The 265,317-nt window shown below is 46.0% G+C and overlaps 7 protein-coding genes and 1 non-coding gene across 21 annotated transcripts; 5 read left to right on the plus strand and 3 right to left on the minus strand.

Annotated features, from left to right (window-relative positions):
* Positions 1 to 875: 875 nt before the first annotated feature.
* ELOB (elongin B) lies at positions 876 to 10,905 on the minus strand. Of its 4 annotated transcripts, none has more exons than XM_053261476.1 (4): positions 10,774 to 10,905; positions 4,451 to 4,585; positions 2,829 to 2,937; positions 876 to 1,253 (listed from the first exon to the last, which is right to left on the minus strand). In XM_053261476.1, the coding sequence occupies exons 1-4, from the start codon at positions 10,777 to 10,779 to the stop codon at positions 1,141 to 1,143; spliced, it is 363 nt and encodes a 120-aa protein (XP_053117451.1). In that variant the 5' UTR covers positions 10,780 to 10,905; the 3' UTR covers positions 876 to 1,140. The 4 variants fall into 4 exon arrangements, with proteins under 4 accessions (XP_053117451.1, XP_053117449.1, XP_053117450.1 ...); XM_053261474.1 differs by lacking the exon at positions 10,774 to 10,905 and adding an exon at positions 10,345 to 10,518; XM_053261475.1 differs by lacking the exon at positions 10,774 to 10,905 and adding an exon at positions 6,067 to 6,203.
* LOC128329781 (serine protease 33-like) lies at positions 10,523 to 49,498 on the plus strand. 10 transcript variants are annotated; one of them, XM_053261461.1, is made up of 8 exons: positions 19,052 to 19,084; positions 20,050 to 20,210; positions 22,400 to 22,612; positions 23,970 to 23,996; positions 27,240 to 27,387; positions 30,210 to 30,487; positions 42,312 to 42,493; positions 47,897 to 49,498. In XM_053261461.1, the coding sequence occupies exons 3-8, from the start codon at positions 22,561 to 22,563 to the stop codon at positions 48,149 to 48,151; spliced, it is 942 nt and encodes a 313-aa protein (XP_053117436.1). In that variant the 5' UTR covers positions 19,052 to 19,084; positions 20,050 to 20,210; positions 22,400 to 22,560; the 3' UTR covers positions 48,152 to 49,498. The 10 variants fall into 10 exon arrangements, with proteins under 10 accessions (XP_053117437.1, XP_053117434.1, XP_053117435.1 ...); XM_053261467.1 differs by having other exon boundaries at positions 22,534 to 22,612; XM_053261462.1 differs by lacking the exons at positions 19,052 to 19,084; positions 20,050 to 20,210 and adding an exon at positions 10,523 to 10,660.
* On the plus strand, positions 35,198 to 35,281 carry TRNAN-GUU (transfer RNA asparagine (anticodon GUU)). Its single transcript has one exon. It is a non-coding gene; the product is annotated as a tRNA-Asn (tRNA).
* Positions 49,499 to 60,104: 10,606 nt separating the features above from the next.
* Positions 60,105 to 71,604, plus strand: LOC128329788 (serine protease 30-like). Its single transcript, XM_053261478.1, has 5 exons — positions 60,105 to 60,195; positions 62,452 to 62,729; positions 63,297 to 63,410; positions 63,486 to 63,538; positions 69,525 to 71,604. Exons 2-5 carry the CDS (start codon positions 62,519 to 62,521, stop codon positions 69,765 to 69,767), a joined length of 621 nt encoding a protein of 206 aa, XP_053117453.1. The 5' UTR covers positions 60,105 to 60,195; positions 62,452 to 62,518; the 3' UTR covers positions 69,768 to 71,604.
* Positions 71,605 to 74,203: 2,599 nt separating this feature from the next.
* Positions 74,204 to 91,480, plus strand: LOC128329783 (serine protease 27-like). The gene is made up of 7 exons (XM_053261469.1): positions 74,204 to 74,273; positions 77,226 to 77,308; positions 79,098 to 79,124; positions 80,724 to 80,910; positions 84,284 to 84,561; positions 86,407 to 86,585; positions 89,916 to 91,480. The coding sequence occupies exons 2-7, from the start codon at positions 77,257 to 77,259 to the stop codon at positions 90,168 to 90,170; spliced, it is 978 nt and encodes a 325-aa protein (XP_053117444.1). The 5' UTR covers positions 74,204 to 74,273; positions 77,226 to 77,256; the 3' UTR covers positions 90,171 to 91,480.
* A 4,302-nt stretch (positions 91,481 to 95,782) lies between these two features.
* On the minus strand, positions 95,783 to 135,432 carry LOC128330950 (transmembrane protease serine 9-like). Its single transcript, XM_053264317.1, has 12 exons — positions 135,366 to 135,432; positions 131,136 to 131,156; positions 129,962 to 130,124; positions 125,617 to 125,888; positions 124,562 to 124,731; positions 122,421 to 122,561; positions 121,077 to 121,128; positions 108,411 to 108,431; positions 105,145 to 105,307; positions 102,136 to 102,416; positions 101,081 to 101,250; positions 95,783 to 96,428 (listed from the first exon to the last, which is right to left on the minus strand). The coding sequence occupies exons 1-12, from the start codon at positions 135,424 to 135,426 to the stop codon at positions 96,195 to 96,197; spliced, it is 1,749 nt and encodes a 582-aa protein (XP_053120292.1). The 5' UTR covers positions 135,427 to 135,432; the 3' UTR covers positions 95,783 to 96,194.
* Positions 135,433 to 149,328: 13,896 nt separating this feature from the next.
* Positions 149,329 to 192,308, plus strand: LOC128330951 (transmembrane protease serine 9-like). The gene is made up of 13 exons (XM_053264318.1): positions 149,329 to 149,374; positions 154,245 to 154,265; positions 157,165 to 157,238; positions 158,977 to 159,191; positions 166,910 to 167,181; positions 171,704 to 171,873; positions 172,958 to 173,243; positions 184,144 to 184,170; positions 185,069 to 185,095; positions 187,179 to 187,341; positions 188,811 to 189,082; positions 190,438 to 190,607; positions 191,573 to 192,308. Exons 1-13 carry the CDS (start codon positions 149,368 to 149,370, stop codon positions 191,861 to 191,863), a joined length of 1,995 nt encoding a protein of 664 aa, XP_053120293.1. The 5' UTR covers positions 149,329 to 149,367; the 3' UTR covers positions 191,864 to 192,308.
* Positions 192,309 to 194,233: 1,925 nt separating this feature from the next.
* On the minus strand, positions 194,234 to 237,340 carry LOC128329785 (serine protease 27-like). 2 transcript variants are annotated; one of them, XM_053261472.1, is made up of 6 exons: positions 237,222 to 237,340; positions 204,667 to 204,693; positions 202,356 to 202,518; positions 199,890 to 200,161; positions 195,855 to 196,024; positions 194,234 to 194,978 (listed from the first exon to the last, which is right to left on the minus strand). In XM_053261472.1, the coding sequence occupies exons 3-6, from the start codon at positions 202,496 to 202,498 to the stop codon at positions 194,712 to 194,714; spliced, it is 852 nt and encodes a 283-aa protein (XP_053117447.1). In that variant the 5' UTR covers positions 202,499 to 202,518; positions 204,667 to 204,693; positions 237,222 to 237,340; the 3' UTR covers positions 194,234 to 194,711. The 2 variants fall into 2 exon arrangements, with proteins under 2 accessions (XP_053117447.1, XP_053117448.1); XM_053261473.1 differs by lacking the exons at positions 204,667 to 204,693; positions 237,222 to 237,340 and adding an exon at positions 204,117 to 204,153.
* Positions 237,341 to 265,317: the final 27,977 nt, after the last annotated feature.

Raw genomic sequence — 265,317 nt, forward strand, 5'->3', positions numbered from 1 at the left:
TGTCTCCTTTGTGTCTGTTCTCTAGATTGTAAGCCTCTCAGGGCAGGGACCTTGTCCTTTCATTCTTTGTAAACCATTTATGTAGATGATGCAACTATACAAACAGCAGAGCAACTTTTAACAAGTTGGGCATTAATTCCACAAGGTTACCAGGGAACGGAACATTCTGCTTAAAGAGTACATGTGTTCCTTTTGAGGTTTGTGGAACTGTCCCTACAATGCACCTGAACTTTTAAAGATATGGCTTCTGCAACCAATTGTAGGAAGCAGAGGTTGAGGTCACTGAGCAATGCATTTGCTATCCCTACCCCTTGAAGAACTGCTTTGGGGATGGGGCCATAACTAAGAAGAACATCTGCTTAGCATGCAAAAAGTCATGGGATTTAATCCTTGGTATCTCCAGGTAGGGTTGAGAAAAATTCCTGCCTGGAGAACCACTGCCAGTCAGAGCAGATGATACTGAGCTACCTGGACCAATGGTCTGACTCAGTAAACAGCTACTCTCAAGTCCTTTTGAAAGTGATGGAGCCATGACACTGAATTCAATTTATGGCTGCAGTGTAGATAAGGAAAAGAAACAAATGAAAGGAAAAGAAACAAATGAAAATCTGGCTTATAAACAAGGAGTTGTGCTCCAGAAGGTGGCCAGGGTCCTCTTCAAGAACCACCAGCCTCTACCAAACAATCGCTGGGGGTTTCCTCAAACAGAGACCTACTAATGTAGAGTGGAGCAGAAGAGACTTGTAAAGCTTCCTAAGCACGGGCCGGTCACATCAAGGCTGTCTCTGGGTGTTGTTATCACGTCTCCCCATCAGGCAAGGTCCGTGTCCTGCTGCGTTTCGTAGCACAGGCCCACAACACAAGACCAAAGGGGGGAAAAAACAGCGGAACTTTTATTGTTTTCAAAACCAAAACGAAAACACAGCTCTGTCTGATGCGTGAGTGGGGAGGGGCCGGGAAGGGAGTGTGGCCTTGCTTAGAGAGAGGGGCAGAGGAGAAGGGGGACCTGGACTGGAGGGGAGGGACAGTGCCATGTCTCTCTCCACACTGGAGGAGGGAGGGAGGGAGGGAGGGGCGGGCGGGCGGGGTGGAGGGAGGGGCGCCACGGGCTGTGCAGCTCACTCCACCACCCTCCGGCTCTCACTGCACTGCCTGCTCGTTGGCGCTGCTGCTGGAGTCCTGGGGCTTCATCACGTCTGGGAGCTCCGGGGGGCTGGAGAAGGGGTCAATGCGTAGGGGCTCAAAGGCATCTTCTGTAAGATAGAGGGAGGGAGGGAGGGAGGGAGGGAGGGAGGGAGAGAGAAGGAACACACGTGGTTGGCTTGTACCAGCACTCTTCATTGCCCGGCTTTGATACCACTCAGCTGCCATTCAGGCAGCGGTTGCTTCTTACTGCGTCAGCATCAACATGTCAATGGCAGGCCCCGACAAATCTACTTGCCAGCTCGTCAGTGGCGAGTGCCCCCAGCCCCTCTGGCAAGCAGGACGGCCAGCACCGCACAGCTCTCCTCCCCAGAGGTCTCATTTCCACCACTGCTTTTGAGAAGGTAAGAAACAGCAGCAAGCCCGGCTGAGCAGTTGGAGACCAGGGCCCCCTCTGTTTCTTACCCTCTCTGTATCCCAGTGCAAATGACCCGCTTCTCTCCTAGGCCCCTCTGCTTGGGGACAGTGTTCGCTCTAATTTTTTCTTCATCTGTGTGTGGAATGAGTTTTGTTCTGGGAGGCATTCAGAGTGGGGCTTTCCTGATTCAACCTGAGTGGGATCTAAAATTAACTGAGCGGACACCCAAAAACTTGTGAATGCACACATGTGCACATGCCTTAGAGGGGACACTCCTTGTGTACCAGTAAGGATCTGGGGGAAGAGAAGGGGCTGGTGGCGACCACAAATAACGGCTGGCTAGTGAGCCAAGCCTAAGTGTGTGGGTCCCCTGGGTCAAGCCTTTTCCTTCTGTACTGTGCCCACGGATGCTTTGGTGGGGATGAAACTATTGCAGCATCTCTTGGCTTTCCCTCCTCAAAGCCAAGGAGGACTGCAGTGGCTGTCCTGCATTCTCTTCTTTGAACAAGACAGGTTCCTGAATGTCAGAAGGAGCTACATGCGATGGCTGCCAGTTAATTGTCACCAGGGCAGTAATACCGAGGAAAGGCTGAAGGGCCAGCAAAACTGGGTTTCGCTCACTGACTCATCCCCACATGAGACAAAGGTCTCCTTAAGTCTCATCTGCGTAGGCAAAGGGCTCGGATAAGCTTCTTCTCCACCATGCGAACAGCAAGAGAGATTTGGGCACACACTGCATTTCAACCCCTCGTCCCCATTAGCCTGTGTCTTGGCTGACTTATGGGTGTGAGCAGCTAAGGTACAGAATTCATATAATTCTGTGGAATAAAGAAAAAATGAAAATCCCAACCCCCAGATGTTGGGCTGCCAGCTTTGTGCGTCTATCAGACGCCTGACAGACGTTCAGCAGATGAACTTCTTCCTGGTGTGGATATGGTCAGTGAAGAACTGTGACAGAACCTCTTCTGTTGGTCCTACTGACTGTGAACCGCCCAGGGACTTGCTTATGGGGCAGTATAAAAGTGTGTTAAATAAATAAAATACTAAGAAGGGAGGGACTAAGGAGTCCTTGGCTTGTGTGGGATAACATGACTAAGGTAGAGCTTGACCATTCCCAGGAACTCGTGGCGCCTAGACTAGGATATTCAGAGGTAGAGTCATTGAGTAAAATCTCTGACTAACCTACTGTCCCCAGTTCCAAGTGCTGGCCTGAACACACTCAAATTTATCCACACCCAACCCGAAAGGGCAGGGCAGAAGGGCTCACCGCTTGCTCTGAAGGCCAAGCCCACTGTAGCAGGGGCCTGGGGTCGTGCCGTCTGACTGGTGAAGCCGCAGTCTCCGAGGGTTTTGCTGTCATCCAACAGCTGGTCGTCCTGCAGGGGGAGGGACAAATTGCACAGAGAAGCAAGCCTGGTTGGGAAAGGGCTCCTTTTGACATGCAGCTGCTCCAGAGGTGGGGTGGCAAAAAACAACATCCACCCGGAACAGCAAACAGGGCTGGTTAATGGAGAGGCATCGCAGCTGCCTCTGTGCGGGCTGCCAGGAAGTGACCCCACGACAACAGGGTCTTCGAGCAAGTCAAAGCCACAGCTCAGTGGAACAGCATCTGCCAGATGAGGGCTGGGCAAACTTGGCCCTCCAGATGTTGTTGAACTAACTACAACTCCCATCATCCCCAATCACAATTTATTGTGGCTGGGGGTGATGGGAGGTGTAGTTCAACAAGGTCTGGAGAGACAAGTTTGCCCAGCCTGGTGCTAGATGGGGCAATGTTCTGACTTGGTATCAGCTTCCTATGCCCTTGTGGGACACGACTGGGGTGGGCACATACTGAGCATCTGTGGGGTCTTACTGGTCAGAGCAGTGATAGCCAAGCTGAGTTTTGGGGCAGAACCAGAATGCTGCGAGAGGGAGAAATGGACCCCATGGCTGGTGACCCACCACCATGCTATGCCCACTAGAGTGCGGAAGCTCCTTGCAGCATTGATCTCTTCCCACCAATCAATCAATAAGGAAAGTGGCATCACTCCAAGGAGGATGCCACTGGGATCCCCTGGCGATGCCTGCAATACAGCTGACAGACCCCAGAGGAATCCCAGAAGCACCACCATTGCCCAGGAAGCACAGACCTTTCCCCAAGAACCCTGGCTGATGAGACAGAGGAGGATGCGATCCTGGAAGGCATTATTCACTGGGCTGTAATACAGGGACAAGGAAGGTACCTGCTCATCAGCCTGGGAGCTGACTGAGGAGGTTTAAGTGCAAGAAGAAATAAAGATTACAAAATATTTTGCCCACTGCAAGAGCTACGCAAACCATTGTATGCATCAAAGCCCGCTGGCTTGCACAATGGGAGAGCGCTTAGTGGTGGGGCATCTGCTTTGCATGCAGAAGGCCTCAGGTTCAATCCTGGCAGCATCTCCAAGCAGGGCTGGGAGGGACTCCTGCCTGGAACCTTGGAGAGCCGCTACCAGTAAGGGTGGACAATACGGAGCTCAACAGACCAATGGTCTGACTCAGTATAAGGCAGTTTTCTATCTCTTGGTTCTACTCTACTGGGGCCAGGAGATCAAATAGGTGTGGCAGTGAAAAAAGGGCAGGGCTATCTAGACCCACTCAGATTCATAACTTGGAATTTTTATCCCACTCTTCTTCTAAAATGGCCAGGATGGTCTACATGGTTACCTCCATTTAGCCATCTGGCAGGGGATCTGCTTTGCCTGCAGAAGGTTCACGCCCCGGCATCTCCTGGTAGGGCTGAGAAAAGCTCCTGCCTGAAGCCCTGGAGAACCGCGGACAGTCAGTGTCAACAACACTGAACTAGATGGACCAGTGATCTGACTCCGTAGGTGGCCGTTGCCTCTGAGAGATTCCCCTTCCCCATACCTTGTATAGCCTCTGTTCTTCTGGGGGTCTCTTAAGAATCCCCTCAACAATTCTTTTGAGCTCATACACCGTACTGGACTCCTTGGCATCTGTGAAGATGGTTGTCTTGTGACGTCGGATCATTAGAAAGACGTCCTGTTGAAGGAAAGGAAGAATGGTGATCGATGGTTAGTGAAACTAGTCCAGGCAGCCGTGTTTCTGTCCTGTTCCTTGTAAAGGGGATAACAAAAAGCCTATTGAGTCCCCCCGCCCCGCCTTGCAATGTCTGTCACTGAGTCTGGGAATTTTGTCAAGTGTCTACTGACTAGCTCCTAGAGCCAAAGAAAATAATTTACAACTTAAAAAACAAAACAAAACACCCCACCTCAAAACATATGCCCACACATGCCATCCATTCATGGCCTAAGAAAGAGAGAGAAAATGAACCAACTTCTTCAAAGCATCCCTATCTGAGAAAAAAGGTGGACAAGGCAGGTAGATAGGATGAGGTAAACAAAATTATGCATGCAATGTGGACTAGGGGTCATTCACTGAAGCTAAATTCCGGGAGATCAGGGCAGACAAAAGAAAGTCCTTTTTTTACACAGTGTGTAGTTAAACTATGGAATTAGCTGCCGCTGGATGTGATGATAGCCACCAATCCAGACGGTTTTAAAAGGGGATTAGACACATTTATGGAGGATAGCGTTATCAGTGGCTACTAGCCTGTTAGTTGCATATTTCCATCAGGATCAGAGGGGGGATGCCCCTGAACACCAGGAGCTAGGGAACACTAGTGGGAGAATTCAGCTGCCCTCTTTCCCCCCCGCTTGCAGGCTTCTCTGATGTACCTGATTGGCCACTGAGTTAAGCAGGATACTGGACTGGATGGGTTTTTGACATGATCCAGCAGGATTTTTCTTATGTTCTTATCTGTTCTTCTGAAGGCAGTTCTTACTTGTCACATATGACTGACTATTTACATGCCTGAGTAAAATATCTTGCCAGTGGTTTTCCCTACAGAGGCAGTCTGGTCTAGTGGCTAGAATGCCAGACTAGGACCAGGGAGAACCAGATTCAAATCCCCACTTGGCCATGAAGCAGGAGAGGCAATCTTGGGCCAGTCTTCTCCCTCTCAGGGTTGTTGTGACAGGAAGGAAACAGCAACCACCACCACTGCCCTGAGCATGTTGGAGGAAAGGTGGGATAAAAAGGAATACAAACAAACATCTGCAAAGTTTGGCTGGTCTGTTTAATGAAATGGAGAGACCTCTCCCAGAAATGAGGGAAAAGAAGACTGTATGTCTGGACTAGCCCTGGAGTTAAAAGGTAAAGTGTGCTGTTGAGCCGGTGTCAACTCCTGGCAACCACAGAGCCCTGTGGTTGTCTTTGGTAGAATACAGGAGGGGTTTACCATTGCCTCCTCCCGCCCAGTATGAGATGATGCCTTTCAGCATCTTCCTATATCACTGCTACCCAATATAGGTGTTGTCTGGGAAACATACCAGTGGGGATTCGAACCGGCAACCTCTGGCTTGGTAGTCAAGCCATTTCCCCACTGCGCCCTCAGCAAAGGCTTTTGGCACCTGTCAGCTTGTGCCTTGGGCACACATAATAACATTCCTGCAGCTTCCTACCTGAAAGTCACATGTCAAGGAGGCCTTGGGGCCATGGCCTCCATCTTGCAGAGAACACGGGACAAAGTTGCTCAGCAATACCGGAAGTAACATAAGCTTTAAGAAGTTCAGCTAGCAGCCAACCTCTGCTAACTGAGCAAAGAGACACCTTGTTGTGGAACTCCATAATTCATAGGCACATGCATAAATTAATAAAAATTATGTATTCATTTATTTATATCTATGTAAACCACTTCGGGAACTTTGGTTAAAAAGCAGTATATGAATATTGGTCGTGTCCTGACAGACCTAACATTTGGGTGAAACTGCTGGTTTAGTCTTCCGTGAGGTTCCCCTTCTACCCTAGAAGTATTTCCCCCTCTGGTAGAAACTTTTCTATTTATTTTGAGGGTCTCTAGAAGGCCATATTGACTATCCCCCCACAAAGAATATACCGTTTCCCCGAAAGTAAGACCTACCCCGAAAGTAAGACCTAGCAGTAATTTCTGATGTACCGCTAATTGCCCTAATGCATTTTTTGGGGCTAAAATTAATATAAGACACTGTCTTATTTTCGGGGAAACACGGTAGATATTGCTTCTAAGCAATTCTTAGTCAACCCATTTTACAGAAACCCTTCTGATCTAAACTGGTCCTTCACTTAGTGGTTCATTCTAGAAGAAGAAGAAAAACTTCCTCCCAAACCACTGATGTTTGTGCATGCATTGTGGATAGATGTTAGATTAGGACCAGGAATGACCAGAGCTTAAACCCCATAAAGCTCACCCATTCTCAGTCCAGCATACCTCACAAACTGGGAGGACAAAACCGGCAGGGAAGAGGACCACACACACTGCTCTGAGCTCTTTAAAAGGAATTGACCTCAACATTTCCAGACAGAACCATCTTTATCCCCCCTCTCTCAGCCTAACCTATTTCACAGAGTTGTTGTGAGGAGAAACTTAACAATGAACACTGCTCTGGGCTCCTTGGAGGAAAAGTGGAATATAAATGTTTTAAAAAACACACACCTCTCTTTCCCCCTCTTTTAGACTTAGCAGGTGGGCATTGTGATCTATCAAGTGAAGATTAATGTCTTAGGAAAGGGCTGGATAAAAACATAAGGAATAATTTTCTCTTGCCCAGTTCTTGGTAGTTTCACAGGGGCATCCTGTTTTTTTTAAAAAAAGAAAACTGCTTTATTTGGAAAGTCTTTTTACTACTCTGCTTTGATGGAGACTAAAAGCTAACAGGGCAAAGAGGTACCTTTAAAGTAAGCCTACTCAATTTCGGGTCTACCAGCTATTTTTGGACTACAGCTCCCATAACCCCCAGCCACAGTGGCCAATAGCCAGGGATTATGGGAGTTGTAGGCCAACATCTGCAGGGGGGCCAAAGTTGAGCAGCCCTGCTTTAAAGTGATGCTCTTTTATATTTAGCAGGGGGATAGCAAACTGATCCTATTCAACCCAGCAGAATAAGTCCAATGGCTGTTCCCAATGTCTCCTTTGCATTTCCTTTTAGGCTGTGAGCCCCTTTGAGACAAGAAACTATCTTTTTATTCCTCTTGATACTTAAACCACTTTGTGAATTTCTTCCCCGCAAGGTGGGGGGGAAGTAGTATATAAATGTCATAAATAATAAAATAAATTGCCAGCTGGACTCTTAACTCCTTTAGCAGAATTCCCACTGTTGTTCCCCAAATCTTCTTGCTGCTTTCATCAGCATACAGCAAGGGTTCCCAACCTGTGGGACTCCAGATGTTGCTGAACAAAAACTCACACCATACACACATACACACCAACTACAATTTATTGTAGCTAGGGATGCGGGCAGTTGTAGTTCAGCAACATCTGGAGTCCCGCAGGTTGGGAACCCCTGGCATCAAGCATTGAGGCTCAGGAAGCATCAAGCAATTAATTTTGATTGATGCTTCAAAACTAAGTAACACCCGCCCCACCCCCCATTTTGGTCTGTTATGTTATTTTTTATGTGTTTTTATCTCATGTTTTAATGTTGTGTTGTAAACCGCCCAGAGAACAATTTGTTATGGGGTGGTTAACAAATTAAGTTGTACATTATCATCATTAATTTAACCTTCCTGGCTAAGCATCTTAGATAGGAGACCATCTAACAGAAATCCCACCAGCAACCCCCAATTTAATTTTAATCATTTTATCATTACATCTGTTTCCCATTCTTCTTCCAAGAAGCTCAGGGAAGTGTACATTGCTGTCCACCCTGCCCCATGCCCACATAATCCTCTCAACAACTTCATGAGGACGGTTAGGTCAAGAGTGAGTGATGGGACCCAAGGTCACCCAGTGGACTTCATGGCTGACTGGGGATTTGATCCTGGGTCTCTCCCAGTCCTAATCTAACCCCTACACCACACTGGCTCAAGCTGCATGTTAACCAAAGCTTAACAAATCCCAGCTGCCAGGAAGCCATGGTGCCTAAAAATTTTACTGTGACACCTAGACTAGAATATTCAGAGAAGAGTTATTTAATGAAATATTTGCCCCAGACAGCCCTGTTTCTGTTCTAAGTATTTTACTCATAAAAGGGATAAAGAGATGCCCATTTTCCACCATCCTCCCCATAAGGTTCGTCACTAGGTCTGGCAATTTTATCAAGTGCCCATTGTCTGGCTCCTAGAGCCAAATAAAATTTGTCAGCACCTGTGTTAATCTTGTAAATGTGTGCATATATTAACAATACAGGTGAAGCAGGGAATGAGACAGACTAACAGAAAGAAAAGTTAAAAGGAGAAGATTTGCAACAACTAATTATTTATAGTTTTAAATAATTCTTAATACTGGGTTTTAAATGTTTTTAATCTTTTTAATGATTTTAATTGTTAATTAATTTAATGTTTTAAATGATTTTAATTGTAAACTGCCTAGAGATGCAAGTTTTGGGTGGCATAGAAATATTTTATATAAATAAATAAATTTGTTTTAAGTTAAAATATGTATACACCACTTTCCCAAAAAGCAGAAAGCAGTTTACAACAGAATGAAAACAATTAAACACATATTACTAACAACAACAAGGTCACAGAAATAGACCACAAGCCTGACGGAAGAGGTGTGTCTTTCAGCTCTTGTGAAAATTATTATTATTAATTATTATTATTATTACTATTATTATTACATTTATATCCTGCTCTTCCTCCAAGGAGCCCAGAGCGGTGTACTACATACTTGAGTTTCTCTTTCACAACAACCCTGTGGAGTAGGTTAGGCTGAGAGAGAAGTGTTGTACCACATGAACCAGAAGAGGAGTGGAGATTCATTTGGCACAGTTGGGGGGAGAGAAGAGTGATACAAGAGCCTGCACAATGTACCAGTGACTGTCATGACCACAGTCTATAGTCAAGATCACAGGTATAAAAATATGTTAAATAAATAAGAAAGAGAGAAAGACCAGGACCTGGGAAACACATGTTCAACCCCCCTGCTCAATCCAGCAGCTTACTGGGTGACTTTGAGTAATCACACCCTTTCTGTCTAGACCAGGAATTCTCAACGTTGGGTCCCCAGATGTTGCTGGACTTCAGCTCCCATAATCCCCAGCCCCAGTGGCCTTTGGTTGGGGATTTATGGGAGTTGAAGTCCAATATCATCAGGGGACCCAATGTTGAGAATCCCTGGTCTAGACTACCTTATAGGGTTGTTGTGAGGATGGCAGACAGAGGAGAGGTAGAATGACATACACCAGCTTGGAGGGAAGGACAGGATTTAAAAGATAGCAAACACAAATACATGGTTTATACAAATATATATGGATGGGCAGAGAGCATCCAATGTGGGTGGCAGAAAGAGGGAAGCAGGAATGGGAACTGAAAAGAGAAGGTCTTCTCCCCTTTGGTGGGGGCAGGGTAAGGGGAAATGAGAGCCGAGAAAGAGCTGTCACTAGAAGAGGTGAACTGGGGGCTTGGAAGAGAGAGGAAGAGAAGGAGAAGGAGAAATCACTCACCACCCCAAACATGATTATATAGGGGAGGTGAGGGAGGAGGAGTGTCTTGAGTGCTGGGAAGAGAGGAGAAGGGGGGGGTGACGTAAAAGGAAGGAGGGGCAACAGGGGAAAGCAGGAGGAGAGCTTCATGGGTGGGAATACAGGATTAATGGGTTGGGGGGGCTGTCCTTGAGGAGAGAGGGAAGGAGGAAACGGGGAAAGCCTTTTTAGTAGCGACAGGGGTAATAATGGCAATAGTTCTTAACACCATCCTCCTCCCGGTTGTGGCCTCCCCGCCCGCCTCCCCACACCCTGCTCGCCCCCCGCCCCCTTGCTCACCATCTCTGCAGCTGCAGCCTCAGCCCAGACCCCCCAGAGAGGAAAAAGCAGCAGAACCTCCGATATCCCAACATGCACCGCAACCTCGGGACAGCCCAACCCGGTTCGACCGGCAACAGAGGGACGCATGCGTCGCAGGAAGGGGTTACGCTCAGGGGAGGGGAAAGAAACCATAGATAGCACATACAACCAACAACAAAAAAAGGACGCACGGAAGGCATCATAGAGATGGGAAGACGAAAGGAAAGGAAGAACCCCCGCGGCCATGTTGAAAGGGACACACTACATGCCGGCCATGTTGAGAAGGTCCAAACACGTATGTGTTTCTTGCCCACCGTGTTTTCCCAGCCCCATTTTATAATGCAGCCGTTTTCCCTCATCGCTATGGTGAGCGAGCGGTTCCTCCATTTTGGGAAGGTTAAAGGTTACCGTCATGCTCTCTTTCCATCGAGTCTCCAGCGTCGCTTGGTCTCTCCGGGGACCCTGGACGCTACGCCAGAGCTGCCCGAATAGGGAAAACAGAAACGCGGTTAGATAGGAACCATCATAGGAAGGTCATTTCCGATTTACGTACGGATGAGCTAAAGTGTTGCCTAGATGGCGCCATGATGAGGAGGTCAAGCATAAGGTTTTCTCTAAGGAAGGATTAAAGCTGCTGCCATATTGAGAAGGGCTTTTTGGGTAAGGGGAGAAACCACCATTTTGTGGTGTGGGGTTTCTTTAGTGAAGAAATGTTTCTTTGCACAAAAATGCACCATCTCACTTACTTGTGCCTGCACAAATTTATCTTTACACAAGTGAAAAGGGCTAGTTCATACTGGCTGCAGAGGGGAGAAGGTCCCCATCCATGATCTCACATACACACTCTACCTTATCTATACAATAATAGCGTGTCAATACAAGAACTAAGCTGACCCCTTTGGCCAGACACATTAGTCTTCTGCATCTGCTATCAAGGAGCTGTAGTACTCTGGGGAATTGTTCAAATGTGCAAACCCTTTCCTATTCCTTGTAGCCTATAGCAGTACAGGCATGTTAAAGATGAACCACTGGATTCTACTGAAACTAATCTAGAATGAGTAGAATCCTGTTGTAAACCGCCCAGAGACGTATGTTTTGGGCGGTATAAAAATATGTTCAATAAATAAATAAATAGTAGAGAGAGGTCCCCAAATGCTTTCTGGTACTTGTGCCTGTTGTTTATGCACAGTATTTAGAATGGTGAAAATGAGGGAAAGCCAGGCATATAACTAACAGAAAGAGATGTCTGGGTTATATCCAAAGAACCATGTCATTACTAGGATTAAATAATAATTTAACTGGCAGATGATGATGATGATTACATTTATATCCTGCTCTTCCTCCAAGGAGCCCAGAGCGGTGTACTACATACGACTTGAGTTTCTCCTCACAACAACCCTGTGAAGTAGGTTAGGCTGAGAGAAAAGTGACTGGCCCAGAGTCACCCAGCTCATGACTCATGGCTGAATGGGGATTTGAACTTGGGTCTCCCCGGTCCTAGTCCAGCACTCTAACCACAACACCACACTGGCTGATTGTAAACCGCCCTGAGCCATTTTGGAAGGGCGGTATACAAATCAAATCAATAAATAATAAATGATCCCTACAGTGTACTAAGAGCAAGATACCTCCCTGTTAGGATCTTGTGGCTTCCCTCTCTGCTGGCTCCAAGGCAGCAGATATCTTCCTGTTCATTTCACAGGAAACCATGCACACTGTTCTTGTACAGGATCCAAGAAAGGGGTGTGAATGACTCATACCTCCGCCAGCCTTTCTCACAACCTTTTGATTCACCTTTTCTGCTGCCTTTATGGACAGATTTTATGAGAATCCTGAGGCTATCTCTCCCAGGCTTCAATACACTTGGACATGCTAACCCTCCTGCAGAAAGGTTTACACGACACATTTTGCTGTCCTATAAGTGGCTGCATCACATTATCCAAGAAGTGTACCTGAGCGTGTACTGCAATGTCATAAGTGTGTTCAAAAAAAGGACATGAGGGCAAAGAGGAGAGGAGAGCTGGTCTTGTGGTAGCAACCATGACTTGTTCCCTTAGCTAAGCAGGGTCCACCCTGGTTGCATATGAAAGGGAGACTAGACGTGTGAGTACTGTAAGATATTCCCCTGATGGGAAGAGCAGAAGGTTCCCTCCCTGGCATCTCCAAGATAGGGCTGGGAGAGATTCCTGTCTGCAACCTTGGAGAAGCCACTGCCAGTCTGTGAAGACAATGCTGAGCTAGATAGACCAATGGTCTGACTCAGTATATGGCAGCTTCCTATGTTCCAAAGTATTTCTGAGCATGGGCAAAGCACATTTCCCCTGCAATGAGAGGCAGCTTTACAAAAATCAGTGCAGTTTTTGTACAATGGACAGAGTGCTTCTGAGCAGATCCATAGTGATCCCACTCCTTAATATAGGTTTAAGCACACACTGCTGTAGTGCATATACCTTTGTATGCAAACAACATGCACACTAAAAGTGAATACACCAAACACATTTTCTCCCCTGGTTTTATTGTTTCCTGTTCTGGTAATAGGCCAGGAAACCGAACTCTATGCTAATAGAATTCTGACTCTTTTATAGCCCTCTAATCTTTCCTGTATAGCTATCCACAGAAGAAGTCAGTGCTGCTTTGTCTCCATTCATATGAAGGTAGCTGTTGCATGTGTTACTTGTGTTATGTGGGTGGGAGTACTTTTCTGTAAGGGCCTGTAACAGTGCTTGAATTATGGGGAGGGAGAGAGTAAGCATGTAATGAAATCCAGTTTCAGTCCCAGATACCACCCAGACTTAGCCAAATCATGCCCCTCTGTAGCTTTCAAACAGTAGTGGCTAAAAGGACCATCCCAAAAGGTAAGGGGGCCAGGCCTCCTCCCCCACACTGTACTTTGAGCCCCGAGAGCTGTGGGTTCCGATATAAGGGTTTTAATACTTCAGTGATTCACAATTTCCTGAAGCGCCTTTCTCCCACACCTGCCTCAAACCACACTCTGGCACCTCAGAGTCCCTAATAACTGGTGTGGTTCCAATTTTCCCCTCAAGCCAGAACACAAGACAGTTTAAGATTGTTGTTTCTCAAAATGAAGTGAGGTTAACCCCAAAGGGGGAAAGTGTTCTTAATGCCAACACACTGAAAATACATTTCCTGGTAGCTATTAAGGACTTGTGGAGAATGTTCTCTGTACCTTCTGAACTGCTTCTCTGCAACCCCTCATTTCCCTGGAGCATGATTGCCAACTCTGACTGAAGCAATTTTGAGAGAATTTATTTCCCATCATGTCATTAATTGTACGTCAATCTCCACTGCAGTGTGGAGCACGCCATATGCCAATTTTACCCTCACCATAATCTCTCCACCGCATGCCAATTTTCTCTCACCCCTACTCTGATCTCCCCTAGGGTTGCCATGTTCAAGCTTCCCAAATCCTGGTGGCCTAATTTGCATATTTTGCAAATTATGCTGCAACTAATTTTCATTCTATTTGTTTATTTGAAAAATCTGGGCAATCTGGGCAGTGCCTTTGAAATCTGTGTAAATCCAGGTGGAATTTAGAAGCCGGATGAGACAAGCTGGTGGCAACTGCAGATGAACCTCCCTGGACTATCTCAATGGGTGGTGGGGCTCATGGCAAAAAAGACATTCTCTTAAATACCTAGTGCTAAGCTAGCAGCAATACAGGAAGATGCTGAAAGGCATCATCTCATACTGTGCAGGAGATGGCAATGGTAAACCCCTCCTGTATTCTACCAAAGAAAACCACAAGGCTCTGTGGTCGCCAGGAGTCGACACCAACTCGATGGCACACTTTACCTTTAAGCTGTTTAGGACTTTATAGTTATAACCAGCACCTTGTATTTTGCCTGGAAACTTATTGGTAACTAGTGTACACTGTAGCTCTTTTAGTATAGGAATCATATGGTCTCTATGAGATGACCCAGAGACCAACCTAGCTCCTGCATTCTGTACCAACTGCAGTTTTCAGACTATGTACAATGGCAGCCCCACATTGCAGTAGTCAAGTTTGGAGGTTACCAGCATATGTACCACTGTTCTGAGGTCATTTATCTCAAGAAATGAACGCAGCTGGCATATCAGCCAAAACTGAAAGCAAGCACCTATGGCCACAGCCTCAACCTGGGACAGCAGGGAGAGCTTAGGATGCAGAAGCACCCCCAGACTACACACCTGTTCCTTCTGGGAAAGTGTGACCCCAACCAGAACCGGCAGATCAAAATTGTCTCCCGAGTTCCGACCTCATGATAAATACCTCAGTCTTATCTGGATTCAGTCTCAGTTTGTTATCTCTCATCCAGCCCATCATCGCCTCCAGAGAGGCATTTAGGAAGGTTATGCCTTCTGATGATGTTGACATGGAGAAATAAGTTTGGGTGTCATAAGCATACTGATAAAGCCCTGCACCAAATTTCCTGATGATCTCTCCCAGCGGTTTCATGTAGATGTTAAAAAGCATTGAACACAGTATGGAGCCTTGTGGGACTCCATATCAGAGCTCGTGTTTCGAAGAACAACAGTCTCCAAGTGACACCATCTGGAATCTGCTAGAAAGGTTGGAGTGGAACCACTGCAAAGCAGTGCCTCCTACCCCTAACCCCCTTAGACACTCCAGAAAGATACTATGGTCAAAAGTAATGGAAACTGCTAAGAGAACAAAGAAAGTCACACTCCTGCCAACCCCTAATTGGAGATAATCCATCAGGCCAATCAAGGCAGTCTCCACCCCATTTCCTACCCCAAAGCAATTTGAAATGGGTAGAGATAATCAGTTTTCTCCAAGGAGCTGGAAGGCTACTACCCTCTCAATTACCTTTCAAGAATTAGGCTGCACCATTCCAGGCAGCTTATGTTGCATGGAACCCCTAGTTGACTTGTGTCTGCTGTCCACCAACAACTGTTGGGGAAGGATCTTTTTACTTGACTATTTAAACACCTAGACTTTATATTCTAATACTTTGTAATATGTATGAAACTACAGTTGGTCCAGAATGCGGCAGCCAGGTTGGTCTCTGGGTCATCTCGGAGAGATCATGTTACTCCTGTATTGAAGTAGCTACACTGGCTGCCGATATGCTTCCGGGCAAAATACAAGGTGTTGGTTATAACCAATAAGGCCCTAAACAGCTTGGGTCCTGGGTATTTAAGAGAATGTCTTCTTCGTCATGAACCCCACTGCCCACTGAGATCATCAGGAGAGGTCCGTCTGCAGTTACCACTGGCTCGTCTGGTGGCTACTCAGGGATGGGCCTTCTCCGCTGCTGCCCCAAGGCTTTAGAATGTGCTCCCTACTGAAATAAGAGCCTCCCCACCTCTGACATCTTTTAAAAAGTCTTTAAAGACACATCTGTTCACTCAGGCTTTTAATTCATATTGTTTTAATAGTTTAAATGCTGTTTTAAAATTTTTAAATAGTTGTAATATTTTTAAGTTTTTGTTTTTGTTTTAACTAATGTTTTACTTCTTCTGTTTTTATTTTGTTGTAAACCGCCCATGGGCAGTATATGTAAAATAAATAAAATAAAATAAATAAATCATTATGCTAAATCAATATGCTAAATCATTGTAAACCGCTTAGAGAGCTCCGGCTATAGAGCGGTATATAAATGTAAGTGCTATTGCTAAGTGCTATTGCTATAAATAATATTTGAGTTTGGTTTTTAACCTTGTCTAACTAGCTGTGTGCAGTACTGTCATAGATCCCCTCACCCATTGCAGACAGCTACCTTGCACTCCATTTCCAGCATCTGAAGATGCTATTTATTGAAGATACCTAATCAAAGCTTATGCTGAGAAACAGTGCTGACTGTATTTTTATCATCACTGAATTCTGTGCTTGTCCCTACAAAACTGGCATCATGGTTGTAACCAGGTCCACAAATTTTGACCATTGGTACCATCTCAGGTGATGAATGCTCATATTTATTTTTGGCAACATCCTCCTCCCTAGAGATGGAAAATAGGAGATAGCATTGTTGCACTTACAACTTTCTCTGTGTTATAACCCCTTCTTTATTCTTACTCACTAACAATTCAGATAAAACTGCAGTCATTTTTTGCACAGAGGAAAGAGTTAGCATAACAATGAACAAATGGTTGTATTCTCTCCATTGAGTAATCTTTTCATTTCCATTCATCTGAGACTGATACAATTTTATAGTAGTTTTTGTGTTTTTTAAACTTTTAAAAGCTTTTAAAACACCACTTCAGATTAGGCCACTGAAGGCCTGATGGTCAGGACAATCAAAACATAACACACCAAAATGTGAAAGCATTGCAATGCTATCACCTATTTTCCATCTCTAGGGGTGCATCTTGTCAAAACTCACAATGAACATTTGTCCCATGTGTGGTATTGCCCTTCCCGGCTGTATTAGTAGGGATCAGGGCTTTCAGTATGCTTGAGCTTTGTTACCATTTACATTTTATATGCTGATTGCAAGATGATCGCAAGATGACTCATTTTGGTTTAAAATACTTTCATGTAGCCAACCCATAGCACAACTGAGAAAACTGTTAAACAAAGATATGCTCCCCTGCCACCACCAGAACTCAAGCACATGGATTATGAGCACCTAACTACACACTCAGCATTCTTTAAGCATTCCAGTGTAGCTGACGAAAGGACATGATCAAAACGCCCAGTCTCAGTTAGCAATCTGATGCCCCCCCCTTTTTTTAACCAACTGCACTTTCCAAACCATTTAAAAAGCATCCTTTTTGACCAGCATCTTAATCTACATTCTGTTTTTTGCTGTCCTAGCCATACTTGGTTGAGGATGATACACTGTTTAGTACTGCTGGCACTTGAGGGATGTAATCATAGAAGTCACCATAACTGAGGTCACCAAAGTTGTACTGCAAAAGTATTATCAATTGTAGTGTATGCACATGCAGCCTGTTTTGTACATCTGTCCCTTGAGCATTCATAAATGAAAAAATCCATTCCACATTAGCATTGGTACTAGGAATAGCAACATATAATACTGGGCTATTTTTAGGAATTCACTATATTGCTCTGGACTCCACAGGAATTAAAGAACCTCACCCATTTTTTATGTGCCATTAACTGGTTTTCATTCTCAGGGTGGGCTTCCAAGTGTCTCTTTAAAAACACGTACTGGTTAATCAAAACGGAGTCATCTATTGCTGTACCTGATATCTCAGATATAAATGCACATATTTCCTGTACAACATCTGGAGCTGTGCTCAGAATCATCCATGAAAAACATGTGATATTAGTAAAGCAGGCAATCCACATGTCCAAATAATTGCAACAATTTTCATAGAACTGATTCACTCCTGTCTTAAATTCATCGATGTGTCCCTCATATTGATTAGATTTCCTTACAGTTTATTTTATTTTAAAGCTCAGAAAGCAAGCATTTCTTCTTTCCTGAAAATGATCTTTCATTTCTTGTAGAACACTGGCTACAGCATCTTCTAGGTTAGTTTGACAACTGCCACATTTCCTAGCAATTGCAGAGTCATCAAATACATCAAATTTGGCATTCAGCTTACTTTTGCAACCTGCTGTATTAAAATATTGGTGATGTTTTGCTACATGGAACACTAACATTGCTTCAGCAGCCACAACTTTCCTTGCTTCACACTCATTTTTAAGTAAGATGAAACAGGACAAGTGGTAGAAGATGAATACAGCTGTTCTGTGTTTAGATGGATGAATGTGGTCTTCAATGTCTCTTCTGGCATCATGGCTCACCAGAAAGTAGCATCTACAAAAATTATAGAAGATAGCATATTAATATATGACTATGCTTCAGAAATCAGGAAGTTTTGCATTAATATGCAGCCAAAGTTCTTGAAGTCTAATTAAAATTGAAGACAATTATATATTGTAAGAAGTCGCAGTCTAATAACCCTCAACTCACTTGCATAGGCTGCAGTATCTATATATTTAATTCTCTAAGGCATACCCATGGCTAATCCATGTTTGGACGCACTGGAAAACTGGAGGTCCCTTCACCTCCGGTTTCCGAAGCCATGTCTGAACTCAGCAAACTGGAATTAAGGGGGGAAAGGGGCCTGCGGTTTCCTTCACCACACTCCACTCTGTACCTTTGGTCAGAGTGGAGTTTTGTCGCCTTGAACTCTGGTTTAGTGGTGCCAGCACTACATTCAAACGCTGGCATCGCAGTTTGGGCCTGCTGGGGCCAGAGTTGAGGGAGGAAGCTCCTCCCTCGCTCTGGCCTGATTGGCTGTGCGGGCTGTCCTTCTGTCAAGCAAACCTCCAAGAATACCCCTCCCCTCAAAAGAGGTTAGCGGAATGCACGCACCACTAACCCCATTTACCCGATCGTGAGATGCTGCAGCAGCTCAGGAGGAGACCCCCGCCAGGAGGCTAAAACAAGCCTCCTGGCTTCGGGGGTCTCCCCAGGATGCCCTGTGCACCCGATCCCCACCGCCCCTACCGGCTCTGTGACAGAGCCAGTAATCATGTGGATGGCCGATCTGGCTGCCCAGGGACGGCTCCCTTCTTGTTTGCAGGGCCTGATCCCCCTGCAGAGCCCGGTTAGGCTCTTCACACTGCTTGTGTGGAGAGGCTTCATGTTTGCTACCACAAGATCAGCATCTCCCAGGCCTAGCTAGGACCAGCTTTGCAGCCTGGCTTCTGCTTCACCTCTCCACTACTTGCGGGGAGTTATTTGGCCAGCCACAATTATGCTCTGCTCAGCACCTGGGGGTAGGAACATAGGAAGCACCCTTGAACTGAGTCAGACCCTTAGGAACATAGGAAGCTGCCATATACTGAGTCAGACCATAGGTCCATCTAGCTCAGTAATGTCTTCACAGATGGGCAATGGCTTTTCCAAGGTTGCAGGCAGGAATCTCTCTCAGCCCTACCTTGGAGAAGCCAGGGAGAGAACTTGGAACCTAGATGCTCTTCCCAGAGTGGCAGCTCCATCCCCTGAGGGGAATATCTTCCAGTGCTCACACTTCTAGTCTCCCATTCATAAGCAACCAGGGCAGACCCTGCTTAGCTAAGGGGACAAGTCATGCTTGCTACCACAAGACCAGCTCTCCTCTCTGGTGGACCCTTGGTCCATCTTGCTCAGTATTATCTACACAGACTGGCAGCGGCTTCTCCAAGGTTACAAGCAGAAGTCTCCCTTAGCCTTAGCTCTCTCTTGGAGATGCCAAGGAGGGAACTTGGGACCTGCTCTTCCCCTAGAGGCCCCATATCTTACAGTGCTCGCATGTAGTCTCCCATTCAAATGCAGACCCTGCTTAGCAAAGGGGACCATTCCTGCTTGCTACCACAAGACCAGCTCTTCTCTCCCATAATAATTCTTTTTGCACCAAGAACTTGAAGGATTTCCCTCTTACTATATTTTATTTATTGCATTTATATCCTCTTAGCCCCACCGACCTTCCTGCAGCAGGAAGCTGGACGAGGTGTCTTGGCCTCCCCTACAGCACAAATAGATTCCCTGTGTGCTGGGCTTGGATGGTGACAATTGCTCTCCCCTTGCTAAATATAATAGAAGGGAATCACCACTTTAAAAGGTGCCTTTTTGCTCAGTTATCAGGGGTATTGAGAAGTCATATATATAAACACTAACAATAACTGCCTGGGCCTACTGCTATTGCCCCAGCAGACTTCATTGTCCCTCATGCCCAAACTTGACTCTGGCTCTTTCATCACAGCAGCAGCAGTGACCCAGTCGCTTGTGAGCTCAGAGGAGCCTGCCAGCCTCACTTTTTGCTGGAGCTCAAGTGCCCACAGGGTGGAGGAGTCGCAGAGCCCAGGTAGCAAAGCAGCCTCTGGCCTCTCTCCCATTCAGAGTCCCATCTTGAGATCAGCTGAGGTGAGCAAGAACCAGTCTGGGTGGAAGCCAGGATCCCTATTGGCTGAGCCCCAGTACCTTGAAATGCAGGTTTACTAGAAGCCAGAGACAGTCACCTTCAGTGGTGCTGCATCAGGGAAATATTTGACTAACAAGCAGAAGGTTTCTCATATTGTGTGGGAGAAGGCAATGGTAAACCCCCTCCTGTATTCTACCAAAGAAAATCACAGGGCTCTGTGGGTGCCAGGAGTTGAAATCGACTTGATGGCACACTTTACCTTACTTTACCTTAGAAGCCAGAGAGAAAGGGTTGAACAGACCAAGGATTCCTCCCCACCCCACAGCTGTTTGTGGAGTTAATGATTGCTAAAGAAACATCCTATAGAACCATCCAGCTTGGAGTGAAGCAAATGAGGGAACATCACTTCTGCCTTTGTTCTCCTACTGAAGTAATTAGTGTTAATTGTCAGAGCATCTCTGGGTCAAAAACAGAAGATAACTTCCAAACCTAGATGGGTCAATCCAATTAATTGGTGTATTTAGCTGTCTTCCTGTACTCAGGTGTGAGATAGCCTTATAAGCCAGATTTCATTGGTAAAATGTTTTGTCTTTCATATTCTCTCTATATCTGGAGAATGAGATAAGCAAGTAGGTGCTCAAAGGGCTTGTGAAATTAAGTTCCTAGCTGAAAGTCTGGGGTAACTTATTTTTGGACTACAGTTCCCATAATCTCTGGCCACAATAGCTGAAGACTGGGTGTTGCAGTCTAAAAACAAGAAGTTACCCAGGACTGGGATAAAGTTTCTTAGGGCTCAGATTCTGAACCACCTTTTTTGCAACTTTAAGGTAATTACTTTCTGGTCTTAACAACCTGGTTTTTCAAAATATCACACACACACCCCTTTTCATTCCGAAACCTTTCTTGTTAACCTTGTTTCTTTGTGGGTAGTAAAACATGTTTGTTTTCTTTTTAAATTTCACTAAAATTATAGGAAAAAGCTTCTCTTAGTGTTTGGATGTATACTCCCTTCTCTCTTATCTGCACCCTGTTTGGGTAACATGTAAAAGGGATTTTTTTTGTTTGGGGGGTCTTCCTGAGGGGTCCAGGAAATTCCCTTTTGAGTGGCTGAATGCCCTGCATCTGTTTGGGGGTTCAGGTGTTGAAATATGTCCAGTTCTACCTAAAGGCCTAATTGTGTGAAAAACAAGGGAAACAATCTGGGGCCACAAAAGCTTTAATAAGCAGTGGTCTTTACTGCCAGAGTTCCCTTTGTGTGCCCTAAATGCCAAACTGGATGTGACTTTAATCACATTATTGGTCCCAGCATGCTTGCTTTTTCCTTTGTAGATATACAGTAAAATGTGGCTGGGGATGGGAACAAAGGGAGGGGAATTCCCTAAGGGGAATATCTTACAATGCTCACACACCTATTCTCCCATTCAAATGCAAACCAGGACAGACCCTGATTAGCAAATGGGACAATTCAAACTCACTGCCACAAGATTAGGTCTCTCTTGCCTCTCTCCCCAGCAAAAGGGTGGTGGTGGGGAATCATGTTTGCAACCACAAGACCAGCATCTCCCAGGCCTAGATATGACCAGCTTTGAAGCCTGGCGTCTCCTTCACCTGTTCCCTATTTGGGGGAAGCAACTTGGCCAGCCACAATGCTGCTCTGCTCAGCGCCTGGGGGTAGGAACATAGGAAGCTGCCTTATACGGAGTCAGACCATTAGTCCATCTAGCTCAGTATTGTCTACACAGATGGGCAGCAGCTTCTCCAAGGCTGCAGGCTGGAGTCTCTCTCAGCCCTATCTGGGGATGCCAGGGGGGGAACTTGGAACTTTCTGCACACATGCAGATGCTCTTCCTAGAGCGGCCCCATCCCATAATTAATCTATGGAATTCTCTGCCACAGGATGTGGTGATGGCTAGTAGTTTGAGTGGCTTTAAAAGGGACTTAGAGACAAATTCATGGAGGACAGGTCTATCAACTAGTCCTGATGGCCACCGGCTGCCTCTAGGCTAAGAGGCAGGATGCCGCTGAATGCCAGTTGCATGTGAGACAGCAAGAGAGGGAGCATGCCGTCATCTCTTGCCTGTGGGCTTCCCAGAGGCATCTGGTGGGCCACTGTGGGAAACAGGATGTGGGATCAGTCTTGGGCCTGATCCAGCAGGGCTCTTCTTGTGAAGTTCTCTGTTCTACCCAACAGTTAGCTCTGTAGCAGTCTTCCCAGTACTCCAAGAGGCTACTCCTTTGGCTGTGCACCGATCCTGCCCAAGCATGCTTGGCTCCAGCATCCCAGCCCAGCACGCCCTCCTTTCTCCTTCCTTCACTGACATTAAGGCATGATGAGCCAGGACTGCGTGGACCATGCAGAGTTTCTGTTATTCCCTGATGGTGTTGATGTTCCTGTTGCTGAAAGGTGAGTGAAAGGTCTCTAAGGATGTGGGGACAATCTTTCCTCTCCTGGAAGAAGGCGGGATTGTTTCCTGTCCCACAGGGGAGAATTCTGATCTCCCTTAAGAGGGAAAGATCCAGAACTCCTGGGCTCCCTAGGCGGGGAACGTGGGTCTTATGGGTAGGAGGTGAAAGGATCTGAGAGGAAGGCTTCCTTGAGAGGGCAGTGGGCCGCAGTTTCCCCCCCATTACGGATATTGTTGACTACAACTCCCATCACCCCCAGCCAAGGCCATTGTATCTGGGGATGATGAGAGTTGTAGTCACCAACATCTGGGAAGTTCTGTTGCAGGGAATGTTGGTGGGCAGGGCGGCAAGGTGAGGTGACAGTCTTAAGAAGTGACTGCGTCATGGGATGGTGAGTGAACTCCTCCCCCCCGCCCCATGGGTGTCAACTACCTGCCTCCTCACCACCCCCACTGTCCTCCCTGTATGTGTGTTTTCTCCTTGCCTGCTAGCCCCACCTCCTGATGTTGACACCAGCCTCCCTCGGTGGTCACACCCTCTTCCCTCTCCTGAGGGGAATAGCTTACAGTGCTCACATGTAGTCTCCCATTCAAATGCAAACCTGGGCAGACCCTGCTTAGCAAAAGGGACAATTTGTGCTTCCTACCACAAGACTGGCTCTCTCTTCTGGGTGTGTGTCAGCGGCTGCTTGATGCTGTAGGGGAGGCGGTGGCAGCAGAAGCAGCAAGGACAGAGCTGACATGCAGTGGTGGGAGCTGAAGGCCATTGTGGCTGGGGATGATGGGAGTTGTAGTCCAAAAACAGCTAGGCACCAAGCCTAGCAGTGCAGCCTTGTTGTTGTTTATTGCCCCTCGGAGACCAATCCATTGTAGTACTATAGCAATAGCAATAGCACTTACATGTATATACCGCTCTATAGCCGAAGCTCTCTAAGCGGTTTACAATGATTTAGCATATTGCCCCCAACATTCTGGGTACTCATTTTACCGACCTCGGAAGGATGGAAGGCTGAGTCAACCTTGAGCCCCTGGTCAGGATCGAACTTGCAACCTTCTGGTTACAGGGCGGCAGTTTTACCACTGCGCAGTTTTACCAGGCAGTTTTACCACTGCGCACCAGGGGCTCATCTACTAGACAAGAAATGTCCTTTGGGTACTCTTCTGTGGCTTTTAGTGGCCTGGCCTGGCCTGCCACACCCCAGACTCAGCTGCATTTCACTATTGACCAGGTGTGCCATTTCTATAGGCTCATTACAGCATGTGCTTGCTGAGTCAGCATCAGTGTGATGTCTGATGGCCATTTTCTAGTGCCCACACTCTTCTGCCTTTCTGACTTCACCTCTTTTCCTCTTGCAGGTGCTGAAAACCATTCGAGTCAAACAGGTGAGAAAAGACTCCTAGGAAAGGGACAACTAGGCCTAATAACGGGTTGGGAATGGACTCCAAGGAATGAGTGTCGCAAAGTGATATTGGATCTAAAGTTATATTGGACAAATTCATGGAGGACAGGTCTATCAATGGCTACTAGTTTTGATAGGCTACTTGTTTTGATGGCTACTACTTTTGATAGCCACCTCCCGGTTCAGAGGCAGGATGCCGCTGAATACCAGTTGCAGGGGAGCAACAGCAGGAGTGGGGGCCCGCCTCCCTTCATCTCCTTGTTGTGGGCTTCCCAGACACATTCGGTGGGCCACTGTGGGAAACAGGGTGCAGGATTAATTGGGCCTTGGGCCTGATCCAGCAGGGCTCTTCTCATGTTCTTTTCTCCTTAAACCCACAAGGATAGCCCTACATATCTAAGCAACACGATACTTTACACCAAGTTTGAGCTTGCTGTAGTTGAGTTTTCTTAAGACAAAAGTACCCTATATGGGGATGTCTATTTGCCTTATCGTAGGCAGGGCTTCATACCACACCTGCTGTTTACTGTGAGGGAAAACTCCCTTGAGCGACCTGAGTATTCATCCTCTTTATATGGCTTTTTCTTTCTCTCTCTTTCCTTAAGAGAAAAGTATGGTGTGGTGCCTGAGGCAAGGTGAAGAGGAGAGGAGGGCTGGTCTTGTGGTAGCAAGCATGACTTGTCCCCTTAGCTAAGCAGGGCCTGCCCTGGTTGCATATGAAAGGGATACTAGAAGCATGAGTACTGTAGGATATTCCCCTTAGGGGATGGATCCGCTCTGGGAAGAGCTTCTAGGTTCCAAGTTCCCTCCCTGGCTTCTCCAAGATAGGGCTGAGAGAGATTCCTGTTTGCAACCTTGGAGAAGTTGCTGCCAGTCTGTGAAGACAATATTGAGCTAGATAGACCAATGATTTGACTCAGTATATGGTAGCTTCCTATGTCCCTATGTTCCTAAGGTACTAATACCAATACTGCCTTGTCCCATGCCCTTGGTGGGGCGACACCAGCTCCCTTTCAAAGCCACTCTTGTAAGCTTTGAAAATGGTGTGGAGGGCAGGGAAGCGGGAAGGTTGCCAGCAGTTTCCTCTTCTCTCCTGCATGAGAAGAGAGACTCCTTTGCAAGGGTCAAATCAGTCCTCAGTTGCTGGGCGCTTTCCAGATTAGACCCTGCAACGGGGTCACGACGGATCTCTGAAGTTTGCTCCCACACTTCCTGTGTTGTGACACCGCAGTCCCTACGCTGACAGCAGGGTGCCATTCGGATTTCCAGTGCCTTGAATTTAATCACTGCGCTATAGTGCTATGACGTGACGTATATCCGGCGTAAAAAAAGTTGCTGTTTTTTCAGGTTGTTAGTTTCCCCGTGACTTCTCCCCCTGCTGTTTACGTTTCAAATGTGATTTGCCTGAATGGAAGCATTTTGCAGCTGAAGAGCGGCTATCTGGAAAACGCTGTGCTCTGATAGCAGTGGTGGAGGGCATTTTGCTGCCCGGCTGGTGCCTCCAATAGTATTCTGTCCTAGATGACTGCCTTGCCTTGCCTCATGAAATGTCCATCCCTGCTGCTGACCCCACCCAGCTCCTCCAGTCTGAAGATGGGCATATTTGCATGGACTTCATGCTGTAGAACAAAGTCAGAATCAAGGGAAGGAAGTACACGTATTGGAAGTAGAAGGCTCAAAATGTGTGGTGTTTTCTCCCCAACATGCACAGATTTCGGTTCATTTGAATGTGAACCACCTTATTTGATTATGAACTGTCTTGAGATTTTTTTTTACGGGCCAGGACCGCACAACTTTGGCCCTCCTGCGGATCTTGGACTACAGCTCCCATCATCCCTGGCCAATGGCCACTGTGGCTGAGGATGATGGACATTGTAGTCCAATGGCAGCTGGAGGGTTGAAGTTGTACAGCCCTTTTATAGGCGGTATATTAATGTAATAAATAAATGAATTTGGCGATTCTCCTGTATGGATGCCTGCATAAATGCCTGCCAGGTAGAGAGAAGAGGAATCAAAGTGTTTGAGTAGGTTTATTGTTGTAACCACAGGTCATAACAAATAACATGCATAGATTTTATCTACATGATAAGAAAGCAGATTATAAGATAAAACAGAAGTTAACAGAATCCTATCCAAAAAATAAAAATATGGAAGAAGAAAAACTCAAGTAAAAATTGGCTGCAGCCTAAAATTAGATACTGCAACACTTTTCATGGTACAACAATAAAGATAAAGCTAATCCTAAAATTATAACCTTGCCATATATCAAGGGCTTTTTAGTAGAAACTGAGGTCTTCCTAAGTTTAGATGCCTGCAGGGCACAAGTAGTTGTTGGGTAACTTAGGAAGGGTATTGCATCCACCAAGAGATAATTCCACCTCAAAACCTGTAAGTTTGTCAATAACTTGATCCACCCCCTCCACCCACCCATTGTATCATAAAGGGGGCAGTGTAAAATTTAATGTTTCAGGTGCTCCTCCTGCCTCTGACCACAGAGGCAGAGGTACTGTTCTACCGGGACGGCTACCTGAGACAGACAAAATCTGGCTCAAGATACTACTCTGGCATGGTCTGAAAAGGGTAAGGAATTAAAGTGGGCTGTGAATGATAGCTTTGCATGCACTGAGCATGCCTGAGAGCCCCAAATCGCTTGCAGAAGCACTCCATGTATCTTTGTATTGCCCCAGAGGCTTGGCCTCCCATTAGTTTCGCTCCCTGCGAAACTGCCATATTGCAGAAAGATCCCACAATCTCTCTGTTGCTGTGCGTGTGTGCACATCCCATAACAAAGGGTGTTCTACTACAGTGCTACTCTCTGAGGTCATTCACACCATCAAAAAGATGTTCTACCTGGGTTTGGGAGCTGTGTGTGCTCCCCATTTTCAGTTGAGTGGAAGCAAGCCAGGAGGAAAACCTGGGAAGAAGTGATTGTGTGGAAGCAAGGTTGGAGGAAAAGCTATCCAGGTTTTCCTCTTACCTTGCTGCCACACAGTCACTTCTACCCAGGTTTTCCTCCCACACAGCTGGAAATTGGGAGCACACACAGCTCCCAAACCCAGGCAGAACAGCTTTTGATTGCGTGAATGACTTCTCTGAAGCTTAGGTGCAATATTCTGTGGCTTGTGTTTGCTATGAGATAAGGACCCCACAGGCATGCCAACGTTCACCAACCTTACTTTTGCTCTCTCCCCTGTATTGCACCATTCCTGGTTCCTCCGGCTCAAAGAGCACAACCCTCGGATTATTGGCGGGCAACAAGTTTATGAAGGTGAATGGCCGTGGCAGGTCAGCATACGAAGGAACAAATATCATGTGTGTGGCGGAAGCCTAATTTCAGCCCAGTGGGTGGTGACGGCTGCACATTGCTTTGTTGCGTGAGTAGAAATGAGCTTAATGAGGACACTTTACCATAGGAGGCCTTGCTCTCTCCTTCCATTAGGGAGAGGCAGAGTGATAGTACCAGAGTTGGTGGCACAGTTCTATAATGTGAAAACCATTATTAGAGTGAACCCGGGAAAAATATGGGTTTCCAATTAAGGAACAGCTTATGGACTGGTTATAAAGACTTTTGTGTTATCTCAGTTACTGAGACAAAGTATGTGCCCTGCATGCTCTAAAGCAGGGATTCTCAATGTGTGGGTCCCCAGATGTAATTGGACTTCAGCTCCCATAATTCCCAACCAAAGGCCGTTGGGGCTGGGGATTATGGGAGTTGAAGTCCAATAACATCTGGGGACCCACATGTTGAGAAACCCTGCTCTAAAGGGTGATATACAGGGGTGCACCTAGGTAATTGGCGCACCCCAGACCGGCCCCTCTGTGAGGCCCCCCCACGTGAGGCCCCCCCAAACTTGATTTTGGGGGGCCTCCTGCAGCCACCCCATGCCCACCCGACCATGCTGTACCTCCATATTTTTTCCATAATTTGGCATGTAGGCGGCAGAGCGGTGGGCCAGGGGTGGGTTGGGGGGTGAGCCATGGCATGTGTGCGGCTGAGGGGTGGGCCCGGGGGGTGAGTGGCGATCTGTTTCAACTGCACAGACACGCTGGAGCGCCTCGCAGTTATCAAGAGCCACTGGGCCGAATGGACAGGTCCAGCTATTCGGCCCAGCGGCTCTTCATAATTGTGAGGCGCTCCAGCGTGCCTGCGCAGTTGAAATAGATCGTCGCTCACCCCCTGGCCCACCCCTCGGCCACGCACATAGTGGCAAACAAACAAACAAAAATTATGGAGGCAGGGCAGGCGTGGGGTGGCTGCAGAAGACCCCCCCCGGCCATTTGGAGCCCCCCCGGACCTTGGAGGCCACGGACCAGGGCCCCAAGGTCCAGGGGTAAGAGTGCCTCTGGTGATATATAAATGAGAATTGTATGCCACAATACATACATCTGCTGACATCCAGAAGTTTTCCAGATGGCGGTTTATAGCTGTAGTCACAGTTGCAATGTAGGCCCCTTCCCACTTCTCTTTATGATGAATGAAGAGAAATGGAATGGTGTTTTCACCCTGTTCAATGTGTGAAATAGCTGGATTGAAAAAGTACAATTTTTAAGCACTGCCGAAAATGCGGCATGGAATATTGTGAAAGGAGGAGCGGCTGTGTGGACAGATCAAGCGCAAGTTGTGGAGGTGTGGCTACTTGCTCGGTGGTTGACTTTGGAAGTGTTGGCTCCGACCCATAACCTCCCTCAGTTCTTAACCTGGGCACAGCCCTGCGGTCTTCGTTCCTGTGGTGGGCAGTAGGGATGTGCCCGAATCGTTTCGGCATCTCATTACAGAGGTGCCGAAACGATTTGAGCTGCCTCAGCCGAATCGTTGCAGTGGGGGGGGGCAAGCGGTAGCTTTAAAAGGAGTCATGCAGGTCTTCCCTGCTCCTTGGCCGCTGCCTCACCGTGGCGCTGTCGGTTCTAAAAAGCCACACGGCGCGCCTGCGGTGCTGCTCCCAGCAGGCCACACGTGGTGGCCGTGTGTGTGCTGAGGCCACACGCGGGCTCCTGGCGGCAGCACCGCAGCTGTGTGGTGTGGTTTTTTAGAACCGACAACACTATGGTGGGGCAGCGGCAGAGGAGCAGGTAAGACCTACATGCCTCCTTTTAAAGCTACTGCTCTCCGTGTGCCCCCCACACACTGTGGCTGCACAAAATGCTCCGTGCATATCCCTAGCGCACAGTCCACTTCTGGTCACTTGGCTGGCTTGCTGGTGTCTCCCCTCAGGCTTTTCTTTGTTTTGCACTCTTTTAAATAATAATTTTTAAAAAATGACGTCTGATATGTGCTTGTTTGTGCTCGCACAACCCTGCAGACCCACCGGCTGTAACATTTGTGGCTGTTTTCGGGGGGGTGGATTGGGGCTTGCTTTAGCTCTGGGTCTTTCTCCAGAACTAAAACATGCACTTGTGCCTTGCTGAATAAAACTACTCAGGAGTTACTCTAAAGGACTACATTATTAATAATCCCAAAAAGAGTAATTAAGTCTAGATGTCAGCCACTAACTGACTGCAAGGCCATTGTGGCGATGATGGGAATCGAACATCATCTGGAGACCCAAGTTAGGGAACCCTTTCGGTAACCTGGCTTCTCCAAGATAGGGCTGAGAGAGATTCCTGCCTGCAACCTTGGAGAAGCCGCTGCCAGTCTGTGAAGACAACACTGAGCTAAATAGACTAATAGTCTGACTCGGTATATGGCAGCTTCCTATGTTCCTAAGCTAGACCAGCTCTCGAGAAATATTATTTGAGCATGCAGGAAAAGTGCTGTAACAATACTGTATTTCCTGGACAGTTTTTCTCAGTGAGTTATCATAATTCATCTGATTTAGGCTGAATTTCTGACCTATGGAAATACATCTCATCGAAATCTATGGATGTTACTTCCAAGTCAACTTGATTGGAGCTGGTCCTGTGGTAGCAAGCATGAATTGTCCCCTTTGCTAAGCAGGGTCTCACCTGATTTGCATTTGGAGAATACATATGTGAGCACTATAAGATATACTGCTTAGGGGATGGGGCCACTCTGGGAAGAGCACCTGCCTGCTTGTATGCGGAAAGTTCCAAGTTCCCTCCCTGGCATCTCCAAGATAAGGCTGAGAGAGACCCCTGCCTGCAACCTTGGAGAAGCTGCTGCCAGTCTGTGAAGACAATACTGAGCTAGATGGACCAATGGTCTGACTCAATATAATGTTCTCCTTGGCTCCCACAGACCAGTAATTCTACTTGACTACCGGGTTAATCTGGGGGAGCACGACATCCCCAGACCTGCGCCCACCATGGTCTCGATTGCTGTCAGCCACATCATCCTGAATCCGGAATACGGTTCCTATCGGTATCATGGCGATATTGCCCTGATGAAGCTGATGAAGCCAGTGAAGTTCTCCCGAACCATCTTGCCTGTCTGCCTGCCCAAGACTTCAGACCCTGACAGTTTCCCTGTAGGAATGTCATGCTGGGTTACCGGCTGGGGCAGACCTTATGCAACTGGTAAGGATGAGCATTGAGGCCTTGTTAATTCAGGTGTGCATGCAAGGGATGGGGTGGTTGTGGGGGCAAGGTGAGTTTGCGGGCAGGTTGTGGGGACAGGAGAGTCTGGGAGGGGAAAGGTTTTGGGGGCATTATGCCTGTACAAGTGGGAACCGTTACAAAATATTGCAGCTTATCTACCTCCAGCCCCTAAGAGCCAGCTTGGAACAGGGTAGGGGCCTAGCCGGGGATGAGACCGTAGCTCAGTGGTAGGGCATCTATGCAGAAGGTCCCAGGTTCAGTCCCTGGGATCAACTCCTGGTAGTTCCCGCTGAAAACCTTGGAGAGCCACTGCCAGTCAGTGTAGCCCAGGGGTTCCCAACCTGTGCTACTCCAGATGTTGCTGAACTACAATTCCCATCATCCCTAGCTACCACAGATTGTAACTGGGGTTGATGGGAGTGTAGTTCAGCAACATTTGGACGTACCACAGGTTGGGAACCTCCTGCAACATGACTGTAGAATTTTTCAAAATGTCATTTTTAATTGAATTTTGAAATACAAATCAGAAATAACAACTTCAGCTCTCCCTTCACCCTGATTACTCACTCTTTTGAAGGCTGAACTTTTTGAGGTTCAGCTAATACACATAACAGGTTCGTTTAAAGCAGGGCTGCTCAACTTTGGCCTTTGCAGATATTGCAGATGTTGGCCTACAACTTTGCAGATGTTGGCCTACAACTCCCACAATCCCTGGCTATTAGCCACTGTGACTGGGGATTATGGGAGTTGTAGTTCAAAAACAGCTGGGGGGCCTAAGCTGAGCAGGCCTGATTTAAAGCTTTCAATATAAACCTACTAGGAGGAGAGGACTGTTGTTGACTAGCCAAAGTTTTAGTATGTAGATTACACTGATAGGTGAGAACAAGAAATTAAATATATGTAGTTTTTAGCCTACTTCCCAGTAAGCTATGAGATCACCCGGAATTCTGTGTGTGTCTCTGTCTGTGTGTGAGGCCCCCCCACCCGCCATCAACTTCTCAATGCCTTGACTAGACCAATAGAACCAAACTGGGTGCAATTTGAATCGTAGTAAGTTTGAATATGAGAAAGATATTCTATTTCTCGTGGGCATGATGTCATTTCTGAATTATTAATCTGATTTTTGAATGTAAAATATCTGAGAATAATAACAGTTAAAAGACGCTTATATTCAGAATTTCTCCTTTTTAAAATACAAAAAAACGTTATTTAAACCTTTCAATCAGCATATTCTAGTGTTGGCAAGTCAGCAGACCATTACAGGGAAGTGAAATCAGACGTTTAGTCACTGTTTTCCCTTCTGGCTGTCTTTCCAACTCTTTGACCTTGGAGAGCAGTGCCAAGCACCCACAGAGCCTCCTCTGCCTCCTCTGTAATGCCAGGCCGGTCCAGAATAAATCAGAAATCATCCATTATCAGATCATGGATGAAAGGTTATGTACTAAAGATTCTTTGTTGGGGGAAGCTGGTGGCTCAGTCTGGTCCCAGGTCCTCCCACCAGGGTGAGGGATTGACAGTGAAACTCAGTGAGGGATTGGCAGAGGGTGTGTGACTCTTTTGGTCCTTTTGGATCTCTCAGTAGCTTTCAATACTATCAGCCATAGTATCCTTCTGGAGTGTATGAGGTATGCAAACTCTACTTTGCAGTAGTTCCACTTCTACCTTTCGGGCAGATTCCAAATAGTGTCCCTTAGAGACTGTTGCTCTTCAAAATGTAAACTTTTATATGGGGTCCCTCAAAGCTCCATATTAGTTGTATAGGGACATACCACCTGTCAAACTCCAAGTGCTCTTGTTTCCAAATAGAATGACATGGCGCGGGGGAATGATGTCATAGCTCCCACATGGGCGCTGACATCATGAGGGGTCAAAATGCGCTTACATCACCAGAAATTGGCCAGAGGAGGGGCTTACGTCACAGGAAATGGTCAGAAGAGACCCCCATGTGACTGGAAAGGGTCAGAAGTAGGGGTATGCCCTCGCCCCTAGAAGTTTGGCCCCACCCTCCACTCCTACCCCAGAATATGTCCAGCCATGTCCCACAGGAGGGCATGTGGCCCCTCTATGAACACACCTAGCCACCCTGGACCAAGAGGAACAGGTTTCAGACCCCAGAAAGGTCTGTGTGCACAGGCGTGATAATGGTTGGGTGGCCATTTTGTGTAACTTTATGGGGCAAAATGCGGTCAACTGAGCCTACGAACAAGCCCCACCACCCTGGGTCTGTAGGAATAGCCCATGTCTCTCTGAACCATCTTGTTTTTGCAGACTCACTGTCTGTGCGATCATGGAATCCCCAGAGAGATCTTTGGAGACCATTGCACCACAAACAATTGCAAAACCTAGCCCAAGAAAGCGCTATATTAGCGCAAGTTCTGATGATGAGAAATTCCCGCCCGCCAAGCGTCCGGAAGAAGAAGACCAAGAAGTTTATGAAATCTGGCAGGGAATCGTGCAGGCTATAGCGGCAGAAGCTTTTGGAGCCCAGGTAAATAAGAAGGGGTGGTGTTAATGGACAAGGGAGAGTTCATCATGGCTGCAACTTTATTTTTTCAGGAGGGTGAAGAGCCTTGACACACAGCCTGTAGCTATGTGGAACTATGATGAGCCAGGGGACAAGCATATCAGGGTGTGTATGGAGAAATTTGGGTAGGAATATCACTTTAAAGAAAGAAAGACAGAGAAAGAAAGAGAGAAAGAGAAAGAAAAGTTAATAACCGGGTCCCTCCCCTCCCCACAGAACCCGCCAGCTATGAGAGCGCATCAGGCCAGCCATGTTACTATGCAGAACTTCCTAGGACTGCAAGTGAATGATTCGCATTACATCCCTGCGAGGAAAAGGAAGTCTGCTACGAAGACCCTCGTGAGGGCTACTCTATATGGGGTTTTTTAATACTGCCTGAAGAATTACATGAATGATTCATGCTAAAGTTGGTTGGTTCAACCAGCAGGGCAAGACTCACATGAATGTGTCACCTGGACTGAAAGAAAAATTTCCAGATTTATTAGAATATTGTCTTCAAAGATGTGTATGAAATCAGTGCGACACAGAATCATTCTAATTGGTTACAGTCTGAAAATGCGAATGCTGACTAGTGAAACAGTCTCTTGATGAGACTCAAAATCTCATCACAACTGTTAAGGATTCTGATGACCCGAAAGTGGTGTTAGAAGCATCCCACACCAGAAAGATTCCAGAATCCTCTCTTTTGTGAACTGTGTCCTCGAAAAAAGTGAGTCATACAATTTCTTGTTCCAGAGCCGTCTGTATAAAATTCCCTCGCAAAAGCATAAATGTAGCTTTGTACAATGCTGCCATCTTGTGGTGTGTGAGTTTTTGTCAGTACGCACTAAATATTGTTTCTTTGCAGAAGGGGACTGCTTCTGAACCACACCACAGTTTTTAAATATACAGAGGTGTGGAGGACCCCGAAACGCAACTTTAGATTGCTTCTGTTTTTAATAATAATAATAATAATAATAATAATAATAATAATAATTCGATTTCTATACCGCCCTTCCAAAAATGGCTCAGGGCGGTTTACATAGAGAAATAATAAATAAATAAGATGGATCCCTGTCCCCAAAGGGCTCACAATCTAAAAGAAACACAAGATAGACACCAGCAACAGTCACTGGAGGTACTGTGCTGGGGGTGGACAGGGCCAGTTACTCTCCCCCTGCTAAATAAAGAGAATCACCACATTAAAAAGGTGCCTCTTTGCCAAGTTAGCAGGGACTAAATTTCTATTAAATGCCATTTTATTATGTATCATGTCATAAAAATAAAAAAGTGGCTTCACTCTAAATACAAAGTGACTCTGTTTTATTGTTGAGGAAAAGCCTCTGCCTACATGAGTTAGTTGGGAGGCAGAGACTGGTGAGTCATCACCTTAATCCCATCAAGCTGTGGGAGAGATTTCCTGCAGACCCACCTCTTATCAGCATGCATGAGGATGACCAATCAGAAAACTCAAGCATAGACATGTGGACACAGAACTCAAATTGATAAAATTACTCTGAGGCAAGAGGTCCTGCTCTTTCTACATCCCGAAACTCCAGCAAGCAGGAGCCAGCTGAGAAATAAACTGTAAGTATGAATACACTCCCCCCCCAGTAAAAAACTGGAAAGTATTAATTTAAATGTTTCCCTTTTTGTAGTTTTAATGGGGAGGGCTTTTAAAACTGAGCTTGCTTTCTCTGGGGGGTGGCAATTATTCTATCTTGTTTCTCCAGGTCCTTTTAAATATTTGGCCAGTTTAAATGTGATTGAGAGAGAGAGAGAGAGAGGCCATGTGCTGTGACTGTTTTGAAAAGTTTGTTCACATGCCATTCCAGTGAAAGAGGCCTGTGTTTGAATCTATTTTATATTTGAATCTGTTTAGCAATTTCTTAGTTTTTTCTCTGGGGCTGGCGTTTATTTAACTCTCTTTTTTTTTTTTTGGCTGGGTCTCCAAGTCCTATTTAAAAGTGTGTTTTAGAAAAGCCTTGTAGTGTAACTGCTTTAAAAAGCTGCTAAGACCATGTGGCATTTAAAACTGAGGCCCCTCACCCGGGGTGGTGGTGGCAATTATTTTAACTTTTGATGTTTCTCCAGGTCCTTTTTAATATTTAGCCAGTGTGAGTGAGTGAGTGAGTGTGCCATGTGGCCAGGGAGGGCTTTTAACTGTGATCATTGCTAAGTAATCAGGTGAGGTGGCTGAGTGGTTTAAAGTGATGGAGTGTTATTCCATTGTGCTTGTGCATGCATGGGTTTGAATCCCATCCTTGCTGGTCTTTTAAAAGTATGATATATAACATTTTTAATGTATGCATTAAGATCTGTAGAATTCTAACTTCATGGACGGAAGTCTGCTCTCTGCAAAACAGCGCTCCTGCAATAAAATAACTAAATAAAGGGCTCCTGTATGCACAGCTCACAATTATGTTTAAATTAAATGTACTTACCCAGCATGCATGCTTGATCCACCCAGTCCTCACAATGTAATCTGTAATAAATGTTTTCCTGGGACACAGATCTTTGTAGTGGTTTTGTAAGCAACCCACCAAAGAGATATTGTTAAAAGTCTACTCTTATTGATTTTTCCGTCTGCAAATTCAGCGGCCATTATGGCTGTGAAAAAGTTCTCAATATCTATCATGCGGTTCAGATGTAAAGATGCCATGTGGGGCTTTAAATCAGACTCCATTTTAAGTAGCAAGGGGCCTATTCTTTCCATTTTTGGTTTCCCATAGGCCTGTTCCATACATTCCCAAGCCAGAGTGTAAATTTGATGGCGCTCCATGGCGTGCAGTTTAGGATTCTGGTGGGAAGGGGCTGGTAGGGCAGGATATGTCTGAACATGTCTTGCCTGGATCTTTTTGTGTATTCAACAGCAAACACCAAAAAACAAAGAAAAGAAAGAAAAGGTTCCACCCACCAAGATGATGAGCATTCGGGATGAAGAAATGAACTCTGATGGTATGAACTGATTCTACTTTTCTTTTTGAATGTTTAAAACGTTATGAAGATGTATACATGTCTGATTTGTATTTAGCTCTAACCCCTGCTAACAGGGCAAAGAGGCACCTTTTACCGTGGTGATTCTCTTTATTTAGCAGGGGGAGAGTAACTGGCCCTATCCACCCCCAGCACAGTACTTCCAGTGACTGTTGCCGGTGTCTATCTTGTGTTTCTTTTTAGAATGTGAGCCCTTTGGGGACAGGGAGCCATCTTATTTATTTGTTATTTCTCTTTGTAAACCGCCCTGAGCTATTTTTGGAAGGGCGGTGTAGAAATAAAAATAATAATAATAATAATTTGATGTTCTGCAGAAGGGCATGTTCAGCCTCAAGCCATGAGAACCACATTTTCATTCTCAAAGGCTGCTGACCCATGCCTCATCTCTGAGGAGGAAGAGGTTCTCACACCCCAGCCAGCTGGGGACACAGTACAGGGTAAAATACATTTTTAAAAATACAATTAAAACTAACCTTTAAATGAGCACAGTTTGAAGGATTCTGAGTAAGCCTTTCTATATATATTATTATTTTTAATTGCTGCAGGCATAGATCAGAGATGTGATGATACAGGTAAGAGTACATGTTTTTTCTCTATGTAATATCTCATTCTAAAAGTCAATAAACCTATGTTGTTCACAGTGGACCTGAGAAATACCCAGGGTGGGGTGCAGAATCTGCCAAAGAGTACTCTAGAGGGTAAAATAGATTTTTATTTTTTTCAACTCCCCCCCCCCAACTTTTTAAAATAAACTCACCTTGAGGGGAAAAAACCCACTGAGTAATTCTACCTACCTACTTTCTACAGGGCCATCTGAAGCAGCCCCTAAACAAACAAAAAGGCTGAACAGAACGGCAAAGAGAGAGGGTAGGAGAAAAGTGTGTTTTAACTCTTTTATTTATATATGTATAAATAAAAGCCAGCATGGTGTAGTGGTTAGAGTGCTGGACTAGGACCGGGGAGACTCGAGTTCAAATCCCCATTCAGCCATTAAAAAAACTAGCTGGGTGACTCTGGGCCAGTCACTTCTCTCTCAGCCTAACCTACTCACAGGGTTTTTGTGAAAGAGAAACTCAAGTATGTAGTACACCGCTCAGGGCTCCTTGGAGGAAGAGCGGGATATAAATGTAATAATAATAATAATAAATCTTATGCACTCTATGCATCATTATTAATAATGCCATGTGGTTCCCTTGTTTGCAGATGTGGAGTCACAAGGAGCTCACCGGCCCTACAAGAGGCCCAGAGAAGCCAGTCAGGAATCTGGTAAGTCATTTCTGCAGCACATGGCACAAACAAACACATACCTCAGAACATGTTTGTGAGTTCGAATCCTCCCCAAGGTGTATATGTCTTAGCCACAGGCATGTCTGGTGATCTCTGGCTCTGATGTGTGTGTTTCAGAGCACGATCTTGAGGCCCGAGACGATCAGCTGCTGGAACTCAGAATTGACGAATGGATGAGGAATATGGAGCAGGCAATGGAATACGTGCGCTCTTTACGGCGGACTAAAGCAGAAGCCCAAGAGCGCAAAGCAGAAGCTGAGGAGCGCCTTGCACAAGCCAACAGGCGCATTGCAGAAGAAAAAGAGCTGATTAGAACAATTGAGGCACGTCTAGAATCCCTGGAGTATCACGATGTAGAAAGAGGACTACCAGGGGCGTAACTACTATTAGGCAAGGGGAGGCGGCTGCCTGGGGGCCCCCACGCCTCGAGGGGCCCCTCAGAGGCAAGTCACATGTGAAGGTGTGTGTGTGTGTGTGTGTATCAGCGAGGGGCCCATTTTAAAATTTTGTCTCTGGGCCCACTCCAGCCTTGTTACGCCCCTGAGGACTACAGTAATTTTATCAGTTTGAGTTCTTCTGTGTCCATATGGCTATGCTTGAGTTTTCTGATTGGTCATCCTCATGCATGCTGATAAGAGGTGGGTCTGCAGGAAATCTCTCCCACAGCTTGATGGGATTAAGGTGATGACTCACCAGTCTGTGCCCCGCAACTAACTCATGTAGGCAGAGGCTCTTCCTCAACAATAAAACAGAGTCACTTTGTATTTAGAGTGAAGCCACTTTTTTATTTTTATGAAATGATACATAATAAAATGGCATCTAATAGGAAAAAGAAGCAATCTGAAGTTGTGTTTCTGGGATCCTCCACGCCTCTGTATATTTAAAAGCAGTATGGTTCACTTTTCTGTTAAGAGAGTTTTTCCTCTTTGCAAGGGGAAAACTTGATGGGATTAAGGTTGGGACTCATCAGCCTCCTTGACTGCTTGGCCACACACTCATTTTTAAATAAGACAGAAATAAGTTCTCCCCCACTGCTTAAAATAAACCATCACTTTTTATTTAGAGTGAAGCCACTTTTATTTTATGAAATGATACATAATCAAATGGCATCTAATAGGAAAAACAGAAGCAATCTGAAATTGTGTTTCTGGGGTCCTCCACGCCTCTGTATATTTAAAAACGGTATGGGTCAGCAGCAATCTCCTTCTGCAAAGAAACAATGTTTAGCATGTACTGACAAAAAATACACACACACTACAAGATTTTATTATTTACATTTTATATCCCACTCTTCCACCAAGGAGCCCAGAGCGGTGTACTACATACTTAGGTTTCTCCTCACAACAACCCTGTGAAGTAGGTTAGGCTGAGAGAAAAGTGACTGGCCCAGAGTCACACAACAAGTATCATGGCTGAATGGGGATTTGAACTCTGGTTTCCCTGGTCCTAGACCAGCACTCTAACCACTACACCATGCTGGCTCTGGCAGTGTGGTGTACAATACTACATTTATGCTTTTGCGAGGGAATTTTGTTCAGATGGCTCCGGAACAAGAAATTGTTTGTACTCTTCCCCCCCCCCCCCCGCCCGAAGACACAGTTAAGAAAAGAGAGCATTCTGCAATCTATCTGGTGCAGGATAGCTTCTAACACCATTTTGGATCCTCAGAATCTTAACAGTTGTGATGAGATTTAGAGTCTGATCCACTGTTTCAATAGTCAGCATTCGCATTTTAAGACTGTAACCAATTAGAATGATTCTGTGTCGCACTGATTTCATACACATCTTTGAAGACAATATTCTAATAAATCTGGAAATTTTTCTTTCAGTCCAGGTGACACATTCATGTGAGTCTTGCCCCGCTGGTTGAACCAACCAACCTTAGCATGAATAAATCATGTAAATCTTCAGGCAGTATTAAAAAACCCCATATAGAGTAGCCCTCACGAGGGTCTTCGTAGGAGACTTCCTTTTCCTCGCAGGGATGTAATGCGAATCATTCACTTGCAGTCCTAGGAAGTTCTGCATAGTAACATGGCTGGCCTGATGCGCTCTCACAGCTGGTGGGTTCTGTGGGGAGGGGAGGGACCCGGTTATTAACTTTTCTTTTTCTCTTTCTTTCTTTCTTTCTTTCTTTCTCTGTCTTTCTTTCTTTAAAGAGATATTCCTACCCAAATTTCTCCATACACACCCTGATATGCTTGTCCCCTGGCTCATCATAGTTCCATATAGCTACAGGCTGTGTGTCAAGGCTCTTCACCTTTTCTTATGTTCTCCTGGAAAAATAAAGAACACAGTTTTAAGTTGCAGCCACGATGAACTCTCCCTAGTCCATTAACACCACCCCTTCTTATTTACCTGGGCTCCAAAAGGTTCTGCCGCTATAGCCTGCAAGATTCCCTGCCAGATTTCATAAACTACTTGGTCGTCTTCTGGACGCTTGGCAGGTGGGAATTTCTCATTATCGGAACTTGTGCTGATTGAGCGCTTTCTTGGGCTAGGTTTTGCAATTGTTTGTGGTGCAATAGTCTCCAAAGATCTCTCTGGGGATTCCATGATCGCACAGACAATGAGTCTGCAAAAACAAGATGGTTCAGAGAGACATGGGCTATTCCTCCAGACCCAGGGTGGTGGGGCTTGTTCGTAGGCTCAGTTGACCGCATTTTGCCCCATAAAGTTACACAAAATGGCCACCCAACCATTATCACGCCTGTGCACACAGACCTTTCTGGGGTCTGAAACCTGTTCCTCTTGGTCCAGGGTGGCTAGGTGTGTTCATAGAGGGGCCACATGCCCTCCTGTGGGACATGGCTGGACATATTCTGGGGTAGGAGTGGAGGGTGGGGCCAAACTTCTAGGGGCGAGGGCATACCCTGACTTCTTACCCTTTCCGGTCATGTGGGGGTCTGTAAGCTTCTCCTCTGGCCAATTTCTGGTGATGTAAGCACATTTTGACAGCTCCCACGATGTCATTGCCCACATGGGCACTATGACATCATTCCCCTGCCACGTCCTTCTGTTTGGAAACAAGAGCACTTGGAGTTTGACAGGCATAACCTCCCTAAATGCCTTCCTGGAGGCTGTGATGGGTTGGATGAGAGATAACATACTGACACTGAATCCAGATAAGACGGAGGTAATTATTGTGTGGGGTTGGAACTCGGGAGACGATTTTGATCTTCCCGTTGTGGATGGGGTCACACTTCCCCAGAAGGAACAGGTCAGGGAGTACTTCTGGGTGTGTGGATGCTTTTGGATCCAAACCTCTTCCTGGTGCCCCAGATTGAGATGGTGGCCAGAGGTGCTTTCTATCAGCTTTGGCTGATATGCCAGCTGCGTCCATTTCTTGAGACAAACGACCCGAGAACTGTGGTACATATACTGGTAACCTCCAGACTTGCCACCTGCAATACTCTCTCTGTGGGGCTGTCTTTGTACGTAGTCTGGAAACTGCAGTTGGTACAAAATGCGGCAGGCAGGTTGGTTTCTGGGTCATCTCGGAGAGACCATATGATTCCTATACTAAAAGAACTACACTGTCTACCAACAAGTTTCTGGGCAAAACACAAGGTGCTGGGTATAACCTATAAAGCCCTAAATAACTTAAGACTATTTGGGAGAACATCTTCTTTGCCAGGAGACCCACCACCCATTGAGATCATCTGGAGAGGTTTGTCGGCAGCTGACACCAGCTCATCTGGTTGCTACACAGGGACAGGCCTTCTCTTTTGCCACCCCATTCCCGACTCTGGAATGTGCTCCCTGCTGAAATAAAAGCCTGACAACATTTTAAAAAATCCGCAAATACTCATTTTTTTCATCCAAGCTTTTTAACTTGACTGGTTTTAAATTGTTGTAAGGTTTTCATTTTTTGTCTTAATTTGTTTTATGTTCTACACCGCCCAGAGATGGAAGTTTGGGGCAATCTACAAATTTGATAAACAAATAATAAAGTATAATAAGTGAAGTAGTGCATTCAGCTAATTTAAGTGGCAGGATTGTTCACGCAAGCGTTGGTATCAGTAGGTAATTGGGGTAGTATGACTATTTTGCATACACAAACTCTTTAATAGAAAATAATCTCAACCATCAGGGTTTTTTTTTGGTGGTGTGCCAATCAAATGCTTGAAAGGCTCCTTGAGGGGTTTTTGAGTGTTTGATGGGGATTCTTGAAAGCCCTGTTTGCTTTCAGGATGAGCTGCAGCCTATTCCCCCATCTCTAGCAGAATAAAACTTAGGTTTCTAGCTTTACTTGAGGAAAAACATCTTGGGGAAACAATGTTTGATTCAGAATACATCCAAGCATTAACAGCAGGACAAATCTGTATTCTGAGCTAGACAAGTATGAATTTTACTGCCAATTTTGACACTGTTCAAGGTCAGATTACTATGTGTATATATTTATTATTTGCATTCTATTACTACCCTTTGTCCTAAGACCCCAGGGCAGGGAACAACAAATTAAAAACCACATTAATAGAATTTCAGTTAAATACATACTCAAAACAAAACAGCTAATGCCACAGTCAGCTAAAAGGAAATCGGAGGACTACTCATTGGCCAAAGCCCTGGACAAAAAAGTCAGTCTTCGCTCTCCACTGGAAGATGGGGAGGCATGTAAATCTCACCTGAGACCGAGTTCCAGAGCCTGGGGGCAATCACTGAGAAGACTCTGTCCAGCTTGCTCAACAAACGGGCTTCAGCAAGTGTCCACATGTGGAATAGAGCCTCCCCAATCTACCTGGTCAGGTGGGCAGATTCAGCTGGGAGCAGGCTGTCCATAAGATCCCTGGGGCCCAAGTCTATTGAGGGTTTTTAAAGCTTATCAGCATCTCAGTCCGTACCTGGAAACAGATTGGCTGCCAGTGCAGTCTGTTCAGAATAGGGGTAATATGCTCACTGAGCAGCTCCAGAAGTCCATCTGGCTTAGTAAAGTGAAATAACGAATCCTTGTTAAGTGATATTGAGTCTGTGACTGCTCTCGGTCTGTGACTGCTTTTACGTCTCCTGTTTCAGCTCCCTACCTCTCTCGGATCCTGCAGGAGCTGGAGGTGCCGATCCTAGATAGTGAGGAGTGCAACCAAATGTTCGAGAACAACAGTGTCGTCGGCAGCACTTTTGTACCAATGGGTCTAGTGCTGATCTCAGAAAGTATGATCTGTGCTGGGTACCCAGAAGGAAAGAGGGATTCTTGCCAGGTAAGAATTGTGGGTCAGGGGAGTGTATCATGGGCAAGGGATACTGGGAGCAACAGGGCCAGGAAAAGCTGCCTGAAGCTAGGAATACAAATATGAATACGACAAATATTTATATACCGCTTTTCAACAAAAGTTCCCAAAGCCGTTTACATAGATAAAAATAAATATAGTGGCTCCCTGTCCCCAGGGCTCACAAGAGAAACATAAGATAGACACCAGCAACAGCCAATGGAGGGATGCTGTGCTGGGGATGGATAGGGCCAGTTGCTCAACCCCTGCTAAAATAAAGAGATCAACCATGTTTAAAAGGTGCCTCTCTTGTTCAGTTAGCAGGATTACAGGAGAGCTGCTCATCTCTTAATGCAACCAGAGTTTGGGGCTCTTCCAGACGTTAATTGATTCCAACTTCAGTGCAAATTCTGACAGCAGACATAATGGGCTGGTTCAGACATACAGCGGAACCGGAGGTCCCTTCATCTGCGGTTCCCAAACTTGAACATATGAACCTGGGCAATTAAGGTTAAAAAAGTGGTTTCCCGCCCCTAACTCCAATTGTCACCTTCAGATTTGGTTTTGCTGCCATAAACTGTATTCCTGCAGTGCCTGGGGTATGTTCAAACCAAGAGTTGCAGTTATCCTTTGCCTCAAACCAGAGTCGAGGGAGGAAGCTCCTCCCTTGCTCTGGTTCCTATTGGCTGTACTTGCTGTCCTTCAGGAAAGAAGGTAGCCCGCACAGCCTGGTCCCCCGCCTCTTTGCAGTCTCTCTGACTGCAGTCAGTGAGTCTGCAGTAGGTCCGAACCCAGACCAGAGAACTTGGGGAGTGTGAAACCGTGGGTCCACTGGACCTTTGGTTCCGCTGTATGTCTGCCGGCCCAAAACAAGATGTCCAGATGACATTCAAGGATGTTGCATAAGTGTCATGCACAGTGTTCCCTCTAATGGATTCCCAGTTGTTGTTGACTACAGCTCCCAGAATTCCCAGCTGCAACGGCTTTTGCTTGGGGATTATGGGAGTTGTAGTCAACAACATCTGGGCATCCCTGTTAGAGGGAACATTGGTCATGCAATAGGGTGCTCAGGTGCTCACCATGGTGTCCGAAGGTGATGATGTTGCAGATTGTGAGCAGAAGTAGTCCTTGTTGGAGGCAGTCAGGTAAACTGGGACAGCTCAAGGTGAGGACTGCAACAGGTTCTCTGGAAGGTTGGAATACAGGGAACAAACAGAGGCATAGAACACTCTGCTGTTGCTGGCATGACTCTCTTGGTGCTCTGGAGCAGGGTTTCAAAATCAGGTGGTGTTGCCTGCAAGGCTTTAGGCGCAGGAAGCAGTTTATGCTTGGTGTGACGCCCTTTCCTGCCTGTCTGCTGCAAACAAATCTTGCTCCTGAGTAGCCTTTCTGTATGAGTTTTACCCCTTTATTTGAGGAGGCCCACTGGAGTAGATTTCTGGCAGAGAGGTGAGTGAGTGCTCTTCTGCCTATTCTGGAGCATTTCTCTAGGCTGCTGGTGCCTCTGAGTCTAGGGGCTTGGAGAGGACTCTGTGGGGTATCTGGGACATGAAGCCCATTCTCAGGGATCTCTGCAGCTAGTAGTTCTCTTGTATTCTGTTTAGTAAGCCTTTGTTTTGTCATTGAGAAGTTTGTCCCAGTGGGGATCCTGTAGAGAGAGTGTGCGTGTGAGGGGGTGGAATCAGAAAGAAAAGGGAGGGGAAGGAGAAGGAGAAACTGGAGTTGTTCTGAATAAAATCCTAGTTAAATCTATCTAAGATTTAAGATTTAAGTTTAATTAATTAAACAATGTTTAATTATTTTTTTAGAACATTTATTCCCTGCCCCTCCAGTGGGGTGGCAATAAAACTAATAAAACAGATACAGTGTCAAATAAGATGAAGGAAGCTAAACAAATTAAGTTAAAATACCAGGCTAAAATCATATCTAAGTTTAGAATTTTTAAAAAGGTTTCACATTAAAAGTTATATAAAAAGCTAAAACCTGAGAACAATTGAAAACGGAGAACCTTGTGTTTATGAGGAAAGCAGTTATAAAAAGTTCTTAGGGGGTCGCAGGGTGAACCATGTCCTCGAGAGGAACCTTTGGGGCTGTGGATGCAGAAGGCTTTGGTGATGCCTCCACTGAGGTAAGTATGTTGTTCTTGGGGCCTTCTGGCTGGGCGGCGAGGGGTAGTTTCTGCAATAGGTCTGGAAGGGAAGCTTCAGCAGGGGTTGTTGGAGATGTGACTCCAGGAGCACTAGGAACATTAGGAGTAGAGGCAGAGAGTACAGGATTGCCATCTTGTTCTCTCTTTGTTCTTTCATCTCTGCTTGAAGTCTCTTGCGATTGGTAGACTGATACTCTTAGGACACACCCTCCTTCTTTGTTCTCTCTGTTGGTTCTTTCTTCTACCATGAGGTAGTTAGTACAGGGTGCAGGCTTTCTATCCAAGTCTATAACTTCTTAGAATATACTTTTACTTGTTTCAGACCTTAAACAATTGTCTCTAGATTGCCCTTGTGATCTATCTATCTATCTATCTATCTATCTATCTATCTATCTATCTATCTATCTATCTATCTATCTATCTATCTAATTCTCTAAGACATACATGTCGCTAATCCCATGCGTGGCAGCTCTCACGAGAGTTCACAAACGAGCTGCTGGAAGGCAAAGAGGAAAGTGGCAGGGAACAGGTGTGCGGGTGGAGGGGAAAAAGAAAATGCTCGCAGTCATGGGGGAAAGAAAATGGTGGTGGTGGGAAAAAAGAAAATGTTGACGGTGGCAGAAGGCGGGGAGAAAATGGCTACAGCTGCAGTGGGGCGGGGGGAGAAAACGATGGCGGCAGGAGAGAAGGCTGGGGGGCGGGGCTTAGAATGCAGGGAGAGCTGAGAAGGAGGGGTTAGAACTAGAGGTGCAGATGCTTTGTGCCCAGGACAGTTAGTATTAATATATTACTAGCCGACTAGGAGTTTTCAGCCTTGAGGGATTGGAGACAATTCTCTGGGGCTCCTCAGACAGCGCCTCGTCTTCCGAGCACATATCCACCTCCTCTGATTGGGAGTCATTGTGGGCAGAGGCTGGTCTCAGGGTGGATTTTAACATTAAGCGCCATCTGCTGACAACCTGTGGAAAAAACCTATCCTTTTCTTCTCAGAATAAAAATAGTATTGAGAAGATACAGCTTTTCCATAGATTATCAGCCAATGATGCTAAGAGTTTACACAACATCCATGAATGTCCACATTGTGTAAACTGTTGCACAATGGGCGTCTTGTTATATCTCCCACTGGAGATTGTGCTGAAGTTGAAATAAATTGCGGTCTGGAAGAGCCCTTGTTTTCATTAGCAGTATTCAATTCTCAAATGTACAGATGCTGAGAAACTAGATTTCTGGTTTCTGCAAGAGGTTTCCAGTGAGTGCATTTGGCGAGATCAAAGAGTCTCCCTTATCCAAGAAAGGGAGCTTCTTCCCCAGTGGGGCTTCAGTAGTGTGCAAGTGTTGTTCTTTCATCGTTGGGAGGAAGCACAGTGATAACTGAGCTTTTGTGTGACACTTAGGCCGCATCCAGTCATAGCAGGATCTGGCTTAGAACTGCAGTTTGCTGTTAAAATTCTAAACTGGGGATCACATCGCAGACAATCCTCCATCCCCAGTTTGGGAAACTCCAAAGGCAGGTTAGAGTTTCCCCTCCCTCTTTCTGGTCCTCCGAGCTTGGTTCTGCCCACTTGTATAGCAGTGCTGTGGCCAGGCTGTGGGCATGGCTTCACAACTCCAGGAAATTGCTCACTATTGGCCAGGAGCTTGGAGAGGGTGTGATTACTGGCTATGATTACAGACTTCAAGCAGTGCTCCTCTGGTACTGCTGCTGCTGGCCCTTTAATTGTAAGAGCAGCAGGGCCTGTTGGCAGGCAGAGGAAGTAGGAAATGTGCAGGGTGGGGCCTGGCATTTGGTCAGGGAACACAGCAGTGAGTGCTGGGCAAACCCTAGAGCAGTGATTCTCAAACTTGGGTCCTCAGGTGTTATTGGACTTCAACTCCCATAATCCCCAACCAAAGGCCACTGAGGCTGGGGATTATGGGAGTTGAAGTCCAAAAACACCTGAGGACCCAAGTTTGAGAATCCCTGCCCTAGAGCGTAACTGCTGGTGGTGCTGCTCTGGGCTGGCCTCTCACTGGTTGCAGCTGCTGCTTAAACCTGTAACCACAGTTATAGCAGCAGATGCATGCAGACAACACAATGACTCCTTCTAACAGAGGTTTAGAGCAGTGAAAGTGAGGAATAATCCCAGGTCCAAATTCCAGTTTGGGAAGTAAACTGGACCCTCCGGTGGTTTGGTTGCGAAGCTGCGGTTGCACGCATTCAGACATCACACAAAACCAGAGTTACAGGTTTGCCGGCAACCTGTAACTCGGGTTTCATACGATGTCTGAATGATCTACTGCTTTCTTCTCTAACATTTATCAATTCCCATCCCACGGCAGACGCAAAAGTGAGTGGCATCTCTGGAGTGTGGACTCTGGGCCTGATTGTGCTGATTGTAGTTGTTGCCTGCTGAGGTAACAGCACTCACCATATGCTCAGAGGCACATGTTACCAAATTCTTCTTAAACATTGCTTTAACACAAATCACCAGCTTTTGCAGTTGCCACCAGCCTATGCAGGTACTGGATTGGAGCATGGAGGACCTAGCCAAATTGTGTCTTCAAGGTTATAGTTTTGTAGGTCGGTATAATATCTCATGCCCTCATGGCATAAACATCATGGGCCATTGAATTTACTCGCTTTTTTGAGCTCTGTGTAGCTCTATCATACCCATAACTGTCCCTTTAAACTAAAGCCCCCGCTCTTTAATTGAATATCAGTGTAATAGCTAAATAGGCCAGTGCAACCAGTTTCCCATTCACATGCCCTTAATGCAGGGATTCTCAAACTTGGGTCCCCAGGTGGTGTTGGCCTACAACTCCCATCACCCCCAGGCACAATAGTCTTTGACCATTGTGCCTGGGGATGATGGGAATTGCAGTCCAACTGTTGGGATATGCAACCTAGCTGGTATAGTTTGCTTGCAATCTACTCTGAAGCCAGAGGAGGCACTATACTTTCCTCTGTATTGGTTGGGCTAGCTCGGAGTTTCTGTTCTCCTTCCTGTTCCTGTTTGTTCCTTTTCCTTTGTGTATGAGTCCACAAGTTCAGTTCTGACCCCTGATTGCTTTTGTCTCCCAAGTAAAGTTATCTTGAAAACCTTTCACTGATGTTTGCTCTGTAATCCACACAGACAGGACACACTCTGCAACACCAACATCATCTGGGGGGAGTTCCCAAGTTTGAGAACTCCCACCTTAATGCATTTTAACAGCCATTTTCCTTTCAGTGATGTGCATGGTTTCCCTTTCTCCCCTCCTTCCAGGGTGACTCCGGGGGACCTCTGGTCTGTTTGCAAAATGGCACTTGGATCCTGGCTGGAGTGGTGAGCTTTGGGTTTGGCTGCGCAGAGCCCAACCGACCCGGAGTCTACACCCGGGTCACCGCCTTTGTGGATTGGATTCGACACACCATAGCAGAGGACACAACCCTTGTTGACGATGCCCATCTCTTGAGGGCCAATCCTGTGACCCTCTTGCTTCTGCTCCTTCTCCTTCAAATAGCTGATGACCTACACTAGCTCCACCCACTGCACATCAGGAAAACTGTCCCGCTTCAATAGGCAAGTGGGTACAACTTGAGCAAGAGCAGGGAGCCGGCAGAGGCTGGTCTTCACAGGCTGACCTTTAAGGAAGGGCCATTTTTAAAAGCCCTGCAACCACTGGAAAGCGTGTCACCATCTTGGCCATCCTGCGTGTTCAATAGGCAAGGAGCAACAAAGTGTAATAAAAAAGAAATGAGTGCAAATGGAAACATGAGGAGGAACCCGGATTTTTAAATCAACGAAGACCACATTCTGTGGTGGGGATGAACTGTGGCTCAGTGGTAGAGTATTTGCTTTGCATACAGAAGGTCCTAGGTTCAATCCCTGGCGTCTCTAGGCAGGGCTGGGAAAGACTCCTCTCTGAAACCATGAGAAGTCTCTGCCTCAGTATAAGGCAGCTTTCTCTGTAACAGGGGTGGGCAGGAGGAAGACCAGGAGTTATTGGTAGATACCTGGGTGATCTGCAGTCATGAGCATCTGCAGGACTTTTTCCAGCAGGGGAGGGGTAAGCCCCATTCATTTCAGTGGGACTGGCTCAATCCAGAGGGAGCAACTACCTGCCATGTACCCCACTCCCTATTTATTTATTTTCCCATAGATTTACAAACCATCCTTTGTTTCAAGATCCTAGAGTGATTTACAAAAATAGAAAAACAGCAAATTTAACTATTTATTTTTTACATTTATTTCCTGCTCTTCTTCCACGGAGCCCAGAGTAACACGCATTATTATTATGTTTGTTCTCACAACTGTGAGGTAGGTGAGGCTGAGAGAGAAGTGACTGGCCCAGAGTCACCTGGTGAGTTTCATGGCTGAATGGGGGATTTGATCTCGGGTCTCGCCCAGTCCTAATCCAACACTCTAACTGAAATACAAAAAACACATTGTAGTGATCAGCCACTCCTCCCCTGAGGAGTTGGTTGAAAGTGAACCCTGTCCTGACTGACAGGCTGGTGAACTCCAGGGCTCAGCCCATCAGCACTCTTTTGTTACAAGAAGCTGGCTTGGGGTGTGGAAAGTGTGGCTTTTGGCTTTGGGAAGTTTAGTCTAGCAGAAAGTTGTAGTCAGATAACATAACTGAACTAAGTAACATAACTGAACTAAGAAACACTAGCCTTCGCCCATCCAACCAGGGCATTGCAAAAGACTCTGTATGCTTTTAAAAGTGCTTTTGTATTTTCCTACATACCTGTTCCTTGCAACTTGATCAACCACGGTTTTTCAAGTGTGCTGCCCCAACATTATCTGGGGTGCTTTTTGAAGTATTCTTGTGACCTACTGGGTATTTTATACCTGTAACTAAATGCTGAGAAAGCCTCAGACTTGAAGCAGTCTGTGGCATTTGAATAAGAACTGTTTCCCTTTTTGTTATTTGAGTGGGTTTTTGTAACTCAGGAGAATGGCCGGGGAGGGGGGGACTGGAAGGGGGTCTCATTCTGGTGCACACGCCTCAGACATTCAGCAATCTACCTGATTTCTCCCATTGTGTAGGGTTGCACATGGAAGGTGTGGTTTTTTTGGTGATTGGTTTTTTTTGTTGTTTTTTTTGGTGTGTGGTGCTTTTCAAATAGTAAAAGGAAGAGTTTTCCCTGGGATTTCCACCCCAAGCCAAGGGAGGGTCAAGCTCTGTAATAGAGAGGGGTGGTGGCAGCAGCCATTTTTGAACCTACCAAAAGTAAAGAAGAGTTTTAGGAGTAGCCTTTGCCAGAAAGCCCTGCAGGGATGAGTCAGCATTTCTTTCCCTTGTGTGAGTTTGCTCTGAGACAAAGGCTATAATCTGCTATACACCTATATAAAACAACAGCAAACAAGAAAAACAAACGGGCAATCAAAACCAATTTGCAGCTAAAAGCCTGGGTGAATAGGATCACATCACCTATTTCCAGAATGTTTGAAGAGACAAGGAGGCACAATCACAATGTGGAACAGTGTTCCACAATCTGAGGGCAAACAATGAGAAAGCTCTATCCTGTGTGAATGCCAGATTCACCTCCCTAGACATCAGCACATGAAGCAGAACCATTCTTGTGGATCTTGTCAGACAGGTCCTGCAGTTGATGTGTTTAGAGCTTTAAAGTAATAACCAGCAGCAACAGAAAATTGGGCTGGAGCATTCCTTGACGGGGCTTTTAGCTTGCTTCTCCACCAGAGTGGAGGGTGTGCGTTCGCACATCGGCTGGATTCGCACCAAAATCCATGCAAGATATTGGGGGGCACTCAACACACAGGTTTTTCATTGCATGTTAGAGCCTAACTTGATTTAGGTCCGGGGTAAAAAAAATCCACTTTTTGTGTTGGGTTTCTGTGGGCAAATTCAAACTTGCAGTAAACTGGTAAAGCCTGCTGTCTGGAAAAGCTCCTGCTGAAGAAAATTTTGGGGGGAAACCAGAGTGGATTTTTGTGGGGGAGTTTGGTGTGCTCACTTCTGCCACTGAAGATAAATTCCTGGACTGAGGATGTGCTCAAAGACATGTTGGGGACAAATAGCCACTTTCCCCCTACTAAACCTCCTATTTGATATTTTCATACATAACCGAAAACATATACAAGCAAAGTAGACAATGCAGTTTATGACATCTGGACAACATAAATTGAAAACATTAAATATTATACTCAATTATAAAACAAATTACTTTTAATCCTTCTGGTATGGGATAATTTTTAGCAAATAGCTGCTTTGAGGTTATTTTTAGCGTGAAAATGGTGGAGGGGGGAATGTGTTAATTCCCCTTCACTGTATGCCACACCCCTGTGCCACTTCGTGTGTAAGTCCGTCTGTTAATGTCAGGTGGACAGAGGCATACGGGGAGGGCAGGCAGGGCACATGCCCTAGGCGCCACTTTGTGGGGGGTGCAAAAAAGTGCCATGACCCCCACGCCCCAAATTATCTTCAGCAGCTGCACCTGTGCCGGTGCAGCGCTGGGCACCCCCCCGAAAGCATTCGGCTCCAGCTGGGCACCGACCCTGCCTGCATGACGGACCTCCTGGGCTGGCACTCTCCTCCCCCCACTCGCGCATGTGTGAGTTGACCTGCTCTCGCCGCCTCGCATGCACGTGAATTTGTCTGAGGTGACGAGAGAGCGAGCGTCTGTGTTGCTTGCTGTGGCTCCCATGCAAGGACGACGGAGGATCTGCTTTTGGGCACATCATCATCAATCATCATTGCAAAGCGCAATAAAGTGTTCACACAGGAGGACAAGGGGTGTGTGTGTGTGTGGGTGGGTGTGTGAATTATTATAATCAGTGTGTTATTTAAAATTATACCGGGGCATGGTGGGCTTGCTTCGAGGTCGAGCTGGCTACAAGTTCTTCTTGGCTGGGGTGGTGGTGGTGGCGGGGGGTGGTGGCAGCGGCTCATTGGCGGGGGCGGCATCCCCACCCCTAGTTGGAAGAGGCGGCAGCGTGGGGCGCGCTGCCCCTGGGCTGCAGGCAGAGAGCGGCCTCCTCCTCCTGTCCTTCCCCCCCGCCTCTTGCGGGTTGTCGGGCACCCTGGCTGTGGTGCGCCCTTGCAACGCTCCTTGTTGCCTGGGCAACAGGCAGAGAGCAGCCGGCCTTCCCCTCCTCCGGCTGCCCTTTCCCCTAAGCCGCGGCAGTGCCACGCACCCTTGCAACCATCTTTGCTGCTGCTGCTGCTGCCAGCACCCCAGCCCGCCCTGGAGTTGTGCCCTGGCTGGCTGCAATGGCGGCTCACGGTTTGCATTTGTTGTCTCTCTCCTCCACCAGCCAAGAGACTATGAGAGAGAGCCTGCAGCAGGAGGCAGCCGCCCGCCCGCCTGCTGCTGCCGCGTGGCCGAAGCGAGGGGATGGCTGTGCGTGCGTGTGCGAGAGCAAGGTAGTAGCCCTATCCTTCCATCCACCGCACCCTGGTGGTGGCGGGCAGCGGATGATACCAGAGAGCAGAGCAACACCGAGGCCTGCCATCTGGCCCGGCATCACTTCCCAACTGCAATGCGCACCTGCGCAGTTCCGTCTATTAACTGTGCAGGCACGCCTACGTACTTAAGTTCCTCCTCACAACAACCCTGTGAAGTAGGTTAGGCTGAGAGAGAAGTGACTGGCCCAGAGTCACCCAGCAAGTATCATGGCTGAATGGGGATTTGAACTCGGGTCTACCCTGTTCTTGTCCAGCACTCTAACCACTACACCACGCTGGGTCTCCTATGTATGTAATTGAATTATGTAATTGTAATTTAATTATATGCTATTGAATAAATGAGGAAGAAATGCTGTCCCTATAGGGACCAACATTTCATCCCTGAAATGAGGGACATCCTGCGTAATGAGGGACAGTTGGCAACCTTACCTAAAGGGGATATCTTACAGTGCTCACACATGTAGCCTCATTCAAATGCAAACCAGTGCAGAGCCTGCTTAGCAAAGGAGACCATTCATGCTTGCTACCACAAGATCAGCTCTCCTCCCTTTTTAGTATTTTTAGATGCTGAAAAAAACATTTGATAGGGCTGAACTACCTTATTTAAAGTATATATTGAAAAATTTGGGTATATATTGAAATTTTTGTAAATGGCACATCCAAATAATTTTGTTTACATAGAGTGCATTCTTGCAATCAGGATGAAGTGAACGGAAGCAGGGATCCGAGATGCTCAAGCCATGTGCTCTCCCACAGCGTATGTAGTGCAAACCTTGAGTTTTACTGGGAATCTGGTTCTGCTGCCCTGATGAATTCAGATATGAGCCTGGATCAGCCAGCTCTTATCAGATCCTAGATCCTAGGAGAGCTGGTCTTGTGGTAGCAAGAATGACTTAACTCCTTAGTTAAGCAGGGTCCACCCTGGTGGCATATGAATGGGAGACTAGAAGTATGAGCACTGTAAGATATTCCCCTCAGGTGATGGAGCCGGTCTGGGAAGAGCAGAAGGTTTCAAGTTCCATCCCTGGCTTCTCCAAGATAGGGCTGAGAGAGATTCCTGCCTGAAACTTTGGAGAAGCTGCTGCCAGTCTGTGAAGACAATACTGAGCTAGATAGACCAATGGTCTGACTCAGTATATGGCAGCTTCCTAGGTTCCTATTACCAATTTAGGCTCAATCTGCGTTCACCACAGTGGCAGATCCGGATTCCCAGTAAATCTCCAGGTTCTCACAACATGCGCTGTAGGGGCACGTTGGCTCAGAGATCCCAGATCCCAGCTTCAACTCGCATTGCCTTGATTGTGAGAATGCGCCCATAGAGGCAGACTTCAGCATGCTACAGGAGGTCCCACTAGTTCACATTAAAAGGGAATTGGTAGATGACATGATGCAGAAAATGAGAAAAATGTAGTTCCCACAAGAACTTCCCTTATAATAAATCTTGGGGTTAGAATTCAACTAATTTTGAAGCATTGAGCCTGCAGAAGCAGCTGCACAGCCCTGAACCTGAGTAGTACAGCTTAGATAGGTAGCTGCCTTATACTGAGTCAGACCATTGGTCCATCTGGCTTAGCACTGCCTACACTGACTGGCAGCAGCTCTCCAGGGCTTCACATGGGTATTTCTCAGATCTATCTGGAGATGCCAGGGATTGAACCTGGGACCTTCTGCATGCAAAGCAGATGCTCTTCCATTGAGCTATGGTTCTCTGTGAGGATGCTGTTTTCATTTACTCCTCTTGGTGCCAAGGCCATTGTGGCTGGGAATGATGGGAGTTGTAGGACAACATCTGGGGCCCAAGGTTGGTGGGGACCCTGATGGCTTTCAAGGCCAAAAAACATCACTTTGAACATGTAGTTCCTTTAGTGCTTGGAATGGGAGATCCAGGGTTGCAGCTTCTCTCTCTCCTGAATGCCAAACTGCAGCAGATCCATTCTTTGCTCTGTTTGATTTCTGGAAAGATAAAACCGATAAAGATAAAGAAAGATAAAAGATTTTTAAAGAGATAAAACACAATAGTTTACACACACACACACTAGATGTAACCTGCAGAGACAGGCTGAGATGCAAATGGCTAGAGAACATAGGAACCTAGGAAGCTGCCATATACTGAGTCAGACCATTGGTCTATCTAGCTCAGCATTGTCTTCACAGACTGGCAGCGGCTTCTCCAAAGTTGCAGGCAGGAATCCTCTCTCAGCCCTATCTTGGAGAAGCCAGGGAGGGAACTTTGAAACCTTCTGCTCTTCCCAGAACGGCTCCATCGCCTGAGGGGAATATCTTGCAGTGCTCCCTCATCAAGTCTCCCATTCTTTTGCAGCCAGGGCAGACCCTGCTTAGCTAAGGGGACAAGTCATGCTTGCGACCACAAGACCAGCTCTCCTCCCTTAAGGTAAAGGGTGCCATTGAGTCGGTGTCGACTCCTGGCGATCACAGAGCCCTGTGGCTGTCTTTGGTAGAATACAGGAGGGATTTACCATTGCCGTCTCCCATGCAGTATGAGATGATGCCTTTCAGCATCTTCCTATATTGCTGCTGCCCGAGATAGGTGTACATCACGGGGATTTGAACTGGCAACCTGTTTTGCTATTCAAGTCATTTCCCCGCGGTGCCATTAGGTGGCTGGAGAAGGTTGCCTTCTTTGTGAACAGGCAGCTGAGCTGCCCCTGCTCAGTCACTGAGGGTGGAGTGTAGAGGACAAAAGCAAAGAGCCTCACCCTTTTGTGGCAGTCTTTCTGCTACTCAGCGACTACTCAGCCAAAAAGCTGCTCCTCTTGCCGTGCACTGATCCTGCCGAAGGATAGAGGCCCAGTTCTCTCCTCCTCCTCCTTTCCTGGGTGCCATCGGAGCTGGTTGGTCCAGGGGGGCTGCCTGCATCATGCTGAGTTTCTGGTGTTCCCAAATGGTGCTGCTGCTCCTGTGGCTGAAAGGTGAGTGGCCAGGAGGTGCAAGCATGAATATTGGGTGGCTGGGTGGGAGGAATTCCCCCTAAGGATTTGGTGTGGGCGAGGAAGGTGGTGGACTTAGTTTCTTGCTCCAGTGGTGGAAGCAAAAGGAATTGCCCCCTGTCTCACCTGGACCACCAGTTCTGATCTGCCTTGGCAAACGAAGCCTAGGACACCTGGGTTCTCTGGGGAGGGGAGATCTAGTGGGTACTGTAGGAAAGATCTGGGGAAGAGGATTCTTTGGGAGGCTTGTGGGTTGCAGTCACATTTGGAGTGCTGTGTACAGTTTTGGTCACTGTGCCTCAAAAAGGACATTCTAGAACTCAAAAAGGTGCAGAAGCAGGCAACCCAAGATGATCAGGGGCCTAGAGCAAGGCTACAACATCTGGGGCTTTTTAATTTAGAAACAAAGATGCCTAACGGGAGGCATGATAGGGATCTATAAAATTATGTACGGATTAGAGAGAGAGAAATGTCTCCCTTTCACAGAACACAAGAACCGGGGTCATCCCATAAAAACCCATTGTCAGAAAATTTATGACTCACAAAGCAAAGTACTTTTTCTCACAGTGCATCAATTAATCTATGGAATTCTCTGCCATGGATGCAGGGAGCCAGGCAAATTTTTTGTTCCCTTTGCACCAGGAACCAAAAGGGATTGAGAGTTTGGAGTTTCCAATATGCATGATTCCAAAGATGCATAATCCCTCAGGAGACAAGAAGAAAGGGCTGTTAAGTCAAACAGCGTTATCAGGTTTGCAGACCTACAGGCTCCACTCTGAAGGATTTCTCCTTTCAAATATCTCATTATCCTCCCAGGATGTTCTCAGACATCCCCTATTCAAGCAAGTCCAGGTCTTTGATCTGAACTCTGGCCTCTTGATGGCCAATCCAGGAGTAGTTCGCACCTTCAGAAAATCATTTCACACATTTTGTCTCCCATACACTACAAGGTTAAGATTTTACTATAACCAGAGTTAGTTTTGGAGCAGAAAGGGGAGGAAGAAGAAAAAGGGACCAACACAGACCTCTGTGTTCCTCTGATGTGTTGTTCTCTGTGTTGTTCCTCTGATGTTCTCTTCTGGGGACGTTATTATCCTGCTTCACCCCACTGACAAGGGAAACTCAGCTCAATGGATTTAGGATAAGTATGTCTTTTAGAACTCAAGCTAGGTTTTGTCTTCAAGCTTTTCTTTGTCTTAACTTGACTCCCTTTCTCTCATTTTATCCACACACACCCCTTTGTGTGCATGAAATCTGTGTGTGGGAAGAGGATTTTATTCCTATTATAAAGAATGAGATTCTCTTCCCACACACAGATTTCATGTAAGTGTTTATGTAACTGGGCTCTACTATTCTGCATGCAAACCTCTGGGTATATAAGCTACAAGGCAGGCTGCCATCCTGACCAAGTTTGCACCAAGCATTTGAAGGCAGACTAGGTTCTATTTTTATTTCTGCCCCACCCTTGCCTTTGCAACCATTACATGATTTGACTGTGTATTTCTCAGTGTCATCTCGGTTAAACTTCGTGATCACTTTTTAGTCACAATAGGAATTCTGTTTAGATTCTCTAGTTCCTAATCCCTTAAATGCCTGTTAACTCTTTAAGTTAATTGCATGGCATTTTCTTTATTTTATGCCTGGATCATTGCCTGGAATGTAATGATTTGTTTTGAAGTTTGTTTTCTTGGTGAATCTGATCTCTGCGTGCTTCTTCCCACAGTCCATTCTGACGCAGGAGTAACTGGTAGTCTAAAGGTCCCTATGTGTGTAGGAAAACGCACTCTGTAACAATGGCTTTAAAAGGGGCTTGGACAAATTTGTGGTGGACAGGTGTATCAATGGCTACTAGTCCGGTGGCTATAGGCCACCTCCAGCCTCAGAGGCAAGATGCCTTTAAATACCTGTTGCAGGGGAGCAACAGCAGGAGAGAGGGCGTGCCCTCACCTCTTGCTTGTGGGCTTTCCAGAAGCACCTGTGGAAACAGGAAGCTGGACTAGATAGGCCTTGAGCCTGATCCAGCAAGACTGTTCTTATGTTTTCATATGGGGCTCAAGAGGAGAGGACCCCTGGGGTCTTGTCTGGTGCATTTAGCCTTGTGGCCAACACTCAGCTGGATCAAAACAGTTTTCTCTCTCTGTGTATATTCTATGGAAGTGGGATTATCCCACTATTCCCATTTCTGAAATGCAATGCCAGGGAGACTGGTAACCAGACCTCAGAAACAGATCCCGCCCAGAAGCTTGCAGCAGCCAGTGTAGAGGGAATAAGATAGTGCCCAGAACTTGCACGAAAGCTTTGAGCATCCTGCAGTTTATTGCTGTCTGGAAATGCCCTACGTTTGCCATGCCTGTGAGTTGGCATCAGTGCAAAACCATGCAGCCCAGTCTTCATCTCCTGTTGTGCCTTTCAGACTCCATACCATTTATGATTGCAGGTGCGGAAAAGAGCCCCACTCAAGAGAGGTGAGAAGTTGATTATTTATATCCTGCCTGGCTTCCATCATGGGAGTCCATGGGGCATACTTGGGTTCTTGAGGAGTCACCCATCCAAATGCTGGCCAGACCCAGATTTGCTTAGCTTTCGTCACAGTGGCTTTCTCATGGGGCGAGGGCTGAGGAAATGGCCCCTCTTACAAGTCTGTACCAGGCGATGTCCAGTCCAGCCCCACCCAGCAGTGCAGTGTGAGGCAGGTAGCACCATGGACAGAGCCCTAGGACATGAGGATCCAACAACAACCAGAGGCTCTTAAGTACCTCTCAGGTCAGGCCATCCCTGCTGGCTCCACCCCCCTGCCTAGGAAGCAGCAGTCTTAAAGGGGTAGCCCACTGGCCAGAGGCTGGCACTCTACCACCCCACCCCTCCTCTGTTGTTCCTGGCTCATCTGTTGCCCACACATTGATGTGCAGATGTTGGGTAGGGGGATGGTGGAAGGGAAAGAACTGGCTCCTCTGAGGCCTTGAGTTCTGAGGGTCTCATTTCAGGGGGTCCAGGCACTGGCACTGACTCCCTGCTCAGTGTTGGGGGCATGGGATCCAGACTGGTGTTGGCCCTGCCTCTTCATGGTCAGATTCTGAGTCACTGGTGAGGGCTGGGCTCACGACAGCTGATCGAAATGATGTCCTGGCACTGTCTTCACATCCAGTCCCCCCTGTTGGTGCCTTTATTTATTCTTTCCCAATCCATCCATCCATGTCTCTCTTGCTCCTCCCATTCTTCCAGTATCGGTCTAATCATCACAGTTGCTATCATTATGAATCTGAATTATGGCATATAATCCAATTTAGCAAACAAATGAAAACCGACCTCTTGTTCTAATCTGAACCGGAAATTCAGGTTGTAGATCTCTTAAATTATTCTTACACCAGGTTGAAGCAGAGTGTGAAAAATGCAGTCTGCCTGTCTATTTGCTTGATAGGTATTAGGCAACCTGTCCAACCACTCAATCACTCACTTGCTGGTGGATCAAGAACTCTCTGCTAGTTAGTTTCCCTTCTCCTACTTCATCTACTTTGTCTCGCTCAGTAGTCCCATTTATAGAATCCAGAGGAAAGGGTTGTGGCATGCAAGAATAAGGCACAGTTGTAGAAGCAGGAATACTGATGGTTTAATGAAATATGTATTATTTACAGAGAGGCAAGTGCAGACTGCTTTCAATGCTCTTGCTGATGGTTGTTTAGTCCGCCTTTCCTCAGGACTGGACTAAAAGTAACTAAAGCACCATTCAAAAAGTGGCCTGGATCAAGGAATGGATTAACCCAAAACACCACACCATTCACACACTAGGATCAATGCATGTACAGTGCCTGTACAGTGGAGAAGGTACTGGAGAAGGTACAGAAGAGGACAACCAAGATGATCAGGGGCCTAGAACACCTTTCCTATGAGGCAAGACTACAACACCTGGGGCTTTTTAGTTTAGAAAAAAGACGACTGCGGGGAGACATGATAGAGGTCTATAAGGTCATGCATGGTGTGGAGAAAGTGGAGAGAGAGAGATTCTTTTCCCTCTCACACAACACTAGAACCAGGGGTCACTCTATGAAATTGATTGCCAGGAGGTCTAGGACCAACAAACGGAAGTACTTTTTCACACAACGCGTGATCCACTTGTGGAACTCTCTGCCACAGGATGTGGTGACAGCCAACAACCTGGATGGCTTTAAGAGGGGTTTGGATGACTTCATGGAGGAGAGGTCTATCAATGGGTACTAGTCGGAGGGCTGTGGGCCACCTCCGGCCTCAAGGGTAGGGTGCCTCTGAGTACCAGTTGCAGGGGAGTAATGGCAGGAGACAGGGCACGCCCTCAACTCCTGTCTGTGGCTTCCAGCGGCATCTGGTGGGCCACTGTGCGAAACAGGATGCTGGACTAGATGGGCCTTGGGCCTGATCCGGCAGGGCTGTTCTTATGTTCTTATGTATGCCTGTACAGATCTGTATGCACGTACAGTTAATTGAGGACTATGTTCAATGCACACACAGTAGCATCCTTCCTATCTGTACCCTGCATTTGAGGAGGCCTGCACCCAGATGGTTCACTCTTACAACGAATGCCGGCCATTCGCACAAACAACACGCCCATGTGCAGTGGTGACTCAGGAGCTTTGTGGGCTTGTGTGTGACCCTCCTCCCATTCTTCTCCCCACTTTTTAAAGCAGGAGGTCAAATTGCCGCCTCGCTGGCTCCTCAATAATCTGCTACCTGAAATGACTGCCTCGCCTTGCCTCATGGAAGGACCACCTTTGTACCTGTGTACAGACACCCGTATGCATGTCAAGATAATATCTGCTTAGGGCTACAGACATCGCAAAATGTTGCCGCTTCTTTTTGAGTGGGAGGTAGATTCTACAACAGGGAGGGTCCTGGTGGAGCCATCCCCCCTGAAGACAGAAGTACTCAGGTGCAAGGTCCTGTGGCAGTGGCTTTGATATGACCACATTACAAAGGGCCCACAGATGTGTTGATGTCCACCAGCTTCACCTCTCCCCCAATTCCTCTCCTGTGTCTTTAGGTTCTCCTGGTTCTTCCACAGCCTGTGGCCAGCCCAGATTATATTCCCCTCGGATCATTGGGGGGCAAGTGAGTAATGAAGGGAAATGGCCGTGGCAGGCCAGCATTCGACAAAACCAATTGCATGTGTGTGGTGGAAGCCTCATCTCACCGGAGTGGGTGGTGACAGCTGCTCATTGTTTTGAAGGGTGAGTAGAAAAAAGCTTGCAGAGGGGCACAGAGCTCGCTCCCTTTTTCCACTAGGGGGAGGCAGAGGGACCGTGTCGGAAGGCAGGATTGGTCATTCTATATGGTTAATATGAAAAGGGCATACTGTGTAAATTATTATTTAGATTTAGCAACCTGAAATGTTAGTTTCCTTTTAAGGAGTAATTTCTGAGACTATTATAAAGATCTCTGTTTATACCATTAACTGCAGCCAAGTATGTGCTTTGCACAATGGGTAAGACAAAATAATTCACTTTTCTTTCTTTTATTTTAAAAGGTGTTTATGCTGCCTTATGCAACATAGGAACATAGGAAGCTGCCATATACTGAAGCAGACCATTGGTCTATCTAGCTCAGCATTGTCTTCACAGACTGGCAGTGGCTTCTCCAAGGTTGTAGGCAGGAATCTCTCTCAGCCCTGTCTTGGAGATGCTGCCAGGGAGGGAGCGTTGAACCCTCTGCTTTCCCAGAGCGGTGGCTCCACCCCCTGAGGGGAATATCTTCCAGTGCTCACACATCTGGTCCCCCATTCATATGCAACCAGGGTGGAGCCTGCTTAGCTAAGGGGACAAGTCATGCTTGCTACCATAAGACCAGCTCTCCTCACAGATGTTATGAGTGCCAGTGGTGCTCGCACTTACAGCTGCAAAAGTGAGGAGGAAGTCCTGCCCTGCACTGTCACTCATTCCCTCTAGCCAGCCTGTTCATGCCTACAGTTCCATTTGTCTGAAGGGGGAGGCACCATACTCACAATAGTTGGCGCTTCCATGAGTTGCAGTCTGGATCAAACGGTGTCTCCCCCTTCAAACATGGCTGTAAGCATGAATGGTCTGGCTGGAGGGGTGAGTGACAGCAGCGGGTGAGGCCTCCTCCTTGTTTTTGCAGTTGTGAGTGTGAGTGCCACTGGTGCTCATAAGGTCTGTATAGGGCTCTTGTTTCCGGGCAGTGTTCTAAAGTGAGGACAGCATTCATCTGGGTGCTGCCCAGAGTTTTTCTAAAAGAGGGGCCCTCAAAGTATGGGTCCGAACCCTCTGTGGAGGGTCACAAGTGGTTTAAAAGGGGGCCTGGAGGCTCCCTGTCAGGGGTGTTAGGAATTCTCTCTGGTAAGAGATACCCTTCTATTACAGCAGAGTGCACAGAGGCAAAATACAGCGGAGTCTGCCCAGGCATGCGTGTATGCTGAGAGCAAAAGAAACTTGGGCCAGTTCATAGTTTCAAATCAATATAAGGAGTCTTTATTGCTGAACTCCATTCTAGACAGGAAAGTGGAGAGATAGAATCTCTAATTTATCTAGCTAGCTGGAAGCAGAGAGATGTTGCATGCATCTCTGTACACATGATGCAGAGAGAGATTGACGAGCGTGTGTGATAGAAGGAAGGAAGGAAGGAAGGAAGGAAGGAAGGAAGTGAGAGAGAGGCAGGCAGGCAGGCAGGAAGTCCCTGAGATTAGCAATCTACATATCAAAGGGATAGTGTCAGAGCAGTAGAGAGAAGGGATGACCAATGTCTTGACCCCTTTAGCCCTCTGACTCACTAGTCTGTCCCCCTGTCATTGAAGCACAAGGCAGCACAGAGTCCTTCACTTCCAACAAGGGGATGGGGGCCTTATATGATATCTCTGAGGCACTGGGTGGTCCGGGGTGATGGGAGGCTTCCAGCTTGCCAGACAAAGGGGTGCCACAGCAGTGCCTGCACTTGGAAGTGTGTGTGGCAGAGGAGCTGAGTGGTTGTCGGCTCCCACTCCCCTCTCTGCCTCCCATTACCCTGACCATCCCTGTGCCTAGAGAGGCATAGAGAGGTTGGCCAAGGGTAGGAACAGCCGCAGCTCTGGTTTGGTCGATGGGCGAGAAGGAAGTTCCATCTCGGGGGAAAAGCTCTTGCGTGAATGATATGACACAACGCCAGTTGTCCACTTTTAAAATGGAATCGTGTCTTGCACTCATGTTGTTGGGTTACGCTGGGACAGAGGGGCAGTGAACCTTCTACTAGGGACCTCTGGCCATTGTTTTCAGTCTCCTGATGGGAAATTTTTAACAATGTCTTGATCTCTACCTAACCCTATGAAATCAGTAGCTTTAGTCATGCTGGGAGTCACATAACTTTATATGTTATTTTAGGGAGGTGGGTCATGGGATCAACACATTTGAAGACCTTAAGGGTTTCTCGAGGGCTGGGCAGGGACTAGAACCCAGACCTTCCCTGAGTTGTCCAGACTGATCTTTCTTTGGCTCCCTCAGACAACTGTCCCTCCCTCAGTATCGAGTACATCTGGGAGAGCATGACCTCCCCCGACCTGCGCCCACCATGGTGTCATCTGCTGTCAGCCAAATCATTTTGCACCCTTATTACGCCGGGGCTGGGCTCAGTGGTGATATTGCCCTGATGCGGTTGAAGAAACCAGTCAGCTTTTCCAGAAGCATCTCACCCATCTGCCTGCCAAGTGCTTCAGGCCCGGAACCCTTTCCTGTGGGGATGAAGTGTTGGATCACCGGTTGGGGCCACGCCTTCCCAAAAGGTAGGGGCAAGCTTGATGCCTTGTTTCTGTATGGGAGGTGGTTGAGTTGGGGGTTCAGGTTGGGGTGAAAGCATGGAGAGAGTGGTGGGGCACAGAATTAGAGGGCAGGGTTTCTTGTGAGTTGTATCTGTATGTAAAATAGGTAGTTTTGTTCAATAAACCATAAATAAGAAGGTGGGGATACAACTAGCATTTCTCATCTCTCTGGCAGAGGGTAGGCTAGGCAGGCGTTCTCAGATTTGCGTCCGTATACGTTGTTGGACTACAACTCCCATCATCCCCAGCCACCATGGACAAAGGGAGGGACTGGTAGGCTGCAAGTGCTGCTCACTATTGTGGGCTCCATGTTCTCCCCCCTTACCCCTTCCATGGCTAATTAGCTCAGGCCCCACAGTTTCTCCCACAACCAGGAAACTGTTAAGTGGGAAGGTGGGGTTACCTCATTATGATGAACTCCGGCAAAACTGCTAACTCTGAGGCTGCTGAAGGCCAGTCAGGAGTTACTCATCCATATTAAGTGATGTTGAGCCTATGTCTGATTTGGGGGCTTCCCTTCTCCTGTGCCAGCCCCCCTCATTGCTCGGACACTGCGGGAAGTAGAGGTGCCAATCCTTGATGGCGATGAGTGTGACCAAATGCTTCACAACAACACCAGCGATACCACCAACAGCACCTCTGTCCTCAGCGCCCTCCTCAGCGCCTTCCTCGACAAGCTACGTGCCTTTGGGAGTATACCAGAGGACTACAGGTTGATCTACGATGACATGATCTGTGCTGGGTACCAAGAAGGACAAAAGGACTCTTGCCAGGTAAGAGCTGTGAGTTGGAGGAGGGCCACCATGGCCAAAGGGAAGGATGGGCAGGCTGCATGGGCCGCTCACTGTTTTGGGCTTCGGAACTGGGGAAGGTGCCGAAGAAGGCCACCAAGATGATCAGGGGTCTGGGGCACCTTCCTTATGAGGCAAGACTACAACACCTGGGGCTCTTTTGTTTTGAAAAGAGGCAACTAAGGGGAGACATGGAAGAGGTGTATAAAATTATACATGGAGTGGAGAGGGTGGACAGAGAAATTTTTCTCCCTCTCTCACAACACTAGAACCAGGGGTCATCCTATGAAACTGGAGGCTGAGCAATTTAGGACCAACAAAAGGAAGTACTTGTTCACACAGCACATAATTAATCTATGGAATTATTTGCCACCCCCTTGGACAGCTTTAAAAGGGGCTTAGACAAATTCATGGTGGACAGGTTTATGGCGACTTGTCTGGTGGCTGTGGGCCACCTGCAGCCTCTGAGGCAAGATGCCTCTTAATATCAGCAACAGCAGGAGAGAGGGCATGCCCTCACTTCTAGCCTGTGGGCTCCCCAGAGGCATCTGGTGGGCCACGGTGTGAAAGAGGCTGTGGGTCTAGATGGGCCTTGGGCCTGATCCAGCAGAGTTGTTCTTATGTTCTTATGGCATCTATGGTAAGGGATAATGGGGTGGGGAGGAGAGCTGTCTGAAATTAGGATTACAGGAATGCTGCTGATTGGTGTTCTTTCGGGCTGAACCCGTAGCAGTGATGAATCCCGTGGAACATACAGATGCCGAGAAACTGGATTTCTGGTTTCTGTAAGATGTTTGCATCAGGTATGATCACAGACCTTCCCTTATCTTGTTAGAGAGCTTTGGAGGGGGAGATTTGCTTATCTACTCCACCCACCCACCCACAGTGGAAGTGCAGAAGTAAGACTAGCACTGCTAATTCAGGTTATCTGGAGACATGGAGTTAAATGTTCAAAGTAAAGTAGTTTTTTTGGGAAATTCACCAGAGAGATAGGACAGGCCTACATGCCTAGCTGCTTGCTATATCAGGAAGGGAAACATAGGAATATAGAAACATAGGAAGCTGCCATATACTGAGTCAGACCATAGGTCCATCTAGCTCAGTATTGTCTGCACAGACTGGCAGCAGCTTCTCCAAGGTTGCAGGCAGGAATCCCTCTCAGCTCTATCGTGGAGATGCTGCCAGGGAGGGAACCTTGGAACCTTCTGCTCTTCCCCTGAGAGCAGCTCCATCCCCTGAGGGGAATATCTTGCAGTGCTCACACATCAAGTCTCTCATTCATATGCAACCAGGGCGGACCCTGCTTAGCTAAGGGGACAAGTCATGCTTGCGACCACAAGACCAGTTCTCCAACTCTGGGGAAGAGGAGGAGGAAACCTGTCTCTCAGGTGAGAGAATGAAACCTGAGAGTATCTGTCTAATAAAAGGGAGTCTGGACAGAGAAAGCATGGTCAGAGAGGGGATTGCCTTACTCCCTGTCTCTACCCCGGGTGGTCAATAATGTTGGGTGGTCTCTACACCGGGTGGTCAATAAAGGGTCAGTGCTATCAGGAGCTGCATCTCCACTCAGTGATGCAAGTTTTGGGTGGCATAGAAATATGATAAATAAACAAATCTCCAACATATCTAAGAGACTCTGTAGCACTGCCACCAAGCACTGATCTTCCAATACCAGGCAGAAGGGCAAGTATAAAGATGCTTCCACATGGCCCTGAATGTAGTGCTGTATCCTCACCAACACTTGCAATTCTTGTCCTCTCAGCAGAGGCGAAGGTTGGTGGTCTGCTGCCCTAAGGTTGCTGCCTTACAGTGAGACCCAAAGGATATTTACTTAGACAATAGTCTTATTGAGTGCAACGGGATCCACCCCCTAGAAAGAGTGCTTAGGATTGCAGCCTGCTCCATATTTTGCTGGGTTAGTGGTTCTTTTTCTTGTTAATATTTTTTCAGTACTTGCGAGGCTGAATTTCAGTCGGAAGGAATTAATTCCTGGTTGCCCTTGTGCTGGGCTTAAAGTCGTGAGGAGCAGGGAGAAGGTGTGAGGTGTCCTAAATGTTTACGGTGGATATTTATATACCACATTTCTACAAAGGTTCCCAAAGCAGATAAACAAGATGGTTCCCTGTCCCCCAAGGGCTCACAAGCTAAAAATACACACAAGGGAGACACCACCAATTACCACTGGAGGGATACTGTGCTGAGGTTGGAACAATGGCTTCCTGGTTACGAAATATGCCACTTTAAAAGGCGCTTCTTTGCTCAGTTAGCAGAGGTCTACTCAGAAAGAATGCCCATTCTGCACAACAGGACTTAGAAGGTGTGGGATTGCAGCCTTTCAGGAAGATAGATGGATTGGGATTGGGATAGACTGGGATAGATAGGGATAGATAGATAGATTGGGATTTAGATTTAGATTTAGATGTATAGATTTAGGTAGATTGGGATGGATAGATGGGGATTTAGACTTAGATTTATATATTTAGATAGATTGGGATAGATAGACTGGGATAGATTGGGATAGTGGGATTGCAGCCTTTCAGGAAAATAGATAGATTGGGATAGGGATAGATTGGGATAGATAGATAGACAGATAGATTGGGATTTAGATGTATAGGTTTAGATAGATTGGGATGGATAGATTGGGATTTAGATTTAGATTTATATATTTAGATAGATTGGGATAGATTGGGATAGTGGGATTGTAGCCTTTCAGGAAGATAGATAGATAGATAGATAGCATTGCTTATGGTGTTGAGCACGAGTGGGGGGAAATAAAGACTGGCCTTGTACAAGGCTTAAAGTAATGTGTGTGTTGCAGGGGTGGGTAGAGTATGCTGTGCCCATTGTGCTTCTCCACTGCTGTGTCCTGAGTTCCCACCCATTTGGAACATAGGATCTGATGGGGTTTTGTGGGGAAAGGTTAAAAATTCTTTTGTGGGTTGGGTGCATGAGGAAGGCTCATGCCTTACTACCCAACCCACTTTGGTAATCCTAGGAGCTACCCATGGGGTCGGGTGTTTCGTGTTTCCCCCCCAACAATAGGGTGTTTTGAGTTTCCCCATTGTCCCCAGTGACCAAAACACTGTATGCTTTTTGAGTTTGATCTGTTGAAACAGCCGGGGTTGGCTGCTGTTTCGACAAAATGTTTCGGTCTTCTGCATTTCATTTCAAGCTCAAAACACAACACAAAATCCATTTTATGCACACCTCTACCTTATATTGAGTCAGACCATTGGTCTATCTAGCTCAGTATTGTCTACACAGACTGGCAGCGGCTTCTTCAAGGTTGCAGGCAGGAGTCCCTCTCAGCCCTATCTTGGAGATGCTGCCAGGGAGGGAACTTGGAGCCTTCTGCATGCAAGCGTGCAAATGTTCTTCCCAGAGTGGTCCCATCCCCTAAGGGGAATATCTTACAGTGCTCACACACATAGTCTCCCATTTAAATGCAAACCTGGGCATCCCCTGCTTAGTAATGGAAACAATTCATGCCTGGTGGTGGCAGCAGACCCGACTTCACTCAGCACCAGGTATACTCTTTTGCTCCTGTGTCCAAAGTCTCACCTTTCTCAGTTCCTGCAGGCCCCTTATCTCTCCAAGGCTAATTCAGGAATGTTGGTACTGGCCAGTGACTGGAAGCAAAGCGGATTTCCAGACAGTAATTTATTCTAACATGAGTACAAATTTCTATGAGAGATTCTCTGTGGGATCCAGACATCAGGAAGCACGGTGCTGTAATTTAGCGCCACCTGCTGGTAATTTGCTGACCAAGTGTGAAAAAAGAGCTGAAAACTTTTCTTTTCAATACAATACCGTTTTAAACTATTATTGAAAAAGTACAAGTTTCAGTTCCTTTTTTTCACGCATTGTCAGCAAATGGCCAGCAGATGGCACTAGGAAACAGCATGATGTCCCTTGATTGTAGAAATTGGTGCTGTAAGAATAACTAGCCGCCTGGAAATCCTCAGAGTGAGAACAAGGGAGGGAAAAAAAGCAGGGGAGAAAGTGTTGGTAACAGCAGGATGGATGGCAGAGGCTCCAGCTGGGGAGTTATTTCGGACTATATCCTGTGGGTAAGCTGAGCGGGGTGTGCATGTGCCTCCTACTGTCCCTTTACATATCCCTTTCAGGGCTGCTCAACTTTGGCCCTCCTGCAGATGTTGGCCTACAACTCCCACAATCCACTCTGGCTAGGGACTATGGGAGTTGTAGTCCAAAAACATCTGGGCCCCCCCAAAGTTGAGCAGGCCTGGATGGGGCCGCTCTGGGAAGAGCACCTGCCTGCTTGCATGCAGAAGGTTCCAAGTTCCCTTCTTGGCAGCATCTCCAAGATAGGGCTGAGAAAGACTCCTGCCTGCAACCTTGGAGAAGCCGCTGCCAATCTGTGTTGACAGTACTGAGCTAGATGGACCAATTGTCTGACTCAGTAGAGGGCAGCTTCCTATGTTCCTATGATCAGGCCCAAGGCCTATCCAGTCCAGCATCCTGCTCCACACAGTGGCCCACCAGTTGCCTCTGGGAAGCCCAGGCAAGTGGTGAAGGCATCCCCTCTCTCCTGCTCTTGCTCCCCTGCAACTGGGATTCAGAGGCGTCTTGCCTCTGAGCTTGCAGGTGGTCTATAGCCATCAAGACCAGCAATTGAGAGATCTGTCCTCCATGAATTTGTCTAAGCCCCTTAAAAACCTATCCACGCTGGAGTCTTTGACCACACCTCATGCCAGTGAATTCCATAGATTAATTACGGTATACACTGTGTGAAAAAGTACTTCCTTTTGTCGGGCCTAAATTTCCTGGCAATCAGTTTCATGGGATGCCAGGCTTTGAACATGGGACCTTTTGCATGCAAAGTAGATGCTCTTCCGAGGAGCTGTATCCTCACCCAAGTGTTGTAAGGACTCTAGAGCACTCCATGAACAGGTTTGTCTCCACCAACATGTGATGTAGCCACTTTGCTGAAGCTGAGCAGCTCCGGTCAGTGTTTGGCTGGAGGCTGCCTAAGAACTTCCAGAACCTCCTTAAGAGAGGGGAGCTGGTCTTGTGGTTGCAAGCATGACTTGTCCCCCTAGCTAAGCAGGGTCTGCCCTGGTTGCATTCGAATGGGAGACTAGAAGTGTGAGCACTGTACAGGAAAAGAGCCAGGCTGGCAGCGGCCTGTGTGTGGCATATGAATGGGAGACTTGATGTGTGAGCTCCATAAGATGTTCGAGCCACTCTGAGAAGAGCAGAAGGTTCCAAGTTCCCTCCCTGGCAGCATCTCCAAGATAGGCTGAGAGAGATTCCTGCCTGCAACCTTGGAGAAGCTGTTGCCAGTCTGTGCAGACAATACTGAGCTAGACAGACCAATGGTCTGACTCAGTATATGGCCGCTTCCTATGTTCCTATGTTCCAAGATGGCAGCCCAAAGTATAGGCAAAACCCCTCTCTAACCCATGTGCTGACAGTACACACAGGAGGAGATCCTAAGGGCTGAGAGAGATTCCTGCCTGCAACCTTGGAGAAGCTGTTGCCAGTCTGTGCAGACAATACTGAGCTAGACAGACGAATGGTCTGACTCAGTATATGGCTGCTTCCTATGTTCCTATGTTCCAAGATGGCAGCCCAAAGTATAGGCAAAACCCCTCTCTAACCCACGTGCTGACAGTACACACAGGAGGAGATCCTAAGGGGATTACAGAGCAAATACCAGTGAAAGGTTTTCAGGATAACTTTACTTGGGAGGCAAAGGCAGTCAGGGGCCAGAACTGAACTACTTGTGGACTCATACCCAAAGGGAAAGGAACAAACAGGAATAGGAAGGAGAATAGAAACTCCTAGCTAGCCCAACCAATACAGAGGAAACTATAGTGCCCCCTCTGGCTTCATAGTAGATTGCAAGCAAACTATACAGTAAGCGAAGCTGCAGCTGTTGCACATCCCATGCTTGTTGGATGCAACCCAGTGATGGGAAGTGTTCCCCCTTCCCTCTTTCCAGGGTGACTCCGGGGGACCCCTGGCCTGCAACCAGAACAACACTTGGTTTCTGGCTGGAGTGGTGAGCTTTGGGTTAGGCTGTGGAGAGCCCAACCAACCGGGAGTCTATACCCGGGTCACCTCCTACATGGACTGGATTCAACGCACCATGGCAGAGAACAATGGGACCCACCTCTCAAGAGCCAGTGGCGTGACCTTCTTGCTGCTGCATCTTCTCCTGGGCTTGACCAACATGCTTTGGTGACTCACACTAACTCCACCCCTTGTGCTTCGGAAGAGTCGTTCTGCTTTATTAGGCAAATGGACACATCCGGAGCAGGATTTCGGAATGGCCCAAGACTGGTTTTTGTAGGCTGAGCTTTGAGTAGGGATGCCATCACGAGCTTTGTCACCCTCGGAAAGATCTGCAAAGAGAACTTTATCATCCTAGTTGTTGAATTGGCAAGTGGCAACAAAGTCCAACCGGAAGAGAGGTGGATGGAGACAGAAGCATAAAGCCCAACTGGTTTGCAAAATATAGAACATGATTGTAGGAAAGAGGCTCCTGAAAAAGAGCACAGACAAAACTGGACCGTAGAATAAGCGAAACAAAAAGCCCACCAACCAATAGCCTAAAGAAAATGCCGTGGACATGCCCTGTGCTAGTTTTGAGGCTGAGGCCTGCTGGGGCTCGAGTCCCGTGGATCCAAAAGCTCTCTCTTGCTTTTCAACTTCATTTCTCTTGCAGTTTAAAAGCCAGATAGTTTGTGTCCACCGGTGCGAAAATGTTTGGTTACTGGTTGTCGTAATCCTTGCAGACAATTATGTGGATAAGACAACAAAAATTATTATGAAAAAAATTGTAAACAACCATGGTGTGTGTCTGTGTGTGACCCCCTCCCCCGCCCACCCAAGAATGCGCTTGTGTGATGAAATGAGATTGGAGAATAAACCGTATAGAGATATCTGGATACGAAGTGTGCCTGGCAGAGACAAGCCCTGCAACTCTGTCTGGGGAACTCCCTTGTAGAGAAAAGCTGTTCGAGCAGTTGGAATCTTGAGGGCAATGGTTGGCAGGAGGAGTGTGTACTGTGAAGATACAGAAAGGCCAGTTAGGGAAGCACTCCCTGGGTAGGGCTGCTTCTGTGCGGCGCTGGGATCAGGCCCGCTATCAGCACTGCCTCCCCTGCAAGCCCAGGTTTTGTACCTGGGCTTTTACCTGGGTTAAAGGGAGCAAGCACACCCTTTACCCCAGGTATGGGGTTGTGTGTATACACAGAGTTGGATGCCTAGAGTGCCTTACTCCCAGGGGAATCCCCCAATGCACTGTGCTCATCGCACAGTGCATTGTGGGATTCCTGGAGTGATCCCCAGCCTCCAGACATCCGCGCTGCCCAGAGCAGTGTGGTTCATGTTGATGAGCTGTGGCATGCTAGAGAGGATGTCTGGGGTGGTTGTCTGGGGTGGGGATCGTCTGGGGTGGGGGGAAGGTAGGTTTCACCCTGCCTCCCCCCCCACCTGCCCACCTGGCTGTGAGCATAGCCTCAAATATGAACTGGGAAGAAAGTGAGTGTGTGGAAACAAATGAAAAAGAAAGACCCCCAAAGACTTGCCTTGACCTGATATGTGCCCCAAAGAGAATACGAGTTAAGGTCTTGGTAAACAGTCTCTGGTAAGCAGTTCCTGCTCCATCATCAGAAGACTGAAAGGTACCCCAAACAGAGCGCGAAGCTTCTTTCTTCCACAGGCATAAAAGCAGACTCCTAGAAGTTTTATACCGGAAGTAACTGAAAGTAAACTATACTGTCATAGAAAGTGATCTGTAACCAAGCAAGAGAACTACCTTGCTTATTAAGAAGAGAAACAAGAAAACCTCAGAAACTGTCAATTGACAAATCTTTCTTTGTTTTGTGAAATGATAAAGGAGAGTGTCTCCATCTGTACCTCCACAGCTACATCACTGCATTACCAAACCTGAACCCCTATAAAGGGAGTTCCTGGTTATTAAGAGAGCGTATATACAGTAGTGGCAGCGAAACAAGATCCTGTTGGGAAGATTAGAAAATAAAACCTTTAAAGAAGTCTTAGTAAATACACACAAAATCTCCGCTCTCTCATCACAGCTTGTTTGATTATATTTATGATTTTTATTTCTCTCTGCATTCCTTTTTTTCTGCTATCACCATTTAAATTGTGTTAATTTCCCCCCCAACGTTGATTTTGTTATATTTGTTGTAAATCACCCAGAGATATGAGTTTGGGGCAATATATGAAAAATCAGTAAATCACTCAATAAACCAAGAACGCTGAGCAAGAGCTTGGGAAGGCCTGAGGCTGGTTTTTGCAGAGTGAACTTTAAGCAGAAACATTTTGAAGAACTTTGCCACCGTCTGAGAGATCTGCAAATTGCCAGCTTCATCATGCTGCTTGTTGAATCGGCAAGTAGCAACATTGTCTGATTGAAAGGAATTGAGCGGAGACAGAAATATTAGAAGGAACCATTTTACAAAATATAGAACATTGCTGTCGAAGAGCATATCCCAAGGGGGGTGGGGGAAGAAACCGCCCAAGCAGCCTAAAGAAAATGAATGCACACCGTTCAATAGTTTATGTAATAGCTTAAGTAATGGCTGGGGTGGGTGGGTGGTCTGATGGTCCAGTTTTGGCAAAGCCACGCTTGGCAGGGTACTTGGTTGTGATCGGGGGAGGGGATGTGGGTGGGGAGGTGGTGTGGTTGTGATCTTCAGGAATAACATTTCCCTTGCCAGGATTCCTGTGAGAGAGTTGGCTCATGTTGAGTGTTTCCAACTTTGGTCTGGGGACCAGGGATAGCCTGGGAATTTTGTTAGTGTACTGAGCACCCCCATGGAGTCCCCGTCTGACTTGATGGAGCAGGTCACGGAGTTGGTGTTGGAGTTACCCATGCTTTTGGTGCTGGGTGACTTCAGTGTCTACTTTGAGACCTTCTTGTTGGGTGCAGTTCAGGAGTTCATAGCGATCACAACAGTTATGGGCCTATCCCAATTGGTCTTGAGGGTGATGCATGTTGCTAATCATATGCTCAATGTGGTCTTTTGCTCTCATCAAGGAAGTGTTCCATGACTGGGGACTCCTCTGATTTCTCCATTGGCACATTCGGATGACCAACTGGTTAAAACTGGAATTACAGCCACAACTCACGTCTGCAGGAGTGTAGGACCTATTAGGCTGGTCTGCCCAAGAAGGTTATTGAATGTAATAGGTTTTCAAGAGGCTCAGAAAGCTTTAGATTTGGTTCTGCCGGTGGTCCCGTTGATGCTCTTGTAGAGGCCTGGAAGAGGGAATTCATTAGGGCACAATCCTCTCCAACCTGCTTCAAAATTAGCTCCCTCATATATTTATTTATCATATATTTTTTAAATTATGTATGTAAGAGATCTGGGAGCTGAAGTAGCTAGGTAGATGACTAGAATGCAAGTGGAGGAGGACTCAACTAGAATTTGACAAGACACAACATACAGCCCATTTGAAGATTTATGCTGTGGCATAATGTGCAGCAAAGAAGTGATTTTTCTCTGCACGCATTGTGCCTGCGACCTCATGCCTGCAGAATTGTTCAGGGTTATGAGGGAACTGACTCAGGCTCCCTTTCTTTCAGTTCAGATTTGGACTCTTTAGTGGCCTGCTGTAATGCCTTTAATGATTTTTGTGTGGATAAAATCTCTCAAATCCAGGCTGACTTGGATACCCTCATTGCTGCGGAGTCAAATATGGGAATGTCCAATAACTTCTCTTGAATGGTTAGATTGGATCAGTTTCTGTCTGTGACTCCTGAGTGAGGATGTAGAGACACTGCTTTGAGTGGTGTCATCTTGATCCTTGCCTCACATGGCTTATATCAGGGAGGTTATTAGTGATGGTCTAGTTGACATCATGGATGCCTCCTTTAAATAAGGTCTAATAAATACATTCTTAGGTCTCTGCTTAAGAAGCCTGCATTAGAACTCTCAGAGATGGGTAATTGTAAGTTGGTTTCTAACCTCCCATGGTTGAGCAAGTTGCTTGGAAGGAGCTCCAGAAAGTTTTGTGTCTGTCTGTCTGTCCGTCCATGAGTGTGTGTCCTCCTATCGACTTCACAGTGCCTTGACTGATTTGGACTAAATTTGGTACAGTTGTAGTGGGATATCTCAACAGCATAGTTTGTGCTGATGTCATCCACCCCAACTCAAAATGGCAGATGCATGAACATTTGAGGCACAAGTGAACTGCCTAACCGATTTGAACCAAATTTGTACAGTTGTAGAGACACACAGGGACACAAGGAAAAGAAACGGCATGAGCTGCAGAGGTCCAAAAATCAACACAAAACACAGTTCCCCTTGACAAGTAATCTTGAGACCTGGTGGACGCTCAAGTGTGAGGATCTTCGGCCCCTCCTGACAGGTGGGATATGCCAGTCAAACAGGTTTCCCAATGGCTCTCTTGGAAGGTGCTCAGAACCGTGAGGAAATGGTGGAGGAAGCTTCCAGCTAGGCCCCTGGCCCACCAAACAGTCCTTGGTTTTCCAAAAGAGCTCACCAGCCAGTTCAGAAAGCCCAGCCCTGCATCAGCATTATCTCTCCATGCAGACCTGCAGACCAGGCGGCAGACACATGAGCTGCAGTTGTGCAGTACAGATCCTGGTCCCACCCACCCAGAAATTATGTCTCCCGAAGATAAGGCCAAGGGCACCTCAGTTCTCAGTCTGCACTGGACTCCACCAGCTCAGTTAGAACTTCAGGGATCAAAGCAGGTAATTGAAATTCACGTTCCATGTATTCTGGGATTCTAGATTAACATCTTTGCTTCTTCTCCAGATCTACATATCAGATCCTGACCCCCCACCCCCCCGCTCCAAAGTTGCCTTTGGTCAACCTTCCTCTCTACGGCCCCCCTCTTCCAGAGGAGGTAGCCCTGCTAGTTTGTTGCAGCAAAAGCAGCCAAGAGTTTTGCAGGATCTTAAGGACGAACAGATTTCTAGTAGCAGAAGGTTCCATGGAGGACCATGGGTTGCCCAGGAATAACCCACCACCGGATAGCAGGAATGGTTGGTCAGTAAAGACAGTGGGGTGTGCTTCTTCCAGTCTCCCCCTCCCACCAAGCATAACAGATGCTGGTCCAGAAGGGAAACTTACAGCCTCAGGAGAACAAGCCATTTCCTCTGAGGTGAAGGAGGAGGAGAAGGACATCTGGCCCATTTCCTCCTCCCGGCCGGAGTAGCTCCCTGTCTTGTGTGACTGGCCAGAATAGTTCCTAGGCAAGCTATTCTGGCTTCTGATTCCTTGGGGGGCGGTGCCGTTAGAATGGCCCCCAAGGCAGAAAGCAAAGAAATTAAAATATACATACTATGGCAATGCTCCTCAGCAAGCTCCCTTCTCCTCAGATGTCTCTTGGCGTTTTCCTGAGGCTGTGTGTTTCCCTTCTGGACCCGCATTTGTTTGCTCAGTGTGCTTCGTGACCCCCTGCCCTTATTGACAGGCCATCCCTGGGAGGAGAGGGTGCAACTGGGGGTCAGCTGGAGGAAATAGGGATGGGAGGCAGTTGCCCAGCCATCCCTGCTGAAAGGTTGAAGAGCAACACGTGCGGGCTGCTTTGCACGGGAAAGAGGGGCATTCCGGGGAGGAGGGGGGCCCCTCATCAGTATTCAAGTCCTCAAGATTGTTATCCGAGGAGGACCGCAGAGAGGCAACCGTGATTGGGCCTGCTTCAGTCTGAAGCATTTTCTCTCTCTTTGAAGGCGCACTACCCCTGCCAACTGAGCAAAGAGGCACCTTTTAAAAAGTGGTGATTCTCTTTATTGAGCGAGGGAGGTATCCATCCCCAGCACAGCATCTCTCCAGTGGCTGTGGCTGGTGTCTGCCTTATGTTTCTTTTTAGATTGTGAGCCCTTTGGGGGACAGGGAGCCATTGTATGTATTTGTTTATATCTATGTAAACTGCTTTGGGAACTTTTGTTGAAAGGTGGTATATAAATACCAGTAGTAGTAGTAGTAGTAGTAGTAGTATACCTTGAGTGATGAGCCAGAGGAGAGAATTAGTGGCTGGGCATATTGCCAGAGGTGCTCTGTGCCCTGGACTTCGGGGCTGAAGTCCAGGGCCACCATAGCCCCTCATTGATTGATTGATTGATTGATCGATCAAGTGCCGTCAAGTCAGTGTCAACTCTTAGCGACCACATAGATAGATCCTCTCCAGGACCAGTCTGTCTCAGGTGGTGTGATCGCCCAGTGGAGCATGATGATGCTTAACTTGTAGGGGAGGGGGGCCCTCCAAAGGCCTTTAGGTCTTGGCACCAACATTACCTAGGTGCACCTCTGCATATTGCTATGTTAAAGCCATCACCTGCCTTGCTCACCTCTACTCCTGCCTCAGCAAGCACCAGCCACCACTGCATGTCACTGTCTGATCTATCTATCTATCTATCTATCTATCTATCTATCTATCTATCTATGATTTGTGTACAAACAACTTATAAAATGGGTCAAATAACCTATAAAATGCATCATTTGCACACCTTGGCAATGTTTCTGTGTGTATGTGTGTGTGAGAGAGAAGTAGAGATATTTGTGGATATGTTTATCACTGGTTATTGGCCAAATTGAACCTCCATATTCAAAGGGAGTCTACCATCGAATACCAGTTGCGGTGGGGCAACATCAGGGGAAGGCTATTGCTTCAATGCTCTGCCTGTGGGCTTCACAGAGAGAGGCATCTGGCTGGCAACTGCGGGAAATGAGCTGAGGAACTTGTGGTCTGATTCCGCCCAGCTATCTGTATGTTTTGTTGCTTGCTGCCTTGACTAGAAGTCGGAGACACTTTGATCAGGACCTTTGAAGGGGAACTCAGTGGCTGTTATTATTATTATTATTATTGATTGGATTTTTAAGCTGCCAGCAAACAAGGTTGGACAGGCTCATTGGAAGCAGACGGTCTTTTAGATCCTCTGTTCCCAAACTATTTAGGGCAGATGTTTTCAGCCTCGGTATAGCCAAATCCCTGCACTTATGGAGTGCCAAGCTCTGGCTCCTATGGTCTGCCCTCAGGCTGTGTTTAGCCCTGCAGAGCAGCAAGAACCTTGCAGTAACTGGCTTGGCCCTGCTGCCCCAGGCGTGCCAGAGAAATAGGAAAGAGAAAGCTGCGTCAGCCTGCCTGGTGAAACATGGAGACTCAATGTGTCCTCTTCTTTTACTCCTGGAGTAGGCCATCTGCTAGTTCAGGCTAGTTAGCTTCTTTCTTATATTCAGTTTAAAGTGTGGTGTGGTAACTTCCCTCCCCGCTTTGCCCTTTTCAAAGCCCAGGCTCTTTCCCGTTGGGTAAAATAAACCACATCATGGTTTCGTAACTGCTGGTGTGTATTGAGCATGCCTAATCTCAAAACTCTCTACAGCCGAGCTGTTCATTCGATATGCACTGTTGTCAAGAGGGGTCCCTCTAGGATGAGCCATCCTACCCCTGCCAGGAGGGCCATTACATTTGGGCCCCCCCCTGTTTTTGGACTACAGTTCCCATCATTGTGGCTGTGGATGATGGGAGTTGCAGTCCAACAGCATCTGGGGACCCAAGATGGAGAACCCCTGATGGCTTTCAAGGCCCACTTTGAACATGTACCCAGAAACAAATGGGCAGCCCATGTAGTTGCTTAAGAGTTTTGGCTTGGACCATTCAGTGGGTGCAACTTCTTTCTTTCCTGAACTACAAACTGTAGCCGAGCTGATTGATCCAAGGCTGCCTGCACCATGCTGAATTTCTGCTGTCCCCAAATGGTGCTGCTACTCCTGTGGCTGAAAGGTGAGTGGCCAGGATGTACCTGTGGGAAGAATGCGGGAGTCACCTAAAGATGTGAGAGAACGCCCCTTAGTTTCTTCCTCTGAAGGTAGAAGAAGTGGAATTGCCCTCGGTCCAACCTGGGCCACCAGTTCTAACCTGCCTTGGCAAGCAGAGAACATGGACTTATGGGTATTCAGGGAGGGGAGGTCTAGTAGGGGTGGAAGGGGGGGAATCTGGGAGAGGATTGAGAGGGACATGGGTTCCAGTAAGGGGCCCTGGAAGGAAGGACCTCTGGGTCCTTGTTTTGTACAATTAGCCTTGTGGCAAGGAGAGCTGGGCTTGTGGTAGCAAGCATGACTTGTCCCCTTAGCTAAGCAGGGTCCAACCTGGTTGCAAATGAATGGGAGACTTGATGTGTGAGCACTGTAAGATATTCTCCTTAGGGGATGGAGCCACTCTGGGAAGAGCATCTAGGTTCTAAGTTTTCTTCCTGGCATCTCCAAGATAGGGTTGAGAGAGATTCCTGCCTGCAACCTTGGAGAAGCCGCTGTCAGTCTGTGAAGACAATACTAAGCTAGATGGGTCTATGGTCTGACTCAGTATATGGCAGTTTCCTATGCCCCCCAGTCCTCAGTTGGACCAAAACACCTTCTTCCTCTGCATTGCCCATGGAAGTTGGTGCTACACCATGGTTTCCATTTCTGAATGCAATGCTAGGGAGACTGGAGTTGCTGGTAATCAGACTTCAGAGACAGAACCCTTATAGTACTGGATAAGAAACTGCATCTGAGATTTCTAGTGACCAATCTTGTTACATCCAGGACAAAGCCACATTTTACCATGGACTAGGGGCCTTTGCAGATGGCAAGAAAACCTTCCCAAATGGGTTGTTCAAACCTTTATTCGCAAATTCCAAGGGGATGAGGCCATAGCTCAGTGGTAGAACAGCTGCTTTGCATGCAGAAGGCCCCTGGTTCAATTTCTGGCATCTCCAGTCAGTGTGGACAGTACTGAGCTAGATAGACCAATGGTCTTACCTGGGATAAGGCAGCTGCCTATGTGCCTATGTAAGTGTGAGTTTACTCACTATACAGACACTACTGCAGCTTTCTGCACTAATTGATTTACTTACTTACTCACTCGCTTATATACTGCCCTTCCAAAAATGGCTCAGGGTGGTTTACATCAAAATAAAAAATAAAATAAATATTTACACACACACACACACACACACACACACACACACACACACACACACACTTTTTTTTCAGTGCAAAATTTTAGTGCAAATATTTTTTGCACTAATTCCTAGTGCAATCTTACCTTCTGTACACATGCCAAGCAAGGACCTCTTGCAATGTTAACATTTCCACCTGCTGGCCAGCTCTTGCAATCTGAGAAGAACCCACCACTTTTCATTACCACTTTTCTGGTGACGGGGGGGGGGGGGGGGCGTGGGATAGGTGGGTGGTTCTTGGAATGCAAGAGATGGCCAGCAGGTGGTGCTGTGAGAAGTGTTTGAGGCTCTTGCTTGGTTTTTGTACAGAGGGTAAGATTGCATTAGGAAGTACTGTACAAGCCTGCAGCAGAATGTGTACAGGCAGTAAGTTTGTGCTTAGAACTTGCATGAAAGCTTTGAGCATCCCGCAGTTTATTGCCATCTGGAATTGCCCTAGGTTTGCCATTCCTGTGGGCTTGCTACAGAAAGTGCTCACTGAGTTAACATCAGAGCAAAGTTATTCAGCCTAACCTCTGATAGTGCCCAGTCTGTTGTTCTGCCTTTCTGACTCAATACCACTTCTTATTGCAGTTGCTGAAAACAATCCCACTCAAAGAGGTAAGAGAGGTTTATTACTATTTATAATGCTTGCATGTTTCCATCATAGAAGCCAATGGGGCACTCCTTGTGTTCCTAAGGAGCTGCCCATCCAAATGCTGGCTAGACCCAGATTTGCTTAGCTTTCAGCACAGTGGCTGTCTCATGAGGTGAGGGAGGGGAAAAATAAATTTCTACTGGCTAATGTCCAGTCTTGCCCCACAGGGCAGAGCCCTTGAGGTCTGGTGGCTGTGAGGCAGGTAGCACCATGGACAGAGCTCTGGGCCATGTGGATCCAACATCAACCAAAGGCAGACGGAGCTCTTAAGTACCTCTCAGCTCAGGCCATCCCTGCTGGCTCCACCTCCCTGCCTAGAAAGCAGCAGTCTTAAAGGGGCAGCTCTCTCCCCCCCCCCCGCTTCTCCAATTGTTTTCAGGGGAAGCCCAGTGGCTAATTCTGAGGAAGCGGGACCAGGTCCAGTCTGGCCTCAGCTCCTGACCCCAGACTGGAACAGGGGAGAGCTCCAGAATTGGGGCCCCTTGTGATGGTGCCAAAGGAGTCCGGAGCCCTGAGATGACAGGCTCAGAGCCTGAGCCCCCAGGGGAACCACCTTCTCCTCCTCCGTCACCTGCTCCAGTTGACAAGGCAGGAACAAAGAGGGAGGAGGAGGAGGAGGAGGAGGACTGCCAGGCTTCAAGCCAGGAGGCTTCCCCTTTAAGCAAGCTGCTCTCTCAGTAGAGAGGCGGAGCCTAGCGGGGCAGGAAGGGTTCAGGACTATGGCAGGGCTCAGTCTGCCCCCATCTGCTTCTGGATCAACTTGTCCCATGACTCTGTCCGTGGTGCTGACTGACCCTTGCCCTGTTGCTCTGCTCAACATTCCTTCATCGGCCACCAGAACTTGAGGACTCTGCCGGATGGTACAGGACCGGGCAGTATAGATGTCGACATGAAACAAACTAAAACAGAAACAAAAGGCTTAAAACAATGTAAAACCACAAGTCTAATTAAAAAGCCTGGATGAATAAATGTGTCTTTAGGGACTTTTGAAAAGTTGTCAGAGCTGGGGAGGCTCTTATTTCAGAGAGCTGGTCTTGTGGTAGCAAGCACGAATCCTCTTTGCTTTGCTAAGCAGGGTCCACCCTGGTTTGCATTTGAATGGGAAACTACATGTGTGAGCCCTGTAAGATATTCCCCTTAGGTGACGGAGCCACTCTGGGAAGAGCATCTGAGGCTCCAAGTCCCCTCCCTGGCAGAATCTCCAAGATCGGGTTGAGAGAGACTCCTGCCTGTAACCTTGGAGAAGCCGCTGCCAGTCTGTGTAGACAATACTGAGCGAGATGGACCAATGGTCTGACTCAGTTGGGCAGCTTCCTATGTCACTATGTTCCATAATATCTGAAGAGGGCTACAAACATCTCAAAATGTTGCTGCTTCTTTTGAGCGTGGGTGTGTGCTGGATTCTATGACAGAGAGGGCTCTGGTGCAGCCATATCCCCTGAAGATAAAAGTATCCAGATGGAACATCCTGTAGCACTGACCTGCATATGCTAAAATAGCAAGCAACCCATAGACATGCCGATATTCACCAGCCTTGCCTCTGCCCTCTCCCACGTCTTCAGGTTCTCCTGGTTCCTCCGCAGACTGTGGCCGGCCCAAACTATATTCGCCTCGGATCATTGGGGGGCAAAATAGTGATGAAGGGGAATGGCCGTGGCAGGTCAGCCTACGAAGAAATGGATTACATCATTGTGGTGGAAGCCTCATCGCATCCCAGTGGGTGGTGACAGCAGCTCATTGCATTAAGGAGTGAGTATGTAGCCACCTAGTGGCACAGCGGGAAATGACTTGCCTAGCAAACATGAGGTTTCCGGTTCGAATCCTCTCTGGTATGTTTCCCAGACTACGGGAAATACCTATATCAAGCAGCAGCGATATAGGAAGATGCTGAAAGGCATCATCTCATACTGCACGGGAGATGGCAATGGTAAACCCCTCCTGTATTCTACCAAAGGAAAACCACAGGGCTTTGTGGTCGCCAGGAGTCAACACCGACTCAACGACACACTTTAGAAAGGAGCTTGCTAAGGAGACCTTACCTTGCTCTCTTCTCCCACTAGAGGGAGGCAGAGGAACAGTGTTAAGAGGACAGGATCGGTAGTTCCACTTGGCTGCTGTCAAAACGGCATATTTGGTAAACTATGATTTAAATGTACAAACCTGAAATGTGAGTTTCCCATTAAGGAGTAGCACATGAGACTAGTTCTAAAGATCTCTGTTTATCTCAGTTGACTGAGCAAAATATGTGCATTGCACAAAGGGTAAACAAATATAATTCACATTTCTTTCTTTCTCTTATTTTAAAAGGGTTTTTTTTTTTTGGCTGCCTTTCACGCTGAAGGCAAACCAGCTCACCAAGTGACAATAAAAAGGTCCCACACTTTCATAATAAAAAATAGCAATATGTAACAATCAGCATAAAATCACATCCTCTTATATTACATAATTTAATGACATATATACTGCAGAGTCTATTCATAGCATTACTGCATGTCACATCAAATGCAGAGGTAATCGTAGTTCATATGTTCTGTTCAGCACATATACAACCTGTCTATAGTGTATGTGCACATGTTCAATTATTAACGCATTATGTCGAACGTGTGCACAGAAGTGCACTTTCCTATGTGTGCCTGCATTTGAGAGGCGCCAGTAGCCAGATTCACTCTTGTAACGAATGCATGTACAGTCATTCACACAATCACACGTATATGTGCAGGGCTGACTCTAGATTTTATGGGGCCCAGAGCGAGAACAGTTTGTGGGGGCCCCTACGAGGAATCACTATTTATTTATGTTTTCTGCTTATGCCATCCAATCTTGACAATCCTTCTTCATCCCGCCAGGGCTGTCTCTAGTTTGTGCAGTGCCTCCCCAAGTGAATCGATACTACTCTGCCTCTGCCAAAACTAGAAGGACATGTCTCTGTTGCTGGGGTTGCAGCATGGGGTCCCTGTAAGCATACCCCCCCCAACTTCAGAGAGCACTGTCCACGTGAACTGACACCAGAATGCATGTATGAGCGAGTGTCTGAATAGGGGCTACAATCAGGCTGGCAACGGAATCAGCATTTTCTCACTTTTGGTTGGGGAGCGGGGTGGCGAAGTTATATTAGGCTCCTGCCATATCTGGTAGTAGTTCAGAGCATGTGCTATGAGCCAGGAGATTCTTAATTGAAATCTCAGCTTGGGTGGGGATAGGGCTGTACCTCAGTGGCAGAGAACATCTGCTTTGCTTGCAGAAGGTCCCAGGTTCAGTCCCTGGAAGCATCTCTAGGCAGAGCTGAGAGAGACCCCTACCTGAAACCTTGGTGAGCCACTGGCAATCAGTATAGACAGTACTGAGTTAGATGGACCAATGGTCTGACTTGGTATAGGACAGCACCCTATGTTTCCTATGTAAGGAGAGGAGAGCTGGTCTTGTGGTAGCAAGCATGACTTGTCAAGCATGACTTGTCCCCTTAGCTAAGCAGGGTCCACACTGGTTGCATATGAACGGGATTCTAGAAGTGTGAGCACTGTAAGATATTCTCCTTAGGGGATGAAGCTGCTCTGGGAAGAGCAGTAGGTTCCAAATTCGCTCCCTGGCAGCATCTCCAAGACAGGGCTGAGAGAGATTCCTGCCTGCAACCTTGGAGAAGCCGCTGCCTGTCTGTGAAGACAATACTGAGCTAGATAGACCAATGGTCTGACTCAGTATATGGCAGCTTCCTCTGTTCCTAACTTAACGGTCAGGCAAGCTATTCTGAGAGTCTCCCCTTGTGGGTACTGAGACTGACTGACCTTACAGATTGTTGTAAGCATTTCTGGGGAAATGTATGTGACCGTTCAACATTATCTGAACATGCAGAAAAAGTACTGTATTAAAAAAAATGTAAGCATCTGATAGGCAGTTTACCATCAGAATTAGCATAGTTGATGAGTTTTAGACCAGATTACTCAGCCTGGTTCTATAGAATTAAATCTATAGAAATCAATGGGGTTATTTCTGCATCAGCTTGGTTGGGCTCTGGTAGGCATTCTGTGTTTGTGTGTGTGCACAAAATTGGACAACTATTCACTCCTATCAGCTTCCCAACAATCCATAGGGAAGGGCTGTAATTCATTATTCACGTAGGTGTGGAGCAATGGTCTGACTCAGTGTAAGGCAACTTCATCTTTCTCTGTGAGGTATATTAGGCCAAGAGACAATGAGCAACATCCATATTGATGCTGTCCTTGTGGTAGAACATTGCCTGGGTGCAATTAGTTTTCCTGAGGCCCTCCTTCCCTCAACTGCTCCCGATTCCCTGAAGGTATGTCCCCGAGGGCTGGGGGACCCTCTGGAGCATACACAGGGCAACAGGGGAAAGTGGGGCTCAGCACAGATCCTTGCGTGTGGGCATGTGAATGCAGCATTAGCCTGGGCCCAGTTTTTCCAAAGCAGGGGCTGTCAAATTATGGGTTGTAACCACCCTAGGAGGTCACAAGCAATTTAAAAGAGGACTGGGAATGGGAGATGGGAGCTTTACCTGGCAACCCCAAAGGATGGGATGATCAGGGGCGTTGGGAGGCTTCCAGCTCATTGGTCGAGGAAGTGCGAGGCTGTGCCTGCCCTTGGCTTTGTGTGTGGTGGAGCAGCAGCCAGATGGTTATCGGCCTCTGCCTGCCTCTTGTCCCCTGGACTATTCCCATGCCTCAGAGATGTCAACCAGGGTTAGGCATCTCAGCAGCACTAGTTTGGCCGATGGGTCAGAAAGAAGGTTCCCTCTCAGGGGAAGAGCTCTTGTGAGAATGATATGACCCAAACCTATTTTTCTGCTTCCACCATTAGAAATGGAATCGTGTCTTGCACTCACATGTTGCTCGGTTACGCTGGGACGGGGGGCAGTGAACGTTCGACTAGGGCCCTCTGGCCATGGTTTCCAGTCTCCTGAAGGGAAATTTAAAGCAATGTCTTGAGCTCTGCCTTAGTCCTATGAAAGCAGTAGCTTTGATCATGTAGGTCTGTCAAGTAATTGTATGTATTATTTTAGGGATCATGGTATCAAACTGTTTGAGAACCCCTCTTCGTAAGGTTTTCTAGGGAGCTGAGCCAGGGCTGGAACCCAGGCCTTCCTTGATTTTGTCCTTGGCTTCCTCAGATCCCAATCTCTACATGAGTATCAAGCACATCTGGGAGAGCATGACCTCCCCCGACCTCCACCCACCATGGTGTCATCTGCCATCAGCCAAATCATTTTGCACCCTCATTATGCTGGAAGTAAGCTCAGTGCTGATATTGCCCTGATGCGTCTGGAGAAGCCAGTCAGATTTTCCCAAAGCATCTTACCTATCTGCCTGCCCAGTGCTTCAGTCCCGGAACCATCACCGGTGGGAATGAAATGCTGGGTGACTGGTTGGGGCCGCCCCTTTCAAAAAGGTAAGGGCGATCTTGGGGCCTTGTCAATTCCAATGTGTAAGTACGTATGGGAGGCAGTTGTTTTGGGGGTGGAGGTGAAAGATGGGGCTGTAGCTTTGTGATAGGGTATCCGCTTTGCATGCAGAAGGCCCCAGGTTCAATCTCTGGCATCTCCAGGGTGTTTTTCACACAGCAGGCTTTACTGCAAGTTTATTGAGAATTTGAAGTTGCCCAAAAAACTTGATGCAAAAAGTAGATTTTTTTTTTACCCTGGATATAAATTGGGCTACATTCTAAAGTCTAATAAACCCCCTGAATCATTTGTGAAGAGCTCCCCGATAATTTGCAGGGACTTTGGGCCGATATGTGAAAGTACACCCTCCATTCCGAAGGAGATGCGAGCTAAACGCCCTGTGTGAAGAATGCCCAGGCACGCTCTCCCGCCTGAAACCTAGGAGAGCTGCTGCCAGTCAGTGTAGACAATATAGAGCTGGATAGACGAATGGTCTGACTTGGTAGAAGGCAGCCTCCTATGTTTCTGTGAGAGTGGGAGTGTTGGGAGAGAGCTTGGGGTGTAGGGTTTGTTACAAATGCTACTTATATGGAAATAGGGGTCCCTAGTCTTTATCGTACTACAACTCCCATCATCCCCAGTTGCAGTGACCAAAGGATGATGGGGGTTGCAGTCCAACAATGTCTGGGTACCCAAGTTTGAGAATCCCTGCCCTATGGCACAGAAGAGCATTGAGGCATGAGTGCCCCCCGCCCAAATACTATTTCACCCACTTCCTTCCCTATAACAAGAGTGACATGGGTTTGCCTTTGTGGTTGGCCCAGCCCAGTTCAAACCTTGCTTTCCTTAAAATGAAGCCTGAAATGGTTAGGATGCTGGATTTTTTTTATGATCCATGCACACTGCTCCATGGGTCTTGCATGACCTGCTAGTGCAGGGTTTCTCAACGTGTGGGTCCCCTGATGTTATTGGACTTCAACTCCCATAATCCTCAGCCCCAGTGGCCTTTGGTTGGGAATTATGGGAGTTGAAGTCCAATTACATCTGGGGACCCACACGTTGAGAATCCCTGTGCTAGTGGGTCTTGCATGACCTCACTTACAGCCATGGTTAAGGGAAGCAAGGAGGCAGGATTCCACCCTCCGGTTGAGGACATTTGGAGGGGAAGTTGGAGAAGGGAAGAAGTGGTGTTGGGAGAAGTATTGATTGGAGGAGTGAAGAGCTGGTCCTTTGGTGGGCTACAGAGTATAGAGGAGGTCTTCTGCAGTGTTCCCTGTAACAAGGATTCCCAGATCTTGTTGTCTACAGCTCCCAGTACACCCAGCTGCAATGGTCTCTGGCAGAGCCTAATGGGAGTTGTAGTTAACAACATCTGGGAATCCTTGTTACAGGAATCACCACCAGCCATCAGACCAGCAGGGGATTGAATGGCTGTGTGAGCAGGCAGGAGTGGGAGATCTGCCACACCAGCACCTTAAAAGACTCCAGTGTTGCAGGAAACTTCAAACCACTGTCCTGCATCTTCTGGGTAATAGTGTGGACATGCTAGTCTGAGGGCTTCCAGACAAAAGGGTAGATCAGCTATTCCCAATGTGTGGGGAAAGATAACCTGACAAATTTAAAGAAAAGATAACTTCTTGTTCCATCCAAGTGTGGGCCTGGGTTCTCCCATCTCAGATCGCTTCTAAAAGAACCTATGGCTTCCACTTTTGTGTTCCAAATGAAGTAGTTAGGATGAACTTTGGCAATATTCCTAATGCGAAGAGTGTTGAAGGCTGCTAGGGAGTAACTAATCCATGTTAAGTGATGTTGAGCCTGGCAGTGATCTTTGGGCTTCCCTTCTCTTGTACCAGCATCTTACATGGCCCGGACACTTCGGGAAGTAGAGGTGTTGATCATTGATACTGAAGAGTGTGACCAGATGTACCACAAAAATGTCAGCAACCTTGAGACTGTGCCGGAGGACTACAAGCTGATCTACAATGACATGGTCTGTGCTGGGTACCCAGAAGGGGAAAAGGACTCTTGCTGGGTAAGAATTGCAAGTCGGAGGAGTGTATTAATGGTAAGGGATAAGTGGTGGGGAGGAGAGCTGGCATTCATTGGGGCTAAGCCAGAAGTTGTTTTCAGTAGCTGTGGTCAATCCTGGAACATACAGATGTTGAGATACTGGACTTCTGGTTTCTGCAAGATGTTTGCATCAGGTGAGATCACAGAGCATCACATGTTGGTGGCTTCCATATTACACTTCTGTAGCATTGCCCAAGCACGGATCAGGTGGAAGAAGCACAATGGTGTTTCCACCTCGCACATAATGTAGCACTGTATCCTCACGAACACCTTGCAATTCTTGGCCTCACAGCAAAGGTAGTGGCTTGCTGCCCTAAGATCGCTGCCTTATAGCGAGATCCTAAGAATATGTACTCAGACATTAGTCCAATTCAGTGCAAAGGAACACACTCCTGACAGGAATACAGCCTGCTCCACATTTTGCTGGGTTAGTGTTCTGTGTGTGTATACCTGGTTTCAATAAATGCTCTCAAATCTGTGTATACAGAACGCAAATAATAAATAAGATGGTTCCCTGCCCCAAAAGGGCTCACAATAGAAAACGAGACATAAAGTAGACATCAGCAACAATAGGGTGATGGATAGGGACAGGTGCTTCCCCCTGCTAAATATAAGAGACCCACCACTAGAAATGGTGTCTCTTTGCTCAGTTAGCAGGGGTGTATTCAGAAATAACTCCCAGTCCTATTCAGGACTTATTCTTCAGAAGGTATGCTTGGGATTGCAGCCTTTTCCGTATTGCACGATTAATGTTAAAGCGATTGTGCTTTTTTAAAATGGTATTGAGCGCCAATGGAAAAGAAGAAAAACGTTGATTATTGACTTCCCTTTCATTATTTATTTATTCATTCGATTTCTATACTGCCCTTCCAAAAATGGCTCAGGGCAGTTTACACAGATAAATAATAAATAAATAAGATGGATCCCTGTCCCCAAAGGGCTCACAATCTAAAAGGAAACACAAGATAGACACCAGCAACAGTCCCTGGAGGTACTGTGCTGGGGGTGATTAGGGCCAGTTACTCTCCCCCTGCTAAATAAAGAGAATCACCACATTAAAAGATGCCTCTTTGCCAGGTTAGCAGGGGTTAAAGTAATGTGTATGTGGGGTAGAGTGTACTGTGCCAAGTGTGCTTTTCCACTGCTGGATTCCTGAGTTTCCATGCATTCCGAGTATTGGTGATGGCAGCAGCCCTGATGATCTGCTCTGCTCAGCACTGGGAGCCCTCTCCTGTTGCTGTGTCAAAGCCCCATCTTTCCCAGCTCCTGCCTTCCTTCTTATCTCGCCAGGGCTAATTCAGGAATTTCGCTACTGGCCAGTGAGTAGATTTCCAGACACAATTTACTCACACAGGAACACAAATTTCTGTACAGATTCTCTGTGGGATCCAGACAATCGACCAACTACTACCCTCATAAAGACTATATTTATTAGCTGCCCCGTAACCAATTGTTCTCTGGCCGGCTCACAATAACACAACAGTAAGAAAGATCCAATAAAAACACACAAAACAAGACAAACAAATTACAATCAAAAAACACAAAATACAATGCAAAACATTTTTAAAGCTTTTTTTTTTTAAAAAAGAAAGCAATTTTATAAAGCCTGAGTGAACAGAAAGGTCTTCACCTGGCATCTAAAAAGAAGTGATGACAACAGACTGGGGAAATTATAGCTGGGGTGCCACCACTGAAAAGGTCCTCTCCCTAGCAGCCACCTGTCTCACCTAATGTGACAAGGACACTTGGAGCAGGATCTCCAAAGAAGATCTTAAGGTCTGAGTCAGGACATATGGGGCAAGGTGTTCTCTCAGGTAACCTGGCCCCAAGGCATTTAGGGCTTTAACATTTAAAACTGCACTTTGAATTGAGTCCAGAAATGGACATTGTGCTATTTCTTAGCGCCATCTGCTGGCCATTTGCGGACAATGAGTACTTAGGTAAAGTGTGCTGTCGAGTCGGTGTTGACTCCTGGTGACCACAGAGCCCTGTGGTTTTCCTTTGGCAGAATACAGGAGGAGTTTACCATTGCCATCTCCTGTGCAGTATGAGACTATGCCTTTCAGCATCTTCCTATATCGCTGCTGCCCGATATAGGTGTTTCCCATAGTCTGGGAAACATACCAGCGGGGATGTGAACTGGCAACCTCATGCTTGCTAGGCAAGTCATTACCCTGCTGTGCCATTAGGTGGCTTCAATGAGTACTGAGTACTTAGTGGTACTATAAATAGTACTTTAAAGTCTTTTTGAAATGGGATGGCTTCCCCGTGCACACATTGAAAGCAAAGGACCAGAAGATGGTACTAAGAAATAGCATGACATCCTTTAACCTCACTTGGATCCTATGGAGAATCATTGTATAAAATTGTGCTAGAATAGCACATGTTAGAATAAATTGCCTTCTGGAAATCCTCAGGATGCGAAGAAGGGAGGGAAAATAGGGCGGGAGAGGAGGTGCTATTAACAGCAGGGTAGGTGGCAGAGGCTGCAGCTAGGGACTTGGCAATGTCCTGTGGGTGGGCTGGAGCCAGGTGGGTTTGCCTCCCAAGCCTCCTTGCTCCTCCTCCTAATCATGTCTATCTGCGAATGAATTCAGGTCTATCCACAAGTAGGGTTGAGGGTTTACTACTGGCGACAAAGAATGGAAGGTCTACTGATGAGCAGGGTTGAGGGGTGACTCACAACAAAGGAGGCAAGGATCTCCTGTGTGGTCTACCCATGAGTAAGGTTCTGAGCCTTGCTGTAGCAGATCACATTTGGGGGAAGGACTGTGCCGTGTAGAGCTGCATCAGAAGAAAACCATCTATGTAGGAAGTTATTGTGGCTGCTGGACTGGGGGGACCTCTATATTTTTTGGCTGGACACTTCTTATACAGGTGGCACTTTAGAGAAAGCATTGAGTCTGGGAGTTAAGTCAATCAGAACCCCTTGTTTTTTATTATTTATTTTATTTTATTTTATTTTATTTTATTTTATTTTATTTTATTTTTACATTTTATATCCCACTCTTCCTCCAAGGAGCCCAAAGCGGTGTACTACATACTTAGGTTTCTCCTCACAACAACGACCCTGTGAAGTAGGTTAGGCTGAGAGAGAGTGACTGGCCCAGAGTCACCCAGCAAGTATTATGGCTGAATGGGGATTTGAACTCGGGTCTCCCCGGTCTTAGTCCGGTACTCTAGCCACTACACCATGCTGGCTCTCTCTTGTTTTTAATCATGAGTAGTCTTGAATAATTAGCCTGGATGCAACCCAGTGATTGGAACTGTTTCCTTTTCTCTCTACTTTTAGGGTGACTCCGGGGGACCCCTGGCCTGCAAACAGAATGGCACTTGGTTTTTGGCTGGGGTGGTAAGCTTTGGGACTGGTTGTGCCCAGCCCAGCCGACCGGGAGTCTACACCCGGGTCACCTCCTACATGGACTGGATTCAACGCACAATGGCAGACACAGACAATGAAATCCGCCTCAGACCCTCAAGGGCCTCTCAAGGGCCAACCCTCTTCCTTCTGCACCTTCTGTTGGTTTTGATCAACAGTTTATTCTGATGCACACTAGTTCCACCCATTGAGCTTCAGGAGAGCCATCCTGCTGCTTTAATAGGCACGTTGGCACAACCTAAGCCCGGGCTGGAGGCTGGTATTTTTAGGCTGAGCTTTAACAGGGACAGACACTCTGAAGAATGCCACTGTCTGAGAGGTCTGTGGATCACTAGCTCTGTCATCACGCTTGTTGAATTGGTGAGCAGCAACAAAACCCAATCAGGAAAACAGTGAATAGAATGAGAAATGTAAGGTGGCACTTATTTTTACAAAACAGGGAACATGATTGTAGAAAAGAGCAGGCCGAAAAAGCCAAACCATAGCATGGAGAAAACACCCCTCGCCACCCCAATCAGCCTAAAGACACACTAATAGTTAAAATAAGGGCTGAGGGAGCTGGTCTTGTGGTCACAAGCATGAATTGTCCCTGTTGTTAAGCAGGATCTGCCCTGGTTTGCACATGAATGGGAGACTACATGTGTGAGCTCTGTAAGATATTCCCCTTAGGGGATGAGGCCGCTCTGGGAAGAGCATCTGCATGCTTGCGTGCAGAAGGTAAGTTCCCTCCCTGGCATCTCCAAGATAGGGCTGAGAGAGACTCCTGCCTGCAACCTTGGAGAAGCCGCTGCCAGTCTGTGAAGACAATACTGAGCTAGATGGACCTATGGTCTGATTCGGTATAAGGCAGCTTCCTATGTTTCTATGTTCCACATGGCTCAGTCTGGGCCCAGCTGCTCCCAGTGGGATGGAGCAGCTGAGGGAAAGTGGGTGGGGGAGGTGGTGTGGCTGTGATCCAATAAAAATAATTTAAAAAATCTCCCTTCCCAAGATCCCTGTGAGAGAACTGGCTCATATTGAGTGTGTATACCTTGTCTTGGGACCAGGGATAGATTGGACTTTTTGTTGCTGAATGTTTGCAGATTTTGCAAAGTCAGTTAATCCAATGTAGCTAATCTACATTACTTTTCATGCAAAGCCCTTTGTAATCAATGCTATGTTTTGATGTCTTCTGCTTTATCTATTTTATGGCTCGGTTGGTGGCGACGCAAAACTGGGCCTTTTCTAGAGTTGCCCCGGGACTCTGGAACATGCTTCCTAATGAAGACTTTCCCCTTCTCTGCATGTTTTTAAGAAGGACCCAAATACATACTCGTTTAGCCAGGCCTTTAGTTTAGCTTTGGGTTTTAGAGTTTTTATTTTTATTTTAAAATTGTTTTAATTGTGTCAATGTTTTAATGGTTTTTAAATTGTGAACTACCCAGGGAATATTTTTTATGGGGAGGTATAGAAATGTAAGAAATAAATAATAAAACTTTGATGCTGAATCTAACAAATGCTCATTGTGTGTGTGTGTGTGTGTGTGTGTGTGTGTGTGTTAGGGATATGCATGGAACCATTCGTGGAAGTTCGGTTCGAATTGGAACCGAATTCAAACAAACCTGCTGGTCCACGAACCAGTTCATTAGAAACCGGGTTGGTTTGAATATATGATATATTTGCATATATGATATATGCAAATGGTTGAAGGAACCCCTCCATACAGTTGGAGGGGGCAGCATCATCCACCAGAACCCTAAAAATCCAGACACTGCCCAGGCATCGTGGGCAATCAATGCCCTGCTGCCCAACCAGACAGCACACGCAACACCTTTGAAAGGATGCCTTGCTGGGCAGCTGAGCTATATCAGGTGCGTTATTAATGAAAGGGTTCCTTGCATGTGTGCCCCTTCTCCTTTCCCGGCAGAACGTTTTGTATGATAATTCTAAGTGAAGGTCCCACATGCCCGGCACTGCACCAAGGCATGCTTTGTAGGTTGCTCAAGAAATCCAATCTGATGGAGAGAGACAGACACCAGATCTGAGGGGCTACGAGTTGTCTCTTTAATTGACTGGACCACAGGAAGGCTGCCATGCCAAGAGTTTCTTAGGTGTATTCCAGATGCAGCATTGATGGAAACCCAGCTGTGCAAAGGTTTGGCACATTGGTATTTCTAATAAGCACCATGGTATCACTCCCCCAACAGCCCGGCACCTGTGCTATCTGTGGTAAACAATGTAGTTGTTCAATTTCTGGTGTTAACGGGGCCTCATGTGTTTGTGCACATATCTCTGCAGTCCCGAATTGCTGGAGGCCTCTCTTGCTGTCCCTGTCTTGTCATCCCATCCTTCTTGTGCGGATGGACAAGGGGGGCCCATGAGACCCAGGGCAGAGCGGGCTTTCTCCAATGTGGTTCTTTCCCCTTAAAGAATGAATGCTGGGGACATGGCATCTCTGTTGGCAAACATCGGGAGGAGAAGTGTGGACATGGCAGAGGGTGGGGCAACAGCTCCAAGAGGCAGCCAGTGAGGAACGCAGCCAGCATAGAGTTGACCCATTTCTGGGCTGCTCTGAGCTGTCCTCTCTATGGTTTTGGGAGGAGCTACAACACAAGACCCTGGTTACAGTGGTGACAGGAATCAGATGAAACTGAAGTTTTGGTGGCAAAACTCACTACACACTGAAGGCTCAAATTGAGATTTGGAGGCAATAATGGATCACATGTTCAGACGACTAGAAACCAAAATCTCTGCTACATTTAACCAGAGGCGTAACTAGGGAAAACGGCGCCTGGGGCAAGCACTGAAGTTGTGCCCCCCCGCCACCCCCTTAACTAAGCAGGGTCCACCCTGGTTTGCATTTGAATGGGAGACTAGAAGTGTGAGCACTGGAAGATATTCCCCTCAGGAGATGGAGCCACTCTGGGAAGAGCATCTAGGTCCCAAGTTCCCTCCATGGCAGCATCTCCAAGATAGGGCTGCAAGAGACTCCTGCCTGCAACCTTGGAGAAGCTGCTGCCAGACTGGGTAGACAATACTGAGCTAGCTAGACCAATGGTCTGACTCAGTATATGGCAGCTTCCTATGTTCCTAAATACTACTGCAGCACACACACAAGACACCTGCCCCATTCTGACATTCAGCCAACTTCCATAATCAAGATCCTACACACACACACACACACACACACACACACACCACAACTGCCTACTCCTAGATTTACAAGGAATACAAGCCACACCTAATGGCACAGCAGGGAAGTAACTGGCCTAGGGAGCAAAAGGTTGCGGGTTCGAATGGAAACACCTATATCGGGCAGCAGTGATATAGGAAGATGCTGAAAGGCAACATTTCATACTACGTGGAAGGAGGCAATGGTAAACCGCTCCTGTATTCTACCAAAGAAAACCACAGGGTTCTGTGGGTGCCAGGAGTCAAAACCAACTTGATAGCACAACAAGCCACACCAGGGCTACCAACTTTCCAATAAGCCTCTGTAGCTGACAGCTACAGAGGCTTATTGGAAAGTTGGTAGCCCTGGTGTGGCTTGTTGTGCTATCAAGTTGGTTTTGACAAGACAGGGTTGTTGTGAGAACAAAGCAGGAAGATTATGCAGGTTGCCCTGAACTTGGAAGAAGAACAAATATAATAGATAATGTAATCAACAAGCATCAAATAAATTGGGGCTTCTTCTTACTGAGCCAAATTATCTATCTAAATGAAATAATCTGCTTATAAACTCCCTTGTGAATAGTCCTACGCAAAGATCCATTGTTGCTGTTTTTAAATTATGTCATTTGCACATATTTCACACATTCAAACACAATCACTTACAGGGACATACATTGGGGAAGAGAAATCGCACCCATTTCCTTGCAACATACAAATGCAGCTGGAAAGTGCTTGCTGGGCTGCAGTTCAGGCAGGGCAGGTGAAAAGGTATGTGAACTGAGCATGTGGCCCAGAAACTTCCACCACGCTCTGGGTCCTCCTGTAGGTCACTCAATCTGGAGAGAGATGCCTGAAGGCAGGAAGTTTGAGAACTAGTGTGCGGGATCAAGCTTATGATGGAAAACTTACATTTGTATGGAATCTGCACTCTTTATAATTACCTTTTAAGAGATTTTCTCTACTGAACTGCCCAGTATACACAACCACAGCAAGTACATATCCTACAAACCCCACGTACACCAATATATTCTGCAAGAATTTCAACAATTGCAGCAGTACAGGATTACTACTGCAATTGCAGAAAATGTCAAGAGATTTAGTGTTCTTCAACCAATTGCAGCTACTCATGAGCTTGGACATAATCTCATGTAGACAGTTTAGTAGCAAAGACAATTATGTGAACCAAGTCTTGCTACGTAACCCTCAATCTTGTCAGCTTAAAACATTTACTAATTGTACTAATTACGTTCCTTTCTAACTGCCTCACCTCTCCTCCGTTCTCTCTTTTCTTTTCTCCTCTTACCGGCTACAGGCTGCTCCGTCACTGCTTTCGTTCGCGCCTAGCCTAGGCTCTTGCCGCAGTTTTATTCTCTCCCCCACACACCGCGTCAAACTACACCTCCGCGCGCCGCGTCACTCACATAACACACACACGCTCCCTCTCAGGCTCTCCCAGCCCCGGCAAGAGGCAAGTAGCAGCGCGGCCGACTGAGAGGAGCCAGCCAGGGAGCAAGCGCCGCCGAGCATGCCTCGGCTCTCCTCCTCCCCCCTCGTGCAGGGCCCCCCTCCCTTCCTTCCACGCACGGAAACAGCCGAACGCCTGCCACGGAAATGCCCAAAGGGGGCTGAGCGGCGGCGAAATGGGATGACAGGGCGAAGGAAAAGCGAGCGCTTCTCTCGCTCTCTCCCCCCCGCCCCCTCCTCCGGCAGGGATTATTGCAGAGCCCGAAAAAGCACTTTGGTGCCTCGTCGGAGCAGGAAAATAGCCGAGTTCGGTTCGGCTGGCAGAACGGCCTCATATCAGCGCTGCGCCTGCGCGATGCAAACCAAAAAAAATATTATTTTTTTTGGAAAAGGAAGGGGATCAGCAGGGGCACTTTTTGGCGCCCCCCATGTGACCCCCCAAAGTGGTGCCGGGGGCACGTGCCCCCCCGCCCCCTATAGTTACACCCATGCATTTAACTCCAGTTTCACGTTATGTTCGAAGGCGGCCATAGTTTGTTTGGAGCCAACAAACTAGGATCTGAAACTATGGTTTGAAGTAGGTTTGTAAACTACAATTAGCGCTCACTGTGGTAGGGATGTGCAGAACTGGTTCGATCGCGAAATGGGCCACCACAAACCAGGCTGGTTCCAGTAGTTCAATCATAAACCAGTTCAAGCTGGTTTGTTGAATTGACTGGCTCAGCTAATCGGTTTAACAGAACCAGTTCGCATACATGCGGTTTGGTCTGAATTCGGATTGAATTCCGACCGAACTGTGCCAAACAGTCCATGCACATTCCTACACTGTGGTTTTGAGTTACAGCTGAATTCACAAATCATCGATCTCCCGGTTAAAACCATTGCTGTGCCTCAAGAGGCTGCTGTACCATGGCAAGGGGAATGACTTTGTGACCTGATGAAGTGGAGTCCTGAGCAAATGGAAAGCAGACATATGGCTGTGAATCAACATTTGCCTATTGTAGTAGTGCTGGGTTCTTAATGATGGTTAGCAGAAAACTTGCTTTCGTGTTATACCTGAACATAGTCAAACACACAAACAGATTTATAAATTTAATTGGTGATATTAAAACCACACACTTGAAGGACTGAGTATCACCAATAAAAAAGTGACAGGGTCCAAAGAATTAGAAATCCCAGGTGCTGGATATTTTCATCATTGCTTGTCACATCATTTAAAACTCTCAGGGGCTTAAACAAAATGAACCACAGTCATCAAACATCATGTGTAATGGCATAGGAGAACATCCTGAGAGCACCGTGGCTCCCAACCCCAGTCCATGATTGGATGGGGATTTCTCAGCATCATCTCTGGGACCATTGCCTGGCTTCTTTAGGGCAAATCCCAGCATTTAAATCACTACTGAAAGGTTGTGAAACCCATTTACATGGTTATCAGACAGAAGTGGGGTAAGGTCCCTTGAAACAACGCCCTGCTGCATTTGGTGATTTGGGACATATTTGAGCCCAATCAGCATCCTACATAATGGTAGGGCATCTGGTGAGTTGGCAGGCTGAAGGGGTAGGTGGATGAGTATCTCATGGCAGGGTCAGTGTAAAAGACATCAGTAGTGACACCGTGAGGATGGAGCGCAGTCCACTATTTCTGCCCTCTGAAGAGACTGTGTTGGCCTGGATCCAGTCAGCATAGTAAGACACTAAGGTGTAGACACCAGGGAAGTTGGGCTGAGCACATTGCTCTCCCCAACTCACAATCCCAACCTGGGTCCAGACTCCTCCACTTTCACAAACCAAGGGTCCTCCAGAGTCGCCCTGTGAAGAGAGATGGAAGTTAGCATGTGTGTATAGAAAACACTCCATGACTGGAGTTGGGATACTGGTTTGGTGAAGGAGCTGGAATAAGGCTCAAATTAGGCTTGTGGGAAGCTTGGGCAATGTCCAAAGCTCTCCCAGATCCCTTTGACCTCTATGTGGGGAGGGATTCCCCCAGCTACATTGTACCAGCAGGCCTTCCTGGGCTTCTGGCAAGTAATTTGGTTGGGGCCTTTAAGATAAACCTCATCCCTTGCCCACAAGCACTTCTGGGAAATGCAGTCCATCCCTGGGTTTTCTAATGGAGAAAGCCTAGGGAAGGACTACATTTCCCAGAAGTTTACAGGACATGGGATGAGGCATATCTCAATGTTACTTGCCAGAAGCCCCGAAGGGCACACTGTGGAAATGCCTGCCCCCTCCCCGTCAGAGGTTAATGTGACCTGGGGGAGCTTTGGAATTTTCTGAACCTTGACACAGGCTTTGTTCAAATCTCACCTTAGCAATGTACTCTCTAGCCCACCATTGGCCAGGGCTGCACAGCTTCAGCCTCCCAGCTATGAATGGACTACAACTCACATAATCCCTTACTGTTGGCCTCTGTAGATAGGGAGGCTGGAGGCTGGGAGTACAACAACTGGAGGGTCACAGTTGTGCACCTTGCCTTAGGATCATCCAGATCTTTATGTATCTCAGCTTCATTGAGAGAAGATAAATTGTAGTGAAATGTGAGACTACCAGGAAGAGCAGCCAAAGGCCTTATTTAGACTTGGCGTGAAGAAATGAAGTCAGTGTGTGTGCTTTAGTTCTGAAGCCGAGTTTTTGCAGCTCAAGCAGAGCCAGTACAGGCATGAAACGGTTCCTGTTTCATCTGTCCTTGCATCATCAATCATCATCATCATCATCATTCCTATCAAGAACAATAATGATATTAATCTACCATAGAGGATTAAAATGGTAACAATGGAGAAGAGAGCTGGTCTCGTGGTAGCAAGCATGACTTGTTCCCTTAGCTAAACAGGGTCCGCTCTGGTTACATATGAATGAGAGACTACATGTGTGAGCACTGTAAGATATTCCCCTCAAGGGATGGATACGCTCTGGGAAGAACATCTAGGTTCCAAGTTCCCTCCCTGTCCAGAGACATATCTATGGAAAATAGCGCCTAGGGCAAGCACTGAAATTGAGCCCCCTGTCCAAACATCTGACACCCATCTTTCAGATAACTTTACCATAGTATCAGCTCAAAAATACAAGTCAAGCTCGTTAATCTTTTAATCTTTCAAAAAATATTTAGCAGTGGATGTAGCCAGACCAAAAAATGCTGGAAAACTACAAGTTTCAGTATGCTGGGGCTCATGAAATACCCAAATACTATGTGGAGGTGTACTTGGGAAACTAAACAGAAGTGTCTGTCTAATTCTCTACTATGCATTGTAGCATCACTATTACATAAGTTTTAAAAATAAATGGAGAATTTCACTTTTCCCAGATACTCTGAAAATAATTAAAGGATATGCTGAGTAAACTGTATCACTGCTTGGAATATATTCTGGTATTTCAGAAAGACAGTTAAAATGAGAGAAAGAGAGCAAGAAACTCCCAGTGGGCCTTAATACTAAGGATTTCACACTGATTCAAAGACAAACTCACCATTAATAGCCATATTATTAAGACATCACATTTAACTCACAAGTAAGAGCAAATGAATACAAATGAATACTAGCTCATAAGCTTCAGCTCAGTATTCACAAGCCCTGATTCTCTGTACATAGTGCCAAACTGAATATGTGTACAGTGACATATTATATAAAATTAAATTTTTAAAAAATCAGTAGCCCCTTCAGGGGGCTTCCTAAAGGACGTGGAGTGGGAGGTCTGCAAAGGTTCCCCCTCCCCTCACTGGCCTCTAGGGCCTTGCAGGGACCATTTGAACATGTGCAGTGGCCATTTTTAAAAATAATATTTTTTATTTAAAAAATGGCCACTGAAAACAAAATGGCCACCGTGCATGCTCAAATGGCCTCTGCGAGGCCTGGCATGGCCTAGGGTCTCACAGAGGCCATTTGAGCATGCATGGTGGCCATTTTGTTTTCAGTGGCCATTTTAAAATAATTTTTTAATTTAAAAAAATGGCGCCCCCCTTCAAGTGGCGCCCGGGGCACGTGCCTTGCCTGCCCTACCCTAGATACGCCCCTGTCATCTCCAAGATAGAGCTGAGAGAAATTCCTTCCTGAAACCTTGGAGAAGCCACTGCCAGTCTGTGTAGATAATACTGAGGTAGATGGACCAATGGTTGACTCAGTATATGGCAGTTTCCTATGTTCTATGTTCCAATATAAATATATGTGAGGAAATCTTAACATTCTAAAGCACTATGGCCTAAATCCAGTGAAAGTTATCCATACTGAAGCCCCACAGGAATTAAAAGAACTTAAGTTATTCACAAGTAACGTATCGATTTCAAAGATACTTAAGCATGACTAGCTTTCTCTGGATTCTCTATTAGGTATTAATGTTTATTACAGCTGCATTGGTTAAAAAATTTGATTCATCCATTAAACAAATAAGTTAAAAAAAGATGTTTCCAATTCCAACTTCTAATCTTTGCTAGGGTTACACTAATCAGATTAATCTGTTATATTATTTTGTTTGACTTAGAATATACCCCTAATTAATTAGGTCTTTTTGGCAGTGGCAACCGTTTATTCATTCATTCATTCATTCATTCATTCATTCAACATATTCTTATACTGCCCAAAACTTATGTCTCTGAGCGGTTTATAACATTATGGAATAGCCTCTCCAGTGAAGCTCTCCTGACACTAGGTGAAGGCCTTTGGGATACCATTATTTTCACTCAGATATGTATAATTTGTTTTGTTTTTAGCTGGATTTTATTGTAGGTTGGTTTTATTTTAAAGTATTTTTAGTTGTATGTTTTTGCTCTATTGTTTTACTTTGTGAGCCACCCAGAGAACAATCATTGTGGGGAATCCAATAAATAAAGTTGTTGTTGATATTAATTGAGCAGATATCAAAACAAAACAAATATTCACAAAAAACTGCAGATACAAGTCCCATCTTAGAAGAGGCAGTTCTTACAGTATATCAACTAATGGGTAGAGGATGCTTGCTGTGACACCAGCATGCATCATTTGAAAACAAAGAAAGCAGGCTTTTTGCTTTACAAGTATTTTTTTTCTTTCCTCATGGAAAGTAGCCTTACGAGATCACCTTGCTGTCCGTGTGTGTGTGTGTGTGTGCGCGCGCCTCTAACCACCTTGCAATGCCTGTACCAATTTGGACCAAATTTGGTACAGATGTAGTGCCATATAAGGACACCTCAATAGTGTATTTTGTAATGACAGCATTATTTCATTGCTAGGGACGTGCATGAACTGTGGTTCGAGCACAGTTCAGAAGTAGGGCCCGGGGGCTTTAAGAAAGAGGAGAGTAGGTCTTTACCCGCTCTCTGCTGCCCCATGCAACTTCCTGCTGGGGTGGCGTGGGTCCCAAGAATCGCCGCACGGTGCCAGCACGCACATATGCGTGGTCAACACCATGCTGACCACGCAAATGGCACCCGCGCATGTGCAGACACCATGTGTGTGCTGTCGCCATGCGACAACTCTTGGAAGCTGAGCCACCCTAGCAGCAAGGGGTGGTGGTGGGGAACAGGTAAGGACCTCTTCGCCTCTTTCTTAAAGCTCCCGGCTGGGCCCCACCTCTGAACTGTGCTCGAGTTGTGCTTCCGGCACATCCTTACTCATGGCCATTCTCTACCAATCCAATGCGAGGTGAACCCTGTTTTTACAGATGGGTCTCTGGCGACTACTGTTTGATTGTGCCCTGCACCTTGCATTTGGTGTTTGACAACAAGAAGTGCTTGAATCTGAAGGTGGTAATTATTAATAAGAATTATTTACTTATTTATTTATTCGATTTCTATCCCGCCCTTCCAAAAATGGCTCAGGTTTACACAGAGAAATAATAAATAAATGAGATGGATCCCTGTCCCCAAAGGGCTCACAGTCTAAAAAGAAACATGGTAGACACCAGCAACAGTCACTGGAGGTACTGTGCTGGGGGTGGATAGGGCCAGTTACTCTCCCCCTGCACAATAAAGAGAATCACCACGTTGAAGGGTGCCTCTTTGCCAAATTAGCAGGAATTAGCAGGAATGCAAAGTAGGTGGATTAGTCCTTACCAGAACTACTTGTTTTCTCACATGCAAATATGTACAGAGTTCGTTGATTTATTTAATAAATTGATTCAGATTTCTTGAACTGGGCGGCAACCTTACTGTTTGGTATCCCTCTCTCTCCTCTGGGGGATGGGAGAACTTCAAGAAATCAGACATGCCATATCCCAGCTAGACCAAGACCAGGAAGAAACAGCGCAAGGCTTTATTCTGGCAACCTGTTTCAGTTTAACAGATCCGTGATGAATTGTAATGCACATTTCCCCCTCTTGGGACAGAGAAGAGTCCGGGACATGGATTCCTTTTCTGAAACAAGTATGCTGCTGAACTATTTGTTTTGATGAATAAAACCAGGCTGGAGCCTGCTCTGCCATGTTCCTCCCAGGAAGCCTCAGTCCACCACAGACATGCGGCAGCTCCACGGATGACAGGTTATGTAGTGTCTTACCTGGCAGGCATCTATCCCGCCTTCTGCTTTACCAGCGCAGAACATATCAGGCTTGATGGGATTGAGGTCTAGGCCGTGTGGCAGATTAATGTTAAAGAGCTCATTGCAGGTGTTGCGGTCTATGAGAGGCACTTGCAGTTCCTGAAGGCTTTGGGGAGACGGCAGTGGCTCTGTGGGAGAGAAACACGGGAGAATTCTGTGTTTGTAGAATGCAAGCTTTTACCGTTAGAGGCCGTACTAGGGCATGGTGGAGGTCTAAATGCTCTGTGGCTTTTTCTTTCCCTCTCTGGGTGGTTTCAGATCAGGGACTTGTTTTGTGAACTTTCACGGGCTTGCTCATGGGATGAGAGAACTTCCATGGGCTTGCTTATGGGAGGAGAGCTGGTCTTGTGGCAGCAAGCATGACTTGTTCCCATTAGCTAAGCAGGGTCTGCCCTGGTTGCATATGAAAGGGAGACTAGATGTGTGAGCACAGGAAGATATTCCCCTCAGGGGATGGAGCCACTCTGGGACCTGCAGAAGGTTCCAAGTTCCCTCCCTGGCATCATCTCCAAGATAGGGCTGAGAGAGACTCCTGCCTGCAGCCTTGGAGTAGCCGCTGCCAGTCTGTGTAAACAATACAGAGCTAGATGGACCTATGGTCTGACTCAGACTATGGCAGCTTCCTATGTTCCTATGATAGCATGTGGATTGCATGTGGAGTCCTAATTCGATGTCTATACCTTGCAGTTTCCACACTGGCTCATCTTATTATTTTCTGTCTGTATCGGCTGCCGAGCATTAGGAGAAGATTGCAGGCTGGGGTCCCTCCTGCCCAACCACATGCTTAATGTTTACATGCCTGCCAATTCCCTATCTCTGGAGTCCCCCAGCTTGGGTCTCCAGATGACCCTGCATTACAGCTCCCATCATCTTTGACACAATGCCAAACACAAGCCCATGGCAGCACTTCTTGCCTGGGCCCCATACCCACTCCCATGGTCCTGAGTCCCCCACCCCACTAAAAACAGTCTTGGTCTTAATAAGCCCAACAAAAAATGCCCCTCATTCCTCACCTCCATTGTCAGTATCTCCCCACCCAGTAACCCAACAGTTTGTGAATGTGGGAAACTGTGTCGAGAACTCTGGCAGGCAGACGGGGAGGATGTAGTCGGTGAAATTCAGCGATGACTTCAGCTTCACCAATGCAATATCCCCGCTGGAGCCGCCATCAACAGTGTAGTCGAAGTCAGGGTGAGGGATAATGTCATCCACATAGGAGACCATCACATTGCTTGTGGGGTTCGAAAGCTCATAGACACCCAGCTTCACAGCATATTGGTCTTTATCTCTGTTCCTGGAAGTGTGAATATGAGAGCAAAATGCAACAGAAGTTGGGAGCTTGCAATGCTGGGTTTGGGTTTGTGAGTCTTGTTGAAATTGCCTTGTCTACTTTGAATGGCAGCAGATCTTCAGGGTTTCATACGAGGAGGTCCAGCCCTACCTGGAAATGCCAGGAATCCACATGCAACGCTTGTGCTCTCCCACACAGCTAGGCCCTCTCCCAATATGATTCCCTCCTAAAATAGCCATTTGGCTACTCCCCAGTAACTGGCTGACTTACTAAAAAGCAGTAGAGGTCTCAAACAGAGGACCCTGACCATGGGACCCAAATAACTATAGGAGTTAGGCCATGCCACCAGAAGACAAAGCTGCAATCCTTTTGCTGCACTTCAGTACCCTCACAGCAGATGGCCAGAGAGCGGTCTTACAGCTAGTGTCAACTCGGCGGAGGTCAGGTGGCACATCGAAGCCAATAGAGTGCTACCTGGTCCTATCATGTGACTGATCTGGACTCTACAATCTAAGCAACTTATTACCTGGGCAACAAACCACCCACAGGTCTATCAGTGGCTGCCAGTCTTGATGCTACCTCTGGGTTCAGAGGCAGGATTCTTCTTAATACCAATTGCAGAAGAGCAACAGCAAGAGAAGGGGCATACCTTCACCTCTGGGTTGTGGGCCACTGTGGGAGAGGAGAGCTGGTCTTGTGGTAGCAAGCATGACTTGTCCCCATAGCTAAGCAGGGTCTGCCCTGGTTGCATATGAATGAGAAACTTAATGTGTGAGCACTGCGAGATATTCCCCTCAGGGGATGAAGCCGCTCTGGGAAGAGCTTAAGGTTTCAAGTTCCCTCCCTGGCTTCTCCAAGATAGGGCTGAGAGAGATTCCTGCCTGCAACCTTGGAGAAGCTGCTGCCAGTCTGTGAAGACAATACTGAGCTAGATAGACCAATGGTCTGACTCAGTATATGGCAGTTTCCTATGCTCCTATGACTAAATGGCTCTTGAGCTTGATCCAGCAAGGCTCTTCTTATGCTCTTATGTTCACCAACTGACCCACCCATCCAGTTGGATTACCAGCTTGCTTCCAGATTGCCAGCCCTGACACTCTCTTCTATTCTCTGCTTGGTAGCCAACAACTTGCTTCTTCTCACTCGATTCAGGGGCGGTCCATTCATGAGGCAAGGTGAGGTGGTTGCCTCAGGCATCAGTTTATTGGGGCACCAGCAGGGCGGCAAGTTACCACCGGAGCAAGCTCTTCAGGACCAATCTGACCCCTGCAAACTTTGCAGGAGTGCCTCTTTTCACAGTCCTAGCAAAGGCTGCATGGAATTTGAGAAGAGAAGAAGAGGCTGCTGGCAATTTTCCCACCTCCACATCCCACTTGCAATGCCTATGACCACCCCTGACTTGACTCCTCTTAATTGCTTTATCTGGCCCAGCCTTGGAGCTACCAAAGCACTGAATAGTCCACTGAGCTTTTGCAGGTGCCTCTGGGGTGAATGTTTATAATGGGTTGTCTCCTAAAAATGTTAGTCATAACTAAGAGCATTTGAAATTAATGGGACTTCAGTGAGTCACAGCTAACTGGTCTTACTGATTTCAATAGTGCTTAGTTGGGATTCACTTTCTTGGGAGCTCTTCACACAATCAATCTAATGTTGGCTCAGCAGGAATGTAGAGATTCCCACAGTGCATGAGCCCCTGGAGAGCGACTGTATAAATCCAGGTAAATTCCCCAATCTCCCATTGGCACTGCACCAACCTGGCATGAAGCTGACATATTCAAGAGTTAAAACCTTTTCCCCTCAGTAGCTTCATTCTTTCTTCTATCAGCATTGCCTCAATTTCTCCCCTCCCTGCAATCTCAGCCCTCTCACTCCTATGCACACAGCAGTAACTTGAGAGTACGTCCCAATGCATTTACTTAGGCTTTTCTTGGAATAAACTGTACAGAATTGGCTGCAGTTCTATGCAACATTTACTTGAGAGTAGCCTTTATCAGATTTTGAAAACTAAGCCATATAAATCAGAAACCTGTCCAAAGAACTTGCACTGTGGACCTCTCCTTTCAATACTACTACCACTCACCAAACAAAGGTAAAAGACAAAATAACCAACCCACAGATAAAGGAGCTAGCACAATAAATAAAATAAATTATCAGTAAAAGAACTACCCAGAGGAGTACTAGTCCACTATATCCCCCACTTCCCCCCTCATTCTCTAGATCTCTGAATTTTGCTAAGATTTGCTAGTGGCATTTTGAAAACAAAAAGAAAACTACCTGTCATGAACTCCATTTGTTTGCAGACTGAGTGCTACCATTTTGCATACAAATCTCCTGAGAGTCTGCTCAGCCTGCCTTGAAGGACCCTGGGAAATCAGATGACCTGGCTGGCCTTGTTTGCTGGCTATTGGCTAGAATAGGTACCTGGAAGCTATTCTGATTGGTTAGGGGCTGCGCTAGTTCCTGCCCACCCTTTGGGGGGGGAAGAAAAAAAAGTGCATCCCAATTGGTGCTGAGGGAATACCCCCTCTGTCCCAAATGAGGAGCCTCCTCTGGACTGCATTACCAATTGGAGATAGGAGAAAATTTCTGGGTTTACAGGATTGCTCAGTGGGAGCACGTGTACCATGGGAATCTCCAGATTCCCATGGAGCTGACATTAGGCTGATCATGTACACCTGCCCTAAGCATACATCTCAGTCACTTTACAGTCACAAAAGTGTCAGATACTTACACAGGGAAGCAGTGTGCTGCTGATAACACCCACTGATCATTTATGAGTGAACCTCCACAATTGTGCGTGCCATCAAATGAAATGCTGACCTGCCAGGGCCATTCCCCGTCAAAGGCAGGATTCCCCCCGACAATTCGTGTAGAGATCTTTGGTTGCCCACAATCTATGAAGGAAGGAGGGGAAAGAGAATGCATAAGGTCAGAGGGCAATAATCACAAAGATGAATTCTTGCAAAGATAGTGCTAGAAAGCAGACAACTTCTCAACTTGATTGGTCTTGCAAATATTTGATCAAAAATGGTAAACAACAGTACCCAGTGATTGATTCTCTAGGTTTAGAGGTCTCAAAGCTAGCAAGTTCATATTTCACCTTTATTGCTTTATGACTCTCTAACATTATAAACAGCTTTTCAATCATAACAACTTTAATTTTAAACTTTAATACATTTGTGTCTCTCAAAACTAAGCTTGAAAATGGGGGAGAATGGAAGCCCCCCATTGTCTCACCAATCTCTCCCCCTCTCCCCCAGATTGCTATATTCAAACTTTCCAGTTAAAATACTGAAAACTGGAGATTTATCTTAAAGCATCGTCCTAGTGCACTATTTGTGCACGGATTCGAAGGGCCAGTTCAGGTGATATAGAAATGTTTAATCCAAGCCTACAAATAAGTGTATGAAAGTTTGGTTTAGGCTTCTGAGCAGCATGTAAGGCTAGTAGGCCTGAACAGACTTTTGTTTGAGTTTAAAAATGTGAGGCTGCTCCTCAGCCAAGAGGTAGCAAATATCAGAGCCTGACAAAAGATACTGTATGTAGCCAAGGTCGTGAGATGAATTCCCCATTCAGCAGGAAAAGAAACATAGCTGGCTCTACCAGAAGATACCGATAAGGAGTAAATCGGTAGGGAGGACAGATAGGCCAAACAGTAACTCTTGTCCAAGGCTAACTGGTACAACATAAAACCATCTGTGTAATTACAAAGACATATATTGAAGGATTTACTGATTAGCTTGCTTTTTAAAATCTATATAAGCTAGCCACTGTGTAACTGTGTAACACAGTGCATGCCAGACTTTTGACCTGTACTGTGCCTTCATGATCATGAATAAAAAGCTTTCTGAGCACACATCTCTTGATGGATTTGACTCATTTCTGTCAGGCAACGAGTAGGGCAAGGAGGGCAAGGTTCCAGACGTTTTTCCCGCAACACAGGCACCTGTAAGAGGGAGGAGAGCAGGTCCATAACTGCTCCTCCGCCATCTGCCACAGCTTCCTGCTGCGGTGCCGCACTCCCTAGCACATGTACAGTGGCCATGTGTGTGCCATTGCTGCATCACCACCACGCAAGGGGAGCTGGGGAGCACGATGCTGCAGCAGGAAGCTGTGGCAAGCAGTGGAGGAGCAGTTACGGACCTGCTGTCCTTGCTCTGAAAGGTGCCCGAACTTACCCTTTGAATTGGTGCATGAATCACGATTGGTGCATATCCCTACTGAAAACTAGGCTGGGTTCTGAATCTGTGAAAAATGTGATTAATCTTTGGCATATAAACCCACATTCAATCACAGAGGTGGCTACAGAAGCTAGGAGTCTTGGCTTAGTCCGAGCATGCCTTTTATCCATATGATTCTTGATCCCAGAGGATTTAGAAACTCCTAAAACTTTAGCTTTCCCACCTTCTAGTGATTAGATATTAACCTTACATGGGAAGTTGCCTTATACTGAGTCAGATCATTGGTCCATCTAGCTCAGTATTGTCTACCTTCACTGATAATAGTGCTCCACAGCTTCTGGCAAGATTCTTCTCCAGCTCTACCTGGAAATGCCAGAGACCGAACCTGGGACCTTCTGCATGCAAAGCAGATGCTCTGCCACTGAGCGATGGCCCCATCTATTCGCATCTGGCTCAGGGCTGCTGGAAAGTAGGGAAACTCCATCAACGCCAAATTCCGGCAGTGAGTGGTGGGTGGTGACAGAGTGGTGGGTGGAGCCTGCAGGATGCCACTGCTGCAGACCAGGAAGGCAGGAAGGCATGCACCCCAGCACAGGAGGGTGTGTGCACCCCAAGGGGACCACTGGGGCACAGGCTGGACTCAGGCCTACAGTGCCCTAGCTACACCAGTGGGGAGGGTGCCACTATCTCTTACAGTTTGTGGTCTGGCTTGCTTTCTTAAGTAACCTGGATAGCAAAACCAAACACTTTCTGGAGCCATGCAGCCTCATAAAGGATGGGGCACATTGTTTAAAATTTGGAGAGCTGCTGCCAGTCAGGGTAGACAATACTGAAGTAGATGGACCAGTGGCCTGACTTGATATAATGCAGCTTTCTATGTTCCTAAGAACTCTCTTTTGTCCTTAAGCCTCTGAAAGGTTTTGTCCTTAACCTTCATCATCCAGTGAGGGCCGGTTATGGCTACCACCAGCTCATATGGTGGCTACGCGGGACGGGGCCTTCTCTGTGGCTGCCCCAGGGCTCTGGAATAAACTCCCTGTCATAATCAACTGCTTGGGTCCAGGGTTCTTAAGAGAGCACCTTCTCTGTCACAAACCTATTAAGATCATCTGGAGAGGTCCGGTTACAGTTGCCGCTAACTCGTTTGGTGGCAACTCAGGATCGGGCCTTCTCTGTGGCTGCCCCAGGACTTTGGAATGCATTCCCTGCTGCAATAAGAGCATCTCCTTCTCTGTTTGCCTTTAGAAGGACCCTGAAGATGCACCCTTTCCCCCCAGGCTTTTAATTGGAATTTAAATGTTAATGTGTATTTATTGATTGAGATTGTTATCCGTTTTCTGAATTCTAACTGTTTCATGTTGCTTTTATATTATATTTTAACTTGTGCACTGCTTGGAGATTTCTATATTAGGTGGTATAGAAATAGAATCAATCAGTCAATCAATCAGAGCTTCTCCACCTCTGCCTGTTTTTAAAAAGACCCTTAAGACACACCTGTGTTCTCAGTCTTTTAATTACTTACTTTTAACTGGTCTGTTTTATCTCATAACATTATTTTAATCATTTTATTGTCTTTTATACTTGTATTGTAACTCATGTACACTGCCTAGGGATGCATGTCAGGTGGTATATAAATATAAACAAATACATAAATGTGATGTTGTGCAAGAAGAACCATGTTTTTAGGTTTAAGGCTGGACTGGATGATGTCTGGGTTCATGCCAAAGCTGTAATTTTATGCAACCCTGCTTTTGTTGACCTCCTCCTGTGGAATATCCATGCAGAAATATTTTCCAGTATATTGAGAAAATCCTACCTGCATCTGAGGTGGCAGCACCTAGAAGAAAAACAAAGGAAAGAAATTTCATGTAAGATAGGTACACAAGATTGTGTAAGTGGTGATTTTCTTTATTTAGCAGGGGGAGAGCAACTGGCCCTATCTATCCCCAGCACAGCATCCCTCTAGTGGCTTTTGCTGGTGTCTATCCAGGCCTGTGCTTGCCTCTGTTGCATAGGTGACCACTCACCCCTCCTCATGGAGGGGCCACTCTTGGTCGCTTTCCAGATTACCCCCTAGAACTGTTGTAAAATGCAGGATTGAATTGAAAACGATCCCCAGAATCTGCAACGGAAAATACAGCTATTTTTTTTGCAATGGATATACAACATTATAGCATTAAATTGCAGCAATAAAATCTGAAACAAGGCATCCCAGATGTGAACAGCATCTTGCTGACAGCGTAGGGACTGCGGTGTCACAACACGGGAGGTATGGAAGCACACTTAGCAGATATGTTGCAGGGATTAATCTGAAAGATTCCAGGTGCTGTCCTATGGGTATATTCCTAGCAAAATTGCCAGGGGGTGTGCAGGACTTCATTTGAATCTGGGCCCACCAGGACTTTAGCCCTGGCACTAGGCTTGTGCATTTCGATTCTGCATTTTCATACATTTTGTACACAAACTGAGATGAGAAAATTAAAAACAATTTGTTTTTGTAATCAAATTGAAACGACCCTATTTTGAATCTGAATGCTCTGTTCAGGAGCATTCCTGAAAGGACCTCCATTTCAGCATTGCATGAGAATTGTCCTTTTCGTCTCTCCACTCCAGCAACTGAGAGTTTGTTAAAAGGATTAGCATGAGATAAGATATGCAAAAAGCAGCTTCCCTGAGGCCAGTTTCCTTTGGCATGAATGAATTTAGTTAAGAATGTGTTGTATTGTAATGCAATTGACCATGTGCTGCTTGCTTTGATAATGAAGAAGTTGCAAGTGTGTGTGGCCGGGGTGGGGGTGGGTGGGGGGGTGGGGGTGGTTTGAAGGAGGGAGTTTGGTTCAATTCATTCAACAAGTTAGTTAGGTACTCAGTCGCCATTCTCTGCCTTTCTGTCTCCTGAGAGAGAGAGAGAGAGAACTAGTTTGCATTGCATGTCTCAACTAAAGATTCCATGATGCCATAGTGCCTGGTTGCCAGGCTGCCAGGCTGAGCCCAGTCTGCTATGGCTGGCTATGCCAGAGTGGGAAAATGGAGAAGACTGGCTGATAAAAATTTTGGAATATTCGGAGATGGCAAAACTTACAGCACTATTAAGAGACCCAAACTTGGAATGTTTTAAAGAAGATTGGAAACCATTCTTGTTGTATCTAAAGAACTACTTTCCTACTATGGACTTTACAGCAGGGTTTGAAATTTAGCAAAAAACTGCAGGTTGGGTAGATTAGCTATGTTTGTAAGGGTTTGAATTTATGCTTTGAATTATTATTATAGCAAGGGTAAACTTTATAGCTGATGATTCACGAAGAGATGTGTGCAGGAAGTCCACCTTTCTGTGTGTATTTGTAATGAATGACAATATTACTATTGTTAAAATTAATAAAAATTGAATTTGAAAAAAAAAGACTGGGAAAATGGATTTATCTGCTGCATTGATTTTATGTTCGAGAAATGATTTTTTTTAACCCCCTTGCTGCCTGACTGTGCCTGCTCTGTCTGTCTGTGCCAGCCACCAGTGCCCTAGACTAAGTGAGTGGGGAGGTTTGGAGCGAGGTTTGGGGTTGCAATTGAATTTAAAAAGTTGTTTTGTTGTTTAGTTTAGAAGGAGTTTAAACATGGGTTCTGTGTGGGAGGGATCCCCTTCCCCATACTAGTAGGTGGTTAAAAGTAGCCTTGTGATTTTAGGTGGTTAAGGGTAGGTGGTTAAGGGTAGCCTTGTGATTTAAAAAGAAACCATTAGACCTGGGTGTGCCCCTGCTTAAAGCTCCCACTCACCACTCCCCTGCCCACAATGTTGAACCGGTGCTTTAACCTTGGTTTGTGCACATCCTTAGTTTGAACACATATTCTCTGCACTGAGAACAAATGCCTTGAAATGCAGTGGATGTTGCTGCTGCTGTTCTTGTTTATTTATAAAATGTCCATCAATGTGTATGGCACTTTACAAAGCATAAGAGAACAAGCCTCTGCGCTGAGGGGCTTCCAAACTAGAATAAAACACAGAGGAAACAACAAGGGAAGGAGCGGGAAATAGAGCAGAGGTAAACAAGGGAAGAATCTCTCTCTCTCTATATAAAATTCTCCTAAATGTACCTGTCACTAATCCCATGCATGGCAGCTCTTGGGAGAGTTTGCGAGCAGCTTCCTGGGGGATAGCGACCGGGATGGGGAGACAATGGTGGTGGCAGCCGGCTGGCTGGAGGAGGTGACAGTGGGCCGGGCTGGCCGGAGCAGGAAGAGGGCTGACTGTCGTAAATCTGTTAGCTCGGCTAACCCAACAGGATTTACAACCCCTTCAGCTCTCCCCCGTGAGTTAAACAGAAAGTAGCAGTGAAGCTGCATGAAGGAAAACGAAAGACTCACAAAGAAAAATAGTAGTAAACGAATAAAGTCCCCTGACCTAAACTAGGTACCCCCCTCTACGATAACTGAGTAATAACTGAAAAGAAAACAACAGAGCAAGGAATGAATAGAACAAGGGACAACAGAGCAAGGAATTAACGGAACAAGGGACAACAGAGCAGGAAATAACAGAACAAGGGCAAACTGGAACGTGAAAGGTTGAGGAATTCTAAATAGGAAGACGGTCTGCGGTAAGCGAAAGTTGCTGACAACAATCTGTGCAACTAACAGACTGCTTAATATAGGGCTCAAGATAACCGGCAGCCAATTAGGCTTTCCTGAGTCAGCACTTCTATTTCCTCTCCTGTGATATCCTGTGCCTATGTGTCTCCCACTGCGCCTTCCTCTTGAGATGTCTTCTCAAGACAGGTGAAATCCCCGCCTCCTCCTGATCAGCCTCCTCAGCCGTCATGTCTGACAGCTGTTCCGATTCCTCAGCTCCAGAGTCTGTTCTCTCTGCCAAATCCTGTTGCTGTGGCTCAGCCTGCACTTCCAACTGAGTCCTCTCATTCCTCCTCTGACTCTTCTGAGTCAGAGGTCTGAGCCATGACACTGACCCAGTTCAGCCGGCAGGAGCAGGAGGTGGTGGTGGGCTGGCCTGGCCGGCAGGAGGAGGAGGTAGTGACGGGTCGGCTTGGCCCAGCCACTGGGAGTAGGTGGCCACTACTGGGAGTGGGCAGGAGAAGGTGGCAGGCCGGCTTACTGGCCAGCTGGCCAGCCAGCCAGAAACCACGGGGTTGGAATGAGAAGTGGGTGGGGCGGGGGGGAGAGGAAGCGGGCCAGCAGGCCGGCCAGAAAGTGGGGCAGGGGAGAAGCGGGCAGGGGGGAAGTGGCTGGTTGGCCAGAAAGCTGGGTGTGCCGGCAGGCAGGGGGAAGCAGTGGTGGTGGGTAGGCTGACTGGAGGCACAGATGCTCTGTGCCCAGCCCAGCTAGTAGGTATTCATTCAAAATGACTTCCACCATACTTTCACTTTTGTCTTTAGGGAGCATCTGCAAATGAGCAGCGTGTCTCCCACCTGTAACTGAACCAGCTCCCCACAGATTTGAGATTAGGGGAAAGGTGGGTACAGCGGAGAAGAGAGGCCTCCCAGACATAGAAATCAAGCCCTGGTCTAGGGTGGGAGAAATGGCCGCTTGGTGCACAGATTACAAGCCGTCTCTAGCCCTATTCAGATATTATGTTATACCTGCATTCAAATGTCTGTACTCCCCCACGCACATTTTTTATGTAAATGACTGTACCTGAGTTCATTTTAACAGCGAACCTAAACACAGGCCACGCAAATGCCTGGTACAGATAGGATGTGTACTGCTGTGTGTGTGTTCAGCATAACATGCAAAACCGCACCTGTCTGTGTACAGATCTGTATCTGAGCACATTGTACACACTCACGATACAAGTGCTGGAAAATGGACATGCGAAAGGCTTTTCTCCATGCCATCCTGGGTTTATTACTGAATGGCCTTTTTCTCCTTTCCACCATTTTTTACACTCCCTAAAGGTTTGGGAAAATCAGGGGACCAAAACATCTCACCATCTTACCTGAACCCCAAGTGTCTCCCCATCCCATTAGTTACCTTGTAACATGGTGAGCTGCAGCAGGCACGTAGTCAGCAAGCGGGGTGGGCATGGCATCATCCCACCTTTTCCTTCTCTAACCCTGTCCTGATGTTTCCTCAAGTGGCTCCGTTCTATTCAGTTTAAGGCAACTGATTTCCTTATGTTTCTATGTCATTCCTTATCTGTGTTGTAAAAAATCATAGCAAAGGTGAACAGGAGGCACCTGCAACATTTCCTCCTCCTGCTCCTCCTCCCAGTCGGGACATGCAGCCTAGAGGTCCCAGTTCCCTGAATCCGCTGGATCTTGGCAGAATCCCCTATCCTGAAATCTCTCCTCCTCCACCTGAGACTTTTTTCAGTTCGAGTGCTGCCCGCCCCCGCATCTGATAGGACCCCCATGTCCTCAACAGCTATGTCAGGCCACATTCAGGCCACATTCAGCTGGAAGTGACAGACTGAAGAAGCTGTGATTGGGAAAATCCTTACCTGTTGAAATTCTGTCTGAGATACAGCTATTAAAAGGAAAGGAACTAGGGCTGTCATTCCGCGGAACACATTCTAGTCCATTAACCACCAGAGTGTTTGTGAATTGGTTGATTAAATTCACAAAAATATGCTTGTGAAGAAAATCAAGATGTCAAATGAAGGAACATAAACTCTTTTTAAAATGTGTCGACCTGGCTTCTAGGAAAGAAAAAGAAGCATTCCACTCCTAATCAAAAGCACATAGGAACCGGCTTAGAAGTACAGTAATGGCTATGCTAGTCACTCACTCCAATAATGTCAATATCCCCAAGAGGCAAAAATTAGAAGAGTGAAATTTCCTAGGGACAGTTACAAGAAAATAAGGACCATCCCTGTTATAGAAGTAGTTGGGGCACCTGCCACCCCTTTTGTTAATACATTTCCCTCAGTTGAGGTTAAACTCATTATTTGCCTTCTCTCCTTTGAAGCAATAAACGTCTAGATAACTGGTTTCTGTCCCCTTTCCTGGCTGTGGAGCAGGTAAGTGGTGTAATATTCAATCCAAAGATGGTATGCAAAGAAGTCCTTTTGCTCACAGTTTTAAGTAGTGGGGAATCTGCATTGGAAAAAACCACACCCAATAAACAAGGGTCTTGATGACACGCTTCGTCTGTGCTGCCTCTTCAGCGGCAGAAGCCCTAGTGATCTCCTGCAATGCTGTCATTTCCTCCTGCTCCTTCGACCAAGTCCTTTCAGGGTCTTCCTGAAAATATTCTGTATTCCCGGAAGAGCTGCTGGCTCCTGTAAGTAAAAGAAAAAGCCATACGTAACTTTGAGCTTTGAAAAGAAACCACGTCATTCAGTCACTCAGAATAAACTCATTTGTTTCCTGGTTTGGACACTACCTTGGGTGTAAGCTGACTAGCAAGAGGAGACAGAGTGCCTCTGTGCATATGCAGGATATGCCCCTCCTTTAAAGGCCTTTTGCAAATGAGCCCCAGGAACAGGTGTCTTAAATGAAATTCTACTGTACATGAAGGAGGGGAATAGAAAATTATTTTGCAATGCGGCGCTGCAAAAAATCTTGCTTTTATTTAAAAACCTGTTCTCCACATGTGTGACTGTTTGCAGACATGTCTATTTCACTATGTATAGATGCTGGGAAGCTGTGACACATTCACATGTAATGTGTATTATGCTCCCCCTCCCACCAATCTCCTGTCCGAATTCAGACATAACTGAGATCATCCTCTCTGCAGTCAGTGAGACTGCAGAAAAGAGGAGGAACTGGCTGTGTGGGCTTTCTCCTTGCATGAAGGATGGCCCACACAGTGAATCACAGCAGGAGTTGAGGGAGGAACTTCCTCCCTCAACTCTGGTTGAAGGGGGCGCAGCCCGTGGTTTTGAATTCGTATGCAACGCAGGCTGTGTCTAAACTCGGATTGCAGCAACGAAACTCACTACAACCTGAGAGTTCAGACTGGAGTCAGAAAAATGAAACCTTGGGTATGTCACTTCACGGAACTGCATTTGCACGCATTCGCAAGTAATGCTTGGAAAACCTCTGGCCCATTCAAATCCAGTTCCACGTTATGTGCGAATGCGGCCAATGTATGAACCTATGAAGCTAACACCATTGCTTGAGGACAACAGCAATGTGCCAGTAACAGCACCCCACTACAACACTGGCTCCACTGTTCACTGCTTGAGATGAACGACAACAAGCTCTCCTGCCCCCTAGACAGAAACCAGTGCTGACACCACCACTCCCTGCCTCAGCAGCCCTGATGAGCTCTTCCCTCTCATGACAGCTGTTGGGGCATGCTACCCTTGCATGACACAAGGCAGTACGGAGCATGGAGGGAAGAACCAGTGGGAGGGGCTGAGAGCAGGTGTTGGTGCAGCAGTGCAGAAGAGGGGCCAACTGGCACTGCTGAAGAGACGCTCCATGCTGCTTTGCTCCATGCAATCAGTGGCGGTATGCCCCAGCAGCTGTGGTTGGTGGTGAGCGGGGTGGTGTCAGGGCTGGTGAGGCAGGGGACAGGGTGGAGGGCATGCCGTCAGTGAGGGGGTGTGGTTTTTTGGGGGTGGAGACCAGAAATGGGTGAATGCCACCAGGGTTGAGGCAGGAGAGGCAGCAGCCAGTGGGGAAGGTGATGCCCATGGCAGTGGATGGGTCACAATTCCCATGCTTGCTACCTGTGCTGCACTTGCTGCTGAGGCCACTGTTTCACCTGGCCTCATGAGGAAGCCGCCCCTGTTTGAATCTGCCTTACAATAAGTCAGATCTCTGTTCTGTCTGCTCTGTATGATCCACTCTCAATGGCAGGGGCTCTCCAAGATGTTGGGCAGAAATCCCTTTCCCAGCTCTTCCTACTGAGGCAAAGGAAAGCATCTCCTTGAAATGGAGATGCCAGTGTTTGAAGCTGCAGCAGCATGGACTCTCCACTGTGACTTACATGCATGTGTGTAAGCAGCAAGATAGAGAAATAGGCAATTATACTTATACACTTCTGCCTCCGTGACATCATCATCATCATCATCATCATCATCATCATCATCATCATCATATAATAATACTAATAATAAATAATAAAAATAACAAATACCAGCTTGTGGGGGCGGGGATTTGTCAGAGAACTGCCATGAGACAAAAGGTCAAACCTGTTCCCCTATGCCATGGCCCTGATCCAAATTCCCCCTCCATGGCTGCTGCTTCTGGGTCACATCTGGTTTGGCCCCAAGGCTAGAGGGCTGTGAAGGCTGGGAAGACTCCCAAGACCATGTGAAAAATTTCAGAAGATGTTCTGGTTTAATTGCTTGAGGCGCCTCTGGTTCAAAGCTGCACTTGTTCAATACTAATCTTTTAATTAGGAGGAACATTCACGGGGTTTACTGGTTTGGCAGCAAAACAAAAATAGGAAGCGTTTCATTTTGTTTTATTCATGGCAGCCATTCTAATATTTAGCAAGAATGATTTCACGGGTATGGAGCATGAATGCCCAGGCACAGCATCGTATGCACGTATGTACCTTGATGACCTTCATACTCATGCCTAAAGAGGAACATTAAAGGATTTCTTTTTGTTAGGAATGAAATAGAAGACAAAGTATCTAACATTTCTTGATGAGACTGTAGTACTTTATTTATTAATCCTTTCATATCCAACTCTTTTTTCCAAGAAATGTTTCTCCCTACAACAACCCTGTGAGGTAGGTTAGGCTGAGAGATAAGTGACAGGCCCAGAAACACCCAGTGAGTTTAATGGATTTGAGCTTGGGTCTCCCTGGTCCTGGTCCAACACAATACCACATTTGCTCTCTTTAAAAAAGAACTTTATGGGGCAAAGTCTCTCCTTCTTATCATACGTAGACTCCAAGAAGGAAACATGGTGAAGTACTAGGTGAAGTACTAACTTTATTTTGTGACATTCTGGTCAATAGGTAGCGAATGGCTTTGTATATTAATAATAATAATAATGATGATGATAATGATAATAATAAATATGATTTCTATACTGCCCTTCCAAAAATGGCTTAGGGGGGTTTACACAGAAAAATAACAAACAAATACATGAATATGAGGGGAATATGAGGGGAATTTGTTACATAGCCCCCCACCAGTAGGTAAAGGTAAAGTGTGCCGTCAAGTCGATTTCGACTCCTGGCGCCCACAGAGCCCTGTGGTTTTCTTTGGTAGAATACAGGAGGTAACACTACTCAATTTGGCTTCTCTTGGGTCTCTACTTAGGATAAGAAACCACCTAAAATTAATCTCCAGCTTTGCTTGAGTTTTAATGTAGCCTGCATTATGTCTGAATGCGGAAACATAGGCTGTGTTAACTCCAACTGGAGTTGAGGGAGGAAGCGCCTCCCTCTCTCTGGCTGTCATTGGCTGTGTGGGCTGCCCTTCATGAAAGAAGGAAGCCCGCACAGCCAGTTCCCCCTTCCTTCTTGCTGACTGCAGAGAGTGAGCTCTCCATTATGTCCAACTTTGGACAGGAGAGCGGGGGTGGGGAGTGGGTGGGGTTCCATGTTACATGTGAATGCGGCCATTACTTTTTGTAGGAAAACAGGTTCTGAATTAAGACGTTTCAACTTGAAACCGTTTTCAGGAACCAAGTTTGTCACTACTCTGAGGACTTCCTGTGAAAGTATCAAGTTCTCTTTATTTCTGCTTTCTGCCTTGCAAGGAACTTGAGTGGTCTGACTATGGCTGTGAGAAGGAAGCAAAAATAGTTGTGCCCCCATAGATAGATAGATAGATAGAGAGAGAGAGAGAGAGAGAGAGAGAATGAATCTACCAGTTCCTCAGATCTGACCTGCTAAATTATCTATATTAAGACAGAGAGAGAAAAGGGGAGTACAGACATTTTTGTTTCTTTCCCACTAGCCCTCAGATGAAATCTATCTTGCACCTAGCAGAGGGCCATTAAAATTAAATCTGTTTAAAGCTTCTTCCTGCACTCCATCTGAAAACTGCTACAAAACTGAAAACTGCTCCTGCTGGTTTTCCCTTTCCATTATACCCCCGTTTGTCTCCCTGCTCCTTTGTTTGCCTAGCATCCAGCTTGAAGGAGAGTTCTGAAGAACTTGAAGGCTTGCTTGTCACTTTGTGATATCTCAGTTGGTCCTGCTAAAGCCTTCTGGACCTTAAAAATAAATACAAGATGCGACACTGGGTATCAGCGAGTTATTTTCTGGATCCCGGGTATGAAATTCTTGCAACAGGGGCTCATCCCATTTTGCATCCAAGCAAAGGAAAGATGTTGCTGTTTTTTGGGCAGGGGAGGCTCTGTCATGAGGTGAACTGATGTGGTTGTCTCCAGTGGCAAATGTTTGGGGCACAGTCTCCCAGGGGTGGCCCTTCCATGAGGTGTGGCAAGGCAATCACCTCAGGCAGCAGATTATTGGGGTACCAGGGAAGGAGCAAGATGCCCCCTGCCCCCACTTCAAAAAATGAGGAAAGAGTGGGAGGAGGGTGTGCGCAAGGGGAGGCACCCAGCCTCGGGTGCACCGAAGTCTTCAGTCACCGTTGCCTCACTCTTCTGCCCGCCACCACTGGAACCACTTTTAGCTGAGCGGTAGGAGGCTGACTGACCCTCAAAGAGGCTCTCCAAGTGGCTCCTCTGCGGCCTCCTCCTCCTAGCCTGGCACACACCTCCTACGTCCCTCACTAGGGCGCTTTCCAGATTAGACCCTGCAATGGGGTCAGGAGGTATCTCTGAAGCGTGCTTCCACACTTCTTGTGTTGTGACACCGCAGTCCCTATGTGGACAGCAGGGTGCTGTTCATATTTCCAAGGCCTTGTTTTGAATTTAATCACTGCGATATAGTGCTATGACGTCGTATATGCGGCGTAAAGAAGTTGCTTCCCCCCTGGGTTGTTAGTTTCTGTGAGACTGCTCCCCTCGCTGTTTACGTTTTGAAAGTGATTTGCCTGAATGGAGACATTTTGCTGCTGCTGAGTGGCTAAACAGGAAAGTGCCCAGGCTATTCACACAAAGGAGGTAGTAGAAGAGAAAATGATGAAAGAGCAGTAGAAGACTGGAGGCACTCACTCGAGTGGAACATAGGAAGCTGCCTTCGACCGAGTCAGACCCTGGTCCATCTAGCTGTCAGTACAGTCTGCACAGACTGGCAGTGGTTTCTCCAAGGTTGGAAGCAGGAGTCTCTCCCAGCCCTATCTGGAGATGCCAGGGAGGGAACTTGGAACCTTCCGCATGCCAGCATAGCTGTGTACTGGGAAAGCAAGATGGCACACACTCGTGGACCTCGATATGTACAAACTGAGGCAATTCACACAATCGTGAATGGGGTAGGATGAGAGCCCTAATCAGCTTTGGGAGCTGTGTGCACTCCTGATTTCAGAGTGTGTGCTAGCAAAAACCATCCCACTTGCTAAGCAGGATCTGCCCTGGTTTGCACATGAATGGGAGACTACATGTGTGAGCACTGTAAGATATTCCCCTTAGGGGACGGGGCCACTCTGGGAAGAGCATCTGCATGCTTGCATGAAGAAGATAAGTTCCCTCCCTGGTATCTCCAAGATAGGGCTGAGAGAGACTCCTACCTGCAATCTTGGAGAAGCTGCTGTCAGTCTGGGTAGACAATACTGAGCTAGATGGACCAATGGTCGGATTCGGTATAAGGCAGCTTCCTATGTTTCTATGTTCTACATGGCTTAGTCTGGGCCCAGCTGCTCCCAGTGGGATGGAGGAGATGAGGGAAAGTGGGTGGGGGAGGTGATGTGGCTGTGATAAAAATAAAATAAAATAAAAAAATCTCCCTTACCAAGATCCCTGTGAGAGAGCGTGTGAAGCTTGTTCTTGGGATCAGGGATAGATTGGACTTTTTGTTGCTGAATGTTTGCAGATTTTGCAAAGTCAGTTAATCCAATGTAGCTAACCTACATTACTTTTCATGCAAAGCCCTTTGTAATCAATGCTATGTTTTGATGTCTTCTGCTTTATCTATTTTAAGGCTCGGTTGATGGCTACTCAAAACTGGGCCTTTTCTAGAGTTGCCCCGAGACTCTGGAACATGCTTCCTAATGTAGACTTTCCCCTTCTCTGCATGTTTTTAAGAAAGAACCAAATACATACTTGTTTAGCCAGGCTTTTAGTTTAGCTCTGGGTTTTAGAATTTTTATTTTTATTTTAAAATAGTTTTAATTGTGTTAGTGTTTTAATGGTTTTTAAATTGTGAACTACCCAGGGAATATTTTTTATGGGGAGGTATAGAAATGTAAGAAATAAATAATAAAACTTTGATGATGAATCTAACAAATGCTCATTGTGTGTGTGTGTGTGTGTGTGTGTGTTAGGGATATGCATGGAACCATTCGTGGCAGTTCGGTTCGAATTCGAACTGAATTCGAACTGACCTTCTGGTCCATGAACTAGTTCATTAGAACCGGCTGGCAATTCTAAATGCACCGCTAATGCAGTGCTCTGGCAAGAGGCAGGGCTTCCAAAAGTGGAAACTAGGGCTTGGAGGATTATCATTAACTACTGGCTGAAGATTCACTTGCAGCCGGTAGGTTTAATATCTTTCTTCCTTTCTGTTTCCCCCTGGCCTACTTGGTCTGAGGGAATATTTGTTTTCGATAGGGTTAGACCCTGAACAACTCTTGGAGTTGGGATTACGGAGAGCAAAGGCTCTGGTATGCCAACGTCTTTCTGACATCGAGCTACAGAATGAGACAGCTCTCCTTCCAATAATATATAGGCCTGTAAAATCATGGGCAGGCTTCTCTACTGCCCCATACTTGTCCACTATCACCTATTCTAAGTTTCATTGGGCCTTTCTAGAGCTTGTTTTAATGCCTTGCCATCTGCTTTACTGTATGGCAGATTTCACCAGTGACCGATAGAGGCGCGACTATGTCCCTGCAATGCTAATGAGATCAAGACGGTTGACCATGTGTTACTTTACGGTGAATTTTATCAAGATGTCATGAAGCATTTAATTGCGCCCTTGCTGGCTTGGTATTCTGATAGCCTGGGCACTGTTGTATACCTTACGATTTGTTAGTGAACTTCTTACTTGAAGATAAAGACTCTAGGGTCTCTTATTCAGTGGTGAACTTCTGCTACATTGCTGGTAGAATTTGGACCACTCTGGTGTGTGCTGGGACTAGTGGGATTGTTTGAATGTATTTTCTGATCAAAATGTATTTTCTGGTCAATTGACCGAATAATGATAAAAAGTAGTGCAATTCAGTTTGTTCATTTAAACTGGGTTGGTTTGAATATATGATATATTTGCATATATGATATATATGAAATATGCAAATGGTTGAAGGAACCCCTCCATACAGTTGGAGGGGGCAGCATCATCCACCAGAACCCTAAAAATCCAGACATTGCCCAGGCATCGAGGGCAATCAATGACCTGCTGCCCAACCAGACAGCACACGCAACACCTTTGAAAGGATGCCTTGCTGGGCAGCTGAGCTATATCAGGTGCGTTATTAATGAAAGGGTTCCTTGCATGTGTGCCCCTTCTCCTTTCCCGGCAGAACGTTTTGTATGATAATTCTAAGTGAAGGTCCCACATGCCTCGCAATGCACCAAGGCATGCTTTGCAGGTTGCTCAAGAAATCCAATCTGATGGAGAGAGACAGACACCAGATCTGAGGGGCTACGAGTTGTCTCTTTAATTGACTGGACCACAGGAAGGCTTCCATGCCAAGAGTTTCTTAGGTGTATTCCAGATGCAGCATTGATGGAAACCCAGCTGTGCAAAGGTTTGGCACATTGGTATTTCTAATAAGCACCATGGTATCACTCTCCCAACAGCCCGGCACCTGCGCTATCTGTGGTAAACAATGTAGTTGTTCAATTTCTGGTGTTAACGGGGCCTCATGTGTTTGTGCACATATCTCTGCAGTCCCGAATTGCTGGAGGCCTCTCTTGCTGTCCCTGTCTTGTCATCCCATCCTTCTTGTGCGGATGGACAAGGGGGGCCCATGAGACCCAGGGCAGAGCGGGCTTTCTCCAATGTGGTTCTTTCCCCTTAAAGAATGAATGCTGGGGACATGGCATCTCTGTTGGCAAACATCGGGAGGAGAAGTGTGGAGATGGCGGAGGGTGGGGCAATAGCTCCAAGAGGCAGCCAGTGAGGAACGCAGCCAGCATAGAGTTGACCCATTTCTGGGCTGCTCTGAGCTTCCCTCTCTGTGGTTTTGGGAGGAGCTACAACACAAGACCCTGGTTACAGTGGCGACAGAATTCAGATGAAACAATGGCCCTTTGGAAACTGAAGTTTCGGTAGCAAAACTCACTGAGAAGACTGAGCATTCTTCTTTTCCCTTAAATATCACCAATAAAAAGTGACAGGATCCAAAGAATTAAATTTACAGCCCCCTCTTTATTAGAAATCCCAGGTGCTGGATATTTTCATCATTGCTTGTCACATCATTTAAAACTCTCAGGGGCTTAAACAAAATGAACCACAGTCATCAAGCATCACGTGTAATGGCACAGGAGAACACCCTGAGAGCATTGTGGCTCCCAACCCCAGTCCATGATTGGATGGGGATTTCTCACATCATCTCTGGGACCATTGACAAGCTTCTTCAGGGTAAATCCCAGCATTTAAACCACTACTGAATGGTTGTAAAACCCATTTACATGGTTAAGACAGCTGATCAGAAACAAATCAGACAGAGGTGGGGTAAGGTCCCTTGAAACAATGCCCTGCTGCATTTGGTAATTTTGGGACATATTTGAGCCCCGTCAGCACCCTACATAATGGTAGGGCATCTGGTGAATTGGCAGGCTGAATGGGTAGGTGGATGAGTATCTCATGTCAGGGTCAGTGTAAAAGACATCAGTAGTGCCACCGTGAGGATGGAGCACAGTCCACCATTTCTGCCCTATGAAGAGATTATGTTGGCCTGGATCCAATCAGCATAGTAAGACACTAAGGTGTAGACACCAGGGAAGCTGGGCTGAGCACATTGCTCTCCCCAACTCACAATCCCAACCTGGGTCCAAACTCCTCCACTTTCACAAACCAAGGGTCCTCCGGAATCACCCTGTGAAGAGAGATGGAAGTTAGCATGTGTGTATAGAAAGCACTCCATGACTGGAGTTGGGATACTGGTTTGGTGAAGGAGCTGGAATAAGGCTCAAATTAGGCTTGTGGGAAGCTTGGGCAATGTCCAAAGCTCTCCCAGATCCCTTTGACCCCTATGTTGGGAGGGATTCTCCCAGCCACAGTGTACCAGCAGGCCTTCTTGGGCTTCTGGCAAGTAATTTGGTTGGGGCCTTTAAGATAAGCCTTATCCCTTGCCCACAAGGACTTCTGGGAAATGCAGTCCATCCCTGGGTTTTCTAATGGAGAAGGCCTAGGGAAGGACTACATTTCCCAGAAGTGTACGGGACATGGGATGAGGCATATCTCAATGTTACTTGCCAGAAGCCCTGGAGGGCACACTGTGGAAATGCCTGCCCCCTCCCCGTCAGAGGTAAATGTGACCGGGAGGAGCTTTGGAATTTTCTGAACCTTGACACAGGCTTTGTTCAAATCTCATCTTAGCAATGTACTCTGTAGCTCACCATAGGCCAGGGCTGCACAGCCTCAGCCTCCCAGCTATCATAAGAACATAAGAACAACCCTGCCCAAGGCCCATCTAGTCCAGCATCCTATTTTGCACAATGGCCTACCAGATGCCGCTGGAAGCCACAGGCAGGAGTTGAGGGCGTGCCCTTTCTCATGCTACTACTTTGTTACATTGGACTGCAACTCACATCATCCCTTACTGTTGGCCTCTGTAGCTAGGGAGGATGGAGTTTCGGAGTACGACAACTGGAAGGCCACAGTTGTGCACCTTGCCTTAGGATCACCCTGATCTCAGCTTCATTGAGAGATGATACATTGTAGTGAAATGTGGAAGAGCAGCCAAAGGCCTTATTTAGACTCGATGTGAAGAAATGAACTCAGTGTGTCTGCTTTTGTTCTGAAGCTGAGTTTTTGCAGCTCAAGCAGAGCCAGTACAGTAAGGAAACGGTTCCTGTTTCATCTGTCCTTGCATCATCAATCATCAATCATCATCATCATCATTATCATCATCCCTATCAAGAACAATAATGATATTAAGCTGCCATAGAGGATTAAAATGGTAACAATGGGGAAGAGAGCTGGTCTTGTGGTAGCAAGCATGACTTGTCCCCTTAGCTAAACAGGGTCCGCTCTGGTTACATATGAATGGGAGACTAAGCATGTGAACACTGTAAGCTATTCCCCTCAGGGGATGGAAACGCTCTGGGAAGAACATCTAGGTTCCAAGTTCCCTCCCTATCATCATCAGATAGGGCTGAGAGAGATTCCAGCCTGCAATCTTGGAGAAGCTGCTGCCAGTCTGTGTAGATAATACTGAGGCAAATGGACCAATGGTTGACTCACGATATGGCAGCTTCCTATGTTCTATGTTTCAATATAGATATATATGAGGAAACCTTAACACTCTAAAGCAGTATGGCCTAAATCCAGTGAAAGTTATCCATACTGAAGTCCCACAGGAATTAAAGGAACTTAAGTTAATCACAAGTAACGGAATTACAGTGAATTCAAGTAGGCGGATTAGTCCTTACCAGAACTACTTGTTTTCTCACATGCAAATATGTACAGAGTTCGTTGATTTATTTAATAAATTGATTCAGATTTCTTGAACTGGGCGGCAACCTTACTGTTTGGTATCCCTCTCTCTCCTCTGGGGGATGGGAGAACTTCAAGAAATCAGACATGCCATATCCCAGCTAGACCAAGACCAGGAAGAAACAGGGCAAGGCTTTATTCCGGCAACCTGCTTCAGTTTAACAGATCCGTGATGAATTGTAATGCACATTTTCCCCTCTTGGGACAGAGAAGAGTCCGGGACATGGATTCCTTTTCTGAGACAAGTACACTGCTGAACTATTTGTTTTGATGAATAAAACCAGGCTGGAGCCTGCTCTGCCATGTTCCTCCCAGGGAGCCTCAGTCCACCACAGACATGCGGCAGCTCCACGGATGACAGGTTATGTAGTGTCTTACCTGGCAGGCATCTATCCCGCCTTCTGCTTTACCAGCGCAGAACATATCAGGCTTGATGGGATTAAGGTCCAGGTTTTCCGGCAGATTAAAGTTAAAGAGCTCATTGCAGTCGTCTCGGTCTATGAGAGGCACCTGCAGTTCCTGAAGGCTTTTGGGAGGCAGCAGTTCCACTGTGGGAGAGAAACACGGGAGAATTCTGTGTTTGTAGAATGCAGGCTTTTACCATTAGAGGCCGTTCTAAGGAATGGTGGAGGTCTAAATGCTCTGTGGCTTTTTCTTTCCCTCTCTGGGTGGTTTCAGATCAGGGACTTGTTTTGTGAACTTTCACGGGCTTGCTCATGGGATGAGAGAACTTCCATGGGCTTGCTTATGGGAGGAGAGCTAGTCTTGTGGCAGCAAGCATGACTTGTTCCCATTAGCTAAGCAGGGTCCACCCTGGTTGCATATGAAAGGGAGACTAGATGTGTGAACACAGGAAGATATTCCCCTTAGGGGATGGAGCCGCTCTGGGAAGAGCAGAAGGTTCCAAGTTCCCTCCCTGGCAGCATCTCCAAGATAGGGCTGAGAGAGACTCCAGCCTGCAGCCTTGGAGAAGCCGCCGCCAGTCTGTGTAGACAATACATAGCTAGATGGACCTATGGTCTGACTCAGAATATGGCAGCTTCCTGTGTTCCTATGATTGCATGTGGATTGCATGTGGAGTCCTAATTCGATGTCTACCCCTCACAGTTTTTGCACTGGCTCATCTTATTATTTTCCATCTGCATTGGCAGCCGAGCATTAGGAGAAGATTGCAGGCTGGGGTCCCTCCTGCCCAACCACATGCTCAGTGTTTACATGCCTGTCAATTCCCTATCTCTGGAGTCCCCCAGCTTGGGTCTCCAGATGACCCTGCATTACAGCTCCCATCATCTTTGACACAATGCCAAACACAAGCCCATGGCAGCACTTCTTGCCTGGGCCCCATACCCACTCCCATGGTCCTGAGTCCCCCACCCCACTAAAAACAGTCTTGGTCTTAATAAGCCCAACCAAAAATGTCCCTCATTCCTCACCTCCATTGTCAGTATCTCCCCACCCAGTAACCCAACCGTTTTTGAATGGGGGGAACTGTGTCGAGAATTCTGGCAGGCAGACGGGGAGGATGTAGTCGGTGAAATTCAGCGATGACTTCAGCTTCACCAATGCAATATCCCCACTGGAGCCATCAACAGAGTAGTCAAAGTCAGGGTGAGGGATAATGCCATCCACAGAGGAGACCATCACATTGCTTGAGGGGTTCGAAAGCTCATAGACACCCAGCATCACATTATATTGGTCTTTATCTCTGTCCCTGGAAGTGTGAATATGAGAGCAAAATGCAACAGAAGTTGGGAGCTTGCAATGCTGGGTTTGGGTTTGTGAGTCTTGTTGAAACTGCCTTGTCTACTCTGAATGGCAGCAGATCTTCAGGGTTTCATACGAGGAGGTCCAGCCCTACCCGGAAATGCCAGGAATCCACATGCAACGTTTGTGCTCTCCCACGCAGCTAGGCCCTCTCCCAATATGATTCCCTCCTAAAATAGCCATTTGGCTATTCCCCAGTTACTGTCGAGTGGGGAAGGAGACAAGATGGCGAAGTGAAGACAGCTCCTGGTGTGAGCTCCATGGCAAAATTTCTTAAAACTTTCTTTTAACTTGGCTCCCCTTCTATCAGTCTGAATAATTGCTTTTCTTTCTTGATTTTAATTGCTTCTTCTTAACAATTTCCTTGGATGTTACTCGGTTTCATCTCTGGCTGGTCTGTTATTTGGAGAGATCAACGTGATCTGACTCCTCCAAAACAACATGGAGGGTTTAAAATGCAGCAGGAATTCTCCAGCAGACAAGAACCTGAACAGAACACTTCCTAAACAGCCTAAGATTGACTCCTTTCTGACTTCCCAACAGATTGTGAGTAGTGATAATATTATAACAGCTGATAGATTTGAGTGCTGGGAAAATGATCTTTGGCTAGATGCTCTTTTCAAGGAAGGTAGAAATAAAGAGGGAGAAGCAAAGGCCACCAAATCTCCCCTCCTGTCAACTTCAGCATCGGAGCCAAGCCATAATGCACTTTATCCGGACCTCAGTCAAATAAGAAAACTGTACAATTTTCCTATTTTCTATTCCTATTCCTATTTTCCTATTTTCTATTCTGCAATTTTCGGAGGCCACCCCCCTCCTTGCTGAGGCAATTTCTGATCCTTATTTAAAATTTTCAGTACTAATCTCAGAAACATTAATATGCCTCTTCGAACGGCTTTCAACTATTACAACAAAATTAGATGACATCAAGATATTGTTGGAAAATATAGGTAAAGTTCAAACTAGGGGTGAAGTCAAGACAAAGCAGGGGAAGACTGTGTTAAATACACCCCCCGTCTCTTTTCCTTCCAAGAGAGTCCTTCAGCCAAACCTGATCCTGCTTACAATTCATTTAAACCATATTAATGCACGTCGCTGGACTAACACATTTACAATTAAACGTTCCCTCGCATAGATACTCAGTTTCAGATTTCACTCAATTGATTTAATGTCCTATGTCAAAAGGTCAACGAGAAGAACCTATGAAATCAGTCTCTCACTTTCATTTGAAGAGTCTTTAATTCCAGCCTCTTTGATTCAAATGCGTGATTACTTAAACAGCTTGGGAATTTTCCCTCAGAGGGTTTTTTTTTATAACCCTGAGTATAAAGAGCAGTCAGAAAATCATCCTTTGCCCTCTAAATGTGCCTCAAGGCTATGAGATAGAACAGACACGCCCGCATGGGCTGAGAAACAAACTCAAACCCTGTCTGATAAGAACGACCTGGAATTAATTGTTTACCTTGACTCTACTCTAAACAATTCTGGCTGCAGTCAAATAGAAGCTACAACACAAATAGTTTCACAGATAGAAGGCTCTTCCGCCTCTGTGTGCAATATTGCAAACTCCCTGCTTGACACCCAGCCTATTCCAAGGGAGAGTGAAAGAAATGGCTCTGAGGAAGGGAAGAAGTTGACATCTTCAGAACAGATGGACACTCCTCACCAAGAGGACCCACTCCACTCCTCTCCGGCACACCATCAAGAAGAATTTGGCTTCTCTCAATTATAACCTGAGCCGACTATCCATCCACAGGTGCCCCTACACCCAAGGAATGTGGACACTCCTAAAAGAGTGCCAGGAATGCTCTTCGCCTCTAATCCACATTTTGATGAGATAGTTGCCTTAATGTCCACAGGCTCCCCCGTTGTACCGAGGCAGGAGCCATCTGCCCCACCTGGCACCTCTTCTCCTACTCTATTAATATTTCAGGATCTGGGTCATCTGCACTTTTGCCCTCTTTATTGGACCAAATGTTACAAGGGGAAGCCACTATGGTCCAGCCTGTGCCTGGTATGGGCCTGCTAGGACTGGTGTCAACTGAAAAACCCCTCTGATACTGATTCCTCTCTAGTCAGGGGCATAACTAGGTTGGAGTGGGCCCTGAGACAAGATTCTTAAATCCCCCCCCCCGTCACCGCTTACCTCTCCTTCCTGGGTGGGGAGAGCCTCTGAGGGCCCCCCCAAGGGTGGACTCGCGGAGACAAACAACAGGGAAATAGCGCCAGAACAAGGAGGAGATTTTTTTTTAAAAAATGACTTCAAAGGGAAGATCGGGTAGGAGCTGGGTGGGGAAAGCCTCTGAGGGCCCCCCCCAAGGGTGAACTCACGGAGACAAACAACAAGGAAATAGCGCCAGAACAAGGAGGAGAAATTTTTTTAAAATGACTTCAAAGGGAAGATCGGGTGGGGGAGAGCCTGAGGGCCCCCCCCCAAGGCGGGGCCCCCCGAGACAACAGCCTCCCCCTGCCTAATTGTAGTTACGCCCCTGTCTCTAGTGAATCCCATCCCAGACAAAGCCTCCTCTGGTGCATCAGATTGACGTTGCTTGCACCAGTGCCCCTTAAAATGTTTGCTATGGAATGTAGCTGGCTTAAAAGCAAGGCTAGCAGACTTTAAATTTGTCAGATATATTGCTGGCTTTGATTTCTTGCTTTTTCAGGAAACATGGATGTCCAAAGAACCCCATCTTGATGGCTTTACTGCCTTTTCAATTAAAGCATTTCCACGGGGTGGCAGAGGCCAGCCATGTGGTGGGCTGAGTACATTTGTTGTTACTACCATCAAGGCCACAATTATCCATTTTCCCAGTAGTGATCACTAATCTATGGCTTTGATGCTTAGATTTAATAACTTGTCTTTGCTTTTCATCAATGTATACATCCCCCCTATTTGCCAGCGCTCTCAAATTAAGATAGTTTGGCTTAAACTTAAAACCTATATAGAAGAGTTGCAAAGCTCTTCACCATGCACACATATTGTGATCACTGGTGATTTTAATGCTAGACTTGGAAGCAATGATAGGATGTTATTCACTAAGTATCAATGCTTTCCCCCAGCCCGGGAAGTTCCTCCCCCATTAATTGCTCATCAATTTAAGGATAGAGTGGGGAATTACGCTGGCCTATGTCTGGCTCAAAAATATGATGAATTAAATTTGCAATTGCTGAATGGTGCCACAACTGAGGATCACCCTGCTGAGTATACTTTCTGGTCTGTTCCTAGACTCTCCATGATTGATTATACGGCGATCTCTCCTGCTTTACTTGTATCTCTTGTGAAATTTAAAATAATTAGTCACTCAGAGAGTGATCATCTCCCTGGAGAGTTGCAACTGAATCTTCCTGGAAACCTTGCACCTGCTGAGCTGTCCTACATTCCAAACTTAGATCTGGAGGTGTGGCCTGCTTTGATCAGATGGTCTGATAGTCTGAGTGAGCAGGTTGGATCAATGCTGGGCTCTGAAAGTCTTATTTCTCTCCGTTCGGCACTATTAACAAATGAGACAGATGATGGTATCTTAGAAAGGTGCATCCCAATTGGTGCTGAGGCACTAAATATGCAATTTGGGTACTGACTAAGTATGTTAATTACTTCATTTGGGGGCAATGGATCCCAATGAACACCCTAAGAGGGAGGAAAAGGGATTTTTTTTTTAAAAAAAACAAGCACCATGCCATCTATTGGCAAGCAGTGAAAATGCAAAAGCAACATTCAAGCAAGAGGGACAGACACGTAGGGGAAAGTCAGAGAGGAAGAGATGTTCTGTTTGGTGAGAGAATGGGGGGCTGGCAAGAATGTGGGCCTGGCAAGCGCCCCCTCTATCCCAAACGAGTAGCCTCCTCTGGACTGCATTACCAATTGGAGATAGGAGAAAATTTCTGGGTTTACAGGATTGCCCAGTGGGAACATGTGAACCACGGGAATCTCCAGATTCATTAGGCTGATCATGTAAACCTGCCTTAAGCATACAACTCAGGCACTTTACAGTCACAAAAGTGTCAGATACTTACATAGGGAAGCAGTGTGCTGCCGATAACACCCACTGATCACTTATGAGCGAGCCTCCACAGATGTGCGTGCCCTCAAGTGAAATGCTGACCTGCCAGGGCCATTCCCCATCAAAGGCAGGATTCCCCCCGACAATTAGTGTAGAGATCTTTGGTTGCCCACAATCTGTGGAGGAAGGAGGGGAAAGAGAATGTATAAGGTCAGAGTGGGCCACCTTCCAGTGGTCCATTGGAGCATGTACCTCTCTCCCTCATTGGAGCAGCAGCCAGCACTCCACCACCACCGCTGTTGCTGCTCCTGCCGGCTACCATCTGCCACGGATATCTGGTGTTGAAAAGCAGGGAGGCTCCATCGATTCCTCTTTAGAGAGAGGAATGAACAAGACCTCCCTGATTGCCAGTGGCCCCTGATCCAGGTGGTAACAGGGCGTGTTTGCATGCCTTGCATTCCCATCTGGCTCGGGGCTGCTGGGAAGCAGGGAAGCTCTGTCAATACTGAATTTTGGCAGTGAGTGGCGGGTGGTGGGTGGAGCCTGCAGGAGCAGCGGCAGTAGTGGTGGAGTGGGTGCCACGGCTGCAGACCAGAAAGGAAGGCAGGCACGCACCCCAGCGCAGGAGGGTGTGTGCACCCCAAGGGGACCACTGGGGCACAGGCCGGACACAGGCCTGCAGTGCCCTAGCAACACCAGTGGGAGGGTGTCACTTTCTCTTACATTTTAACTGTTCTATGTTGTTTTTATATTATATTTTAATTTGCGCACCGCTTGGAGATTTCTATATCAGGTGGTATAGAAATAGAATCACTCAATCAGAGCTTCTCCACCTCTGCCTGTTTTTAAAAAGACCCTTAAGACATACCTGTGTTCTCAGGCTTCTAATTACTTACTTTTAAATGGTCTGTTTTATCTCATAACATTATTTTAATCATTTTATTGTGTTTTATACTTGTATTTTAACTTATGTACACTGCCTAGGGATGTATATGTCAGGTGGTATATAAATATAAATAAATACATAAATGTTGTGCAAGAAGGACCTTGTTTTTAGGTTGAAGGCTGGACTAGATGATGTCTGAGTTCATACCAATGCTATAATTTTATGCGACCCTGCTTTCGTTGACCTCCTCCTGTGGAATATCTATGCAGAAATATTTTCCAGTATATTGACAGAATCCTACCTGCGCCTGAGGTGGCAGCACCTGGAAGAAAAACAAAGGAAAGAAATTTCATGTAAGATAGGTACACAAGATTGTGTAAGTGGTGATTCTCTTTATTTAGCAGGGGGAGAGCAACTGGCCCCATCCATCCCCAGCACAGCATCCCTCCAGTGGCTGTTGCTGGTTTCTATCCAGGCCTGTGCTTGCCTCTGTTGCATAGGTGACCACTCACCCCTCCTCATGGAGGGGCCACTCTTGGGCACTTTCCAGATTACCCTCTAGAACTGTTGTAAAATGCAGGATCGAATTGAAAACGATCCCCAGAATCTGCAACGGAAAATACAGCTATTTTTTTTGCAACGGAAATGCAACATTATAGCATTAAATTGCAGCAATAAAATCTGAAACAAGGCATTCGAAAAGTGAACAGCATCCTGCTGACAGCACAGGGACTGTGGTGTCACAACACGGGAAAAATTGAAGCACACTTAGCAGATATGTTGCAGGGGTTAATCTGGAAAGATTCCAGGTCCTGTCCTATGAGTATATTCCTAGCAAAATTGTCAGGAGGTATGCAGGACTTCATTTGAATCTGGGCTCACAAGGACTTTAGCCCTGGTACCTGATCTTCTTCCCTATACTTTTTTATTTTTATTTTTGGCAGAAATGTACACAAGAAAGCAATTTGCAAAAAACACCAGACAAAACCCTCAGCTCAGGAACAAATATAACACTTGATTTTTAAAAAAACAATTTCTTCATTTCATTCCTTTAGAATTTTTATAAGTAGAAAAATAAAATATATTTTTCAACCTTTCAGGACTTGTATACAACGACTTAAGTAGGAGTTCAGTTGTAAAATAAAAGGTTAGTACTGCTGAACTTATGTGGGGTGCCTCCCTCTGCTGTGAAAAAAAGAAATCATAGATAGAACCCCTGTGTCTGGATTAGGACTCCCATGGCACTCATAGCCAGCTGAAAAGTTTAGAAGGGGGTGCCCCCAAAAGTATGGGGTCAGCTTATCTGGCCCCCATCAATCCTAAGTGCAAGCAAAATTCAGTTATTTAAACATTATTTTTTTTAAAATTAAATTAAATTAGGGAGGCTAGAGAACAATTTAGGTGGGGGGCAGGCTGGCCCTAGCAGTCCTGCCCCCAGCTATGGGACTGCCGTGGCAGAGGAAATGACTTCTTGGTGGATTTGAATGTCATTATCTTTTATTTGTTTATGTCTGGGTGAGTGTATGCTGGGTCAGAATCCACCCAGTTTCACACTGTAAATATGTTTTCTCCCTTTTTCCTGGCCAATCTCTCCCTCCCTCTCTCCGCTTCTCTTTGTGTGTGTGTCTCGGTGTGTGTGTATAAGTGAAATGTCATGTCACCCCACGGCCCCACCCTTTCTGGGGCATGCTCTGAAAGCACATAATACAACCACCTTGCTGAATCTTAGCAAATCTAGGTCTGGTCAGTGTCTGGCTAGGTGGCTGCATGGGAGCTCCATGTCTGCTGCCTTGAGCTCCATGGGAGAAGAAAGGCAAGACATAATTTCAGCCTGACTCAAATGTTCTCACTAGATAACTTCTGGCTTGATTATTGGGGGCAGATGAAATCCACAGGGACCCCTAACACAGGGAGGGGGCATTTTCACGTGGGGCAACAAAATTTGCCAACAGGCTCACAGGAGCGGCTTGAACAGTTTCCTTCTTTCAGTGTTTTTTTTAAATTTTTTTAGTGTTTTAGTTTGCTGCTGGTGGTAGTGGAAGTCTTCTCAACACTTGCTTCCTGGCAGCTGCAATTCCTCTCCCCGCCCCCCCGAAAGCCCCAGGTGCAGCATCATTCCAGGGGGTGAAACCAGGGGGCATTCTGGGGGGGAAAGGCAGAAGGAAACTGCCATTGCTGGCTCCACTAATGACAAATCCTCGCAAACCTGTCTGCAAATTTTGCTGCCCCTGCCCTAGATGTACTACCTGTGAATGGTGTGGCAAATCTGGAGGAGCTGTTTTTCTTTCAGTCATAAATTGAATGAATAATCTTGAAAATACTATCCCACCTCCATTTAAGCTACCTGAGACGTGAATTCACAGGTAAACAGAATAGGATTGGGTCTTCGATCTAAACCTTCCACACACAGCCAGCAGCCAAAATAGATAAAACAGGGATTAATTTGACCAGGCCTCAGTATGGTTTTGCGTGAAGTTGGACAGATGTTCTAAGCATGGTTTGAACTAAGGATGTGCATGAACCGAGGTTCAAGCAGCAATTTGGTGCTGCAGGGAGGAGAGCAGCGGCAAGTGGGAACTTTTAGGAGGAGAGCAGGTCCTTTCCAGTGAGAGCCAGCGTGGTGTGGTGGTTAGAGTGCTGGACTAGGACCGGGGAGACCTGAGTTCAAATCCCCATTCAGCCATGAGACTTGCTGTGTGACTCTGGGCCAGTCACTTCTCTCTCAGCCTAACCTACTTCACAGGGTTGTTGTGTGGAGAAACTTCAGTATGTAGTACACCGCTCTGGGCTCCTTGGAGGAAGAGTGGGATATAAAATGTAAATAAATAATTACCTGCTCTCCACTGCCGCATGCAGTTTCCTGTTGGGGCAGTGCTCGTCCCAAGTACATGGGTGCCATTTGTATGGGGGTTGGGAATCGGGGGCACAGTTTTGAGCTGGTTCTGTTCCTACCTTAGTGGATGGTTTCAGACAGTTTGCATTGGAGGTGAGTGTTCTAGCCCATGGCCTCTCTCTTGTGGAGTGCCATGCCAAAGAGCTCAGTCCTCGCTCCCTTGCTTTTTAACACCTATATGAAGCCACTGGGAGAGGTCATCCATCAGTTTGGGGAGAGGTATCATCCTTATGCTGATACTCAAATTGTATATTGCCACCCCAGGCTGAACAGGGGATGCTGTGAATGTGTTGGCCCACTGTCTGGAGGCTGTAAGGGTTTGGACGGGCCCAAACAAGCTCAGGTTTAATCCCTCCAAGACAGAGTTGTTCTTGTTCAGTTCTCGATCTGGCCTGGTTCTGGTTTTGAGTGTTTCCTTTGATGGGGTTGCGCTCCTCTTGAAAGATCAGGCTTGAGATTTGGGGGTCATCCTGGATTCACGGCTCCTGCTGGAACAACAGGTGGAAGCCATGGCCAGGAGAATCTTTGCCCGGGTTTGTCTGGTGCCAGGGGCGTAGCTATAATTGAACGAAAGGGTTCAAAGAACACGGGCCCCCAGCTCCTGAGGGCCCTCCAGCAACATCCCTCCCTATTTTCTTCATTGTCTCCCTCACTCTGGGGGGCCGCCAGAGAGAGGGATGAACACGGGCCCCCTCTCCCCTAGCTACGCCCCTGTCTGGTGCAACAATTGCAGCCTTACCTCGACCAGCAGGCCCTGGCAACTGTAATGCCCACATCACCTCGGTAGGACTACTGCAATGCACTCTACCTAGGATTGCCTTCGAAGACGACTCGGAAGCTTCAGCTGCCTCAGAATGCTGCGGCCCAGCTGCTTATGGGCAGCAGAAAATATGATCATGTTTCACCTTTGTTGAGGTCACTGAATTGGCTGCCAGTTTGCTTCCAGGTCCAATTCAAAGTGCTGGTTATTACTTATAAAGCCTTTTAGGGTTTGGCACCTGTGTTCCTTCAGGACCGCCACTCCAGTCTAACTTTGACCCGCCCTGTGAGCAGCTCCCCACAGATTTGAGATTAGGGGAAAGGTGGGTACAGCGGAGAAGAGAAGACTTTCCAGAGGCCTCCCAGACATAGAAATCAAGCCCTGGTCTAGGGTGGGAGAAATGGCCGCTTGGTGCACAGATTACAAGCCGTCTCTAGCCCTATTCAGACATTATGTTATACCTGCATTCAAATCTCTGTACACACACACACACACACACACACACACACACACACACACACACACACACTTCTTGTGTAAATGACTGTACCTGAGTTCATTTTAACAGCGAACCTAAACACAGGCCACGCAAATGCCTGGTACAGATAGGATGTGTCCTGCCGGGTGTGTGTTCAGCGTAACATGAAAAACTGCACCTGTCTGTGTACAGAGTGAGCACATTGTACACACTCATGATAGAAGTGCTGGAAAATGGACATGTGAAAGGCTTTTCTTCATGCCATCCTGGGTTTATTACTGAATGGCCTTTTTCTCCTCTCCACCATTTTTACACTCCCTAAAGGTTTGGGAAAATCATTAGACCTAAACATCCCACCATCTTAGCTGACCCCCAAGTGTCTCCCCATCCCATTAGTTACCTTGTAACATGGTGAGCTGCAGCAGGCACATAGTCAGCAAGAGGGGTGGGCATGGCATCATCCCACCTTTTCCTTCTCTAACCCTGTCCTGATGTTTCCTCAAGTGGCTCTGTTCTGTTCAGTTTAAGGCAACTGATTTCCTTATGTTTCTATGTCATTCCTTATCTGTGTTATAGCAAAGGTGAACAGGAGGGACCTGCAACATTTCCTCCTCCTCCTCCTCCTCCCAGTCGGGACATGCAGCCCAGAGGTCCCAGTTCCCTGAATCCGCTGGATCTTGGCAGAATCCCCTATCCTGAAATCTCTCCTCCTCCACCGGAGACTTTTTTCAGTCTGAGTGCTGCCCGCCCCTGCATTTGGTAGGACCCCCATGTCCTCAACAGCTATGACAGGCCACCATTCAGCTGGAAGTGACAGACTGAAGAAGCTGTGATTGGGAAAATCCTTACCTGTTGAAATTCTGTCTGAGATACAGCTATTAAAAGTAGAGGAACTAGGGGCTGTGATTCTGCGGAACACATTCTAGTTCATTAACCACCAGAGTGTTTGTGAATTAGTTGATTAAATTCACAGAAATATGCTTGTAAAGAAAATCAAGATGTCAAATGAAGGAACATAAACTCTTAAAAATGTGTTGACCTGGCTTCTAGGAAAGAAAAAGAAGCATTTCACTCCTAATTAAAAGCACATAGGAACTGGCTTAGAAGTACAGTAATAGTTACTAGCGGATCCCGCACAGAGCATCTGTGCGGTAGTACACACCCCTTCCCCCCAAGCCCTCCCCCCAAGCTCCTACCCCAGTCTCTGTTCCCCAATGCCTGCCCACTTCTCCTTGCCAGGCCACTTCTCCCCCCTCCACTCCCCACCAGGCCAATTTCCCACCCACTCCACAGCCGTGGTTCATGGTTTCTGCCGCTGCTTCCTCACTGTGGCTGTCCGCCATCACCTCATCGTGGCTGGGCCTGCCACAGCTACCTCGCAGCAGCTGGGCCTGCCGCAGCCTCTGTCGGGCCCATCGCCGCCTCACCACAGCCGGGCCTGCCACCTCCTCCGCTGGGCATGCTGCCACCGCCTCACCACAGCCAGCCCCACTGCCCCCTCCACAGCCTCCTTGCTGCGGCCACCACTGCTGCCGCTGCTCCCTCCTCACAGCAGCCATGAGCCCGCCACCGCCTCGCCATGGCAAGGCCGCCACCGCCATGAGCCCGCCACCACCTCGCCATGGCAAGGCCTGCCGCCCCCTCCGCAGCCTCCTCGCCACGCCCAGGCTTGGCCTGCCGCCACCACTGCCACCCCACCCCCTCCTCACAGTGGCCATTGCCAGGGCCAACCGGCACTCAGCCAATTAGGCGCCTCCTCTGCCAGCATGCATAGCCCTTGCCACATCCCCATGTATGGCTGTGGCTGCTGAACCCACACATAGCATTTGTGCAGCAGTACACTCCCCCCACCATTATTTCTCACCCGCCCCCTTCTGCCCCAGTCTCCTTGGCCCCCCGACTTCTGGCCCATTCTCCTCGACCCCACGACTTCTGGGCCATTCTTCTCTGCTTTCTTGCTGCCGCTGCCACCATTATTTATCTCCCACCCGCGCCGCTCCCAAAGCGGCCGTACTTCCCATCGGGTGGCTTGAGGGCGGATGTCTGGTATCTCACCACCTTTGATGCCGTTCACTCCCAAGGCAATGGGTCCGGTTTCCTCCTTTCTTCCTCCGTTCCCCTGACTCTACCGATTCCCCTTCAATTCTGCTTCCTCCTCCTCTCTCCCGGGTCTGCCTCGCTGGCTGCCATTCCCTCCCAAGGCAATGGTTGGAACTTTTGCAGGACCTTGCAAGAGTTCCAGCAGGCATCCAGATACATCCCCACATCCCCACACAGTTCCCTACTCAGTCAGCCGTAAGAGAATTAAATCTATAGATGCTAGTCACTCACTCCAATAATGTCAATATCCCCAAGAGGCAAAATCAGAAGAGTGGAATTTCCTAGAGAGCGCAATTCCCTCGGGAAAATAAGGACCATCCCTGTTATAGAAGCAGTTGGGGCACCTGCCACCCCTTTTGTTAATACATTTCCCTCAGTTGAGGTTAAACTCATTATTTGTCTTCTCTCCTTTGAAGCAATAAATGTCTAGATAACTGGTTTCTGCCCCCTTTCCTGGCTGTGGAGCAGGTAAGTGGTTTAATATTCAATCCAAAGATGGTGTTTCCCCTTTATACAAAGAAGTCCTTTTGCTCACAGTTTTAAGTAGTGGGGAATCTGTATTGGAAAAAACCACACCCATTAAACCCGGTCTTGATGACACTCTTCATCTGTGCTCCCTCTTCAGTGGCAGAAGCCCTAGTGATCTCCTGCAATGCTGTCATTTCCTCCTGCTCCTTCGACCTAGTTCTTTCAGGGTCTTCCTGAAAATATTCTGTATTCCCGGAAGAGCTGCTGGCTCCAGTAAGTAAAAGAAAAAGCCACATGTAACTTTGAGCTTTGAAATGAAACCACGTCATTCAGTCACTCTGAATAAACTCATTTGTTTCCTGGTTAGAACAAAAGGACACTACCTTGGGTGTAAGCTGAATAGCAAGACTAGCAACTCTGCATGTGCAGAGTGTCTTTTACCCAAGAGGAGACAGAGTGCCTCTGTGTGTATGCAGGATATGCCCCTCCTTTAAAGGCCTTTTGCAAATGAGCCCCATGAACAGGTGTCTTAAATGAAATTATAGCTATAAATGAAGGAGGGGAATAGAACATTATTTTGCAATGTGGCGCTGAAAAAATCTCATTTAAAAACCTGTTCCCCACATGTGCGACTGTTTGCAGACATGTCTATTTCACTATGTATAGATGCTGGGAAGCTGTGATACATTGATATGTGAATAATGCTCCTGCTCCCCCCAATCTCCTGTCCAAATTCAGACATAACTGAGAGCATCTTCTCTGCAGTTAGCGAGACTGCAGAAAAGAGGAGGAACTGGCAGTGTGGGCTTCCTGCTTGCATGAAGGACAGCTCACACTGTCAGTCACAGCTGGAGTTGAGGGAGGAACTTCCTCCCTCAACTCTGGTTGAAGGGAACGGAGCCTGTGGTTCTGAATTTGTATGCCACACAGGCTGCATTTAAACTTGGGTTGCAGCAACGAAACTCACTACAAACTGAGTGTTCAGACTGGAGTCAGAAAAATGAAACCTTGGGTATGCTGCTGCACGGAACTGCATTTGCATGCGTTCACAAGCAATGCTTGGAGAACATCTGGCCCATTCAAATCTGGTTCCACATTATGTGCGAATGCGGCCAATGTATGAACCTATGAAGCCGTGTTGGCTTGAGGACAACAGCAATGTGCTTGAGGACAACAGCAATGTGCCACTGCTTCAGGACAACAGCAATGTGCCAGTGCTAACACTACCCCATTGCTTCACTGGCCCAGCTGTTCACTGCTTGAGATGAATGGCAACAAGCTCCCCTGCCCCCTAGGCAGGAACCAGTGCTGACACCACCACTCCCTGACTCAGCAGCTCCTCTCTATCATGTTAGCCTCAGCTGTTGAGGCATGCCACCCTTTCATGACACAAGGCAGTATGGAGCATGCCTTTGGAGGGAAGAACCAGTGGGTGGGACTGAGAGCAGGTGTTGGTGCAGCAATGCAGAAGAGGGGCCAACTGGCACTGCTGAAGAGACGCTCCATGCTGCCTTACTCCATGCAATCAGTGGCGGTATGCCCCAGCAGCTGTGGTTGGGAGTGAGAGGGGTGGTGTCAGGGCTGGTGAGGCGGGGGACAGGGTGGAGGGCATGGTGTCTGTGAGGGGGTGTGGTGTTAAGCAGTAACAGCAGGGTTCAGGCAGGGGAGGCAACAGTCAGTGGGGAAGGTGATGCCCATGACAATGGATGGGTCACGATTCCCATGCATGCCACTTGTGGTGCACTTGCTGCTGAGGCCACTGCTTCATCTGGCCTCATGAGGAAGCCGCCCTTGTTTGAGTCTGCCTTACAATAAGTCAGATCTCTGTTCTGTCTGCTCTGTATGATCCACTCTCAATGGCAGGGGCTCTCCAAGATGTTGGGCAGAAATCCCTTTCCCAGCTCTTCCTACTGAGGCAAAGGAAAGCATCTGCTTGAAATGGAGATGCCAGTGTTGGAAGCTGCTACAGCCAGCATGGGCTCTCCACTGTGACTTACATGCATATGTGTAAGCAGCAAGATAGAGACATAGGCAATTGTACCTATACACTTCTCCCTCTGTGACATCATCATCAATTATTATTATTAATAATAATGATAATAAGTATTATTAATAATAAAAATAACAAATACCAGCTTGTGTGTGTGTGTGTGGTGGTGGGGGAATTTGTCAGAGAACTTCCATGAGACAAAAAGTCAAACCCGTTCCCCTATGCCATGGCCCTGATCCAAATGCCCCCTCCATTGCTGCTGCTTCTGGGTCACATCTAGTTTGGCCTCAAGGCTAGAGGGCTGGGAAGACTCCCAAGACCATGTGAAAAATTTCAGAAGATGTTCTGGTTTAATTGCTTGAGGCGCCCCCAGTTCAGTGCTGCACTTGTTCAATACTAATCTTTTAATTAGGAGGAACTTTCACGGGGTTTACTGGTTTGGCAGCCAAGCAAAAATACGAAGTGTTTCATTTTGTTTCCCCAAGTGGCTCCTCTGCGGCCTCCTCCTCTTAGCCTGGCACACACGCTCCTACGTCCCTCACCAGGGCGCTTTCCAGATTAGACCCTGCAACGAGGTCAGGACGTATCTCTGAAGCGTGCTTCTACACTTCTTGTGTTGTGACACCGCAGTCCCTACGCGGACAGCATGGTGCCGTTCATATTTCCAATGCCTTGTTTTGAATTTAATCACTGTGATATAGTGCTATGACGTTGTATATTTGGTGTAAAGAAGTTGCTTTCCCCCTGAGTTGTTAGTTTCCATGAGACTGCTCCGCCTGCTGTTCATGTTTTGAAAGCGATTTGCCTGAATGGAAGCATTTTGCTGCTGCTGAGTGGCTAAACAGGAAAGCGCCCAGGCTATTCACACAAAGGAGGTAGTAGAAGAGAAAATGATGAGAGAGCAGTAGAAGACTGGAGGCACTCACTCAAGTGGAACATAGGAAGCTGCCTTCTACTGAGTCAGACCCTGGTCCATCTAGCTCAGTACAGTCTGCACAGACTGGCAGCAGCTTCTCCAAGGTTGCAGGCAGGAATCTCTCCCAGCCCTATCTGGAGATGCCAGGGAGGGAACTTGGAATCTTCCGCATGCCAGCATAGCTGTGTACTGGGAAAGCAAGATGGCACACACTCGTGGACCTTGATGTTTACAAACTGAGGCAATTCACACAATTGTTAATGGGTAGGATGAGAGCCCTAACCAGCTTTGGGAGCTGTGTACACTCCTGATTTCTGAGTATGTGCTAGCAAAAACCTGGGGAGTGATCATCTGTGAGGATGGCTTTTCCTCCTACCTTGTTAAAGTGCTGGGTGTGGGCACACATGTTCAGTAGGAAGCACCATCCTACCCATCTCCTGTCTCACAGACCATCGCTCCCCACTCCTCCCCAGGATTTGGCTAGCACACAATTGAAAACTGAGAGCGCACACAGCTCCTGAAGCTGGGTAGGATGCTTGTCCATTAATGATAATTTGAACTGCCTTACAGTATATATGTAAACTCTTTTACAAATGAATATGCCTGTGTGTGGAAGTAGGGGAGAAGCCACGGGCATGATCCTGCTCCCCCATGTGAGTGTTCACTGCACACATATGTAATGCTTATACATTCCTCCAGTTAACGTTGGATGGATTGGATGGGGTCGTAGCTCAGTGTAGAGTATCTCTGCTTTTCACGCAGATAGTCTCGGGTTCAATCCCTGGCATCTCCAAATAGGGCTGGGAAAGGCTCCTGCCTGCAATCTAGGAGAGCCACTGCCAGTCAGTGTAGATCATACTGACCTATATAGGAACATTGAAAGCTGCCATATACTGAGTCAGACCATTGGTCCATCTAGCTCAGTTTTGTCTACCCAGACTGGCAGCAGCTTCTCCAAGGTTGCAGGCAGGAATCTCTCTCAGCCCTATGTTAGAGATGCCAGGGAGGGAACTTGGAACCTTCTTGCTCTTCCCAGAGCAGTCCCATCCCCTGAGGGGAATTTCTTATAGCGCTCACACATGTAGTCTCCCATTCAATGCAAACCAGGGTGAACCCTGCTTAGCAAATGGGACAATTCATGCTTGCTACCACAAGACCAGCTCTCCAGGGACTTTTCAACACTTTGCTTTTAGCTTGCATCCATGGAGGGTGTGAGTGCACATATCAGCTGCATTTACCACGAAGTTCCTGCTAGCCATCAGGGACCAGTTCACACCTGATTCTGCTTTTCCCCGAATTACTGCTGCACATTCTACCTTGGTCTGAATTATGTCCAGGGTAAAAAAAATCCTCTCTTTGCAGCAGCTTTTGTTTTGGAAAAGCTGAGCTTCCTGGTATGCACCGTGGCTTCTCCCATGATGTGTGGAGGGGCCATTGCCAGTAATTTGGCTGTTTTCAAATGCAAGGCTTAAATGAAGGGGAGTTTCATTTAGCCTTGAACACAACAACTGTGTTCCGTATGGTCTGCTCTGAGTGATTTGCAATTGCGAGTGCTGGGGGTGGGAAGGGTTGTGGCAGATTGGTGAAATTCTGTGGAGGGAGTCCAGAAGGGGAGGGGGAGGGAGAAATTCCTAAGTGCTGGAAGGCGGGTCAAGCCACTTGTTCCTTCAAGGAACTTCCTTGGACCTGTTTTGCAATTTGGAGTTTTTATTCATTTATCTTAAATCCTTACCAGATCATCAGTACGTACTTCTCTTGGCATCTCCCATTTAAGCCTCTTCTTCTGCCTCTTCCCATCCCTGCTTCCTTCCACCCCTTGCCGAGCATTCATGGACTGAGTTCCCTGCCAACTAGGCTGCATTGCTGCCTTGTGCTTCTCTCTGTACAGGCTCAGAGGCAGCCTCAAACATCCCCCCCTCCTCAAAAAGGGGGCTTGCTTGGGCTGTGGCTAATTGAAGGCTTTGGGATTTAGCAAGCGCTGTATTGAGAAAGTTGAAATGCTACAGGGTGGCAGAAGATTAGCAGAGCTCCTGTCAGAAGCAACTTCATTTCCACCCCTTGGCATCTCTGGACCTGTCGCTTCACCATCTGCAAGTGCAATCACAGTGCAAGCAAGGCAGATGGAAGAGAAATGATCAGCCAAAGGAGCAGGGAATGGATCCTGATCTTGGCTAGAGAGGGGAAAGAAAGTGCCAAAAGTAGCTTCAGGGCAAAATTTGGTTTGTGGCTGAGATCATTGGCTAGGATTGGAGATAGTTCGCTGCTGAGAAGATTAATGTGAATTTGAGAGCCTTTGCACAAGTGGAAGAGTGCTTAAAATGTTAAATAAGTAACTACTGTTTTAAGTTTTTGTTGTCGTTTGTTTTAACTAATGTTATAACTTTTTGTTTGTTTGCTTATTGTAAACTGCCCAGAGACGTGAGTTTGAGGTGGTATAAAAATATGTTAAATTAAAAAAATTAAAATTAAAATAAAACAGGTGTTATTGGGTTTTGTATTGAGGCTTTTTGGCCTTAATGTCAGAGTGCCTAATGGCTAAAACGTACATGTGATTTGCCCGCTGTAACAGCGATTGCAAGGAATGCTTGTCATTCCAGACTGAAGGGAACTCTGAGCATCACTTGTGAAACGCGACACGCCCCAAACCTTAACACAGTTTATTGAACCGATGTTGAACTCTTGCTAAACAAAAACTGGCAAACATCCTGAGGTTTTGTGCTAGAAGGTTAGTGACCCTGGAGAGTGGCAGGGAATGTACATCCCGCCCCAGAAAGCAGTTTTTGCAACTGAGTCTAGCAATTCATCTCTCCTCCTTCCTTTGTCCCATCCTGATTCTCCTAAAACTTTTTAAAAAAAATTTGGTTGGAAGAAACCTGTTGATTCTAAATTGGCCTCTTAAATGGTTTGGGGTGGGGGGAACAACAGGTGATGAAGGCAGTCACAAAGGTAAATTCATTATAAAAATCAGCAAAGATTTGGGTCAGATTCGGCAGGTTTGGGTTAAGTGTTCTGTTGTTTTGACTAGTCAATTTTGCAGAACTCCATCAGCTGTCAAACTAAAAAAAAAAAAGTAATAATGAAGGGAGGCATCTCTCGCTTCCTTCTGGGATGTGATTGATTGGAGAAAAAACCCAGAACAAGCTGTGGGAATGCATATAGGAAAAAGATCTTCAGGGAATGTGGACAAGAACAGAGTAGACCTACCTGTATGTGAATGGTCCATTTAATCCTCTAAATTAAACATCTCTGAATCTGCTGCGAAGCAGATTCGCTCTTCAGATACCTCGTGGCATGAAGCCGTGTGTGAATAACTCTCTGGTCAGACCAATGGGCTGACACAGTATAAGGCAGTTTACTCTGCTCCTATATAACATTCCAGTTTTGCCTTATTTGATGTCATGGGTTTCACATTACAGGCTGGCTGTTTCCCCCTGAAATCTCAGAATATCAAATATTTCACTACAAATGACTGAAACCAATTTCTTCCCTGCCATGAGGACTACAAACTTTTCTTTATAAAAGGAAAGCCAAGATTCTCTGGATGTTGGACTCTGTATCCAATACCAAATTCCATGATTTTTCTTTGCTCGTGCAGAATTGTGGAAAAAGCAGAGAGCCCTGACAATGATCATTATACACAAGATTCAAAATTATACTGTGGACGTCTTGGGGCAAGGACCAAATTCTTTGTAAAATGCCACACACACATATGGCACCGTATAAATAATAACAGGGCTGGAGCTAGGGTTTCTGGTGCAAAGGCGGAGTTTGATATTAGCGCTTCTCCCCAGCCAAGGAGTGCAGAACCCCAACTTTAACTTGAGCTACACAGGCTGTTCATTCATGAGGCTCAATTACCATTGAATAACCAGCCTATGGTGGTTTGGGGATACAAGGGGAGGGAGTTCCCAGTCTGCAAGGGGACAAAACTCTAACACTTCAGAGATAGGAACATAGGAACATAGGAAGCTGCCATATACTGAGTCAGACCATAAGTCCATCTAGCTCAGGATTGTCTACACAGACTGGCAGCGGCTTCTCCAAGGTTGCGGGCAGGAATCTCTCTCAGCCCCATCTTGGAGATGCCAGGGAGGGAACTTGGAGCCTGGATGCTCTTCCCAGAGCGGCTCCATCCCCTGAGGGGAATATCTTCTGGTGTTCACACATCAAGTCTCCCATTCATATGCAACCAGGGCAGACCCTGCTTAGCTTAGGGGACAAGTCATGCTGTTAATCTGGAAATCCAGTCTGAGGCCATTTGTTTTTTGGAATGAATGCTGAGGCAGGCAATTCATACTCGAGAGAGGGAGTGGGGCTTATGACCAACTGTTTATGGGGCGCTGTTACAAATCAGGCCTGATCTATATACTAAATATGCTCATTAGCTAGTATATAAAATAGGTCTGGGCCAAGTTCTTTTATGTTGGTGACCACGTTTGATCTGGAAACAAGGAAGAAAAGAGATCCAACCACTCAAAGATTCAATGGGCTTTATTGAGTATAAAAGAATAACAACATAGTCTAGCAAGCAGAAAGCAGAGCACTCTATTAATATTAATTAGCAACAGTATTTAAACAGAACATCCTAACCAGTACCAATATTCACCGTGTGCCTAACTAACTTATGTGTGGGTAATTAAATCTTCCTAGATTCTAATACATTTCAGATACAGGCAGAAAAGAGGGGGGTGGGTTTGAGAGAGGCTGAGGGCTGGCATGGTTTGGAGTTAGTATAAGAAAGGAAGGGGGGAAGGAGAAGGGAGCAAGGAAGGATGGAGGGGATTCCAAGCTTGTAGGAGCAGCATATTTACCAGGCTTGAGAATGGTGGATCTTTCAGCTGAAGAGGAGAGACTGTAGCTGGGAGCAGCAACAGAGCGATGGTCTGGCTTCTGGTGGTCAAGCAGACGGTTTGCTCAGAGCGAGGCAGAGAGTGAAGGTGCCATGGCTGGAGAAAAGTCTTGACTTCTCACTGTGCAGTAGAAGTCACAGACAGTTCCTGTTCATGAGCAGAGTTCCTGAGCAAATCTTGCTGTAGGCACAAGATAGCTAGCGTGTGAGCAGAATGCCCGTAGGCACAGAACTGCTAAACTGCCATGTCCAGAGACTCCGTCTTATAATGGTTCCATCCTTTGATGTCTTCTGGATCACAAAAGGCATTTATTCCTGCTATCCTCTGAATAAAATCTTAATTATTCAGGATATCGGCTAGTCCAGAGAGATCTCTGAATCTCATCTTCTGTAAACTCTGTGCGCTCAGGAAGGGGGGACGGAATCTGCATCTAAGATGCTGCAAATTGCATCTTTCCCCAAAAGGTGTTAAATTCAGAGTTAGTAATGGAATTGATCCCATTTGGGTGTGAGACAGCCATTCTTACTTCTTGTGTACCTCTTATCTAGTGTGTAATTATATTTAAAGTAACATATATGTGCGTGAGACATTCAATACATTTAGCTAGGCAGACGCCACAGTGAGGTAAGAATTTAAAGTCCACAGGCATTTTCTCTGTATCCATTTGGCTATGTTGAATTTCTATAGACAGCAATTGAGCTAATCACTTGGGCATTGCAGGGCCATCACTGACAATGGAAGGAGGAACTCAACAGGTCGGGCAAACCCTTCCACAGACATAGTGAGTCACATTTTTAGCATATGAAAGCTCAGGCCAAAGTCTTTGTTTCTTGCATATCCATTTTAGCAACACAATGCTATTCCTCCTGCTCCACAGAGCAGGGAGAGCAACATCCTAGTTCACCTCAAGTTCAGGTATCATTTCTTAATAAACTGAAATCAGACACAGGCCTATATTTCACCACACTTCTGAGTTGGTACCTCTGGTTCAAAGTAACATATATGGGGTTCATAACAGCACTGAGGTGCAATGAGCAAAGAAGGCTGCACATTTTGAGGTGCAGAATGTTTAGGCCCTTTGGGGAGCAGGGTGCAGGATTTGATATGACATTCTTATACCACTGTGCAGTACTTCAGGGGTGCCATACAAGAGGGGGAGAAAGAATAATTGCCAGCTTATGTGCCCTCCAAGAACTAGTGCTCTAGGTGACCAAGTAGGTCTGCCAAGGGGATGGACTGTCCCTGAATAATAATAAAACACAGCCACAGGATCTGGACTGGCAACATCCTGGAGTTTCCCCCACACAGGGCTTTTAGACCACATCTCCATCAGAATGGAGAGTGTGCTTCCACATATTGGCCAGATTTACCCCGAAAGTCCCTGCGAGCTATCAGGGGGCACTTCGCACACAATTCGGGTTATTCATTGTGTGTTAGAGAGTCGCCTGATTTATATCCAGGGTTAAAAAAAAAATCCACATTTTGTGTTGTCTCTTTTTGGGGGGCAACTTCTAACATGCAGTAAAGCCTCACAGTAAACTTGCAGTAAAAGCCTGCTGTCTGAAAATGTTCCTGGCTAAGATTACCCCTTTCTGCATACCCCACTCCCTGGCAAATATCTTCAGCAGTGCTCTTTCAGTTTACCGTCACCCGGAGTGTGCATACCTCCTCGGACATTTTACTTGCAATTTTTTTTTGGCTTACCTTGAAAATCCTCCATTTTAACCCTTAAATTCACTTCAAATTTTATTGTGTGAAATTCTGGTACTAATGCACACAGGGACAGGGACAGGGACTGGGACAAGGAACTTGGTTGTCTCGCCTCCCAATCTTTATCCTTCTCTCAACTGGAATTCCTGGCTTCATTCCCCACCTTCTCTTCCTTTTTCGCCCAGTTTCATCTACCTAATTCCTGCTCCCATAATATCTTTTTAAATGGCGATTAACCAGAAGAAGGTCTAGTATTCATCCTGAATTTGCATTGTTTAATGTTTACTTGGACAGTGAAAACTGGTTTCCAATGTGAGATGCTGATGTGATTTCACACCCCACTCTTGGCACGGAGCCTGGCAAACTAGGCCCATATAATAATGTACACACACAGAGTCAGACCTTGCCCTCACGCACCCCCAGGTCCCAGCTCATAATTCTGCCAACGGGAACTCATCCAAACCTTCAGGCTGTTCCTTCTTCATTTTCCACTAAGTCTCCAAAACTTGCCCCCCGCCCAACCCCTCAATGGGAGTAGGGGTGGGGGAGGCTCTTTTGTAAGCTCATTGTTACCTCTGCTCAGTTCCCACTCTGCTATTTCAATGCTCATCCCGAACTGCTCCAAGACAGGTGGAGGAGAGGTTAAGGTAAGACAATGCCTCTGGAGAGCCTTTCATGTGGTAGTTAATGCCAAGCGAAGAGGAATGGGCCTGCAGCTCAGTGGTAGAACACCTGTTTTGCATAAAGAAGGACCCAGGTTCATTCTTTGCCATTTCCAGGTAGGGCTGGGAAATACCCAGATGAAATCTGGGAGAACTTCTACCAGTTGGTGTTGATAATACTGAGCTAGAGAGACCAATGATCTGAGTCAGCACAAGGCAGTTACCTGTCTAGAGGGTGGGCTATATCAAGTGGTGGGGATGAGAATGAGAAACCGAGTGGCTTATAAGATCTGCAGATCAAATGACGCTGGCAGAGCAGAGGCGGGTAGCTAGCACCTTAGAAGAAAGAATCAAGATTCAAATGGATTTGGACAGGCTCAGATACTTGGCCAAAATCTGAAGAAATCCAACAGAGGCAAATATAAAGCCCTGCATTTAGGTAAGGAAAATCAAATGCACAAGTACAGAATGCATGGCGGAGATGCAGCTTGGCAGCAGGATGTGGGGAAAGCATCTAGGTGCCTCAGTGGAGCCAGCAGTGTGATGCAGCAGCTAAACAAGCGAATGCAATCTTGGGCTATGGTACCAGAGGTTGAGTGTCCAGATCACAACAGGTAATCATTGCACTTCATGGCTTCTGTGATCTCTGAGAGGGGAGGGATTATCTTAAGGCTCTGGAGGCTGGGAACCAGGACTTGTGAATTTCCAGGAAGATATTTTGTGTCTTTTGAATGGGGTTGGGGGCAGGTTGGTAGATAGTGCATTAAAATGAGGGGTACTGAGAGCAAAGGATTCTCTCGCCACCGTGGAAGGAGATGCTGGGGTTAACATGTCTTTTGGGGGTTTCCTGCCTTACATTTGATCAAACTCCTGTGCAGTGGTGTTGTCACAAATGCAGGCGGTCTCCATGAGAGCCCTCACCCCATGACAATGCCCATCTTAACCACAGCACCCACCAATGGCCTCACCCCCATGGCCATTCCCCCTACTTAGATAGATGCAAAAATTTGGGGGTGGTTCTGTTACAAGGAGTCAAGGATAGTTTCCTAATCCTACAGAACCCAAGGCTTGTGTAATTATTCACCCGGAATAGCCGTCTGGATTGTCAACCACAAAGGGTAGAAGATACCCCTTGTAACAGAAGACAGGAATAAAACCAATTGTTGGACGATGTTCATGACATTTATGTAATAAACTGTTGGAATAGCAAGAGCAGCATTTTATTTCCATTTAGAAAGCAAAGGGCTCAGCATTACGGGGGTGGGGGAAGGAGATAACTGCCTGCTCAGCCAAGCAATAGACAGTGGGGAGAAAGGATCACAGAGGCAGGAACGAGTGGCAAGGAAGACAAAACCTCTTCCTTCTCTGTTGGCTGCTTTGTATCCCGGCTGAGACCCTGGAGGAAAAAAAGTACTGGGAGATCGTCCCTGAGCATCCCTGAGTGTTTTCACTGCTCTGGGTTTTCACACTGCTTTCTGGGGGAAAGCAGTTTCTCCAGGGATGTTTTGTCAACCTGTTTTGTAAACCTGTTCAGGAGACTGATTCAGATTTTGTCAACCTGTTCAGGAGACTGATTGTCTGCGTGTAAATTCTGTTAGGAAATGTGTGACTTTCCCAATCACTGAAGGCGGCCAGACAAGAGTGAGAAGGCTGGGATCATGGCCAGGAAGGTGGTGGTCCTCTCCTTGTTTCTGTTGCAGGCCCTGATGAACAGTGAGTAAATATGCTGATTCACACATACATATACACAATTACCTGATTTCTGTACACTTGAATTGTTGCATGCTTCCTTCCCCCACCCCACTCTTTTCTTTATGGAAATAATGTTCAAATCAAATACAATTTAACACAAATTCAGTGTAAATGTAAACCCCTGCTAACTTGGCAAAGAGGCACCTTTTAACGTGGTGATTCTCTTTATTTAGCAGGGGGAGAGTAACTGGCCCTTTCCACCCCCAGCACAGTACCTCTAGTGACTGTTGCTGGTGTCTATCTTGTGGTTCTTTTAGACTGTGAGCCCTTTGGGGACAGGGGTACATCTTATGTATTTATTATTTCTCTGTGTAAACCGCCCTGAGCCATTTTTGGAAGAGTGGTATAGAAATCAAATAAATAAATAAATAATAAAAGATATTCATTTTTATAAACATGTGTGGACTGCTTTTCCAGCAACTCCAAGCAGTTAACAATGAATCTGACAATTAAAGAAATCATAACAATATATGCATACAGTCAAAGAAAATACATTATAGAATCGGCCAGAAAGACTAAACCACCCTAATTAATGCCTAATTATGATTAAGCTTAATCCTAATTAAAGTTAGAAGAAACTCTGATTTACGTCCTTTCTGGAACCCCAATACAAATGCATTTCTATTTAATATTTAGTTTATAGTTACAGTGACCGACTCTGTACATCTGCCATAGCTTGCTGAAGAGAAAGCAACAATGTGCAGCTAGATGAGAGAGAAATACAAGAAAATATATAGTTTTGATTGTGATATATAATTGATTGATTGATTAAGTGCCGTCAAGTCGATGTCGACTCTTAGCAACCACATAGATAGATTCTCTCCAGGATGATCTGTCTTCAGCTTGGCCTTTAAGGTCTCGCTGTGGTGCATTCATTGTTGTCATAATCGAGTCCATCCACCTTGCTGCTGGTCGTCCTCTTCTTCTCTTTCCCTTTCTTCTTCTATATAATAGCAAAGTAAAAAGAAACAACATTATCAGACATCAGTGCACAATTTCCAGCATGCATACCATTCACAAGAATCTCTCCCATGCCCCGACTCCACCCTCTGAATAAATAGATTTTTTAAGAGATAAAATAAAATGTTTATATGAAGAGCTTCACTTGAGACAGAACAATGACATACATTTTACTTTGAACCTTCCCTCTTCTCTTTATTCTTTTCTTAAAATGTTATAAATAACAAAAGAGTGTTCATAAGAAAAAAACATAAATAAATATGTAATAGGAGAAACGTTTTGTTTCCTTTGTAGTAAAATGACAATAGCAGTGAACTGGGGTTCTGGGAAGGAAAAACACACACCATTGCCCTGCATTCCATGGCATATCCAAATGCGTTTCTATTTGTATCGATTTCATTCAGTAAAAAACAACACCACTGAATGCTCATGGTTACACAAGCCCGGCCCTGCTCTGCATGTGGCCTGTGGACAGATGTGTAAGAAGACGAAAGCTGGTCTTTCAGTAGTGAGCATGAATTGTCTCCTTCGCTAAGCAGGGCTCCTCCTGATTTGCATTTGGATGGGTGACTACATGTGAGCACTGTAAGAAATTCCTCTTGGGGGGTGGGACCCTATCAGTGGCAGAGCATCTGCGTTGCATGCCGAAGCTCCCTGATTCACAGCCTGCCATCTCCAGGGAGGGCTAGGAGAGACTCCGATCTGTAACCTTGGAGGGCTGCTGCCAGTCAGTGTAGACAATACCGAGCCAGATGGCCCAATGCTATAAGGCAGTTTCCTATGTTCCTATGACATTCAGCCTGTCATCACTTCCCAGTGAAGGTGAACCTAGATATTGTCATGCCTGAGCAGACAATCCAAATGGCACCTCGTTTGTAATTAAAAATGAAATAAGTGATAATTTGCTGTACTCATAGTACCTCAGAGTATGTTGCCTGAGGCAGGGTGCTTCCCTCTGCCTCACTGCAGGACAATCTCGGCTTCCTAGTACACTGTCAGGGCCTAGAGGAGATTGTTTCAGAGGAGAAGGATAGGTGTGCCCCAGCAGAGATCTCCGGTCCTGACAGCCTCCTATATCCGACAAACCCTGAACAGCCAGAGCTTGTTGCCTTCCCTGCAACTGCCCTCTTGGAGGAGCGCTGGGCCTCTGGGGCCTGTCCCTCTCCCAGTGAGGCTGCTGTCTTTCCCCCAGAATTCCCTTCATGGCCACTGGGAAGCGATCCCAGGAGCAGAAGCGACACCAGGGCTAAATGCCAAAGTTGGAAGCAAACTGTCCCCCTGGCTGCTTGGAGCCTCCCTCCCAACTCATGAGGTGGGGGAGGCCCACTCAGGCACCTGTTTTGGAGCAGGGCCAGCCCGAGCTCCTGGAAGAGGGTGGGGCTCCTGCTTCTACGGGCCCCCTCCCTTTGCCGCCAGCCTTTGCTGATTCAACACCTCCTTCTTTGAACTTTGCCTTCCAAGACCTGGGTATGTTCATACAGAGAAAACCTGCTTGTACCATATACGACAATCTATATATAGGTAGCCTGTTGATTTTGACCCGCTTCTATGCGTAAGGCAAGCCGCAGCTCAGAGAGAGAGAAGGTGATTGTGTCTGGTGCTGCTCCCCTCTGGACAGTTTGCTTGTTGGCACGTGAAGGGAGGCACTGACAGAAAGCCATTTGTAAGCACCTTTACTCAGGATTTCCTGCAAGCCACGGCTTGCCTCTGAAGGCCTCTTCCCACTAGTCACATGCCCATTGCCTCTATACAAGCTATCCTGTTAAGTTGCTTCCTCTCTCTCTGAAGTGGAAGAGGAGAGCTGGTCTTGCGGTAGCAAGCTTGACTTGTCCGCTTAGCTAAGCAGGGTCTGCCCTGGATGCATATGAAAGCAAGACTCGAAGTGTGAGCCCAGTAAGAGATTCCCCTCAGGAGATGGAGCTGCTGCTCTGGGAAGAGCAGAAGGTTTCAAGTTCCCTCCCTGACATCTCCAAGAGAGGGCTGAGAGAGACTCCTGCCTGCAACCTGGGAGAAGCCACTGCCAGACTGTGAAGACAATACTGAGCTAGATAGACCAATGGTCTGACTCTGTATATGGCCACTTCCTATGTTCCTAAGTGCACCCATATGAAAGACAGTCAGAGCACAGAATATGTCCCCCTGTCGCTGCCGCCATAATAAGGTGTGTGTTAGGCTGACACTACACATTACATTAAATACTTGGGCTGCTCTAGCAAACAGCAGCTGATCTCTCTCTCTCTCTCTCTCTCTCTCTCTCTCTCTCTCACACACACACACACACACACACACACACTCCTTAACATCTAGGAACACTTACTTGTGTGCTGATATCAAGGGTGTGTGTGTGTATGTGTTTCCACATCACTGGCAGTCCTTGCCAGAGGGTGCAGGAACACAGATTAATGTAGTATCAGGACACAGATAAGCAACTGTAGATATCAAGGAGTGGAAAATTAAACATGCCATTTGTGGCAGCAGCTCTCAGCTCTCAGGGGAATAGCAAGGTTGGAATGGACCCTGGGACAAAAAGGGAAAATGGGTCCCTGCCCCTCTGGCCGCTTACCTTCTTCGCCTCCCTGCTTTATTGCAGAAGAATAAGGACATGGTAAAAAAACAAAACATTCTCAGTCAGCCAGTCAGAATGAGAGGAGGAGGAGGAGAGGAGGAGGAGGAGGAGGGAGGGGCACTGCCTGACTCTCCTCTCCTCTCCTGGAGAGGACTTGTCTCACTTGAAGCCAAGAAGAATCCTCAGGTCTGGAGCCAGCACTGTGTCAGTGAGTCAGGGAGGCAGTAGGGAGAGAGAGCAAAGTGTGAGCTGTCACCCAGCTGTCACCCCCTTCCTCAGAGACCCAATGACATCCTCCATTATAGCAATGCCTCTGATGAGCATAATGTATAATGAGTATAACGGTTTGGGCCCGGGATACCTGAGGGACCGCCTGCTCCTAAGGGTTGCTGCCTGCTTGACGAGGTCATCTGAGGGGGCTCTGCTCCGGGTGCCGACAATGAGGGAGGCTCGGTTGTCGTGCACGTGGGACAGGGCCTTCTCTGTTGCTGCCCCCAGACTCTGGAATACTCTCCCGGTGGCTATTCGCTCATCGGTCTCCATCACAGCTTTTAGAAAAAGTGTAAAATCTTGGCTTTTTGCCCAGGCATTTATTTGACACTCTGCTGCTGCTCTTTATAGTCTGTACTGCTTTTATGCCCTTGTTTTAAATTTTTTAATCAGATTTGTTTAATATTTTTTTCACTTAATATTTTAATTGTGTCTTTTTTACCATCTTGTGTTTAAATTTTTTGCTGTAAACTGCCTTGGGATTGCTTTAATGAAAGGCGATATATAAATTTAACAATAAAAATAAATAAATAAAATAAATAATGTAAAGTGCAGTTTTGGCTTTAGTGTTAAAAAGAGTGTTGAGGGAATAGACTAATGCTATTTTTCTTCACTGTGCCTGCCACCTCCCAAACAGGGCGGCCCTACCATGAAGCAGGGTAAAGCAGGCTGCCTCAGGTGGCAGATTAGTGTCTATTTCCAGGGGTGGCAGGGGAGCCCATCCAGTATTCCACCTCCCTTCTTCTGGCCTGAAGAAGAAGGAAGGTGTAATGGTAGCACACAGCATTTCCTCTTCCTTTCAACAGAGCAAAAGAAGGAAAGGGGAGATATTTGAAAGGAACGAATGAATGAATGAATTGGGCTGTGAATTTTGAACAGGGAAAAAAGGATAAAGCAGAGGGAAGAGAGGTGCTGTTTGGTGCGTTGCATCAGATAGTGATAGTGATAGTGAACTTCATCAGTCCACATTGTCCCTGAAATATTAATACCTTTCTTCTCTCTCTCTCCCTCCCTCTCTCCCTCCCTCTTTTCCAGGGGCAGATGAGTTCATTTCAGGTAAGAAAAGTTATCAGTGTAATACAAAGCAAACTGGGAGTGACCTAGGAGTACCCTCAGACTGCACATCTGCATATTCAAGGAGAGTGTGACCCTATCCAGGGGGGTTTCCAGAGGGAGAATATTCTGTTTCAAAATGCAAGTTCTTACTTCTCTACTCAGCGTTCAGATGACATCTTTGGCCCTTGTGCAGTTTTGCAGGCAGCATGGCCAGCAGATAGTGCTGTGAAACTGTGTGATGTCCAAGGATGTCATGTAGACAAACAGTGGAGAAATGGTAGGACCTTATGTTTTAAAATGGAGCACTTCTCCATCTGGAAAAACCCTTGAGTTGCTTGAAAATCTCCATCTAGATCAATGGAAGTTTCAGCACTTATGTTTTGTCCAGATTAAGTTTCGCTTAATCCAGACTAGAATTGCCTCCAAATACCAGTTCAGAATTTCTACCTCTTCTCTGGAGCTAGCTGATGAAAGTGCAGAGGTAGAGATGGTTGTCATCCACATTTGGTGACACTGCAGCCCCAAACTCTGGATGAATCTTCATACATGTTGAAGCTGCTGTTTGCCTTGCAATGGGAAAAGTAGAGGATTGACACAAGTAAAGTCGGACCTCATTATTCATGGCTCTGTGTATCCATGGGGTATCTAATAGACTTCCATTTCCAGTTTCGGCAGATATGAGGGTTAAAACCCACATATCCGCAGTTCCTAGAAGGCTGGAAGTTACCATGGAGGTCACTTCCACCGGCCATTTTGTGACCGTGGAGGTCACTTCCACCGGCCATTTTGTCAGGAGGAGACAGGAGGAGCCATTTTGTGACTCATCTCTTTTTTTAAAAAATGACTTTGTTCTGTAATTTTTCACAGATTTGGGTGGGATTGCATCCTTTGGGGGGCATTCCTGGGTGCATGGGGGGTATTCCTGGACAGGCAGAGGCACCATGGAGCATGCCAAAGTAAGTGTTTTCGCTACTTTTGGCTGGTTTCTTTTGCCATTTCCCCTCCAGCCTGGGACCTAACCCCCCCTTTCCCCATAGGAATAATGCCTTGTTACTCATGGTTCTGTTACTCGTGGTAGTAGGCGAGGAATTGAACCCCTGTGAGTAATGAGGTTCTCCTGTATCTGTATCCCTGCCCCCACCCCACAGTAGGGTTAATAATTGTTTCAGGGGGACAATTGCGAAAGTGGCATGGGGGAAAGGGTTCAAAACCCTTACCCCAGTGCTACAGCTCGGACCAAAACTGGAGCTTGCTGTGACTTTACTAACTAAAAAAAAAAAAAGGCTGACACCATGACTAACAAAGTTGCACTAGTGCAAGAGGATGATGTGGTTGCGCTAAAAAAACCAGAGGTTTGTGCAGTCGTGTAACCATTACTCTGTTGTAATAGATTGCACACTGTTGTGCAATTGCAAGTCTGCTTGCGGTAATGCAACACTAGCCTGGAACTTAGTGCAATTAGCTAGCACAACACACCTGGGCTAGCATAACATTCTTCCACAACCAGCCAAAGAAAACACCAGGCTCATTCACACAACTGCTAGTAGGACAGTCGAAGTGCCCAGCCTGGAGAGGCAAGCCGGGTGTGCTCCCAATTTTTGGTTGTGTGCTTGTAAACATAAAGGAAGGAGATGAGGAGAATGATTGTTTGTTTGTTTAATTTATAAACCACCCCATCCAAAGGCTCTGGGTGGTGTACAACAAATTTAAAAAGACATAAAAACACACACCATTTAAAACACAGTGCTAAAAACAATATAAAAACAATTCAAAAATGATTAAAAACCATTTAAAACTAATTAAAATACTTTAAAAACCATTTTAAAACCTTGGAAGGGCAGGCCAAACAAGTAAGTTTTTAGGGCAAGCCTAAACTGCAGATATCTGCAGGGAGTGCATTCCATAGGCCAGGAGCAGCTACAGAAAAGCCCCGGTTCCAAGTCACCACCAGACGTACCGGTGGTAACTGGAGACGGACCTCTCCAGATGACCTCAATGAGCGATGGGGATCATACCAAAGAAGGCGCTCTCTAAGGTAGCCCGAACCCAAGCCATTCAGAGCTTTAAGGTAATAACCAGCACTTTGTATTTCACCCAGAAACATATTGGCAGCCAGTGCAACTGTTTTAAGACAGGCATAATATGGTCTCTCTGGGTTACCCAAGAGACCAGTCTGGCTGCCGCATTTTGAACTAACTGAGGTTTCCGAACTACGTACAAAGGCAGCCCCACGTAGACAGCATTGCAGTAGTCGAGCCTGGAGGTTACCTGCTGATGCACCACTGTTTCGAGATCATTCTCTTCAAGGAATGGACGCAGATGTTGAATCAACTGAAGTTGATAGAAAGCGCTCCTAGCCATAGCTGCCACCTGAGATACCAGGGCAACGCCTGGATCCAAGAGCACTCCCAAGCTGCATACCTGTTCCTTCTGAGGAAGTGGAACCCCATCCAGCACAGAGAGATCTAACTCATCACTTAAATTCCAATCCGCTACAATGAGCACCTCAGTCTTGCTTGCATGTGAGGTGGCAGCTGGGTAGGATGAGCAAGCCCTACCCAGATTCTATCCCCAGCATTTTACTAAGGTAGGAGGAAAAGCCGTCTGACCCAGCTGCCACCTTGCCCACGATCATGCAAAAATCATAATGTTTGCAAGCACATGACCAAAAACCAGGAGTGCGCCCAGATCTCCCACCCAGGCTGGGTGCTTCTCCTGCCCCACTGCCATTCATGTGAATGAGCCTATTGTGAGAGCTGAGAATAGATCTGCTTCACCTGATCTCTTTTGGCTGCAACTCGTGTTACCAGACCTGGGCAAACAAAGGAGGGTCAGTGTTATTTGATGTGGAGTTTTCCTGTTGTACAACACCTCCCCACTTTATCACTTTCTCCCCAAGTCTGTGGCCAACCAGTGATATCGCCTCGAATTGTCGGTGGCCAAGATGCAGAGATTGGAGCCTGGCCGTGGCAGGTTAGCATTCGTCAGAATGGGAGGCATTTCTGTGGTGGGTCACTTGTGAGCGAAGAATGGGTGGTGTCAGCCGCTCACTGCTTCAAGTAAGTACCTGCAAGCAGGGGATGGAATTACTGTGTGCTCAGCATTTCTGTGTATAGCTTTTGCCTGGGAGCAACTTGGTACTAGGTGTGCTCTGAGGCTGTTAATCCGTTGCTCCACCCCAGAACTAGATGCATGTTCCTACCTGAATGGCTGACATACTGAGAAAAAAAATACTTTGAGTAGTCCCCCTGAAATTAAAATGACATGTTAGGCATTACCTAACTCAGTGATCTTCACAGTTTTTCACGGGGGAGGCGGGGGGCACTTTGGCAAAACAAAACAAACAAACAAACAAAACCCCACCTTCAGTGTGAGAGTCATTTCCACTGTGCTGACCTCTGCACAGCCCTGCACTTTTCTCAGTATGGGAGGGCCTTTTAAGAGAGACAGAGCCCTCTCTAAATTGCTCTATGGGGAAGTGCTGCGATGATGCAGGGGCTCAGGAGGGCTCCATTTCCCTGAATAAATAAATAAATGAGTCCCAGAGGTGCTGCGCAAAGTACAGCACTGCATGGTGGGAATTGTAGTCTCTGCATTCTGCCAAGGCGATTGTGGTGTTTTTGGTTAATCCATTCCTAGATCCAGGCCAGCTTTTGAATGAGGCTTTAATTATTTGTATTCCAGTTCTGGGCGCTTTCCAGACCAGCTGCTCAACAGCAGTAAAATGCCTCTGTCCAGGCAAGTCTCATTCGAAACGGAAACAGGGGGATCAGTCTTGCAGAAATTAACAACCCGAGAAAACAGAAACTTTTTTATGCTGGATATAAGATGTCCTTGCACTATATCACAGTGATTAAATTTGAAACAAGGCATTGGAAATGTGAATGGCACTCTGCCGTCCTTGTAGGGACTGCCATGTCACGACGCAGGAAATGTGGGAGCACACTTCCAAGATACGTCCTGACCTCGTTGCAGGGTCTAATCTGGAAAGCACCCTGGAGTGGAGGAGGGGCTAACAAACAGTCAGCAGCAAGACCACTGAAAGCAGTCTGCACTTGTCTCTCTGTACATCTATATTATTTATTCTCCAAGATGGGCCATGCGTGGGGACGTGGTAGAAAGGAGGCAATTGGCTGAGAGTTCGCAAGCAGAAGCACCTGATTGGGCAGTGGGGATTCCATAAGCAGATAGGGAGAAGGAGCCTGTGAGAGCTGAAGCACCATGGTGATTGGGCAGTGGGGATTCCATATGCAGATAGGGAGAAGGAGCCTGTGAGAGCTGAAGCACCATGGTGATTGGGCAGTGGGGATTCCCTATGCAGATAAGGAGGAGGAGCCTGTGGTGGTTAAGGTCAGTTGGAATGCAACTGTTACTGGTCGGAAGATGTTCTTGATTGTAGAGGAGAGAAATCTCTATATATAAAATATAGCAGGCACGGATCTGCAAAAAGATGGGTCATGAGGGAGGAAAGAGCCCCTTCAGGAGAAGGAGGATGCCATTGTGTGAATTAGATGAGGAAACAAGATGAACAAAATCTGTTAACTCAGGGAGGGAGGGAGAGAGAGAAAAAACATGAAGGGAGGGGGAAGAAAGAGTGGGGAAGAGCAAGTGGAGAAGAGAGAAAGAGAAAAAGAAGGGACGGGAAGAGAGACAGAAAGAAGGGCAAAGGATGGGCCTGAGCCTGTCAGCAGCCTGAGAGGAATGAGCGGCCATGGCAGCACTAGCAGCAAGGAAGGGCCCAGTCAACCACTGCTGCCATTTGGGGCTACCGAGGCCATTGTCAGAGGGAGGCAGGCAGGCAAGGGATAGGCCCGGGCCTGTCAGCGGCCTGAGGGGAATGAGTGGCCATGGTGGTAGCAGCAGCGAGGAACGGCCCAGTCAACCACTGCTGCTGCTCCTGGAGGGAGGAGCAGGAGAGGGGTTCAGGTGAGGGTGGGGAGGTCTCTGGGGATAGGGGGCTGCAGCTTGGGGGGTAGAGCAATCGAGTGAGCTGCGGGGGGGGGACAGTGAGTGAGCTGCAGGGGGGGAGTGAGTAAGCAAGCTGTGGGGTGGAGAGCGAGCGAGCTGCGGGGGGGAGAGCAAGCGAGCGAGCTGCGGGGGGAGCGAGCGAGTGAGAGCACTGTGGGGGGATGCCACAGGCTCAGTGCACAACTGCACAGATGCTCTGTGTGGGGTCAGCTAGTAATATCTATTTCGTTAAAGTATTAATATTCTTGATTCCACTCCACTGCCTTGTCCTTGCATACCATAATTATTTCCCTTGGATTCTACGCACAGTATTCAACTTCGCTCGAAGCTTTACATAGGCCCAATAGTAATTAGTCAAGAAGCCACATTTAGGATTCATGGGAGTCCCCCAGACCTTATAGTGAAGAGCACTGGCCTAACTTGTTCTTTTAATTTCAATAGGGCTGCTTTGAGTAATTTCCCTCAGTGTGTCAGCCAATTGGGGTGTGCATTGAACCGGCTGGCCCGATTCGGTTCGAGTGCAAACTGCACCCAAACCTGACTGGGCCAGTTTGGTCCAGCACCCCCTGAACCTCACCCCCCCTGGTTTGGTTTGGTCCACGGGAGTTTCACAATTTTTTAAAATTATTATTTTTTACCTGTAGCCCCTTCGAGGGGCTTCCTAAAGGCCATGGGGGGGATGTCTGCAAAGGTCTCCCCTCCCACTGCTGGCCTCATATCTCATCCCTGCAGCCCATCCTGGTATGATTTTCGGCCCATTTGGGCCTGTAAAGATTGGCACGGTGGCCATTTTGGAGGCTGCTGCGCATGTTCAAATGGTCTCTGGACTTCCGGCTAACGACGCTGAGGGAAGGATGCTGATTCTCTCTGCTCCGCTTCTTATCTTAATCACTATTTGTTTTAGTTTGTTTTTTCTATTTTATTGTCAGCGTTGAAGCTGATAAGGTGGCTGAAGTCTCAATTAAACATGAGAAGAAAGCAAAACAAACGAGCTACAAAGTTGAATAAGCAATTAGAAGTGAGACCTTCAGCTCGGGAATCCCTGGGAGAAGAGGATTTTACCTCTCAAGTAAACCAAACATACCAAGTGGAGAAGGATATACTTTGTGAGCAACCAGGACAGCTGCAGCAACCTCAGAATGAAAGTAAGCTGAATTGCAGAGGTACTGAAGATATTTTCGAGGATACTCACGCCTTTGATAAATTAGATGCTGGAATGAGAAGCAGCACGGTGGGGAGTTGTTCAGAGTCAAAGTGTGAAGGCTACAAATCTTTCATTCCGGTTAGTAATTTAAGTGAAGTGGATGAGCCTTCTTTGATACTTTTGAATGACTCAGCTGATTTATTTCCCTCTACTCCCAGGAAAGCGTCCTTACCCGATCCCTGTGAGGATTTTTCCTCTAAATTTGGCTTTATTAGTGCTGGAAACTTTGAAATATCTTTTCCAACGCCTTTCTAGAGTTTCAGAACAAATGGACCAGCTGGCTTTGGAATTGAAGAAACTATCTAAGTCTGTTTTAAATGATAAATGTAGGGCCCCTATAGCAACAAGTTTGAAGGAGAACCACCAGCCTGTTGATGCTAGTGTGCAGACAGAATTCCAGCCTCCACACACAAACCAAATACCACCATATGCTGGCTTCAGTATTCATGGAGGGGTCTCCTCTTCGGTTCATTCTGGACATCTTAATTATGGAGGGAATGGGAGAACATCTCGGTTAATATACCAACCCAAACAACTCATTCTGGATATTTGTTTGAATTCAACCAATTGCCAGAGGTGGTATTCAGAAACCCTGATTTGTAGGTCTCTTGCTCAACTTTTGGCCTTCCCTGTACAAGCCATTGATTTGACGTCGTTTTCAGAACTCAGTCCTTCTAAAGCTCATACGCTTAAACTTCTGCTTACACTTGATCATGCCTTGATCCTGCAATCTCTGATAAGAATGAGGAATCGTTTAGCTGTGTGGGAAATTTCTCCAACGAGGGTCTTTGAGGAGGTTGTGGACATGGATGTGATCCGGATGAATTCTCCTAACAAGGCTGTGACCCCTATCTTGCCAGAGTGGATTCATACGCGGAAAGAGAATCCCCAGAAGGGAGTTCAATGGAGATACCCCTCTTCTGTGGCACAGAAACCTCCTCAGGACCCTTGGTCCAGAGACCCCATTTTGGATGGCTATGTTTCACCTAGCCCGATTCCCCCGTCTTCTGATGAACACAAAGACCTATTTTTTACAACAATTTCAGAAGTTGGAACACTGTCAGAAGATTTTAATTTTTTGCAGATTTTGGTGGATGAGGAGTCTCCCGAACCAGTGGATCCAAGCGGTCCATACTTGAATGATCCTCTGATGAATCCGGGGTCCCAGAACTTTTGTTCCCCTTCTATTCCTTCTAATTCCAGCTCATTGGGATCCCGGGCTGAGGATAGCATTTTTGAAATAAATAATCGATCTCTTCTTAAGGATGGACTTTGGGCTAATATCAGGAAGCTAATCTCTCTTGAGAATATTCTAGCAGAAAATCGCAAGCACAGAAAGAAGGTGCCTGAGGAGGCTAATGGGAGACCTGTATTGTTGGAGACGACCTCTGCTGCTCCCACTAATCAATTGAATAACTTGCCTACTTTAGATCTCCACCATCTTAGGCAGATTAAAATCTCCAATTTCATTTTTCCCTCCACAAATATAAGTGGAGCCCTAGAAAAGTTGGCGGAACCTTCTGTGCAGAAGTGACATCGTCTGCTAGGTTCTCCTAGGCAGGGATTTTATAAGTCGAGCGGTGATTCTGCCTTATTTGCTGGTGGAGAGTTCAATCTTGTACCAATGTATCCCCCGTTGGCTACACCTAGGCCAGGAAGCGGCTCTAGATTTCCACCCATAGAGACTCCACCTGACTTACATCCCCGTGCTGAACTGGAGGAACACAATGCAAACTGTAGGCAATCTGATTGGAAAATTCTTAGCTGGAATATAGCTGGGTGGCTTGGGAAAAGGTCTGATGTGGAGTTTATCACCTTCTTGCAACAACGGGACATTTTTCTAAAGAGGATTTGGAAACAATGGGACTTGGTCCAAAGAGGATTTGGTTATTAGTGGCTTTACTGTTCATGTATTAAAAGCCCATTCAGATAATAACAAGGGAAGGTCCAAGGCGGGTTTGGCATGTTGTGTTTCGCTAGCCCTCAATGTCGAATCCATTCGTTTGCCTGATCTTCCTCCGTATGCTATGACTATTCTCCTTAAAGGTCTAAGTGGGGATATTTTGTTGTTTAATGTATATATCCCTCCAGTTTGTCCAATAATATTCGGCAACAATTAGATCTATATATATTAGAAGCAACTCTAAAGTACCCGCATGCTGCAGTCGTCCTCATGGGTGATTTCAATTCTAGATGCGGTGCAGATGACAGTGCTCTAATGGCTTCTCATTTATGGAACTGGGGGGATTGCATTGAGGGATTTTCTGCTCCAATCCAGCAATCAAAAGAGCAAGTTATCAATAGGTCTGGAGTTCAACTGATCCACTTGGCTAGAATGTTTGAGCTGGTATTATTAAATGGTACTATTTTGCTGGATATTCCAGGCGAATATACATTTATTTCTTCGCGGGGGAGTAGTGTAGTCAACTACGCTTTGGTTTCTCACTTCCTGCTCCCCCAGGTTACATCTTTTGAGGTGGGCGAGCAAATCTTTAGTGACCATCTCCCGATGCTCACTTGTCTTGAATTACCTCGGGTGAGGGGGGATACCCCTTTCCCTTGTCTGTATGAGCAAAGATCAGCTAAGTTGGGCTGTAAAATCAAGTGGTCAAAGAAAGTTGAAAATGAGCTGAATACCTTATATGATTCCCCTGAGGGAAGTAATTTGTATAACTTAATTGTACTAGATCAACCGGGTCCACAAGCAATTATTGCATATGAGGACCTAAAAGGTATGTTGACTCAAAAGATTTCGCCCTCTAGCTACCCACACCCTTCTTGTGTGCATAATGGGAAACGACCTAATAACTGGTATGACCCGCATTGCAGGAGGCTGCGTGATCAGTTGAAAGGCATATATAGAGATTATAGATCGAGTTCAGATCACAATCTTCCACCAACATATTTTTTGATAAAGAAGGCCTACAAAAGGAGCCTTAGATCTGCCAAGACTCAGGCATTAAAAAATACATGGGGTAAGTTAATATTGGCTACAAACCAAAAAGACAGTCATGCTTTTTGGAAAATTGTTTTGGTGACAAATCATTCCAATATGTTGTGCAGGATTCCAGCTAAAACATGGGAATCCCACTTTTATGCTCTTTATAATGATGCTCAACCCACGCAGCTTTCTGCGTCACCTCCATTTGAGGTGTTACCTTTATGGCCTTCGGTTGGATCAGATGAAATAGTAGATTTGCTTAGCCGTCTCAAAACTGGTAAAGCCCCAGGTCCTGACGCTATTCTTCCTGAGGTTTTGCTAGCCAATGTGGAATGGTGGGCCCCCGTTTTAGCTAATCTGTTTACTTCAATAAACAGTACCGGTATCTTCCCTGCTAAGTGGAGAATAGCAATAGTGGTTCCGATCTTTAAACCGGGTTCTCACCTTGACCCATTTAACTACAGACCCATTAGCCTGCTTTTGGTAGTGGGCAAAGTATATGCCCTCTACCTGTTATCCAAACTTGAAACATGGATTTCTGACCAGCAGATCCTAGGGATCGAACAGGCAGGCTTCAGAGCTGGTCGTTCCACACTTGACCACTGCATGATTTTGAACCATCTTGCATGTAAATATTCTAGTGCTCCCAAGGGTAGACTTTTTGCAGCTTTCATGGATTTAAAAGCTGCTTTTGACCTTATTTCTAGGGAATTATTATGGTCTAAGCTTGGGAAGTCCTCGATGGACAAAAGACTGTTGTTTTTGATTATGCAGCTACATGTCGATTCCTCTATCCGAGTCAGATATGCTCCTAATAGGGCATTGACTGATCCAATTTCCGTCACTCGCGGGGTCAGGCAGGGTTGTGTTCTGGCCCCTACCTTGTTTAATCTTTTTATAAATGATTTAGCGCAGTGCCTAGAAAAGATAGATTCACACGCCCCCAAATTGGCTGACATTCGTGTGCCAGTGTTGCTGTACACGGATGATGCGGTGCTATTGTCCCAGACTCGACTCGGTCTGCTTAGATTGCTGACAGCTTTTGCCCAATACTGCAACGATAACAATTTATCTATTAACTATGAGAAATCTAAGGTCCTGGTCTTTACTAAAGCTAGGAAACTTTACAAGTGGGCGATAAATAAGGAAAATATCGAACAGGTTTACAAATTTAAATATCTTGGTATACATTTCCAACATAATCTAAACTGGAAATCCCAAAGATTGTATTCTATCTCTATTGCCCATAAAACCCTTAACACTTTTTTGCGATTTTACTATTCTAAAGGAGGCCAGTATGTGCCTATGGCCCTCCAAGTTTTCCGAGCAAAGATTGTAGCCCAATTACTCTATGGTGTCCCACTTTGGATCCAGGGAGTAACACCAGAGATGGAAATGGTTCAGTCACTATTTCTTAGGGCAATCTTTGGGGTACCCAGGTGTGTTTCCTACTCTGCATTATGTTTGGAATCTGGACTTTTTACTAATCTCTCTAAAGCATAGGAACTTACTTTTACCAGATGGATCAAACTCTGCTTGGATATTCAGGAACCCTCCTATTTTTTGTATCTGTCAAGGTCTGGCCCAAGGCCAGCGAAGTACACGGCTCGGCTGCTTGCTGTGGGTGAATTACAATTGTTGAAACTCAGCAATGAGTGGGAGTCAGAGGCTCCAATTTATGGAGCCAGTCGAAAGCTCCCAGGTGTCAGGATTTACGGCTTGTCAGCCTTCGATAACAGGCGCTTGCTCCTCCGCACCGCCTCCAGTTGTGACCTGCGTTTGAAACACCTACGTTGCTGTGGCATCAGTGGAGCTCCAATGCCTAAATCATCCCCCGATTGGTCGCTGACATTTTCTGCTGGTTCAGGCTGTTGAGTCTGTTCTGAACCGTCAGCTAATTCCACTGCAGTCGGGCTCTGCCCTTCAGACATTCCAGACTCGGCTGAAACGCCGACAGCTTCCCTTTCTTCCTCGCTGTCAGAGCTAGGGGACATGACAGTATCTATGGAGAGACTCCTTTCCCAGTCCTTGGCTGTCATGTGTTAACAACAAAATAATGCAAATGGGTTTATTTCCCTCTGAAATCCTACTCATGGGAAATGAGAAGGCGAAGGTTACACTCATACAACGCCTTCATGACATTGAGCACCAGAATCTAGTTTCTAGGGGAAATAGGATCTGTTCCCCCTTATTTTTTGGCATCATGACAATTAAAACAACAGAATAAAATTATTCCCCTTTGGGGAAAAGCGGTGCTAAATATTTAGCTCTCCTACACTTCCCAAAGTTTAGGATAGCTTTCACTAGGGCTCGCATGAATGTTTTGCCTTCAGCCCTTCTGGAAAAAAGATTTAACAAGGGATCGTCAGATTATGGCCTATGCCCCTGTGGTGCAGGCCTCCCTGAAACAGTTCTGCACGTGCTGCTTTATTGTTCCCTGTACTCTGACATCAGGAAAGAGCTCATATTCCCCCTATTAGAGCATCTCCCAGGAAGAGTTGACCCCTTTTATCTGAATTTCTGTCTTGAGGATCGAGATGATAAGATTACTAAGGTGGTGGCTAAATTCTTCTATGTTGCTATTAGATTAAGATCCTGGTTAAGATCCAAATTTTAGGAGCCACTGTTTACTACTATGTACTATACTATTGTTGGTATATTTTTTTAATCTTTCTTATTTTGTATGTTTTCTGTATGGCCTATGGCCGCAATAAATTGAAATGATTGATTGAATTGATTGATTGATTGATTGAATTGAAATGGTCTCTGCGAGGCCTGGCAAGGCCTAGGGCTTCGCAGGGACTATTATTTATTTATTTATTTATTTATTTATTTATTTATTTATTTATTTATTTGATTTATATACCGCCCTTCCAAAAATGGCTCAGGGCGGTTTACACAGAGAAATACTAAATAAATAAGATAAGATGGCTCCCTGTCCCCAAAGGGCTCACAATCTAAAAAGAAACATAAGACAGACACCAGCAACAGTCACTGGAGGTACTGTGCTGGGGGTGGATAGGGCCAATTACTCTCTCCCTACTAGATAAAGAGAATCACTGTGTTAAAAGGTGCATCTTTGCCAAGTTAGCAGGGGTTATTTGAGCATGTGCAGTGGCCATTTTGTTTTCAGTGGCCATTTTTAATTTTTTTTAAATTTTAAAAATGGCCACTGTGCATGCTCAAATGGTCCCTGCGAGGCCCTAGGCCTTGCCAGGCCTCTCAGAAGCCATTTGAGCATGTGCAGGATGGGCTGTGGGAGTGAGATAGGAGGCCGGCAGGGGGAGAGGGAACCTTTGCAGACCCCTCCCACAGCCTTAGGAAGCCCCCTGAAGTGGCTACAGGTAAAGAAAATTTTTTCAATTAAAAAAAAAAATCACTAACTGGGGCGGGGGGTTCGGTTCAATCCAGCTAGACTGGAGTGTGTGTGTTCAGTTCTAACCTGAACCCCCAAACCTGCGAACCGAATCCGGAACGCCCTGAACCACTTCGCACATCCTACAGCCAATGTGTTTTTGCTTTGTTTCCCAGAAAGAACTCTCAGAAGGATCTCACGGTGATTCTGGGGGAATACCAGATTGATGACCCGAGCCCTCATGCCCGGACCTTCCGTGTCTCTCATGTGATCTGCAACGTTGCATTCGAAGGAGTCGGAAACCGTGGGGACATTGCCCTTTTGCACCTCCAAGGACCCCTGCAGTATACTCCGTATATCCTTCCTGTGTGCATGCCAGATTATTCTGCTGATTTCCCTGAGGGGATGCGTTGCTGGATAACTGGATGGGGAGCCATCAATTATGGGGGTGAGAACCTGGGAAGGTGGCATACATTATGGATGCATCAAGTTATCCATTTATTAGTGGGTAAATGATAGTGCTCAGATGTCCGCTCATGGCCGCAGGGCTTCACCCAGCAGCCTGTGTGTGATGGTAGGATGCACATGTCCCACCGCCATGCACAGGCTGCTTGGTGAAGCCCTGTGACTACGCACAGATTCTGAGTGGCGCAATGCTGCACCTGGAAAAGCAGCAGTGCAGTGGAGGAGCAGGTAAGGACCTGCTTTACTCATGCTTAAAGGTACCATTCACTGCTCTGCCAAAACGATTCGGAGGGCTGTGCCGAATCAATTTGTGCACATCCCTTAAAATTGTTTCTTAAAAACACCAAGGGAGGGAGCATGGCAAAACTCTTCTGGGAGAGAAATGCACTGGATTTAAAATTTGAACTTGAATGCTGACATACTGCGCAATGTTTCATCTGCCTTGAAACAAAATGTGTGTGCAGTTGTGCAAGAGCACTCTTGTGCAAAACACAAGAATTCAGCAAATGTGGGACACTGGAAAAAATGGCTGTCCATTGCGCAACTGCATTTGTGCAATTTTTGCGTTGTGCACAAGAGCGTTCTTGAGCAACTGCACACACATTTTGTTACAAGCCAGACGGAACATTGCATGGTATGTCAGCTGGTGCAATTTACTTCCAGCTCTAGATTTAATCTCAGTGACTGACACACAGATTAAGCTATTCAATAGTATGAGTTGTTCAAAAGGGCTACTGAAATTCAACAGGGCTTCGGTCCAGTATAAGGCAACTCTAGAACAATTGGTTTGGGACAATGAAATATGTAAAGAACCTTATCAGGGGAGCAAGGATTTTACTATATATTAAATACTTATAGAAGGAAATAGTTAATGTTAGTTTAACTTATTGTTGAAGCATGCTTGACATTTTCAAACTTAGTCGGAAAATAGGCCAGATTCCTCATAGATAATTCTATCTTTTTGGATTAAGCCAAACCTTCCAGTCTGCTCTCCAGGCTACGTTTCTCTTCCTCTCCTGATCATGTAGCTGCAAAGACTGAGGTGGGGAGAGAGGTCAGTACCAGCCCAGCTGAAATCTGCAGGGGATGACTCTGCACACACAACCTCATCCAATTCAGTTTCTGGCCAGGGTGCTTTCCAGATGTAGTATCACAACGTATCCCTTAAGTGTGCTTCCTGACTGCCTGCGCTGTCCATGCGCTGTCAGCAAGTTGCTCACACATTTCCGATGCCTTCCGATTCACATTTCCAATGCCTTCTTTTGGATTTTGTTGCTGTGTTGTAGCCCTATAACGTTGCGTCACAGAAAAAACAGCTGTATTTCCTCATGGTAGCTTATAACGAATTTCAACTGTGGTTTGAATTTGGCACACAAAACATTGCCGTTTACACCACTTTTTGCGTTGTAAGGCTTGCTGTGTGGAAACCACTCAGGAAGGAAGCTAAGGAGTTGGCCTGGCTCCTGGGAGGCTGGAAGAGTCCTACCTACCTGACTGCACTGGTTTCTGTTGCTTGTTCTAGGGTAGTGTGCAAATGAAGCTTCTTTAAATGATAGAGGCCTTTGAAAAAATAATTAATTCAAGTTATAGGACAGAGATGGTCAAAACTTGGCCCTCCAGCCAATGGGTAGCTATAATTGAGTGGATGGGTTCAAAGAACCCTGGCCCCCCAGCTCCTGAGGGCCCACCCCTCCCTATTTTCTTCATTTCCCCCTCTCCATTGCCAGGAAGAGCATTTGGTTATCAACTACTCCAAAACTAAAATTGTTTGCTTTAACAACAGACTTCAGAACTTCACTTGGTCTGTCGAGGGTCATCGAATTGAGCAAGCAAAGCATTTTAAATATCTTGGAGTGGTTTTTTTAGCATAATGGCAGGGAATCTGCACATGTCACACTGGTTGCTGACATGGCACAAAGAAGTGCGACAGCTATATTGTGATTCCACTGCACTCTGGGTGGTGGTTATATTCCTGCTGCTATCAAATTGTAACTAGCCAAATCCATGTCACAACTTTTATATGGCGCCCAACTAGGCCCCTATACCAATTTTGTTACTCTAGAAAGGATTCAGTCAGGTTTCCTGAGAGGAGGAGTGTAGCAAGGTTGGAGTGGGCCCAGAGACAAGATTTTAAAATGGCCCCCCTGCTCACTGAAGCTCAGCTCATGAAGTAAAGAAATCTTAAATGAGGCTGAATAGTGGTAACAAAAAGCATAGTAAAAAATAAATATATATCTATATCTATATCTATATCTATATCTATATCTATATCTATATCTATATATATATATATATATATATATACACACACACACACACACACACATACACACAAACACACACACACACACACACACACACACACCCCTACCTATGTGCCACAGTAGAACATCATCCTAAATTATTTTTAAAAAGGTTTTGTAAATGCAAGTCATTTAATGGTACTTGTTCTGGTAGCTCCAGGTCTTAACACTCACATCAATTTCGGAAGGTGAATACAACTGAAGGAAGCCCAGGCGGGTGTGCGGCTAGGGGAGTCAGTCAGATGACTTGCCTCTGGGGCCCACCCCAAGGCAGTGGGCCCCCAGACAACTGTCTCCCCTTGCTCTATTATAGTTACGCCCTTGCCCGAGAGCTCTCTTCCCAGAGGCACTGCTAATGTGGTGATCTGCCAGGAGGCTGGTTTACTAAAGGTAGAAACTAGGGCTTGGCTATCAATCATCTATTACTGGCTGAAACTTCATCTTTGACCAGTAGGATTCCTACCTAAATTTTTATTGGTTATGCCTCAACCGCCCTGGTATTTGAAGATCGTTAACAATCTTCTTCCCCTTAGATTTGCTCCAGATTCCTTACTGGAAATGGGCCTTGTGAGAACAACAATGACAAAAAATGTTTCACCAGCGATCGAAAGATATTGAGTTGAAGAATGAGGTGGCTTGTTTGCCTGCATTCTCTAGATCATTAAAGATCGGGGCAGGTTTCTCCTCTGCATCATACTTGTCATCTATTACTTTTTCTAAGTTTCGCTGGGCCTTTTTGAGAGCCCGCTTCAATGCTTTCTGTTCAGCTCTGCTTACTGGGAGGTTTCAACATCTACCCATGGAGGCTCGGCTTTGTCCCTGCAGTTCTGGTGAAATCGAAACTATTGCCCATGTTTTACTAAATTGTAGCTTTTGTCATGATATTAGGCACAGTCCGATTTTACCACTATTGATTCGATTCCCTAGACACCCTGATGATTTTTTCGTTAAATTTTTACTTGCGGATAACAATTCCTCTATCTATCTCCTACATTGTAGCAAAATTCCATTATATAGCCATTAGGGTGTGCCCCTCCCTGACCAGTTCAAAAGGGAGCTACAATGACGACTTGGTACTGCCCTAATCGCTACTGTGATATCTGCTTTCTGTCACAGTAATCTGTAATTTTTGGTTTTGTATTTGTTCAATGACCATAAATAAAATTTACTTACTTTACTTCATTATCTCCCTCACTCTAAGGGGCCTCCCGGGAGAGAGGCAAACATGGGCCCCCGCTCCCCTAGCTATTCCCCTGCCTCCAGCTGCCATTAAATTACAACTATGATTGTATTATCTGACACTTTGCTATAAAGTTCCAGTCTGATAGATGGGGAGGGAAAGGGGAAGCAGGAAACATTTTGAGCGAAGCATGTGCTATGCTTTGCTACCACTTAGAGCCATCCCTGGTCAAGATGCTGGTAACCTCCAGGCTTGACTACTGTAATGCACTCTATGTGGGACTGCCTTTGTATGTAGTCTGGAAACTACAGTTGGTACAGAATGCGGCAGCCAGACTGGTCTCTGGGACAACACGAACGGACCATATAACACAGTGCAGTTCTAAAAGAACTGCACTGGCTGCCAATATGTTTCCGGGTGAAATACAAAGTGCTGGTTATTACCTATAAAGCCCTTAACAGCTTGGGTCCAGTCTATTTGAGAGAGCACCACCTTTGTCATAATCCCTGCCGCCTGTTGCAATCTTCTGGAGAGGTCTGGTTACAGTTGCCACCGGCTCGTTTGATGGTGACCCAGGACCGGGCTTTCTCTGTGGCTGCCCCAGGGCTTTGGAATAAGCTTCCTGCTGAAATACGAGCATCTCCTTCTCTGTTTGTTTTCAGGAAGAACCTCAAGACCCTCCTGTTCTCTCAGGCTTTTAATTAGAATTAATTTTAATAATTTTAAGAACTTGTTTTAATAATTTTATTCTATTGTTTTAATTGTCATGTATCTTAATTGCTGATTTTTAAATCTTTTAAATTTTGTACACTGCCTACAGATATGCATATCAGGTGGTATAAAAATATGATAAGTAAGTAAGTAAGTAAGTAAGTAAGTAATTTAATCAGAATCTCTGCCAGTTTCTCCTAGTCCAGTGGAAGAGAGGGAGAAATGCCTCTGGGCTATACTTGAGAGGACAGTGCTCAGTTAACTCACTATGCCTGAAAACAACTTATGTTACTTCTCCTTTGTATTTCCAGTGCCACTTCCTTATCCTAGGAGCCTTCAACAAGCTAAAGTTGCCCTCATCGGTGTCAAAACGTGCAATGAAATGTTCAATGTGTCCTTGCCTGATTCCATAGGCTCCACCCCCATTTTGGATGACATGATTTGTGCTGGATATGAAGCAGGACAAACAGATGCTTGTCAGGTAAACAGTTCTGCAGGTGTTCTTAAGGGAAGCTGCCAAGATGTTTCTGGAAGTTTCCAGATTTTTCTGGCACATTCTCAGAAGGCCATAAGTCTGGATCAGGGTGGTCCTTTCATAACCTGATTATGAGGCAGTTGCCTCAGGTGATGGATAATTGGGGTGGCAAGATGCCTCCTGCTGCTTCTATAACGCCTCCCCCCAATATGTCAGAACACCTCCTTTACTGAGCTGCAAGCTTTCTAAGGAGCTCAGGGAGAAAAGCGAAGACTCATTCCTTGCAAAGCTTGCAAGAAGAACAAGGAGAGAAGAGGAGGCTGCCTGCAACCCTCCCTCTTTCTTCCCCCACATGACATTTGAGCTTTGCAAAGGTCATTTTTGAAAGGGGCACGGGCAAGTTCCAAGCAAGGTTGAAGGTGGTTCCTTGCCAGCACTCAGTGGTCCCCTTGCTCGCTCACTTGTGTGCCCATCCTTGCCCTCCCTTGCTGAAGGTGGGTCCTCTGCCGCCATTTGCTTTAAAGAGTTAAAGCAGGGCTGCTCAACTTCAGCCCATCTGCAGATGTTGGCCTACAACTTCCATAATCCCTCGCTATTGTTCACTGTTTTGGGATTATGGGAGTTGTAGTCCAAAAACAGCAAAGGCTGCAAATTCCCCATGTGGCCTGGCCATGCAAAGGCTGGTGAGCGAGGGAAGAAGTGGGTGGGCCCGCAAGCAAGCCAGTAGTGGGGGAGGGGCACCAAAGGAGGGGGCAGCAAATGCCCCCAGGCATTGCCAGCCTGGGTACAGCTGCACTTTCTGCCCACGTTATAGCTATGTGCCTGGGCATAGGGCAAGAAAACATTTGGCGCCTCGTCTCTGGCACCCCGGTACCTTGAGCCACCCCTGCCATGGGCACAATATATATGCAAGCTCAGGCATTGGGGGAAAAACAACAGTCCCTGGTTAGTGCTGAAACAAACTGCAGAATGGAAGGGCAATTCTCAGACAAAGCAGCTGTAGGGGCATCTCAAGGAACAGCCAACGGGAGAAGAGCTCTCTGTGGAAAGATTCTGAGGGAGATTCCTCCCTGTTGTTCTTTGTTCCTAGGGTGATTCCGGGGGGCCCTTGGTCTGTGCCCAAAACAGCTCCTGGTTTCTGGTTGGCATTGTGAGCTGGGGAGAAGACTGTGGGTTGCCCCACCGCCCTGGTGTCTACACCAGAGTCACATCCTACTCTGGCTGGCTGCAGCATCATGTTCAGAGCCTACAGTTTGGAGTGGTGCCTATCACTTTGAGAGCGGGAGGGAGCCATGTCTGTTGTTTCACCAGTTCCTCTCCCCTTCCCTTCTCTGTTGCCTTCCTGTTGTCTGTTTTGCAGCTCGGCTTTATGGGGTGAGGGAATTTTTCGGCATGAGCTGTCAATATTAGGGTTGTCAACTCTTGACTGCAACTCTTCCCAGTATTTCCCCCAATGTTTCCCACAGTATCAAGGCATTCACAGTATCAGGCCATTCCATGATTGCTTCCTGTGGCATCTAGAGACTGATACCAGTTCCTGAAGACTCCAGGCCAATTGTGAGGGTAGGCAGCCCTGGTTGCCTTGCCAGGGTGCTTTCCAGATCACACATTGTTCAGCGGTAAAATGCTTCGGCTTGGCAGGATCATTTTGAAAACATAAATAGCTTGCGCAACCCTCCTTCAATGGGAAAATACAGCTATTTATTTGCAACACCCATGCAACGTTGTAGGACTAAAACGGAAGGATAAAATCCGAAAGAAGGCATCAGAAATGTGAAAGCCGAGGGTGTGGTTAAAATATAAAAAATGGTTGGAACCTAAAACTCCATTATGGATATCTCCGATTGAAGCTTTATCACGTAAAGAAGCAAATATGCAAATGTGTTGGGCTACTTATAGGGATTTGTTACATTTTCAAGACAAGGATTGTAAGTTTAAAAGTTTAACTGAAATACAAAATTTGGGTAGAGATTGGTTTCAGTATCATCAGTTAAATGAGATATATAAGAAAGACTTTAAAGTTGGATTTGAGGATCAGATTTCAAGTTTTGAGAAGGAATTATATCAAAATGATGAAAAATTAGTTTGTAAAATGTATAAACTCTTACTTCTGGAGGAGACAAGAGAGGAAGTCGTTAAAACAACCATGATAAAGTGGGCTCAAGATGTGGGGTGTAATATAGAAATGGCAGCCTGGGAAAAGTTATGGAAAATTGATTTAAAATTTACTGCATGCTATGCTTTAAAAGAAAATTATTATAAAATGATCTATAGAAGGTACTTGACACCAAAAAAATTGGCATTAATGTATAAAAATGTTTCAAACAAATGTTGGAAGTGTGGACATTCTGAAGGTACTTTTTTTCATATGTGGTGGACCTGTGGGAAGGCTAAGGCCTATTGGGATATGATATATAATGAGTTAAAGAAAATATTTAAAACGACATTTTCTAAGAAGCCAGAATCCTTCCTACTGGGAATAACACAAGGTTCAATTTCTACAAATAATTTAACATTCTTCATGTATGCTTCTACGGCGGCCAGAATAATATATGCACAAAAATGGAAGAGTAATGAACTGCCTTCAAAAGAAGATTGGCTGATAAAAAATTTGGAATATGCGGAGATGGCAAAACTTACAACACTGATAAGAGACCAAAACGTAGAATGTTTCAAAGAAGATTGGAAACCATTTTTGGTGTATCTAAAAAACTATTTTTCTACTATGGATCTTACAGCAGGATTTGAAATTTAGAAAGAAAAAAAATGCAGGTTGGGTAGATTAACTGTGTTTGTAATGATTTAAATTTATGTTTCGAATTATTATTATAGCAAGGGTAAATTTTATAGCTGATGTTCCACGAAGAGAGATGTGCGGGAAGTCCATTTCTGTTTACTTTGTTATGAATGAATATTATTATTGTCAAAATCAATAAAAATTGAATTTGAAAAAAAAAAAAAGAAATGTGAAAGCCACCTTGCTGTCAGCGCAGGGACTGCAATGTCGAAATACAGGCAGTACGGAAGCACACTTAAGGGACAATAGTGACACTGTTGTAAATGTGTAATCTGGAAAGTGCCCAGATTACCTCCATAGATTCAGGGCTGCATTCTGGTCTTTAAGACTGCCTTCTCCCCTTTGAGTCTGCCCACTTGTTAAGATCATCAACAGAGGCCCTCCTCCACACCTTGCCTTTCTCAGAGACAGAGTGACTCAGGGCAGGGCCTTTTCGGCAGCAGCACCCAGGTTGTGGAACTTGCTCCTTCTGAACATTCGTCTGGCTCCAGGGCTACAGACTTTCCCCGGCTAATAAGATTTTTTTAAAAAATTCCAGCAGTCTTTTGGCCTGAGCTCATTTTGGGCTGTTTGATGCTCTCCTCTCGCTTTCTGTATTTTATTTTTCTGCTGCACTGTGTATTTTTAAAATCATTTAATTGTTGCTTTAAGGTTTGTTTAATTGTTTTAAAATTGTAAACCACATTGAAGGCCTTGTAGAGGTGGAAAAGTAGTATATGAATAAATAAGCAGTTTATTAGGTAAATAAACAGCTTAAAGACTGGCTCGGGTTGCTGTTTAAATGGACAATAAAGCAGTTTTGATCCACAAGTAATGGGCTGGTTTCAGGCTTTTGTGTGCTTGAGCGAGAGATTACCAGTGGCCCCTAGCACTCTTCATCAACTCTTCACTAATTGCCCTCTGTCTATTTGCATTGCAACAGACTCCCCTCATTCCATTTTTAAAACAAACCTAAGTTTCTAGCCCATATGATAATGAAGATAAATATGAGTATATGGGCTATACTTGGTGAAATCTCACAAACTAGGAAAGAAGGCAGCAGCTCTCCTCCAGGTTTCAAACAAAGGTCTTTCCTAGCCCTACCTGGAAATATCATGAATTGAACCTGGTACCTTCTGCATACAAAGTATGTGCTTTACACTGAGCTACAATCCCCCCCAAACCCCTCCTCCATCTGGAGCTTTCCCAGACATCAGGCTTTACCACGAGTTCACTGTGAGGGTTTACTGCGAGTTTGAAGTTGCCCAATAAAACCGACACAAAAAGTGAATTTAACCCCGGATATAAATCAGGCTAATATGCAATGAACAACCCAAATTTTGTGTGAAGTGCTCCCTGATACTTTGGGGTCAATTTGGCCGATATGTGAACACACGCTTCCATTTCCAGAGGAGATAGTTTCTAAAAGCCGGGTTTGAAAAACTTCCTGGAAACCTTTTGATACAATCTTTTAGAGCACTCCTGTTTACCCAACTTTTTAATAATTTGAATGTTTTCAATACTTGCTCAGTAGTTCAGAGCAGAGGTTCCCAGCCATGGATCCTCAGGTGTTGTTGGACTACAACTCCCATCATCCCCAGCCACTATTGCCATTGTGGTTGGGGATGATGGGAGTTGTCATCCAACTGATGGAGAAGAAGGAGTCCCAAAATATAATCTCCTCCTCAATCTGCTCAAACTTATTTTAATCAGAAATATAGATAGGATTATAATCTAAACAATGTACATCCACATTCTAGAACTCCACGATGCAAAAAATGTATGGCATGTAGTCATAAATATAACCCAGATATTCCATGTACAATCATTACATTAATTAAAGCAGATCATGCACCTTGTAATCCAATGTAATCTACAAAGAGAAGAGGGAAAGGATGTTTGTAGATACAGTTCTGTTATGATGAGATTTCAACATTATATTTTTAAGTGACTACATTGGATTATAAGGAGTGTGATTTGTTTTAACTAATGCCATCAACGAAGACTATATTTTTAGTTTAAACGTGTCTAGCTTGTGGTATAGGATTATCAAGAATCTCCATATGATGAGAGGTCAAGCTTCATGAGGAACATTTAATTGTTTATATCCGACAAAGAAATATGAAAAATTCCTTTGGAAACACATCAGAACTACACAAGAAACATCCTTTGAGACTCTTTCAATATCTCACAATACAAGGATTTTAAAACATATTTCTGTGATGGCTTTGATGTTCATAACAGAGTTAATTTTGTTAATTGATTGTCCATGGAATATGTGGGTTATATTTATGACCATATGCCATATCTTTTTTGCATAGTGGAGTTATAGATTGTGGATCTATGTTGTTTAGTTTATAATTCTATCTATATTTCTGACTAAAATAAATTCAAGCAGATTAAGGAGCAGATTATATTTTGGGGCTCCTTCTTTTCCATCAGTGTTATTTTTGGGACCCTATAAGGTTTTTTGCAGACACAGTTGTAGTCCAGTAACATCTGGCAACCCCTGGTAACCACTGGGAACCCCTGGTTTAGAGAAATGAGGTGGCATTGTGAAGACATCATTTCCATGCATATGAAATTCTGTAAGTATTAATTTTGTAAGCATTCAAAAATAAAATTGAATTATGACATTTGAAATCCAATGGACTTAAAGAGTTGCTGTTTTTCTAGCGGGAGGTTCATCTTTATGTCTCTCCTGCCATGTGCCTTGTCAAGTGGGTTCTGGGGTTGCCTGCAGCAAAGCACTCTAGGAAATATCAGGTTATGTTCATGGCCAACCTGTACAGGTTGGAATGCGGATGTGGCTGCAGCTCATTGTTTGCGTATCTGCTTTGTAGGCAGATTATGTCATGATGATATATCACAGCAGCAAATGTGTAGACGACAAGCCCTGGCTGGCATGTCTGATGCTGTCCGGTCTTGTGATAACAATATGGAGATGGATTAAGCACTGCGATATGTATATAGGAAAAGACAGGTGAACAGGTTTGTAGTTTCAGACTAGGGAAGAGCAAAATGGATTATTGTTTTGCTTGGAACTGTAGCTTATTTCTTGGAGCTGGATCTTATTTCTTGGACTCTGGCATTGTCGAGACTCAGACACATGTATCAGCCAAGTCTGACCTGGCTGGGAGGGGAAAAAAGACCAGTGGGGCGTGCTTACCTGGAGGGGACATAAAATGACTGGGTGGGCAGACAGGTTGGATCACATTCTCCCAGGAACTGCTTGAGTACTTGCTATGCTCTTAGTTGGTCACAGAATCAAACCTGGAGGCTTATAAATTTGACATTGCCCTGCTCCCTTGGAGGTGAAGCAGTGCTTCTCTGCAGTATGAGGAACCCCCTCTTCCCCTTCCTTTGCTTCTCCGTACTCCCCCTGATCCAGGGTAAGTAACTTCATGAATTTTGGGGAGTCAAGTTGCCTGTTTGTCTGGGGAAAAGCAGTGGTGGTTCTCAACACAGCAGGGGTGTCTGGGAGCATAGAAACTCCTGGAAAGAGATTGTGGCTGCAGAAGAAGAGTTCCTATTCTTCAGGTTCACTATGAGGTCTAAGAGGGTAGAAGCAGAGCCTAGTGGGTAGAATGTGTGGATTGTCTCTGCCACTTCTGTTCCAAACACAGTTGTATAGGGACTGTATGAATTGCTATTCCATAGGGGTATGGAGCTCTAAAACAGTATGCTGTGCCATATATTTTGGGAAGCTGTTGATCATCTCCTGGGGGTGGTCTAAAGCAAGTAGGACAAGAAGCCAAGGTTGCTTGGTTTAGTATGGAGAGCTAGGTGGATATTTCAGATTATTTGATGCAGATTAGGAGATCCCTTCCTGATTCTTTTGTGCTTGTGCTATGATTGATGAAAGAGTGCTAGAAAGCTCTTCATTCTTTCAGTACATTCTGCTCCTTGATTCTCTCAGTTGTGGCAGAGACTGGAAGTTTATGGCATTCAGAGTCCATTTTACTAGACCAGAATGCATAGGTGCAACTGTTGTGCATGTATGCAGTAAAATATAGGGCAAAGGCAAAAGTCAAGCAGCTGGACTCCTGGGTTCTGCCCCTCCCCCAGCTCTGGGAGGCAGAGGCGTATCTAGGGAAAATAGCGCCCAGGGCAAACACTGAAATTGCGCACCTTGTCCAAACATCTGACACCCATCTTTCAGATAACTTTACTATAATATCAGCTGAAAAATACAAGTCAAGCTTGTTAATCTTTTAATATTTAAAAAACTATTTAGCAGTGGACGTAGCCAGACCAAAAAATGCTGGAAAACTACAAATTTTAGTATTCTGGGGCTCATGAAATACCCAAATACTATGTTGAGGTGTACTTGGAAAACTAAACAGAAGTGCCTGTATAATTCTCTACTATGTATTGTAGCATCACCATTACATCAGTTTTAAAAATCAATGGAGAATTTGACTTTTCCCAGATACTCTGAAAATAATTAAAGGATATGCAGAGTAAAGTGTGTCACTGCTTGGAATATATTCTAGTATTTCAGAAAGACATTTAAAATGAGAGAAAGACAGCAAGAAACTCCCAGTGGGCCTTAATAATACAGATTTCACACTGATTCAGAGACAAACTCACCATTAATAACCATTTTATTAAGACATCACATTTAACTCACTTATCACAAGAAGCAAAGTAAGAGCAAATGGATACAATCCTAGCTCATAAACTTCAGCTCATTATTCACAAGCCCCAATTCTCTGTACATAGTGCCAATCTGAATATGTGTGAGTGACTTATATTATATTAATTAAAAAAATTTTTTTTTTAACCTGTAACCCGTTCGGGGGCTTCCTAAAGGCCGTGGGGGGGGGGTCTGCCCTCCCCCCACTGGCCTCTAGGGCCTCGCAGGGACCAACTGAGCATGTGCGGTAGCCATTTTTTTAAAAATATATATATTTAAAAATGGTCACTGAAAACAAAATGGCCACCATGCATGCTCAAATGACCTCTGCAAGGCCTGGCATGGCCTAGGGCCTCACAGAGGCCATCTGAGCATGCGCAGTGGCCATTTTATTTTTGGCAGCCTTTAAAAAAAAATAATTCTACAAAATGGCGCCCCGTTCAAGTGGTGCCTGGGGCACGTGCCCTGCCTGCCCCACCCTAGATACACCCCTGCTGGGAGGAGAAGGGTTCCTAGGAGCTAGAATTCCTGACTGGGGGTGTGTAATGATACTGTCAGCCCAGCAAAGAGGCATCCACCAATTGTAAATACCATAGTGGGGCAATTTTTTGGTATAATGTTGATATTGAATAAGGTATACTTTTTGAAAAAGTAAAGAAGTGGGACTGGAAGAAAAGGAAAATAGGTGGAAGTAGGGCTGGTTTGGCGGTGGTTGCCTTTAAGGCATGGGGAGGGTGCTCTTACCTCCCCCGCCACATAATCCCTGATGGCGTTGCTTCAAAAAATGGTCTCATGGGGCAGCTGTATACCCTCTTGCCACCCCGGTGCACATCAGACCAGAAGTGGGTCCTCCCTGCGCCCTAAAGGCAACCCCCCCATCGCCGAACCGGCTTGAATGCCGGTCTTTCAAACCGGTTCGGCAGTCTGTGCATACTGGTTCGTGCAGACCCCTAGAGCCCCTCACCTTTCTAAAAAATAAAACTTCAAAGCAGCTGCATGGGACCATTGAGTTGATGGGCAAACTGCACTAGGAGAAGGGGTGTTAAATGTTCCCTCCTACATTGTTTCAGAGGGAGAGAGAGAGAGAGAGAGAGAGAGAGAGAGAGAGAGAGAGAGAGAGAGATGTTGTTTGTTAAACAAGGGGGGAAAGATAGGTACCAATGCTCTGTTTTCTCCCTCACCTCTCAGCTCAGCACCTTTGCTTAGGGGTGGAGGAGAAAACAGAGCATTGGTACCTATCTTTTCCCCCTTGTTGAACAAACAGTAGCTTTGGAGGTGTGGTGGGGATTTAGATCAAGGAAACACTTTACAGGTAAATCCTTAACCACCCTCTCTGCCAATGCTACTTCCTCAATCAAATTAGCAGCCGGATGCAGCTGCTTTGAATTTTAAAGCTTTCCTGTATCATGTTCAGCTTGGCTCTCAGGCCATGAGAAGTAAGTAGGCTGAGACTGTGGTTACAGGTCACCCGTAGTACATTTGTGACCCTTCAAGCTGTATGAGATGGGCACACCCACCTTTTGCAGAAAAAAAATATACTGCTCAAAGAGTTGATTTTGGTCAGGTCATTTACTTCTGTTTCAAACATTAGATTCACAACAGGCTCTTCATGCAAGGAATTCAGGATAAGGTTGTCCTAAACATGTATATGTTTGAGCCACACATTAAGCTACCAAGAAAAAGACAATAAAACCAAACATCAGGCCCTGGTAAACTTGTATCTGGATTTTACTACTTCAGATTGCAGGTGGGAGGTTATATGACTGAATTTTCCTTCATGGGGAAAAAAAAAAAGTAAAATAGAAAATCCCTGCACTTAGACAACTAGCTGTTTAAGGAGAATGGTTGTAGCCTAGCCTTCTCCCTGACATACTAGTTTTCTTTCTACAGGGATTTAAAAACAACAACAACAACAACAACAAATAAATGGAGGAGCACTCAGTCATGTGAAATCCCACCTGCAGTGTGAAGTGGTAATGTCCAGATGCACATTTACTACTCAGTCTTCACATACAACACACTTCCCTCTTATGTTCTCTGTGAAGACTGAGTCCAAGATAGAGAAACTTTAGTTGATTTCAATCAGAAGCTCTGTGGTACTGGCTTTAAACATATGGCAAGTGTGCATATTATAAGTGAACTCTATAAACAGCCTCACAATTTTCCACCTATGATAACACCATGCTCCAAATGTATCTATCAAAAGATGTCGTTTGGAACGTGGCTCAAATGGCTATCAGACTCTCAAAGGCTCAACTCATACATTTTCTTGGGCGGGGGGAAGGTAAAGGTGTACAGGCAAACCTTGCTATTCGTGGGCCCGACAACTGCGGCTCCGCAAATCCGTGGCCGGGTAATTGACACCTGAACTTGGTTTACGTGGGGGAGAAGGGTATTTAAAGGGTCAATTTCACATATTCACGGTGTCGGGGTGGCTGGGAATGACCTCTGAGGTTATTTTCGGCACCATTGTCAGAAGAGGAGCCATTTTGTGGCTCATTAAAAAACAACAACAAATTTTCCGTGATTTTTTTGGTGGAAAAATGGGGGGATTTGGACTTGGGGGGCATTCCTAGACAGCTGGAGACCCAAGGAGCATGGTAGGGCACTCCCCCCTTTTGGTGGTTTTTGCTGATTTTTGCCCTATCCCCAGCCTCCAGGAACCTAAAGTGCCCCCCCCGCATTAACATTGCCTTAATGCCCTGTTATCCGCAGTTCTATTATCCGTGGTGGTAGTGGAGAATGGAACCCCTGTGGATAACGGGGTTCATCTATATTGCAAGATGACCGACAATCCCTGAATAATCTCTCCCTTTCCTCACCCCGCACTGCAAGAGATAACCCTTAGAAACCCCAGGCATATTTCAGTGTACCCCCACAGGATTTTATGTCAATATCTGAAGAGAAGGCACCAGTGTGCATCAATACCTCCATGGTATACCTGCATGGTTTCCTAGCTCTCCATTTGCTTTGGTAATTTTTTTTTAAAAATCTAGTAATGAAGAAATGAGTTCCCTTAGCATATACAGAGTGCATTTCTTCACCACTGAGTAATCACTGCCCAGATTCCACACACCTAGGTTAAAGTTTAGGACTTCCAGGTCACAGGGTTTGAGCGGCAGGTAGTCCTGAGCCTTGACACCTCTCTTTTTGGAAATATGTGCTTGCTTTGTAAGCAGCCGCAGCTGACACACAATCAAATACACGGGTTAGGAGAGTGCTCATTTAGAATGGTGGGACCACAAGTGGGTTTGCCAATGTAGTGCCGCCAGGATCAGGCATGGTCCCAGAAGTTCACACGCAAGTGCAAAACCGGGCTGGTCTCCCTTAGCCCAGTATTGTGTGTGTGTGTGAATAGCCTCATTGACTGGCCCAAGGTCTCTTAATGAACATCACAGCTAGAAGAGATTTTAATCCAGGCTTCCCTAATCTCATCAGAGGTGGCCATACCTCAGGTTTGCAGAATAAACCTCTTTCTTTCTAGAACCCCAGGGTCCATCCAGTGCCAACTGCAAAATAGTGGCTCAAGGGGTGGACATATATCGGGCAGCAGTGATACAGGAAGATGCTGAAAGGCATCATCTCATACTGTGTGGGAGGAGGTAAACCCCTCCTGTATTCTACCAAAAGAAAACCACAGGGCTCTGTGGGTGCCAGGAGTTGAAATCGACTTGATGACACACTTTACCTTTAATTTAAGGTCAAACTGCACATTACTTTTAACATGTGCACTGACCTTGTGTGTCCCTTTGCCCTGCCGAATAGCATCTGTAGGATTCCTCAGTCTGGATTGGGATTGCGTGGGAGAGGTAGCAGCTGGTGCTGGTAGGGTTGGTGGAGGCTGACTGTGGGGTTGGCGGGGGCAAATGGGCCATGGCTGCATTTCTTTCCCTCTCTCTTTCCACCCCACCCCTGCTGTGTGTCCCCATCCCATCTCCCTTCTCTTTCCACCCCACTCCAGTTTTGACTGGAGCAGTGTGGGCTGGTGATTTGCCAGCAAATGATCAGCCTGCACAGCTCCAGTTAAAGCAAAGGTGAAATGAAATGAAAGAAAGAGGGAGAGAGAGAGAGGGAGAGAGAGAGAGAGATGCAGATGGGGCAGGGTGGGTGGGAGAGAGAGATGCAAATGAAGCTCATTTGTGCCTACCAGCCCCACCCTCCAGCTCCAGCCACCCCACTGGCACTGGCCGCCACTGTGTGTGGGAAGGCTTTAATCCTTTGCTCCCTCCATGCAGCGGCAGTCAGTCAAGATTGCACTCCCCCCACAGCTGCTACTTTAAAAAAAAGAAAGAGCGACACAGGACCAAAGCAAATGTTTAAAGTTTGGCCTTAGGAAAAACGTTTTTTCCCCCAGTGCTCCTGTTGTTAATCAATTTGGTAGTAGAAACTCTTGCTGATCAACTGCAAGGCACCCACATGTATCAATAGATCCTAGCAGGGGCAGCCCTTCCATGAGGCGAGGTGAAGTGGTTGCCTCAGGCGGCAGATTATTGGGTTCCCAATGAGGTGGCAATATGCCCTCCTGCCCCCTGCTTTTAAAAAGGGAGGAGGAAAAGAGAAGGAAGGTGCAAAAAAAAAAAAAGGGAGGTAAACATTTACCTGCCTCAGGTGCACAGAAGCCTTGAGGCATCACAAGATTCTGGTCTCTTCTCTGCCCCTCCCTGTTATTATCCTACATGGGGCCCTTGTTACCTGAAAGCACGGATTGCGTAAAAGCCACATGTTGGTTTGGTCAACAAAAGTGTTGACATTTTTGTTCCCCTGTCGATTTTGTTTAGTTTATCTTCCTGGTTCTTGTTTATACCGAACCATCTGGTTCCCCAACTTCGCCTCTGACGACACTTCTTCATTCTTCACCCAGGTGTCCTGGAAAATGAAGCCCAGAGCCGTGAGTACCTCTCAGCTGGAACTTTTGAAAATACATTTTGTTTGAACTTTGCAGCCAATAGGCTAATTGACGTTTAGGCCCTGGGGCATATTCCCATCAGCACAGAGGAAATGGCCTGTGGTGTTCTGATGCTGCTCTTGTTGTAATGATAAGGGTTGAAAGGGGCTGGGATCAGAATGTCTCCAGGGCCTCTTCCTCCCAAGTGAACCTACCTGTTCTCTTAGGCTTTCCCTTTGGCTGAGGCCCAGGTCTGAGTTCCCCCAGCTAAAATGAGGTGGGAAGGTATGCAGGGCAGGACCTGTTTGGTCAGTTGCTCCCAGGGTCTGGAATTCTCTTCCTTGGAAAATTCTATTGGCCCCTTCAGGGATGGTCCTTCTATGAGGCAGGGTGAGGCTTGTCCCCTCTGGCGTGGGTGTGGGGAGGGGCACAGGGGGGCAGCAAGTGCTAGGTCCCCACCACTCTGCCATCCACTATCATTACTCGTCCTTGCCCTGCTTGGGCATGGCATTGGTTCTTCCCTCCTCACCCTTCTGGGGAACCCTTCTTTCCCCTCCTAATTTGAGCTAGGAATGTCCCATCACCACTGCCCAGCTTGTTTTAAATGTGTTTCAAATGTATTTCTGAGATGCTTTGAGCAGTTGTTATGCCAGACAAGTGGGATATAAATATTTTAAAATAAATGAAATGAAAAATACAGTAGATTTTTTTTTTTAAAAAGACCTCTTTGTGGCAAAGAGGGTTATGATTCTGGATAAATATATGGTCACGGAGTGCGTGTGTTGTTCAATTTGGTCCTAGCTATGCAAAAGCAAAACACTTTAGCCTTGCAATGGACTTTTGAAGCATCCAGTATAAACATGGTGAATCACAATGGTGTGTCTTCTCTCTCTGTTTCTAGAAGATGCAGAAAATGGCACTCAGACAAGTAAGTGATATTCAGGAAGGGTGGCTTTCTCAGTGAAAACCACAGCTCTGGGATCATAGTAATGGTGATGGGAAACTCTTCTCCTGTGCATTTTTTTAAACAGTCATCCAGTTCTTAGGCACAGGAGCCCAGCCAAGAAGAAAGTTGGCTGCCCTGGTGGTGAGGCGTGTAGATACTGCATGCATTAAACTCATTTTTAAAAACCTTAAATTTGGCAGTGCTGTGATGTGGTCAGACTAGGACTAGGAAGAGACACAGGTTCAGGTCTCTACTCTGTCATAAAGCTCACTAGGTGCCTTAGGCCTGCCCTTGTCTCTCAGCCTAACCTACCTTGCAAGATTATTATGAGTATAAAATGGGCAGGAAGCTGCTTTATACAGAGTCTGTTCATTGGTCCTTCTCTCTCAGTATCACCTACCCTGACTGGCAGTGGCTCTCCAAGGGTTAAGAACACAGGAAACTGCCATATACTGAGTCAGACCATTGGTCCATCTAGCTCAGTATTCTCTTCACAGACTGGCAGTGGCTTCTCCAAGGTTGCAGGCAGGAATCTCTCTCAGCCCTATCTTGGAGATGCCAGGGAGGGAATTTGGAATCTTCTGCTCTTCCCAGAGTGGTTCCATCCCCTGAGGGGAATATCTTGCAGTGCTCCCACTTCGAGTCTCCCTTTCATATGCAGCCAGGGTGGACCCTGCTTAGCTAAGGGGACAAGTCATGCTTGCTACCACAAGACCAGCTCTCCTCTAACGTTCACGTAGGAGTCTCCCTCAGCCTTCTATGGAGATGCTGCCAGGGATTGAACCTGAAACCTCTGGGAGGCAAAGCAGATGCTCTACCAATGAGCTATGGCCCCATTCCCATATAGACAGAGATGTAAATCTGCACAATGAGTCTTCTTGAAATTACAGATTGGGTGCTAGATCTATACCTTGGGATTTCTGCAAACAGATTCAAGCTAGGAGCTTCAATTCATGTTGTCTGTAGATGATAACCCGTACACACAGATGCATATGGCAGGTATGCAGGCTTGCTTGCTTAAGGATGGAGAGCAATTTCCTGCCAATTTGTCATCAGCAAATGTGTGCTTTCCCTTTCTAGATTCTTGATGTTCAGACCTTGAAAAGTGGGCAGAGCCTAGGAGTTGAGGGGTGGGGCCTGTCAGAGCATGGGCATTCTAGCGAGGGCTTCCAGAAGCACTAAGGTCACAGCTGGCACATCAGAGGCAGAGGGTGTTTCCAGGTGGAGAAATGCACTGCTTTAAAACAGACATTCTTACAATTTTTCTGATCATCCAGATGATGTCCTTGGCCTTCATGCAATTTCTCAGTGCCATCTGCTGCCAATCCATGGTGAAAATCAAGGTTTTTGAGACAAATTTTCATTGCAGATTGACAGCAAATGGCCAGCAGATGGTGTTGCAAAATTGCACAATGTCAAGGATGCCATCTGGATGATAAGTAGAGAAGTGGTAAGAACTTCTGTTTTTAAAATGGGAGTTTTCTCCATCTGGAAACCCCCAGGGTCATGAACCAAGAAGATGGAGCTAATAGCAAAAGCTAAAACCTGATGCAGTGCTTAATGATTGTTTGGAAAAATGAAGAAGTAGAAGGGTGTTCTCCCTGCTAACTGGGCAAAAAGATACCTTTTAAAAGTGGCGATTCTCTTTATTTAGCGGGGTGGGGGTGGGGAGAGCAACTGGTCCTATCCAATCCCAGCACAGCATCCCTCCAGTGGCTGTTGCTGGTATCTGCCTTATGTTTCTTTTCAGACCTTGAGCCCTTTGGGGACAGGGAGCCATCTTATCTATGCATTGTTTATTTTTCTATGTAAACCACGTTGAGAACTTTGGTTGAAGAGTGGTATATAAATATTCATAGTAGTAGTAGTAGTAATGGTGGTGGTGGTAGTAGTAGTAGTAGTAGTATGAACAATAACCTGCCCCTTTGCTCTTTGAGAGATTACTTGCCTGGAAATCTTGAGGAGAAAGCTCTGATTCTGACACTTCAGGTCAGATTTTTGGCTCTCTCACAACCCTATCTCTCCTCTCTCTCTCTCTCTCTCTCTCTCTCTCTTGTTCTGCCAGTGTGTGGCCAGGTGGTGGCTAAAAACCGCATTGTAGGAGGAGAGGATTCCTCTTATGGGGCTTGGCCATGGCAAGTCAGTCTCCAGTATAAGCAAAAGCACATCTGTGGCGGAACCCTCATCAATGCTGAGTGGGTGTTGACAGCAACCCATTGCTTCCCGGGGTAAGTCAGAAACAAGAGGGGGACACCCAACCCAAGAAAAAAAAAGTAAAAGGAGAAAATCCTTTCTCAAACTGCCGTTCTGTTTTTATTAGACGAAAGTTTGGGCGGTATATACATTTGATAAACAAATACAAATAAAATAAATAAATAATGCCCAGGGACTGTTTGGATGAGCTCAAGGTCCTTCCTTGTAGAATACAGCTGTAAGATCCCAGCAGAGTTTCTGAGCAATCAGGACAACCCCTGACGAAGGAATTGCATGAAACACGTTGGACACAATAATAAAAAAAACATAACAGCTAACAGCCTGACTAAGGAAGCATCCGTGCACCGAGAAGATATGCCCATGCTGCGGAGAGCTTTCTTAGCTTTTGCAGCATGGAGAGTGGGAGTGGAGCAATTGTCTCCAATCTCTGCTTCCCCCAGAAAGGCCCCACATCACCCAACAACATGTCTCTGAGGGTTCCACAGCCCCCAAGGACATATTTTTGGGTGGTGCAAGGCATTCCCAGGGGAAGCGGAGATTGGAGAAAATTGTGCCCCCCACCCTCTGTGTTCTGTGCTGCGGTACTCTGGGAACTCTCTGCAGCCTGGGTGTTTCTTTACAGCTCATGGAGGCTTCCTTAGTGAGGATGTCAGCCTGTAACACTTGAAGAATTTTTCCTCCTTTTAGTTTTTCTTCTTTCCCTAGGCAAGTAACTGGAAGGATGACTCTTGGCCCCTTTGTCTCTCAGCTCAATAGGCTGAAGATCGAACGCCATATTTTCAGCGCACTCACAAGCCTCAACTTTTATCTGCCTTCATTCTCCCCTAGAAGTAAAACTAGGAGTGGTGTAGTAGTTATAGTGCTGGACTAGGACCAGGAAGAGCCAAGTTCAAATCCCCATTCAGCCATGACGCTCACTGGGTGACTCTGGGCCAGTCATTTATCTCTCAGCCTAACCTACCTCACAGGGTTGTTGTGAGGATAAAGATAACCATGACACCACTCTGGGCTCTTTGGAGGAAGAGTGGGATATAAATGTAATAAAAATAAAATAATAATTAAATAAAATGGCAGGTCTGCTGAGCTCCTGCCCCATTTCCCCATCCCCCTTGCCATCCAAAACACAATTTCCCATGCTGTAGGCAACCATCGGGTTTGCATGGTTTTTTTTAAAGGATGCTGTTTATGTGCTATGGCTGCCACAGGTAAACAAACTGATAAAGCAAAATGGCTGCCACATGTAAATAAACATGGTGCACAGTGCTCTGTCTGGTTGCCTAGGGAGATAAATAAATCTGGCAGCCAGGACTGGGGTGCTGGTAGTCGTTTAGAGCCCTAGGCACTCAGAATGGATGATGGCTTGGGAAAGCATGTCAGATGTGGGCATAGTACGAATGATAATTTGAGTAACTACTATACAATATGTACCTATTTCCCATCCAGAATCCCAGAAATCCTGACTCTTGTTTGTTTCTCTCAATAGCAATGCTGCACTCTCTGATTACCGAGCAAACCTAGGGAACTATCAGCTCTCGAACCCAGACTCCAATGCTCTGTGGCTGAGACTTTCCCAGGTGATTTTGCACGAGGACTATGTCACCGATGGGAGCAGTGGGGATATCGCTCTGGCCCAGCTGGAGCAACCTGTCCACTTCACCCAAGGCATCCTCCCGGCCTGCCTCCCAGATGCCAAAGTCCAATTCCCAAATGGCACATTGTGTTGGGTGACGGGATGGGGAGCCCCACAATATGGAGGTGAGGAGGAATTGTGGCATGAGGGACATAAGATCAGGAAGTTGGAAATTGGGAGTTAGAGGGGGAACATAGATAATTTAGGCTAAGAAGGGAGGAGAAATGGGAACAAAATGCTTGTGTGCATCATGGCATTTTTGCAGAGCAGGGCACAACTCTGGCCCTCTAGCAGTTTTTGGACTCCAACTCCCATAATCCCTAGCCACAGTGGCCAATAGTCAGGTATGATGGGAATCGTGGTCCAACACCTGCAGGAAGGCCCAAGTTGTGCAATCTTGTTGTGGAGGCATAGCATGGGTGAGCATTAAGGTGAGATTTAAACTTCAGTGAGGTTTAAAGCTGAGAAGAATTATTCAGAGACCATGTGAATCCGAGGGTTTGAAGAGTTTAGTGGAGAAGTGAAGGAGTTGCACTTAATGAATCTGAGTAGTTAGAAGCTGACATTGAAGGAGAACTGGACTGAGAATTACAGAAAGATTAAAAAATGGACAGGGCATCAAGGAGGAGAAGCATTAAGTAGAATGCAGGTCTGGTGGTTCAGACATGGCACTGAGTGTTTCAAGAAGAGTCAGTTCAAATGATATCTGCCCCAGCACAGTGAAGAAGAAGAAGAAGAAGAAGAAGAAGAAGAAGAAGAAGAAGAAGAAGAAGAAGAAGAAGAAGAAGAAGGCATACCAAGAGCATGTGTATAAACCTGGCCTCCACAGATGTCCAGACATCGTTCCAGTGCATCCCTTGATCATGTGTGGGTGCTGTTCATCCAAATTGCTACTAAACACATGCTCCAAATACTTGTTTAGACAGCCCTTCTTCACGTGTGGTGGGGCTGGTATTATTTGACGTGGCCCAAGGCAAATCCTTAATTGGATATAGGGAGGTGGTCAGAATGGTGTGGGGCTTATAAGGAGGAAGCAGGAAGTGCTTAGGCATGATGAAGCTTAAGGAAAGGTCACGTTAGTGGTAAGGTCCTTGGAGTCAAGTCAAGTCAATCTTTATTATGGTCCACTGTATTTACCTGAATATAAGGTGACTTTGAATGTAAGATGATGCCTTAAAGGATAGAGGAGAACAAACCCTCCCCCAATATTTAAAAAGGTAAGAATTGGGGGAAAACTTCATCTTAGATGTGGGTAAATATGGTATGACCAGAACTTAATAATTAGAGGATCTATGGCACTTTATAGTAGATTGGTTAGGTGGCATTCAGGGGATGGAGTGGACAAAGAGAAATGCAACCATGTTTTAGGTGAATAGAGGAGAATTTATTCCCGCCTGCCAGGAGTATGTACCTTGTTTTTGCTTGCTTGATTTCTCCTTCCCACTCTTTCTTTCTCCTGTCATCATATTTTTGTCTCCAGCTACCCTAGGTGCTCCCAAGACACTGCAACAGATCCAGCTGCCCCTGATAGACACATTAGCCTGTGATGCCATGTACCATATTGGCACGGGTATCAAAGCCAGTATCCGAGAGGTCCAGGACGACATGATCTGCGCTGGCTATGCCACAGGAGGAAAAGATGCATGTTTGGTAAGAGTGGATGCTGATGAGTCTATAGGAGAGCAGTGTGGGTGAGAGGAGAGCAAGATTAGTATATGAGGGGGTCTTGTTATGAGGGGTCTTGAGGTACATCAGCAGATGGGGGCACCACTGTTAATTTTTGACTGGTAAAGCTGTGATTTTTGCATGCCTTTGTGCTCTAATTCCAGTTATGTGTAGTCTTCTTGTTTCCCAGTGATGAGTGAAGGACACTCTGCACATGTTTAGAGGCAATCTGGGAAAAATGTGCTGTCACTCCAGTATATCTCTGTTAGGTAGAAACTATAGATAGCAGATAACCCATCGGGAAAACATATCTGTGTTTGTTTGAGAAGTGTTAGAATTTTGTAATAGAATTATGTATTTAGTGTGGAATATTTAAATATATATAGGAATATGGGGTTGTATTAAGTATTTTTATTTGCGAACATTATGGTTTTGTACGGATAGATAGGAAGATATTTGAATTTTTTGGTATAATGTTGATATTGAATAAGGTATACTTTTTGAAAATTAAAGAAGTGGGACTGGAAGAAAAGGAAAATAGGTGGAACATAGGAAGCTGCCATATACTGAGTCAGACCATTGGTCCATCTAGCTCAGTATTGTCTTCGCAGACTGGCAGCGGCTTCTCCAAGGTTGCAGGCAGGAATCTCTCTCAGCCCTACCTTGGAGATGCCAGGGAGGGAACTTGGAACCCAGATGCTCTTCCCAGAGTGGCGGCTCCATCCCCTGAAGGGAATATCTTATAGTGCTCACACTTCTAGTCCCCCTTTCATATGCAACCAGGGTAGACCCTGCTTAGCTATGGGGACAAGTCATGCTTGCTACCACAAGACCAGCTCTCTAAGGTAATGGATGGCAGCACCAGAACTGGAGCAGAATGGATGAGGAGCAGGCTGCGGCCTGGTCTGAGGGAGCTTATGAAAACTCACTTCCTGTTTCTTTCAACCTAGGGTGACTCGGGGGGCCCCCTGGTCTGCCAAGAGGATGGTGCCTGGTTTGTGGCAGGCATTGTGAGCTGGGGTGACATGTGTGCCATCCCCAACCGCCCGGGAGTCTACACCCGTGTCAGCTTCTATGAGGACTGGATAAAAATACACCTCCCTCAGGCTCAGTTTGGCCTTGTCAACATCACCTACTACCGAGTCATGCAGCCTTCATTTGCCTCCCGTCCAGTCTCCAAAGATTTCTACTTCTTGCTTCTCCTCACAGCCTCCTTCCTCACCTGGACCCTTTTGACATAATAGGGCATTATTCACCCTCGCCCGGATGAACTGTTATGACCCTGTTCCCCATGCTGTGAACCCGGAACCTTCCAACAAAATCATGTCTGGAGATACAGGGAGTTTCCATAGCTTCTCCTTGACCTGTTGCTTCCTTGATGACCTAGCAGGAGCCCAGTTCTTCCTGAGTGGGTAGGTGTTGGAAAGTTCCAGAAAGTCCGATGTCTTGTAAACAACAAGAAGATGGGGGCTCTATGGACTTGTAGGCACACTGGAGAGGGCGAGAGGGCAAGATATTCCACTGGTGAAGGAGCAGGACTTTTTTATTTTTATTTTTACATCACACTCTCTGCCTCTTCACTCCCTTCTGTGGATTATCCCTTATGTTCAAAAAAGGGGGCTTTCACATTCTGCCCTAAAGGTGCTACTTATGTAAACTTGTGAATATATGCAAATTTGCACTATCTATGCGGACTACGGAATTTCTGTTTTGTAGTGTAGAATTTCCCGCTCTTTCGGGTTGTGGCTGTCTTCTCTCAGGAGCAGCCTTTAAAAGAGAGCAGGAGAAAGAGGGAGTGTCAAAGCTGTCCCCAGGTATGGAATGACTTGTAGGTGATTTTGGAGTTGGCCCTTTGTAGAGTGGGTATTGCACAGCATTTTGTTGCCCCCATCTATTTCTATATATTTAATTCTATATATATTTCTATATATTTAATCAGGCAGTGGCAGCAGGAGGGTGGGCTCAGGGGTGGCATCAGAACACCATTCCACCCCCGCCACTGAAAGCGTGACAGGACTTGCTTGGCAGTCTGGCTGCCATTTCAGTAGCTCAGCCCCTGCTCTGCAATGTGCAAGTGATAGAGAGTGAGACCCATGGTGAATTTCATTTACAACATGTCCACACATCAGATGTTTTAACCTCCATGCCACAGAGAGTACAGCCCCACAGACAGACTGGTCTTCTGAAGAATCCTGGAATTGTAGTTTGATGAGGGTGCTCTTTGAGATGTTCGGCAGCACCCCTCAGGGCCAAACTTAGACATCACACAGACCAGTGAACAGTCTCCTGGTTTCTTGTTAAATATGAAACACAGCTATTAGGGGCTGCATGGAAGAGTGAGGGGAACTGCTTTTGTTTGTTCACTGTGGAACATAGGAAGCTGCCATATATGGAGTCAGACCATTGGTTTATCTATCTCAGTATTGTCTTCACAGACTAGCAGCGGCTTCTCCAAGATTGCAGGCAGGAATCTCTCTCAGCCCTTTCTTGCAGAAGCCAGGGAGGGAACTTGAAACCTTTTGCTCTTCCCAGAGCGTCTCCATCCCCTGAGGGGAATATCTCACAGTGCTCACACTTCTAATCTCCCTTTCATATGCAACCAGGGCGGACCCTGCTTAGCTAAGGGGACAAGTCATGCTTGCTACCACAAGACCAGCTCTCCTCTCCTCCCCCAAACCACAGAGGAACGGGAGAACCCCATATTTCTCGCTTTGCAAGTGAGAAAGTAGCTGTGAGGGGATTTTGAGAAGACAGATGGCAAGAAGGGAGAGGGTTAAGCAACCCCTCCTCACCTCTCAACAGCCTCTGAAGCTGCTTTTCAGGAAAAAAATACTGTTCACAGACCTCCTCTGCAGTATCTAGTTTCACTTTCAGAAAACTGCCATGCTTCCCAGAATTCCCTGGGTAGATAGATTGAATGTTTGTGAGCCCAATTACACTTGCATCCCCTCCGTCCCTCAGTGGGGCCAACAACAGTTTGGAAGTGGGTGGATTAGGTTGGAAAAACGGAACAGAGATAAAGGGGTAAATACCTCCCCTTCCTGCTCCTAGCACCATTGCTATGAGCAAATTGTCAGCCCCACTTAGGCTCTCTATCATCATCATCATCAGCAGCAGCAACAACAACAACAACAAAAGTCTCAAGACCAACAACAACAACAAAAGTCTCAAGACCAACAACAACAACAACAAAAGTCTCAAGACCCAATCTTAGATTTTCCACATAATGTTTCCTTTGGCCTTGTTAAACCAGTTTAAGTCTGTTGATATTCTCAGAGACTTCTGCAGTGCTCCAGTTTGCATAAGGGCAGGCCGGCAGCTGTAAGGCAGTGAAGCACATTGGTTTGATTGAATAGCATAGTGGGAAAATCAAACATCTGAAGACAGTGGTAGCAGAAGTGGATCGCCTTTTGTATGTTCAAGAACACAATTAAAACACACACACACACACACACACACACACACGATTTTGCTTCCTAGGAATGTTGGAAAATCTTCCCCCCCAATTGAAGTCATTTCCTAAGAAAAACCAGCACAGTAGCATTTCTCACATTCCTATCTCCTCAGATAAGTGCTACCTCAGGACAAAGAGACACTTTGCTCCATCCAGGTGCCAAGGTTCAAGGAGTTTATTGTGAGGGAAGAAAAAAGGGACAGATAAGGATGTGTGAGCCACCTCCTAGACAGGGTTCCATTACTCACACACTCAGGGGACATGATTGGGGAGTTGCAAGAGAATGCATGTTACAAAAGTCCATTGTCACAGAGATACAAACAATAAATAAGAGAATAAATATACATGTGGCTTAGTGCTAGTGATTTAGCAAATCCAAGAGCTGGGTACAATATCCAGTTGTGAGCCCTATTGCTCTGGCATCCTGGAGAAAAAGATCTTCCTGGGATGGAAGACTGAGTCCATGAAAGAAAACACATTTCCCCTATCCAGTAGCAGAATCATTCTGAGGCCACTTCCATTGCCTCGCTTTGGCAGTTATGATGTTCTCCACATCCTCTTCCTCGCTAGGCATACAGCATTGGCAAAAAGCTCTTCCCAGGAAGCAGGGCAGCAACCCTTCTCTAAGGAGTCTACTACTCCAAAGACTGCAGCAATAGGACAGTGGATATGATGATGGAGATGAGACCAAAGCTGACAGTTGATGCACTGTTACTGCTTCTGGTGTTCACGCTTGTAAACTTCAGCTCTGGTATTACGCTGTGGATCCATGGTTGGTAGTATGTGACACGGGCATAAACACCAGGACGGTTCTTCTGTGCGCACCCTTCTCCCCAGCTCACCACACCTGCAAGGAGCCATGAGTCACCCATCCGGCAGGCTAGTGGTCCTCCAGAATCACCCTGTGGAGAGAAAGTGAGCCCACCTGGGTTATGGGAAATATAGCTACACCTAGGGATGGGAGCAAGTGCCTAATAGCTGGCCAGCCATGCATTTGCTGTGCAAGGTTTGTAGGAGGAAGAAGGTAGCTGAAAAAGCAACAGCCCTCTGATACTTTGAGAGATGGAACTTTGTTTAAGGAGGACACAAGACTATGACCTCAACACTACTCATTAATGCCACCAAATATGGCATTAATTGTCTTGCTATGCTGTTCCTAGAGGGGTGGTGGTGATGTGTGTGTGCAGGGATGAATAGAGCACCATGAGACCTTTCCAGACAATCACCTTAATTTGGGGGGAATGCTGGTATCACCTCTCTTCCTTGTCCTTCTGCTAAGGTCAACAACAAATTTTATGAGATTGTTGCTCTGAGGAAAAAGATGGAAAGTGGAGATCCAATGTTCCCATTCCACCAAAATGAGCACATGAAGCTACCTTATACAGAATCAGATCTTGGTTCACTGAACCCAGAATTATCTACACCAGGGGTTCTCAAACTTGAGTCTCCAGATGTTGTTGGATGACAATTCCCAACATCTCGAGCCAGAAGGCCATTGAGGTTGGGGAGAATGGAGTTGTAGTTCAACAACATCTGGGGACCCAAGTTTGAGGACTCTTGGTCTACACTGACTGGCCCTCAGTGAAATCCACAAACTTCACCCCATGACTCCTTCCAATATTAACTAAAGCATGGCTGCCCCATAAACTTAAAAAAAAAGTAGCTAAGGTGACCATAAGGGCAGGCCTTTCTCTTTCCTCCACTACCCAACTTCTGTAATTTTGGCCCTGGTCGAATCTCACAACTTTCATACAGACTAAAACAGATATGAGGCTTACCTGGCAGGCATCCTGTCGTCCAGCAGCAAAACCAGCACATATCATATCTCTTTTAATGTCCTGTGTCCCTTTGGGCTCACTGGAGCCCTGGTGGTAGAGGGCATTGCAGGTGTTTGTGCTGATTATGGGGACCTCCAGCTTTTGTAGAATATCAGAGGTTTGGAGTCTGTCTGAAAGGAGAAATAATTCTCAGTAGAATTGGCAATACTCCAGGGTTGACCAGGAGTCTCTAGGAATTGGCATTAATCTCCAGGTTATTGAAAGCAATCCTGCAGATGCTAATGGCTTGATATTGTGAAAAATGTTGGGGGCAAATACAGGGAAGAAGCCCCTCAAATAATACCTATAGTCAGAGCTGGCAACTGTAATTTTAAGGGATACAAGCCAGACATTAAAAATGACAACTCTCAGAAACCAACAGAAAAACAGTCTCCCAGGATCACAGGCCAATTGGAAACTCCTGAATAAACCTTTGCAACATGTGGGCTGCTATAGTTTAAACAAACAATATATAGTTTTCCTCAGGTTAAATATTTATCATTGCACTCGTTTCATAGAGCTACATTCAAGCAAAATAGCTTATTCTGCATTATTTTGCATAGAAACATATCTAAATTGCTTCAGAACTGGTTCAGAGAGTCTGAACTGGTTATTCAATAACTTTTTGTCGTGCCTGACCTGAGAGGGAACTGAAGAGTTGGGGGAAAACATACCAATGAACCTGAACTAAGCACATTTTTTAATGGTTTGACTCCCTGCCCAGGATATTCTGTAACAGACTTGAAAGTTGCTGTATTTCAATGAAGCAGTTTCAAAGGGAAACCTCTGTGTGAGTTAGAATTTCTGTCTAAATCAGATCAGACACTATCTCTGGGACTGGGAGTGGCTTGCTCACTACAGAAGGTGATTGTCCCTCTTGAAACGTTTATGTACACTATTCATCTTCCTTTGTCAGTTTATCACCAGGTGAGACACCCACGCCAAAGAGATCTTTTATTCTTTTGACTGGAAGGAAGTCAATTTCATTTGCATTTTGCATACGAATGAGGCACACCTATCTCTTGCATTACTGACCTTTTGACCTGACATCTCTTTCTTCTCTTTGTACATTTACCCATTGGAAGTACCACCTCATGCATCTGACCAAGTGGCCTCTGGGCCATGAAAGCGTATACAACAGGAAATGTATCAGCTATGCAAGAGCAAAATAAAGCGGTGAGTCCTGATAGGATAGATTGGACTGCACCACTTCAGATTGTAGGTAAAAGCTGCCTTTTTAATATTCCTCCAGGGGCATAGCTAGGGGAGAGGGGGCTCTTGTTCATCTCTCTCTCTGGCAGTCCCCCAGTGAGGGAGATAATGAAGAAAATAGGGAGGGGTGGACCTGGGGGGGGGAATCCTCAGGAGCTGGGGGCATGGGTTCTTTTGCTCCATTATAGTTACACCCCTGTATTCCTCTTCATATTAAAAAAAACCCTCTTTGCCAGAAGTAAACTAGCATACCAGGGAGAATGCTTCTAGCCAACCCTGCGTCTGCTCTACTAGTTGTCTACTTGCAGGAAGGAAAGGTTGTTTTCTTTTTTTAAACATAAGGGGGCATTCAAATATGGCAACCCCCCCCCCCATCTGTGATCTGAAATGGCACTGTCTATTCTAATCCCTGCTAACTGAGCAAAGAGATACCATTTAAAGTGGTGACTCTCTTATAGTTAGCAGGTGAGAGCAACTGGCCCTATCCATTCCCAGCACAGCATCCCTCCAGAGGCAGATATCTGCCTTATGTTTCTTTTTAGTCTGTGAGCAGTGGTGGCTGGTGTGGGCACCGCCGGGGGTGGATAGGGTGTTGGGAGGAGGCTTTAAGAGTAAGTTAGTAGGTGCTTACCTCCCGTACTGCCGCACCTGACAGCTCTTCCCAGCAGTGGCGCACCTCCCAGCACCCACTGTGGCAGAGGATCGGCTCCACCACTCAGTGGGCAGAGGCCATCTGCATGGCCAGCAAATGGCCTCCAGGCATGTGCAGAGTCCAGCTGAGTAGCGGAGCCGATCCTCAGCTGCAGTGGGTCCTGGGTGCCACTGCTGGGAAAAGCTTTCAGGTACAGGAGGTAAGCACCTACTAATTTACACTTAAAGGTGCTTCCTGGAGGTGCCCACACCAGCCACCACTGATTGTGAGTGCTTTGGGGACAGGGGACCGTCTTATTTGTGCATTTTTTAATTTTTCTATGTTAACTGTTTTGAGAACTTTGGTTAAAGAGTGTTATACAAATACTGTAGTAGTGGTAGTAGTAGTAGTAGTACTGTATTTGAGGATTCTACCACTTCATTCTTCTGCATAAGAAAGCCAGTCTTGGTTTTTAAAATGGCCCTTGACTCATTGGCTGACATCCTGACTAAATTTACTAGAGGAAGTCCTACTGAAAGTTAGTAGTCCTTTAGACCAGGGGTTCTCAATGTTGGGTCCCCAGATGTTATTGCACTTCAACTCCCATACTCCTCAACCAAAGGCCACTGGTGCTGGGGATTATGGGAGTTGAAGTCCGATAACGTCTGGGGACCTAACGTTGAGAATCCCTGCTTTAGACTACACCCTGAGTAGGACTATTTAGTAAATTAGTATGGATGCCAGCCACCATTTTAATGGAGGACTTCAATCCAAACTTGGCAGCTCAGCTATCCCCAGGGGCTGGCCATTGGGGGCATATTATACCAATATTAAAAGAGCTCCATCAATTCATTTCTGGGTGTAATGGGTTTGTCAGCCAGGGCTGGGGGCAGCTCCTCATAAATGTGGAGGGGTCTGCATAGAGATATCTCATGGATTGCTTTGTGTGGCAACGAAATGTCTTTCATGGGTTGTTACAGGTCACAGTCATATCTCCCTCCCTCTTTGCAAGTAACCCTCATTTCCCTTATGGCTTGGCTTTGTATTTTCACTGGCTGTCCATGGCAGGCCCTAATGGGAGGCTCACTATCTGAAAGAAGTGAGGGCCACCGAGCACCCTCACCCCATCAGCTGCTGCCAGGCTGTCTTCTACTGCAAGTCAACCCCTGCATCTGCTTCCCCTCGAGCCCTCAACCAGGCCTTCATAAGGGGCCACAGAAGCATAGCCTCATCTCTGGTTCCACTGGAGTCCCATGCAATGGGCCTGTGTGGGATGGCCCTCGGTGTGAGGGTTTCTGCCATCTTGGTTCTCAAAGATCTTGCTCCTCATTTGTCATGCCTCCCCTCCGCCCCCAGTTGGAATCTTGCTGCTTCATCTAAGGTGCAGCAAGAATCACCCTGGGAAAAATGCAAGGTCTGGGTTTTGTCCTTTATCATCAGGGTCCAGGATAACTGAGGGACAAAGTACACATGATGCATAATAGTGCCTCTGTTTTAAACAGCACTCGTGAGAGGCCCTGATCTGGATTGGGATTGTGGCATGGGAGAAAGAGTGTGTGTGTGTGCACGAATCCGTCTCCACAGTCCTGATGAAAATTGAGCCCCAGGTACAAATGGAAAATGCCATTGGCACCAATGACAGCTTTCTTCAGGGTTCATAACTTACTACTACGACGACGACGAATATTTATATACTGCTCTTCAACAAAATTATCAAAAGGGTTTACATAGAAAAATAAATAATGCAGAAACAAGATGGTTCCCTTCCTGCCCCCAAAGGGGTCACAATCTAAATAGAAACATATGGTAGACACTAGCAACAGCCACTGGAGGGATGCTGTGCTGGGGTTGGAGAGGGCCAGTTGCTCCCCCCCTGCTAAATATAAGAGAATCACCACTTTGAAAGGTGTCTCTTTGCTCGGTTAGCAGGGCTAACATGTACTGTGGTCCAGATTCCCCCCCTAAAGCAGAGGCTCTCAAACCTGGTTCCCAAGATACTGTTGGACTACACCTCCCATCATCCCCTGGAGATGATGGGAGTTGTAGTACAAAAGTATCTGGAAAATCAGTTTTGAGAACCTCTGCCCTAAAGGAATCTCGTTCAGCATAAGAGCATCTGGTCATGTGTGATAGTTCATTCCCTCTGCACCTACCTCTGCCTTCCACTTCCCCCCAGCCAGTGACCCAGCACTTCTGGTTTGGAAGGAATCTGACCCTGGCATCAGGAACGCAGATGGGAATGATGCGGTGGGAGAAGGTCACTGGCTCTTTCAGCTCCACTAGGGCAATGTCTCCGGTCCGCAAATCCCCCTCATATGTGGGATTAGGGACGATGCGACTCACGCCAACGGTGACGGAATGAGGGCCTGGATCAGAGAGCTTCCGTGCTCCCAGCAGCACTGAGAAATTGGAGGTTGTGTTATTCCTAGAAATAAAGGAAGAGAAACAATGAATAGAGTCTTATATCTGGAATTAGGGGAAATGAGGCTGGGTGTGGCCGGGCCTGATTTTAGCCACATGAGGTGGGGGGGATGGAAGAGGCCCACTCAGGGGATATTCCAGCCCCCTTCGTGAATTTCAGCTTTCATTTGTATAAAAAAGGAAGCCTTTAGCTTCTTTGTTTGGGATGTCTACTTCCCACCAACATTTTAACCGTCCAACTCTTTCCCCTCCAAAAACAAACTGTAGAACAGGAGCTGTGAACTTTTGACCACTGCACAGCTTTCTTAACACAGGGAAAAAGCAAGGCAATTGCAACATAAAATCTTAATTAATTAATTAATTAATTAATTAATTAATTAACTTATATACTGCCCAAACTTTCGTCTCTGGGCGGTTAACATAAAAACAATTAAAACACACATAAAAGTTAAAACAATGCAACAATTTAAAAACAGCCATAAAATTAAAAACAGACAATTTTAAAAAGCTGGGCAAGCTTGGGTGAAAAGATGGGTTTTCAGGTGTTTTTTAAAAATTGCCAGAGATGGGGAGGATCATATCTCAGCAGGGAGCGCATTCCACAATCTTGGGGCAGCGACCAAGAAGGCCCATCCCTGTGTAGCCACCAGACGAGTTGGAGACGGGCCTCCTCAGATGACCTCAATGGGCGGTGTGGGTCATAGTGAAGAAGACGCTCTCTTAAATACCCAGGGCCTATGCCGTTTAGGACTTTGTAAGTTACAACTAGCACTTTGTATTTTGCCCGGAAACCTATTGGAAAGAAGAGGAGGTTCAGACCTCATTTCTTCACAAGAACAGTTGATGGTGGAGGACTGCTGGTCTTGTGATAGTGAGCATGAATAACCACCTTTGCTTTGCATTGGATGGGTGACCCCATGTGAGCACTATCTGCTGTCAGATATTCCCCTTAGGAGATGGAGCCATAGCTCAATAGCGGGAGCATGGTCACCACTGAGCAGGGGAAGATAAGTGTTCCCTGGCTTCCATAACCCTGAGCACTTCCAGGGGACACCAGAGGCTTCCCCCGCATTCCCCCACACCTCTGGGGGCCACCAGCGCTCGTCCCTCCCTGCATCAGGCATGCTGCATTCGATGCCTCATTCGCGCACCATTGGAGTTCAGTCCCCAACAGTGTGTGAACACACCAGCGCCAAGTGCAGCAAGCAGACGGCATCTCTCCTATCTTGCTGCTGGTGGCTATGGCCCTTGCATATGACATCATATGCAGAGGGAGTGGCTGGTGCGTGCTGACATGCACGCACATTAGCAGAGAGGCAGTGGGCCACTGGTTGAGCTCGTCCTGTGTCTGCCGGAAAGGTCCCGACATCCCTGCTCAGTAGTGGAGCATTCACTTGCATGCAGAAGGTCCCAGGTTCAATCCCTGCCTGTGTTTTCAGGTCTGGCTGGGAAAGACCCCTGAAATCTTGGAGAGCTGCTGCTAGTCAGTGTAGTCAGTACTGAATGAGATGGCCTGACTCGGTGTAAAGCAGCTTCCTACAGTATATTCCTATGGTGACTGAATGGAACTCCATGTACGTTTAAAGAGAATATACCAATAGGCCAGTACAGATGAACACTGCTCAGCAGCACACACAATGAGTTTGGGGACACACTGAGAGTGCATCTGCCCTGACATCACAGGAAGATGTCCCTGGGGTGTCCCTTAATTGTGTGTGTGTGTGTTTGTGTGTGGTATGTTCATTTGTATCACCTCTTTACATATGCTCAAAATTCCCGCTGAAGGGCATATAGAGGGGTGATTCAGATGAGTGCCCCTCTCATGAGATTAAGGGACATCCTCCTATGATGACAGGGTAGGCGCACTCTCAGGGCATCCCCAACCGTATTGAATGTGCCAGGCAGTGCCCATCCAAATTGGCCCACTGAATACCAAATGCTGGGAAGTTACTGCAAGGGAGAGGCTATTTCCTTTGCGCCCTGTTGTGGGCTTTCTGGAAGCATCTGCTAGAACATCATGGGAAACCACATGCTGGATGAAATGGACCCTTGGTCTGATGCAGCAGGGCTCTTCTTGTGCCCTTATATGCTTCATGTTCACATTTGGAGTTCAGTGTTGAAAAAGTAGGTGAGCTTCTGTTGTGGATGTTTGCCCTTGTGTAACAGACAGGCCTGCAGGGTTCTGAGTCCATACTCACTCTTTAAAGCAGTGCGAGGCTGAGACAACCCATCGGTCTGTAATGAGGGACCCTCCGCAGTGGTGATCCCCATTCAGTTTGATGCTGACTTGCCAAGGCCATTCTCCACCTTGGGAATCTTTTCCTCCTACAATCCGTTTCATAGACCCCCGATTTCCACACACTGAGGAAGAGATTATTGTGATTATGATTAGGAACATAGGAATATAGGAAGCTGTTGAGTAAGACCTTTGCTCCATCAGCCCAGTACTGTCAACACTGATTGGCAGCAGCTTTCCAAGGTTTCAGGCAGGAATCTTTCTCAGCCCTACCAGGTAGGACCAGCTGGTCCTAAGGGGAGCACTAAAGGAGGCAACTGGGTGGATCCGCTCTCGTCTCCTGCTGTGTCTGAGAATCATGCTGTCTGCAGGCTGGTCTTTACTTAGGTAGAGCTGTGCAGTTAACAGCACAGTTCTACCTGGGGAATGGCCAGCCTGCAGGCAGCACAGCTCTCAGGAAGGGCAAGAGAGAGAGGGGAGCCATTTAGAGCTGCAATAATGGGTGACTTAAATTACCCTCACATAGACTGGGCAAATTCGTGTGCAGGTACTGACATAGAGGCCAAATTTCTAGACATGTCAAATGACTTTCCCTTAGAACAGTTGGTCATGGAACCAACCAGAAAGGAGTTGGGCTTAATCCTGAGTGGTGCCCAGGACCTGGTGCAAGATGTCAGAGTTGTAGAACAATTGGAGAACAGTGACCATAGTGTGATCCGATTCAGCTTATATATGCGTGGAGCATTGTCAAGGAAGTCCAATACAGATGTGTTGGACTTCAGACGAGGAAACATCTCAAAAATGAGGGGACTTGTAAAAAGGAAGTTGAAGGAAAGCCAGAAGGGTCAAATCACTCCAGAAAGCATGGAACTTCAAGCCAACAATAATAGAAGGTCAGTTGAAATGTATACCAAGGAAAGAGGAAACTGCCAAGTTCAGGATGATGCCAGCATGGTTAACAAGCAGAGTCATGAAAGCTATAAAAGAGAAGAAGACTTCCTTCAGAAACAGGAAGTCCTACCCAAATGAAGAGAAAGAAGCATAAATTCTGGCAAAAAAAATTAAAATGTAAGGAGGAAATAAGGGATGCAAAAAGAGAGTCATGCTACAAGTGTCAAGGGGAAATAACAAAAACTTCATTAAATATATCAGAAGCAGAAAACCTGCCAGGGAGGTTGTTGGGCCCCTAAATGATGAGGGCATGAAAAGGATTATTAAGGAGGATAAGGAGATTGCAGAGAAGTGCAATGAGTTCTTTGCATCTGTCTTCACGGCAGAGGATATTGACCATATGCCTACTCCAGAACTGAGTTCCTCAGGCTTGGAGGCTGAAGAACTGGGCTAATTTGAGGTCACAAGAGAGGATGTTCTAATCTGTCTTCAAAAACTAAAAATCAACAAATTGCCAGGGCCAGATGGCATCCATCCAAGAGTTCAGAAGGAACTCAAATGTGAAATTGCTGATCGGCTAGCAAAAATATATAACTTGGCCCTAAAATCAGGCTTTGTACCAGAGGACTGGAAAGTAGCCAGTATAACTCCAATTTCCAAAAAGGGATCCGGGGGGGATCCAGGAAACTACAGGCCAATTAACTTAACTTCTGTGCAGGGCAAATTGATGGAAAGCATAATTAAGGACAAAATTGTTAAACATATAGAAGAACAGGCCTTGCTGAAGGAGAACCAGCATGGCTTCTGCAAGGGCAAGTCTTGCCTCACTAACCTCTTGGAGTTCTTTGAGAATGTCAACAGGCATGCAGATAAAGGTGACCCAGTTGACAGAGTATAGTTGGACTTCCAAAAAGCTTTTGCCAAAGTTCCCAACCAAAGGCTCTTGAGTAAACTTAGCAGTCATGGGATAAGGGGACAGATTCATGTGTGGATTGGTAACTGGTTGAAGAACAGGAAACAGAGGGTAGAAATAAATGGACAGTTTTCACAGTGGAGGGGAGTAAGAAATGGGAGACAAAATGGCAAATGTGGTTCAATGTAAGCTATATAAATGTACCTGTGTACACTGTACACTCATTGTACGAGTGTCTTTTATAATGTTTGAATGGAGCTATGTGTTGGATACATGACTTTTGTGAATGGAGCCTTTTGAGGTTGATTGCTTGACAGTCCTATTTTACAGTTTCTGGGCAGCTGTTCTTGACAGAGATCTTGTGGTCAAGACAGCCCGGCTTCATAATATTCCCTTATAGTTGGAAGGTTTAATGGGCTATTGTCCCACATTGTCCCTCTGGGAGATATACAAGCAAGCATGAACTCACCTCTGGTAGCATCACTCAGTTTAACATCTGAAAAGAAAGAGATAAGGTCAGAGCATAAGCAAGTCATAACTGGATGTGAATCTGGAGTCACTCCACTATGGTCTTGGCGCTATAACCACCCTCAGGCTTTTGAGCACCCAGAATCGAGCTCAAATGTTGCCCCCCAATAGGATTTAAGACTTTCCGCAGCTGTCTTTAAATGCTGCTTCCATTTCTCCTGATGCTTCCAAAATGACCTTATTGCAGTTGCTTAGCAACTATAACACACTTTTCATTCTTCTCCGGGCTCTGTCAAAATGGTAACTCAGCCGCATCTATGGAAGTGAAGGGCAGGTGTCTAGTCAGAAACCCCCCTTATGCCTGGTGCTTCTGTGCAGGCAAAATCTACCTCCCCATAATTGACTTCAAAATAGTTGCAGGGCGTTAAAGATCTACTATCAATTTCTTTATTAAGATTACAATATTTGTTGAATGGTGCACTTGTGGGAAAGAGTTGCACAGATGCGTTCCTCCACATTGGGAGCTTGCATTCCAGACTAGCACTGCACTAGCACAAACCTGGTTGTGCTTAGGACCTTTTGCACAACCGCACAATTGCGCAATTGCAAAATTCCCCATGGTTCTGTGCAGTGACATTACCTCCCCACCTTTGCACAACTTTGTTCAATGTGCCAGTGCATGAGGCACAATCAGTCAGGATGCCAGTCAGTGGCCTACATGACGCGCAATGCCATGCCACCTTTTCTCACTGTGTGGGGCTGCTGCACATGAGAAAGGCAACCCTGGTGGGGTTGTAAATGTGGACAGTTGCACAACAATTGGAAACAGTGTGGGACATGTCTGCAGCACTACTTCCATTATATTATTATTATTATTGTTTACACAGTCAGACAGTTATTGACTGGTTTGTTTTATCCAGACATCGGGTCCATCCCGATGGCTGAATTTTGTTATCGATATTGTTGCTGTTATTATATATAGTGTCACAGAATATAGGCTGTTCCCAGTAAATATGCTTTTTGTAATTGACTGATGGTGATTTCTGTGGCCCCTATGGTGTCCCTATTAATTAATTAATTAATTAACTAACTAACTAACTAATTATTATTATTTTTATTATTAATTTAACATATTTTATACTGCCCAAAATGTACGTCTCTGGGCGGTTTACAACAAAAACAGAAAAGTTTAAACATTAGTTAAAACAGATACATGACAACAAAGAAATTAAAACATTGGTTAAAATAAATGACAACAAAAAGTTAAAACCTTACAACAATTAAAAACCTTAAAACAATATTGTAAAACGATGTTAAAACTATTAAAACTATTTAATTAAAAGCCTGGGTGAACAAATGTGTCTAAAGATTTCTTTTTAATTGTCAGAGATGGGGATGCTCTTATTTTGGCAGGGAGGGCGTTCCAAAGCATTGGGGCAGCAGCAGAGAAGGCCCGTCCCTGAGTAGCCACCAGATGAGCCAGTGGCAACTGCAGACGGACCTCTCCTGATGATCTCAACAGGCGATGGGGTTCATGACAAAGAAGATGTTCTCTTAAATACTCAGGACCCAAGCCGTTTAGGGCTTTAAAGGTTATAACCAGCACCTTGTATTTTGCCCAGAAACTTATCAGCAGCCAGTGTAGCTCTTTCAATACAGGAGTAATATGGTCTCTCCGAGATGACCCGGAGACCAACCTGGTTGCCACATTCTGAACCAGCTGTAGTTTCTGCACTATCCATAAGGCCGACCATGGCAGTCTCCACCTCATAGCCAGCCCGAAAGCTGGTCTGAAATAGGTCTAGATACTCAGTTTCCTCCAAGACTGCCTGGATCTGGGAGGCCACCACCCTTTCAATTACCTTGCCCAACCACAGAAGGTTGGACACAGGCCTGTAGTTACTTAACTCTGAGGATCCAAGGCAGGCTCCTTTAGAAGTGGTCTAATAATTGCCTCCTTAAGACAAGGAGGCATCCTGCCCTCCCTCACAGAAGCATTTATGATCTCTACCAGGCCTCCTACAACAATCCCTCTGCTAGATAGTATAAGCCATGTCAGACAAGGGTCAAGAGAACAGGTGGTATGTCGCAGCTTGTCCCCATCCTCAGGAGTCACAAACTGGAACTGATCCAACCTAACCACACAAGAGGAGTCACTGGACATCTCCACATCAGACACTGAAGTAATTGTGGAGACTCAGTCTAAGTCGGCCCGAATACGACAGTTTTCCTCACAAAGAATTCATTAAACATGTCACAGCGGGTAATCGATGGTTCCAGATTCTGATTCAATGGAGGAGGGGCACGTACTAGCCCTCTCACAACCCTGAACAACTCTGCCAGACATGAACTTGCAGATGCAATACGGGCAGAAAAGAATCTCTTCTTTGCCACACGTATTGCCTGAGCATAGATCTTCAAATGTACTCTATGCTGCAATCTGTCGGATTTAAGTCAAGTCTTTCTCTACTTGTGCTCCAGTTGTCTACCTTGCCGCTTCAGCCCAGTAGTTCTTCTGTATACCAAGGGGCCAATTTTGCAGTGGGTCGGAGAGGATGCTTAGGAGCAATCATGTCTACTGCCCTGGTGAGTTTGCTGTTCCAGTTGTCCACCAGAGCATCAACAAGATGGCCGGCAAAGCCAACACTAAATTCCTCCAAGGCTTCTTGGAATCCTAATGGATCCAATAACCTTCTCGAGCAGACCATCCTAATAGGCCCTTCAGTCCTGTGAAGGTGGGAAGTGATTGTGAGTCCAACCTTAACCAGATGGTGGTCCGCCCATGACAATGGGGAAATCTCAGGAGTCCCCACCCATGGAACACCACCCTGATAGGAGTGAAATACCAAATCAAGAGTGTGACCAGCAATGTGCGTCGGTCCCGAGACCACTTGGGATAGGCCTATAGTTCTCATGGCCTCTATGAACTCCTTAGCCACCCCGGACAAATTGGTCCCAAAATGAACATTGAAGTTACTTCTTCTGTTCCCCAACACCACCGGAATTGCCGCCCCATAATCAGTGGATACGGCCCCTGTTTCCTCATCTCCAGCCAAAACCAGACACATTATAAAAGAATCTCACCCAGGTCTCAATTAAAAACAGAGGCCTAACTATTAAATCCACCCCCCCCGACATGCAAGTACTTGGACCAGGAAGCCTGGCCCTCGCCCTCACTGTCCCCCAAAGGGGTCGCCCCCAAAGAGGAGACCTCCCCTTGGTGTCACTCCTTTGGTGGCAACCCCGCAAGTGGCAGGCCCACCATCATTGGCAGCACTCTATATAGCCCTGAGCACACAGCTCTAGGCAGATAGAGGCCAGAAAACTGCCAAGTCACCGCCTGGGCCCCAGTCCTGCAAAGCCTCACCACAGCACAACAGCCAGTCCTGGGGGCCAGATGGCAAACAGGAGGCCAGAAGGAGAATGACACTTAGGAGCAGACAGGCAGGCACCCAGTCCCTCACCCTATATAGCCCTGAGCATTGCATTGTAGCATAATGCATGTACCCACATGCTGTTTCAAATTTCTGTGTGGCTGGCCACCTCCACAACACTGTCTGGGCTGCCTTTTACATGCTAGTACAGGAGCCAGCTGGGGTGGTCAGTGCTCTTCTGCAGAGGTGCTCTAACCCCCGGACCTTGGGGACCTGGCCTGTGGCTCCAAGGTCTGTGGGGGCCTCCAATGGACTGGGGGGCCTCCTGCCACCACCCTGCGCCAACCCTGCTGCTGCCCCGCCATGCTGAACCATGGTTATCTTACTTAATACTTTACTTTATACTTACTTTATAATTACTTAATACTTTACTTTAGCTGCCAATATGTGGGGTGGGAGGTGAGCCGAGCAGGCCTCCCCCTGCACTGTGGTGGTGGTGGCGGCCAGAGAGGCTGCTGGGCCTGCCTGTCCTTGCAAACTGCAAGGTGCTTCTTTCTGCGCAGGTGAGCTGAAGTGCCTCGTAGTTTGTAAGGACCGCTGGGGACGGCCAGACAGGCAGGCCCAGTGGCCACTCTGGCCTCTGCCATGGGGTGGGGGGGAGGCCTGCGTGGCTCACCCCCACCCTGCCCCACACATTGGTGGCTAAAGTAAAGTAGATGAAATAAGATAACCATGGTTTAGTGTGGCGGGGCAGCGGTGATGGCAGGAGGCCCCCCTCAGTGCAGGGGGGCCTTGTGGCATTTGGGGGCCTTGCAGTGCCGGGGGCGGCAGCCTCACAGCAAGGGCGATCCAGGCACCAGTTTTGCCTAGGTGCACCACTGCTCATCTGAAACCTCGGCCATGCTTCACTCCAGTTAACATGTTCATCTGAACTGGGCCACAAACTACTATAAAGATTTATCATCGTTGTCCAAGGAATGGAAATGAACGTTGGCAGGAATGTCATTACTCCATGAGGAGAATACAACAATTTGCTCATTGTTACCCTAACCCTGACCCAAGCCCTTTTCTCTGTGCAAAAATGACTGCAATTTTACCCTAACCATTTGGGGGCAGGGATTTTTTTTTTTTTAAAGGAGTGATAACGCACAGAAAGCTACAATTTCTACCCACCTAGAAATTTCCATTTCTAGGTGGGTAGATATTGCCAAAAATCACAATGGTACCGATGAACCTGGCTGATGGACTCTTTGTGGCAGCCCTGGCAGCTTGAAGACACCCATGTTGTATTGTGAGTTATGGTTAGCCAGTATTTACTCATCCTTCCTATCTATCTATCTATCTATCACAACACATCAAAACATCTTATACAATAGCAATAGCAATAGCAATAGCACTTACATTTATATACCGCTCTATAGCCGGAGCTCTCTAAGCGGTTTACAATGATTTAGCATATTGCCCCCAACATTCTGGGTACTCATTTTACCGACCTCGGAAGGATGGAAGGCTGAGTCAACCTTGAGCCCCTGGTCAGGATCGAACTTGTAACCTTCTGGTTACAGGGCGGCAGTTTTACCACTGCGCCACCAGGGGCTCTCTGGTGGTGCACCATAACACTATAAAGCAGCACCATAACACTATAAAGCAGCAGTATAAAGAGGGACTATGATTAGCTGATGAAAACAACATTGACCTTTCTGTAATGGACCTTTCTGTAACAAAATTTTCTGTAATTGTTAAAAATAATTTTTTCTAGTAATGTGTGGGTTCACCACTGAATAAGACAGATCTCAGTTAAAGGTAGGCCTGAGAGGAGGACCTCTGAAGACCTGGGCTGGGACAGATTTAGATCAATTAATCCATCACAGACTGAGAATGCTGATATTTTTTATGCACAGCTGTCCCTTGGGAGAAGGCAGCATCATTGTTATAAATAAGGTGTGCCTCTCTCTTGATTAAGTCAGTACATGTAAGTAATCCATCAAATATTCAGAGGTTAGCTCATCACCTTGACTTTCAAGTCTGTACTATGTGGCTCATGGTGAAAATAAGCCAAGAGAAGCAAGGGAGACATTTTCATTGTCAAATTAATCCAGATTGTATACATAAAAGTACACTCAAATAAAAACATTGACTCCACATTATGTAATGCTTACGAATGAGCAGTAGTCTACAGTCTTGATTACTTCCACTACATTTAACTTTGTTAGGCATCTCCCTAAGCCAAAATCTACTGTAGTGCATAAACTACTTGCAAGAGCTCCGAGCCCTTTAGCAGCTTGTATTTAGGATGATTGATCCTGGTTAACTTGTTAAGTGAGGAGTTTGCTTGCCTCAGACAGATCTGAGCTCTCCGGCAGTTCTGAATTGGTAAAACTCAAAGAAGTTTTCCAACTAATCTAACAGACCAGGTTTTGAAAAGTTTATTTCCTGAGTTCCTGATTGCTAAGGTCTTGCAAAGTTAGGAACATAGGAAGCTGCCTTATACCAAGTCAGACCATTGCGCCCACTACTTCAGTACTGTCTACAGTGACTGGTAGCAGCTTTTCCAAGGATTCAGACAGGAGTCTTTCCCTGCCCCATCTGGATATGCCAGGGAGTGAACCTGAGACCTTCTGCATGCAAGCAGATACTCTACCACTCAGCTATGGATCCATCCCCTAAAGTAAATATCTTACAACAGACAGTGCTCACATGTAGTCACCCATCCAAATGCAAACTAAGGCAGACCCTGCTTAACAAAAGGGGCAATTCATGCTTGCTACCACTAGTGACCCAACTTGCTTTGTTCTAGAAAGCTTATCTCAAACAAAGCTGTCAAGTAAGATGGTTTAGGGCATCTCAGTGAGGGTGAAACAGAACAGAATATGGAAATGCCATTAACAAAGCAAAGGACAGCCTACTTGTTCCCTAAACAGGGACAACAAGAATACAGAGCATCACAGGTAGCTGCTGCTGCTACTACTATGAATATTTATATATACAGCCAATATGACTACAATGAATATTTATACACCACTTTTCAATAAAAGTTCCCCAAAGAGGTTTACATAGCTATAAATAAATAAAAAACAATGGCTCCCTGTCCCCAAAGGGCTCACAGTCTAAAAAAGAAACATAAGATAGAAACCAACAACAGCCACTGGAAGGATGCTGTGCTGGGGATGGATAGGGCCAGTTGCTCTCCCCCTGCTCAATAAAGAGAATCACCACTTTTAAAAAGGTGCCTCTTTGCTCAGTTAGCAGGGGGATTGCATTTCATTCATGTTTATATAGCTTTTCACCCATGTTTTCAAAGCAGTTTTCACCAAAAAATAAATGAATAATAGAAAAGATGGTCCTTTGTCTCAAAAATGCTCCCAATCTAAAGAAGAAACATAAGGTAGGCACTAGCAACAGTCACTGGAAGAAAGCTGTGCTGGGCTTGGTAGTTTCTGCTAAGAATCTAGTGCAAGGCCTGAGGCTGGGACATATATTCCATCATACAGCCGCCAGACTGGCCCGATGTGGGAGAATCCAACAGCAGAACTCTCTCTCATTAATCTTGTCCTCATGTCTCTTCCTGAAGGGCTGGCTCTTCACCTGGGCTGAGATTGGTTTAACACCATGTGAGGCTCAAGGCTATGACGTTCCATAAAGCAAGATGCCACCCCTCACCCCCGTTTCAACTTCCCTTGTATGTCTCTGTACTGGTGCAGAATATATGCTCCTGCATCCCACAGGCATCACCTACCCATCACCATCTGCAGAAGCACCAGCAAAGACAATCCCATCAACCGCCTTCTTGCCCCCGATTCTTGTTCTTGACGCCCCATGTTGCGACTGGTGTCTTCTTTTTTTCTCGTAGGCAAGGAGGGGTGGATTGTGTCACGCTTCCAAAACAAGGACCGTTCAGAAGCACACTCTACTATTCATAGGATGGAGGCAAGCGGTGGTGCTTATATATGCAATCCCAAGAGGGCGTGTTCACACTGGGACTACTGCCAAATCTGGGTGTCTTCCTGCTGGAAATGTTATGAAACCTGTTGGGTAAACGCAGCTAGACACTCCTCACCCCTGCCTTCTGGCTTCCAAGATTCCTCATTTCCCTGTTTCTAATCCGATTGCTTCCACAATCCACTCCCATTAAGAGAATCCTTCCTTCCTGTTCATCCTGGAGTCTTTGGCTTCTCATGCAGCCAGGGAGTTATTTACACATGGCTTTATGCCGCGGGGTATCTGAGGAGTGTATCTACTTCGCAGTAGATTCGGGACAGTTTAATTCGGGGAGTTAGATGGACATTTCACATAGCCATGAGCTCTTCCCTGCACTCCCTGCGATCTTTCTCCTTTATGTGTCCACACTGCTTGCTCCTGTTTTTCCCTCCAACCAATCACATCCCAGGAGAAGGCACGAGATGCCTCCCTTCAGGATTACTCTTTTTTTTTTGTTTGACTGTCAGGCGGATTTCCGCAAAAGTGACAAGTCAAAACAACAGAACGCTTAACCCCAACCTGCAGTCTCCATTGTTAAGCTTCCAAACATCTGCATAGCCAAACATTTGCATATGTAAGCTGTGTTCCTATGGTGACCAGATTTGAAAGCATAGGAAGACACACATTTTGCTTGGGCTTGCATTTAACTCAGGAATTTCTTCCTCCCTCCCCCTCCCCTTCTGGACTCCCTTCACAGAATTGCATCCATCTGCCACAACCCCTCCCCACCGCCCCCAGTGCTTGCAATTACAAATAACTCAAAGAACACAGCAGACTGAGCTGTCAAACTCTCCTTTGTTGACACTTGGTGTTATGGAAGTCCACCCAGCAGACTTTTTTTTAAAAAAACACACACACATGAAAGTGCAAGTAAGCCGAATTATTGGCAATGGCCCCTCCACACATCAAAGAAGAACGTTGGGATTTTTTCAAAAGCTGCTGGAAATACAGGATTTTAAAAAGCTGGACATAATTTGGGCTAAGCCAGAATGCACAGCCATGATTTGGGGGAAAACAGAGTCATGTCTGTACTGGTCCCTGATAGCCTACAGGGACTTCGGGGTAAATCCAGCTAATATGTGGACTGGTACACTCTAATCCGGAGTGGATTCGAAATAAAAGCCCTGTCTGTCAAGCCTCCAGGACAGCGTCTTCATTTCCTCCACATCACTTTCTCCCAGATCCTTCTTTGTTCTTCTTCCCCCTCTCAGTTAAATTGCATGCATCATAAAGACCTCTTCTCAATATTCAAGGCAGTTTTCCCCTTCCTGCAGTTAGAAGTGTTCCTATTCTAGTCCTTCCAGGTGACAAAAAGTTGTGCTACGTGAGAGGCTTGTGTGCAAGTTCCAAATGTGAGCTTACTCACCCTCCACACACTCTCATAGGCTTCTGTCCTACTTCCCAGCACAACTTCACAATCTGGCGATGCTGTATTCAGATGCAGAGCAGGACCCTTGCATGGAGAGGAGAGCTGGTCTTGTGGTAGCAAGCATGACTTGTCCCCATAGCTAAGCAGGGTCTGCCCTGGTTTCATATGAATGGGAGACTAGAAGTGTGAGTACTGGAAGATATTCCTCGCAGGGGATGGAGCCACTCTGGGAAGAGCAGAAGGTTCCAAGTTCCCTTCCGGGCTTCTGCAAAAAAGGGCTGAGAGAGATTCCTGCCTGCAACCTCGGAGAAGCCGCTGCCAGTCTGTGAAGACAATACTGATAGACCAATGGTCAATACTAGATAGACCAATGGTCTGACTCAGTATATGGCAGCTTCCTATGTTCCTATGTTCCTAACCCCATGTATGTCGCTGAGATGTAAGTCACATCTAATCATGTGTCAATCAATCTTTCTTAAGCCACAACTTGGGAAGGAGGGGCTTCCAAGTCAACTATGGCAGCTTCCTATGTTCCTATGATTTTTGCAGCACCATCCACTGGCTAGCTTTTCCTCTCTGAGAAGATCAGAGATCTCATAAGCTTAGTTTGCTTAAGGAAAGTAGACTAAACATGATGACATTGTTATTGCTACCTCACCGTATGCCTCAACTTACTGTGCCAAGCCTGTCTGTCTATTGAAAAACAGCAACTGCATGTGGATGCTGAAGACTGTAAACTAGGGGAGCCAAAGTAGGCCAGGGTATGCAACCATGGTAGTGATACTTACTTTTGCAAAAAGGTAGCAGGGGATATCAAGGATCTACTGCTGCTCCTCAAACTCAAAAATGTGATGGGCTAAAGAACATAAGATCAGTCCTGCTGGATCAGGCCCAAGGCCCGTCTAGTCCAGCATCCTGTTTCACAAGGTGGCCTACCAGATGTCTTTGAGAAGCCCACAGGCAAGAGGTGAGGCGAGGGCATGCCCTCTCTCCTGCTGTTGCTCCCTTGCAACTGGTATTTAGTGGCATCTTGCCTTTGATGCTGGAGGTGGCCTATAGCCACCAGACTAATAGCCATGGATAGTCCTGTCATCCAGGAAAAAGAGTGTGCCTGTAGAGTTCCTTAGTACTGATAGGGAATATTCCTGCCACAGAAAATAGTGTGCAAGGGCTATGCCTTGCTCCCTGTGATGGCCAGTGATGGCAAAATGCATGAAAGAAACCGGGTTCAGAGACCGTTTGTCAGTCCTCAGTCTCCCAAACAATTTGCTACCAAGGGGATGCAGAGCCCTCTGCTGCATGCATTTTCATAGGTCTTACCAGTTTGTCGATGGGTCATGGCTTGCTGTTAAGATTAACTGGCCACCATTTTGGGGCAATTGAGGTGGGAAGGAAATGTCCACCCTTATGGATAACCAGTGGGACATAATAGGTAGAAACTACCTCCGTCAGCACCATGCAACCATGTTGTTGACTGACTAGCTGCCATTGCTGTCTTTAAAACCTCAAAAGAAAAAACAACAACACACCATATATTTCCCAAGTTAACTAGCTGTCATATTCATTTTATGGAGTTATTATTGCAAGCAAATGAGTGTGATATTATTCTGCACTAAAAGTTCCTAAATGGATTCAAAACCAGTTCAAAATGTCTCAACTGGTCACTTAATTACTTTTTAATGTTAGTGGTTTACATTCTGCAAAGTGAAATGTCGGCAGTTCAGCACCAACAACACTACTGCGAGTGTCTAAAACACTCTCTATGCAGTTGCAGAACAGGGTTGTTCCGCTGCACCTTAGAATTACTCAATCACAGTTGCATGATGTTGTAACAGCTGGAAACAATGGCTGCATTCTCATGTAACACAGAACCGCAGTTGAAAAGGCCTGCGGTTCCGTGGACATTATGTCCGAATGCGGGGAATTGGAGTCTGGCACGGCGACAAAACTGAGGGTTCAGAATTGGAATTCCAATCTGAACCTTCGGGTTGTAGTGATGTCATCACCTCAACCTGAGGTTCCAGGCAGCCTGCGGTATGTCTGAATTTGGAATCGCAGGTTGTTTCCTCTGGAACCAGAGTTGAGGGAGGAAGCTGTGATTGGTTGTGTGGGCTGTGCTTCAGTAAAGAAGGAAGCCCACACAGCCAACTCCCCTGCCTCTCTGCAGTCTCGCTCTCCTGTATGTCCAAAGTTGGACAGGAGAATGTGGGGGAAGGGGGATGCAGAACCACAGGTCCATTCGACCAGTGGTTCTACATTACATGCAAATGCAGCCAATGGAGGTAGTATCTCACAACTGCCATTGTGCATGTTTAGGTCACCGCGAAACAGCTCCATCCTACAATGTGAGGTTCCATGATATAATGGTTAGCACTCTGGACTCCAGCTATCCAGCTATCTGAGTTCAAATCTCAGTGGAGCCTATATTTTCTTATTAAGCATGACTTAGACAAATTCATGGAGGATATGTCTATCAATGGCTACTAGTCCTGATGGCTATAGGTTACCTCTATATGCAAAGGTGCACCTGGGTAATTTTGGAGCCTGGACCTTTGAGGCCTTTGGAGCCCCTCCCCCCCTACAAATTAAGCACCATGATGCTTGGCCGGGTGACCACACCACCTGCAGCAGAATAAAGCGGATTTGGGGGGGCCTTAGGGGATGTGGAGGCCCTGGGCTTTGGCCTGGAAGTCCAGGGGTAAGAGTGCCTCTGCCAATATGCCTTCAAATACCAGTTGCAGGGAAGCAACAATAGCAGGAAAGGGGGCATGCCTTTATTAATTAATTAATTAATTGATTAATTAATTAATTATACATTTCTATACCGCCCTAAACCAAAGTCTCGGTGCGGTACACAATAATAAAACAATACAGAAACACAAAACATTAAAATCAATTAAAATGCCAAAAAACAGCCTAAGAACAAAAACAATTTACAGTATTTAAAATTACAAAAGTTAAAAGTTAAAAGATTAAAAGGCCTGGTTAAAAAGATGAGTCTTCAGAGCTCTTTTAAAAACCACTAGGGATGGGGAGAGTCTTATGTCAGCGGGAAGCGCATTCCAAAGTCTGGGAGCAACAACTGAGAAGGCCTGTCCCTGAGTGGTCACCAACCGACTTGAAGGTAGCCAGAGACGGACCTCCCCTGACGAACGCACTGCATGATGGGGATCATGCAGAAGAAGACGTTCTCTTAAAAACCATGGGCCTAAGCTGTTTAGGGCTTTATAGGTTACAGTATAACCAGCACTTTGTATTTTGTCCGGAAACCTATTGGCAGCCAGTGTAACTCCTGTAATATAGGAGTAATATGGTCTCTTCTAGATGACCCGGAGACCAACCTGGCCGCCACGTTCTGTAGTAATTGTAGTTTCCGGACTACGTACAAAGGCAGCCCCACATAGAGTGCATTGCAGTAATCAAGTCTGGAGGTTACCAGCAAATGTACTACTGAGGTCATCAATCTCAAGAAACGGATGCAGCTGTTTCTAATGATATTTTTCATCTCCTGGTTGTATGGCTTCCCAGGGCATCACATGGGCTGTTGTGGGAAAGAGGGTGCTGGGCTAGATAGGCCTTGGGCCTGATCCAGCAGGACTGGTCTTATTTTCTTAGCAGCGTGGATGGTGTTTTAGACACACATAGCAGTACAGGTGGTGCTGAAGTGCCTGCATTTTGCTGTGTAGCATGTGGGCCACTATTTGAACCAGAACTGAATCAGATCGTTAAAAAAATACAAACAAACCTGTCCTGAACCAGAATGGAACCCAAATGGTTAAGATGTGACTCCCTGCTCAAAACATTATTTCTGAGTTCCTACTTCCCCAAGAGGTAGGAAGATCCAGGGCAGCTCTACAGATTCCATTTCCTTGTGAGGAGACAGAGAGATGACCAGAGACTAATGATATCTTTCTCTTCCCCATCTCTCATTTTATTCATTAGATTTTCTTTCCTCAGTGTCAGAACAAACAAACAAACAGGAGCAATAAAGCAAATGAAAGCATAAGAACAAATATGATCTGATTCACTATTTCCAAAATAAAACGACATTAGTCATGCAAGGGACCAGGGGCGGATTAATCTTATTTGCCTCCCTTTTACCTTAAGCAAAAAAGGTTTGCCTTCTTTTAAAATAAGGTAAAAGGGGGGGGGGGCTCTCTCCTCGCCCACTCCACCCTTGCTGCAGCCACTGCTGCCCATGGAGAGGGGCAGCACAATCTGAGGAGGGGCAAAATTAGCTGCTCCTCAAATTTTGCCGCCGTAAGCAAATGCCTACTCTGCCTCTCCGTTAATCCACCACTGCAAGGGACATCTATTTTGCAATTTTTCATTGTCTTTAGCAAGGGGAGAATGTTGAACACGTAAATCATATGACTTCCCAGTCTGCATCAGTGGAAGGAAGAAAATCTCACTGGTCTGTTGACCTGGTTATCAGCAATTGTGCTGAATGGAAACCAGAATGTCATGAAACCATCACTCGGGATGTTTTAAAAATATCTGTTTATTTACCAATAGACAGGTCGATCAGGTAGAAAGCATTGCGCCAATATACAAGTTGATCCGGTGGGAAGCACTTACCAATAGACAGGTTGAGCAGGCACAACTAGACGCCAATGCAGAAGCCGTAGTAGCTAGTTTGTTCCTCCCCCCTGCCCACAGACTGCTTCTGTTCTCTAGCTAGCTTAAATTGACCCCCCGCACCCCATTGATACTCCAAACTGTACAAACCGCTCCCTTCAACCTCTGTCAGGTAGATATGGTTTTGAATAGCTGCTGTAATAGGTTTTTAGAGTTTCGCTTGATAGACCATTGGCAGCTTTTAAAGAAACACCTTGGCACTCACAGATAGGTAAGAACAGGACTTTTCTTGTAACATTAGTCTTCTTCTATAGTCTGTTTGTGTATTTTGCGTATTTTTGTCACTTGCGGAACATCAATGCAACATGAATTTAACTGAAATATTAAGTTGTTTTGGTCACTCAGTTTCCTTACACACCCTGCAGAGCTGTGTACATAGCAACACTCATGAGAAAATGGCCCCCTGTCCCCAGAGGGCTCACCATCTAAAAAGAAACACAAGGCAGATACCAGCAACAACCACTGGAGCGATGCTGTGCTGGGGCTGGATAGGGCCAGTTGCTCTTCCCCAAGGTTTTTAATTTTTTTTTTTAAAAAAAATTGATCTGTTTTAATTGAGTTACTTTAAAATAAAATAGTGTTTTACTGTTTTAAATTTTATATTGTTTTAATTCTACTGTTGTGAGCTGCCTTGAGCAGTATTGTACTGGAGGGGCAGGATATAAATATGTTAGATAAATGAATATCTAACTTATTTATATGGCATGAACCTTTGCACAAGAATGCAGTGTGTTATAAATACCCACAAGAGGAGAGCTGGTCTTGTGGTAGCAAGTATGACATGTCCCCTTAGCTAAGTAGGGTCTGTCCTGGTTGCATATGAATGGGAGACTTGCCAGCATAGCGTAGAGAGCCAGCAAAACATAGTGGTTAGAGTGTTGGACTAGGGCCTGGAAGACCCAAGTTCGAATCCCCATTCAACCATGAACCTCATTGGGTGACTCTGGGCCAGTCATGTATCTCTCATCCTAACCTACCTCACAGGGTTGTTGTGAGGATAAAAATAACTATGTACACCACTCTGAGCTCCTTGGAGGAAGAGGGGGATATAAGTGTAAAAATAAATAAATAAAAATAAAATAAAATGGGTGAGCACTCTAAGATATTCCCCTTAGGGGATGGAGCGGCTCTGGGAAGAGCAGACAGCCCCAAGTTCCCTCCCTGGTATCTCCAAAATAGGTCGAGAAAGATTCTTGTCTGCAATCTTGGAGAAGCCGCTGCCACTCTGGGTAGACAATACTGCGCCAGATGGAGCTATGGTCTGACTCAGTATATGGCAGCTTCCTATCGTGTGTGAAATGTCAGATGCTATGATGGGATCCACACTTGTTCTGACACTAAGTGGCTCAGACACCCCTGCAGGGAATTCTCTGGAGAGGTGAAACAATACATCCTTGTGAACACAGCACTCAGTGATGTATTGTAACCGTCAAGGGTTCCTGTTACAGACCAATCCTCTTACCCCAGCTATTATAATGATGGGCATTTTGTTATTCTATCTATCTATCTATCTATCTATCTATCTATCTATCTATCTATCTATCTATCTATCTATCTATCTATCTGATTTCTATTCCACCCTTCCAAAAATGGCTCAGGGTGGTTTACACAGAGAAATAACAAATAAATAAGATGGCTCCCTGTCCCCAAAGGGCTTACAATCTAAAAAGCAACATCAGACAGACACCAGAAACAGTCACTGGAGGTACTGTGCTGGGGGGTGGATAGGGTTAGGGTTAGGGTTCATGTTGTTATTTTTAGACAACACATGCCATATTTTGCAACACCCACACCCTGCTAAACTCACCTGCCTGTTTTTAATCTTTTTAATGCCCTCTTTTTGACAAGAATAAAAACGTAATTCCAGTCCAGTTACTCAGCTCTTTGACTGTTTTAGGTGACTCACTGTGTTGAAGGCTCCATCTGTTCAGCTGGCAAAGGGTCTGTGAGGAAAGATGAGTGTATAAACCCTGGGCGTAGAAATATGTTAAGAAAGATGTGATTGTGATTGTCCTCCAGGAAACGGATTGATGTGATTCACTGAGAGAAACCTCTGTCGTAGGTACTCAGCTGTATGTAACCAGGGCAAAGGTGACTTCACAACTGTTTAGTTGTAAATTATCCCCCCCCCACACACACACATAGTAAACAAAAATGGAATCACAAAAAGCAATAGCCTCTGAAATAAGAGACCTGGGGTGAACCTAGGTGATTTTGGAGCATGGACCTAAAGGCCTTTGGAGCCCCGCCTCCGGAGGCCCCCCCTCAAGTTAACCATCATCACCTAAAGGCCTCTGAAGCCCCCTCTGCTGCATTAAACACCATTATCCCACACACAGAAATTGAACTAGTTAAGCATTCCACATCATTTAAGGTTTTCACAGCAGGAAAAGCTTCATCAGTTTCTGATGAAGGCACCTGCAAATAAGTAACAATACTAACCAGCGTTGGATTAAAGCAGGGCAGGTGACACACTTGATATAAAGAACTACCACCACAAATGAACTCCGCAGTTGTTGAGCATTGCAACAAAGCTGGTGACACATTGGATATAAACCTTATTAAACTCCACCATGAATCAGTGTTCACTCTAACAGGGGATCCCAGATGTTGTTGACTGCAACTCCCATAATTCCCAGCCAAAGACCATCACATCTGGGGATTCTGGGAGTTGTAGTCAACAACTGGAATTACCTGTTAGAGGGAATGCTGCCACCGATGAATCTCAGAGCAATGTTTCATTGAACTTTTGTGTAACATTTGAGAGTGCTCAGCATACTGAGAAATTTATTTTCCAAAGGACATGGAGACAGCAGCACAATCCAACACACAGGCTAGGGCATAAACCTCAGCAAGGACTAAGTGTTTATTTGAATTGTAGCCAGTGCATCCTCCCAACATCCCAACCTGTGAGCATCTCCCAAACTATTTCTAATTTTGGGGGGTTGGGGACAGCACCCAAGTCCCAAAACACTCAATGGAGAGTGGGCATCCACCAATGTGCTGCTTTCCCTTTAAATGCTATGACTGCAGTGATGCAGGGTCCCTGTTGCTAAGCAGCAGTAGGAGGAGGAAGAGGACAGCAGGGGGTGGTGCTTCAGCTCTGAGAAGTGGCCAGTGAGAGGTGTGGCCACTAGAACTGATGCCTTTTCTGGCTGCTCTGAGCTGTCCTCTCAATGGTAGTGGGAGGACCTTTGGCACGGAACCCTGGTTACTGCGGAGGTGGAATTTGGATGACATGATGGTAGCTGCAAAGACTTTGGCAGAGAAACTCACTACAAACCAAAGGTTCAAATTTGGTTTGGGGCAGAAAACTTTGGGTTGTGTTTGTGACGAAACCACAGTTTCATGTATTTGGACGACCACTAAATCAAACCTCTGGCTTGTTCACCTCCGGTTTTGCGTTATGTCTGAAGGCGGCCCTATGCTGGCTTTAAATGTGGAGACAGAGGTTCTGAATCTGGAAACAGAGGGAGATATGAGTTGATTGAAACTGAAGCACTTTGAGATACAAGATCTCTCTGAGGATTGGATACCTGACAGTAGATCTGATGCCTAAGTGTGTCTGTTTGCCTCCACTTATACTGTGCTCATATATTTGTAAATAAAGCCAATTATTACAGAAATGCCTAGACTCCAGTGCTCTCATTCAACCTCAAACCCTGGTATACTGTCCCTGGTAGCGTCTCATTGCTTGGGAAAGTGGGGAACATGGATGCAACAATATTCCATGATTCCACACAAGTATAGCATTTAATACTGAGCAGCACCATATGCAACATCCTGCTTTAAAGCTTCTAGCCCTTATGTTGTGAATGTTGGCGGAAAAATGTGTGCTTTTTGTGTGTGCCTGCATAGGATTTCCAGGATTAGGGCTCTGATGATCTCCCACTAGCCTCCTGGCCCTTATGGGCCTTCCTTTGTGCAACATAAGCAGGATAATTCGTGCAAAAGAACCAAACCCAAGCTGCAAGGGAGGACCTAACCTTGCTGTTTTCCCCCCTTCCATGTTTTCAAAAGGACACTCGAGTGACCCAGCTGAAATGTCACAAGCAATAGCAAACAAGGGGAAAAAAAATCCCCTAACAGGTAGTTTTGGAATGAAATAGCATAATGGAGGAGGGGGTTGTGTGGGTGGAAAATAGGGATGTGCACCAGCAGCGCAGGCAGCTGTGGGGTGGGGGGAGTCAGTTCCTTTAAAAAGCAGGTAAGCAGGAACTTACCTGTTCCTCAAATTTTCCAACACTTTTCCAACACTTTTCCAGGTGAGGCGTTCGCTGTTCAAAAGGCTGCACGTGGCTGCAGTGCTACTCCCAGCAGCCTCCACATGGCATCGGCATGCACATGTCTGCTGCGCATGTGTGGCGGCCATGTGCATACCGACGCTTAGCAGTGCTGCAGCTGTGCGCAGCCTGGAAAAACAGTGGTGTGGCGGAGGAGCAGGTAAGGTCCTGCTTACCTGATTTTACCAGTTCGGTGCTTCCCTAAGGAGATGCCAAACCAGTTCAGGCACGTCTCTAGTGGGAAATAATGTGTTGCTTGTCATCTGTGATGGCACAGACACTAGCCAATAGGTGTTCCTGAGATATCACCACATTGAAGCATTCAGTGGTAGTGCTAGTGCGCTGGGAAAGGGGATTGGCCCGGCAGAAAGTCTTTGGATTCTCTCAGCCACTGAAAAATGTCTCTGCATTTTTCGTGCAAGGCATCAGTTACGTGGAAAGGCCCGTTGTACAGTATGTGCTCTTGGAGAAAAATGCACGGTAGTTGCGTCACAGCTGCAGAGCTCCTTTTCCTTGGCGGCTTGCCAAAGCCTCAGTAATCCCTGTTCTTGGAAGTGTTATAAATCTACATTCTGCTTGTTTTTTGATGGCTGGAGTCAGGTTTTTTGGTGCAGGGTCTTAAGCTTTGTTATTTGTTTAGTATATGTTATCAGTCGCTTTTCAGCTAAATAAGCTTTCATAAGCAGCTCACCAAATAATACTTGTTAATCTTAGGTTAATTGCCCTGAGTTCACCTGACTGCTCTTTGACGGTGTAAAGTGGAATTGCTGGCTGTTAACCAGCTGGAGAGACCACACCCTCCTGGCTTTTTGGGGAGGAAGTCGGATTTAGGGAGCTACCTGCAGCCTCTTCCACAGCCTCAGGTTCCTGTCATGAACTCAGATACCTTCAATAAATTAGAGGGAGAAACAGTTCTCTTTGGCTGGCAGGGAAGTCGGATGACCTTGTGATCACCTGGTATACCTATTAAACATGCTTTGTGTCCAAAAGAGAAAAAAATGATTATACTCATAGAATTTAACATTGTTTTAAATTTTAAATGGTTGAAGGTTATGTATGTATAGCAATAGCAATAGCACTTACATTTATATACCGCTCTATAGCCGGAGCTCTCTAAGCGGTTTACAATGATTTAGCACATTGCCCCCAACATTCTGGGTACTCATTTTACCGACCTCGGAAGGATGGAAGGCTGAGTCAACCTTGAGCCCCTGGTCAGGATTGAACTTGTAACCTTCTGGTTACAGGGCGGCAGTTTTACCACTGCGCCACCAGCGGCTCTATGTATGTATGTATGTATGTATTTTATCATATGTATATACCTCCTGCTATGTGTATCTCTAGGTGGTGTACACAATTTGAAACAACAAATATAAAACAAAGTAAAAATAATTCAAGCAATTTCACGGAATCAAAGTTCAAACAATTTGAAACGATAAAAACAATGAAACAATTTAAAATAAGGAGTGTGTGCGAGCCGGCTCGGTTCGAGCCACGCTTGGCACTGACCTGGCTCGTTTCGACAGGTTCGGGGTTGAACCGGACTGGCCTCTGCCAGTCTGAGTTCAAACTAAGCTGGGCCTGGTTTGAACTGAACCAGTTTGGAGCTCTATTGGTAAAGGGAAATCTGGTGAGTATTCTCCTTTACTAGTAAAGGGGCAGGGGGGCTTCTCTAAGGGTAAAGTAGGCAGAAAGGAAGTCATTTACTACTTACAAGTCCCATTGGTGGCTGCAGTAGCTGCAGGGAGGGCAGTGGTGGCTCCTCCACCCCCACCCCTGCCAGCCTCCCCCAGACTATCCAGGGCTGGTGGCATCCCATTTGGGCATTCTCTAGCCCAGTTCAGGCAGGCCTCTGCACATGTGACCGGAACCAGCACATGCAACCAGAGCCAAAACCGAACTAGGCTGGGTCAGTTTGAATCCGATTAGGTTCTGAACCAAACTGGCAAAAACAGTTTTGTGCACATCCCTATTTAACATTAATTTCATTTAAAAGCCTGAGAAAACAGTTGTGTCTTGAGGGTCTTTCTAAAAGCAGTCAGAGATGGAGATGCCCTTATTTGGACAGGGGGCATATTCCAAAGCCCTGGGGCAGCCACAGAGAAGGCCCGGTCCCAAGTTGCCACCGAATGAGCTGTCGGCAACTGTAACCGGGCCTATCCAGATGATCTTAAGAGGCAGCTGGGTTCATGACAAAGAAGACACTCTCTTAAGCTCTCTGGACCCATACCATTAAGGGCTTTATAGGTAGTAACCAGCACTTTGTATTTTGCTTGGAAACATGTAGCCAGTGCAATATTAAAATCAGTCTTATATGGTCCCTAGTCAGACAGGATATCAGGAGAGGTTGTAGTTCAGTGGTGCAGCATGCAGAAGGCCCTATATCCAAGTCCTGGCCTCTGGTATATACCCCTGCCTGAAACAACTGATTCCTGTCGAGAGTAAACAATATTGAGCTACATCAGCTGACCAGTGGTCTGATTCAGTGAGAAAAGATTTTGTATATAGGGCACTCACATTTTTCTCAGATAGGACCAGAACACTTTGGTTCAGGGGTTTTCAACCTTGGGTTCCCAGATATTGCTGGACTACAACTCCCATCATCCTCAGCTGCAATCTTCATCCTTATAACTCTTCATATAATTATGAGGTAATCTCCACCCCCTGTTGCTACAGGAGAGGCATATATGACTTGTTGACTGAGGTACAACAGTTATGAAGGAAGGAGGGTATGATAAGTAACCACAATCAAACATTAGCCTGTGACTTGCGTTTTGAAATCATGAAATTTAGAGGGTCCAAAAGGACATTTTGGAAAAGTGCTATTTCTCCCCAACACTTCTAAGTGTTCTACTTTTAAGTTTCTGTTAACAAATTTTGTCAACAAGGTAAAACATTAAGATAGAATTAGAATAGAACTGAGCCAGTCTTGTGGTAGCAAGCATGACGTGTCCCTCTTTGCTAAGCAGGGGTTGCCTTGGTTTGCATTTGGATGGGTGACTACATGTGAGAGCTGTCTGTTGTATTTCACTTCATGGGGATGGGGCTGCAGCTCAGTGGCAGAGCATTTACTTAGCTTGCAGGAGACCCCAGGTTCAATCCCTGGGATATCCAGGTAGGGCTGGGAAATATTCATTTGAGAGACACTGCTAGTCAGCATAGTCACTACTGAGGAGCAATAGTCTGACTCAGTACAAGACAGCTTCCTATGTTCCTGGCTCAGTGGTAGAATTCAATTATCTCAACTCTTAAAACAATTCAACAAAGCTGACATATTTAAGAACGTAAGCTATTTTTTTTTAAAATAACAAAACTATAACTCTTGTAAGTTGACCTATGAATGTTCCTTGTGGATATTGCTATTAATTTATTCCTGCCCCACTTTTGCTGCTTGTGACTCAACTGCTGTTTCTAAAAATCAGTTCTCCTTATTGCATCAAAATCATGCACCAGGCATGCCTTAGTTCATGGCCTTCAATATATTTCCTGTTTGTTTCCTGGAGATGTCGTCATTCATAGTTGCTTTTTTCTGCCCTGATTTCCTAAAGTGAATTTCCTTTTGCTCACCCTGGCACTGTGACCAACTCAGAAATGTATACCTGATGAGTGATACAATGCAGCCCATACCAAACTTCTGCCTCTGTCTTGTTACGCCACTTAATTCCCAGTGACAGGAATAGAATCTCCAAAGCCCCACTTTAGAGATCCTCATGCACAGTGGGTTGTATTGATGCATCCAGTGAATCACCCTCCCAAACACATGGCTCACAGCTGCATCACTGGCAGTCCCTCCTTTAAAAGATGGAACCTTTCAGATCACTGTATGTGGGATGGGGGCCATTACTCAGTGGTCGGGCATTTACTATAGAGGTGTGCACAAACTGGATTTGCCAGTTCTGCTCAAATCCATACCAGATTTGAGCCGACTTGGCCCAGTTCAGTTTTGGCTCGGTCGAGCTGGATCCGGTTTGAGTTTGAACCGAGTGAGCTTGACTGGCTCAAAGCTATACTGATAAAGGGGAATCCAGTGAGGACTCCCCTTTACCAGGCCGCTTTCTAGATTACCCGCTACAATTACCCGGTAAAATGCTTCGACTTGGCAGGATTGAATTTAAAACAATCCCCAGAATCTGCAACGGGGAAATTTCCCTACAATGGGAAAACACAGCTACTTTTTTTTGCAACGGACATACAATGTTATAGCACTTAATTGCAGTGATAAAATCTGAAACAAGGCATCTGAAATATGAATGGCACCCTGCTAAGGACTGCATAAGGACTGCGGTGTCGCAACACAGGAAGTACGGAAGCACACGTAGCAGATACATTAAAGCTGTTCTCATGATCGGTGAGAAGAGCTTCTGTCAGGTCTGCAGGGAGAGTGGGCTTAGCCTGCTCTGTCTGCAGACGATCCTGCCCAGAGCCCTGGGCAGCCAGATCGGCCACCCACATGATTGCTGGCTCCGTCACAGAGCTGGCAGGGGTGGTGAGGGTCGGGGGGCTGGTCAGCCCCTGGATGTTCCAGGATGCCCCTTGTGAGTGTGCTGGGCATCCTGGAGAGACCTCCAAGCCTGGGAGGTTGTTTACAGCCTCCAGGTCGGGGGTCTACTTGTGTGTCACCATGGTGTCACCATGGTGACACACGAGCAACAAAATGAGGTTAACAGATTGCTCGCTCCACTAACTTCATTTAAGGGGAGGGTGTTTTAGGCGGGCTAGCCGCCTTGGGAGCAGGTGAGCCCGGTGGTTCCCACGGTCAACGGAAAGTGGCTAAGCTTCTGCTTTCCGTTGATCATGGGAATAGCCTCATTGTGACACTGTTGTGGGGGTTAATCTGGAAAGGGGGTTTCTAAGCAAGTATGGGGGCATATCAATTATTTGGTAGCATTCCCTTCCCATTGAATTAATTAAGTACCGTATTTTATGGACTATAAGACGCACTTTTTTCCTCGAAGAATATCCACCAAAATTCAGGTGCGTCTTATACTCGTAACTGCGTCTTATACTTGTAAGCCTGCCCAACAGGTTCGAGGAGGGGGGGCTATCCCCCGGCAAAGCCTGTACCGATGCTAAAGGAGGGGGTTGGGGGTGACCCTCTATTAACCCCGTGCCGCCTGGGGATGCCGCTCCAGCTCACCCTCCGCCGCTTGGGCCGTGGACTCCTCCTCCTCCCCGATCGTGCAAGTTTTACATCACCACCAGCAACACCATCATTATTAGCTCTCCCTCCCGTTTTACTTTCTGCACACATGTTCAGCTGAAGAAAGTGCAAAGAAGTAGGAGAGCCAAAGTGGTGGCCGCTCCCTCCTCTGTCTGGAAGTTCATATGACCCCTTCCTGCCCACCCCAAGTATGTGCATTCTGGTGAGGAGAAGGAAAGCTCGAAAACGAAAGAGGTTTTTTTTTTTTTTTTTAATAGGGTCAGAAGCGAGGTTGAAGAGAAAACATGGAGTGGAGTAGGAGCAATTGAAAGAGGACTTATCTGAGGCAAGAAGAAAGGAGAACAAACTGAAGCAAGGCTGAGAGTCCTTTCCTGGAGCTAGCAGGACTTTTCGGTACAGTTTTGATAACAGTTAATATGTTAAAACTCTGAAAAACTGGATTAAAATTAAGGTGCGTCTTATAGTCTGTAGCAATTTATAGTCCATAAAATACGGTAATTGATGCATTTTAGCATTCCTGTAATTCATAACCTTTGTCACATTCCCTTCACACTTAATTATTTTGGTAGCATTCCCCTCCTATTTAATCAGCCAGTCATCAATTAATACATTTGTATTCTGTCCATGAGTATATCAGTGCTTCCAGGGTGACGTACATTCACAACCTTTGTCACATTCCCTTCACACTTAATTAATTTAGTAGCATTCCCCTCCTATTTAATCAGCCAGTCATCAATTAATACATTTGTATTCTGTCCATGAGTATATCAGTGCTTCCAGGGTGACGTACACAATTAAGATAAAAGCAGTAAAAATCAACAACAAATCAAATCAGGACAAGCTGACATGAATGCAGCAGATAAAACAAATTCAATAAACAGCCATTTTAAATGGCTGGGAAACTTGTCATTGTTATGAAAAGTATTTCTCTGTCTCTCATCAAGGAAAAAAAAGAGAGTTCTCAACGTGGTTTACATAGCAGAAGGAATGAGAAGAAAGCTCCCTGTCCCCAAAGCTCTCACAAGCTAATCAAGGAATCCTGCACCAGAATGACATCACAGTAGGGGCCAAGACAGTGACACTACACAGTAGGGGACTGCAGCTAATGTCAGAGGGAATGTCCAGGCACTGGAAGCCAAGGGGTGTGGAATTATGGGATCAGAGATGCCACTGGTGGCAGTTGGGGAGGAAGGTGGGGAGAAGAAGAGCAAGAAGAAATTGAGGGGTGGTGGTGAAGATAAATTGGCACTTGGGGGAGGGGTCATCAGAAGTCCAGTGTGGGACTGAAGAACTGTGAGGAGCAGGCAAGAACAGGAGGCCTGCCCTGTAAGTGGCTTAATAGACTTCATGCTGGAAATGGCAGGCTGCTGCCCTGTACTCAGGTGTGGAGCCAGCTGAGTGGCGGCCTGGGTCCAGCCCCACCCAGTGGCCCCTCTGTTGATGTCCCATGGGCGTGACATCACGTGCACGGGGTGTGTCCCAAACGAACCCCACCACCCCTGCCTGGGCTACAGGGAGCCCTGAGCGAGTGCTTGTCAATCGTTTTCAGGCAGTGTTTGCTGCCTGAAAGCATCTATTCCCCCTTTTCTCCCTCCAGAGAGGGAGAGAAAGGGATAATTGACTGAAAAGTGCTGCCTGAAAAGGATTGGCAAGCGCTTGAGGCCACGCCCCCTTGTGTGATGTCATGCACAAAGGGGTGTGGCCTCAAGCTCCGAAGAGCCTGAGCGAGCACTTCAGTGTCATTTCAGGCAGCGCTTGCTGCCTGAAAGCGTCAATTCTCACTTTCTCTCCTTCTATGGAGGGAGAAAAAGGGAATAGACACTTTCAGGGAGCAAACGCTGCCTGAAAAGGATTGACAAGCGCTCGCTCGGGGCTCCCAGTAGCCTGGGAGGGTTTTTTTATTTGGGGCTCTTCCGAAGCCCGAGTCACGCCCCCCCGGGGGCTTCAGCGGTCCCTACCATTGGTGGCCCAGGTTCTTTGAACTCGTTCGCACAATGGTGGCTATGCCCCTGCCTGTACCAACTGGGACATTTTGCATGCATGCCGTTGAACTGAGTACTGTGGACAGAGGGGTAGCTGGCATAATTGGTTCCAAGGTGTGGGAAAAGGGAAAACTTGTAAAGTACTTCTATAAATAAGTATATAAACACGTTTAATAACAACAAGAAGTTTCCCAGACATTTCAAATGGCTGTTAATTAAATTTGTTTTATCTGCTGCATTCTTTAAAAAAATGGTGTTCTACCTGGGTTTGGGAGCTGTGTGTGCTCACAATTTCTGGTTGTGTGGAAGAGGAAAACTTGGGTAGAAGTGATTGTGTGGAAGCAAGGTAGGAGGAAAAGCTACCCATGTTTTCCTCCTACTGTACCTTGCTTCCAAACAATTACTTCTAACCCAGGTTTGCCTCCTACCTTGCTTCCACACAACAAAAAACTGGGAGCACACATAGCTTCCAAACCTGGGTAGAACATAATTTTTGATGGTATGAATGACTTCCGTGTTTCATTCAAGGGTTGTCTGGCCTCTCTGACCCCATCTCAGATCTGTACAAAAACCCATGGCTTCTGTTTGACACAGGAGGGAACATTTCACAAACAGGATGAGAAGACACCACTGCCTCATCTCAGATGGAAGGGCCACCTGGAGGTGAACACCATGTGTACAGGCGGGCTGTAAGCAGGTGTACAGGTACACTGTAAGCAATCCTTCAGGTACTCAGGTCCCAAGCGGTGGGGCCTTAACGGATATCATCATCAGTTTGAATTGTGGTTGGATGCAGATGGGGAGCCAGTGAAACTGAGTACTGGCAAGTTCTGGTCCCAGTGCTTGGTGCCAGTGAGCAGCCTTGTGGCTGTATTTTGAGCAAATTACCCCTTATGAACAATTACGGTGCAGTGGTTAGAGTGTTGGACCAGGACCAGGGAGACTTGGGCTCAAATCCCCATTCAGCCATGAAGTTACCTGGGTGACCATGGGCCAGTCACTACCTCTCAGTCTAACCTACCTCACAGGGTTGTTGTGAGGATAAACATAACAATGTACACTGCTCTGGGCTCCTTGGAGGAACAGCAGGATATAAATGTATGTGTAAGTAAATTTAAAAAATCTTCAAAGACAGCTCTATGGTCAATATATTATAGCAATCCAATTTGGAGGCTACCTTACAGCAACCCTGTGAGTTAGACTAGGTGAGGCCAAGAGACAGTAAGAGAGATAGTGAGCTTCATGTGTGGTATTCGAACTTGGATCTTTAATGCCACTCTAGCTCTTTGGCTTATCAGACTCTGAAAGGAGGTGGGAGTCATAGATGCCTGAACACTGGAGTCAAGGTTCACATGGGAAATAGTCTCATTCCTGAAGTCTCCTGCATGCAAGGAAATGATCTTTGAAAAATCTTACATTGCATCTGCTTGCATGCAGAAGATCCCAGATCATTCCCTGGTTGGACATCTCCAGGTAGGGCTGGGAGAGGTTCCTGCTTGAAACCTTCATATGGAGAGCCACTGCCAGTCAGTGTAGACAATATGGAGCAAGATGGACCAATGGTCTGGCTTGATACAAGTCAGCTTCCCATGTTCCTGTGTACAGCCTTCAAGAATGAACACACTATCCTTACTGAGCCCACTGTCTTAGCGGATTCACCATCTCAAAGTGACCCAAAGGTGATGAAGGAGAGGGAAGTGGAAAAACTGGAGAAGGATTCTAAAGAAGGGGACTTGATGGAATTGCCCCAAGTCCTTGCCCCGAAAAAATTACCATATTAAATTCAGTATTGGAGAGACAAGAGGGGGAAAGGCAAGGCAAAGCAGGGGTAAACAAGGGAAGAATATGCAATTATTTCAGTTACATATAAGCCCCGTTCAGACATACACTGTGACCAGGTCCACACATAATGTGGGACCTGTGGTCTGCCCATCCAGAGATGTGGAGGGAACCTGAAGTTGGTGCTGCAGATGATCACATATCCTCATTTGTTGGAAGTTGCCAAGTTGAGCCAGAGGTATGCCCCCTGGCTGGGCTTCCCAGCAAGGTCCTAGGTGAGATCCCAGCCTGCCCTGCACCATATTGGGCTCTACTGGAATGAACCAGAAATGTATGAAGAGCGTGGGTTCAGACATTACACACATCTCAGCGTGGTGAACCAGAGTGGTGTAGTGGTTAGAGTGTTGGACTAGGACCGGGGAGACCCGAGTTCAAATCCCCATTCAGCCATGATACTAGCTGGGTGACTCTGGGCCAGTCACTTCTCTCTCAGCCTAACCTACTTCACAGGGTTGTTGTGAAAGAGAAACTCAAGTATGTAGTACACCGCTCTGGGCTCCTTGGAGGAAGAGCGGGATATAAATGTAAAAATAATAATTATAATAATAATAATCTCACTGGGTGCAGCACTTGGTTTGGCAAGCGGACTTCAAATCTTGGTCACACATCTAGGTTTGGGGGCCCCAGTGAACCTCAGGTTCTGCCTTGGCATGGGTTCAGACAGTCAGTAATAGACAAGTCTGTTACTGATTTTGCAGGTAGGTTCCATATTATGTATATTTTGGTGCCTGAACAGTATATTTGGTGCCTGAACAGGTGTGAATGTTTTTTGTGTGAATGACTGTACCTGCATTCATTTTAAAAGTGAACCTGGCTACAGGCCCCCTCAAATGCAGAGTACAGATAAGAAGTGCACACTTGTGTTGAATGTGTGCTGAACGTAATATGTGAATAATAGCGGTACTTGCATACAGATCTGCATGTGTATACACCGTATTTTATGTAGCCCTTCTTAGCAGAATTGACCCTAATTAAGGGGACTCAAGTTCTTTGTTCTATGGTGGGGAGAAATATTTCTCCTGTACTTTGCCTCTTTATAGTTTCCCTGGTCTCTGTATAATCCAAGAACACTTAATACAAACAATTTTTGAGAACACTTAAGACAAACAATATCAAAGAATACAAACAATATCAAAAATAAACAAATAGATTTACTAGTCAAATTATTAAAAGAAAACATATAGGTCAATATGTTGCCAACTGAGCAAAGAGACACCTTTTAAAGTGGTGATTCTCTTATACTTACTTAGCAGGGGGAGAACAACTGGCCCTCTCCAACCCCAGCAAAGCATCCCTCCAGTGGCTGTTGCCGGCATCTGCCTTATATTTCTTTTTAGACTGTGAGCACTTTGGGGACAGGGGGCCATCTTATCTATGCATTATTTCCCCCCCTGTGTAAACCACTTTGAGAACTTTGGTTGAAGGGCAGTATATAAATTTTTGTAGTAGTAGTGGTAGCAATAATAAGAGGCGGTAAGTAGAATAAATGGGGAATAATTGCAAATGTACATCAAAATGATGAACATTCCATAGATTGGTAAAGACACCTGACTTACAACACTTGGACAGTGATATGATGTCTTGTATCTCTTTTGAAGGTGTTACTCTGCTGTGACTGGGCTCAGATGTCCTCAATAATAAACAGGAGGAAAGACTTGCTGCTTTCTGTTCTTTATTTCTCCTGCTTTCTTCTTGTCTTTCCTTGGCTATCTTCTCTTTCCTTTTCTTCTCTTCTCCTTTCTTTCCTTTTCTTTTCTCTTTTCTTTCTCTCCTTTTCTCTTCTCTTTTCCTTCTCTTCACTTCTTTCTTTCTCTCCTTTCCTTTTCTCTTTTCCTTTTCTTCTCTTCTCCTTTCTTTCTCTCCTTTTTTCGCTTTTCCTTTTCTTCTTTCTTTCTCTCATTTTCCTTTCTCTTTTCCTTTCCTTTTCTTCTCTCCTCCTCCTCCTCCTCCTCCTCTTCCTCCTCATGACTGCTGGTCTTCTAACTGCTGCCTAGGGATGGGTCCGGACCGGTCCGGAGGCCATTATAAAGGCCTCCAGATCGTCCGGACCGGTCCAGACCTGGACGGTTCGGGTCGAGGGGGTTCCTTTAAGAGCGGGGGAGGGTTTACTTACCCCTCCCACCGCTTTGCCCCCTCCAGCGCTCATATTTATTGTAAAAATTGGGGCGGTGGGATACCTCCCTGCCGCCCCCTTTCTTGCTCTTCAATGCAAAAGGCTCCGACAAGCCTTTTTGCACGCGCACACCGCGCGCGAGCTTCACGTCTCCCTGATGTGTGTCTGTGGGTCTGTGTGCATCGGGGAGATGTGAAGCTCACGCGTGGCGTGCGCGTGTGCAAAAGGCTTGTCGGAGCCTTTTCCATTGAAGAGCAAGAAGGGGTGGCAGGGAGGTATCCTGCCGCCCCAATTTTTACAATAAATATGAGCGCTGGAGGGGGCAAAGCGGTGGAAGGGGTAAGTAAACCCTCCCCCGCTCTTAAAGGAACCCACCCCACAGTGCCGGACCGCAGCTCTGCAGTTCCGTGCACACCCCTACTGCTGCCGCTGACTCCTGCCCTCTTCAGCATTCCACACATTTTTCGGTCTGATTGCAGTCCCTTCCTTCTGTTTCTCCCCCCAAAGCCAGGTACACTGGCTAAAGCCAAGTGCCCTGGCTACACACAGGCCACATTCACATGTCACACAGAACCGCAGGTCCAATGGACCCATGGTTCCACTCCCTCCCCACCCCCACTCTCCTGTCTGCATTTGGATGACAGGGAGAGCATCCTCTCAGCAGCCAGCGAGGCTGCAGAGAGGAGGGGGAACTGGCTGTGCAGGCTTCCGTCTTGCTTGAAGGACAGCCCACACAGCCAATCATGGAGCGAGAGAGAGAGGAACTGTTTGGCCGAATACAGCCTCCAGTGCTGCATTCAGATGGAATAGAGGCTCTGTGGACCCTTGGTTTTGAGCAGTGAAACTCACTACAAACAGAGGGTTCAAATTGGAGTCTCAGGAGCAAAACTTCAGGCAGCTTTAGGAATGGAACCAAAGTTGCATGCATCCGGATGTATGGTAAGAGAACCTCAGCCCCCTGCAACTCTGGTTCTCTATTATGTGTGAATGTGGCCACAGATTGCATGTGTTTTGAAGACATGAATAGGACTATTCTTTGGATTTTATTAGCCCCCATACCCTGGTCCCAACTTCACTTTATAGGGAATTGGCAGGATTCGGCTGCCAGTACATCTGATTGTGTCCTCCGGCACAAATAGAGCTCACATTATTTCAATCTTGTTCTCCATCCAGGTGGCCAGATGAAAAGCAAGTAGACTTTCTGTCTTCACTTCCTTCCTAGGGTCTGAAGTTTCTGGCCAGCTCATACTGTAGTCAGAAGTCTTATGATGACCTAGGGGAGCAAGGAGTTTCACCTCCTTCAGCTGACAGGCTTGCTTCACCTTCCTCCTCTGTGGTTGCTGAAATGCCCCAAGGCAGGAGGAGGGACAAGGGAAATCGTAGGTGGCATTATCTTGGTTACTGTGAGAAGCCCCAGGGCAGGTAAAATGGGATCACTTGAGTCACTCACTGCAGGTATGTGCAAACATCAAAGGAATGAGAATTTATGGGGGGCCATGCTGCCCTCTGCAGGGGAGAATGAGTGTTGCAGATTGTGTGTTTGCATATGCTGCTTCCTGAAGAAATATTTCATGTTCTTGTACAGGAGTTAGGAACATAGGAAGCTGCCTTATAGTCAGATGTTTGATGTATCTAGCTCAGTATTGTCTACACTGACTGGCAGAGTCTCTTTGAGTTTTCAGGCAGGAGTCTCTCCTGGAGATGCCAGGGATGGAACCTGGGACCTTCTGTAGGCAGGCAGGGATTGAACCTCCAGCCTCAGGGGCAAAATGCCTCTGAATACCATATAGCACTCACATGTAGAACTGGTCTGGTGGTAGTAGGCATGAATTGTTCCCTTTGCTAAGCACAGTCTGCCCTGGTTTTCTTTTGAATGGGAAGCTACATGTGAGAGCTGTAAGATTTTCCCCTTAGGGGATGAAGCCACTCTGGGAAGAGCACCTGCATGCAGAAGGTGTCAAGTGTCTTTCATGAAATCTCCAAGATAGGGCTGGGAGAGACTCCTGCCTGTAACGATGGAGAAGCCACTGCCAAGCTGTATAGACAATACTGAGCTAGATGGACCAATGGTCTCACTCGGCATAAGGCAGCTTCCTATATAGTCACCCATCCAAAAAGAAGCCAGGGCAGACTCTGCTTAGCAAAGGATTGACTCATGATCACTACCACAAGACCAGCTCCCCTCTCCAACCTTTTTCAGCAAGTGTACCCTTTCTATCACAAACCTTCAGCTCAGGTACACAGAGATTCTGTTTGTGGGTCTGTGTGCAGAGGCGTAACTAGGGAAAATAGTGCCTAGGGCAAGCACAGAAATTGCTCCCCTGTCCAAACAGGAATGATGGGACTTGTAGTCAACAATATCTGGAAATCCTTGTTAAAAGGAACACTGTACCATCTAGACATGGTTGTTGATCAAAACCTGAAAACATGAGCCATCTCTGTAAAAGACTTAGAACAACAGTCAGGAGTTATGCGAGGATTCCAAGTGTCATTTTCTCTGTCTCATCTCATTCTTTTTAAAGAACATGACTTTGTCCTAGAGGATCACCTGCCCAAATAGCCACTAGCAAAATAGGGGAAGAAGAAGGTGGTGGTGGGAGTCTATAAACCAGTGAATGATTCCTGCCAGCCTTTGTCTTATGATGACTGTTGGCACATGATGGGGTATATGTGTGCATTCACCACACCAGTGCTTACTTTGACACCAAGAGGGAGGAGGATACATTAGTTTGCCACACTAGACAGAGGCATTTGCAACAGGAGCAGACAGCCAAGTTCTGCCAGGGCCAAAACCAGCCCCTGCCAGACTAAGAAATCATTGTAATTTTCCCTTTCCTGTCACAAGCAGCATGCTGTTCTTTTATTATTGACTCTAACTCTCAAATATCCCAGTCATGGATGGAAAATTCAGGGTCAATTTACAAGAGACACATTTTCTACATGGAAGTTTCTTCTGTGCAGGTGTTGTGCAGAAACCCATGTGTAGTGACCGCCAGGGGCATAGCAAGGTTGGAATGGGCCAAGATGAGATTTTAAAATGGGCCCCCAGCCCCTCAAAGTCCAGGGCCTACACACATCCCAGGCCCCCAAGGATTTAAGTCTGATATTTCAAAATAAATATGCTGCCTGGAAATACATTTCACTGAATACACACATGCACACTTCACAGTATATAGTGATATGCATTGAGTACTATATATTTGTGCTACTTTTAATGCCTAGAACACATTAGCAACGCTAATTATTAAAATGGCCCCCTTGCTGCAGATCAGCAAAGAAGACTTTCAACCATGCAGGGTGAGCCTGTGTTTGTTTTCTCAGAATTCTGAACAAATTCAGTAAAGTTTGATTCCAGGAGGTTTTTCACACGAGGCTTTTAAAGCGCTTTAACACACATCTCCTCTGGAATGGAGGTGCTGCATTCATATGTTGGCCAGATTGACCTTGAAGTCCCTGTAAGTTATTGGAGAGCAGTTGACACACAAGAAAAATAAAATAAAATAAAAGCACAACACATGCTTCACAGTTCTCACACAGACCTTCTGGGTTGCAAAACAACTTGTGCATTTATGAATGAATGAATGAATGAATAAATATTTGTTCCAGAAGTGTTTGTAATTTTCTGACATGAAACAAGCCACTTATAGGCCTTTTTAGATAGTTTTTGTTTTTAAAGCCAGCACATTTTGGGGTCTGTTTTACATTAATATTCAGAGATTTCTCAGTCTCGCCCCACCCCCCATATCAAAGCCCTATGGCAAGCAGATCCCTATATATGGTGGGGGTGTGTGCAACCACAAAAAGGAATTCACAACCTACCTGGCAAAGGCTGTACTGGATGGTCTGGGCAGAGGGTCTGCTGCAGGGAACTCTTCCAGCCTCCTTCCTGGCTTCCTGCCTCCCTTGGAGCCTGCTGAGTTCAGGCTTCAGGGAGGCCTACTTGGAGGCCTCTCTGGAAGCCCTCCCTACCCACCAATCAGCTGAGAGGCAGGGAGAGAAGAGCTCTGCAGTTTGCAGGCTGCTCGGATCCTAGGCCTCGCCGATCCTAGGCCAGAGCTGAGGGGCCCTGGGGCTGGGCAGGTGGGCAATGTGGTGGGGGTGGCAGGAACTGGTGTGGCACCCCCACCTCAGTAGCACCTAGGGCACGTGCCCTGCCTGCCCCCCCAAGTTCTGCCTATGTCTGTGTGTATACAGTAGCCACCTAATGGCTCAGTGGGGAAGGAACTTGGCTAGGGAGCAAGAGGTTGCTGGTTCAAATCCCCGCTGGTATGTTTCCCAGACTATGGGAAAACACCTATATTGAGAAGCAGCGATATAGGAAGATGCTGAAAGGCGTCATCTCATACTGTGCAGGAGATGGCAATGGTAACCCCCTCCTGTATTCTACCAAAGACAACCATAGGGCTCTGTGGGTGCCAGGAGTCGACGGCACAACTTTATTTTATGTGTGTGTACACTCTCTCCCCCTCCCCCCTCAAATGTTACTGTAATGTAATATAATGTAATGTAATGTTATGTTATGAGTACTCTCATTGAAAATTAATGGGATGAGTAAACTTGTCCCATTAATTTTGATAAGGCTGCTTATGAGTAACTTAGGAATACGAGAAATATTTATATACCGCATTCAACAGAAGTTCCCAAAGTGGTTAACCTGAATGTAAACTAATGACTGGAGGAGCCTGTCTCAGCTGTAACACTGAAAGTGTGTGTGTGTGTGTGTGTGTGTGTACACACACACACACACACACACACACACACAAATTTAAGTAATACAGTTAGGGAAACAGGCTACTAGTCTCTTGCTCACATCCACTCTAAATTACGCATAAGCAATCTTACTGAAATTCATGGGGAAAGTTTACTTGTCCCATTAATTTCAAGGGGAGTCCTCAGTGCTAATTCTCTGAAGCTCACCAGTCAGGCTGAGGAGAAAGGTACACTGAACTTCAGCAGGTAGTCAGCCCATCAGGAATAGAGGAGGAGGCTCTTCACCTCCTCCCTCCTCTTCTGCAGCAGATGCATGCAGCAGGACATGTCTATAGCACATGGAGGCAGGAGGGCTCTAAGTACCCCTGGGAGCCCTTCAAGCACCCACTTTGGGTTTTAGTACCTCCTGTTGGAAACCCCTGGGATACAGCAATCAGAAGTAAACTGAACAAGTTAGGATTTTCAACAACTGAACTGTAAAATTGAAACAACAGTAAAATAGTAAGACACAGGAGCTCAGATTATTTTTAAGTCTCAGTTTTGAAAATCTGCTTTAAGGGACACTTTAAAAATGCAACACCCAGATTCTCAAGATCTGTGTAAAATTTTGAACTAATTCAAATTAACAATTTGCACAGATCTTGAGAATCTGAGTGTTACATTTTTAAGTATCCCTTAAAGCAGATTAAGTTAATTTGAATTTACTTCCTGAATTCAGTGCTATATGCTTTATAGTCCTCTGAATCTAACAGTACATGTGAGTGGTTTATGCCATCTAATAATAATAATATAACACTATGTATCCAGCTCTTCCTCTCTTCCTTCCTTGACTGTAGAATTCTCCTGACGGCCAATTGGGAGAGTACATGGCTCCCAAACCCAGCCTGGTTCCTTCTCCTACCCTGAAGAGAATCATGAGAGGCCAGGGCATTTTCCGGACTATGAGATTTGCGCCAGTTCAAGTGTTGCAAAGTGTTATGGTATGAAGCAGTGGCTTGAAACTGTGAGTACAGTGTTTCTCAATGCATTTTTCAATGCATCATGACAGGGTTTTGGCTGTTCGTACTGCCCACCACTGCAGCAGGTTTTCCAGGCAGGGGGTGTCCATATTCCACCTGAATCGCATTCAATACCCCTCCACTTAGGGCCAATAGGGTCGCGGAGGGGACAGGGAATCGCTGATGTGACAAACTTTAAAAAAAATAAAAATTCTCGGTCCCTTTGTGCAAAGCTGCCAGCAGGGGGGAGCACAGCTCCATCTGCTCTGCTTTGCACTTGCAAGAGCACCAGGAACATGTAGGGTATGATGACAGGGCCTGATGAACCTGGGAAGAGAGCTGGTCTTGTGGTAGCAAGCATGGCTTATCCCCTTAAGCTAAGCAGGGTCCACCGTGGTTGCATATGAAAGGGAGACTAGAAGTGTGAGCACTGAAAGATATTCCCCTCAGGGGATGGAGCCACTCTGGGAAGAGCAGAAGGTTTCAAAGTTCCCTCCCTGGCTTCTCCAAGATAGGGCTGAGAGAGATTCCTGCCTGCAACCTTGGAGAAGCCGCTGCCAGTCTGTGAAGACAATAGTGAGCTAGATAGACCAACGATCTGACTCAGTATATGGCAGCTTCCTATGTTCCTATGTTCTCTTTCTCTCCATCGATGGCCGCAAATGTGTGTGCCACAGTGTTGGCTATTCTTTGGCTCTATGCCTGTGCTGTGGAACATTTTGAGGAGTGGCAATTTGTGGAGGCCAAAGCCCAAAGCTGGCTCCATGAAAATGCAGGCGGAAGGTTGTGGGGAAATGGGCAGGGGAGGGGGCCCATTGGGCAGAGGAGGAGGAGAATGGGGTGTGGATTAAGGCCACAGTTTTTCATATTTTCTAGCTTTAAAACAGAAAAGTTTCCACCTTAATTTGTCTGCCTGCCGTGGAACAAACTGTGTTTTGAGAACTATAAGAGAGCACATGCTGAGTTTGCACAGGATATTGGGCAGGCCTGTCTGACCCTCAGTGTTACCCCCTATGAATTGTCAGCCTACCCTGCAACAGGGGCTCCAAGAGTGTGTCCCCAGATGTTGATGGACTACAACTCCCATCATCCCCAGCATGGGCTTGGCCCAGTCACTAGAAGGCCTGCATGAGGGAGGGAGAGAAAGGGAAATAAATGCACCCAGTCAGCTGGATGGGGGTGAAGGGACCAAGATGAGGCAATGGAAGGCCAGAGAGGAGAAGGTGGCAGTAAGCAAAGTGAGAGATGACCAGGGATTGGACTAGAGATACTCCCAAGGAGGCAAGGAGGAAGGGCCATATTCTTGCAGTATTGCAAAGGGAGAGTGACATGATTAGGAGGCAAGTGAGCAGAAGAAGTCAAAGAGAGAGGCCAGTAAAGGCCTTCAGCCTGTTTAATTGGCTGGTGTTTGTCGTCCTCCATGTTGGCTCTGCACGGCATCCTACTGTCCCTCCTGTCCTGTCAGAGCAAAGAGAGAAACCAGTTCTTTTAATCCCTTTCATAAGTGCTTCAGGGGTGTGGGGCCAAGTTGTAGGCTGGGTAGCCTCTTCAACCAAAGTTCGCAAAGCGGCTTACACATAAAAACAAATAAACAATAAGCAAGATGGCTCCTTGTCCCCAAAGGGCTCACAGTCTATAGGGAAATGATAAAGTAGACCCCAGCAACAGCCCCTGAAAAGATGCGGTGTTGGGGTTGGATATGGTCAGTTGCTTGCTCCTTGCTTGATATAAAGAGAATCACCACTTTGAAAGATACCTCTTTGCTCAGTTAGCAAGCTGTGGTATGTAAACTGGAGAATACTGTCTGAAGGATAGAGGTCTATCTTGGCTGCTGAAGAGACTGTGCGTGTACCATTAGGGGACCATTCTCCTCACTGCTTTTTTCCTCATGGTGCCACAGTGATAAAAACCTTATTATTATTATTATCATTTTATATCCCGCTCTTCCTCCAAGTAAGTTTCTCCTCACAACAACCCTGTGAAGTAGGTTAGGCTGAGAGAAGTGAATGGCCCAGAGCCACCCAGCAAGTCTCATGGCTGAATGGGGATTTGAACTCGGGTCTCCCCAGTCCTGGTCCAGCACTCTAACCACTATACCACGCTGGCTTACAGTACTCAGATGTTTGGCCACATTAAAATCTGTGCAAAATACATGCCTCTCTGTGTGTTCTTTTCTGAGCCTTTCCTGCTCCCCACTCCGACTTTCTTGTAGAACATTATAGATATGTTTAACACAATCTAATTATTATTTGAATGTTGCAGCTCAGGGCTTTGGCCACTGGGAGGCACCAGAGTGCCTTGAATGGGAATACAAAAGCCTTTTTGCTTTCCTCTGTTGGAAGGAGATAAGACAGGGAAGGTTAGTGAGCGGAAGCCCGCCCGTCTTATCTGCAGCTGGTTCAGTCCTACAGGATAACTGCAGTTAATTGGGGCAGACGTTGGAACTCCATTACCTACGAATGCATGAAACTGCAGTTAAGCGTAAAAAGCTACCTCTGGTTTGCCTTGCCGAACTCCAGTTGTAACCTTCGGTTACAATTAAGGTTCGCCACCGACAAACTGTGCCGCCAAAGCATTATGCCCGACTGCTGACTTGCCATAACTGCTGTTTTGTGCCTATTCCAAACAGCAATCATAAAGCCGGCAGTGCTGAGGCTTTCACTGGCCCCTTTCGGAGATTCAGCACTCCCCCCCATATCTTTCCCATTATTATTATTATTATTATTATTATTATTATTATTATTATTAATTTACACAGTCAGACAGGTGTTATTGATTGGTTTGTTTATCCAGACATCGAGTCCTTCCCAAGGACCTGGGATGGCTGAATTTTATTGTCAATGTTGTTGCTGTTGTTATAGATATCGTTGCAGAATATAGGCTGTTCCCCGTAAAATTGCTTTTTGTAATTGGCTGATGGTGATTTCTGTGGCCCCTATGGTGTTGAGGTGCTCTTCAAGGTCTTTGGGAACTGCACCCAGGGCGCCAATTACCACTGGGATTATTTTGGTCTTTTTCTGCAACAGCCTTTCAATTTCAATTCGTAGATCTTTATATTTGGTTATTTTTTCTATTTCTTTTTCTTCTATTCTGCTATCCCCAGGTATTGCTATGTCGATTATTTTGACTTGTTTTTCTTTCTTCTCGACTACAGTTATATCTGGTGTATTGTGTGGCAGATGTTTGTCTGTTTGTAGTCGGAAGTCCCATAATATTTTTGCATCTTCATTTTCTACAACTTTTTCAATTTTATGGTCCCACCAAATTTTGGCTACAGGTAGCCTGTATTTTTTGCAGATGTTCCAGTGTTTCATCCCTGCTACCTTGTCATGCCTTTGTTTGTAGTCAGTCTGTGCGATCTTTTTACAACAGCTGATTAGGTGGTCCACTGTTTCATCTGCTTCTTTACAAAGGCGGCACTTGCTGTTTGTTGTTGATTTTTCTACTTTTGCTCTTATTGCATTTGTTCTTAGTGCCTGTTCTTGTGCAGCCAGTATTAAATTTCTTTCTTCACGTTGCCATTCTTAAGCCATTGCCAGGTCTTGGTGATGTCTGATTTTCTACTTATATTGTGCAAATATTGACCATGCAGGGGCTTATTTCTCCATTTTTCTGCTTGGTTCTTGACTTGTTCTTTCTTGTAGGCCTGCTTTGCTTCATTGGTGTTGAATAGTTTCTTGTACTTGACCATTTGAAATGCACCTTCTTCACTGTCCCTTATATATTCTTCAAGGCCTCTTTTCTCCTCCTCTACTGTTTGATGGACTTGCAGCATTCCTTTTCCACCTGAGCTGCGAGGGAGGTATAGCCTATCTACATCACTGCAGGGGTGCAGAGCATGATTGATGGTCATTATTTTCCTGGTCTTACGATCTAGCGTCTCTAGCTCTGCCTGGGTCCAGTCTATTATTCCTGCAGTGTATCTGATAACAGGTATAGCCCAGGTGTTTATGGCTTGTATGGTGTTCCCGCCATTGAGTTTGGACTTTAGGATTTTTCTAACTCTCCTGATGTATTCACTTCCCATTTTTCTTTTAACTTCAGTGCGTGCAATGTTATCAGCCTGGAGAATGCCCAAGTATTTGTAATGTTCTTTCTCTTCCAGGTTCTTGATGTTGCTTCCATTAGGCAGTTCTATTCCTTCTGTTTTTCTTATTTTCCCTCTGTTCATTATTAATGCAGCACACTTGTCTAGTCCAAACTCCATTGCTATATCGCTACTGAATATACGGAAAGTGTTTAGCAGTGATTCGATTTCTGACTGGGACTTTCCATGCAACTTCAGATCGTCCATGTACAGCAGATGGTTGATTTGCCTTGATGTTTTAGATGTTTGGTATCTGAGGCCTGTTTTGTTTAGTATTTGTGAAAGTGGGGTCATAGCGATTACAAACAATAGAGGGGATAGTGAGTCCCCTTGGAAAATGCCTCTTCTAATGCTAACCTGTCCAAGTGCCTCGCCATTGATTGTTAACTGTGTACTCCACATGCTCATTGCTTTTTAAAAATAAATATCTGAATGTTTTTGCTGACAGCAGTTGTTTCTAAACATTTTAGTATCCATGTGTGAGGCAATGAATCAAAGGCTTTCTTTTAGTCAATCCATGCAACACTTAGATTTGTTTTTCTTCTCCTGTAATATTCTAAAATCATTTTGTCAATCAGCAGCTGGTCTTTTGTGCCTCAGGTGTTCGGTCAATTTCCTTTCTGCTCAACTGGAAGCTGTTTGTTAGTTAATAAGTGTTGCATCACTTCATCTGCTATTATTCCAGTTAATAATTTGAACATGGTTGGCAGGCAGGTTATCGGTCTATAATTACTTGGAACTGCACCTTTTGCTGGGTCTTTCATGATGAGATGAGTTTTCCCAGTTGTTAGCCATTGTTCAATATCACCTCCTTGCAAAATGTGATTGAACTGTTTTGATAGTTGTTTATGAAGGCTTGTTAGGTGTTTAAACCAAAAGCCATGCAGTTCATCGTCGCCTGGAGCAGTCCAATTTTTAATTTTCTTTGCTCTTTCACTTATTAATTCTGGTATTATTATTAGATCTTGCATTTGTTGGTTACATTTTTTGAACTCTTTCATCCAGCTTGCTTTTTTATTATAATCTATTGGATTGTCCCATAATTTCCCCCAGAATTGCACTGTTTCTTCTTTATTTGGTGTTTCTAAGTTTTTTGCAGTTTCTCCTTCTATGCTTTGGTAGAAACGTCTCTGATTCGACCGGAATTGGAGATTCTGCCTGTGTTGTGTAATTCTGGCTTCGTATCTGCTAATCTTCTTTGACACTGCTGTTATTTGCTGCTTTATTATTTCCAGTACTTCTCTAATTTTCCTTGAATCTAGGCGGTGTTTTTGGATCAGATACTGTTTGGTGTTTTCATTCTTCAGCTTCTTGTCTTTCATATATCTTTCAATTTACTAGCATCTGATCTAAGCCTGATGATTTTATTTTCTAATCTAATCTTCCATTTAGGTGATGTACTACTTCCTTTTTTTACAGGTCCATTGATCTTATATCTGAGCTCTTGTGTTGTTATTGTTGCTGCACTGTACATTAGTTGGTTTGTTTCTTGCAAATTATTGGTTGTTATTTCTGCAAGTGCAGCATTTATATCTTTTAATGCCTGAGCAAATTGTTTTTTGGCAACTGTTTTTAGAGCTGGAAGTCAAACCCTGGCGGTTGTTTGGTTCATGTGCTCAGTTATTTTTTCTTTAGTTCTTGTTGCTTTTCTGTTAAATGGCATTCGGGTTTTTTAGGTGAAGGCAAAGGGGAGGTTGCCTGGTTTTGATTTTGAAACAGTTCAACAACAGTGGCATCCTCTATTTCCAACACCTCTTCCACCTGCGCCTGAGCAACTTCTTCAGTTAGTGGGAATTCTTCTTCCATATCTTGAGCCTGTGTTGTTCTTTGCAGTTCTTCCAGCTCAACTCCTGTGAATACTTTATTTCTTATTATGAATCTTCTCTGGTCTGCTAGCCTTTGTTCCGTTATTTCTGTATCTGGATGCTTCTCTTTCCAAATTTGGTACATTCTTTTAAAATAACCTCTTCTAGTTGGACTAGACTTGTAATAGCAGATCATTATTTCCTTGTTGGCGTTTTTCATATATTTTTTCCGGTTAAGCGACATGTCTTCCAGTAACCTTGCAGTCTCCAGCTCTGGTTGCTCAACTGAAGATCCTGAGCCCTGTTGCCCACTTGCCACCAGATGTCCAGGGACTCCAGCACCTGGCGCGGTCCTTGTTGACCCGGGCGATGACCGATCCAGTATAGATTTATTAAAATTACGTCTCACCGTATTGTTGATGGGAGAGGCACTCTTTGTCTGGCTCCTCTGGTGAGACCTGTCCAGTATGGTTGGACCTCTGGCATAGCTCTCGCCTTCCTCAGAGCACGCAAGCCCCACAACCACGCCAAGGTAGTGCCTCACTGGGGGATTATTATTATTATTATTTTGCATTTATATCCCGCTCTTTTTCCAAGGAGCCCATAGCAGTGTACTACATACTTGAGTTTCTCCTCACAACAACCCTGTGAAGTAGGTTAGGCTGAGAGAGAAGTGACTGGCCCAGAGTCACCCAGCTAGTATCATGGCTGAATGGGGATTTGAACTCTGGTCTCCCTGGTCCTAGTCCAGCACTCCAACCAATACACCACGCTGGCTACAATTTCTTCCTTTGTTCTGCCTGGCAACAGCAACGTGTGCCCTGAAATTTAAAGAGACACAACCCCGCTACTAATTCCTGCTGCAAGTTGCTGCAAAGTGTTTTGTTGCCCAGTAAAGTAAATCCATTCTTTCTATATTTGTTGTGGTTCTTTCAATTTGAAGTATGGTGCTCCCCTTCCCTCACCTGAGCAGTGGCAGGGAGGGAGGCAGGGGTGGGGAGTGAGACCACCCAGGGTCTCTCTCCCTGCCCTGGACTGCTCCGTGGCTTGCTGCTACCACAGGATGAGAGGAAGCATCACCATGGAGAGAGAAAAGTTTACTGCCTTGCACTAAACACAAAGAGGGTGGGGTGGGGGGGAGGACTGCATTGAACGGCTCTCTCAGTGTGTGCTCTGCTGATGTCTCCTTGAAAATACAAAACAAAATAGCCAGAATAACATGAGGAAGAGAGGCAAAGTGAACTGCTTTGCAGAGAATCAGGAGGGGACCTTGCATGTCGTGTTCAACCCCCTCATCCCTCTCCTCCTCTCTGCACTCTGCCCTGGACTCATGTGTGATTTGCCCCACGGCCCGCACTCCCCTAGGGATGGCCCTGCTGGAGGACGTTCCCCTCTGCTGCCAAGTATTAGTCCCGCGATCCACTGCTTTGTAGAAAATTAATTAGGATAACATCGCTAGGAGCAGAGTGAGGAAAGGGTTAAGCTGTCCTCCGCCCGTGGAAGCTAGCGGAGTGTGAAGGACACGCCCCCTTTGAGATTGTGGCCAATCATGGCCACTTTGCTGATGTGGTGACCCTTTGCCCACAGCCAGGCAGTGGAGCTTGCTGGGATGTCCTGGAACTGGAGTTTTGCGGGCCACAGTTTGGTGAACTTTCTGCAGCATAATTTGGAGTTGCAAACTGAAACCTTGGCCATGCTTAACTCCAGTTGACTTGTACGTCTGAACAGGGCCTGCGTCAGCAATGAACAAACTTTGGAGTTCATCAGAACTCTTCTTCAGGCTGCATACTAGGCAAAGGAAAGTGGGGTAGAGACAAAATAGGGCATTGTGGGAAAATATCATGGTCTGGAGCTTTCCCAGAATGCCCTCTTTTGTTCTCCCCATCCCGCCCTGTTTTGCTTGACATCAACTTGTATAAGAGATCTGGGGAACTCAAATGTTATTCACTATTTCGTGATCTTTTGGTCACTCCTGCAAAAGCATTCCCTTATTTCATTTTTGTTTTCTTTCTAGTGGACTAACACAGCAATGTACAATTTTTATATGCCAGCAAGATGTCTGCCATTATGATGAATGCTGAGAGGGAGTGTCAGGAAACTGGTGGGAAGGGAAGGCAATTCAACTTTGGGAGCGGGATGGAATCCAAGACAAGTGCAGTTAGATTATTTAGCAGCAACCAGGGCCTGGCAAAGTTAAATCTCATACAAAACGTTTGTCTTGCAATCAACATTCCAGAGACTTTAGAGACTATGAAGCCTGAATAGGAGTTGGAACAGAGCTAGAAACTTGACGACTTAAGCAATAATGATTTCTAATGTGTAATGCCAGTTTTGAGTCAAAAGAGGTAGTTAACATGCCAAGGCCATTTAGAGAAGGACACCTACCTAAATATAATAGAAAACGTAGTATGAAGGCAAGGACAAGGAATGATTCGCTTTATTTAGCAGGAGGAGAGCAACTGGCCCTATTCATCCCCCAGTGCAACATCCCTCCAGTGGCTGTTGCTGGTGTCTATCTCATGTTTTTGTTTTTAAGATTGTGAGCCCTTTGGGACAGGGAGCCATTTTAATTTAATCTATCTATCTATCTATCTATCTATCTATCTATCTATCTATCTATCTATAACTATGTAAACCACTTTAGGAATTTTTGTTGAAAAGCGATATATAAATATTCATTGTATGTCGGGCGTTCCCCACATGTTGGATTAAGGAGAAGGGTTTCAAGTTCAGGAGGAGTGTGTGAGACTCAAATTTTGGTTGATATCTTTACCAGAATTAAGTCCAGCTGAACATTTAACCCCCCAACAGATCCCAATCAGACTTAGAGGCAGAACATAAAAGGCCCCACGGCTCTCAGCCCCCCGTTACCCAACTGCCTTCCACAGTGTGTGCATCTGTGTGGGAAACCTTAACCATCCTGGTTTACAGCCATTTTGTTGTATTCCTCTGAATGCCAGAGCCCTCCCTAACAGAGTTCTCTCTAATTATTTGTGTGTGAAATGAGTTTTGTTCTGGGCAGCAGTATTAAGGCAGCATGTACGCACCTGCATTCAGAATGGGGCCTTCCTGATCCAGCCTGAGCGAGATCTAAAATTAACTGAGTGGGCATTAAAAAATGTGTGAGTGCATGCACACGCACACACCTTAGAGGGAACACTGCTCCCTAAGAACCGTTCCTCTTGTCTTAATCCATAAACAGCAAAAAGGAAGACATACATTTGCCATTTCTCTTGGCTTCCAATACACAAATTGGCTTGCTCACCTGTTTTGTTTTGTTTTGTTAATTAGCAACGTTTTATTGCTGTGCTGGCATGTACTTGGAACTCCACACATGTGCACTTGAATAAAGATATTTTTAATAGCCTGCTTATATGGGGCCAAGGAAATCTGAGGTAAAGGCTGAGAACTCCAGAATCCTGGTGCAATTCCCAATCCCAGCTGAGAAGGAAAGGAAGTTCTGATGAAATCCTCTGCCTTCTGAATGGTGGCTTTGTTTTGCCTTTGTTAGGCATGGCTGGAAAACAAAAGAGATTTCCTTACTGTGCTCTTCCCCAGAGCTGGCTGTATTTTGAGTAGGGAGAAAGGGGGAAATGTTTTGACAATTGCCCACTACTCCGGACGATTTCCAGACTACAAGATTTGCAATGATGAAGGCATTGCAAACTGTGACGGTATAGTGCAATGGTTTCAAAACCATCGAGAGGGTTAAAGGGTTGTTTAATGCTTCATTGTAAGCTAGTGGCCATTCATATATTCTGTCCCCGACAACGTATTTCCCAGGCAGGAATGTCCATATTCTCATCGAAACACATTTATCTGCCCATGGAGTCGTGGAGTGTGTGTGATGTGACGACCTTTTAAAAAATAAATAAATTCTCGGCTGCCTTGTGCTAATCTGGCAGTAGGGGGCAGTGCTGTTCCAAAACAAAACCTTTCGTCAGTGCATCCTTGCACAAGTGATCCCAGGGGGGAATATCTCTATCTCTATCTCTATCTCTATCTCTATCTCTATCTCTATCTCCTGGAAGGGGGAAAGAGAGGAACTGGTGTGCCTGGGTAGAACTATCTTTCACAGCAGTTTTATTTATTTCTCCAGAGAAATAAATAAATAAATAAATAAACAAACAAACAGGAGGGAAGAGGCGGAAGGGAGGCGAGTGCGCCTCTAATGAGGGCTGTGGGATTGCACAGAAGTAAATGAATCATGAGTCAGTTCAGTGGGCTTCCTTTTACGTACAAGTGACTGTTCTCTCGCCCTGCTCGTTGCCTTGTAGTAGGCAAGTGGGATTACATAGAAGTAAATGATTTAGTTCAATGGACTTCCTCTTCAGTGAGAAGTGCACGAGAAAGGGTTGGATTCAGGAATCTACTCAGCTGTTCTCCCCCTCCTCTTCTGTGCTGACAAGCTCAAGTTATATTGGCAGCCAGCACAGGGGGAGAGAGAGGTGTCAGGTTTGGGATCTGTGGGGAGGAAAGGAGGGGAAAGCTGAGGTTTCTCCCTGCCTGTTTCTTTCCCCACGGCAAGGGGGCAGAGGAAGCAAGCATGGGTGGTGGGGGGGTGGGGGGTGGAGAATGGTCCACAGTGCAAAATGCTACAATGCATAAAATGTGGGACAAGGCTCCCTACAACAGATACAGCTACTTTCCTGCAGCACATTTACAACATTGTAGACCAAAAACGCATTGTTAAAATTCTATGCTATGAATCATCATCGTCATCATCATCGTCATCATCATCTATACCTCGCCCCTCCTGTACAATACTGCTCGGGGTAGCTTACAACAGTTAAAGTAATAGCAAGTTTAACCCCATGCTAACTTGGCAAAGAGGCACCTTTTAACATGGTGATTCTCTTTATTTAGCAGGGGGAGAGTAACTGACCCTATCCACCCCCAGCACAGTACTTCCAGTGATTGTTGCTGGTGTCTATCTTATGTTTCTTTTAGATTGTGAGCCCTTTGGGGACAGGGATCCATCCATCTTATTTATTTATTATTTCTCTGTATAAACCACCCTGAGCCATTTTTGGAAGGGCGGTATAGAAATTGAATTAATAATAATAATAATAATAATAAGTTTAACACAATAAAACACAGCATAGAATAAAATCAAGCTAGTGTGGACATCTCCAGTTGGAAACTGCTGGATTCTGTCATAAGGTGGAAGGAGTTGGCTGATGTTTGCAGATAAAAGCTGGTGGAAGTTTCCCTTCGAAAGCCCTTCAACAGAAGCTAGAGGATATTTTTGGACGAAGCTAGAGAGTGCATGTAAATACCCAAACTATACCCCCTTTGGAGAGGAGAGCTGGTCTTGCGGTAGCAAGCATGACTTGTCCACTTAGCTAAGCAGGATCTGTCCTGGTTGCATATGAATGGGAGACTTGATGTGTGAGCACTGTAAGATATTCCCCTTAGGGGATGGAGCCACTCTGGGAAGAGCAGAAGGTTCCAAGTTCCCTCCAAGGCAGCATCTCCAAGAGAGGGCTGAGAGGGATTCCTGACTCAGTATATGGCAGCTTCCTATGTTCCCCAGCTTCTCCTAAAGCTCATGGCCCTCTTCTGCCCCTAGTACATCCCAAACTGCCTCCCAGCCCCTCCTAAATTCTAAATCCCCATAACTACTCTGTCTTTTTTTTATGGCTGCTGATTTTTTTAAAGGTTTCTATTGTTTTTAATGTTTTAATTGTGAAATTATTGTGATGTTTTAATTGTGATACCTTTGCTAAAGATCTATCGAGTTTTATTGTATTTTAACTTTTTAAACCATCATGAAGGGAGTTTTATAAAGCGAACTACACACACACACACACACACACACACACACACAGTTCAACCCTGCAGAGATAGTAGATACGACTCATCCCTTCTGAACATGAAGGAGATGGATTATAGCCAATAGCTGCACTACAGCTAGCACCATACATAGAGGGAGGGTGGTCCGTGGAATCATCATCACATTGTTGGCAACAATTATTTGCAACAAACCCACTAATACAAACAAATCTGCAGATAAGTGGTGTGCTTAGCAAGTGTATTAACTACAATTAGTCCCAGAATGATTAATTCCAGGTGTTTTTATAACACAACAACTCATTGAATAAGGAAGAGAATGAAACCTTCCACATTCCTTGAAAATTACAACTAGACACTTTTGCAATGCCCAGTGTAAATCATGCACACAGTGCACTAAGGCCTACAAAAATGTTTCTCCTTCAAAGACATTGCAAAGTGTTAATAAGCAGAAGCTAATGGTAGACATGTGAATCTGAAACAAGGGAGTTGACCACATTGGAAGGTGTGGTGTCTTTGGTTAATCCATTCCTTGATCCAGGCCAGCTTTTGAATGGAGCTTTAGTGACTTGTATTCCGCACCTGGAGGGGAGGCGGGGCTAACAAACCGCCAGCAGCAAGGCCATTGAAAGCAGTCTGCACTTGCCTCTCTGGACATAGCATCTATTTCATTAAACTGTCAATATTCCTGATTCCACTCCACTGCCTTGTCCTTGCATACCACAACTCTTCCCCTTGGATTTTACAGAGAATCACGTTTTTTTTGTTTTTGTTTTAAAAAGAAATGATATATACAGAGATTTAGGATGGTACATGTCAGGCCATGTATGAGCTTAAAATAATACATTGTGAAAGCAGAAATTACTCATGACATGGAGTTCTGGTAGTATTATCCATTGATTTATATAGTGCCTACCATTCATATGGGGCTTTGCAAAGAATGAGAAGTCAGCTCAGCTCCTTGCCCCAAGGGGTTCACAATTCAAAACAGACACAAACAAAGGGGAGGAAAATGATTAATTATTTTATTTTATTTAAAATATTATGTTCAGTCCAGTTTATTGTGATCTTTGATCAAATACACAATCCAGATCAAATAAATCGACCCTGAGGGTAGATATCAATATAAACACATACATGCATAGACACATGTAGAATCAGTTACATAGAAGATTGAGATAAAATAAGTATAGGCTAAAACAAAATTAAAAAGAAAAAGGAGGGACAATTAAAATGGACCGTTTCTGACACACCACAAGCAAATTTTAATCGCAGCTGTACAGAATTCGGCTACTGAGTGTGAGACATAAGTGTGTTTATCAGAAAGAAATAAGTTTATATAAAATTCCTCTGAATTGTCAGGGCATCTAAGAATGAGAGGAGCAATATATTTGGAACGCAACTCACAGTAGAAAGAACAATACAGAAGTACATGGCCAACCGTCTCAATATTCCCACTTCCACAGGGGCACAGTCTTTCCAAACAGGGAACTCTCCTGCACCTACCCTCTAGTCCTGTAGAGGGCAGCACATCCAGCCGCGCCAATGTCAGGAGTCTTCTGTCTGCTGGATATATCAGGTCATACGGGTATTTAGCTGGTCTTTGTGAGGGCTTGGTGCCTGGCTTAAATCTTTCTGGCGTTCCATATCAATAGCACACATCTTAAGGATCACCGTAATATTATCATAGCCCAGAGGGAGAAGATATTCCATTGACAGCCCATATAAATTTAGCTTTTCAGTAATCAGATGCATCCAGTCAGAGGGATGTTCATCCTTAAAAATCAGGGGAGCTAGGCCAGAAGGGGAATAAATCAATTTGAACCAAATGTTGAAGTTATAAATCCAGGCACAGGAGTCCAAGCTTGATAAGCCCGCTTCCAAATGCAACTTAGCATTTGACACACAGCAGAGGGTTGAAAAGATAGCCCTGAGGAATTTAGACTGGACCCTCTCAAGTGGACGGAAATCACTGTATATACAGATCTGAGAGCCATAAAGAAGCTGGGGAATATTATGATGCACAACATGCTTTTGTGCACACCAAAAATGTACACATAGTGCAGCAATCGTCACTATTTTTCAAGTTGGGGACACTTGGGGGGGGGGAACCACCTTTGATGATGCGAGAACCATTTCCTACTGTGCTATCTCCACATAATATTGCACTTTTCTCGGTGCTGGGAGGGTCTTTTAAGAGATGGAGCTCTCTCTCAAGAGCTCCATGTAGAAAGCACTGGGAAGGGCTATTCTTCCCAGCATTCCATGAACACCTTCCAAAGTGGTGCAGGGACTCTCCATTTCTCTTAAAAGGAAATTGGGCAAAGCACAGCACTGCACAGTGGACATCTCTGTATGATGCCTGTGAGGGACTATGCAGAGTACATAGCTTTGGCTAAAGCTCCACACAGGCCAAATAATTAATCATGGAGCTGCACTTAGGTTTGATGGAGGCTATGAATGGCCCAGGGCCTTACAATGATGACAATCCAGACCAGCTTACTGAATAGCAATACTGAGGGAGTAATCTAGAGCAGAGATTCTCAGCATTGGGTCCCTAGATGTTATTGGACTTCAACTCCCATAATCCCTAGCCCCAGTGGCCTTTAGTTGGGGCTTAAGGGAGTTGAAGAGTCCAATAACATCTGGGGACCCAACGAGAGAATCCCTGATCTAGAGGACTACCAGATTTCAATAGATTTGCTCTAGTAAATTTAGTCAAGATGTCAGCCACTTAGACATGGTTACAACAGAGCATGGGGTCTAGGGAATGGGGCCAAAAGCTTCACAAAAACAGTGAAGATGAGAGAAGTGGTATCACTGAGGCATTCTGCAAGGTAGTTTCAGGCATAAGGGGCAGCAAGGGAAAAAAGAGCAGCATCTTTGGAGGAAGTAGGAGACCTACATATGGCCGAGGTGGTGGAGTCAGACAAGTGAAATTCAATGGCAGGAATGTGTTGAGATGGGAGAGCTGAGAAGGGTGGAACCATGGAGGACTTTGAAGGCAAGGAAAAGAAGCTTGTGCAGGATCCTAGAGTAGACAGGAAGTCTGTGAAGAGATTTAAGGAATCATACAGCCAGAGCAATGAGAGTCTAAGTTTCCACTTCTTCTGAATTACCTTCTTTTTATCAGTGCCTGCTACCAAAATTTGGACTTGGAAAATAATATTCTCCAGTTTGAATGCATTTGATTATTCTTCACCTAGACAGGATGAGAATATTTTGGAGAATTAATTCCCCAAATTATCTCAGACCCCCCCCCCCAGGAATAATTTGAATTTGCATTCAAATTGGGGGTATTTTAAACAAAGAATCCAGAGCTCCAGAATACTTAAAAGCATACTTGGGGGTGGGGCCAATCAACAGATTGTTGTTTTTTTAAAGCTGAAAATAAGTGGCTGATAGAGTTTATTTTATTGAACAAAATAACATTTGGGGAAGACGAGAGGAGTCAACTTCCTGAGTCTAGAGGCACAGACTCTGGACTTTGTAAATATGCAATTCCAAGTTCTTCCAAGTTTGTACAATGGCATTTTTTAGCAAAACAAAATGGGTCCTTAGGAGTTTCTGTTTTGCATTGTAGAGACAGAGATATTATTAGAGCAACCAGATCTTTCAGCTTGTTTGAAGAATATGCTTTGGTAGTATACAAAGAAAGATATATAAATTGTAACTGTTAATCCAAGGCTCTCCACTTTAATAAATTCAAATGTAAAAATCAGTTTAGTCCAGGACTATCTCCTCTAACTGTTGGCTATTTTTCTGTTTACTAAGAAAATGGAAAATAAGTCTATTTGGGGCTTATTTCTTATTCAAGGAAAAAACCAGGGCTGGAAATGATGATGTGAGGATTGTTCAGTGAATATTCGAAAGCTCAGCAGAAAATCTTCAGAATTTCCTACGTAATATTCTCCTCCTGAGAATCTTTGAAGAATATTCTGGGGCACATTCATCCGAGTCTAATTTTAACCATTATCTGAACTGTGGTCTTCACTCAAGCTCATAGAGCGAGGACCCAGAGCCATTTTACAACAGGGAAACTAGTTGTGTAGGCTCACGTGGTGTTTTTCACTCAGGGTCAGTGATGTCATGAACTCATGGCCCATTATGTGGCATCCTGCTTGTTAGGTGGTGTCTGATAGGTGTGATGCTGGTATCTGCTTGATTTCTTTGCCCATGCAAAACAAATTGCTCAAAGACAACAATTTAGATCAGGGAAACAGTGTAGGAAACCATGTTGTTGTTGTTGTTTTATTTAACATATTTGTTTACCACCCACTACCAAAGTTTCTAGGCAGATTACCACAATAAACCAATTAAAACAAACAAACAATTAAAACATAAAATGTTCAAATTAAGATAACTATCCATAAAATCTGCTAAGCAGCTAAAAAACTTGGCTGAAGAGCTGCGTCTTTCGTTGTTTCCTAAAAGCCAGCAGGGATGGAGCAGATCTAATCTCAGCAGGAAGTGTGTTCCACAGCTCTGGGGCAACTACAGAAAAAACATGCCTCTGAGTCGTCACCAGATGAGCCAGCAGCATCCTCAGATGAACCTCCCCTGAAGATCTTAATAGGCGGCGGGGTTCATAACAAAGAAGGCATTCTCTTAAATACCCTGGCCACAAGCCATTAAGGGCATTAAGATAATAACCAGCACTTTGTACATTTTGCCCGGAAATCTAGTGGTAGCCAGTGTAGTTTTTTAAAAAACCAGAGTAATATGGTCTCTTTGGGACTTCCCAGAGACCAATCTGGCAGCCGCTTTCTGCACCAATTGCAATTTCTGGACTACGTACATGCAGAGGCGTATCTAGGGAAAATAGCGCCTCGGGCAAGCACTGAAATTGCGCCCCCTGTCCAAACATCTGACACTCATCTTTCAGATAACTTCACCATAATATCAGCTGAAAAATACAAGTCAAGCGCGTTAATCTTTTAATATTTCAAAAACTATTTAGCCGTGGACGTAGCCAGGCCAAACAATGCTGGAAAACTACAAATTTCAGTATGCTGGGGCTCATGAAATACCCAAATACTATGTGGAGGTGTACTTGGAAAACTAAACAGAAGTGCCTGTCTAATTCTCTATTATGCATTGTAGCATTACATACGTTTTAAAAATAAATGGAGAATTTGACTTTCCTCAGATATTCTGAAAATAATTAAAGGATATTCAGAGTAAATTGTGCCATTGCTTGGAATTTATTCTAGTATTTCAGAAAGTTAAAATGAGAGAAAGAGAACAAGAAACTCTCAGTGGCCTTAATACTAAAGATTTCACACTGATTCAAAGACAAACTTACCATTAATAGTCATATTATTAAGACATCACATTTAACTCACTTATCACAAGAAGCAAAGTAAGAGCAAATGAATACAATCCTAGCTCATAAGCTTCAGCTCAGTATTCACAAGCCCTGATTCTCTGTACATAGTGCCAAACTGAATATGTGTACAGTGACTTATATTATATTAATTTTTTTTTATTTTTTTAAAACCCGTAGCCCCTTTCTGGGGCTTCTTAAAGGCCGGGTGGGTGGGGTGGGGGTGGGGGTCTCCAAAGGTTTTCCCTCCCCCCACCGGCCTCTTAATTCACCACCACAGCGCGTTCCAGGCTGATTTTCGGGCCTGTTCGCACCAGCAAAGATCAGTGTGGTGGCCATTTTGGAGGCCACCACACATGCTCAAATGGCCTCTGCGAGGCCTGGCAAAGCCTAGGGCCTCACAGGGACCATTTGACCATGTGCAGTGGACATTTTCAATTTTTTTTAAAAAAATGGACGCTGAAAACAAAATGGCCACCGTGCATGCTCAAATGGCCTCTGTGAGGCCTGGCATGGCCTAGGGCCTTGCAAAGGCCATTTGAGCATGCACAGTATCAATTTTGTTTTCAGTGGCCATCTTTAAAATTTTTATTTTATTAAAAAAAATGGCACCCCCCTTTCAGGTGGCGCCCAGGGCACGTGCCTTGCCTGCCTTATGCTAGATACGCCCCTGTGTACATGTTAAATGTCTCTAGTGCCCATGCTGTTTTCCTGATTCAAATAGCACCATAGACACGCCTGGTTGCATTGAATAACAATAAAAATGGTTGACGTTCAACCCTGAATCTCCTAATATATTGTGAAATTTGGCCCTAACACACCTTCATAAGAGTAAACAACTCTTTTGGTCTCTCTCTCTCACACACACTCTTTGATTTGCTTTAGATATGTGCAATGAAGGATACTGAATATTCTATTGCTGAGAATGTCAGTCAGGTTATTGTACATGTCCCAAACCATGAGCACATTTTCCAGGACATAGAGAAGACTGCCAGTTCCTGCATCACACACATTCTGCCCACAAGATTTCCACAACACCTGCCACGTCACCACCTTAACTTGCCTAAATCCTGTAAGCCACACCCACCTTGCAACACTTCCCAGTTTTATATAAGCTCAATTAGGTGGTTAATTGCTTGCTGCTCAGCCTAACACGACCTCTCAGAGGCTCCTGAGGATCATCGTGGCGAGGCTCCTGAGGATCATCGTGGTGAGGTCCAGAGTGATGCCTTGGGCCTATGTAGTCAACATGCACATCATGAGGTCTAGTGACTCTGGACTATTAGCATTATGGTCAAAGATCTGAACCTGAGCTTATTCTGAAAATGCAGTCGGTTCACTGAGGCCAGGCTCTTGAATCCAAATAATGGTGAATTCAGCAAAATCATTGGAGACTTCTAGCTATTTAGATCCGTTCAGGCAGGAGGAACATAGGAAGCTGTCTTATACTGAGTCAAGTGATTGGTCCATCTAACTCAGTATTATCAACACTGACTGGCAGCAGCTCGCCAAGGTTTCAGGCAGGAGTCTCTCCCAGCCCTAGCCGGAGATGCCAGGCATGGAAGCAGGTATGCAGATGCTCTTCCACTGAGCTTTAGCCCCATCCCCTAAGGCGAATATCTTACAGTGCTTACATGTCGTCACCCATCCAAATGTAAACCAAGGGAGACCCTGCTTAGCAAATAGGACATTTCATGTTAACTGCCACAAGACCAGCTCTCCTCCAAGTCCAGAGCTAGGCTTTTCCTTGGAAAAGATATCTCCTTCCCTTTTGTCCTGCAAAAGTGGCCAATGGGTGAGTTACCACATGGTGTTGGTGAAAGGTTATACGGGCCAGGAGTAAACTGAGTATCTCCCATTGTTAGTTGATTTCATTAAACTGATATAATTTCCTTTAGGAGTTTCAGGTAGTGTGACCTGGTGGAAAAGAGGAGAGGGCTTCTGCAACTTTAATGTATGTGCAGAAAAAAGGAATTTCAGCAGGCGCAGCTTGTTATAAAACCATAGGATGCTGCCTTGTACCTTGTCATAGGAGCATAGCTATTGTTCCATAGCGATTGTTCCATTGGTCCATCTAGCTCAGTATTATCTACCCAGACTGGTAGCGGCTTTTCCAAGGTTGCAGGCTGGAGTCTCCCTCAGCCCTATCTTGGAGATGCCAGGGAGGGAACTTGGTACCTTCTGCATGCAAGCATGCAGATGTTCTTCCCAGAGCAGCCCCATCCCCTGAAGGGAATATCTTATAGTGCTCACACATGTCTCCCATTCAAATGCAAACCATGGTGGACCCTGCTTAGCAAAGGGGACAATTCATGCTTGTTACCACAAGACCAGCTCTGCTTGCTTGTCATGCAGGGGAAAGAGAAGCGGCCCCTGTTGAAATTTCCTCTCCTGTACATCTGCTACAGGTAGAGGAGCCCTCTCCTCTTTTCCATCTGTAGATTCTCATTTCAGGTTGGGCTGACAAAAGTGTTGCCATCTCTTCTTCTGGCCTTGTGCCTGTATCTTTAACACTACACCCAGACATTCACAGGAGGACCTCAGTATTTGCAGGGGTTCTGATCCACGGGACAACTGCGGATACGGAAAGGAAACCACTAATATTGACGCATTAGGCAATGGGGAATTGGGAGTTAGGTTCCTGGTTGGGGGAAAACGTGTAAAAAAACTTTGGGTTTTGGTGTGTGTGTGTGTGTGTGTGTGTGTGTGTGTGTGTGTGTGTGTGAGTGAAAATTGCTTACTATCATAACTGTTCCCTCTGAGTCACTCTGTGCCCCTGAATGCCTCCAAAATGCCCCAAAAATTGGCCAAAAATCACCCCCCATTTTTTTTTAAGTGGGGCAAGAAAAATGGCTCTGGAAATTTTGAGGCTCTGGAAATGACCTCCGCAGTCATTGGGGAATGCTTTTGCTTTCCACCCTGCGTATGCCAAGGTTGGGTGTCTTTTATCTGGCCACGGACATGCAAATCTGCAGATAACAAATCTGCAGATAATGAGGTCCTTCTGTACCAGGCAAAACGTTTCCCAATACTGTATCTTTCATATTAGGGAAAGTTTCTTCGACTAGAGACATAGGAACAGGGTCTAGTTAAACAGAAAAGAAAAGCTGGCAATGCTAAAGAGAATCCAGGAATCCCAGCTCTCTCTCACTACCCACCCCTACGATCTACTGGACCTGATGCTCCGCCCAGATCTGGAAGAAAAACCTGACCGACATAATTACCACAATCGTTTTTACTATGATAGGCCAACATGGCACACGGCATTCCAGTATCAGATTGCTCTATGCTAGGGCTACTGTGGATGTGCGGGTAGCCCTTATGCAGTTATTCCATTGCAGCACATGGGAATAACAGTGGTACCACTGTAGTTCATGAGCAAGGCCCACAACTTTTGGCTACTGGTACCATCTCAAAAGATGAACGCTCATAGTAATTTTTGGCAATGTCTACCATGCTAGAGATGGAAAATAGGCGAGAGCATGGCAGCACTTCCAGCTTTCTCTGTATTATCACCCCTTTTTAGCCCTACCCAAAAATTATTAGGGTAAAATTACAGTCATACTTGCACGGATTAAAGGGTTAGGATAGAATTGCTATCATTTTGGCACAGACTAAAGGGGTTAGGTTAACAATGAACAAATTGTTGTACTCTCTCCATGGAGTAATCTTTGGAGAACATTCCTGCCAATCTTCATTTTCATTCCCTTAACAACATGGATACATTTTTTTTTAGTAGTTCTTGTGCCTTTAAAAAGTTTTACAGACACCACGGCAAATTTGATCACCGCAGGCCCAAAGGTCAGGACAATTAAAACACTGGACAAACAGAGCAAGAATGGAGATGTACACGAAACGTGATGCGGACACTGAACTGCAGCACGTCTTTAAAACATCCCACACAGAGGGATGACACATCCCCTTTGACATGGAGGAGAGCAGGCCCTTACCTGCTCCTCTGCTGCTCACTGCCACATCCTTAATCGCCCACCCAGCTATCATTGTGAGCCAGCAGCCCTCCCCCCCCGCCAGCCAGCTGCCCCTGCGTGACACCAGCACACACATGGGCCTCCACAAAACCCATGTTAAAGAGATGTGCTGCAATTCGGCATCTGAATCGCGTTTCGTGCATATTCCTAGGCAAGAATATACATTTATCTCTGTGACACATTCTCAGGCCTAATTACTATGCCTGTAGGCAGCCCTGCGCTAAAGGGATTTCTTGCTCATTTTGGCTCCCAGTCGACTCTATCGTACTTTTGGTTACTTGCGTCTCTGAACTGGGAAAGGAAATCAGTAGTCTTGACTCATAGCCTCTTATCATGGAACACCACATCTCTTGGATATGGAGAGAGAGAGAGAGAGAGAGAGAGAGAGAGAGAGAGAGAGAAAATCTTAGATATCATGTATTTATATATACTGTAATAGTGATAAATGGGAATATTATCTTCCAAGGAACCTAGTTCCTGATAGCTGAGTTAAGTGCTCCATAGTGCGTAGCAGTGCTTGCTTAGCACCTCGGGGCGTTGTATGAACATTAGCTCATCAGCCTCAGCATGCCCTTGCCTAGGAAGAGATCATTATCTTCATGTTACAGCCTGGGAAAAAATGAGGTATTGAAAGGCACTTGGGGCATCGTTGCAGTCGCATGGTGCATCACAGACAGGCTTCCAAAGACTCCGAGTTCTTGGGTACAAGGGTACCTTCTCAAAGTATGTAGCAGTTGGAAATCTATGGGCACTTACCTGAGAGCAGGCTCTAATGGAACTCAGTGGGCCTTACCACTGAGCAAACATGCATAGGAGCAGGCTGCTTTCATGCACTTTCCCTCAATCTCTTTCTTCCTTTGGGACTTTCCCATATGGTTATTGCCGCATGCAATGCAGGAGAGCCATTTTAATGGCAAGGATAAACCCCAAGAGTTACCCTAGGATGGCAACAAGGATACATTTCCCCTAGATTGGCCAAGCCAGAAGCGGCCCTTTCATGAGGTAGTGACCTCAGGTAGCAGATTTCTGGAGTGTCAGCAGGGTGCCGAGATACTCTCTGCTGCTGCCATCAGAGCAGTTCAGGACTGAATTACCCTCATAAAGCTCTGAAAGGAGCGCCTCTCTTCACCCACATAGGAACATAAGAAGCTGCCATATACTGAGTCAGACCATTGGTCTATCAAACTCAGTATTGTCTTCACAGACTGTCAGCGGCTTCTTCACCTGAGGGGAATATCTTACAGTGCTCACATTTCTAGTCTCCTATTCATATGGAACCAGAGTGGACCTGCTTGCTAAGGGGACAAGTCATGCTTGCTGCCACAAGACCAGCTCTCCTCTGCACCTTGCAGAGTTTGCAAGAATATTGAGGCAAGGAAAGGAGAGAAGAGAAGGCTGTTGGCAAATGGCAACCTTTCCTTTCCCTCTACTCCATGCCATTTGCAAAGCTTGCAGAGGCTGGTTTTGAAATGGAATACAGGAACATAGGCAGCTGCCATATACTGAGTCAGACCATTGGTCCATCTAGCTCAGTATTGTCTACACAGACTGGCAGTGGCTTCTTCAAGGCTGCAGGCAGGAGTCTCTCTCAGCCCTATCTTGGAGATGCCAGGGAGGGAACCTTGAACCTGGTGCTCTTCCCAAAGCGGCTCCATCCCCGAGGGGAATATCTTACAGTGCTTACATGTAGTCTCCCATTCAAATGCAACTAGGGGAGATCCTGCTTAGCAAAGGGGACAATTTGTGCATGCTACCACAAGACCAGCTCCCTTCAGGGTTGTGGGGCACAACAATATTTGGCGGGTGCTACAGTACTTTGGGTCACCTTGGGTCACCAAGCTGAGCTTTAGGCTATTGGGACACTTGCCTTTTATCATTTCCAGTATTCTTTGGGACTGTTGTGAAGTTCACTGATGATAAATTATTTTCTGGAAGCTTCTAGAGAGTGGATTTAGACTGGGATTTAAACTTCACCCTGCCAGCTGGGATAGGGATAATCAGCTCCTGCTCCAATCCAATTCAGATCCCTCCCCTCTAACTGCTTTTTCTCTTCATGTTAAAAAAAGCGGGGGAGGGGGAAATCTGATCTTGGATCACTTGACAGCCCATGTGTGTATTGGGTGGGGTCATAGCTTCATGACAGAGGATGTACTTTGCACGCATATCATCTGGGGTTCAATCCCTGGCACCTCCATTTAGGACTAGGAAAGCCCCCTGTTGACTAGGAAAGACCCCTGCCAGTCTGTGCAGACCAATTGTCTGTAGATGGTCTCTTTCTCCATGCATACAAAGGCTTCTGATGTGGTCTTTCCTCCAGACACTGACTAGAATCAGACCAGCTTGAAAGGCTGGTGCTTCATGTGTTTTCAGACCACACCCTCGGACTTTGCAGAACAGAGACTTTCAGTGCATAGATATAAGCCACATTTGCACATCACGTGAAGCCGTGGGTCCAGTGGACCCGTGGTTCCACTCCACCTTGCTCTCCTGTCCTCATTCAGATGACAGGGAGAGTGTTCTATCTGCAATCAGTGAGACTGCAGAGAGGAGGGGAAACTGGCTGTGTGGGCGTCTTTCTTGTTTGAAGGACAGTCCGCACAGCCAATCACATAGGGAGAGAGAGGAGCTTCCTCCCTCAACTCCAGTCTGGCTGAATGCAGCCTCCAGTGCTGCATTCCAATGCAATGGAGGCTCTGTGGACCCTTAGTTTTGAGCAGCGAAACTCACTACAAACTGAAGATTCAAATTGGAGTTTCTGGAGCAAAAAACAGAAGAGACAGGACTGGAGTTGCATGTATTCAGATGCAACGTTAAGGAAACCTCAGACCCCTGCAACTCCAGTTCCCCATTACATGTGAATGCAGCCAAACTGTGGAAAAGCCTCAGCTAGTAAAATTCAGATAAGAAAGATGACTGAGATTCCTGGTGATATGTTTTGAGGTGAGTTGTCAAGAGGTTTAGATTGGTATTGATACACAGTTGGCTTTGGTGGGTTGATTATTCTCTTTAGCTAGTCTCAGCGCCTTACTTAAAAACATAAAATCCCAAATCAACCCTGTGCTTGGTGCAGGTGGAGGAAGGAGGAGCCAAGAATGAAGTTTTGGTAGGGAGGAAGATGTGTAGGAGAGCACTGTGAGAGGCAGTGATGATAGGAAATGATCATCCTAGTCCAGGGAGAAGCTGTGATATGGAAATGACTCTGCAAATTGGGGAGGAAAATTTAGTTTTACCACAGTCCTAAATTAATGTACTTGGAGGTAAGTCCCACAGATGTCAATGGATATTTTTCCTTTTGAGGAAATGGATTGCAGCCTCAGAACCAGTACTACAATTATCAGAATTCAGTGGGAAAGCATTTCCTGGACTGTGAATGTTTTTTCTTTTTCTTTTTTAAACCCACCCTCCTTGGACGTAGACAAGTAGCACATCAGGAAGTCAGATTGGCAGGAGGCAAGATTTCTTAGTGGTGACTGCAGAAGCCTAGGGCAACTGGAATTCAGCAAAACTTCCTCACAAGTCTGATCATGACAAATGGCCACTAAAGAGAATGTGTTTGGCCAGGCAAAGAGATATAATTGACAGAGAAGTTAACAGGCCCAGCCAAAATCCTGGGCATGCCTACTCTGAATTAAGACCCACTATCTGACATATTGTGCAAGGAAATGTGGGCAGTTGAAGCACTGCCCGCAACCCTGTGGGTGTGTACTTGCAGGGCAGCTGAACTCTGCCCTAAAGCTCCATAAAGGCAGTTGTGTGACATGACGCCCATTATTGCCACTGGATGGCCAATGGACATGGCTAGGGTTGATGGGAGGAGTTGAAGTCCAACAACATCTGAGGACCCAAAGTTGGTAGCCCCTGGCCCAAACAATAGAAAATGTATGTTGCAGGCACAAGGTCCCAGATGGAGTAGACAGTAGAGGCAGACCAGTGTTGTAACTGGGTACAAAGCAGCTTCATATGTTCAAACTGGATTAACAGGGAAGTCCCACAGCTTGGTGGTGGACTATATGCTTGGCATGCTGAAGGTCCCAGGTTCAGTCCCATCTGTCTCAGTGAGAACAGCGGATGGGTAAGACTCCTGTCTGAAATGCTGGAGAGCTGCTGCCAGTCAGAATAAGAGGCCAACATACTGCACAAAGTTCCACATGCCTGGTAAAGGAATGTGTTCACAGGTGTGCAAGAGTGCTCTTGTGAAGCACAGAGTTGTGCGATGGACAGTCATTGGAAATAATGGCTGTTAAAGGACACAGAGGTCGTTCACATAACCAAATGGTGAGCGGAGCTTGGGAGAAGGCAGAATCCTACCTATCTTTGCCTAGATGATCGGCATCTCTCAGGGACTCCACCACTCATGAGCTGACACGATCGGTGGTGGACACCAAAAATCTGATCAGGAGGAGGAAGTCCTCCTGCATCCCACAATACACCACACAGGCAGCCGAGAGACAGCCTTCTCCAGTGCAGCAGGGCTCCTCTTTCTGGTCGTGTTGGACTTGGGACTCTTTGGCCACCACTCCCCACAGCCGTTTTCAGAACCCTGGTGCTGCACACCATCAGAAAATGAGATAGGACGGATTCCTTTTCTCTCCTACCTCACCTTTTGGCCAGGTAGCGGATCTGGGCTACCTGGGTTGGCAGCAGCTGTGCTGGGAGGCCTCCTGATTTCCCATATGACACAGGCTGCTTGGTTAAACTCTCTCCCACCTAAGCAGCTCGTGTTGTGTGAATGGGCTCATAGAATGCTGCTCAGCATGTCAGCCTCACAGTCCTGAGAGAGATGGATCAATGACTTGATTAAGAACACAGCAGCCTCACATCTGCTCAGAATGCAGACATACTATTTGATTCACTTGAATCGACCTGACTTCTTATTTGATTGATTGATTAATTGATTGACTGATTGACTGACATACCGCCCTTCCAAAAATGGCTTATTAGTAATCCCATCCCTGGCAATTGCTCCTTGCCTCACAGGGAAGTTGTCAGTTTATAGTTTTTTTTAACCATCTCATAGAAGATGTTCCAGGAATGTGATTTAAAAGAAAAATGAGTCCTGTCAGGTACTGATCTATTCCATGGCTGGTAATTCCATTGATTCCGATTTCTGCTACCTAGGGTGAAATATACCTGAATTCCCTGCAGAGTCAGATTTTGGAGGGATAAGAAAACCTCATGAGTGCTCTCTCTTTATTACCTGTCTTAGC

Source organism: Hemicordylus capensis, chromosome 6, assembly GCF_027244095.1.
Source record: "Hemicordylus capensis ecotype Gifberg chromosome 6, rHemCap1.1.pri, whole genome shotgun sequence".
Lineage (NCBI taxonomy): Eukaryota > Metazoa > Chordata > Lepidosauria > Squamata > Cordylidae > Hemicordylus > Hemicordylus capensis.

What these genes read in the sequence shown, in the direction of transcription:
- LOC128329781 (XM_053261459.1), top strand. Translation starts at nt 10,573, where the DNA reads ATGGGAAGACGAAAGGAAAGGAAGAACCCCCGCGGCCATGTTGAAAGG. An exon ending in AAACCATTCGAGTCAAACAG is followed by an intron (nt 23,997 to 27,239) that starts GTGAGAAAAGAC and finishes TCCGGCTCAAAG; the next exon opens with AGCACAACCCTCGGATTATT. An exon ending in GAAAGAGGGATTCTTGCCAG is followed by an intron (nt 42,494 to 47,896) that starts GTAAGAATTGTG and finishes CCCTCCTTCCAG; the next exon opens with GGTGACTCCGGGGGACCTCT.
- LOC128330950 (XM_053264317.1), bottom strand. Translation starts at nt 135,426, where the DNA reads ATGATGCCATGCCCACCCCTCTTGCTGACTATGTGCCTGCTGCAGCTC. An exon ending in TGCTGCCACCTCAGGCGCAG is followed by an intron (nt 130,125 to 131,135) that starts GTAGGATTCTGT and finishes CTTCCTCCACAG; the next exon opens with ATTGTGGGCAACCAAAGATC. An exon ending in CTTGGTGCATTGCGAGGCAT is followed by an intron (nt 108,432 to 121,076) that starts GTGGGACCTTCA and finishes TTTTTCTTCTAG; the next exon opens with GTGCTGCCACCTCAGATGCA.
- LOC128329788 (XM_053261478.1), top strand. Translation starts at nt 62,519, where the DNA reads ATGGTGTCATCTGCTGTCAGCCAAATCATTTTGCACCCTTATTACGCC. An exon ending in GGGCCACGCCTTCCCAAAAG is followed by an intron (nt 62,730 to 63,296) that starts GTAGGGGCAAGC and finishes CTCCTGTGCCAG; the next exon opens with CCCCCCTCATTGCTCGGACA. An exon ending in GACAAAAGGACTCTTGCCAG is followed by an intron (nt 63,539 to 69,524) that starts GTAAGAGCTGTG and finishes CCCTCTTTCCAG; the next exon opens with GGTGACTCCGGGGGACCCCT.
- LOC128330951 (XM_053264318.1), top strand. An exon ending in GCAGCTCGGCTTTATGGGGT is followed by an intron (nt 173,244 to 184,143) that starts GAGGGAATTTTT and finishes TTCTTCACCCAG; the next exon opens with GTGTCCTGGAAAATGAAGCC. An exon ending in GCAACCCATTGCTTCCCGGG is followed by an intron (nt 187,342 to 188,810) that starts GTAAGTCAGAAA and finishes TTCTCTCAATAG; the next exon opens with CAATGCTGCACTCTCTGATT.
- ELOB (XM_053261474.1), bottom strand. Translation starts at nt 10,518, where the DNA reads ATGGTTTCTTTCCCCTCCCCTGAGCGTAACCCCTTCCTGCGACGCATG. An exon ending in AGGCTGCAGCTGCAGAGATG is followed by an intron (nt 4,586 to 10,344) that starts GTGAGCAAGGGG and finishes TTCCTTCAACAG; the next exon opens with GACGTCTTTCTAATGATCCG. An exon ending in CTTGGCCTTCAGAGCAAGCG is followed by an intron (nt 1,254 to 2,828) that starts GTGAGCCCTTCT and finishes TCTATCTTACAG; the next exon opens with AAGATGCCTTTGAGCCCCTA.
- LOC128329785 (XM_053261472.1), bottom strand. Translation starts at nt 202,498, where the DNA reads ATGAAACGGATTGTAGGAGGAAAAGATTCCCAAGGTGGAGAATGGCCT. An exon ending in GCCTCGCACTGCTTTAAAGA is followed by an intron (nt 200,162 to 202,355) that starts GTGAGTATGGAC and finishes CTTTATTTCTAG; the next exon opens with GAATAACACAACCTCCAATT. An exon ending in GACGACAGGATGCCTGCCAG is followed by an intron (nt 194,979 to 195,854) that starts GTAAGCCTCATA and finishes TTCTCTCCACAG; the next exon opens with GGTGATTCTGGAGGACCACT.
- LOC128329783 (XM_053261469.1), top strand. Translation starts at nt 77,257, where the DNA reads ATGCTGAATTTCTGCTGTCCCCAAATGGTGCTGCTACTCCTGTGGCTG. An exon ending in AAACAATCCCACTCAAAGAG is followed by an intron (nt 79,125 to 80,723) that starts GTAAGAGAGGTT and finishes CCACGTCTTCAG; the next exon opens with GTTCTCCTGGTTCCTCCGCA. An exon ending in GCAGCTCATTGCATTAAGGA is followed by an intron (nt 80,911 to 84,283) that starts GTGAGTATGTAG and finishes TGGCTTCCTCAG; the next exon opens with ATCCCAATCTCTACATGAGT.